General features: G+C 42.7%; 9 protein-coding genes and 2 long non-coding RNA genes across 21 annotated transcripts in view; 7 read left to right on the forward strand and 4 right to left on the reverse strand.

Annotated features, from left to right (window-relative positions):
• Positions 1–25,025: 25,025 nt before the first annotated feature.
• LOC139536974 (NAD(P) transhydrogenase, mitochondrial-like) lies at positions 25,026–95,200 on the reverse strand. 2 transcript variants are annotated; one of them, XM_071337756.1, is made up of 22 exons: positions 95,085–95,138; positions 92,659–92,702; positions 91,964–92,168; positions 83,963–84,192; positions 83,599–83,816; positions 82,917–83,093; positions 81,782–81,969; positions 74,957–75,090; positions 74,503–74,694; positions 74,070–74,223; positions 71,170–71,331; positions 61,168–61,278; positions 58,388–58,533; positions 57,836–58,031; positions 52,617–52,850; positions 51,347–51,507; positions 50,033–50,212; positions 49,510–49,669; positions 33,212–33,293; positions 28,634–28,752; positions 28,407–28,522; positions 25,026–26,515 (listed from the first exon to the last, which is right to left on the reverse strand). In XM_071337756.1, the coding sequence occupies exons 3-22, from the start codon at positions 92,121–92,123 to the stop codon at positions 26,369–26,371; spliced, it is 3,267 nt and encodes a 1,088-aa protein (XP_071193857.1). In that variant the 5' UTR covers positions 92,124–92,168; positions 92,659–92,702; positions 95,085–95,138; the 3' UTR covers positions 25,026–26,368. The 2 variants fall into 2 exon arrangements, with proteins under 2 accessions (XP_071193857.1, XP_071193849.1); XM_071337748.1 differs by lacking the exon at positions 92,659–92,702 and having other exon boundaries at positions 95,085–95,200.
• A 1,374-nt stretch (positions 95,201–96,574) lies between these two features.
• Positions 96,575–116,064, reverse strand: LOC139536997 (uncharacterized). The gene is made up of 3 exons (XR_011667445.1): positions 115,967–116,064; positions 97,286–97,360; positions 96,575–96,742 (listed from the first exon to the last, which is right to left on the reverse strand). It is a non-coding gene; the product is annotated as an uncharacterized lncRNA (long non-coding RNA).
• Positions 110,462–118,061, forward strand: LOC139536990 (coiled-coil domain-containing protein 80-like). The gene is made up of 8 exons (XM_071337767.1): positions 110,462–110,549; positions 110,776–112,227; positions 112,315–112,471; positions 113,086–113,219; positions 113,367–113,509; positions 115,725–115,828; positions 115,992–116,072; positions 116,817–118,061. The coding sequence occupies exons 2-8, from the start codon at positions 111,049–111,051 to the stop codon at positions 117,128–117,130; spliced, it is 2,112 nt and encodes a 703-aa protein (XP_071193868.1). The 5' UTR covers positions 110,462–110,549; positions 110,776–111,048; the 3' UTR covers positions 117,131–118,061.
• A 1,860-nt stretch (positions 118,062–119,921) lies between these two features.
• LOC139537001 (FYN-binding protein 1-like) lies at positions 119,922–130,490 on the forward strand. 3 transcript variants are annotated; one of them, XM_071337793.1, is made up of 18 exons: positions 119,922–120,071; positions 121,290–122,518; positions 123,059–124,049; positions 125,886–126,012; positions 126,610–126,706; positions 126,806–126,849; positions 127,048–127,171; positions 127,312–127,471; positions 127,594–127,726; positions 127,891–127,910; positions 128,025–128,097; positions 128,916–128,956; positions 129,127–129,193; positions 129,312–129,411; positions 129,502–129,664; positions 129,770–129,803; positions 129,962–129,993; positions 130,182–130,490. In XM_071337793.1, the coding sequence occupies exons 3-18, from the start codon at positions 123,086–123,088 to the stop codon at positions 130,202–130,204; spliced, it is 2,202 nt and encodes a 733-aa protein (XP_071193894.1). In that variant the 5' UTR covers positions 119,922–120,071; positions 121,290–122,518; positions 123,059–123,085; the 3' UTR covers positions 130,205–130,490. The 3 variants fall into 3 exon arrangements, 2 of the variants coding, with proteins under 2 accessions (XP_071193894.1, XP_071193886.1); XM_071337785.1 differs by lacking the exon at positions 121,290–122,518 and having other exon boundaries at positions 119,969–120,071; XR_011667448.1 differs by lacking the exons at positions 121,290–122,518; positions 129,770–129,803; positions 129,962–129,993; positions 130,182–130,490 and having other exon boundaries at positions 119,969–120,071; positions 129,131–129,193; positions 129,502–129,550.
• Positions 130,491–136,960: 6,470 nt separating this feature from the next.
• On the forward strand, positions 136,961–140,620 carry LOC139553219 (uncharacterized). 2 transcript variants are annotated; one of them, XR_011670618.1, is made up of 3 exons: positions 136,961–137,159; positions 139,423–139,521; positions 140,246–140,620. It is a non-coding gene; the product is annotated as an uncharacterized lncRNA (long non-coding RNA). The 2 variants fall into 2 exon arrangements; XR_011670623.1 differs by lacking the exon at positions 136,961–137,159 and adding an exon at positions 138,367–139,145.
• Positions 140,621–141,698: 1,078 nt separating this feature from the next.
• Positions 141,699–160,436, reverse strand: LOC139553163 (rod cGMP-specific 3',5'-cyclic phosphodiesterase subunit beta-like). Its single transcript, XM_071365212.1, has 22 exons — positions 159,966–160,436; positions 158,882–159,034; positions 157,664–157,753; positions 157,357–157,497; positions 156,810–156,884; positions 156,634–156,698; positions 156,450–156,516; positions 156,261–156,308; positions 155,998–156,147; positions 149,998–150,141; positions 149,827–149,892; positions 149,524–149,670; positions 149,197–149,304; positions 148,696–148,805; positions 148,422–148,509; positions 148,214–148,314; positions 144,287–144,394; positions 144,105–144,168; positions 143,900–143,974; positions 143,736–143,819; positions 143,399–143,522; positions 141,699–143,279 (listed from the first exon to the last, which is right to left on the reverse strand). Exons 1-22 carry the CDS (start codon positions 160,434–160,436, stop codon positions 143,254–143,256), a joined length of 2,505 nt encoding a protein of 834 aa, XP_071221313.1. The 3' UTR covers positions 141,699–143,253.
• Positions 160,437–169,430: 8,994 nt separating this feature from the next.
• rbp4l (retinol binding protein 4, like) lies at positions 169,431–171,777 on the forward strand. The gene is made up of 5 exons (XM_071390191.1): positions 169,431–169,490; positions 169,928–170,045; positions 170,323–170,459; positions 170,755–171,080; positions 171,284–171,777. The coding sequence occupies exons 2-5, from the start codon at positions 169,929–169,931 to the stop codon at positions 171,292–171,294; spliced, it is 591 nt and encodes a 196-aa protein (XP_071246292.1). The 5' UTR covers positions 169,431–169,490; position 169,928; the 3' UTR covers positions 171,295–171,777.
• Positions 171,778–195,567: 23,790 nt separating this feature from the next.
• LOC139537015 (sulfate anion transporter 1-like) lies at positions 195,568–212,372 on the forward strand. 2 transcript variants are annotated; one of them, XM_071337809.1, is made up of 3 exons: positions 195,568–195,674; positions 208,555–209,196; positions 209,687–212,372. In XM_071337809.1, exons 2-3 carry the CDS (start codon positions 208,612–208,614, stop codon positions 211,247–211,249), a joined length of 2,148 nt encoding a protein of 715 aa, XP_071193910.1. In that variant the 5' UTR covers positions 195,568–195,674; positions 208,555–208,611; the 3' UTR covers positions 211,250–212,372. The 2 variants fall into 2 exon arrangements, with proteins under 2 accessions (XP_071193910.1, XP_071193916.1); XM_071337815.1 differs by lacking the exon at positions 195,568–195,674 and adding an exon at positions 206,857–207,071.
• A 640-nt stretch (positions 212,373–213,012) lies between these two features.
• On the forward strand, positions 213,013–226,188 carry LOC139537022 (protein regulator of cytokinesis 1-like). 6 transcript variants are annotated; one of them, XM_071337828.1, is made up of 14 exons: positions 213,013–213,171; positions 218,428–218,560; positions 218,677–218,799; positions 218,949–219,182; positions 219,366–219,536; positions 219,641–219,790; positions 220,293–220,443; positions 220,531–220,667; positions 220,883–220,978; positions 222,027–222,179; positions 222,510–222,605; positions 222,809–222,916; positions 223,297–223,407; positions 225,461–226,188. In XM_071337828.1, the coding sequence occupies exons 1-14, from the start codon at positions 213,155–213,157 to the stop codon at positions 225,521–225,523; spliced, it is 1,743 nt and encodes a 580-aa protein (XP_071193929.1). In that variant the 5' UTR covers positions 213,013–213,154; the 3' UTR covers positions 225,524–226,188. The 6 variants fall into 6 exon arrangements, with proteins under 6 accessions (XP_071193929.1, XP_071193944.1, XP_071193936.1 ...); XM_071337843.1 differs by having other exon boundaries at positions 223,300–223,407; XM_071337835.1 differs by having other exon boundaries at positions 222,812–222,916.
• LOC139537046 (5-hydroxytryptamine receptor 4-like) lies at positions 226,185–267,907 on the reverse strand. The gene is made up of 8 exons (XM_071337883.1): positions 267,735–267,907; positions 259,766–259,853; positions 259,412–259,558; positions 257,167–257,367; positions 255,692–255,845; positions 254,360–254,937; positions 229,274–229,364; positions 226,185–227,960 (listed from the first exon to the last, which is right to left on the reverse strand). Exons 2-7 carry the CDS (start codon positions 259,792–259,794, stop codon positions 229,274–229,276), a joined length of 1,200 nt encoding a protein of 399 aa, XP_071193984.1. The 5' UTR covers positions 259,795–259,853; positions 267,735–267,907; the 3' UTR covers positions 226,185–227,960.
• A 2,167-nt stretch (positions 267,908–270,074) lies between these two features.
• The window catches only part of LOC139553275 (putative cytochrome P450 120), a 46,404-nt gene continuing 28,120 nt past the window's right edge, over positions 270,075–288,358 (forward strand). Inside the window, exons 1-9 of the mRNA XM_071365473.1 lie at positions 270,075–270,644; positions 271,206–271,283; positions 271,597–271,681; positions 271,792–271,827; positions 273,159–273,298; positions 274,151–274,274; positions 274,409–274,553; positions 274,725–274,835; positions 287,352–287,479. Of these exons, the coding sequence (XP_071221574.1) occupies positions 270,455–270,644; positions 271,206–271,283; positions 271,597–271,681; positions 271,792–271,827; positions 273,159–273,298; positions 274,151–274,274; positions 274,409–274,553; positions 274,725–274,835; positions 287,352–287,479 (1,037 nt within the window). The 5' untranslated portion in view covers positions 270,075–270,454. The remainder of the gene's footprint in view (positions 270,645–271,205; positions 271,284–271,596; positions 271,682–271,791; positions 271,828–273,158; positions 273,299–274,150; positions 274,275–274,408; positions 274,554–274,724; positions 274,836–287,351; positions 287,480–288,358) is intronic.

Below are 288,358 nucleotides of genomic sequence, written 5' to 3' on the forward strand. Positions count from 1 at the left end.
GTGGCCCACTTTGGCTAAGGACGTGAGGGTTTATGTTTCCTCCTGCTCGGTGTGCGCCCAGTGTAAGGCTCCTAGACACCTGCCCAGAGGTAAGCTACACACCTTACCCGTTCCACAACGGCCTTGGTCGCACCTGTCGGTTGATTTCCTTACCGATCTTCCTCCCTCACAGGGTAACACCACGATCCTGGTCGTTGTGGACCGTTTTTCCAAGTCCTGTCGTCGCCCGGTCTCCCTACGGCCCTACAGACTGTGGAGGACTTGTTTACACACGTCTTCCGGCACTACGGGGTGCCTGAGGATATAGTGTCTGATCGGGGTCCCCAGTTCACTTCGAGGGACTGGAGGGCATTCATGGTACGTCTGGGGGTCTCGATCAGCCTTACCTCGGGTTTTCACCCCGAGAGTAACGGGCAGGTGGAGAGAGTTAACCAGGATGTGGGTAGATTTCTGAGGTCTTATTGCCAGGACCGGCCGGGGGGAGTGGGCGGCGTTCGTGCCCTGGGCAGAGATGGCCCAGAACTCGCTCCGCCACTCCTCCACTAACCTCTCCCCCTTCCAGTGCGTACTGGGGTACCAGCCGTTTCTGGCGCCTTGGCATCAGAGTCAGATCGAGGCTCCTGCGGTGGACAACTGGTTCAGGCGCGCGGAGGAGACATGGGACGCCGCTCATGTTCACCTTCAGCGGGCCGTGCTGCGCCAGAAAGCCGCAGTGAGGCCCCGGTGTTCGCACCGGGGGACCGGGTCTGGCTCTCGACCCAAAACCTGCCCCTCTGCCTGCCCTGCCGGAAGCTGGGGCCGCGGTTTGTGGGGCCATTTAAAGTCCTGAGGAGACTGAACGAGGTTAGTTACAGGTTACAGCTTCCCCCCGATTACCGTATTAACCCCTCGTTCCATGTGTCTCTCCTCAGGCCGGTGGTGGCTGGCCCGCTCCAAGGGTCTGAGGTGTGGGAGGTTCCTCCGCCCCCTCTGGACATCGAGGGGGCTCCGGCGTATTCCGTTCGCTCCATACTGGATTCAAGGCGTCGGGCGAGGAGCCTTCAGTACCTCGTGGAGTGGGAGGGGTACGGTCCGGAGGAGAGATGCTGGGTTCCGGTGGAGGACGTGTTGGACCCTTCAATGCTGCGGGAGTTCCACCGTCTCCGTCCGGATCGCCCTGCACCTCGCCCTCCGGGTCGTCTCCGAGGCCTAGTCGGCGCGCTGCTGGAGCCTCGCCTCAAGGGGGGGTACTGTCACGACTTCCGCCGAAGTCGGTCCCTCTCCTTGTTCGGGCGGCGTTCGACGACTCCGGTCTTCTAGCCATCGCCGATCCACCTTTCATTTTCCATTTGTTTTGTCTTGTTTTCCCACACACCTGGTTTACATTCCCTCATTACTTGTCGTGTATTTAACCCTCTGTTCCCCCCATGTCTGTGTGTGAAATTGTTTGTTGTAAAGTGTTTGTGCACTCTGACTGGTTCGCGACGGGGTATTTTGTACCCATATTTTGTTGTTCTGGGTGCCGTTGGTTTTGCTTATTAAACTGCTCCGGTTATTACCCAGTTCTGCTCTCCTGCACCTGACTTCCCTGCAGCCAGTCACGCACCTCTTACATTACTAGGATTAAATGTCAGGAATTGTGAAAAACTGAGTTTAAATGTATTTGGCTAAGGTGTATGTAAACTTCCGACTTCAACTGTATATATTATTGAAACAATGTTGCTATTGTTTTTCAGAATGCCAACAGGTGTGGTTCTCGTGGGGGAAAGATTCTATTGGGGAAAGTTTGCCATAGAAGCCAAGAAGGGGAGTGAGGTGTGTGCGTGTGTGTGCTCAAACACACATGCATGTGGGGGCCTGGGAGAGGAAGTGTGTCCATCTGATGAATGAGCATGTGCCTGAACTCAATTTTATACACTAATTGTAGTCTCACCCTTTAATTTCTAATGACCGGTCATTTTTCACCCGGAACACCACAGGTGTTCACCCAAAATGTAATGTAATGAAAATCATCAAAATGTATTTTGTGTGTTCAGATGCCCTGTGTGGACAAAGTCCTGGAACCTTATGACAATCAGATTAAATTAACTACATTTTTAAGAGAGAAAACTTGTAAATCGGTCCAATTTGACTGGAACAGGAGGGTTAAGCAGAAGGGTTAAGAAAAATACCTAAAAAGATAAATAAATAAAAGTAACAAATAATTTGAGAGCAGTAGTAAAATAACAATAGCGAGGCTATATACAGGGGGTACCGGTACAGAGTCAATATGTGGGGGCACCGGTTAGTCAAGGTAACTGAGGTACTATGTACATGTAGGTAGAGTTATTAAAATGACCATACATATATAATAACAGAGAGTAGCAGCGTAAAGGAGGGGGGGCAGTGGAAATAGTCTGGGTAGCCCTTTGAGGGGTAGAAGCTGTTTAGAAGCCTCTTGGACCTAGACTTGGCGCTCCGGTACCGCATGCCGTGCGGTAGCAGAGAGGACAGTCTATGACTAGGATGGCTGGAGTCTTGCCAATTTTTAGGGCCTTCCTCTGACACCACCTGGTATAGATGTCTTGGATGGCAGGAAGCTTGGCCCCAGTGATGTACTGGGCCGTACACGCTACCCTCTGTAATGCCTTGCGGTCAGAGGCCGAGCAGTGGCCATACCAGGTAGTGATGCAACGCGTCAGGATGCTTTCAATGGTGCAGCTGTAGAACCTTTTGAAGATCTGAGGATCCATGCCAAATCTTTTCAGTCTGCTGAGGGGGAGTAGGTTTTGTCGTGCCCTCTTCACAACTGTCTTGGTGTGCTTTGACCATGTTAGTTTGTTGGTGATGTGGACGCCAAGGAACTTGAAGCTCTCAACCTGCTCCACTACAGCCCTGTCGATGAGAATGGGGGCGTGCTCGGTCCTCCTTTTCCTGTAGTCCACAATAATTTCCTTTGTCTTGATCACATTGAGGGAGAGGTTGTTGTCCTTGCACCACACGGTCAGGTCTCTGACCTCCTCCCTATAGGCTGTCTCATCGTTGTCGGTGATCAGGCCTACCACTGTTGTGTCATCGGAGAGCTCACAGAACGCTGTAATCTTGCATCTTTGGCTTTCCCCAATTGATCTTCATTCTCTGCCTAGACTGATGGACATGTGACTGATGATAGTACAAACAAAGACTCACCCACTCAGAGAATAAAAGAATGCAGCCTGTTTGGATTCCTGATATCAAATCAAACAATGGTTACTGTATGAAATAAAAAGAAACACAGCTGCATAATTATTCAAATATTATTGCATTGAAATAGGATTCTGTTCATGGCGTATGCCTGGAACCCAGTTTCCACTATTTATTGAATGAATAGAGCTTTATATTGGGACTCAAAACCACAACTAATGACACTCCAACCGGACAATGACGACCATTGTAATTATCGAAATACTTGCTGAAATGTGATGTCAGTGGGTGGTAGAAATACTTTAAAGAAATTGTACAAATATTGCAAAATAGCTCAAATATTACATCAATCACATTTATAATTAACACGATTCAAATTATCTGTTAAAGTTGGGACTAGAGGGAGATTTGATATCACCCCATACCAAGTACCTCAGGATGGACAAGACTGGGACAAGACTGAACATGTTCCTGCTGCTGAGACCTGTGGTGCGGTTCAGGCCCTCACGCCCCCGCACATAAGCACTAATCTATGACCAAAATGTTAACTCAATTTGTCAGTGTTATCTTCATGTCAACAGTTCCCCTCAAATATTTATAATAGGCTCTGCGCTCAGACGACCAGTGAGAGCAGGATGAATCTGAGAATGTTAACATGTAGGGCCCAGTCTTTCCACAGGCTGCTAGACTGTTACTGGGAAATGGTACTCACGCCCAAACAACATGTTTTGTAAGACACATGTCTTCAGGAGAGAATGAGTCATGAGTCATTTTCTAAAGTACCATATCATAAATCTATTACTACAACCCTATGTAGTTATAATAATTAATAAAAATCAGAATCATGCACAGCTGCACTGAATTTGGGAGATAAGACAAATGCATGAATGAGATGAGCAGTGAGTTGGAGCTAGCTCTCACACAGAATGTCCCACTCGCCCACTGACGTACAGTCTCCATAGGGTTGGTGACCCTGTAATCTATGGAGCACAGCAGCTATGGTCCTAATGCAGTCCTAATGCATCACAAATGTATCCTTAATCATCCGGAGACCTGCAGCAGTAGCAAACCCAGGGAAACCACAAATCCAAACAGAGCAGCACTTCCTGCTTTACACAGACCAATGCGCACGCACAAGCACACACATACAAACACACACAGCACAAAGAAAGTACAGGTGCATCAAAGCTCGGACCAAGAGACTGAAAAACAACTTCTATCTCCAGACCATTAGACTGTTAAATAGTCACCACTAACCTGCCTCCGCCTAGTACCCTGCCCTGAACTTAGTTACTGTTTCTAGCTGTCTACCACCCAGTTATCTAGCCTGGACTTCAGAGGCTGCTGCCCTACTGTATATACAGTTAAAGTCGTAAATTTACATACACCTTAGCCAAATACATTTAAACTCAGTTTTTCACAATTCCTGACGTTTAATCCTAGTAAACGTTAACTGTCTTAGGTCCGTTAAGATCACCACTTTATTTTAAGAATGTGAAATGTCAGAATAATAGTATAGCGAATGATTTATTTCAGCGAATGATTTACATTCCCAGTGGGTCAGAAGTTTACATACACTCAATTCGTAATTGGTAGCATTGATTTGAAATTGTTTAACTTGGGTCAAACATTTCGGGTAGCCTTCCACAAGCTTCCCACTCTGTTGTAACGGAGTCAGGTTTGTAGGCCTCCTTGCTCGCACACACTTTTTCAGTTCTGCCGACAAATTTTCTATAGGATCGAAGTAAGGGCTTTGTGATGGCCACTCCAATACCTTGACTTTGTTGTCCTTAAGCCATTTTGCCACAACTTTGGAAGTATGCTTGGGGTCATTGTCCCGTTGGAAGACCCATTTGCGACCAAGCTTTAACTTCCTGACTGATGTCTTGAGATGTTGCTTCAATATATCCTCATAATTTTCCTCCTCATGATGTCATCTATTTTGTGAAGTGCACCAGTCCCTCCTGCAGCAAAGCACACCCACAACATGACGCTGCCATCTCCGTGCTTCACGGTTGGAATGGTGTTCTTCGGCTTGCAAGCATCCCCCTTTTTCCTCCAAACATAACAATGGTCATTATGGCCATAAAGTTATATTTTTGTCAGACCAGAGAGACCAGAGGACATTTCTCCAAAAAGTACGATCTTTGTCCCCATGTGCAGTTGCAAACCGTGGTCTGGCTTTTTTATGGCGGTTTTGGAGCAATGGCTTCTTCCTTGCTGAGTGGCCTTTCAGGTTATGTCAATATAGGACTCGCTTTGCTGTGGATATAGATACTTTTGTACCTGTTTCCTCCAGCACCTTCACAAGGTCCTTTGCTGTTGTTCTGAGATTTATTTGCACTTTTCGCACCGTCATACGTTCATCTCTAGGAGAGAGAACGTGTCTCCTTCCTGAGCGGTATGACGGCTGTGTGGTCTCATGGTGTTTATACTTGCGTACTATTGTTTGTAATTGCTCCCAAGGATGAAAAAGACTTGTGGAGGTCAACAATTATTAATTTTTTACATCTTGGCTGAATTCTTTTGATTTTCCATGATGTCACGCAAAGAGGCACTGAGTTTGAAGGTAGCCCTTGAAATACATATACAGGTACACGTCCAATTGACTCAAATGATGTCAATTAGCCTTTCAGAAGCATCTAAAGTCATGACATAATTTTCTGGAATTTTCCAAGCTGTTTAAAGGCACAGTCAACTTAGTGTATGTGAACTTCTGACCCACTGGAATTGTGATACCAAAACACTCAAACATCTTGGTTTTGCCACGTATTCCAAACTGTATCAGACATGCGTGTGCCCTGTTCTAGACTATTCAGCAGGAGTGTGGGGTGCTTAGAGGTATTTTTAAAATGAACACGTTCATAACAGAGCAGTACGTTACCTTTTAGGTGTCCACAAGTTTGCACCTATACTTGCAATAACAGGGGACATAGGCTGGGAACCCTGTGATGTGAGCGTGAATGGTGAGACTTTGGAATAGACTGTTGTATATGCCAACTGCCAGAATAGCAAGTAAAGTTTTTCAATAGGATCTATCCATAGGGGGAGCCTGGGCACCTGAAATGTCTGACATTTTTCAACAGTCTGACTGTGAACATCTGTATGAACCAGTATGAACCAAATGAAGGGAAACATAGATATGATTAAAAAACAACTGTTGATGCAATATGAAAAAAAATGGGTGGAGGAGATTAATCATAAACCCAAATTGAGAACCTTTTGTTTGATTAAGGGTGCATTCGTGTGTGTGAGATACAGTTGAAGTCGAAAGTTAACATACACTTAGGTTGGAGTCATTAAAACTTGTGTTTCAACCACTATTTTGTAAATGACATTGCTGAAGTCAAGGATCGGTAGGATAGTCAGTTTTACGAGGGTATGTCTGGCAGCATGAGTGAAGGAGTCTTTGTTGCGAAATAGGAAGCCGATTCTATAATTCATTTTGGATTGGAGAGGCTAAATGTGAGTCTGGAAGGAGAGTTTACAGTCTAACCAGACACCTAGGTATTTGTAGTTGTCCACATATTCTAAGTCAGAACTGTCCAGAGTATTGATGCTAGACGGGCGGGCGGGTGCGGGCAGCAATCGGTTGAAGAGCATGCATTTAGTTTTACTTGCATTTAAGAGGAGTTGGAGGCCACGGAAGGAGTGTTGCATGGCATTGAAGCTCGTCTGGAGGTTTGTTAATAACACAGTGTCCAAAGAAGGGCCAGAAATATACATGAATGGTGTCGTCTGCATAGAGGTGGATCAGAGAATCACCAGCAGCAAGAACAACATCATTTATGTATACAGAGAAAAGAGTCGGCCCGAGAATTGAACCGTGTGGCACCCCCATAGAGACGCCAGAGGTCCGGACAACAGGCCCTCCGATTTGACACACTGAACTCTGTCTGAGAAGTAGTTGGTGAACCAGGCGAGGCAGTCATTTGAGAAACCAAGGATGTTAAGTGTGCCGATAAGAATGCAGTGATTGACAGAGTCGAAAGCCTTGGCCAGGTCGATGAATACGGCTGCACAGTATTGTCTTTCATCGATGGTGGTTATGATATCGTTTCAGACCTTGAGCGTGGCTGAGGTGCACCCATGACCAGCTCGGAAACCAGATTGCATAGTGGAGAAGGTATGGTGGGATTCGAAATGGTCGGTGATCTGTTTGTTAACTTGGCTTTCGAAGACTTTAGAAGGGCAGGATAGATATAGGTCTGTAACAGTTTGGGTCTAGAGTGTCTTCCCCTTTGAAGAAGGGGATGACCGTGGCAGGTTTCCAATCTTTAGGGATCTCAGATGATACGAAAGAGAGGTTGAACAGGCTAGTAATAGGGGTTGCAACAATTGCGGTGGATAATTTTAGAAAGAGAGGGTCCAGATTGTCTAGCCCAGCCAATTTGTAGGGTCCAGATTTTGCAGCTCTTTCAGAACATCTGCTATCTGGATTTGGGTGAAGGAGAAATGGGGGAGGCTTGGGCAAGTTGCTGTGGGGGGTGCAGAGCTGTTGACCGGGGTTGGGGTAGCCAGGTGGAAAGCATGGCCAGCCGTAGAAAAATGCTTATTGAAATTCTCGATTATCGTAGATTTATTGGTGGTGACAGTGTTTCCTAGCCTCAGTGCAGTGGGCAGCTGGGAGGAGGTGCTCTTATTCTCCATGGACTTTACAGTGTCTCAGAACTTTTTGGAGTTTGTGCTACAGGATGCAAATTACTGTTTGAAAAAGCTAGCCTTTGCTTTCCTAACTGCCTGTGTATATTGGTTCCTAACTTCCCTGAAAAGTTGCATATCGCGAGGGCTATTCGATGCTAATGCAATACGCCACAGGATGTTTTTGTGCTGGTCAAGGGCAGTCAAGTCTGGAGTGAACCAAGGGTTATATTTGTTCTTAGTTCTACATTTTTTGAATGGAGCATGCTTATTTAAGATGGTGAGGAAAGCACTTTTAAAGAATAACCAGGCATCCTCTACTGACGGAATGAGGTCAAAATCCTTCCAGGATACACGGGCCATGTCGATTAGAAAGGCCTGCTTGCTTAAGTGTTTTAGGGAGCGTTTGACAGTGATGAGGGGTGGTCGTTTGACCGCGGACCCATTATGGACGCAGGCAATGAGGCAGTGATTGCTGAGATGTGTATTTAGAGGGCAGGTTGGGCAGGTTGGTCAGGATGATATCTATCTATGCCCGTGTTTATGGATTTAGGGTTGTACCTGGTAGGTTCCTTGATAATTTGGGTGAGACTGAGGGCATCTAGCTTAGATTGTAGGACGGCCGGGGTGTTAAGCTTATCCCAATTTAGGTCACCTAACAGTACAAACTCTGAAGATAAATGGGGGGCAATTAATTCACATATGGTGTCCAGTGCACAGCTGGGGGCTGAGAGGGATCTACAACAAGCAGCAACAGTGAGAGACTTATTTCTGAAAAGGTGGATTTTTAAAAGTAGAAGCTCGAACTGTGTGGGCACAGACCTGGATAGCATGACAGAACTCTGCAGGCAATCTCTGCAGTAGATTGCAACTCCACCCCCTTTGGCAGTTCTATCTTGGTGGAAAATGTTGTAGTTGGGGATGGAAATTTCTGAATTTTTGGTGGCCTTCCTAAGCCAGGATTCAGACACGGCTAGGACATCAGGGTTGGTGGAGTGTGCTAAAGCAGTGAATAAAAAAAACTTAGGGAGGAGGCTTCTGATGTTAACATGCATGAAACCAAGGCTTTTACGGTTACAGAAGTCAACAAATGATAGCGCCTGGGGAATAGGAGTGGGGCTACAGGGCCTGGGTTAACCTCTACATCACCAGAGGAACAGAGGAGGAGTAGGATAAGGCTACAGCTAAAGGCTATAAGAACTGGTCGTCTAGTGCGTTGGGGACAGAGAATAAAAGGAGCAGATTTCTGGGCGTGGTAGAATAGATTCAGGGCATAATGTACAGACAATGGTATGGTAGGATGTGAGTACAGTGGAGGTAAACCTAGGCATTGAGTGACGATGAGAGAGGTTTCGTCTCTGGATGCACCAGTTAAGCCAGGTGAGGTCTCTGCATGTGTGTGGGGTGGAACAAAAGAGCTATCTAAGGCACTTTGAGTGGGACTGAGGGCTCTACAGTAAAATAAAACAATAAGAACCAGCCAAGACAGCAGTAGACAAGGCATATTGACATTAGATAGGCATAAAGCAATCACAGGTGATGATCAGGAGAGCTAAGACAACAACGGGTAAATGGCGATGAATGGGCAGAGCGGGTCAGTTAGGTACATACAGGACCTGAGTTCGAGGCTGGGGCCGACAGGTAAACAAAATGAGGTACCGTGTTATTGAAACAGTTCAGGGGGCATCAGCTGTGTAGCCGAGTGATCATAAAAGAGCAGCAATAGGTGAGTCAGGGTGCCGTTCGGTAGTCACTACTACGCTAGGCGAGCAGGGGACACAGCATTCAGAAAAGCTAGCGGGCCGGGGCTAGTAGATGGTTTTTCGGCGACATCGTAACAGAATAGCCTGTTGAGACCACATCGGGAGATCATGTCGGCAGTCCAGTCGTGATGGATCGGCGGGGCACCATGTCGACAATAAAGGGTCCAGGCCAATTGGCAAAGGAGGTATTGTAGCCCTAGAATTAGCTGGTATATGGGCCTAGCTCGAGGCTATCTCAAGGATAGCTGGTGCTTGCTTCGGGACAGAGACTTTAGCTAACAGTAGCCACTCGTTTGCAGCTAGCTAGCTGCGATGATCCAGTGTAATGATCCAGAGCGGCAGGAATCCGGTGATGTGGTAGAGAGAAGCAGTCCGATATGCTCTGGGTTCATATCGCGCTGTGCAGACTGGCAGGTGTTGTCCGAGCTAAGGCTGGTTGGTGACCGAGAAAAAGGTGAAGACCGCTAGCCATGGCTAACAAAGACTAGTAGCTAGTTAGCTGGCTAACTCCTGATGGAAGTTTCCGTTATAAGGAATAAAAATAGCAGATCCGTACCACATTGGGTGAGGCGGGTTGGAGGAAAGTATATTTAGTTCGTAGATAGAAAGTGAGATTAAGATATATACGAAAAAGACTGGCTATTTACACGGGATAAGACAAAGACAAACACACACGTCCTACTGCTATGCCATATTGGAGCTATAAGCCTAAAGGAGACACACAAGGCTAAGTGAGTGTGTGTGTCCACAGGCGTGGAAGGAAGCTAAAGTAATTCCACTGCTTAAAAATAGTAAAGCAAGCTCTAACAGCCACCCAATCAGTTTGCTGCCTGTTCTTAGTAAACTGATGGAGAGAATTGTGCTTGACCAAATACAATGCTATTTTTCAGAGAACATTATATCTTGTTTCAGCATGCATATGGAGAAGGTCACTCAACTTATACTGCACTAACTCAGATGACTAATGATTGTTTAAGGTTGGAGCTGTATTGTTAGATATCAGTGCAGCATTTGATGTTGTTGATCATAAATTGTTATTGAAGAAACTCATTGGTATGACTTTACATACTTAACTTCCCACCTGCCATCACATGGTTGGAGAGTTATTTATCCAATAGAACCCAGAGAGTGTTTTCTTCAATGAAAGCTTCTCTATGTACAGTGCAGTGTCCCTCAGGGCAGTTACTTTGGGCCCTTACTCTTCTCTATTTTTACAAATAATTTTCCATGGCCTTGGACGAAGCTAGAATGACTATGTATGCGGATGATTCCACACTCTCCATGTCAGCACCCAAAGTCAGTGATCTGACTGAAATTAAAAATAAGGAGTTACAGTCAGTATCAGAATGGGTGATTAATAATAAACTGGGGTTGAATACATCTAACTCGAAAAGCATTGTATTTGTTTCAAAACATTCTCTAAGACCTAAACCTTATGTAATGGCTTTCGTCGGTGGAAGGAGAGGACCAAAGCGCAGCGTGGTTAGTGTTCATCTTATTTAATAAATCCAAAACAGAACACTTCAAATTACAAAACAACAAAGTGAAAACCGAAACAGTTCTATCTGGTGCAGACACACAAAGACTGAAAACAACCACCCACAAAACCCAACAGAAAAGAGGCTACCTAAATATGGTTCCCAATCAGGGACAACGATTGACAGCTGCCTCTGATTGAGAACCATATCAGGCCAAACACAGAAAACCAACACAGAAATAGAAAACATAGATTACCCACCCAACTCACGCCCTGACCAACTAAAACAAAAGACAAAACAAAGGAACTAAGGTCAGAACGTGACACCTTAACTGGAGTTGTGTATAAAGGGTGTGACCACTCAGCAAATTGAGGAAGCTAATCTCGTAGGTATAACATTGAATAGTCAATTAACATGGTCAAGTCACATTGACAAAGTTGCTGTGAAGATGGGGAGGGGTATACTTGTTATAAAAATATCTTCTGCATATTTTACACAAAAATGAACTGTACTAATTGTTTAGAGTATGGTCTTGTCCCATCTTGATTATTGTCCGGTAATATGGTCAAGTGCAGCAAAGAAAGACCTAGCAAAGCTGCAGATGGCTCAAAACAGAGCAGCACACCTTGCTCTTAAATGCACATACAGAACTAACATCAACTACATGCATGCCAGTCTTTCCTGGTTGAGGGTTGACAAGAGACTTACTGCTTCTCTTCTAGTTTTTATGAGAAATATTACTGTGATGAAAATTGCAGATTGTCTGCCTAATCAAATAACATTCAGCTCAGACACCCATACATACCCCACAATACATGCCACCAGGGGTCTCTTCACAGTATTATTTCATGCCTATTTTTGAGTATTTGCATGAAAATCTGTTGCAAAATGGATGCAAACCTATCTACTGTATCAGTATTTTGTTACTTGTCATGTTTTGTGTTTTTTGTGGACCCCAGAAAGAGTAACCACTGCTTCTGCAAAAGCTAATGGGGATCCAAATAAACAAACAGACACTGGTGGGAGATGTCTTATACAGTTATAGAGAATACCTAACATAGAGAAAAACATAAAAAGCAAGAACCTAGATATGTTTCAAGTCCAACCGCATGGTTTAATCCGTCTTTGCCCCCTGAGAGAGATCTTTACCAATAAAATTGTATTGTATTTTAAACTTTGGATGAACAAACATGAACTTTACTTACTGCTATATTAGAGAGCAGTTTGAATCACAGCCAGCGAGGCCTGGAGAGAGATAGCAACATTGGTTACTTAATACCCTGCAGCATAATTACAACAACCTGGAACTAGAGTTACTCTTAGGTTAATTTACCTTTCCTTGACTGCCCATGATCTGGTCACAGAGCTCTAGGAGGGGTGCAAAGGGATTACATTTCAAAACAGACAGAGCTGAGGTCAGAGCCAGGGGATAAGGTAGCCTTATATGGGCCACACGCTACAGGCTAGACAGGAGGGGAAAACACACATCTTTAGTCACCTGACAAAGGATAGAATCAACATGAGAGGAAAATGGTAATTTGGCATTAGACTGTAATGAGTCTTGTCCATAAAGGGGAGGAATCCCATTCTGCTACGATTGAGATGAATGCATGTATGATTGCCAATGTATGACTTAGATATCCACTTACATTACTATTTTTGTTTGCTAAAATAAGAATTTAATAATGAGGTTCACACAGTATATAGCCCCGCTATTGTTATTTACTGCTGCTCCTGAATTATTTGTTTCTCTTATCTCTTACTTTTTTGTGGGGGGGGGGGGGGGGGGGGGGTATTTTCTTAAAACTGCATTGTTGGTTAAGGGCTTGTAGTAAGTAAGCATTTCACTGTAACATGCTGACCAGACCGGACACGTCGCGTGCGTGAGCGTCGCAAAATACATTTAGAAATACATATTATTCAAATATTGCACCCACACTGAGCCACACTGAGCCAACGAGCGTCTGCGTTGCCAAGAGCTAAAATAGAAGTCATTCCTATTTCTGACGCAGATCGCGCTGAAAGTCCTGCCTCTCCCATCTCTTCATTGGTTTATAGTAGCAGGTACCCACGTGCCATCTCCTCATTGGTTATACCCACGTGGGTGATTGAAAGACGAAATGTTTTGCCGGTTGTTGTGGTAAAAGTGTAGATGCCGATCACCATATAATTTCAAAGATGAAAAGGCCTGGAAGGAGGAGAGATAACTAGAAATGATTCGGTTGGCCGTTTTATGTGTGGATTAATTGTCGGAGTAGAAGACCTTGTGCATTTCAGGTAAAATAACAACTTAATGTTTATATCCCAGGACAAATTAGCTAGCAACAGCAAGCTAGCTAAATAGGACAAATTAGCTAGCAAGTGCAAACTAACTAGCTAAATTGCCATACATGTTTAATGCTTTTTGACCTGTCCCCAAATTAATGTCATTGGTTCAGAGTTTGTTTTGATATTTTAACCTGCGTGTGGTGATCGCTTTTGGTGTAGGGGGACAAAATAAATGTATGCACGATAGCGCACAATGGCGCATGAGCGCAGCCGGTTTGGGTTCCGTGTCAGGTAACCTGTTGTATTCAGTGCATTTGACAAATACAATTTGGTTTGATATGATTTTGACTTCATGGGGTACATTCTGGCTCAATGGCCCATCCAATAACTCTAGATTAGACCTATCATAGACTCCAGCTCTCATCAGGAAGTATGTCAAAGTAATTTAATAATTTTACATCCATATTACATAAATAGTCAGTGCAATACTTTATATCAAGGTAAGTCTATGAAGCATTTATAAAGGGTTTAAAACTGTTATTTGGTTCATAAATACCTCAAAATGGCTACTAGGGCCTACAAATGCTTTGTAATGCCACAATTCTCACAAGCAAAAAAATTAGATATAACAAAGAATTGTACAGAAAACAGATTGTTCTACACTTACATTTCTATGTCAGGACAGTTTTCATTCATAAAATATCCAGATATAATAAATATTGTGGTAATGAAGGATATGGTCATTGTGGTATATCTTGTGAGTGCATACTGTGCTTGTAACTTCTCTAGAGGGGTAATATACCACACTCAAACTATTGCTATGTAATATATTCCAAATCTTTACGCATTATATTGGCATCAGAAAGGCCCCAGAGTTGGTTGGTTTTGGAGATTGCTGTGTTGATCCAATTTTATGTGACTGTTCCATCTTGGCTAGTTTCTGAGCAAACTGTTGCTTTTTTGCTCTTGTTTCTTGTTGCTGTTATGGCTACCTTTGTGAGGTTGTGTGCCATTTTTATAATTGAACATACTAGAATATGCATACTTTGATTAAATATATCTACCAATTAGTCTTTGACATAAAAATCCTAATACATCATGACACATTTTCTTCCCGACAGTGAACTATGTATTGAATGATTGACAGTGCGATTTAAGGCTGATTGGTGTTCTCTCTGCAAGTTTCTATTTCTCTGCAAGTTTCCATCCTTCTACTCAACTATATTTTGGAAATTGTGACCTCTACAACAACAACCAAGACAAAATGCTGCTCTGGCTGTAATCCCTTGTAAAGTTCTCCATTGCAAATAAACACAGTTCCCATACTTCAGTAACTCCACCAAACAGCTGAGTTGCATCTAGGCCTAGCTGGGAATGACAGGAACGAATCAGGTTATGACCTGTAATTAATTAGATTTTCAATCTGGATTGGGCTCTTGGCATTGCCTTCTCTAGTGTATGAGCTGGACATATGCTCTAGTGTATGAGCTGGACATATGCTCTAGTGTATGAGCTGGACATATGCTCTAGTGTATGAGCTGGACATATGCTCTAGTGTATGAGCTGGACATATGCTCTAGTGTATGAGCTGGACATATGCTCTAGTGTATGAGCTGGACATATGCTCTAGTGTATGAGCTGGACATATGCTCTAGTGTATGAGCTGGACATATGCTCTAGTGTATGAGCTGGACATATGCTCTAGTGTATGAGCTGGACATATGCTATAGTGTATGAGCTGGACATATGCTCTAGTGTATGAGCTGGACATATGCTCTAGTGTATGAGCTGGACATATGCTCTAGTGTATGAGCTGGACATATGCTCTAGTGTATGAGCTGGACATATGCTATAGTGTATGAGCTGGACATATGCTCTAGTGTATGAGCTGGACATATGCTCTAGTGTATGAGCTGGACATATGCTCTAGTGTATGAGCTGGACATATGCTCTAGTGTATGAGCTGGACATATGCTCTAGTGTATGAGCTGGACATATGCTCTAGTGTATGAGCTGGACATATGCTCTAGTGTATGAGCTGGACATATGCTCTAGTGTATGAGCTGGACATATGCTGTTTTTCTCAAACCACTAAATTGGGTTTACACTGCAGTTGCAGCAGGGGTAAGCCATTAGTTCATTAAACTAATGAGGATGTTGCTGTCTTTTCCTGTAGATAAACAGGGGATTGTGTTCTTAGGGCTGGTCTGTTATACTAAGATGGCGAAGGATCTTTCTCTCTCTCTCTCTCTCGCATTTGTCCAGTATGATGTCAGGTTTTTATAATACTTTGGCGGTTTTGGGTATGCAGTCAATAAAAATTGTATCATGCAACTCAATGTTTACAGTTGAAATGTACAGTATTTTTGTTGGAGTGCTAAACCTATCCTAAGGTCCCGGAAATGGAAATGCCTTTTGAATCCAGTGCAAGACAGAGACAGATGGACAGAATTTATTTCATTAACACTATGGTCACTAGGCCTACAGAAAAGAACATCCATTCTTAGAGATTCATCTTTAAGAAAATCCAGAGATAAACCCAATATCCAAATCACACCAAATGTATTTCTAAAGCCTTTGTTATACCAGCAGATGTCACGAAGTGCTATACAGAATCCCAGCCTAAAACCCCAAATAGCAAGCAATACATATTTAGAAGAACAGTGGCTAGGAAAAACTCCCATGAAAGGCAGGAACCTAGGAAGAAACCTAGAGAAGAACCAGGCTCTGAGGGGTGGCCAGTCCTCTTCTGGCTGGCTCTGAGGGGTGGCCAGTCCTCTTCTGGCTGGCTCAGAGGGGTGGCCAGTCCTCTTCTGGCTGTCTTCTCTTTAACCGTAAAGTGGGAAGATAAGTCATCAAGTGGGGAATGAGATTAGACTGGGCTGTATTTGTATCATAGGCCTTCATCACCTTGGTTGCATCAGACCATCGTCCCTTTCCCTGATACCTCAGTAGTTAGATGCTATATTCAACAAAACCATGTTAAGATGCTCAGATAAAGGTAAAACATTTAAACTTTTTTTTACGAGAGATAACTGATAAAGCAGCTACAGAAATCAAACAACAGAGTGTGCCTCTTCTGCAGTGTAAAAAGCTGATTGGCATTTGTGTTTTGGTTGTGGTTTGGGTCCAGGGACGGCGGAGGGTATTTTCTTCCCCTGGTAACATGGGAAAACACATAATAAACAAACACAGTCTGTATGTGTCTCTGTCTGACTGGGAGTGTTAATCCTGTTTGCAGGAGTTGGAGAATCTGTCTCTTTGTCCAGTGTTCCTGACCCCATCGTCGCACGCTCAGGGAGTACTGTAGAACCCTACACCCTCTCCCCATGGCACCAAAAGGTATTGTCTGTCCCCCACCTTTGAAACGCCCCGACAGATAACCTCATTGCGCACAAAGACGATGAGGGCAACACAAGACCGGCATGATTTCAAGCAGGCCTTGAGGATTCCTCCGCTGCCCACGAATCACAAAGGGAATGCCACCACGATAAGAGCAGGACAGGTGTTTTTATTTGAATTTTTACTAATCTCTCTTCATTTACTCAGCTTTGACCCCCGTGCTTCATCGAAAGCCCACTTCTATGATCAAAAGCTGCTTCGCAAGAGCATCTAATCACTGAGTGAGCCATTCTAGGAGGAGAAAAGTGTTCAAAGAAAGGTACAGGAAAGGTATGCTGCTCCTGTGAATCTTCAGAAGTTAAAATTCCTTCAGCGGTGACACATTGTTGCCCACATGAGCGGCTGAGTTGTTTTTGTAACTTTCAAACACAAAGGAGAAAGAAAGTGAGTGAAATAATATGTTTTCCTTTTTATGCTCAGGCTCTGAAACCGCATCCCTCTTTCATGGTGTCAGTCGTTCTTTTGTGTATGGCAGTGGCGGGACCCTTTGACACTGTGGTGGTTATCCTCTTGATACCCGACTCCCATTGAAGCTGTGCTCTCTCACTCCTTTGTTCGCTCGTCACCAGTGTGCTACCTACCCAGACGGAGACAGAGAGAGGAGAGAGCAAACTGGTAACACCATGCAAAGTCCCAGGCCCCCACCACAGCAAAACAAGCTCTCAGGTAGAATTTTCTTAAAGGCCACACGGCATTTTGGACAGGTACAACTGTGGATAGTCTGATCATAGTGTGTGTTCTTAACTCTTACTCTCAGAATTTTTTATGAATAGTCTCTCTCTCTCTGTGTGTCTCTGTCTCTCTCAAACACAGACACACACGCACATACCCACACTAGACAGACAGACACACACACATACCTGAGTGGCCAACACAAAGACCTCTCCAGGGCCTCCCCAGATACAGGATACCACTGTCAAATCATTCCTGTGGGATTTCAACTCCATTCCAAAGCTTCCTTTGAGAAAGTTCTTAGCGGATTATCACAAAAATCTTCAGAACTCCCAGATAAGAGGCACCTCTTCTGAAAACCCAAAGTGGCTGCAATGTCATGGGGGAGATAACGGCCGGGGGGGGGGCGAGTTAAGCAACATTATGGTAATACCTAAACAAATCACAGATGTTTTACACCACCACAACTTCACTTTTTTAATGGAGTCTAATAAATGTCACTAAAATAGAATTTGCAGTGTTATGTATTGACCTGGAGTAACATTCTCTCCCTTATTCAAAAGGTCAAAGATTCAAAGTAGTGTATTATTTCATGTTTTACAGTAATGGTTGCAGGTATTTTCCATCATTATTTTATGAGTCTCACAAGAGATTAGACTATTAAATATAACTGCGAGCAGCAATGAACGGGGTTCACAGGATGACAGAAAGGACCCAAGATCGGTTGGACAACAAAACAAGCACTATCATGTAGGAACTATCTTCCTGTGTATAATCAGTGAAAGAATTACCATGTTTAACTTTTTAGGGATAGGGGGCAGCATTTTCACTTTGGATGAATAGCGTGCCCAAATTGAACTGCCTCCTACTCTTTTCCAGATGCTAATATATGAATAGTATTATTACTATTGGATAGAAAACACTCTGAAGTTTCTAAAACGGTTTTAATTATGTCTGAAGTTTCTAAAACTGTTTGAATTATGATAAAAAATAATGGCCCGGGTTGGCCTATAGGGGGATAGGCCAAGTTACTCATGGCCTCTAGTTTCTGTGTGCCAAATTAGAAAAAAAGTTGACAATCTATGCTTGAGTTATTTGACCATGTCAGGGGGGGAAAATGTATACAAGTTCAGAGAATGAAAATAGGTGGTGTTCAAATAATGTATTATCTTAATCTAAATATTCATGTTTGAAGAATATGCAGCAAAAGCTGTCATCCCCATCACAAACCATCCCAGCATTAATTGATAAAAGTTTGCACTGTCAGTAAATTCTGTCATCTGCAATGTAAATATAGTTGCGCAGACACAGAGCAAGTGTACAAATAATTGTCATACAGTAGTTTCAATATTTCTCACAGGAGATCAACCACAAAAATATATATGGATTTTCTCTTAATGAAGTCAACAATCCTGACATATGTAAATGTCTCAACTGTGACTAGCTGTGTCGGCAATTAATCTGATTATACTTTAGTCTTACCTACTGAATAGATAACTAAGGATGACCTCAATATGGACAATAGGCCTAGAGCATGTAAAAAAATCTGCAAACGATCCACATTCAGAACAACCAGGCTTCTTGCCATGGTCCAGCAATGCAATAATACCACAGGCAGCTAAGAATGTTATCGTTCCCACTATGGAGGAACAGAGCGACGTCAGACCATTCAGCATCATTAATTCTCTAAACATGTTTTGAGATTAGGCATTTTACTTCTCCTGGAGCTCGCTCAGACTGCTGGGGGCTTGGTTCTGAGATCGATGCTAAACCCTTGACCTCCGTGGCCGTGCAATGCTAGTCAACAGTCAGGCATGAACTCTGCCTCAGTACTGTCCAGTACAGGTCTAAAATCCCACTGATGTCTGAGGAGAACCTCATGTCATCAGTTCCATCCACACCCAGCAGAGACACACACAGGCAGCCCAAGGGAGGGGAGAGATCTGGACATGAGCCTAGCTATCCTATAGTTAAAGACTCATCATAACTACCACCTCACAGAGAGCTGAGCACTGTTGAGCACTTCTTACAAGTCATCAAGCCTGAGGTTTCATCAAGCCTGAGGTTTCATCAAGCCTGAGGTTTCTCCACCATTGAGTCACGTGTTAGTTTGCAGGGAGCAAGTAAATTGTGTCGAAAAATGCCCACTCTGGCCATTCCCACTGAGTTGTGGAATTTAATTTGTGATTTTTATTAAGATAAAAACGCAGTAACGCTAGCTAATCTTCCTGGGGTCAAACACCAATTAACAACATACTACAAACACCCACAATCAAGACTTCACAAACATTCAACAATTAGACAAGGAAAATACCTGACAGGAAGCACATTTAACATTCAGTTGATGCTTTCTATTTGCTGTCCAGTCACATGGTCTTATATTTGAAGGGCTTATCATATTTGACGTTGGTCAAATATGAGGGGTTGATGGGAAAGCTCTGAGGCCTTAATGTAGGGTCCGGGTTAACACTGGGTTGAGGACACCAGTCTTTAGTTGACGACAGCAGCCTTTAGTTGAGTACACCAGCCTTCTCACTTCCTAGAAAGCAAGTCCTCCTCCATGTTCAGACTATGAATCAGACTCAATGTACTGAGTCATTCATTTGGTTGCTGCAGGGGTCCACATCTTCAGCTGGATATCTGATGCATGACCCATAAACTGTGGCTTAGGGTTATGCACCTGTGTTTCTGCCTGGGTCTACCTCAAGGAATGCAACAGCTAAGAGAGGTTGGGAATGCTTAACATGAAAAGCCAGGCCACCACTCATGGTATTACCCCCTTAACCCTAAATTATAAATGCCAATAAATGATCCAGATGTTTATTTTGTTGTCTTTATTAGTTTAAATATACCCGTAAAGCACTGCCATTTCGTCTTTGGTATTAAAGAAACCATTAAAGCTATACCACCTACAGATAATGAAAATACCTGACAGGAAGCACATTTAATATTCAGTTGATGCTTTCTATTCGCTGTCCAGTCACATGGTCTTATATTTGAAGGGCTTATCTTCGGAAAGGATTCAGAGCCCTTCCCTTTTTCCACATTTTGTTACGTTACAGCCTTATTCTAGAATGGATGAAATAAAATAAAAATCCTCATGAATCTACAAAAATACCCATAATGACAAAATAAAAACAGGTTCACATTTTTTTAGCAAAATGTATTAAAAAAAAATATATATATTTACAGTATTCAGACCCTTTCCTACGAGATCCGAAATTGAGTTTAGGCGCATCCTGTTTCCATTGATCATCCTTGAAATGTTTTTACAACTTCATTGGAGTCCACCTGTAGTAAATTCAATTGATTGGACATGATTTGGAAAGGCACACACCTGTCTATATAAAGGTCCCACAGCAAAAACCAAGCCACGAGGTCGAATGACTTGTCCATAGAGCCCCCGAGACAGGATTGTGTCGAGGCACAGACCTGGGGAAGGGTGCCAAAAAAATGTCTGCAGCATTGAAGGTCCCCAAGAACACAGTGGCCTCCATTATTCTTAAATGGAAGAAGTTTGGAACCACCAAGAGTCCTAGAGCCGGTCGCCTCACCAAACTGAGCAATCGGGGGAGAAAGGCTATGGGAGGTGACCAAGAACCCGAATGTCAGTCTGACAGAAGTCCGGAATTCCTCTGTGGAGATGAGAGAACCTTCCAGAAGGACAACCATCTCTGCAGCACTCCACTAATCAGGCCTTTATGGTAAAGTGGCCAGACGGAAGCCACTCCTCAGTAAAAAGCACATGACAGCCTGCTTGGAGTTTGTCAAAAGGCACCTAAAGGTCTCTCAGACCATGAGAAACAAGGTTCTCTGATCTGATGAAACTAAGATTGGACTATTTGGCCTGAATCCCAAGCGTCACGTCTGGAGGAGGCACCGCTCATCATCTGGCCAATACCATCCCTACGGTGAAGCATGGTAGTGGCAGCATCATGCTGTGGGGATGTTTTTCAGCAGCAGGGACTGGGAGACTTGTCAGGATTGAGAGAAAGATGAACGGAGCAAAGTACAGACAGATCCTTGATGAAAACCTGCTCCAGAGCACTCAGGTTGTCCGACTGAGGCAAAGGTTCAACTTCCAACAGGACAATGACCAAGACAACGCAGGAGTGGCTTCGGGACAAGTCTCAATGTCCTTGAGTGGCCCATCCAGAGCCCGGACTTGAACCCGGTCAAACATCTCTGGAAATACATGAAATAGCTGTGCAGCAACACTCCCCAACACAACCTGACAGCGCTTGAAAGGATCTGAAGAGAGAAATGGGAGAAACTGCCAAAATACAGGTGTGGAAAGTTTGTAGCATCATACCTTATGAAGACTTGAGACTGCTGCCAAAGGTGCTTCAACAAAGTTCTGAGCAAAGGGTCTGAATACTTACTTGAATGTGATAGTTTTACTTTTAATAAATGTGCAAACATTTCTAAAAACCAGTTTTTGCTTTGTCAGATGGGGTATTGTGTGTAGATTGATGAGGAAAAAAATGATTTAATAAATTTTAGAATAAGGCTGTAACATAACAAAATGTGGAAAAAGTCAAGTGGTCTGAATATTTTCCGAATGCACTGTATACTGAGCCCTACGGGCATGGTAAGGATTGTGTTTGTCACACCGCCTTTATGTCCTGGAGGTTTTATTGAGACTTCCTCCAGACCTTAGCCACATCACCGTTCACCCGTCTCTCTTAGCTGGAGACATTCCGCCACAAGCCAACGTTCTGCCAGTCTTGAAGCTCATAAAAGGTGGTATTTGTTATCTCACAGGGGAAGGAGACAGATCAATTATGGTGTGGTCTATGTTTCTCATTCACTCAGCTCTGTGATCCCACTGCCTTGATTCTAACATGACTAAAGTCAGCCTCTTTCCTGAGGCATCTATGCAGCAACTACAGCCAGTAAGACTCAAGAGATGTAGGATCTTCATTTGAGCCAGTTCTCTACAGCAGGAAAATAATCCAGCAGCAACATGAAATGTGAATTATTGGATTATAATTAAATGGACAGTTTTGTTGGGCTTAATACATTTTTCATGAGGAAAAATCAAGTGGAAATTAAAACTTCAGAAGCACACTAAAATACACTTCAAGTTTTGAATTTCCTGCAACAGCGTGATCAAATTAAGATCCTACATCTGTATGCAGCCACTACATCCTGCAATACTTCAGAGAGAACCCCCTCTTATCTCATACATTAACCACCCTTAATTCCCCCAGCACAACATTTACATTCAGAGCAGCTGGTCAATAAAAGTATCTTAAAAAGGACACTCAAACATGTTTGTTACTAAACTTCAAGCTTAAGGAATTTGAACAGTAAAAGCAGGGGTCTACAGATGTAGAATCTTAATGTGAGCACTTTTGTTGCTCAGAATTTGAAATGGAAACTTGTAGTGTTCAAGATTAGAAAGGTTTCTAAAGTTTGTAATTTCCACTTTAAAATGTCAGACTTGGTTTGCCCTAACGAAAAATATATAAACCCCTACAAAAAATCTCAATTGATTATAATCCACATAATTCACATTTCCCGTTGCTGCAGCATTATTTTCCTGCTAGTAAACTGGCTCAAATTAAAATCCTACATCTGTAGCGTGCCTTCATTTATCTTTATCTTCACAGTGAAACCGCTTTGGCTGGGGCTTTTAAGAGAGTCCTGAATACACAGATTCTTTAAACAAGCTGTTTTCAGATCAGATACTGTCCAATGTCATTATAGCTGGGCATCAAGGGGAGGAGGAAAATAAGAACAATTATGAAAGGAATTTCTCCAGCGTTAGAGCTTTACATGCTTACGTTGGCTCAATAATATCACTTTAAAAGTACGTCCAGGAGAGAAGGTATAGTGTGACCAATACACAGATTAAATACTTTAGTACAACTTGCCTTGGTAGAAGTAGCATTTGAGGCCAAATGTATACAAGTAGGCCAACTTATTTAAATTCATCCTTTGGCCTGAAGGGATGATTTTATGATAAGCAATACTGAAGTAAAAATTGCTTTGAAGCAGTACCATTTAAGGCCAATTTAATACAAATACCTATTCCATGTATCCTTTGGACTAATGGCAGATTGTATGATCATTGTATGATATGAAAAGAGCTGTTCTAAGGATGATGATGCACCCACAGTTTGATGGTTGGTTGCAAGGGCATTTCAGGCAAATGCCAGATGGGCTGTTCCATTTTTTTGCCAATTGGGCCTAACTAGTATTGTTTTAGCAAAATTATATTTTCTGGCAAAAAAATGGGGGCTTCAAGGAATAAAATGGGCCTGTGTGGGGGCCACAATGAAAAACATGGTCCAGTATGTTAGAAATGCCAGAGACAATTTCTGGTCCCAGTCCGCCCCTGGTTGGTCGAGGAACATGGTCCAACAGAGAGAAGCCACATCCTTTGTGTCCACGGAGACAAACCACAGCGCAATCTAGTCACATTTGTGGTGAGGGAACCATGTACACTACACTCCAATCACACATAGTTTCATCTGGTGTCTCATTCTTTTACAAGGAACTATACAAGGCTGGTGGCTGTTACAGGCTAGTGATGCAGGATCTTAATTTGAGCCAATTTATTACAGCAGCAACAGGAAATTTGAATTATGTGGATTATAATGAAAATTTTGTAGGGGCTGATACATTTTGTTGTAAGGGAAAATCAAATCTGAAATGTCAAAGTGGAAATAACTAACTTCAGAAACCTTTTTAACCCTCAAATACATTGCAGGACAGTTCTTCGGCAACAGGCTGATCAAATTAAGATCCTACATCTGTAGCTTTCAGTGGAATCAAATGCACATGAGATAAGTAATTTAGGTAGACTGCTGGCAAGAGTCATTGCAGAATGAACCAGAGAGCTACTTTGTGCTGATGAAGGAATCCTTGGCTTTGGGGAGAAGGAGAGAAATCATGCCATAACTGGGGGTGACTTATAGTGTAGTGTGTGTGCATGTTGGGGAGAAATGGGTATCATTGAAATGGACTTGAAATTGAAGGTCCCAAATAGCAATGCACATATCCAGATTAAAAATATATATATACATTATATAAATACACATTTGCTTATCATACAGTGAAAACATACTAACGCAGCAATACCCTCTGGAGAAATCGCATGCAAAGCCAAGGAAAACAAATCAATTGGCTTTCAATGAAACAGAAATGAAAGGCAATCCCAAGTGGATTTTGAGGATAAGGGTTGATTGTCACTACAGAAAATGTTCATGTTGGCTATCCTCCTATCCTTAGGCCCTGGAAAAATACTGCTGGCCGAACAAAAGACTACATTAAGTAGAAGGTACGCCCGCCACCTAACCCTTATTTCAGTAACGTCACCTCTCCCCAAACAAGAGGCGGTTTCCCCGAACGCCCTCACATGTCTGTCAAGAGGACCAGCAGAGATAGCAGGGTGTCTGAGTGCTACTTGTTACATGATGAAGTGACCCTCATGGCAAACGCATGCAATCCTAGTCATGTGAAATCTTCACTTACATACCAGAAACTCCACCCCATGTATTGCTCACAAACTCTCAGCCACACACACACCACTGCCACCATCCATTTCTCTAAGTGTCTATTACAGCTTTAAGAACTCGTAACTCCATACATTAGAAACTAGCTATAAAATGGGTAAAAAATCTATAAAAATGTGGAGACTTGACTTTCCAAGTGCCATTAAATCAAGGTTTATTTAGGGATGATGTTCCATGATAAACCAGAGAGAAAAACATTCACAGTATTTCATTCATCTCCCACCATTAGAAAATTAGAACATTAGAAAGTTTTTGTGCAGCAAAGCCTGCGTAAGCCTTAACAATTATACAAATAGGTTCTTCTCTATACAAAAATACTTGTGGGATTTTTTTTTGCAATTTCTTCACAACTATTATTTTCAAAAATAATTGTTTCCCTCAAATTGTTCTTTACTTTACCTCATGACTGAAAACTGGACAGAAATAGGGCAAATGACAATTTAACACCAACTAGGTCTGCTATGGCATCATGTGTAAGTGAATAACAACCCTTCATATGTTAACCTTTCTATGCAAAGCAAAATATAGCAAGACAGATACAAGTCTGGAAAGACAGTATTAGTGGAAGAAGAGAATGGTTTACGAAGAAGAGAATGGAAGGCGAATTTGGTCGCGTTAGGAAGCTATGCAGAGGTAGGGATGTTGTCATGGTCAGTTTCTCTATAGAGATGCATTGTATAAGGTCCCAGTAAGGAAACATCAGAGAGCTTGGCACAGACATGGCAGGACTCTAAATAACCATTTGACAAATCAGCAATTCATAAATGTATCCATGCTAAATTAAGCCATAATCTCACAATTGATGATAAATTCTAACAGTCATATTATGATACCCATCTTTTATTAAACTTAAATCTACAAGGTTCCTTCAACATCTCTGTAGTGCTAAAAGGGGAAACTTAGCTGTGTGGCGGAGGGCCAACTGAAGCCACATTCACTAAATCCTTCTTCTGGAAGCTTCTAATCCCATGTAACACATTACCACTACATCACAAAGCTGGTCATTACACTAAGCACAGTCCACAAAACGCATTCAAGAAAAAACAACAATATACAGTTAGTGATTAGAGTAACTTAACTATTACTGACAATGGCTTTACATTGAAGTTAACAGTTGCTGCTCGGCTAAGGAGCTAAATGCAAATCAAATTGACACTTGTGGTACGATTTGGTCAGGTCAAATACAAAAAATCTAACTACAGTATAAAACTGGAAAATGAACAAATTTCCTTGCTTTGAAAAAGAGGGTGAGAAGAAAATGCTCCTGGTGAGAAAGAAGAGAACACCTACTCATCATCATAGCAAACAACTGTTCAGGAAAAAAAAGGGAGGAGGAAAACTTGTTGTCAGGAGAGGAAACGACAACATTAATGCTATGTCTAACTATTAGCTTGTTTGTGCCCATTCCTCTCCCCCTCTGGACGTGTGATGCCCTAGACCTCGGTCTGACGGGCCCAGGTCCTACTGGACCGGCCACGTCTCACTGGTTGGCCTCGCGGACTTTAGCCTGTAGCGCTTCGCAGGTCTTTTTGGCATCTCCAAGCAACATGGCTGTGTTGGGCTTGTAGAAGATGGGGTTGTCCACGGCAGCATAGCCCACTCCCAGAGAACGCTTCATTACAACCACCTAAGAGACAGGCACACACCACACACACGGCATCAGCTAAGACATTTATACAACTGAGAATAAAAACACCTGATACGTTGTTCTATCCTACGTTTACAAATAATCAAAAGCAATGCAATCACCCAGTTGTTTTCTCTCTTCAAACTCAAAATCATGATGTGGCAAATTAGCTAGAGCTCCAAATGTCATTGCTGCTATACCACCTCTTGTCTAGTTTGGTAAAGACTTCAGATGTTAAACAAGAACAAACCCTTAACAGGGGTTGAAATGTTGCACCTGCATGTCCTGTAAGTTGGAGATGGATGTGGAAGCGTTCCATTTGGAGGAGAATGGGGAGAAGAGTGTTTGTCTCACAACTAATGGGTACTTAAGTTGAGGCCCTTTACAAAATGAAGCATCATTAGTGTCTAAAGTTGCAGTCTAGGCAGAGAGAGAGCAGGTCCTGGGAAATGGATTGGAGCATCCCGTGATTGTGAGCATGTGTTTTGGTGCCTGGAGGCACATAACGCAGCATTATAATTGAATAAGTAAAACCAGAGCAACGCTCTCAGCCACTAGCCTTTGACTCCCTGCTATCTGACACGCTGAATGATACTTGGAACAGAAGCGCCACATATCAAGACACAAAAATCAACAGGAGGAACGTCGGAAACCCCTCAGAGGCAGGGGAAGATCAGTAGTGGCCAGGTGACTCAAGACACAGTGAAGTGTTCCCATGCCACAGTCCCACCCACAAAACCTACTCTAAAACAAACACTTACACATTTTAATTTACACACAAACATTCTTACAAAAACACAAGTAAGCATGTACTGAATCACAAACACCCACTCCCACTCTAACACCCTCCTGTGAGAAAGGACTGTAAAAATGGATCCCACTATGGTAGTGGTTCAGGCCAGGATTACAGTAAGGATCTGGGACACCCAGGCAGGCCTACTCTAGCCGGCCTCTAGGCAGGGCCTCCCAGTCCTGACTCCCAGGCCAGCAAGGGTACAGTACCAAAGGAATGCCCTCTGCCTGCTCTGCCAAGCTTGGCTATGGTGGCATAGAGGAGCACCGCCCAGTTTGTTTATATCTACAGCCAGACTGCACATAGAGCCCAGACCAGCACACCCACCCACTCTACAGTCTGACCGACCCCACACAGTATCACATAAACATGAGCTACAAGTGTAAGGTTATTAATTCAAGTGTCTGAGTCACTGAAGAACAACGAAAAAAAAAAATTCAACAGTAGTGCAGTGAGTCCAGGGGATGTAAACACACAGGTCACTCCAGCTCAGAGTAGAGGAGTGGGATGCTGGTAGTCTTAAAGCTCTATGATTTCCTAAGGGAACCTTTGGAAATGAGGGGTTTTAAAGTAGAGTGGTGAGGCATATGAATCCCACATTTAGGGAACGTTTCACTCGGACGCTCCAAAAATGTCATAATTCCAGAGGGAGCGAGTCACCACTAATGGAAGCCGTGTGAGATCTGCGCCTGCTTGAGCTACACCTAGGTAGGGGCCTATTGCCTCTGTAACAAAGAGTACGAGATGCATGTGTGTGTGTGCACACGCAAGTGTTTGCATGTGAAAAGAGGCCTGTCTTTCTCTCTAAGGGTGCATCCAAGTCTGGAACAGAAAATAAGAACAGCCTCTTTCTGAACCAATGTTAGTTGCTCCAGGAAGAAGTTAGCGAACCTCCAAAACTAACTTTCACCATGGAGAGAGCCAGATTAAATCCACTCAAGCCATTCTGTAACAGTCAGCATATGACGGGGCTGCAGTACCATTCTCTACCCCTTTTTCCACTTTGAAGCATGTACACTTTGAAGTGTGAAACCAATGGACTAGTGTAGGAAATATGGTAGATCTTCTTTCTAGACCATGCAGGCCCCTCCCTCTCACCTGTTTGGACTTCCACACTTCCAGGACAGGCATGCCAGCGATGATGGAGTTGGGATCCTCCAGGGCTGCAGAGTTCACTGTGTCGTTGGCGCCGATCACCAGAACCAGGTCCGTTTCTGAGACACAGGGAAAGAGAATCACATTAGTTCACAGCAAACCACAGAGACAATGGGGTAATTTGAAACATGAACACGTGAAGGGATAGATGAGGGTGAAAGCAAACATACCAGCAAAGTCCTCGTTGATCTCCTCCATCTCCAGCACGATGTCATAGGGTACGCCTGCCTCAGCCAATAGCACGTTGAGCTGCCCAGGCATACGACCAGCCACGGGGTGGATACCAAACCTGCAAGAGAGAAGGATCACCATCTCACAATCTTATTCACCTCCACGGCTTGTGGCAATGCAAGGACAAGAAGGGTTAGGAAACCCTTGTAGCTGAAAGTAGTATAATAGTTTGGCTATTGACCAAAGTTCGAGATACTTTAGGATTTTGGCAATGAAGCACATTATCAAAGTCAGATGAATTTTTATGTCTCTGCATCCAGTATGAAGGAAGTTAGAGGTAGTTTCGCGAGCCATTGCTACCTAGCGTTAGCACACTGGCTGGAAGTCTATGGTAACAGCTAGCATGCTTCCAGTCACTGTGCTAACACTAGTTAGCAATTGTGCTAACACTTGTTAGCAACTTCCTTCAAACTGCACACAGACACATAAAAATGGTATCCACGATGTCATCTGACTTTGGGGAAGTAGATAAAAGGGCTTCAGTGCCAAAATCCCGAAGTACAGGATGGAGGGGCCATGATGTTAGTGGAGGGGCGGTTTGGGTTTGAGGGCCTGGTTTAATGTCAGAGGTCATTAAGGGCCTGAGAAGCAGGGGAAATGGGTTGAGGATGGAGGATAAGAGGGCCCTACGGATAGACACTGGAGCAGCAGGTTTATGACCAGAGATTAAAAGCAGAGATCAGAGCAGCTGCACTCCACTCACTCAAATCAAATCAAATGTTAGTAGTCACATGCGCCAAATACAACAGACCTTACAGTGAAACACTTACTTACGAGCCCCTAACCAACAATGCAGTTTTTTAAAATTAATACGAATAAGAACTAAAAAGTAACAAGTAATTAAAGAGCAGCAGTAAAATAACAATAGTGAGACTATATACGGGGGTAACGGTACAGAGTCAATGTGCGGGGGTACCGGTTAGTCGAGGTAATATGTACATGTAGGTAGAGTTATTCAAGAGACTATGCATAGAAGATGACAACAGAGTAGCAGCGGTGTAAAAGAGGGGGGAGAGATGGTCTGGGTAGCCATTTGATTAGATGTTCAGGAGTCTTATGGCTTGGAGGTAGAAGCTGTTTAGAAGCCTCTTGAACCTAGACTTGGCGCTCCGGTACCGCTTGCCGTGCAGTAGCAAAGAACAGTCTACGACTAGGGTGGCTGGAGTCTGACAATTTTAGGGCCTATTGCCTGAGTCGTCTCGTTCCCCCTCTCCTGCTCTACCCAGACACTCTGATCTCCAGCCATTATCAATCAGTCCCCGAGTTACACACACACACACACACACACACACACACACACACACACACACACACACACACACACACACACACACACACACACACACACACACACACACACACACACACACACACACACACACACACACACACACACAGGCTGTAGGAACTTTCCTACACACAAGGGTATTCAGTGTGCGGAGTTAAGTAACCGGTTAGCTACATCATGTAATACAATGCACATGTTACAGTGTTGAAATGGGAGGGGGAAAGGCTAATCAGAGCAACATCAGACTGTGTGAATTACATTATATTACTGATACATTAGGAACAATATCCATCTCTAGAGCTCCAAACAGTGGCAGCCCTATGTCCCGCCCTCATAGCAGCCCAACACCCCCACCCAATTATCCAGCCGAGAGGGAAGGGGAGGAGGAACGGGACTACAAAATCTGGCCACTCTGGCCACCCACTTCCTCCTCTAATCAACTGCAAATGCTCTAAGTAGCAGCAGCTGCTGGAACCTCAGATCAAACGAATGAAAGAAAATTACAAAAGCTTCCGGTGAGCCTTTCCCCTTCCCTCCTCTCCTCTCTCCGGTGTACACATTCCTCCTTTTGCGCTGCTCTCCTTCTCTCCTCCCTTTCACCTTCCTCTCTACAGTAAGCCTCAACCTTGTCCTTTCCTCTCCTGGGGAATTGTTTTTATTTAATCAATTTTAGAATAAGTCTGTAACGTAACAAAATGTGGAAAAAGTCAAGGGGTCTGAATACTTTCTGAAGGCACTGTACACACAAAATATCTAATGAAGGGGTTAAGGCGATAGCTTTGGTTACAATGCATTCTGAAATTATTCAGACACCTTCCATTTTTCCACATTTTGTTACTTTCCAGCATTTTCTAAAATGAATAATATACTTTGTTTTCCTCATCAATCTACACACAATTCCCCATAATGCCAAAGTGAACAGGTTTTGACATTTTTGCAGTTGTATTAAAAATAAACAAAAATCCCTTATTTACATAAGTATTCAGACCCTTTGCTATGAGACTCAATATAAAGCTCAGGAGAATCCTGTTTCCATTGATCATCCTTGAGATGTTTCTACAACTTGATTGGAGTCCACCTGTGGTAAATCCAATTGATTGGACATGATTTGGAAATGCACACACCTGTCTATATAAAAGGTCCCACAGTTGACAGTGCATGTCAGAGCAAAAACCAAGCCAGTAGGTCGAATGAATTGTCTGTAGAGCTACGAGACAGGATTGTGTCGAGGAAGAGGTCTGGGGTGGGGTACCAAAACATTTCTGAAGCAATGAAGGTTCACAAGAACACAGTGGCCTGCATCATTATTAAATGGAAGAAGTTTGGAACCACCAAGACTCTTCCTAGAGCTTGCCCCTGGCCAGAATGAGCAAACAGGGAGAAGAGCCTAGGTCAGGGAGGTGACCAAGAACCAGATGGTCACTCTGACAGAGCTCCAGAATTCTTCTGTGGGGATGGGAGAACCTTCCAGAAGGACAACCATCTCTGCAGCACTCCACCAATCAGGCCTTTATAGTAGAGTGGCCAGACGGAAGCCACTCCTCAGTAAAAGGCACATGAACTCCTGCTTGGAGTTTGCCAAAATGCACCTACAAGAAACAAGATTCTCTGGTCTAATGAACCCAAGATTGAACTCTTTGGCCTGAATGCCAAGAGTCACGTCTGGAGGAAACCTGGCACCATCCCTACGGTGAACCACGGTGGTGGCAGCATCAAGCTGTGGGAATGTTTTTCAGCAGCAGGGACTGTGAGACTAGTCAGGATCGAGGAAAGATGAATGGAGAAAAGTAGAGAGATCCTTGATGAAAACCTGTTCCTGAGCACTCAGGACCTCAGACTGGGGTGAAGGTTCACCTTCCAACAGGACAACGACCCTAAGCACACAGCCAAGAGAACGCAGAAGTGGCTCTGAGGCAAATCAAATCAAGTTTATTTTATATAGCCCTTCGTACATCAGCTAATATCTCGAAGTGCTGTACAGAAACCCAGCCTAAAACCCCAAACAGCAAGCAATGCAGGTGTAGAAGCACGGTCTCAGAACGTCCATGAGTGGCCCAGCCAGAGCCCGGACTTGAACACGATCGAAGAGACCTAAAAATAGCTGTGCAGCGACACTCCCCATCCAACCTGACAGAGCTAGAGAGGATCTGCAGAGAATAGGAGAAACTCCCCAAATACAGGTGTGCCAAGCTTGTAGCGTCATACGAAAGACTCGAGGCTGTAATCTCTGCCAAAGGTGCTCCAACAAAGTACTGAGTAAAGGGTCTGAATACTTATGTATAAATGTGATATTTCAAAAACTGTTTTTGCTTTGTCATCATGGGGTATTGTGTGTAGATTGATGAGGAAAAAAAACGAATACATTTTAGAATAAGGTTGTAACATAAAATGTGGAAAAAGTCAAAGAGTCTGAATACTTTCACCAGGGTAATGAAGGTGTTAGGGCCAATTTCCCTCCATTTTTTTCCGGCACTGAGTAAATTTCAGGTCTGCTGAGCGTAAACTTGAACGTTGTGAAAATTCTTTGCATCTTCCGGCGCGTTTACTGTGAACACTGAGGCTGTACCCGCTTTAAGTTTACAGTTTTAACAGTGGCTCATACTGTACGTCTACCAGAGTGGCCTATCATCCAAAACAATGGAGAAAAACGCATCATTACATTTTAACATGGAAATAGTTGTTCCATCATTCAGCCTAAGTAGCAGCCAATGTGTGGTGTTCAAGGCCTACATTCCATGAGACTTAAAAAAATTATATATACATGCAGGGCTTAACATTAACCTTCTAATCTACTTGTCTTTCAGACAAGGTGACTGAAAATGTTTGATGCAAGAAGCCACTTTACAAAATAAAATTAGTTATTATTCCCATACCATTATTACAGAGAATCAGACAAATTATGCTATGCTCTGCCTATTGGCTACTTAGCTTATTCAAGACCGTCTAAAAATACAACACTTCCCCTTTAAGACAAAAAGCTCTTTACCTGACTCGCTTTTCAAATATGCACACATTTTGTGCTCTTGTTGGAAGCAGCCACTGTTGACTAGAAATGAGTTATAACTCACTAACTAGCAAAGAATATGAACAAATGTGCACAGGTGGCACTTAGATCTCAAAACAGCTCTCACTTAGATCTCAAAACAAGCGTAAGGTTGGTTATCTGTTTTCCAGGGTAATGAAGGGGTTAGGGCCATAGCTTTGATTATCCTTTTACCTGGACCCTCACCTGACTTTCTTGCCCTGCTCCTGCAGAATCTTGACCAGTTCAGCGATGGGGTACTGGGCCTTGGCAGCACACAGACCATAACCTGAAGGACAGGAACACAGACAGTGAGGGAACCCAGTCTTCCGTAAAAACTAGCAGCTTTCAAAATAACATTTTCACATTTGCTTTGAAAACCTGTGAACTGCTGTTAGAAAAACAGAAGGAACACAATAAACTTTGGGAAACACTGTCTACATTGACTTTGACTGGCACGTCTTAATCCAAATCAAAAACTGACTTCCACATCTGAATTGTGATTAAAAAAAATGCTTGTAGAAATATCAAACATACTCAGGCAATCCCAGAGATTCTGACCCGGACATTGATATCTTGATGCTTAAAATACACGAGCATAAATCCCTATCGAACTTGCTTCAAAAGAATCAAAGAATCCTAATATAAACAGTTTGAACATTTCGGGAATAAATGTTATTTCTCCGTTTTTGGTTTTGACAACATGTATTTGGGCACTGTGAAACTGATCAAACCTGAACAGTGATAACAAGAAAGTTATTCAAACCAACATATCCCAGCAATAGGGAATTAGGAAGTTTTTCGTTTGAGTATAATTTTAGAGGACCAGCGGATACCCAGAGGAACAGAGGATGTCTGAGGGCTCAGGCATAAACAAGTCTACTAACCTACTTTATCTGCATGGTTGGGTTTAAATTGCAGAATATGGTTTTGATAATAATCCTGCATACAAGGGGAGCTCTTTCTTCTCATTTCAACAAGACCGGAGGTAAAATAACAGAGCCTTTTATTTTATAAAACAATAAACAAACGCTGTAAAATAAACAGAAAGGACATCAAGGCTGAAAATAAAAATCAGTTGTGAAATGATTTCAAATCCCTTTATCTGAAGAAGTTCAGTGGGAGCATGTGCAGGATTCTGGAGGAGTGCAAACAGCAATCAATTATGTTACTGTTAAAGGAGCAATCTGTGATTGCTATGTCCATTTTGGACTTTAAAATTGATGATACATGGCCATTGATTCTTCAAGAATATAATTTATAAAATGCCACATGAGTTTCCAACTGCAGATTGCCCATGTAAGGATGATGGTATCAAAGTACTGATGGAAAATGACTTATTTTGCAAAACAAAGATAGTGGGATTGTCATACAGGTACAGTGCATTCAGAAAGTATTAACACCCCTCGACTTATTCCACATTTTGTTGTGCTACAGCCTGCAGTCAAAATAGATTTAATAAAAACAAATGATCACCTATCTACACACAATACCCCATAATGAAAAAGTGAAAACGATTTATTTTCTAGGCAAATTTATAGAAAAGTAAATACAGAAATCTTTCATTTACATACAGAGTTCACCCCCCTTGGCATTTTTCCTATTTTGTTGCCTTACAACCTGGAATTAAAATGGATAATTTGGGGGTTTGTATCATTTGATTTACACAACATGCCTACCACTTTGAAGATGCAAAATATTTTTTAAATTGTGAAACAAACAAGAAATAAGACAAAAAAACTGAAAACTTGAGAGTGCATAACTATTCACCCCCCCAGGTCACATCTAGCTACTGGGATTTTTGCCGATTCTTCAAGGCAAAACTGCTCCAGCTCTTTCAAGTTGGATGGCTTCTGCTGGGGTACAGCAATCTTTAAGTCATACCACAGATTCTCAATTGGATTGAGGTCTGGGCTTTGACTAGGCCATTCCCAGACATTTAAATGTTTACCCTTAAACCACTCGAGTGTTGCTTTAGCAGTATGCTTAGGGTCATTGTCCTGCTGGAAGGTGAACCTCCGTCCCAGTCTCAAATCTCTGGAAGACAAACAGGTTTCCCTCAAGAATTTCCCTGTATTTAGCGACTTCCTTCAATTCTGACAATTTCCCCAGTCCCTGCCAATGAAAAACATCCCCACAGCATGATGCTGCCACCACCATGCTTCCCTGTGGGGATGTTGTTCTCGGGGTAATGAGAGGTGTAGGATTTGGGCCAGACATAGCGTTTTCCTTGATGGCCAAAAAGCTACATTTTTGTCTCATCTGACCAGAGTACCTTCTTCAATATGTTTGGGGAGTCTCCCACATGCCTTTTGGCGAACAACAAATGTGTTTGCTTATTATTTTCTTTAAGCAATGCTTTTTTCTGGCCACTCTTCCGTAAAGCCCAGCTCTGTGGAGTGTACGGCTTAAAGTGGTCCTATGGACAGATACTCCAATCTCCGCTATGGAGCTTCGCAGCTCCTTCAGGGTTATCTTTGGTCTCTTTGTTGCATCTCTGATTAATTCCCTCCTTGCCTGGTCCATGAGTTTTGGTGGATGGCCCTCTCGTGGCAGGTTTGTTGTGGTGCCATATTCTTTCCATTTTTTAATAATGGATTTAAGTGGTGCTCAGTGGGATGTTCAAAGTTTCGGATATTTTTTATAACCCAACCCTGATCTGTACATCTCCACAACTTTGTCCCTGACCTGTTTGGAGAGCTCCTTGGTCTTCATTGTACCGCTTGCTTGGTGGTGCCCCTTGCTTAGTGGTGTTGCAGACTCTGGGGCCTTTCGGAACAGGTGTATATATACTGAGATCATGTGACACTTAAATCAAGTCCACCTTTGTGCAATCTAAATAATTATGTGACTTCTGACGGTAATTGGTTGCACCAGATCTTATTTATGGGCATTAGAGTAAAGGGAGTGAATACACATGCACGCATCACTTTCCTGTTTTGTTTTTTTTAAGTAATTTTTTTCATTTCCCTTCACCAATTTGGACTATTTTGTGTATGTCCATTACATGAAATCCAAATAAAAATCTATTTAAAGTACAGGTTGTAATGCAACAAAATAGGAAAAACGCCAAGGGGAATGAATACTTTTGCAAGGCACTGTAAGTATTCACACACCTGAGTCAATACATGTTAGAATCACCTTTGGCAGCGATTACAGCTGTGAGTCTTTCCCTTAAGTCTAGAAGACCTGGATTGTCAAGTTGGTTGCTGATCATTGCTTGACAGCCATTTTCAAGTCTTGCGATATATTTTCTAGACGATTTAAGTTAAAACTAACTAGGTCACTCAGGAACATTCAATGTCGTCTTGGTAACCAACTCCTAGTGTTTTAGGGTATTGTTCTGCTGAAAGGTGTATTTGCTTCCAGTGTCTGGTGGAAAGCAGACTGAACCAGGTTTTCCTCTAGGATTTTGCCTGTACTTACTTTATCCTAAAAAACTTCTTTGCGTACATGCAGCCACCACCATGCTTGAAAATATGAAAACTAAATATGAAAACTCAGTACTCAGTGATGTGTTGTGTTCTTCCCAAACACTGTATTCTGGACATAAAGTTAATTTCTTTGCCACATTTTTTGTAGTTTTACTTTAGTGCCTTATTGCAAACAGGATGCATGTTTTTTCATATTTGTCTTCTGTACAGGCTTCCTTCTCTTCACGCTGTCATTTAGGTTAGTATTGTGGAGTAACTAAAATGCTGATGATCCATCCTCAGTTTTCTATCACAGCAATTAAACTCTGATTTGAAGACACCATTGGCCTTATGGTGAAACCCCTGAGCGGTTTCCTTCATCTCCGGCAACTGAGTTAAAAAGGACACCTGTATCTTTGTAGTGACTGGGTGTATCGATACACCATCCAAAGAGTAATTAATACACCATATTATTTCATTCACCATGCTCAAATGGATATTTAATGTTTGCATTTTTTTTTTTTACACATCTACCAATAGGTGGCGGTCTTTGCAAGGCATTGGGAAACCTCCCTGGTCTTGATGGTTGAATCAGTGTTTGAGATGAGGTAGTGAAGCCATATTAGCTTTTAATTTTTAATGAATTTGTAAAAATGTCAATACAAATTATTCCACTTTGACATTGCGGTGTGTGTAGGCCAGTGACACAAAATCTAAATTTAATCCATTTTAAATTCAGGCTGTAACACAACAAAATTTGGAAAAAGTCAAGGTGTGTGAATACTTTCGGAAGGCACTGTATATTGTCAAAATGTGTACATTATAAGCTGTAAGAGCACATGAATTGCTCCAGTATGTGTGGTTGGCTGAACATTTCTAACTTACCAAGTAAGTCTTTACTCACTGTTCTTCACCATTCCAAAGCCAACCTAGGCCTGTCAAACACGATACGGACCATCAACACTCATCTGTCATATGGCCCGTGCAGAGTTCAGAAACCTCTCACTGAAATTAGCACCATCCAAGAGAGAAACAATAATTCAAAGCAAATGGACAATTTAAAGCCTCAATTGCTGTTAACAATGTTTGATGGGCCTGTCACAACAGCCGTCAAATACTCGGCTTTAAACACAGCATGTTGCACTGAACATGTCTGTCTACGGTCCATTCTTGCTTCTTAATGATTTTTTACATTTTTTTTGTAATACAGACTCAAACACAAGGCTTTCTCCTAACGAAAACAAGCCCGTCCAGACAAGACCCATGTTAAAAAAAAAAAAAAAAGTCTTAAACGTTTCCACAGATGTCAATCAAGAAAAGTGACTGCGACTGGTCCAATTATAGGAAATGTGAACAGGAAAACAAGACTGCCCCGGTTCCAGCTCGGGCCTGGTGTAGTGTTGTCCACTGGAGTCAGATGGAGAACCTGGGACGCACTGACAGACCACAACACAGCGAGCAACAGTGCACCATAACACGAGGCCTCAGAAGCTGCGGATCACCTTTCAGTCTGGCAGGACTAGCTGGCACATAAACACCAGATAAATTGGAGAAATTAGGAGAAGATGCTTGAAAATATTGTTCGGATACAAGAAAGTCTGGGTTTGTAGTAGTCAGTTAGACCACTGTGTACTTTGAGGGTTCAGAACATCCTCCATAATAGATACATAGATCCTAACTCTCCCCCACTGTATACAGAGGCACGTGGTTTAGATCAATGTTAGATAGACAGGGTCTAACCGTCTAATGTCTGGGTCAGGACACCCTAGGGTTGAGCCTTGCTGGACGGTTGGAAGGCCAGGGGTATTGTGTTGTGCTTGGCCCCACATGCTTGTTTACTCTGGGGTGGCCACATTTTTATATTTACTTTCTTTTCATTTATCCTCCCACATCTCATCGCCACTCCATCTGTCCGTCATGTCATCTGTCCTGGGGTGATGAATAAAACGAATTATAAATCTGTCACTCATTGAAAGTAAGTCTGGTAGATCTGTTCTTTGTGCACTAGTTCTATGCTTCCCATTCTTAAGTTTAGTTTTTGCGTCTTTAAATTTCAGTTTTGAACACCAGCTTCAAACAGCTGAAAATACAATATTCTTGGATATTGAAAATATATTTCACAGTGGTTTAGGTGGTACAATGACTCTCTACACTATACATTGTTTTGTTACACACTGATTCTCTACACTACACAACTTTGTTACATATACTGACATGTTTTTTATTTTTATTTTTTAAATGTATTTCAACTTTATTTAACCAGGTAGGCAAGTTGAGAACAAGTTCTCATTTACAATTGCGACCTGGCCAAGATAAAGCAAAGCAGTTCGACACATACAACACAGAGTTACACATGGAGTAAAACAAACATACAGTCAATAATACAGTAGAAAAATAACTCTATATACAATGTGAGCAAATGAGGTGAGATAAGGGAGGTAAAGGCAAAAAAAGGCCATGGTGGCGAGGTAAATACAATATAGCAAGTAAAACACTGGAATGGTAGATTTGCAGTGGAAGAATGTGCAAAGTAGAAATAGAAATAATGGTGTGCAAAGGAGCAAAATAATTAAATAAATACAGTAGGGGAAGAGGTCGTTGTTTGGGCTAGATTATAGATGGGCTATGTACAGGTGCAGTAATCTGAGCTGCTCTGACAGCTGGTGTTTAAAGCAAGTGAGGGAGATAAGTGTTTCCAGTTTCAGAGATTTTTGTAGTTCGTTCCAGTCATTGGCAGCAGAAAACTGGAAGGAGAGACAGCCAAAGGAGGAATTGGCTTTGGGGGTGACCAGAGATATATACCTGCTGGAGCGTGTGCTACAGGTGGGTGCTGCTATGGTGACCAGCGAGCTGAGATAAGGGGGGACTTTACCTAGCAGGGTCTTGTAGATGACCTGGAGCCAGTGGGTTTGGCGACGAGTATGAAGCGAGGGCCAGCCAACGAGAGCGTACAGGTCGCAGTGGTGGGTAGTATATGGGGCTTTGGTAACAAAACGGATGGCACTGTGATAGACTGCATCCAATTTATTGAGTAGGGTATTGGAGGCTATTTTGTAAATGACATCGCCGAAGTCGAGGATCGGTAGGATGGTCAGTTTTACGAGGGTATGTCTGGCAGCATGAGTGAAGGATGCTTTGTTACGAAATAGGAAGCCAATTCTAGATTTAACTTTGGATTGGAGATGTTTGATACGAGTCTGGAAGGTGAGTTTACAGTCTAACCAGACACCTAGTTATTTGTAGTTGTCCACATATTCTAAGTCAGAACTGTCCTGAGTGGTGATGCTGGACGGGCGGGCAGGTGCAGGCAGCGATCGGTTGAAGAGGATGCATTTAGTTTTTACTTGTATTTAAGAGCAGTTGGAGGCCACGGAAGGAGAGTTGTATGGCATTCAAGCTCGTCTGGAGGGTTGTTAACACAGTGTCCAAAGAAGGGCCAGAAGTATACAGAATGGTGTCGTCTGCGTAGAAGTGGATCAGAGACTCACCAGCAGCAAGAGCGACATCATTGATGTAAACAGAGAAGAGAGTAGGCCCAAGAATTGAACCCTGTGGCACCCCCATAGAGACTGCCAGAGGCCCGGACAACAGGCCCTCCGATTTGACACACTGAACTCTATCAGAGAAGTAGTTGGTGAACCAGGCGAGGCAATCATTTGAGAAACAAAGGCTATTGAGTCTGCCGATGAGGATGTGGTGATTGACAGAGTCGAAAGCCTTGGCCAGGTCGATGAATACGGCTGCACAGTATTGTTTCTTATCGATGGCGATTAAGATATCGTTTAGGACCTTGAGCGTGGCTGAGGTGCACCCATGACCAGCTCTGAAACCAGATTGCATAGCGAAGAAGGTGCGGTGGGATTCGAAATGGTCGGTAATCTGTTTGTTGACTTGGCTTTCGAAGACTTTAGAAAGGCAGGGTAGGATAGATATAGGTCTGTAGCAGTTTGGGTCAAGAGTGTCCCCCCCATTGAAGAGGGGGATGACCGCAGCTGCTTTCCAATCTTTGGGAATCTCAGATGACACGAAAGAAAGGTTGAACAGGCTAGTAATAGGGGTTGTAACAATTTCGGCAGATAATTTTAGAAAGAAAGGGTCCAGATTGTCTAGCCCGGATGATTTGTAGGGGTCCAGATTTTGCAGCCCTTTCAGAACATCAGCTGACTGGATTTGGGAGAAGGAGAAATGGGGAAGGCTTGGGCGAGTTGCTGTGGGGGGTGCAGTGCTGTTGACCGGGGTAGGGGTAGCCAGGTGGAAAGCATGGCCAGCCGTAGAAAAATGCTTATTGAAATTCTCAATTATAGTGGATTTATCGGTGGTGACAGAGTTTCCTATTCTGAGTGCAGTGGGCAGCTGGGAGGAGGTGTTCTTATTCACCATGGACTTTACAGTGTCCCAGAACTTTTTTGAGTTAGTGTTGCAGGAAGCAAATTTCTGCTTGAAAAAGCTAGCCTTGGCTTTTCTAACTGCCTGTGTATATTGGTTTCTAACTTCCCTGAAAAGTTGCATATATCACAGGGGCTGTTCGATGCTAATGCAGAACGCCACAGGATGTTTTTGTGTTGGTTAAGGGCAGTCAGGTCTGGAGAGAACCAAGGGCTATATCTGTTCCTGGTTCTAAAGTTCTTGAATGGGGCATGCTTATTTAAGATGGTGAGGAAGGCATTAAAAAAAATAACCAGGCATCCTCTACTGATGGGATGAGGTCAATATCCTTCCAGGATACCCGGGCCAGGTTGGTTAGAAAGGCCTGCTCGCTGAATTGTTTCAGGGAGCGTTTGACAGTGATGAGTGGAGGTCGTTTGACCGCTGACCCATTACGGATGCAGGCAATGATCGCTGAGATCTTGGTTGAAAACAGCAGAGGTGTATTTAGAGGGCAAGTTGGTTAGGATGATACCGTGTTTACGGCTTTGGGGTGGTACCTGGTAGGTTCATTGATAATTTGTGAGATTGAGGGCATCAAGCTTAGATTGTACGATGGCTGGGGTGTTAAGCATGTCCCAGTTTAGGTCACCTTGCAGCACGAGCACTCAAGATAGATGGGGGGCAATCAGTTCACATATGGTGTCCAGAGCACAGCTTGGGGCAGAGGGTGGTCTATAGCAGGCGGCAACAGTGAGAGACTTGTTTTTAGAGAGGTGGATTTTTAAAAGTAGAAGTTCAAATTGTTTGGGTACAGACCTGGATAGGAGGACAGAACTCTGCAGGCTAACACCGCCTCCTTTGGCTGTTCTATCTTGTCTGAAAATGTTGTAGTTAGGGATGGAGATTTCAGAGTTTTTGGTGGTCTTCCTAAGCCATGATTCAGACACGGCTAGGACATCCGGGTTGGCAGAGTGTGCTAAAGCAGTGAATAAAACAAACTTCGGGAGGAGGCATCTAATGTTAACACGCATGAAACCAAGGCTATTACGGTTACAGAAGTCATCAAAAGAGAGCGCCTGGGGAATAGGAGTGGAGCTAGGCACTGCAGGGCCTGGATTCACCTCTACATCACCAGAGGAACAGAGGAGGAGTAGGATAAGGGTACGGCTAAAAGCGATGAGAATTGGTCGTCTAGGACGTCCGGAACAGAGAGTAAGGTTTCTGGGGGCGATAAAATAGCTTCATGTTATAATGTACAGACAAAGGGTATGGTATGATGAGAATACAGTAGAGGTAAACCTAGGCATTGAGTGATGAGAGATATTGTCTCTAGAAACATCATTGAAACCAGGTGATGTCATCGCATGTGTGGGTGGTGGAACTGAAAGGTTGGATAAGGTATAATGAGCAGGGCTAGAGGCTCTACAGTGAAATAAGCCAATACACACTAACCAGAACAGCAATGGACAAGGCATATTGACATTAAGGAGAGGCATGCTTAGCCGAGTGATCATAAGGGTCCAGTGAGTAGTGAGGTTGGTTGGGGTCACAGGGATTCAGACAGCTAGCCGGGCCATGGGTAGCAAGCTGGCAGAGGATGGAGGTTTGTTTTTAGCCACCTCGTGCGTTTCCGTCGGTAGATTAGTGGGGTTCCGTGTGGTAGAGGGGACCAGTCCAATTGGCAAAATAGTTATAGTGGCCCAAGAAAATTGTCCGATAGACCTATTCAGATAGCAGCCGATAAGACAGCTAACGATTAGCGGGCCGCAGATGGGCTTTCAAGTTACGTCGCGACGGAGGGGCCAGTTGGATAACTCCCTTGGGCAGATAACGTCGGTTGTCCAGTCGTGAAGGCCCGGTGGGGGCTCCGCATCGGCAGTAAAATGGGTCCGGATAGGTGATTGTAGCCCAGGAGTGGCTGATGGAACTCTTCAGCTGGCTAGCTCCGGAATAATTGATGTTTGCTCCGGGACCGACGTTAGCCAATAGTCACTCGGATAGCAGCTAGCTAGCTGCAAGATCCAGGTGTAAATGTCCAGAGCTTGCGGTAGAAATCCGGGGATATGGAGAGAAAATAGGTCCGGTATGCTCTGGTCTGAGTCGCGTTGTACAAAACTGGCGATAGCTTTTCGAGCTAAAGGATAGCTGATGACCGCCAACCGTGGTTAGCTGAATACAGTGAACTGGCTAACTTCTTCTATATATATATATATATATATATATATATATTTATTTTTTTAATTGGTGTTTTGAAGTTGAGTTTTTAGAAGAAGAAAAAAAGAAAAAATATATGCGAAGAAAATATGTAAATATATATATATACACGGTACACAACAAGACGAGGACAAAGGACATCTGACTGCTACATTGAGCAACCAGGAAATGGCAAGGCGATTTCTGCATATTAATTGAGAAGTAGGCATTGGTCTGAAGCTTAAAAATAAAGGAAATTCACAAGTACCACAATGCCTACTTTACCAGCAAATAGCTTTGACCTACTACAGTAGCTATGTTAATCTATTGTACTTCAAACAATGTGTAGACAGGTTGTTTAGGATTCAAACCTTCTCAAACAGCCCGATTCATTCTCTTAGAGGTGCTCCCGCAATAAATGTAATTTGTATTGCATACACTCAAAAATATTGGATTCTTCACACCAACACCAATCTCATTCCACTACCTTTTCAATATTTTAGATACGAAAGCAAGCTTTGCTTATATACTTACAAGACCATCAGGCTTGATTGAGTGGGCTGTTTTGTCTTGTAGTAATGTTGTGACTTAAAACTTTCTTTTAGCAATGCATGTCATTGAGAAATAATATATTTCAAAACATCTTTATTTTGGTCAGAAGGTGCACAACATAACAGGTACAACATAACAGGACACATACAGAGGTCTGTAGAGCTTGTCTGCACTCCTGATTTCCGTAATCGTTAGCTTACCTGTGTAATATTGACATAATTTTCTCATAAGCTCAGAACCACATGTTTTGCAAACATGGTCCTATTTTTTTATTACTTTGCTGATCAATGGACAGTTCATTACCTCTGTCAAATGAAGATGTAGTCTAAAGTTGTTAGTATTTGCATAAAAGATGGTGACGCTACAATATACATTTACAATAGGACTATATCTAAAATACGTACAGCTTAATGAGAATACACACACATTACCGTTCAAAAGTTTGGGGTCACTTAGAAATTTCCCTGTTTTTGAGAGAAAAGCTAATTTTTTGGTCCATTAAAATAACATCAAATTGATCAGAAATACGGTGTAGACATTGTTAATGTTGTAAATGACTATTAGCTGGAAACGGGATGGTGGCCTTCTAGGCAGAGTTACATAGAAAAAGCCATATCTCAGACTGGCCAATAAAAAGAAAAGATTAAGATGGGCAAAAGAACAGACACTGGACAGAGGAACTCTGCCTAGAAGGGAAGCATCGCATAGTCGCCTCTTCACTGTTGACGTTGAGACTGGTGTTTTGAAGGTTACTATTTAATGAAGCTGCCAGTTGAGAACTTGTGAGGAGTCTGTTTCTCAAACTAGACACTCTAATGTACCTGTCCTCTTGCTCAGTTGTGCACCGGGGCCTCCCACTCTTTCTATTCTGCTTAGAGCTTGTTTGCGCTGTTCTGTGACAGAGTAGTACACATCGTTGTACCAGATCTTCAGATTCCTGGCAATTTCTCACATGGAATAGCCTTAATTTCTCAGAACAAGAAGAGACTGACGAGTTTCAGAAGAAAGGTATTTGTTTCTGGCCATTTTGAGCCTGTAATCGAACCAGCAAATGCCGATGCTCTAGATATTCAACTAGTTTAAAGAAGGCCGTTTATTGCTTCTTTAAATCAGTTCTGATGTGTTCACTATCATTCTACAATGTAGAAAACAGTGAAAATAAAGAAAAACCCTTGAATGCATAGATCTGTCAACTTTTGACTGGAACTGTGTGTGTGTGGAAGTAGGAAGTTAACAAACACTTAGGTTGGAGTCATTAAAACTCGTTTTTCAACCACTCCACACATTTGTTAATGTGTGTTAACAAACTATAGTTTTGGCAAGTCGGTTAGGACATCTACTGTGTGCATGACACAAGTAATTTTTCCAACAATTGTTTACAGACAGATTATTTTACTTATAATTCACTGTATCACAATTCCAGTTGGTCAGAAGTTTACATACAATAAGTTGACTGTGCCTTTAAACAGCTTGGAAAATTCCAGAAAATGATGTCATGGCTTTAGAAGCTTCTGATAGGCTAATTGACATCATTTGAGTCAATTGGAGGTGTACCTGTGGATGTATTTTAAGGCCTATATGCTTGACATGGGAAAATCAAAAGAAATCAGCCAAGACCTCAGAATTTTGGGGGGGGCCTCCACAAGTCTGGTTCATCCTTGGGAGCAATTTCCAAACGCCTGAATGTACCACGTTCATCTGTACAAACAATAGTACGCAAGTATAAAAACCATGGGACCACGCAGCCGTCATACCGCTCAGGAAGGAGACGCGTTCTGTCTCCTAGAGATGAGCGTACTTTGGTACGAAAAGTGCAAATCAATCCCAGAACAACAGCAAAGGAACTTGTGAAGATGATAGAGGAAACGGGTACAAAAGTATCTATATCCACAGTAAAACGAGTCCTATATCGACATAACCTGAAAGGCCGCTCAGCAAGGAAGAAGCCACTGCTCCAAAACCGCCATAAAAAGCCAGACTACGGTTTGCAACTGCACATGGGGACAAAGATCGTACTTTTTTTTGGGGAGAAATGTCCTTCCAGTCGGATGAAACAAAAATATAACTGTTTGGCCATAATGACCATCGTTATGTTTGGAGGAAAAAGGGGGAGGCATTCTTTGACTAACTAAATGACTGTCATTTGCAGTGCTATTGTAAACTACAATCTGGCCTCTGAGAAAAGGTCAGGACCTTAATGGCACAGGTGGTGTGCTTGCATAACTACAAGGGTTGCTGGTTTAAACCCTGGTCTGCTGCCTCTAAAATCAGTTTGAATAAACTAGATTGCAACAGAGTCTTACATTGTAAAGTATGACTTCCATTCAAATTAAAGTTTTAAATCAAAGCAAAACTGTTTTTAAACTGATTGACTTTTGAAAGTCTTAGCTCAGACTCTGATTGTCAGACTTTTACGGTTTGTTTCTAGCCTAAAGCATTGCAGAGTTATGCATCCTTAAACACTGGTTATCAGGTTATCATTTTCCCAAAGTTTCGTGTTGGCATTGAACTAATTTTTTTGTTGAAGAATGTGGGATATATTCAACATTGAGTTGTGGTGCGCGAATGCCTACACCACTGCTTGGGTATCCTTGGCTAACGTTAGCTAGTTAGCTAACTGGCATTAGGACATGAGCTATCTAAAGTTAGCTGTGTGAAGTAGCTAGCAAGCTAGGTCAGCTGTTGTCTGGCTCTTGTCGCTAGCTAACTAGCTAATGACCGAAGTAATCTGCGTAAAAACCTTCCATAACCAAATGTACCTAGCTAGCCAACGTTAGCCCTCATCTGACTGGCCAGACTGGAGTGTAATCAATAGTCCAAACAGTTGCAACTAAAACAAGGGTTTCTATTGGACAAATTCAGATAGGTTTTGCAACAGAATTGGCGAAATGAATACACCCCTGGTATAACGTTTTGATGCTTCGCTAGTTAGCTACAACTGCTGGCAAGCTACCTAGATAATCAAAACAAAAACCACATTCATTGGCTTATCAAATCTGAAAACAGCCCACTAATAACAACCAAACCATTGTTTCATGACGGACAATTATCTGTATGCTACCGGCATGAATGTAATAAAAGGAATATAGGGTGCCATCGGGACAATGGTTGCAAAGCTACTATAGATTGCCATAGATTTTTTTTTTTACTGAGTGGTAATTTTGGTATATTACCAGTAGCTTTGCAACCATTGTCCCATACCTATTCTTCAAATCAAATCAAATTTGATTTGATTTGATTTGAAAAGGAATATAGGGTGCCATCGGGACAATGGTTGCAAAGCTACTGGTAATATACCAAAATTACCACTCTTCAGTAAAAAAAAAAATCTATGGCAATCTATCATAACTTTGGTAATTTATACTTGAATAACTTAAATGTATTCACATTTAGTATTCATGTTTTATATCTGTGTCCATATAGTCCATGAGTTTCTAGTAGATACACCATAGTTCAAGAGAATAGCCTAATTAATGAAAAAAGCATCTAAATCAACAATTAACTCTGCAACTCTTCCAACTATTGACTTTTCTTCATATTTGCCACCAGTTTGACGGCAAAACATTAACAAATACATAGACATAGTAAAATAAATAAGTGTCTTAAAAAGGATAATTCATGCTGAAACCCTCATATTGAACAGTATATATTAAGGATAATGTTTTACAGCTTTGTCATCCTATTATAATAATAAGTTCATTACCTGAATGCATCTCTATAGCCTAGGCGTTAACAAAATATTCATACAAATATGATTTGGCCTCTCAGACTACGCCTTGTAGAAAGAGAGTTAATCATGTTAGGTCTGCCAAATTTACATTTACATTTAAGTCATTTAGCAGACGCTCTTATCCAGAGCGACTTACAAAATGAATGTATCATTGGGAAAAAAATACATCAATCCAGCCAAAGTATAACCTTTCATCATAAAAAAATGCTGTTTATAACATGCACAATTAGAAGCATCAATATATATAGAGCAAGCGTGACTAAATTCGAGCCCAGTAACTTTGCTCGCAGCATCCTCCTTTGATTGTCTCGTCTGGCTGCCACAAAAAGCCCCCACCTGCCGATCTGCACGAAGTGTGTGCGTGCCACTGGCGATGTACTTCGCTGGACATGCTAGCTGTTCTCGGTGGCGCATCATCACTTCATACGCATTCCGTCGTGGTGTTACCGGTTGGCCTACTACTACCTGGTAGTACTGGTAAAATGTAAGTTATGAATCGCAAATCAACATACAGCTGACACACTTCGATTTCATCAATCATTTTGACTTCAATTTGGTTGTCCAAAATACTATCAGCTTGCACTGCGTCTTTGCTGATGAATGCCCTGATCTCTGGCCAGTCAATTGTTTAAATTACATTGTTTTCCCATCTATTAATCGCTTCTAATACATCAGAAAATGATGCAATAACCATGGATTTAATTTAACTGACTTTGTTTAAAATGAGGGACCTCCCACGTTTAACATGGACACATAAATAGTAAGAATTTACGGTGGTTTCAGCCATGACCATATGAGAGAAATTAATTATCTGCAGGTGCGAGCGTGTGTTTCACTGTCCAATCCGAGGCTCGAAAATGATCTGAGCGCGTGACCTGAGGCTGTTTGGTCTCTTGGGGATCAACTTGGGAAAGCCTCAAGGGAGAGCGGACAGCGCTTTATAAACAAAGAGCTGCACATATTTGCTAAAAAATATCAGATTTAAAAAATATTTGTAGGATGTCTGGAGAAAAGTGAGTCGGGGCATCAGTTAAACAGTAATTCAACTTTGTCCGGCCTCATCTTTAATTATTTAATATATTTTACATGTGATAAGGCCAGAGATAATTAAAGACACCAACATTCTGGTAGTTTACTGGTAAACTTTGAAAGTTTCCAGTAATATACCCTCCATTTGCAACCCTAATTGGGACCAGGGTTGGTTAGGTTCATTTATTAATGTAATCCATTAGTTACCTGTCCAAAATGTAATCAGTAACTTAACCTGATTATCTCCTTAAGAGGTGCAGGTTAGTAGTTGGCACTGCCACAAAGTCATGAAATTAGATTTTTAACCTAACGATCACCTTAACCACACTGCTAACCCTAAGGCCTAACCTTAATTTAAGAACAAAAAGCTCATTTTTACAACAGACTTAAGCCAATTTTGACCCTGTAGCTAGCCCATCTAGCAGAAATCGCTAATTGGGATGAACATTGAGAGTGAGTCACCCGTACATTCAGGCTGATCCACACTATCAGTCCCTGCTTCCTGCCAGGCAGGAGAGATACAGCTGACTTCTTCTCACCAAAGAGTTCACTTTACATCACCACCATGATGGAGAAGCAATGTGTAGAGCGCTGTCATCAGGGGACAAGTGTTTTCAGAGGGGTTGGGAGAGTGAAAGACAGACTACAGAGTTCTGTCAAAGCTTCAATAAGTCCAATAAGTTCCAAAACATGACCCAGGCTCTTGGACCACCTTGGGATGGAGTGGGCCTGCATGGATGACGGGCCCTACATGAGGTGCCCCAGTGAAGGTTAGCAAATTATCTGGTGATGTAACAAGGTCAACAGAGGTTAGCTAAATAAAGAAAACATTTCTGTAATATTTGAAAAATGTGGATGGCAAAGGACATGTTTTATACTTTCTGCACAAGACCTTTGGCCACAATCCACTTACTCTCTAGGTCTTAAAAATGTTTGCAAGTTGAACCCTGTGTACACAAGTGGTTTAGAAATTTGACAAATTGACTTGTTGTAAAGGTGGTATCCTATAACGGTGCCACGTTGAAAGTCACGGAGCTCTTCAGTACGTGCCATTCTACTGCCAATGTTCGTCTATGGCTGTGTGCTCAATTGTGTACACCTGTCAGCAACGGGTGTGGCTGAAATAGCCGAATCCACTCATTAGTCCACATATTTTTGTGTATCACCGTGTTCATGCTGTGTGTGCGTGTACATGTGTGTGGTGCTTGGGTTTTGACTACCTGGAGTGATGATGATGTTTTGTGCGTCTTTGATCATTTCAACAGTTTGGTCCACGTTGACCTCTGTGTGTGTTCCTACGATCTCCATGGGCTTTCCTGACCCAGTGGATGACGTACCGTACCCACCCAGGATCACATTGGCCAGGGAACGGTTCATGGCCTAGCCAGTGGGAGAGAGGAGAAGAAGGGGTGGAAAGAATAAAAAGCTGCTCATTTCTTTTGAGTCAACTGCAGTTTCAATGAACCCAGTTTCCTTCAGGCAGTCAATTATAGCCAGGAAGGCATTTAAGTACAGTTAGAGTTCCTCCTAGTGGAAAATGGTGGAAGCACAGAAAATGCCACTTGCATATTTCAGCATCTTCAAGGTTTACCTGTATAGTCATGGCCTGATGCTCCCTATTTACCTCATACTATCTTATGAGTGACACATCCTACATACAGACAGAAGGAAGGATGATATCCTATAGAATGATGAAAGTATAGAGTGTGTGATACTTCTAAAATACAGAGGATGCTTACTTACCACACACATTATGTACGAGAGAATGGCCCCTGAGGAGCCGATGAGGGCGCCTACGATGGTGAGCAGGTTGTTGTTGAGCAGGAAGCCCTCGGCACATAGAGCCCAGCCGGAGTAGCTGTTAAGCACCGTGATGACCACCGGCATGTCTGCACCACCGATGGCTGCTGTCAGAGTCAGGCCCTATGAGAACAAGACCACCGTTAGACTAAAGGTTCATATGGCATTGGGGTTAATAAAGCAAGACATCAATTCGTCATTTCCTTCATATGTTGCTAAATTTAATATATTGCCCATTCAAAAGAAGGTATACAAAGATCATGTTCCACATGAGAGTAGTAGGCCTGGCCATATATAAACACACATGTAAGCATTTTCCTGAATAATTTTGGCATAAACAGTATTATTGAACAGAAAATAGCAAAATCTGATCAGGTAGTAGAAATGTTGCGTATTTAACCCCTATCAGATTGCAGTGGGCCTCAGTCCACTCATAAGGCATTTGTCAAAACAAGGAGTTTTCATTTCAAGGGCTCTCTATGACATCATCCTAGTGTTACTCTCCAAGATACCGAACTCAGGGAACAGTTATAACCAGAGCCAGCTACCTAACATTATGTAATGATCCACTCCATAAAAAACCCCAGACTTGAACAGTATCAGATTTCCTTTTAAAGACATTCACGCTCAGGCACAGGTGATTGTTTAGCTACACCTTAATATCAGTCAGAATGATGCGATATTGTATACGTAAAAATGAATATCCACTGATTTATCCAACATCAAAATGCCCTTGTTACTGACAAACCACATGGAGGACTGAGCAGCCAACATTCACAACAGTTTTAACCAGAACCACCTTCTCGCAGCGCTGCTTCAAAACCTAATCATCTTAGTTAACCTTCCATCTATCATCATATTATGGATTGATCCTATGTGTAATGCTTCCAATGAACTCTCCTTCAGGGCCAACAGTTGAGCAGGATCAAGAGGAGAGCACATTTTATGGAAGGATAGCTGAATGAACCTAAGCCTACCTTAAAATGGGCTAAAGCACAGGATCCCAATGGCACAAATAGGTAAGGCTTCCATCCTATTTCTAAAGGTTCAGTTCAAAGGCCTTTGTTTAGCACTGGTCAATCCAGGTTGGTGGATATTAGCCGGGCCATAGATATAGAATTAGTAGAACAGGAAATGCCCTCACACCACAACAATTTCACTGCACCATCATGACTTCAAACATTGATTTGAATGGGGGATGTCCATTCCAGTCGTTCTCTTTCTATGTTTAGGGCAGAGACGGCGTGTAGGTCATACCATGACGGCAGAGAGTGCAGACACAGAGCCCAGGCAGGTGATGCCTGTGGTGTAGCTGGGGTCCAGCATGTAGGGGATCATCAGGCCCACACTGGAGGCCATTAGCCCAGCATTCATAGCATGGCGCCCGGGAAGATGGAGAGGGGCGGAGCTCAGCACACCTGGAGAGAGGAACACAGTAGGCATGGAGATATTGAGCTAAATGCATGTCAGGATTTCACTATGTGCTGTCCATCTAATTTATTATGTACTTCGTTTACGAGTATTCAGCCCCCAACCACAAGACACATACTGTATGGGCTAAAAAGGGAGTGGCTTTTTTTAATCCCTGATCTGATTCAGCCCTGGGCAGGCAGGTACAAATATAGCATAGAAATATAGCATAGAAATAAAGTTACCGTTTTGAAATAGATTTTGATTACATTTGAAATGTGTGCCACTGAGGCTGTTTCACGCTAATTTGAAACTGAATGCATGTTGACAATCAAATTAACAAAGCTTGCACCTAGATTCCACCATCTGTGATACAGGCCACATTTTAATGTTTAATTTACTTATTTTGTTTTGAATGCCTTTCAAAAGTCCCCCCCCAGAAAAAAAAAGAAAAAAAGTATAGCATGAAATGGCCACTCTTAATCTTTAATCAGAGCAGGTTTTCCAGGTTCCTGTGAGACTGTGGAGTGGGAACGCTCCCTGGGATAATGCGTTCCAGCTTTCGGGAACAAGTGGAAAATGACTGGGGGTGGAGGGGCTAATTAGTGCCAAACAGAGAGGTTCCGCCTGGCCTAGCTTTGAGCAAGAGGGCCTGGGTGGCACAACTGGGCCAGGGGACTGAGGGGGTGATGCAGAGTGAGTTACAGGCCCTCAGGTATCAACCAGACCACTATTGGTCTACTACTAGTAGTACTGGATCAAACCCCAGCTGCCTGGGATAAGATGTGGTGCCCAAGAGCAGCAAATTCCTAAAACTTCAGTAAAATGTCTGTGTGTAATATATATGAATAATAACATTATGGACAAATTAATCAAACCAATGAACCATGATGTTGAATATGTATGAGAAATATAAGTATGATTTTAACTGCCTCATTTGCTGACAGGAAACTTAGGTAAAATTGGAACCTTAACTCATGGTGTGCTTGGTCTAGGACTGCATAAATTCCTACCCTTTTTCACTAGCAGCTCCCAACAAAAACACCATCCCGCTTCCACCACCCCAATAGCATAGAATTTAAAATGTAATGCATCTTCCCAAATCGCCCTTACTCACCTTGCAGTTTCCCATAAGCTACCAGGGATCCACTAAATGTGACCCCTCCGATGAAGGTGCCCAGGTAGGCGATGATCTTGGTGAGGTTGGCAGACGGGTCGGTAGCAAAGTGAGGGTACTCGATCATGTACTCTGCCACGCAGGTGAGCACTGCAGCCAGACCCACCAGGCTGTGGAAGGCAGCTACCAGCTGGGGGAGGTCGGTGATTTGGATCTTCCTAGCAATACCCAACCCTGGGGGGCAGAGAGGATGACAACCAGTCAACACACACGCAGGGTTTCCACTAAGAAAATTTGGCAGTGGACAATGTGACCGGCAATAATTTGAATTTACCGGACATTCATAATCATTGGGTGCGTAATAATGTTTTTACTTTTGACATTAATTTGACAAAAGCTGGATCCCTTCTAGTCATGACTGGGCCGGCTTGCTCCACTCCCCATTCCTGCTGCGATCAAAATCACAGCAGTGGAAGGGGACACTTGGCGACCACAAAATTAAGAAATTATAAAACTAATGTTGGACAATCAAATTCGATATGTAAATAAACAAAATTAGTTAAGGCTGGTTCATTGAGCGAAAGCTTATTTTACAATGCTCCTGTGAAACGAGGCCCGCACCATGCATTTATGAAAGCACGTTTCCAAAGCTCAAATTATATCTCATTATTTTTACAGTTCTACTGGATGATATTAATAAATGTAATGTTTATTTTTATAGCAATTTGAACTATCGTGGTGTCGTGGCTTATTGATAACTGTTTCCTACTAATAGGCAGTTGGCTGCCTAGTGATTACAACATTGTAACTTTCCGATTTAAATAGTTGACAACAATGTTTCATTTCCAAGAACAACTGAATAAGCTCAACTGACATGAACCAATTGCGCATGATACCAGTGGCGACCCGTCATTCAGGGCTGGTGGGTCAGAGCCCCATCTGTTTTGAGCCCCACCTGTTTAGCTAAAATAAATAAATAAAAATAGCTTTTTTGCCTGTTATTTTGGCATGAATACCTGTCACATATCAGTTTGCAAACAATGTAAAATAATAATAATAATACAATTGAGTTAATAAAGCCGCACACAAACATGGTCTCTGTTGCTTTCTAAGGCAGGTCCATGCAGATTTTTCAGCCTAGCTCAGTGCTTTCTGTGGTGGTGGGGCAAGCCAGCAGAAAATACAGAGTGTAGGGGTTGGTAATGTTCTCTAGTTGCGCCGTGATTGGCTCAGTGTTGTCACTCATGGGAACACTACATCACTGTAAAATCTACAGGGAGACCTTGAAATTCAGGTTGGTTTTTTTTACATTAGAAGTGCCCATCCAAGGCGGCTCAAGGTCATTGGCCACAGATAAAACGACGCCAAATCACATTATATATACACCATAGCTTTGATTGGACTGATCATGCCAACATCATACTTTCAAAATCTTAGCTAGAAATCATGAATCAAGTCGACAATCTACTGGGAAATCCTTCTCAAGCCTTGTCATATATAGACAAATTATAGATAAAACGTATTGGTGTTCATTGGCCATAAACATTACACAACAAGTTGGAAATCACAAATTCAACAATGAGTGGTTTGGAAGGAATAAGTGGCTAACTGCAAGCGTCGCAAAGCAATCACTAGCCTACTATACAGTTGAGAGGGTGTGTGGTCCTTTACAAGCTTAAAAGGATAAACATTCACATGCAACACCATGGGACAGAAAAGGTTGAATACATTGCCCATACTGTTAATCCAGCATGACTTCATTGAGTTCAAGACACCTGGGAACTCGGGGAAAAAAACTAGCCGACTGGGAAAATATGTTTTGAACGGTCATCCAACTCGGAATCTCTGGCCTCTGTCTAGAGCTCCGACCTTAAGATCACTGACGTTATGATTCGACCTTGACATTGACATTTTGTTGCATTACAACCTGTAATTTAAATATATTTTTATTTGGATTTCTGTAATGGACATACACAAAATAGTCCAAATTGGTGAAGTGAAAAAAATAACTTGTTTCAAAAAATTATAAATAAATGTTAAAAAAGTGGTGCATGCATATGTATTCACCCCCTTTGCTATGAAGCCCCTAAATAAGATCTGGTGCAACCAATTACCTTCAGAAGTCGCATAATTAGTTAAATAAAGTCCACCTGTGTGCAATCTAAGTGTCACATGATCTGTCTGTGTGTATATTTATACACACACACACACACACACACACACACACACACACACACACACACACACACACACACCTGTTCTGAAAGGCCCCAGAGTCTGTAACACCACCAAGCAAGCGGCATCATGAAGACGAAGGAGCTCTCCAAACAGGTCAGGGAGAAAGTTGCAGAGCAGTACAGATCAGGGTTGGATTATAAAAAAATATCCGAAACATTGAACATCCATTAAATCCATTATTTAAAAAATTGAAAGAATATGGCACCACAACAAACTTGCCAAGAGAGGGCCGCCCACAAAACTCACAGGCCAGGCAAGGAGGGCATTAATCAAAGAGGCAACAAAGAGACCAAAGATAACCCTAAAAGGAGCTGCAAAGCTCCACCGTGGAGATGGGAGTATCTGTTGCTGGGCTTTACGGAAGAGTGGCAAGAAAAAAAACATTGCTTAAAGAAAAAAATAAGCAAACATGTGGGAGACTCCCCAAACATATGGAAGGTGGTACTCTGGTCAGATGAAACAAAAATGTTGCTTTTGGCCATCAAGGAAAACGCTATGTCTGGTGCAAACACAACACCTCATCACCCTGAGAACACCATCCCCACAGTGAAGCATGGTGGTGGCAGCATCATGCTGTGGGGATGTTTTTCATTGGCAGGGACTGGGAAACTGGTCAGAATTGAAGGAATGCTTGATGGAGCTAAATACAGGGAAATTCTTGAGGGAAACCCGTTTCAGTCTTCCAGAGATTTGAGACTGGGACGGAGGTTCACCTTCCAGCAGGACAATGACCCTAAGCATACTGCTAAAGCAACACTCGAGTGGTTTAAGGGGAAACATTTAAATGTCTTGGAATGGCCTAGTCAAAGCCCAGACCTCAATCCAATTGAGAATCTGTGGTATGACTTAAAGATTGCTGTACCCCAGCGGAAGCCATCCAACTTGAAGGAGCAGTTTTGTCAAACATCCCAGTAGCTAGATGTGCCAAGCTTATAGAGACATACCCCAAGAGACTTGCAGCTGTAATTGCTGCAACAGATGGCTCTACAAAGTATTAATTTGGGGGGGTGAATAGTTATTTACATTTTACATTTACATTTACGTCATTTAGCAGACGCTCTTATCCAGAGCGACTTACAAATTGGAAAGTTCATACATATTCATCCTGGTCCCCCCGTGGGGAATGAACCCACAACCCTGGCGTTGCAAGCGCCATGCTCTACCAACTGAGCCACACGGGACCATGGTTATGTATGCTCAAGTAGTTTTTTTGTCTTATTTGTTGTTTGCTTCACAATAAAAAATATTTTGCATCTTCAAAAGTGGTAGGCATGTTGTGTAAATCAAATGATACAAACCCCCCCCCCAAAAAAAATCTATTTTAATTCCAGGTTGTAAGGCAACAAAATAGGAAAAATGCCGAAGGGGGTGAATACTTTCGCGGCTACTGTATATGCCTCCTTTATTTATCCTACGGTTCTGACTTGGTGTGCAGGGAGAATACTGTAAGAACGGCACATGTTCTGAATTCTGGCGTAGTTCATTTCAAAAGTGCTGACTAAATAGTTATATTGACTACGTCCGTCTTAACTCACTCATTGTCTTCATCGAAAGTACGACAAGCCTCTTATCCGCTCATTGTTCCCTTATGCCAAAAAGTTTGTACAGGTACATCTCAATTGTCAGTAGAAACCACATTTGTTTAAGCAAGACAGCCATATCAGCTATGTTTTTAAAAAAAGGCAGTAAATGAGGCTGAATGAAGTGTTTCGCTGCCAGTCAAGGCTCTGCTGATAGCCGGGTGTAACAGTGGTAAGGATTCACTCCTAGGTGCTGAAAAAAAAGCTCTGCTGTTGGGACAGCTTTATGTAGGCCTTAACAGTTTGTGGGCACAATTTGTCACAGTTATAGTGCAATTAATGTATTGTTTAGTGTTAAAAAAAAAAAAATGAGTTTGCACAACCAAGATTTACATGCTAAAATCACCACTGCAAGATACACATCATTACTCTACTCTAGTCTAGTCTATCAATCCATTAAAAATATTTATAGTATATTTGATTTAGGGGCAGCTTATGTTGATCTTGCCTCAGGCAGCAGCAAATTGCTAGGACCGGGCCTGATGAACACAATAATTTGCCTCTAATTTACTTGCATTTGCAGCAGACCTTGGCCTGCTCAAATTTAAGTCAAAACTGTCCAACTCCCTGGATCAACTTGCGACAGCCTCATTACGTTGTTCTTAATAAAACGCGATCTGAAGGTCATCTTTACTCTGTTTAAGAGAAAGAATCCCCTCTCAGCGGGCACATTAGAAACGTGGATAATCAACTCAATCTTTGCCCAGTTGGGGTACACTTAGCTGTCCTTTATGAGGAGTAAAAATAGAAACACCCGACACTAAGCATTTTGAGGATTTATCCTATGAAGCATATTTGCCTTTGAAGTTGGAGAAAATTGACTGGTATTTCCATCAATGAATAAAAAGTATTATTTTGCAATGCATTTTCCTTCTCCCGGACAATTTGGCCGGCAACAATTTTATTTATCGGCTAAAGGAAACCCTGAACACATGCAGACACACGAGCCAACACACACTAAAGGATTGCTGGGAAATGGGTCGTCCTGAGGCACAGGTGTTGCTGATGAGGGTTGTTTGGGGGAAATTCCTTGTTTGTGAGTGCACCTCCGTGTGTGTGTGTGTGTGTGTGTTCTTCTTGAAGCCCTGCAGACATGGGCGGGGTTAACAGGAGCATCTGGAACAGGGCTAGGGTCTGAATCGATGGTTTAGTCTAGGTTCCAGCTTGATTCCAGGAAAAATGTACCATGAAGATGGACGCAGAGCTCCAGAGGTCTGCTGGGTAATACTGGTGATTCAGACATAATGGTGACCATTACCTTGGCACCACTGTAGTACAGCAGTTTGAAGCAGACCACCACATGAGGACTACAGACCGCCACCTGCTGTTAGACAAGATGTTCAGACAGAACACTCAAACATACAAATGGCAGACACATTTAATTTACTGCCACACACTTACCAGCGGTGCCACCCACAGCCATGGCGGCACTCATCTGTGCCAGGAGTTCCGGGGTGGGCTTCAGGAAGCCCAGGGTGGCAGCGATGCCCCCCGCCACCCCCATCATACCCAGGGCATTACCCAGACGGGCAGTGGACTGGTTAGACAGACCAGCCAGGGCTCCCACACAGCACATACCAGAGCCCAGGTACATCATCTACAGAGAAAGGGATAAACACACAGCTGCATGTTCAGGAGGGCACACTATACTATAGCAACAAGTATTTTGCAATTCTAAAATTGGACAAGTCTAGGTAATGCATGCCTGTTTCACTCAAGTTTTCGGCCTACTTAAAGGTGTACTATGCAGAAATGTAAGAACTGGAAGCTTAGAAATAGCACACAAAGAACAGATATACTGCTTCTTAGACTTGCTTTCAATGAAAAATCTATAACACACATTTCTATGTTTATTTGGTCAGGTCGCCCAGAAAGTTACATATTGCAGCTTTAACAACCTACTGAACACAACTACTAACCCCGCCACTGGTTTGAGGGTTAGGTGATGCTCACCTGTTCAATGTTGTAGCCAGCCTGCATGGCAACTCCATAACCCCCAACGAACACCCCAGTGGGCAGTAAGTAGAGGTAGTTGTATTCTGGAGGGTCAGTGGGACGCTTGAACATGTCCAACATCTTCTTGGTGACCAGGAAACCACCTGAGAGTAAGAGAACAAACCCCGTCAAACTCAACCTGGTAGACAACGGTCTGCACATGCGCTCTTTGCAACCGCTTGGCATCTGACCACAAGGCATTACAGAGGGTAGTGGGTACGAACTCCCTGCCATCCAGGACCTCTATACCACGCAGTGTCAGAGGAAGGCACTAAAAATGGTCAAGGACTCCAGCCACACAAGTCAAAGACTGTAATCTCTGCTACCGCACGGCACCAAGTCTAGAACAAGCAGGACCCTTAACAGCTCTACCCCAAGCCATAAGACTTCTAAATGGTTAGTTAACCAAATAGCTACCCGGACTATCTGCATTGAACCTTTTTTATTGACTCATCACATTCGCTGCTGCTCCAGTTTATTATCGGTTATTATATTCCTAACTATAAAGAGTGTACAAAATATTAAGAACACCTTCCTAATATTAAGTTGCGCACCCCCCTTTTGCCCTCAGAACAGCCTCAATTCATCAGGGCATGGACTCTACAAGGTGTCGAAAGTGTTCCACAGGGATGCTGGCCCATGTTGACTCCCAATGCTTCCCACAGTCGTGTCAAGTTAGCTGGATGTCGATTGGATGGTGGACCTTTCTTGATTCACACAGAAAACGCTTGTGTGAAAAGAACTGCAATGCTGCTGGGTTTGACAAATTCAAACAGGTGCACCTGGAACCCACTACCATACCCCATTCAAAAGGTAGTTAAATATTTTGTCTTGCCCATTCACCCTCTGGCACACACACAATCCATGTGTCAATTGTCTCAAGGCTTGAAAATACTTATTTAACTTGTCTCCTCCCCTTCATCTACATTGATTGAAGTGGATTTAACAAGAGACATCAATAAGGGATCATAGCTTTCAACCTGGTCAGTCTCATGGAAAGAGCAGGTGGTCATGTTTTGTCCACTCTGAACGTACATATCTACCTCAAATACCTTGTACCCCTGCACAATAACCTTTGTATATAACCAAGTTATCGGTACTCATTGTGTATTTACTACTACGTGTTCTACTTTTCTATATTTTCTATCTCTGTATTTTTGGGAAAGGCTTGTTAGTAAGCATTTCACTGTTAGTCGACACCTGTTGTTTACGAAGCACGTGACAAATAAAATTTGACTTGAATGCTTCAGGCATAACAGGGTGAAGACTGCAATAAATAATATTTGAAATATTACGCTCTTATTTGAGTAAGTCATTAAAACTACACACAAAAGGTTAATGTAGTAGTCAGGGGTTTTCTTGGTGGAATCTCTCCCGATATAAACGACCAGACGGAACACTTCATTCTGTTGGGGCGGATCACGTTACGTTCCTTTGAGTTCTCTTCAACCCCACTACACCCAGACAGGTTATCCACTGGCTAACATCTGTCCACTTCAGTTGTATGGGCTAATTTTAGCCCAGCCCAGACCTCAATCACTTAAACACACGAATAATAAAAAAATGCAGACTGAGGCTTAGAGTCAATACATTCAGATTCAAGAATGAAACGGGCAGGTATTTAAGAAAAGCATGCGCAGGATTTTTCCATGCTCCCGCTATAAAAACACATGGAAATACAAAAGACTCTGGCTAGAGCCAGAGGAAGAAAAAACTATTCCTCGACCCCTGTCGTATAAGGAGCAGGTAGTCTATACATTTCAGAGCTAGTTTATGGAAACTAATATTGGAGGGTCATTTTTTGTGTATTCACTTGACAATATAAAACTTGTAGAAGAAGGGGTAGGAAAACAGACGGTGGAATGTCAGTTTTGATGTTAGTTAGGGTTTATGGGTGGCGCGGTAGACCACTAAGAAATGTTGCGTGTGGAATGGAAACCAACTGGACCTTTAAACTGAAATTAAACATCTGCTCTTTAAATAAAACAAATATAAATACATACATACATACATACATACATACATACATACATACATACATATATATATAAAAAGAGGTGGACTTCAAGCACGCTGGAGCACAAAAGAGATCTGAGAGTCATAACTGGTTATTACAGCAAATGGCAAAAATCTCCCATAATGCCCCAGTAACAGGGCTTTAAATCCCTGCCATGACCTTTGACCCTGCTAAGTAATCTGACCTATCAGAGGGCCCTCGCACACACTGAGACCTATGGACCTCTGCAGCTTTTGCCTTCGTGGCTGTCTAGAATCACGCACCAAAGACTTTTCTGAAACTACCGTTAAGTGACATTCCCTCATTTCTTCTCAGCAGAGCCAGACTAAGCCTGGTTTATAGCATGGCCGGTGCTCTTTTGAACATAACTCCGTAAGTTCCAGTTCAGGTATGGAATTCCTTATTTTCCACCTGAAGTGAGTCAGGGAACGTCTGCTCTCACCTGAACCATGACCAATTAAAGGTCACAGGTTAGAAAGAGGGCACAGTGGAGCAATAGCCTTACTTCACCTGCCACGATGCTCTACCAGTTTTATTAATAGATTGTCAAGTGAAATAAAATGGCCCTAAAGGGTCTGATATCCTTGTCTCTATCGTATTCAAAGATCTTATATGGGGACGAAGGGGGTACAATGTTGAGGTAATTGAAGCTCAGTTTGTCTGCTCCATTCACTGTCTGTTTTCACAGTTACTGTCTGGTTTAGTCCAAAGAGTCACTCACCAGCGATGTTGACTGAGGAGATGAAGGCAGCCGCGACAGCCAGGGTCTCGGCAGAGGAGGAGGGGGCGTAGCCACCCCCCATGAGAGACAGACCGCCCACAGCTGTCAAGCCTGTTAAAAAAAACACAGCTTAGATCACATGACAACCCATTCTATTCTGATCTTTTGCACAATTATTGGCAAAAAAAAGGATGTTATTGTTCAAAACACCAATTTTGTGGGAAAAGATCAGAATTGGGCTATCTGTGTAAACAGCCTTACACCCACGTGTTGAACTGATGACAAAATGACAGTACAAAACAAACATAATTATTGCTTACAGTTTACATACACCTTAGACAAATACATTTAAACTCAGTTTTTCACAATTACTGCCATTTTATTCTAGTAAAAATTCCCTGTCTTAGGTCAGTTAGGATCACCACTTTATTTTAAGAATGTGAAAATGTCAGAATAATAGTAGAATGATTTATTTCTTTCATCACATTCCCAGTGTGTCAGAAGTTTACATACACTCAATTAGTATTCGGTAGCATTGCCTTTAAATTGTTTAACTTGGGTTAAACGTTTCGGGTAGCCTCCCACAAGCTTCCCACAATAATTTGGGTGAATTTTGGCCCATTCCTCCTGACAGAGCTGGTGTAACTGAGTCAAGTTTGTAGGCCTCCTTGCTCGCACATGCTTTTTCAGTTCTGCCGACAAATTTTCTATAGGATTGAGGTCAGGGCTTTGTGATGGCCACTTCAATACCTTGACTTTGTTGTCCTTAAGCCCTTTTGCCACAACTTTGGAAGTATGCTTGGGGTCATTGTCCATTTGGAAGACCCATTTGCGACCAAGCTTTAACTTCCTGACTGATGTCTTGAGATGTTGCTGCAATATATCCACAATTTTCCTTTCTCATGATGCCATTTATTTTGTGAAGTGCACCAGTCCCTCCTACAGCAAAGCACCCCCACAACATGATGCTGCCACCCCCGTGCTTCACGGTTGGGATGGTGGTCTTCGGCTTGCAAGCCTCCCCCTTTTTCCTCCAAACATAACGATGGTTATTATGGCCAAACAGTTCTATTTTTGTTTCATCAGACCAGAGGACATTTCTCCAAAAAGTATGATCTTTGTCCCCATGTGCAGTTGCAAATTGTAGTCTGGCTTTTTTATGGCAGTTTTGGAGCAGTGACTTCATCCTTGCTGAGTGGCCTTTCAGGTTATGTCGATATAGGACTTGTTTTACTGTGGATATAGATACTTTTGTACCCGTTTCCTCTAGCATCTTCACAAGGTCCTTTGCTGTTGTTCTGAGATTGATTTGCACTTTTCGTACCAAAGTATGCTCATCTCTAGGAGACAGAACGCGTCTCCTTCCTGAGCGGTATGACGGCTGCGTGGTCCCATGGTGTTTATACTTGCGTACTATTGTTTGTACAGATGAACGTGGTACCTTCAATCGTTTGGAAATTGCTCCCAAGGTTTAACCAGACTTGGAGGTCTACACATTTTTTCCTGAGGTCTTGGCTGAAATGTTTTATTTTCCCATGATGTCAAGCAAAGAGGCACTGAGTTTGAAGGCAGGCCTTGAAATACATCCACACCTCCAATTGACTCAAATTATGTCAATTAGCCTATCAGAAGCTTCTAAATGCATGACAATTTGCTGGAATTTTCCTAGCTGTTTAATGGCACAGTCAACTTAGTGTATGTAAACTTCTGACCCACTGGAATTGTGATACAGTGAATTATAAGTAAAATAATCTGTCTGTAAAGAATTGTTGGGAAAATTACTTGTGTCATGCACAAAGTAGATGTCCTAACCGACTTGAAAAACTATAGTTTGTTTAACAAGAAATTGGTGGCGTGGTTGAAAAACGAGTTTTAATGACTCCAACCTAAGTGTATGTAAACTTCCGACTTCAACTGTATGTACCCAATTGCCTTGTCAGACAAAAACAGCTTAATTACATTTGAAGTGCTGTGAAGACAGGTATGTTTTACACATTAGAGCACAGCTGTACAGCTTAATGTGGAAATTGTCAGAGCACAGAGGGAATCCTGATAACTATCAGCCCTATATTGACTTACAAATGCTGCCTGCTGTACTGTAGTGAACACCACAACAACAGGCTCGTCAGACCGAGCCAACAGGCTCACAGTCATGCATTTGTGTTTCTGAATGACTGGTTGAGATTTTCCTGACTGTCCCTTTCTGGAACTCCACAGTAACAATTAGTCACAGACAGACAGACCAGGGGTTGAATTAAAAGGTGCACTGCACACTACCTCAGTGACACAGGAAATACATACAACAGGCAATTAGGTTAGAAAATTCTATTCACACACTCAAAAAGCGAGACATGCTGTTCACTCACACTATCCTAGACACGTTGCCCACAAGGTGAACTTTGAAACCTTTATGCCATCAGATACCCACCTGAAGTTTTCCTCCCTTGAAAAAGAGGGTGATTTACTCCACCATCAATATGAGGTTACATTTGGAAGGGGCGTCATAATCAGGCCATTGAGATCAGACATAGGCTACCTGACCAAATAGACACCAATACCACCTACCTCCTGCTGACTTATCAAGACAGCTCTTAGATAGTCAGCCAGTGATATCTATATTGATCACATAAACCCACACACAATAGAGATGAGGTCCCATGGGAGTTGCATCACATCTCACCTAGAGCAAGACTTCAGAAAGGACAGACTTTGTGAGTCAATAGTTTCAGGTAGATTAAAGAGACTGTCAAGAGACTGGAGGATGGCGCCATAACTGCCATTGGGCAAAACCAAAGGTTCCCTATCAAAAGTAACCCAACGCTCTAGACGGAGTGACACCCACTTCTCTCTCCCTCATGAAATTCCAAATTCCTTTATGCTTCACTAACGTCTCGGGCTCTTAAAACTTTTTTACATTTGGCACAACAATAAGAATTCCAATGGCTTCAAAGTTTCCACTTCTTTGCATGACCAAAATAAAAGGCATTGTTTAGGTAATGCCAAATATGCGGGGAACACACCCAAGAGAGAATGTGTGAGGATAAAGACTGACTAGGGTGGGGGGGTGTGTGTAGTAGTGATGGGAGGAAAAAAAAAAAAAAAATCATAGCTACATATTGCAATATTCTTTTTCGACAATATAGCGTATTTGACTCCTTTTTTCCCATCCCTAATGTAGGTAGCTTACCTAGCGGTAGTCGGCTGTGCCAAAACTCTGGTATTTTTCATCGTATAGCTTGTTCTCCTTTTTAAAATAGTTATCCAACATGTTCAGTACTTTTATTTCCCTGACTTATCAAAACTATTTCTCATGCTCTCTCGTCTCTCTGCAGCAGACATCAGTGTTGTGTTCGAGACCACCTGAAGCAGAACTGATTTAAGACCAAGACCGGAGCGAATCGAGTCAGAGTCAAGACCGAGGGGGACGAGGAGTCCGAGACAGAGTCAAGACCAGAAAATTGCAAGTCCAATTCAAGATCATGATTGTAATTTTGTCAAGTCACCACCATAATAAGAGTTCAAAATGTCCAGTATTTCTGTGTTCATATTTCAGGAGAACATATGGATTCTTTAGACATTCAGAATGGTGAAACAAATGCATGCTGAGGGCAAATAGAGCCACTTTACAAGTTGTTACTAACCCAAACACAGTGGGGAACAACGAGGGCCTTCTAGCCCTTCAGAGAAGAGCTAAGGATTTAGAAAATAATACAATTATAATATTTTCAACGGTGTTCTGCTTTAATCCCTTCGGTTTTTGTTGGAAAGGGTTAACTAACACTGGAGAAAAAAGATCCAAATCAGGATTTGTTTTGGTGGCCTCTGGGGAGATAAATCTAGCTAGCTATATCAGCCATTGGCTAGGCCATCTGCCATTGAACTGTATTTGGGCAAAATTTTGGAGTGACAGCAGAATCAACCAATCCCATTTTGACTTGTAATGGGTAGGACCGTTTTTACAAAAACCTTCTGCCTTCTCCAAGGCCAACAGGTCACTGCACAATAGTGAGCAGTAGTTTTCTCACGGTCTAGCTAGCTTTTGTTTTAGGCTAGTTTGCAGTTTCAAATGATCATCATCTCATGATGAAAACTATGTTTATTGCAGCTTGGTTGCTGTTGTTAGCCATCTCTTTGAAAATAACTTGTGTGTGAAACATTGTTGCATTTAAACTTTAGATCACCGGTTACATTGTGTGCTGAACATTAATATGTTTTTTGCAAGGGGAAGTAATAGTTGTACATTTTGATTGGGAAATGCTTAGCCTAATGGTTGTGTTTTTGTATTCTTAGGATTGGGACTTACTGGCCTTTTATGTGAGTGAATGACTGCTTATCCTTTAACCTCATGCTGTGTGTGACTGATGTCTTTCTAGCAGCCCTATGTGTCTCACTAAAAGTGCACTCTCCTACATTGAGAGCGCTGGTATTAAGGTCACTGTCCTTTCAGCATCCTTTCACGTGTCACTGTTGGTGATAGTGAGGGCGTTAGGCTACCATAAGTTGCGTAAGCAGTACGATTGTGGTTGTTGGCAGCATTATCTGTGTTCTCTCTGTGTGAGTGGCAGCCTGAAGCTCAAATCAGCCTCAGGGCTGTTTGATTCAGTTGGGGACATTAAGTGATGCTATGTTTCTGTTTGCTACAAGGTGTTGGACAAATTGTTTTCCCCACTGAAGGCCTAGGTCCAATAGCCACAGTTCGCCACTGCACAAAACATGTCTATAATAAATATAAAGACTGTTACAATTCCTCCCAGTCTCCCCTTACTAATAGTGAGCATGCAACTTTTAAACAATTCCCCCCACTCTTCCCTACCAGGGAATCAAGGAAATAATATAGTAATGTTACGAGTAAAGTAGGAGGCCCAAGTTTCAATAGGCGATAAGATGTTTCATGAAGGAGTGTATATATTTGGCCTTGCGCAGCAGTTTTATGCACTGACTGAATGGAAGCTGATAATTACTGTATGATTTTTTTACTGTGCTGGTATCGGGAAGAAATTACGAGTTCTCACTGACCGGTTTAGAGCAATACAACACTGGCAGACATTGTGAGCAATATCTTTGGAACATCAAATCGCAATAGAATTGCAGTAATACATATAGTATTGTGAGAATCACAATACATACCATACCAGCATCTAATTATCATGAACACCTCTACGACACCATTCTGTATACATCTGGCCCTTCTTTGGACACTGTGCTAACAAACCTCCAAACGAGCTTCAATGCCATACAACACTCCTTCCGTGGCCTCCAACTGCTTTTAAATGCTAGTAAAACTAAGTGCATGCTCTTCAACCGATTGCTGCCCGCACCGTCCCGCCCGACCAGCATCACTACTCTGGATGGTTCTGACTTAGAATATGTGGACAACTACAAATATCTAGGTGTCTGGTTAGACTGTAATCTCTCCTTCCAGGCTCACATTAAGCATCTCCAATCCAAAATTAAATCTAGAATCGGCTTCCTATTTCGCAACAAAGCCTCCTTCACTCATGCTGCCAAACAAACCCTCGTAAAACTGACTATCCTACCGATCCTTGACGATGTCATTTAAAAAATAGCCTCCAACACTCTACTCGGCAAACTGGATGTAGTCTATCACAGTGCCATCAGTTTTGTCACCAAAGCCCCATATACTACCCACCACTGCGACCTGTATGCTCTCGTTGGCTGGCCCTCGCTTCATATTTGTCACCAAGCCCACTGGCTCCAGGTCATCTATAAGTCTTTGCTAGGTAAAGCCCCGCCTTATCTCAGCTCACTGGTGACCATAGCAACACCCACCCGTAGCACACGCTCCAGCAGGTATATTTCACTGGTCATCCCCAAAGCCAACACTTCCTTTGGCTGCCTTTCCTTCCAGTTCTCTGCTGCCAATGACTGGAACGAATTGCAAAAATCACTGAAGCTGGAGTCTTATATCTCCCTCTAACTTTAAGCATCAGCTGTCAGAGCAGCTTACCGATCACTGTACCTGTACACAGCCAATCTGTAAATAGTACACCCAACTACCTCACCCCCATATTGTTACTTATCCTCTTGCTCTTTTGCACCCCAGTATCTCTACTTGCACATCATCATCTCCACATCACTCGTGTTAATGCTAAATTTTAATTATTTTGCCTCTATGGCCTATTTATTGCCTACCTCCCTACATCTGCACACACTGTACATAGATTTTTCTATTGTGTTATTGACTGCACGTTTGTTTATGTGTACCTCTGTGTTGTTGTTTTTGGTCGCACTGCTTTGCTTTATCTTGGCCAGGTCGCAGTTGTAAATGAGAACTTGTTCTCAACTGGACTACCTGGTTAAATAAAGGTGAAATAAAATAAAAAATACTATATTATCGTGAGATCCCTGGTAATTCCCAGCAATAACATGTAGAGTGTGGCCTAATAAAGCAGTCGACAGGAACTGTGCAGTAGGTCCAGGGAGATAATTGCTACATTGGATGCCGCCATCACGCCTTCTCTGAAGTTGGCATCTGTGGCGACATGAAGGGGGCTTTAATGTTGGGCCACCATGGTCTCATTAACAACCAAGTCTTTCCTGGTTCCTGGACCCAGACCCCGGTCGTGACCGACTGTCCTACCGCCGAAGGGAAGAACAAGGAAATGCTTAACGAAGTACCAGATACCACAGCCAGCTTGTCACTTCCGCCCGTGTCAAGAATAATCAACATGCTGCAAGCGGACACACACCCTCTCATGTTAATGAAGTAGTTGGAGGGTGAGAAAGAGGGTAAGGGGCAACAAATAACCAGGGATGCAAACTGGGGAAGGCCCAAAAAGGTGACTTTTTGGGGGTTTGCACTGAAATCCCAGCTAGGGGGGAATGCAGGTTAACTAATTAAACAAAGAATAGGATCTACATGATCAGTGTCTGTGTGTAAAATAAGTGCTTCATGTGAACCTAACTCACAGCTAAAAAATGTAAAGAAAGCAATCCAATGTTATTTGTTGCCTAGACCTTACTGCAAAATGACACTCAAGTCTTGAGAAAAAAGCAATACACTAATATTGCAGTTAGCCATGATAGCCTTTATAATAGAAAGCTTGTGACCACACACATAAATATTGCACTTGGGGGGAAAAACATCTTAAAGTCGAAATAGAATGAAACAAACAGGCATTCTATTTTTGCACTATTATATAGTGGCCACTAAAGACATCGATCAAGTGCACAAAAATAACTTTCACTGAGTAAAACAACGTGTGTTACTGTCAAGTTCAACACAACAAAAACATTATCTTTGGGCTACACTGCACATTATTACATTGTACACTTTCTGCCTGTGAACATCGGGTCTACAATGTGCCAGCAAAAGTGAGAAAGAGGGAAAGTGGTGTGGTGTTCCTTTCACCTCTACAGTGGCATCCAGTTCAGCCAGGCCCAGCTCCAGCTACACTTGATCCCTGAATCCACTTTGTTAACAAGCAACACCTCATTTTCACCTAATTCTCTCATTCTGAAAATGAACCACATACTGTAGAGGAAAAACATTAGTTCGTCAGCTAGTTAACATTTCACACAGATTGCCAGGGTCCAGTAAGAAACTAACACGTTATAACTTGAGGAACGGTAAGGAGTCGTATACCAGTTAATACTATAGCAAATTGGTTAGGTTACTAATGTTAGCTCATCTGATGTTGTAAAGTTAGCTGTCTGACTTTATTAGCAAGCAAATTTTCACATCATTAACTTAATTATTTGATCAGATTTGGCTAATGTTGCTCAACATTTCTCTGGCTAGCTACGGAGAATTCGATCAAGCTAGCAAGATAACGTTACTTCTTAAGGATTGGCGTTCTGTCAACGGGACAGTTGTAAATCATGCACCACGTTATCAAGATCGCACATTTTAGAGAAACAACAAATGTCGGTAGATATAAGTGTCTTATATCAGCTGAAAGCTTAAATTCTTGTTAATATAACTGCACTGTCCAATTTACAGTAGTTATTACTGCAAAAAAATGCCATGCTATTGTTTGAGAGCTCCTAACAACAAAACACTTTTTTCTTCGTGATAGGTTTGACAAATCCACCTCTGAAGGTCAAATGTGTACTTACATTCTGAAATCTTGCTCTGATTTATCATCCAAAGGGTTCCAGAGATAAGTGTTGTTTTGTTAGATAAAATCCTTTTTTCATATACTAAAAAGATCCATATAGCACGCACGACCGATTTTGTACTCGTTCAATTTGCAAAGAAAGGAATCTGAAAATCTCAACCTAAACGTTGTTTCAACGAGTCAAATCACGTTCATATCTATTCCTCAGAGAACCTAGAAGGTAACAAGACTTATTTTGTCAGAGAGCGACGCCTTCATGGCACGCCGATGACGCGGGCGGCCATCACTTGAACGACTGTATCTTTGTCAAATAAGCACCAAATCGGGGTCAAACAAAGCTAGCTAGATAGCCAATGAGCTGGCCTTTACGGGAGTATCCATGTATATGTAGTCAAATGTACCTACTACTCTTGTACAACAGCATGCCTTTTCATTTTGGAAAAAATAAGGATATTCAGAGTTATGAAGTTATGAAAACTGGTTGTTTTCTTCTACCAAATCTATTGTGTTATATTCTCCTACATTCAATTCACATTTCCACAAACTTCAAAGTGTTTCCTTTCAAATGGTACCAAGAATATGCATATCCTTGCTTCAGGGCCTGAGCTACAGGCAGTTAGATCTGGGAATGTCATTTAGGCGAAAATTTGAAAAAACGGGACTATCCCTAAGAAGTTTAACAATGCTAATACTTGTTCCACCACACTTTCTCTCTCACCTCAAACTTTCCAAATGCCAGTAGTTTTTCGGTTACAGCTCATGAAGTATGCTTCATCACCTTCTCACCCCCGTCTCCTTGGTCAGGCTTCTCACCTAACGCTATCTCTTCGTTAACTGGCAAGCTGCCTTTCCAGAGTGTGCGCTGATGCTGTAACTAGTAAGTTGGTTGTCTCTTCTTCAATCGCGTGCTGCGCTGCATTCTGTTATGTAAATGATTGGCTGAGCCTTGGATACAGCAGCTAGTATTGCTCCAAATGCACATCACTTGTTTGCTCACAGCCCCCCCCCCAAAAAAAAATTCTCATCCGATCTACACAAATCACATAGGTCACCCATTTTGGATTCAAAACGGCGAATTTCGCTGAAAGGTGACTAGTTTGCGTCCCTGAATAACGCCACAGACATCAGTACGCAAATTAATGTCTTCTTCATCTAGGACAGAGTAATGATCAAATGTCTTGTCGGCATTATCAAAGCATTGAGTTACCATTTTATCAGCCTAATAATCAGTTTCTATTTTATTTACAGACAAAGAAATATTCAATTACAGATTCATCTACTATAATCTATTAGCCTATATTCAGAGTGGAACCTGAGACCTATATTTTTAGTTGCTTGAAGCGGATCTCAACTCTGGAGTAGAAGCGTTTTAAATCATCCAGACTACAAGGATCATGAATAATTTCCTGTTCCCTCCAGGTCTTACTCATCACTGAGAAGAGAGGACCTGCAGGTGTAGAGGTAGAGGTAGATTTAACCTCCACGTCTGTAAAGGAATCTCCTCTGGACAGCATGCTTTTTATGGACTAGTAAATCAAATTAATAACATCTGAGTTTAAAAACTGGATTTATTCTCATTTGAAGCCAAATGAGAATAAAAGTGATGTAATAGGCATATATGCATTTTCATCAGTTGGTTACTAAAATACAAAATAATGACTTGCCTATGTTTAGTCTTGCCTTTCGTGAACTAACACCCAACTTTCATATTTATTTACACTTTTTTTCTAATAGCACTGACTTTGCTGATAGAACACATTTTTCCTCCAAGTAGCTATGACAGATGTGTTGTTGTCCCACCTAGCCATCTTAAGATTAATGCCCTAAGTCGCTCTGGCTAAAGGACTAAAATCTAAATGTAAAATGTAGTCTTCTTTGCACTGTGTCCATTTCATTAATAGGAGTCTTCATAAACACTCACCAGAGATGGCGTTGGTGACGGACATGAGTGGGGAGTGAAGGGCTGGGCTCACCCCCCACACCGTGTGGTAGCCCACAATGGTAGCCAGGCCGAAGATGGTCACCATCTGAGTGAATGCTGCATTGGGCGCAGCTAGGCCCAGGCCTAACATGGTGCCAAGACCTGAGAGGGGGAAAGGGTTAATAAATAACTTAACACTAGCCCATGCTACATATCTAAAGTCCATATGTAATATAGCTAAAGGCTTTTTAACAATTCAAATGCAAGCAATTTTTTTTTAATGATAATCATTGATCGTCATAAGGTGTTGAATTGAATTAGGCCATGTCATAGGAGGCACACTAGACATTATAGAGTAGAAATGCTGACTCTCTAATGTCTACTAATTTTCTTAAGTGAGGACAAGAGACAGACACGTTGCCGTTAGCAATTTATCTAGGCGCAATTACAGACAGCAACCCAAGTATGGTGGTGGTACACGACGCGCCGACCACAGCCAACCTAGAACGAGCTGCTTGGGGGTACGTGTGAACGGGGTTTACAGGCCTGCTGTCTCCAGTCGCCACTACCAGAGCAAGTGTCTGTGGGAAACAGCTACAGCACTACTTCAGACAGACACAGCAGGCGGAGGGAGGGCTCGACATCCCACATTTTATTAGTCCCAGTTTCCTGGCACTAAGGGGCTGCTGGTGGTGGTTTGGGCTGGTTAGGGTTGAGAGGGAGGGAGGGAGGGGGCATGTTTGGTTAGATTGAGCTCTAATTAGGTGACCAATCCTAATTTCAAAGGGAATCTCCTCCTCTCTGGCTTCTCGCATGGTTGATCCGGTGGTCGGGACATCACGATGGTCCAGCAGCACCTTCCTTGGCTTCAGCAGGGAGATATGGAGCAAACTCACTCAAGAAAGAACAGGAAGATGAATGTGCCGTTTGTTAATTTCAGGGTGTTTATTTACGTGTAAACTCAGTTGTGGCTCATTTATCTGACTGTTGGGGAAGGAGGACATGTTCTCTGGATCTCTTTGATGTGATTCCAGAACAGAACAGAGACGACAGTTACTGCCTGCCTCGTCTGTAACCAATAGAAATAATCTGCAGGGATTTCTGTTCAGAGTAGCTTTTATGTCTGATCACGACTGTTGCTGCTCTCAGAATGGGGTCACAGCTCACCTTTCCCACATAAGTCAGATATGCAGAAGACTTGTGTGTGTGTTAGTAGAGAACGTAACTATGTAATGAATGTGGTAATAAAACATTAACAGGCTGCTTTTAACCCCCCCGCCATAGTCCTGTTAACCCAGGTCGGGGTGAGGAGAGCGAGACCACCATAGGAGCTCAGAGAGACTCATGACATGGCTCAGTTTAGGGGCCATTATCCTGACAGCCAGGGTTGTTCTGCATCCTCTGCTTTCTGCGATGTCAGCCATTTTAATCCCCTTACATTATAATTAAGTAAACGACTGACTTAATTTACATAAGTTTTCACATCCCTGAGTCAACACATCGTTGGCAGTGATTACAGCTGTGAGTCTTTCTGGGTAAGTCTCTAAGAGCTTTGCACCCTTGGATTGTACAATATTTTCCCAAAATTTTTCAAGCTTCAAGCTTCAAGCAAAATTCTTCAAGCTCTGTCAAATTGGTTGTTGATCATTGCTAGACAACCATTTTCAAATTTTGCCATAGATGTTCTAGCAGATTTAAGTAAAATCTGTAACTCGGCCACTAAGGAACATTCACTGTCATCTTGGTAAGCAATTCCAGTGTAGAATTGGCCTTGTGTTTTAAGGTTATTGTCCTGCTTTAAAGGTGAATAAATCTCCCGGTGTCTGGTGGAAAGCAGACAACCAGGTTTTCCTCTAGCATTTTGCCTGTGCTTTGCTCCATTACGTTTCTTTTTTATCCTGAAAAACTCCCCAGTCCTTAATGATTACAAGCAGTTCTTATCCATAACATGATGCAGCCACCACTATGCTTAAATATGGAGAGTAGAACTCAGTAATGTGTTGTATTGGATTTGCCCCAAACATAACACTTTGTATTCAGGACAAAAAGTTAAATTGCTTTGCCACATTTTTTGCAGTATTACTTTAGTGCCAAACAGGATGCATGTTTTGGAATATATTTTTATTCTGTACAGGCTTCCTTCTTTTCACTCTGTCAGTTAGCTTAGTATTGTGGAGTAACTACAGTTTACTATCACAGCCATTAAACTCTAACGGCTTTAAAGTCACCATTGCATTGGCCTAATGGTTAAATCCCTGAGCGGTTTCCTTCCTCTCCGGCAACTGAGTTAGTAAGGATGCATGCATCTTTGTAGTAACTGAGTGTATTGATACACCATCCAAAGTTTAATTAATAACTTCAACATGCTCAAACAGATATTCAATGTCTGCTTTTTATTTTTACCCATCTACCAATAGGTGCCCTTTGCGAGGCATTAGAAAACCTCCCTGATGTTCGTGGTTGAATCTGTGTTTGAAACTCACTGCACGACAGAGACCTTACAGATAATGTGTGGGGGATAGGTAGTCAGACAATAGGTAGTCATTCTAAAATATATGTTCAACACTATTATTGAGTCCATGTAACTTATTGTGTGACTTGTTAAGCAAATGTTAACTCATGAAATAATTTAGGATTGTCCTAACAAAGGTATTGAATACTTACTGACTCATGACATTTCAGCCTTTCATTTGTAAACATTTTGAAAAACATAATCCTACTTTGACATTATTGAGTATTGTGTGTAGGCCAGTGACCAAAAAATCTAAATGTAATCCATTTTAAATGCAGGCTGTAACGCAACAAAATGTGGAACAATTCAAGGGGTGTGAATACTTTCTAAAGGCACTGTAAGTATAAATGAATGAAGTGTCTAGGCAGTCAGTAATGGTGTGTCTCACCTCCAGTGTACATGCCAGCGGTGGTCAGGGTAGCCTTGAAGGGGGACACGGCAGCAGCCTTCTCCTTAGCCAGCTCCTGCTTGCTCTTGGGTTTGGGAGGGGCTGCCACTGGGATGTTATCGGGCAGAGGAGCTGGGAAGAGGTTGGTTCCATTCTGCACCAGATAGAAAGGTGGAAATCATAGAGAACGCCAAACAAACAAAAGTCAACCATGCATGGATGTACATTTCAGATCGAAGTTTCATTTTCACCAAACACTATCAAGACACTTCATTATCATTATTACCAAACAAACCAATCAACAAAGACTATTTTAATTTGTCAACTGTAGAACTAGAGAGTATAGCGTAACCATTATCTAATTAACCAGTCTTCCCTTGTGCTAAAAACAGATAACCAAGGAAACCAAACACATTTAACCCAGATGATTCACCTGCATGACAACAGATCCTCTGATGACATGGTCCATGGTGCCGTAGTTAAACTTCTCCTTGACCTCATAGTTGAAGTTCTCAGTAGAAGGGCTGATGGCACGGATGAGTTTGGTCAGGTTGTTTGAGTACAGGGTGCTGGACTGGGTGGGCAGGCGGCTGGGAAGGTCGGTGAAGCCAATGTGGGTCACACCCTAAGAACAAATCACATAACCAATTATTTTATTGAAAACCAAAATTGTGCATTCTCACTTTGAACGGTTAAAATGGGACTGAATTACAATACTGCAACAAGGTGACCTGGTGGTATGATTTAAGTGCTAGGAAAACCAAACACAGAAGCTAACAAAATGGCTGACAATAAGGAGCCGGGTTCACCACAACTTCACAAGGGAAAACAGTGATAATGAAATTGAAGGTAATAATAATAAGCAACTGTGGACAGGCCCATCTGACCTTGTGTACAGACAGTTCTCCAGGCACCGTGGTCTCGATGTTTCCTCCAGCCTCAGCAGCCAGGTCCACCACCACAGAGCCATCCTTCATGCTCTCCACCATATCCTTGGTGATCAGGATGGGAGCCTTGCGACCTGGCGACAGGACACATCACCCTGGTGACAAAGGGGTCTTGTCTGCTGTACCAGCAGGGTGCTCTATCAGCAGCTGACCTCTATTCAGCCTTCTGTACAACAAAGTCTTCAAATATGGATTTAAACGACAATAAATCGAACCCTGGAAAATAAACAAATTGCAGTTTGTTGTTCTCGGTTTACGCTAGGCAATGTTTTCAGGTCTCTTCTGATGTTTACACTAGCTTTCAAGTAAACAGATCTCATGAGAACACAGAGAAACTCTTTCAAAATCATGTTGAACTGGTCAGAACAGAAGACATAAGTACTGATCAGGTTAGGGTAGGCTGGTGTCAACCAGACAAAAGGAGTCGGTCTCTCCAACCAACAGAACAGTAGCATTAGTATAGGGGACAGGACAACATGCCCTAGGGCTGGAACCATTACACAACATCAATGACTTTGGTACCAGTTCAACCACATGAAGTCAGTGGAGAGGAGAATGTCATTCATAACTACAGTGGCTTGCGAAAGTATTCACCCCCCTCTGCATTTTTCCTATTTTGTTGCCTTACAACCTGGAATTAAAATGGATTTTTTGGGGGAGGGTTGTATCATTTGATTTACACAATATGCCGACCACTTTGAAGATGCAAAAATATTTTTTCTTGTGAAACAAAGAAAAAAAAAACTGAACTTGAGCATGCATAACTATTCACCCCCACCAAAGTCAATACTTTGTAGAGCCACCTTTTGCAATTGCAGCTGCAAGTCTTTTGGGGTATGTCTCTATAAGCTTGGCACATCTAGCTACTGGGATTTTTGCCCATTCTTCAAGACAAAACTGCTCCTTCAAGTTGGATGGCTTCCGCTGATGTACAGCAATCTTTAAGTCATACCACAGATTCTCAATTGGATTGAGGTCTGGGCTCTGACTAGGTCATTCCAAGCAATTTAAATGTTTCCCCTTAAACCACTCGAGTGTTGATTTAGCAGTATGCTTAGGGTCATTGTCCTGCTGGAAGGTGAACCTCCGTCCCAGTCTCAAATCTCTGGAAGACTGAAACGGGTTTCCCTCAAGAATTTCCCTGTATTTAGCACCATCCATCATTTCTTCAATTCTGACCAGTTTCCCAGTCCCTGCCGATGGAAAAACATCCCCACGGCATGATGCTGCCACCACCATGCTTCACTGTGGGTATGGTGTTCTCTGGGTGGTGAGAGGTGTTGGGATTGTGCCAGACACAGCATTTTCCTTGATGGCACAAAAGCTCGTCTGACCAGAGTACCTTCTTCCATATGTTTGGGGAGTCTCCCACATGTCTTTTGGCAAACACCAAACATGTTTGCTTATTTTTTTCTTTAAGCAATGGCTTTTTTTCTGGCCACTCTTCCGTAAAGCCCAGCTCTGTGGAGTGTACAGCTTAAAGTGGTCCTATGGACAGATACGCCAATCTCCGCTGTGGAGCTTTGCAGCTCCTTCAGGGTTATCGTTGGTCTCTTTGTTGCCTCTGATTAATGCCCTCCTTGCCTGGTCTGTGAGTTTTAGTGGGCGGCCATCTTTTGGCAGGTTTGTTGTGATGCCATATTCTTTCTATTTTTTAGTAATGGATTTAAGTGGTGCTCAGTGGGATGTTCAAAGTTTCGGATATGTTTTTATAACCCAACCCTGATCTGTACTTCACAACTTTGTCTATGACCTGTTTGGAGAGCTCCTTGGTCTTCATGGTGCCACTTGCTAGGTGGTGCCCCTTGCTTAGTGGTGTTGCAGACTCTGGGGCCTTTTGGAACAGGTGTATATATACTGAGATCATGTGACAAATAGTCCACCTGTGAGCAATCTAACTAATTATGTGACTTCTTAAGGTAATTGGTTGCACCAGATCTTATTTAGGAGCTTCATAGCAAAGGGGGTGAATACATATGCACACACCAATTTTCAACAAAAAAATGTAAGTATTTTTTTTTGTTTCACTTCAACAATTAGGACTATTTTGTGTATGTCCATCACATGAAATCCAAATAATAATCCATTTAAATTACAGGTTGTAATGCAACAAAAAAAGGAAAAAACACCAAGGGGGATGAATACTTTTGCAATGCACTGTAAGGCTGCATATCTTATCACAGCCGTCAACCAATGTAAACAAGGGATGAGAATGTAGAGTTTTGCTTTTCCTTGTGTGCTTTTTAGTCGTTGAGTTTTTACTGCTATTCTTTTGTTTTTATATCATGTTTTTTTAAAGCACATTGAGATGCATTCCATGTCTGAAATGTGCTGTATACAAAGCTTGATTTGAGCATAGCAATATCTCTATGGTGTCTCTGTGGTCTGTTATAGGCTGCTACAGGAACGGAATAATATCAACTCAGCCTTGAGGGGCAGAGTTAACCAGATGGATAGGACCTAAACACTACCTTAACTACACTAGGTAACTGAGCTGATGGAGCCTTAAAGCAGCTTAGTGCCTGAGAGGATTGGACAGATGAGAGCTGACCATAGCAATACATGCATTTCATACATGATTGAGGTAGAACAAAACAAATGGGTGAAATCAGGGGTGACAATAGCCTGGTTGCCAGATCTCCTGCTCTGAAGCCAAACTGTTTGATGACAATGGTGTGAGTAGGCCAGAACACAAACAGATCAGACTAGGAGGACTGCAATGCAGCTTAAAATGTAAAGGGAAAGTAAAGCCAGTAGATTAAGAGGACAAAGAGATAGGGGTAGTGAGGGGCATCTCCCTGAGGGAGGGGATAGATAGGGGTAGTGAGGGACGTCACCCTGAGGGAGAGGATAGATCGGGGTAGTGAGGGACGTCACCCTGAGGGAGAGGATAGATCGGGGTAGTGAGGGACGTCACCCTGAGGGAGGGGATAGATAGGGGTAGTGAGGGACGTCACCCTGAGGGAGGGGATAGATAGGGGTAGTGAGGGACGTCACCCTGAGGGAGGGGATAGATAGGGGAGTGAGGGACGTCACCCTGAGGGAGGGGATAGATAGGGGTAGTGAGGGACGTCACCCTGAGGGAGGGGGTAGATAGGGGTAGTGAGGGACGTCACCCTGAGGGAGGGGATAGATAGGGGTAGTGAGGGACGTCACCCTGCGGGGGGGGATAGATAGGGGTAGTGAGGGACGTCACCTGAGGGAGGGGATAGATAGGGGTAGTGAGGGACGTCTCCCTGAGGGAGGGGATAGATAGGGGTAGTGAGGGACGTCACCCTGAGGGAGGGGATAGATAGGGGTAGTGAGGGACGTCACCCTGAGGGAGGGGATAGATAGGGGTAGTGAGGGACGTCACCCTGAGGGAGGGGATAGATAGGGGTAGTGAGGGACGTCACCCTGAGGGAGGGGATAGATAGGGGTAGTGAGGGACGTCACCCTGAGGGAGGGGATAGATAGGGGTAGTGAGGGACGTCACCCTGAGGGAGGGGATAGATAGGGGTAGTGAGGGACGTCTCCCTGAGGGAGGGGATAGATAGGGGTAGTGAGGGACGTCACCCTGAGGGAGGGGATAGATAGGGGTAGTGAGGGACGTTTCCCTGAGGGAGGGGATAGATAGGGGTAGTGAGGGACGTTTCCCTGAGGGAGGGGATAGATAGGGGTAGTGAGGGACGTTTCCCTGAGGGAGGGGATAGATAGGGAAACGTCCCTCACTACCCCTATCTATCCCCTCCCTCAGGGAAACGTCGCCTCACTACCCCTGAGGGAGGGGATAGATAGGGGTAGTGAGGGACGTCACCCTGAGGGAGGGGATAGATAGGGGTAGTGAGGGACGTCACCCTGAGGGAGGGGATAGATAGGGGTAGTGAGGGACGTCTCCCTGAGGGAGGGGATAGATAGGGGTAGTGAGGGACGTTTCCCTGAGGGAGAGGATAGATAGGGGTAGTGAGGGGCGTCACCCTGCGGGAGGGGATAGATAGGGGTAGTGAGGGACGTCAGCCTGAGGGAGGGGATAGATCGGCGTAGTGAGGGACGTTTCCCTGAGGGAGGGGATAGATAGGGGTAGTGAGGGACGTCACCCTGAGGGAGGGGATAGATAGGGGTAGTGAGGGACGTCACCCTGAGGGAGGGGATAGATCGGCGTAGTGAGGGACATTTCCCTGAGGGAGGGGATAGATAAGGGTAGTGAGGGACGTCACCCTGAGGGAGGGGATAGATAGGGGTAGTGAGGGGCGTCTCCCTGCGGGAGAACAGATGTAGCCCTTGGTTCACTCCAGACCTGACTGCCCTCGACCAGCACAAAAACATCCTGTGGCGGACTGCAATAGCATCGAATAGTCCCCGCGATATGCAACTGTTCAGGGAAGTCAGGAACCAATACACGCAGTCAGTTTGAAAAAGCTAGCTTTTGCTTTCCTAACAGAAATTTGCATCCTGTAGCTCAAACTCCAGAGTTTTGGGACACTGTAAAGTCCATGGAGAACAAGAGCACCTCCTAACAGCTTCTCACTGCACTGAGGCTAGGTAACACTGTCACCACCGATAAATCCACAATAAGCATTTCTCTATGGCTGGCCATGCTTTCCTCCTGGCTACCCCAACAGCACCGCACCCCCCACAGCTACTTGCCCAAGCCTCCCCAGCTTCTCCTTCACCCAAATCCAGATAGCAGATGTTCTGAAAGAGCTGCAAAATCTGGACCCGTAAAAATCAGCTGCGCTAGACAACCTGTACCCTTGCTTTCTAAAATGATCCGCCACTATTGTTGCAGCCCCTATTACCAGTCTGTTCAACCTCTCTTTCGTATCGTCCGAGATCCCTAAAGATTGGAAAGCTGCCGCGGTCATCCCCCTCTTCAAAGGGGGAGACACTCTAGACCCAAACTGTTATAGACCTATATCTATCCTGCCCTGCCTTTCTAAAGTCTTCGAAAGCCAAGTTAATAAACAGATCACCGACCATTTCGAATCCCACCGTACCTTCTCCGCTGTGCAATCTGGTTTCCGATCTGGTCATGGGTGCACCTCAGCCACGCTCAAGGTACTAAACGATATCATAACCGCCATCGATAAAAGATTGTACTGTGCAGCCGTCTCCATCGACCTGGCCAAGGCTTTCGACTCTGTCAATCACTGCATTCTTATCGGCAGACTCAACAGCCTTGGTTTCTCAAATGACTGCCTCGCCTGGTTCACCAACTACTTCTCAGACAGAGTTGGTCCCGTGTGGCTCAGTTGGTAGAGCATGGCGCTTGCAACGCCAGGGTTGTGGGTTCATTCCCCACGGGGGGACCAGGATGAATATGTATGAACTTTCCAATTTGTAAGTCGCTCTGGATAAGAGCGTCTGCTAAATGACTTAAATGTAAAATGTAATGTAAATGAGTTCAGTGTGTCAAATCGGAGGGCCTGTTGTCCGGACCTCTGGCAGTCTCTATGGGGGTATCACAGGGTTCAATTCTCGGGCCGACTCTTTTCTCTGTATATACCAACGATGTCGCTCTTGCTGCTTGTGATTCCCTGATCCACCTCTACACAGATGACACCATTCTGTATACATCTGGCCCTTCTTTGGACACTGTGTTAACAAACCTCCAGACGAGCTTCAATGCCATACAACACTCCTTCCATGGCCTTCAACTGCTCTTAAACGCTAGTAAAACTAAATGCATGCTTTTCAACCGTTCGCTGCCCGCACCCTCCCGCATCACTACTCTGGACGGTTCTGACTTAGAATGTGGACAACTACAAACACCTAGGTGTCTGGCTAGACTGTAAACTCTCCTTCCAGGCTCACATTAAGCATCTCCAATCCAAAATTAAATCTAGAGTTGGCTTCCTATTTCGCAACAAAGCCTCCTTCACTCAGGCCGCCAAACATACCCTCGTAAAACTGACTATCCTACAGATCCTCGACTTCGGCGATATCATTTACAAAATAGCCTCCAACACAATACTCAGCAAATTGAATGCAGTCTATCACAGTGCCATCCGTTTTGTCACCAAAGCCCCATATACCACCCACCACTGCGACCTGTATGCTCTAGTCGGCTGGCCCTCGCTACATATTCGTCGCCAGACCCACTGGCTCCAGGTCATCTATAAGTCTTTGCTAGGTAAAGCTCACTATCTCAGCTCACTGGTCACGATAACAACACCCACCCGTAGCACGCGTTCCAGCAGGTATATCTCACTGGTCATCCCCAAAGCCAACACTTCCTTTGGCCGCCTTTCCTTCCAGATCTCTGCTCCCAGTGACTGGAACAAATTGCAAAAATCGCTGAAGCTGGAGACTTATATTTCCCTCACTAACTTTAAACATCAGCTATCTGAGCAGCTAACAGATCGCTGCAGCTGTACATAGCCAATCTGTAAATAGCCCATCCAATCTACCTACCTCATCCCCATATTGTTTTTATTTACTTTTCTGCTCTTTTGCACACCAGTATTTCTACTTGCACATCATCTGCACATCTATCACTCCAGTGTTAATTTGCTAAATTGTAATTACTTGCTACTATGGCCTATTTATTGCCTTACCTCCTCACACCATTTGCACACACTGTATATATACTTTCCTTTTTCTATTGTGTTATTGACTGTAAGCTTGTTTATTCCATGTGTAACTCTGTGTTTGTGTCGCACTGCTTTGCTTTATCTTGGCCAGGTCGCAGTTGTAAATGAGAACTTGTTCTCAACTAGCCTACCTCCCTGCGGGAGGGGATAGATAGGGGTAGTGAGGTGTGGTTGCTTAGATCACTGTACAAACCGGGGATGAGTGCCGTGCTGATGAGGATGTCTACTTCCAGACACTGCTTAGCAAACAGCTTCATCTCAGCCTCGATGAACTCCTTGGACATCTCCTTGGCGTAGCCGCCCTGGCCGTCGCCGGCCTCCTTAATGTCCACCTCCAGAGTCTCAGCTCCCAGAGACTTGAACTGCTCTAAGGCTGCCGCTCTGGGGAGGGAACACAGGGAATGTCATGGAAGGCACTGGCAAGAGGGACGGGGCGCTTAATGAAAGCCCCTGATACATTCAACAGCATCACTGCAAGAGCTTAGGCTATGTCTATGATTGTTGTAAAATCTCCAAGTAGTAAACAATGTTACACAATGGTCGGGGTGGTGAGATTCAAATCTTTTAATCTGGAGAGTAAAAACAGTAAAGAAACAGCATTTTATCCCATTATTCCACCCTTTAAAGTAAGTGGAAGCAATCTGCAGTTTTCTAAAGACAATGAGCTGCAAATTGTCATATGTAATGCAGCTACTACCACCAACTGGAGAATTAGCAACATCACACTTTCAAATCCACTAAAGAGACTTAGACAGCAGCCAATCTGGGGTGAGTTAGTTGAAAAAAAAAGCAAAGGTGAAGGCATCTGTGGTCAGAAATCATTTGTAACATTTTATCAGGGTTTTAAAAAAACAGCTTGTACCCACAAGCCATAAATAGTTAACCAAATAGCTACCCGGACTATCTGCACTTACCCTTCAAATACCAACTCTTTTGACTCTGCTGTTACTGTTTATCATCTATCCTGTTGCCTAGTCACTTTATCCCTACATGTACCCCTGCACTCGGTCCTGGTACCACGTGTATATAACCAAGTTATCGTTACTCATTGTGTATTTATTCTTCGTGTTATTATTTTCCTATTATTTCTTTATTTTTATCTCTGCTTTGTTGGGATGGACCCATAAGTAAGCATTTCACTGTTAGTCCACACCTGTTGTTTACGAAGCATGTAATAACAAATCAAATTTGATTAGATTTTTTTTTTATTTATCTCAAAACAAATATGGGGGCAGCTCTATAATGTGATAATGAACCAACCAATGAGTCCCAGTGATTTCATTGGTAAAGTAATAACTGAATATCCAGGGTTGGGTGGTCCCACTCACCGAGTGTCAAAGCCCCTGACGATAGCACCCATGGCTCTGGCAGTACCAGCAGCAGCCAGACCTGCTACTCCTCCTCCAATGATCAGCACCTTAGCAGGTGGGACCTTCCCAGCAGCAGTGATCTGTCCAGTGAAGAAGCGCCCGAAGCTGTTGGCTGCCAGCACCACAGCTTTGTATCTGGAAACACAGGAACAGAAAAATGGCCAATTACAAATACTGTCAGAGCACGTCTACCCAGCCTCAAAATACATCACAAGCAATTTACTCTGCCAAGTGGACCACACACCGAGAGACACACACACACACACGCACACACACACACACACACAGCAGAGCCAAGATGATGCAGCTGGACACACAGTAGTGAGCTGACCAAGAGAAGTGCATTCAACAAGCAAATGTTTTCCATTTACTGACACGACAACCTCCCTCATTAAAACAAACTGCCTCAGACACAGGCTCGTTCATTCTAGTTGCATTTCAAAATACTTGTCTTGGACATAAACTTGTACCTTTGAAGATTCAGCTTTTACTTGTCTCTCTAGTCTTCCAGCATTGTCTCACCATTTAGCCATTTGTAATTGTAAGCTACACAAATAAAGCACATTAGCAAGAAAAAGGCCAGTGACACAGCTCTGGGAGTGCACCCTCCCCTCCCTCACATCACTCGTCCCGTCCTCACCCTGCAATGTTAGCCATGGAGCTGAGAGCGTCGTAGCCCTGTGCGATGGTGACGCGGGGCACCTGGTCCATGGCCAGCACAGTGGCCTTCCTCTGGGACAGCATGTCCATCAGCTCAGGGTTCTGGGCCGGGTAGATGAAGCTGAACAGAGTGGCTGCCTCCTTCATCAGCTCCACCTCATGGGCTCCTAGCTCAGGGTTGAAGACGGGAGCACGCACCTGAGAGAGACAGACAAACACAGAGACAAGCAATAGAGACGTTTGATGTAAAATCCCTTGCGCGATACAATAGTTACCATGGCAGCAAATGAGGGTTGAATGACTATCCACCCTATTTTCATCACTTCCACAGCCTCTTCCCTTACCTTGACCAGCACATCAGAGGCCAGGACATCTTTGACGTCTTTGATGGTGGCTCCAGCCTGGATGTAGTGTTGATCGGGGAACTTGGAGGGCTCTCCTGCCCCAGACTCCACCACCACGTTGAAGCCCTGTTTGATAAGGGCCTGCACTCCGGCCGGGGACAGAGCCACACGACGCTCATTCTGGAAGATCTCCTTCGGTACACCCACCGTCAGCTGCTTATAGGGAATACCTGGAAGAACAGTAACACAATTCTAAGGTAAGTTTTATTCATTCAGCAAAGAGTAATCTGCAAAGATATGTTGAAGAAAACTAGGTAAATCTTTAACACATCCGCATTCGGAAAACTAGAAGTACCATATTAAGAAGCTGTGTTGCCATTTTGATATGTTGACATGTATTGTAATAAATGTACCGATTTGCTGAAGATGATATCAAGTTGGATCATTGCGTTTCAAAACGTATTATGTACAGCATTCAACATTCATAAAACAGTTGACCCATTTAAAACTAAATATCTACTACTAGTGATGGGGGGGGAATACATAGTTACATATTGGGATATTATTTGATGATATATCGTATCGTATAGTTTACACAACGTCGCACCAAAACTCAGCTTGTTGTCCATTTTTAATTAGGGAGCCAATTTGTTTTGAGCACTTTTATTTCCACGATTGATCAAAAACTCGTTCTCATGGCTCCATCTTGTCCCTTTGCAGCAGACATATGGTGAGAAATGTTTGGTATATCGAATTGCAATACATATAGAATCGTGAGAATCGTAATACATATCGTATCGGCACCTAAGTATTGCGATAATATTGTATAGTGAGGTCCCTGGCAATTCCCAGCCCTATCAGTTACTCTGCACTCATGAATGAGGTGGAATTGGGAGGGTAGGATATATGATAAACAGTAGTTAACAACAATCACTGCGAATCAGAGGGACATTTTACACTACTTTGGAGACCTTTGAGACTTGTGTACAATAAACCACTCAACTGTCTGTGATAAATCCTCCTTATAAGACATAAGCTTCCTCCTCTACCATCTGAACTGTGTGGCCATGTTTGGATACTGGTAAATGCATTCTGCTATCAGTGCAAAACATAAAAGGATGACTCAAGGAGAAAGACCCATTGCTTACGGAAAAAAAATGTATATAATACATAATAGGGCACTAGTCAAAAACACTTTCACCTTTTTATAGGCTACAATTTGTCAATTCTACCAAGAGTGAGTTTACTGTGACGGTGTCTACTGCCTTCATTGTAAGAAAGATCACATGCCCCCTTCGGAAATTTCCACTCTTGGTCTATAGATAAACAGCATTGGAATGTCTGGCTGTCACCACCCTATACTGACTCAGAGCAGAGTGAACCACAAGACTGACCCCAAGAACAGCAGTTTTAGCTGTAATTGTTCTTCTGAAAGCATATGACGATTTGCTGGCAGTAATGTGCATTCCAGTATAGATAATGTATACATATTCATACCTTGACTTGGAGCTCAATCAGGCATTGAAGTATCAAATATAAGCAGTGCTGCTACTGGTTAATGAGGCAGAGATATAAGGCTGATGTGGTTCACCAATAGGTGAAAGCGACAGTTATGGAGACAACGATGTAAAGATGTGTTTAGCAGACGTGTCTTCTCAGATAGCTGCTACAGCCTGGCCCCTTCAGTTGATACTCTGCCAGGAAAAGCATCTGCCAGCTGTCAAAGTGCCAAGAACGTCAACCATGACAGGCCTGTCTCAAAAAGACGTGCAGAGTCCAGCTACAACCACACCACCAAACGAACACATCAGCGCATAATTACACATACAGGATCACTAAGGCATGCAAAGGAGGCTCCTCCAAAGAGGAAGGGGAGGACCATCCTAGGTGAATTTGATAAAAATTGAAACATTTTAGTTCTCATTTTTAGATAAAACTATACTAAATACATTCACGTCACCAAATAATTGATTAAAACACACCGTTTTGCAATAAAGGTCTACAGTAGCCTCAACGGCACTCTGTAGGGTATCTGAATGCAACTAGCTAGTTTAGCCTACTCAAACAAAGAGGGATGCTATGTTAGCTAGGTGGCTATGGCTGTCCAACACTGGAACTATTTCAAGGCAAGGTAAGCTTTTGGTTTTATTAATTTATTGCCACCGGGGCCTGCCGGTATAACTGCTAAACTGCTTTCTGACTACACTGTACCATGTGGTTGTAGCAATTTACTAACACGTTAGTTCTAGTAGCTACAGTGCTTTCGGAAAGTATTCAGACCCCTTTACTTTTTCCACATTTTGTTACAACCTTATTCTAAAAATGTATTAAATCGTTTCCCCCCCCCTCATCAATACCCCATAATGACAAAGCAAAAACAGGATTTTAGAAATGTTAGCAAATTTATTAAAAAATCCAAACTGAAATTTCACATTTACATAAGTATTCAGGCCCTTTACTTAGTACTTTGTTGAAGCACCTTTGGCAGTGATTACAGCCTCAAGTCTTCTTGGGTATGATGCTACAAGCTTGGCACACCTGTATTTGTGGAGTTTCTCCCATTCTTCTCTGCAGATCCTCTCAAGCTCTGTCAGGTTGTATGGGGAGCGTCGCTGCGCAGCTATTTTCAGGTCTCTCCAGAGATGTTCGATTGGGTTCAAGTCCGGGCTCTGGCTGGGCCACTCAAGAACATTGAGACTTTTCCCGAAGCCACTCCTACATTGTCTTGGCTGTGTGCTTAGGGTCGTTGTACTGTTGGGAGGTGAACCTTTGCCCCAGTCTGACGTCCTGAGTGCTCCGAAGCAGGTTTTCTTCAAGGACCTCTCCACACATCTATCCAGACTAGCCTCCCAGTCCCTGCCGCTGAAAAACATCCCCACAGCATGATGCTGCCACCACGCTTCACCGTAGGGATGGTGCCAGGTTTCCTCCAGACATGACGCTTGGCATTCAGGCCAAAGAGTTGAATTTTGATATCATCAGACCAGAGAATCTTGTTTCTCATGGTCTGAGTCCTTTGGGTGCCTTTATGCAAACTCCAAGTGGGCTGTCATGTGCCTTTTACTGAGGAGTGGCTTCCATCTGGCCACTCTACCATAAAGGCCTGATTGGTGGGGTGCTGCAGAGATGGTTGTCCTTCTGGAAGGTTCACCCATTTCAACAAAGTAACTATGGAGCTCTGTCAGAGTGAGGCCCGTCTCCCCCGATTGCTCAGTTTGGCAGAGCAGCCCGCTCTAGGAAGAGTATTGGTGGTTCTTCCGTTTAAGAATGGAGGCCACTGTGTTCTTTGGGACCGTCAATGCTGCAGACATTTGTTGGTACCCTTCCCCAGATCTGTGCCTCGACACAATCCTGTCTCATAGCTCTACGGACGATTCCTTCAACCTCATGGCTTGTTTATTGCTCTGACATGCACCGTCAACTGTGGGACCTTATATCGACAGGTGTTTGCCCTTCCAAATAATTTCAATGTTAACAGGATGCACCTTAACTCAATTTCAAATATCATAGCGAAGGGTCTGAATACTTAAGTAAATAAGGTAGATTAGCTAAGGCGAATTGCTAGTTAGCTAGCGAGCTAATAAATGAGTCAGGCCAAATGTAGCTAGCTAATACCAGTGTTGGTGTAGGCCTAAATCAGCATGTTTGTGCAACAGTATCTTCTAAATCAAAGAGGAATAGGCTAAGCATTAATATATGTTGGCTACTTGAAGAAACATTTAAATGTAGCCAAAGATTATATGGTCCTCTAGGAAACACTGACCATCACTTTGGTTCCTACCCTGTCACAATAACCCCACCCTAGCATTTTCACTAGTTGTCATGTCAAATAACACTGTATTCAAAGTGCCCACTATTATTTATAGTCTAACAATATAATTAAAATAAACATATTTCCATGATTCAGACAGTTCACCCAAGTATTTTGATCTAAATAGCAAGTCAAATCGCAATTGCAATATTTGGTTAAAAATAAGGACTAGAGTTTTTGCCCATATAGCGCAGCCCTACATGACAGTTTCGGAATTATCTCAAATGAGTGCAGGAAATGCAGAAATTTATGAAATGCAGGAAATTATTTTAGGCTGAAGTTGAATTGAACAGTATAAAACAATCAGAATGGAGAAAGACCCTTTGAACAGTTGAAGTCGGAAGTTTACATACACCTTAGACAAATAGATTTAAACTCTGTTTCACAATTCCTGACATTTAATCCTAGTAAAAATCCCCCATCTTAGGTCAGTTAAGATCACCACTTTATTTTAAGAATGTGAAATGTCAGAATAATAGTAGAGAGAATGATTTATTTCAGCTTTTATTTCTTTCATCACATTCCCAGTTGGTCAGAAGTTTACATACGCTCAATTAGTATTTGGTAGCATTGCCTTTAAATTGTTTAACTTGGGTCAAACGTTTTGGGTAGCCTTCCACAAGCTTCCAACAATAAGTTGGGTGAATTTTGGCCCATTCCTCCTGACAGAGCAGGTGTAACTGAGTCAGGTTAGTAAGGCCTCCTTGCTCGCACTCGCTTTTTCAGTTCTGCCCACAAATTTTCTATAGGATTGACGTCACGGCTTTGTGATGGCCCTCCAATACCTTGACTTTGTTTTCCTTAAGCCATTTTCCCACAACTTTGGAAGTATGCTTGGGGTCATTGTCCATTTGGAAGCCCATTTGCGACCAAGCTTTAATTTCCTGACTGATGTCTTGAGATGTTGCTTCAATATATCCACATAATTTTTCTCATGATGCCATCTATTTTGTGAAGTGCACCAGTCCCTCCTGCAGCAAAGCACCCCCACAACATGATGCTGCCACCCCCATGCTTCATGGTTGGGATGGTGTTCTTCAGCTTGCAAGCCTCCCCCTTTTTCCTCCAAACATAACAATGGTCATTATGGCCAAACTGTTTTATTTTTGTTTCATCAGACCAGAGGACATTTCTCCAAAAAGTATGATCTTTGTCTCCATGTGCAGTCTGGCTTTTTTATGGCAGTTTTGGAGCAGTGGCTTCTTCCTTGCTGAGCGGCCTTTCAGGTTATATCAATATAGGACTCGTTTTACTGTGGATATAGATACTTTTGTACCCGTTTCCACCAGCATCTTCACAAGGTCCTTTGCTGTTGTTCTGGGATTGATTTGCACTTTTCGCACCAATGTACGTTCATCTCTAGGAGACAGACCGCGTCTCCTTCCTGAGAGGTATGACGGCTGCATGGTCCCATGGTGTATATACTTGCGTACTATTGTTTGTACAGATGAACGTGGTACCTTCAGGCGTTTGGAAATTGCTCCCAAGGATGAACCAGACTTGTGGAGGTCTACAATTGTTTTTCTGAGGTCTGGCTGATTTCTTTTGATTTTCACATGATGTCAAGCAAAGAGGCACTGAGTTTGAAGGTAGGCCTTGCAATACATCCACAGGTACACCTCCAATTGACTCAAATTATGTCAATTAGCCTATCAGAAGCTTCTAAAGCCATGACATCATTTTCTGGAATTTTCCTAGCTGTTTAAAGGCACAGTCAACTTAGTGTATGGAAACTTCTGACCCACTGGAATTGTGATACAGTGAATTATAAGTGAAATAATATGTCTGCAAACAATTGTTGGAAAAGTTACTTGTGTCATGCACGAAATAGATGTCCTAACCAACTTGCCAAAATATAGTTTGTTAACAAGAAATGTGTGGAGTGGTTGAAAAACAAGTTTTAATGACTCCAACCTAAGTGTATGTAAACTTCCGACATCAACTGTATGTTTTGCCACTGTAGGGTCACGCATTACTTTTATTATTCAAAAACATAAAACACAGCCAAATAGCATATATACAGTATATCACAAAAGTGAGTACACCCCTCACATTTAAAAAAAAATATTTGAGTATATCTTTTCATGTGACAACACTGAAGAAATGACACTTTACTACAATGTAAAGTAGTGAGTGTACAGCTTGTATAACAGTGTACATTTGCTGTCCCCTCAAAATAACTCAACACAGAGCCATTAATGTCTAAACCGCTGGCAACAAAAGTGAGTACACCCCTAAGTGAAAATGTCCAAATTGGGCCCAAAGTGTCAATATTTTGTGTGGCCACCATCATTTTCCAGCACTGGCTTAACCCTCTTGGGCATGGAGTTCACCAGAGCTTCACAGGTTGCCACTGGAGTCCTCTTCCACTCCTCCATGACGACATCACGGAGCTGGTGGATGTTAGAGACCTTGCACTTCACCTTCCGTTTGAGGATGCCCCACGGATGCTCAATAGGGTTTAGGTCTGGAGGCATGCTTGGCCAGTCCATCACCTTTACCCTCAGCTTCTTTAGCAAGGCAGTGGTCGTCTTGGAGGTGTGTTTGGGGTCTTTATCATGTTGGAATACTGCCCTGCGGCCCAGTCCCTGAAGGGAGGGGATCATGCTCTGCTTCAGTATGTCACAGTACATGTTGGCATTCATGGTTCCCTCAATGAACTGTAGCTCCCCAGTGCCGGCAGCACTCATGCAGCCCCAGACCATGACACTCCCACCACCATGCTTGACTGTAGACAAGACACACTTGTCTTTGTACTCCTCACCTGGTTGCCGCCACACACGCTTGACACCATCTGAACCAAATAAGTTTATCTTGGTCTCATCAGACCACAGGACATGGTTCCAGTAATCCATGTCCTTAGTCTGCTTGTCTTCAGCAAACTGTTTGCGGGCTTTCTTGAGCATCATCTTTAGAAGAGGCTTCCTTCTGGGACGACAGCCATGCAGACCAATTTGATGCAGTGTACGGCGTATGTCTGAGCACTGACAGGCTGACCCCCCACCCCTTCAACCTCTGCAGCAATGCTGGCAGCACTCATACGTCTATTTCCCAAAGACAACCTCTGGATATGATGCTGAGCACGTGCACTCAACTTCTTTGGTCGACCATGGCGAGGCCTGTTCTGAGTGGAACCTGTCCAGTTAAACAGCTGTATGGTCTTGGCCACCGTGCTGCAGCTCAGTTTCAGGGTCTTGGCAATCTTCTTATAGCCCAGGCCATCTTTATGTAGAGCAACAATTCTTTTTTTCAGATCCTCAGAGAGTTCTTTGCCATGAGGTGCCATGTTGAACTTCCAGTGACCAGTCAGTATGAGGGAGTGTGAGAGCAATGACACCAAATTTAACACACCTGCTCCCCATTCACACCTGAGACCTTGTAACACTAACGAGTCACATGACACCGAGGAGGGAAAATGACTAATTGGGCCCAATTTGGACATTTTCACTTAGGGGTGTACTCACTTTTGTTGCCAGCGGTTTAGACATTAATGGCTCTGTGTTGAGTTATTTTGAGGGGACAGCAAATGTACACTGTTATACAAGCTGTACACTCACTACTTTACATTGTAGCAAAGTGTCATTTCTTCAGTGTTGTCACATGAAAAGATATACTCAAATATTTAGAAAAATGTGAGGGGTGTACTCACTTTTGTGATATACTGTATATATATATATATATATATATGATATTTTGGCCATATCGCCGAGCCCTAGCTGGAACATGCAAACAGCCAGCAGATTCTGGCTATACAGACACACACCTCATTACATTTCTAACTCTAGTTGCAGGTTTTGCTGGTCGCACACATCCAAGAGAGAAGGGGGTGGGAAGGGGAAGACCTGTGAGTGTACGCTGTAGTATCTATAATATGACCTTGGTTGGTTGCAACAAAGGCAAAAAAAGAGGTGGCGGCAAAAGAAATGGCCCCTGCCATGCTTCCTCTTCGGACAACTACCAAGACATGCATTGTCTGAGTAAACAGGTGACTGTGGATGATAGGCTACATGTTTGTCCAAAATCTATGGATAACATTTTGATCAATGATCAACTAAGCATAAGAGAAGGCAATCCTATGTTTTACATTGGTGTGTATGTGTATTGTAATTATTATTGTGCTCAAGCTGTTACCTGGGTTACTGTAGCATAGTGCTGGGTGCTGTCGGAGGGAGAGTAGTTATGCTAGTTACCTGGACTGGCGCAGCGGTTGAGAGCTTGCTGAGTCCTGAAGAAGCGCAGGCATGGCGTCTTCACTGACCGGGCACTAGCCTGCAGCCGAACACAGGCCACCACACTGAACAGTGGAGCAGAGCAGCTGGTAGCCACCACACGCAGAAGGCTCGACGCCATCGCAGACACACAAGGAGGAGCTGTGCAGCAGGATCGACCCTCCTCCTATAAACACCCACACACCACAACATGGGAAAGAGAAGAGGGGGGCAAGACGGTGAGAGAGTGAACTGTGAACAGTAGAGAAACCGACTGACCTATCGTGGCATGCCCAACTCCGTTCCTAAACACAAGCCCCTATACCACTGCCTCAGCTGGTCTATCTTTACACACGACTCTGTAGTTAATACAATAAGAATGTACCCCAGTATGCTATACACAGACATGCCCATTTAACCTAAAAGCATGCAGCAACAGGAAAATATTTCTCCTTATACTGCAAGTAAATCATTGCTAGCGTCACTAATATACCCGTTTAACTGTTTTCAGCATGTGTCAGTTCAATTAGTAAATCAAATAGGCTTTCATATTGAAAGGCAGTCAAGGACACTCCAAATATAATGTCCACAAACGTCCGGTGACCCTGTGTAGCTGTGTGTAATATGTTTAGCTTAGTCACTTCAGAGGCCTGATGTGTCGAGATAAGAGCTGTTACCAGAGTGAACCTCTTGACTGGAAGACTCTGGTGTGGTTCAGGTCCTAGGGGGTTCCAGGCAGTATCGATTAGATAGTACACCATTACAGAAAACAGAGTCAGCTCAGCAGAGTTGTATGGGCATTCATAATAATGATACCAGATATTTAGTGCCTTTCTATCCAATATAATATTCAGTGCTTTCAGAAAGAATTCAGACCCCTTGACTTTTTCCACATTGTTACCTTACAGCCTTATTCTAAAATTTATAAAATTTTTATTTTTTCCTCAATCTATACACAATGCCCCATAATGACAAAGCAAAAACAGGTTAAGAATTTGTTATATTTATTTATTTAAAAATATGGAGTAATCAGACCCTTTACTCAGTAATTTGTTGAAGCACCTTTGGCAGCATTGAGTCTTCTTGGGTATGACGCTACAAGCTTGGCACACCTGTATTTGGAGAGTTTCTCTTTCTCTGTGCTCTGTTCATCTTTGCCTCGATCCTGACTAGTCTCCCAGTCCCTGCCGCTGAAAAACATCCCCACAGCAGGATGCTGCCACCACCATGCTTCACCGTAGGGATGGCGCCAGGTTTCCTCCAGACGTGACACTTGGCATTCAGGCCAGAGTTTTCAATCTTGGTTACATCAGAGAATTTTGTTTCTCATGGTCTTAGAGTCTTTAGGTGCATTTTGGCAAACTGCAAGCGGACGGTCATGTGCCTTTTACTGAGGAGTGACTTCCATCAGGCCACGACCATAAAGGCCTGATAGGTCAAGTGCCGCACAGACGGTTGTCCTTCTGGAAGGTTCTCCCATCTCCACAAAGGAACTCTAGAGCTCTGTCAGAGTGACCATCGAGTTCTTGGTCACCTTATTGACCAAGGCCCTTCTCCCCCGATTGCTCAGTTTGGCCATGCGGCCAGCTCTAGGAAGTCTTGGTGGTTCAAAACTTCTTCCATTTAAGAATGTTTGAGGCCACCGTGTTCTTGGAGACCTTCAATGCTGCAGAACTGTTTGGGTACCCTTCCCCAGATCTGTGCCTCGACACAACCCTGTCTTGGGTTGTGGCTTGGTTTCTGCTCTGACATGCACTGTCAACTGTGGGACCTTATATAGACAGGTGTGTGCCTTTCCAAATTATGTCCAATCAATTTAATTTACCACAGGTGGACTCTAATCAAATTGTACAAACATCTCAAGGATGATCAATGGAAACAGGATGCAGTTGAGCTCAATTTCGAGTCTCATAGCAAAGGGTCTGAATACTTAGATAAGGTATCTGATAGATATACACACACTTTTTTAAATTTGAAAAACACTTTTTTCGAATTGGGTATTGTGTGCAGATTGAGTCAAATGTTTTATTTAATCCATGTTAGAATAAGGCTGTAACAATGTTACAAAATGTGGAAAAATGGAAGGGGTCTGAATACTTCCCGAATGCACTGTAAATGTCAGATATTGTGAAACCATGAACTTGAGAGAGTGCGTTTACTATATAGGCTTCAATTCATTGGGCCTCGCTTACCAACCAGTTTCAGTGCTAGGAGGAACGCATTTGCTAATGCTACAAATTCTGTCCTGACATAGCTAGTTAGCTACTGAATAAAGGCAGACATGTTTCCTGCAGATTCAACTATAATTTAATTCTCTATATGCTGATCAAGCAGATTTCATAGAAACAGTGGGTTTCCTTTCCACACTGTAAGCTTCAACTTGTGTGTGACCTCATTTCTTCAGAATACCTCAATTAACGTGCTAAAAAAATTTTTTAACTCTAGCTAGCTACCGAAATACATACCACGTCAGCAATATGATTCGCCTGGCAGGCTTAATTAACCAAAACCGTCTACTGACCATTGTTGTTCAGCTATCTAGCTAGCTAGTCCAGCCAGTTATCTTTGGTCTAACGTTAACTACCTATGTCTCTTTTGGTGTGATTAAGTGTTATGACATGTACGTTAAATCGGCATTTATTTGTTTATATTGCCAATATAATTATGCAAACATACGTGCATAGCCATCAAAAGCGAATGACGAACCGAATCAAATTCATTCATTCATTGCAACAGCACCAATTTGCCATCTGGGTTATGATAGTTAGCATATACTGATTATTTGCTGTGTAAAAATGCATGACATTATTTGTAGTTTTCGCCTCAAAATACTGTGCATTAGCTGGACAGATAGCGAGCCATCTGTTCAGAACGGATTTAGAGCAGTTGCCGACCATCACTTCCCTTTTTTTATTGAATGAAAGGTCTCGGCAGCAAAACTAGCAGAGCTAACGCGAATGCTAACAAACAAAAACTAAGCTTTTTTGCATCAAACTGGAGGCCATCAAGGCTTTCACTTTCCCCAACACAGCTGTTTGTGTGTAAAAATAAACCAACAGGTCAACAACTAAAAAAGAAGCTTTCTTTAAATAACACAACTGACCTTTGCAGACTGTCTTGATTTTGTGAACCACAGCACAGTCGAAAATTCATTCCAACCGGAAGAAATTACATGAATTGGACAGAACCGCCCACTTCATACAGTCAACAACAGTACAGCATATACCTACCAGGGTATTGAAATAGATCATTTTGAACAGACATTTAAGCGTTTTTGAGGTAGTCACCCTAATGATCAATAGAAGGATGTACTCCATACTTATTTGTCAAAGTGATGCTCAAGAATAAAACGTTGAATTGTGGGTTTATCTTTTTTGATCATATTGGGAACATAATGTAAATCATATTAATTGTTCCCCATATTGGGAACAATTAAATCATGGTTGCATGAACATATAACATGAAATAAATGTGGCTTATCTTGAGAGTGAGTAATTAAAAAAGAATACAAAAATATAGACGTTTGTATTTCTGACGTCTGTGGATGTTTGGCGTAAGATGTTGATGTCTACAGCAGATGGTACTGTTGGACACTTTTAAGTAGGCCAAGCCCTCCAAACTGGGCCAGTCATTTGCCCATGTGGAGGCTGCAACAGTGGATATTTACGATTTGAATGGGAGACATGAAATACAAATGAATTTAATATGCCAAAAATGTAGAATCCTGCAGTTTCTCTCCATATACTTTGTTTTATTGCATTGGAAATATATAAACTGAGCATACAAAACATTAAGGACACCTGCTCTTTCCATGACATAGACTGACCAGGTGAATTCAGGTGAAACCTATGATCCCTTATTGATGTCACTTGTTAAATCTCTTACATGTCACGCCCTGACCTTAGAGATCCTTTTTATGTCTCTATTTTGGTTTGGTCAGGGCGTGAGTTGGGGTGGGCATTCTATGTTTTGTGTTCTATGTTTTTTATTTCTGTGTGTTTGGCCGGGTGTGGTTCTCAATCAGAGGCAGCTGTCTATCGTTGTCTCTGATTGAGAACCATACTTAGGTAGCCTTTTCCCACCTGTGTTTTGTGGGTAGTTGTTTTCTGTCTTTGTGTCAGTACCAGACAGAACTGTTTCGTGTTGTTCTATCTTTGTTTATCTCTTTGTTATTTTTGTCATAGTGTTCACTTTTCTAATAAAGGCATGAACACTTACCACGCTGCGTTTTGGTCTCCTCCCTTAGACGATTGTTACATTACAACAAAAGTAATATAGGAATCCTGCAGGAAAACGAATATCCCAAAGGATTTTCCCACTTCCTTGTGGGACAATTTCTGCAGGAATCCTGCAGAGTCCAGCAGGAATCCTAAAGGTAGTCCTTCAGGAGAAAAATCATGCATGAATCTTGCAGATAGTCCTAAAATAAATCCTGCTGGATTTTTTCCTGAATGACTACGATAAGGAAGGGTCTTATCTACAGGATATCCCACAGGATTTTGGGCCCATTTTGCTGTAGGAGTCCTGTAGGTTCATAGAGAAGTTACTGTAGGACAATACACATTTTCAAAAGAATGGACAAAGCACAATATATCAGATTCCATTGCAATTGTATTATTCAATGGAGCAACAAAGGATGATTTTGATTGTCCATTTCAGCTCCAGCGCTGTATAAAAGATGATTCCTAGAAAAATCACCTGCATGGCTGTCCAGTGCTGCATCCTGTGTTAGTCAGTCTCACTGTTGTTCATAGGCTCGGTCTTAAGTGGAGAGGAGAGAGATAAGAGGGGCAGAGTTCATAGGATTTAACGGCAGAATCTGTGTGTGTGTGAATGTTTGGCTCCATTTTAACAGTTGTTATAGAAATTCACCACTAATGACTCAAACTCAATGTAAATGAATCAATCTTTATTATCACGGTCAGAGAGGTTCACAAACTCAATCCAAGCTTGATGAAAACTCTTATAAGGGTGTTCCCTTTCAGTCCTTATATACTGCTACACAAACAAGTCATATAAACATGATTTACATTATTCATTATTGTTGGTTTCTGCACGTGACTGACATGGCTTCTTTCTCTCAAAGCTGGGACCTTGAAACTGACATACTCCTTTTGGATCCCAGAGTAATGTTCTGGATTCCTCCCATGTACAATCAATCAGATTGTACAGTCAATCAGTCACTCGCATAAACTCAACAGAGTTGGTTATTAAAAAAGAAGCATTGATCTGATACACACGAACAGAAAATGTCAGTATAACAGCTGAAACAAGTATAACAGCTGAAACAGTGTGTTGTGTTACCTTCGCCTGCATGTGTGTCCAGGGCTGCGAACCTGTGTTAGTCAGTTTCACTGTTGTTCATAGGCTCGGTCATAACTGGGGAGGAGAGGAGAGAGATGAGGGCCAGAGTTCATAGGATATAACAGAAGAAACTCTGTGTGTGTGTGTGTGTGTGTGTGTGTGTGTGTGTGTGTGTGTGTGTGTGTGTGTGTGTGTGTGTGTGTGTGTGTGTGTGTGTGTGTGTGTGTGTGTGTGCGTGCGTGCGTGCGTGCGTGCGTGCGTGCGTGCGTGCGTGCGTGCGTGCGTGCGTGCGTGCGTGCGTGCGTGCGTGCGTGCGTGCGTGCGTGCGTGCGTGCGTGTGTCATGAGGGATAGTGACAAAGGAAATAACAAGTAACAATTAGGTCATACTTACCAGAAAAGTACTTACTGTAATAAATCTAAATCAATGAATGGTGTCATCTTAGAACAGCAACAAACTTGATTGTTGTTAAACATCGTTATCAATCAATCAATCAATCAAATGTATTTATAAAGGCCTTCTTACATCACCTGATGTCACTAAGTGCTGTACAGAAACCCAGCCTAAAACCCCAAACAGCCAGCAATGCAGGTGTAGAAGCACAGTGGCTAGGAATTAAGGCCATTAAGTTGTATTACCAATAGGCTGTCAACTCAGTCACATGGGTAATGATTAGCCTATGTAATTATATACAATTAAACATGTTACAAAAGAACACCGAAGACAACTTCGTTTTTACTTGTATTAAATATTGATATTATCTTTCTATGTTGAAAAAAAAAAAGAAGCACAACACAATGGTCCAAACCATGCAAATAGCCTCATTGTGACAACAATACAAAGCTCAGGTGTTGTGGTGTGCCCGATCACTGCACATAATGTGGTTGCCTCCCTGGGGATATGCCATCTCTTGTGAAGAGGGGATCAGTTTTCATGAACTTGTCAGTCAAAAATCAACTAGAGGAAAAGTTATCAGAGCCCAAATTCTGGAAAGCATTAGAATATAAGTATTCTAGGTCCAGCCCAGATACACAGTGTAGATGACATTTATGATGGTGCACTATACAAGTCAATAGAGGCCCTTTACGACACTGATTTGTTCATTAATTAACCTTTCACTCTCATGGAATGTGAATGGCGATCCAATATTCAAGTCCTCTCCCTTTCACATCTGGCCCCTACAAGTTACAGTTAGTGAACTTCGCCCAAACCGAATAGAGAACCACATCATTCTCCTTTAGTGTTCTCCTTTAGTGTTCCTTTAGTGTTCCTTACCATTTTCAACATGATTGCAGTGTTTGCTTTTGATTACAGGCACAGCATCTTACATGGTATATATCGGCAAATGACTACATTGTGGTTTGAGTCCAAATATCACCCTGAGTCCTGGTACACTGGAATAGAAATAGAACGCACTAACAAAAGACTACTTGCCATAAAACCATCTGTAAATGTAACCAGAATGCAGAATTGATTTACTCAAATATTAGAAAGCCACAGAGTTCTGACACATCCTACTTTTTTATAGCTTCCCCTGTTTAAATGGGATTTTACCCAGGCTGTCACGCCCTGACCTTAGAGAGCCGTTTTATTTATCTATTTGGTTAGGTCAGGGTGTGATTTGGGGTGGGCATTCTATGTTTTCTATTTCTTTGTTTTTGGCCGAGTGTGGTTCCCAATCAGAGGCAGCTGTCTATCGTTGTCTCTGATTGGGAATCATACTTAGGCAGCCTTTTTCCCACCTGTGTTTTGTGGGTAGTTTTTTCTGTTTAGTATCTGTTTACCTGACAGAACTGTTCGCTTTCGTTTTGTTACTTTGTTCGAGTGTTTCTTTGATCAATAAAATCATGAACACTTTCCACGCTGCGCTTTGGTCCACTCTTCCTTACGACGACGAGCGTTACAGAACTACCCACCACCAAAGGACCAAGCAGCGTGGTCAGGAGGACTGGACCTGGGAGGAAATCCTAGATGGGAAAGGACCCTGGAGGCAGGCCGGGGAGTATCGCCGTCCGAAGGAGGAGATAGAAGCAGCGAGAGCAGAATGGCGACGTTACGAGGCGTTAAACCATCGAGGCAAGCACGAGAGGCAGCCCCCCAATTTTTTTTGGGGGGGGGTACACGGGGTGATTGGCAGTGTCAGGGTTTAGACCTGAGCCAACTCCCCGTGCTTACCGTGAGGAGCGTGTGACTGGTCAGGTACCGTGTTATGCGGTGATGCGCATGGTGTTTCCAGTGAGCATTCACAGGCCGGTGCGCTCTGTGCCAGCGCCCCGCATTTGCCGGGCAGAAGTGGGCATCCAGCCAGGAAGGGTTGTGCCAGCTCTACGCTCGAGACCTCCAGTGCTCCACCACGACCCAGTGTATCCGGTGCCTGTTCCACGCACCAGGTTTCCAGTGCATCTCCCCAGTCCGGTGAGACCTGTTCCGGTTCCACGTACCAGGCCTCCAGTATGTCTCCCCAGCCTGGTAAGCCCTGTGGCAGCTCCACGCACCAGGCCTCCAGTACGTCTCCTCAGTCCTGTGAGACCTGTTCCGGCTCCACGTACGAAGCCTCTAGTGATGATCCATGGCACGAAGCCTCTAGTGATGATCCATGGCACAAAGCCTCCAGTGATGATCCATGGCCCAGAGCCTGTAGTGATGATCCATGGCACGAAGCCTGTAGTGATGATCCATGGCCTGGAGCCTGTAGTGATGATCCATGGCCCGAAGCCTCCAATGATAATCCATGGCACGAAGCCTCCAGTGATGATCCATGGCCCGGAGCCTGTAGTGATGATCCATGGCACGAAGCCTCCAGTGATGATCCATGGCCCGGAGCCTGTAGTGATGATCCATGGCACGAAGCTTCCAGTGATGATCCATGGCCCGGAGCCTGCAGTGATAATCCAGGGCAAGGAGCCTCCAGCGACGGTCCCCGGTACGGAGCCTCCAGCGACGGTCCGGAGCCTCCAGCGACGATCCGCAGTCCGGAGCCTCCAGCGACGATCCGCAGTCCGGAGCCTCCAGCAGGGGTTCCCAGTCCGGAGCCTCCAGCGGTGGTTCCCAGTTCGGAGCCTCCGGCGACGATCCGCGGTCCGGTTCCACAGAAGCGGAGGGATCAGCGTAGGGAGCGGGGGCTACGTACCAAACCGGAGCCGCCACCGAGGGTAGATGCCCACCCGGACCCTCCCCTATAGGTTCAGGTTTGCGGCCAGGAGTCCGCACCTTTGGGGGGGGGGGGGGGGGGTACTGTCACGCCCTGACCTTAGAGAGCCGTTTTATTTCTCTATTTGGTTAGGTCAGGGTGTGATTTGGGGTGGGCACTTATTATTGATGCACGTATTGATGAAGCCAATGACTGATGTGATGTGCTCCAAAATGCAATCGAAGGAATCACGGAGCATATTCCAGTCTGCGATAGCAAAACAGTCCTGTAGCTTATCATTGTAATATTTGTGTTGTGGAGAAATGACCAGGCAGGGGACGGGAGTACAGTTAGTTTCGTTTAGTCAAAACCTCTTGTGCTCTACAGCCCCTGGGCCCAATAGTGAGCATGTACATTTCCTATTAGGTGTAGTAACGTAACACTGCCGTAATACATTACTGCTTAGTAACAGCATAGTAACTAATATCAACAGATGTCAACATATAGATCACAGATACTACACTCCTCCCCCATAGTGTTTAACTCCCAGAGAACAAGGTACATACATTTGGGAACTATTAATGCAATATCTGAACAATGTATTCTTAAACATTTTTCAACTACTGGGATGAAGCAGACTTTTCAGAGCCCAGCACAAATCCAGGGGATTATTCTGCCCCGAAGGTGGAATTTGTGTCCTAATAACTAACCTAGGTAATGTCCTTTTTCTTTCCTTTTATCTAGGACATATTAAAGTGTTTGTTTGTTTTACTGTCTGTTACCTCCTGAAACAGCTCAACTCACAGGTCAAGCTTTTTAGGTGCCCTTCGCTGTCGAATAGGATATCTCCGGTCCTCCTGAGCTTCCGGTGGTGGGCCAGGTTCGGGTGGAAGGTCAGGCTCTGTCTCTCCCGTACGTCCACAGTCAGGAGAATAGTCCTGGGGGTCATTATTGTTCTTGTTCTCTCGGCATGTCTCTGCTGGGTCTTTGGACCGTAGCAGATGATCCACATGAACGCTGACATGGCGATGACCAATTTGGACTTGGTAAGTAAAAGGTACTCTGCATTGCAAGATCACACCTGAGTTCCATAGGCGCTTGGGGTGTCTGAAATCACGCACCATCACCCTCTCTCCCTCTTTGAATTCTCTGACAGTCTTTGAGTGTTTGTCAGGAGCTTTCTTCTGCTGTAGCTGGTGCTTTGCCACAGTGCTTGATAAGTCTGTGCCAAAGATAAGTTTCAACAATGTCAGGCGGGTACGTGGTTGGTGTTTCAGAAACAGTTCAGCTGGTGTACGTTCCGTTACTGTGTGTGGTGTGTTACTGTAAGTAAACGGGGAAGCCTTTGGTGGATTGGCACAGACTGAACCTTAAGTCTAATCCAGGCCTTCTTAAAGGTTTGCACAGCTCTTTCCGCTGCTCCATTTGATGCCGGATGGTAAGGTGGTGACAGGATGTGCCTTACTCTGTTGTTCTTGAGAAACATTTCAAAGTTGTTTGAGGTGAAAGGAGAGCCATTGTCCGATACGAACTCCTTGACTAGTCCAAAGGACCAATTGATGGTCTTCTCAGCTGTGGTCAGTTGAGTAGGGAACACTTCCATCTGCTTGGAATGGACATCGCGGACAACAAGGGAATGTTGCTTGTCAATCTCGGCGCATTCCCATGGTGTGGCAGCCCAGGACAGTGGATGAAGAGGTGCAGCAGCAGGCTTGTGATGAACAGCTTCACAAGGTGAGCAGTGGTCTACATGCTGTTGAATGTCCAGATCCAGTCCATGCCACCACAGATAACTGCGGGCAAGTGCTTTCATTCGAGTGATCCCTGGATGTCCCTCATGCAGGTCAGATAGCAGTCTCCCCTGAAATGTTTGAGTTACCACCACCCTTGATCCCCACAGAACACATCCTTGATCAGTAGACAATTGGTCTATCTTGTCAATGAATGGACGAAGGTTATCGTCATTTACGAAGGTTGGCCAACCGCCTAATGTTAAGTCCAAGACTTTGGAAAGCACTGGGTCTTTCCTCGTTTCCTCTGCTATGTCTGAAGCAGATATGGGTAGTTTTTTGATGAGAGAGATCTGGAAGACTGCTCTATCATCTTCACTGTCGGAGTCACTATTGCATGGTAGTCTTGATAGTGCATCTGCATTTGCGTGATCACTGGATCGTCTGTACTCAATCTCGCAGTCATAGGCTAGCAATATCAGAGCCCAACGTTGCATTCTAAGTGCAGCAAGGGTTGGTATGGCTGATTTTGGTCCAAGGATGGCCAACAGAGGCTTGTGATCTGTCAGCAGTTGAAACCTCCTTCAGTATAGGTATTTGTGAAACTTCTTCACTCCGAATATTATGCTCAGGGCTTCCTTCTCAATTTGAGCATAACTTTTCTCACTTGGTGACAGAGTCCGTGATGCAAATGCAATAGAGTGTTCTTCACCTGACGGTAGAACATGTGAAATGAGGGTTCCTACTCCGTATGGAGATGCATCACACGCGAGTCTCAGCTTCATCTCTGTGTCGTAGTGGGCAAGCCACTTGCTCTTTAGCAGATGCTGTTTACAAGTCTTGAATGCTTCTTCGCATTGTGGGGACCAATTCCATCTTGCATCGGCCTTCAGCAGTTGGTGAAGCGAATGCAACAATGTGGACAAGTTTGCCACAAACTTTCCGTAATAGTTCAGGAGCCCCAAAAATGATCTCAGATTTGAGATATTTGTGGGTGCTGGTGCGTTTATGATTGCTTCCACCTTGCTGTTGGTTCGGTGCAGGCCTCGTGCATCAATCTTGTATCCGAATACTCCACTGAGTCCTAGAGGTACTCACACTTGCTGCGTTTCATTCTCACTCCATATTTCTCAAGTCTTGACATCACTTTGTCCAGCACTACAAGTTGCTCTCCAATGGAGGGTGCTGACACAAGGATGTCGTCCATGAAGCACACAACATTGTCTATACAGTCCAAGATCTGATCCATTGTGTGTTGGAATATCGCTGGAGCTGTCGAGATTCCATTGGCCAAGTGATTGAATCTGAATAGCCCCTTGTGTGTATTGATGGTCAGATACTGTTCTGACTCCGGATCTAGCTTCAGTTGCTGATAAGCGAATGGCAGGTCCAGCTTACTGAAACCTTCCCACCAGCTAGAGTGGCAAACAGATCTTCAGCATTTGGTAGTGGATATTCCTCTGGTAGTATGCAGCGATTTACTGTGACCTTGTAGTCTCCGCACATTCTGACGGTCTTGTCTTTCTTTGGGACTACAAAGATTGGAGCGGCCCAGTCGCTCCTCTCTACTTTCGTAATGATGTTATTCTTCTGTAGGCGGTCCAGTTCCTTCTCTACTGCTTCCTTAAGAGCATAGGGAAATGGATGTGATTTGTGAAAGATAGGCTTGGTTCCTTCTTGCACTCTGACTTTGCTGTGAAGTCTTATATTTCGCCGTAGCCATATTTGAAAAGTTATTTGTGCTTCTCCAGCATGTTAGTGAGTGTAGCCTGACTCACTGGTTTGTCATTTCTCAGACTGAAGATTTCTCCCCAGTTCAACTTGAACTTTTGTAGCCAGTTTCTGCCTAGCAAGGCTGATTTTTCTCCTTTAACAATGACAAGCGGTAGAGTCCACTCCTTCCCCTCATACCGGACTGGTACCTGGATCTGCCCTAAAACAGGAATAGTGTCACCAGTGTAAGAAGAAAGGCGGATGAACGCTGGCTGAAGAGGACACTCTTTCAGTTTTTCTTTGTAGAGTCTCTCTGGATCCAGAGATACAGATGCTCCCTTGTCCAGCTGCATTTCTACTGGTTTTCCCGCTAACTCCATGCTGAGATAGATTCCATCTTTTTGTTGTTGAGCTGTGTACACTGTGAACAGTTCCAATACTGTTTCACCTTGTGTGCTCTTGCTGTGCGTTTTGGAGCTTTACACACTCTCTGTAAATGTCCAACCTTTCCACAATTGTGGAACTTTTCATTTTGGAATCGACATTCACTGTGTTGATGATTATCTCCCCCACATCTGTTGCAACTTGGCTTAGACTGTCACGAATTCCACACTAGTCATTTCCTCTCCTTGTTCGGGTGGTGTTCACCGGCCTTCTAGCCATTATCGATCCACTTTTTATTTTCCATTTTTTTTGTCTTGTTTTCCTACACACCTGGTTTCCATTTCCCTCATTAAGTGTTGTGTATTTAACCCTCTGTTCCCCCCATGTCCTTGTGTGGAATTGTTGGTTTGTACGTGCTTGTGCACTATGTTACTGGTGCGTGTCGGGTTTTTTACCCATGTAGGTTAATTTTTTTATTGCCGTTGGTTTTGAAATTAAACTGCTCCGGCTATTACCTATTTCTACTCTCCTGCGTTTGACTTCACTGCCACCAGTTCCGCAACCCTTACATAGACCTTTGTGATTTGAGCTGCTTTGTTCTTGTGTAACCTTGAGGACGGGACTGAGAAAAGTGTGTCTTTTGTGAGCCTTTTCCACCACGTGCATCACTGACCTTGTGAACACCTTTCTGACACTCCACTGCTTTTAGTTGGTTCAATGAGACCTTTCAGCAATCCATACTCAGTTGGACTCAAAACACTGAGAAATACGTCTGCTTTCTTTTCATCTTTGATTTAATTTGCAGCCAGCCAACACTCAAAACGCTCTAAAAAGGAATCAAAATCCTCTTTTGTAGCCTCAAACTCTGGTACTCGGCCAATGGTTGCCATTTTCACAGTTAATTGTTCAGTTTCCTCATTCCTTGTATTCCTTAATTTTCTGAATTTTCATGTAATTCTTCACTTTCTTCATTTCAGAAGTTTCTGCAATTACTTAATTCACTGTACTCATTTGTAATAATGTACACACTGTTTCTTCCTTCTTTTTTTTACAATATTTCTCCACTGAGATTGCCTAATTTCAATGGGTTCAATGACAGTTTTTAATTTAACCACCAGAGGGCAGTGTCACTATTCTGGACTCCAATAGGCTTGCTACTTGGCAGCTCCTGAACACTGTACCTACTAGCAGTGCTTAGCCTTTTCTACTGGCAAAAAAAATGCATAAATAACTGACGATTTACATAATCATTTTGAGTTTCATTACTCACGCAACATTCTTCCCTTCAAGCAATGTCGCCACTGTAATATTTGTGTTGTGGAGAAATGACCAGGCAGGAGACAGGAGTACAGTTAGTTTCGTTTAGTCAAAACCTCTCGTGCTCTACAGCCCCTGGGCCCAATAGTGCGCATGTGCATTTCCTATTAGGTGTAGTAACGTAACACTGCCGTAATACAACACTGTATGTTGATAATGTCGTTGTTCAGCCACGACTCTGTGAAGCATAACATGTTACAGTTTTTAATGTCCCGTTGGTAGTTTAATCTTCCGCGTAGCTCGTCGATTTTATTCTCCAAAGATTGCATATTTGCTAGCAAAATGGAAGGCAGAGGGGGTTTATTCGATCGCCTACAAATTCTCAGAAGGCAGCCCGCCCTCCGGTATTTTTCTACCACCATCTTTGCAAGAGAAATGCAAGAGAAAGGTCCCAGTTCTAGCCATCACTCTGGTTGTAATTCCGATGGTGACCACAAGATGGCAGCAGTGTATGTGCATGATATCTTGAAGCATGAGCGAACTACATGACATTTAGTGTGAAGTCATCAAGGTATATTTGGGCAAATCGTGAAGGAGACAATTGCATTCATATTAGAATATGGTGAAATCTGTATACTTGGACTTTGATTTAGCTTTTCCAGTATTAGTAGCCATATTATAAGTTCAACATTTGCAAAACAACCAGTTTTCAGAACTTCATAACTCTGAATATTCTTATAATTTTTGTCCAAAAGGAAAAGGCGTGCTGCCGCAAAATGTTAGTAGCTGCATTTTACAACATATACAGGGTTTGTTTGACCCCGATTGGTGCTTATTTGACAAAGTTAGAGTTGTTGAAGTGAAGACCGCCCGCGTCATTGGTGTGCCATGAAGGCATCGCTCTCTGACCAAATATGGGGCCCTATAGGATATATTACACGCCTAATGATATAGTGAAGTCTGGTTACGTTCTAGGATCTCTGAGGAATACATACGAACGTGATTTGGCCGATTGAAACAACGTTTAGGGTTAGATTTTCACAGATTCCTTTCTTTGCAAATTGAACAGGTGGAAATTCAAAATCGATCGTGCATGCTATATGGACCTTTTTAGGATATGAAAAAGGATTTTATCTAACAAAACGACACTTCATGTTATCTCTGGGACCCTTTGGATGATAAAACAGAGCAAGGTTTCAGAATGTAAGTACACATTTCACCTTCAGAGAAGAATTTATCAAACCTATCGCGGTGAAAAAAAGTGTTTTGTTGTTAGGAGCTCTCCTCAAACAATAGCATGGCATTTTATTCAAGGTAATAGCTACTGTAAATTGTACAGTGCAGTTATATTAACAAGAATTTAAACTTTCGGCCGATATAAGACACTTATATGTACCGACATTTGTTGTTTCTCTAAAATCTGCGATCGTGACACAAGGTGCTGCATGATTTACAACTGTCCAGTTGACGGGACGCCGATCCCTAAGAAAATGCATATTATTATTTTTTTTTATCCCATTTTCTCCCCAATTTTCGTGGTATCCAATCGCTAGTAATTACTATCTTGTCTCATCGCTAAAACTCCCGTACGGGCTCGGGAGAGACGAAGGTCGAAAGCCATGCGTCCTCCGACGCACAACCCAACCAAGCCGCACTGCTTCTTAACACAGCGCGCCTCCAACCCGGAAGCCAGCCGCACCAATGTGTCGGAGGAAACACCGTGTACCTGGCCCCCTTGGTTAGCGCGCACTGCGCCCGGCCCGCCACAGGAGTCGCTGGAGCGCGATGAGACAAGGATATCCCTACCGGCCAAACCCTCCCTAACCCGGACGACGCTATGCCAATTGTGCGTCGCACCACGGACCTCTCGGTCGCGGCCGGCTGCGACAGAGCCTGGGCGCGAACCCAGAGACTCTGGTGGCGCAGCTAGCACTGCGATGCAGTGCCCTAGACCACTGCGCCACCCGGGAGGCCCAGAAAATGCATTTTAAGGGGCAGACGAGCTGCCCTGTTCTGAACCAATCGTAATTTTCTGAGGTCCCTCTTTTTGGCACCTGACCACACGACTGAACAGTAGTCCAGATGTGACAAAACTAGGTAGGACCTGCCTTGTTGATAGTGCTGTTAGAAGGTGGAGCAGCACTTTAAAATACTTTTTTTCACATTTCTTAGGGATCGGCGTCCCGTCAACGCCATCATCACTACTTGTTTAGGTAAGAAGTGTTGACAAGCTGAATGCACCGAGCTGTCTGTTTAAACTACTAACACACAGCTCGGACACCCATGCATACCCCACAAGTCCAGAACAGACTATGGGAGGTGCACAGTACTACATAGAGCCATGATTACATGGAACTCTATTCTGCATCAGGTAATGGATGCAAGTAGTAGAATCTTAAAAAAACAGATAAAAATACACCTTATGGAACAGCGGGGACTGTGAATGGACACACACAGAGGTACAAACACAGGCATACACACATAAACACTAGCACACTCACTCTACACACGCATACATTGTAATATTGTTGTATGGTGGTATTATACATTTTGTATTGTAGATATGTAGTGATGTAATAATGTAATTTGTTTTTATGTGCAATGTAAGTGCCTTAATGTGTTTGGACCCCAGGAAGAATAACTGCTGCCTTGGAAGCAGCTAAGGGGGATCCCTAATAAATTCAAATAAGTACATTGACTGAACTGTGGGCCTACTGAACTGTGGGCCTACTATCAATTGTTTTGGTATCTATCAAATAAAAGTAGCATACACTATATTTATTGCATGTAGACATTATCCAGTATCAATGCTGCAATTTTCTATGTGCCCTACAGATCTTCTCCAGATCCTTCAGGTTTCGGGGCTGTCGCTGGGCAATACGGACTTTCAGCTCCCTCCAAAGATTTTCTATTGGGTTCAGGTCTGGAGACTGGCTAGGCCACTCCAGGACCTTGAGATGCTTCTTACGGAGCCACTCCTTAGTTGCCATGGCTGTGTGCTTCGTGTCGTTGTCATGCTGGAAGACCCAGCCACGACCCATCTTCAATGCTCTTACTGAGGGAAGGAGGTTGTTGGCCAAGATCTCGCGATACATGGCCCCATCCATCCTCCCCTCAATACGGTGCAGTCGTCCTGTCCCCTTTGCAGAAAAGCATCCCCAAAGAATGATGTTTCCACCTCCATGCTTCACGGTTGGGATGGTGTTCTTGGGGTTGTACTCATACTTCTTCTTCCTCCAAACACGGCGAGTGGAGTTAGACCAAAAAGCTCTATTTTTGTCTCATCAGACCACATGACCTTCTCCCATTCCTCCTCTGGATCATCCAGATGGTCATTGGCAAACTTCAGACGGGCCTGGACATGCACTGGCTTAAGCAGGGGGACCTTGCGTGCGCTGCAGGATTTTAATCCATGACGGCGTAGTGTGTTACTAATGGTTTTCTTTGAGACTGTGGTCCCAGCTCTCTTCAGGTCATTGACCAGGTCCTGCCGTGTAGTTCTGGGCTGATCCCTCACCTTCCTCATGATCATTGATGCCCCACGAGGTGAAATCTTGCATGGAGCCCCAGACCGAGGGTGATTGACCGTCATCTTGAACTTCTTCCATTTTCTAATAATTGCGCCAACAGTTGTTTCCTTCTCACCAAGCTGCTTGCCTATTGTCCTGTAGCCCATCCCAGCCTTGTGCAGGTCTACAATTTTATCCCTGATGTCCTTACACAGCTCTCTGGTCTTGGCCATTGTGGAGAGGTTGGAATCTGTTTGATTGTGTGTGGACAGGTGTCTTTTATACAGGTAACGAGTTCAAACAGGTGCAGTTAATACAGGTAATGAGTGGAGAACAGGAGGGCTTCTTAAAGAAAAACTAACAGGTCTGTGAGAGCCGGAATTCTTACTGGTTGGTAGGTGATCAAATACTTATGTCATGCAATAAAATGCAAATTAATTATTTAAAAATCATACAATGTGATTTTCTGGATTTTTGTTTTAGATTCCGTCTCTCACAGTTGAAGTGTACCTATGATAAAAATTACAGACCTCTACATGCTTTGTAAGTAGGAAAACCTGCAAAATCGGCAGTGTATCAAATACTTGTTCTCCCCACTGTATATGTACCGACATTTGTTGTTTCTCTAAAATCTGCGATCGTGACACAAGGTGCTGCATGATTTACAACTGTCCAGTTGACGGGACGCCGATCCCTAAGAAAATGTTTTTTTTTATTTTTTTTATCCCATTTTCTCCCCAATTTTCGTGGTATCCAATCGCTAGTAATTACTATCTTGTCTCATCGCTACAACTCCCGTACGGGCTCGGGAGAGACGAAGGTCGAAAGCCATGCGTCCTCCGACGCACAACCCAACCAAGCCGCACTGCTTCTTAACACAGCGCGCCTCCAACCCGGAAGCCAGCCGCACCAATGTGTCGGAGGAAACACCGTGTACCTGGCCCCCTTGGTTAGCGCGCACTGCGCCCGGCCCGCCACAGGAGTCGCTGGAGCGCGATGAGACAAGGATATCCCTAACCCTTCAACATCAGTGAAGTAGAAGGGATAGCACCCCTGTAAAGATTGAGCATGGAAAGGATTTTGCCAGCTATAATCTGGACAACAACTGCTTTAGTGTGTGGTGTGAGTGTCAAACCTCAAACCTCATGAGTGGGATGGTGAATTAGTAAAAACAATACTTTAAAGAGCAAGTTTACCTTTAAAAACATAGATCAAGACGAAAACATGGGATTAAGCTACCTGTTGCTATTTATCACCTATAAAATCAGCACTTGAATATCTGACAGATGCTGGGATCAAAACTGTCAAATAAAGCCATTCTCTAAATCTCAGCAATAATGTGAATCATATTCTATTCATAGCGTTCTCTCTCCCTCAGCTTGGGTCTGCTGTGCTGGGATCTTGTCCACTCATGGAGTCCAGGCACTGTGGGGTGTATTGTGTAATAATGGGCCCCAGATGTGGCAGCCTTTAAGGCATGAAGCACCAAACAAGCCTCGTGTCTGTCTCTCAAACGTCTCTGGATCGCAATACGATCCCAAGTAAGTTTGTTCACGACAATGGAAGAAAATATGTTTTACTGTGCACTGCATGATGTTTACGTTTAATGTTCTAATTTCAATAAATATATCCTATGTTTAATTTAGATGTACAATACAGATGAATGCTTGTTTATGTTCCTGTTTTTATGTTGGAATCTGTAAAAGCTCAGGTTTCAGTACCCCCTCCGCTCTCACCCTTTCTTTCCTCCACTCTGTTATTCTATAGCTCAGCATCGAACACATTGAAGGCAGTCTCAGTCTGAAGAGGAGCTCCCACCAAGCATGCTGCTTAAGAGAGTATGCTTTGAAGTTGAAAAAATTCCAGGAGTTTCCTGTAACAACGTTGGACTATAATGTGAACCAGGAGCCGTGGAGTATTCCTCCTTATCCCCAGTCAAGCCAATCTGCTTGGGAGAGACATCATCACTTCAGCTGTGTGCTGTGTCTGCTTCAAGGCAGTTTCCCTGTGGATTATAAAGTGACCACCACCCCACTGAGGATGTCTAGGTTGCTCTGTGCTCTGCTTGTCCTTATGTCTCTGTGGAGTCACAGCCTAGGGGTTTCTGCCTCACAGCCAGGGAAGGGAAGACATAAGACCAGACCTCAGTATAAAGAACCTGCTGGTCTCCTGGCTCCGGAGGATGATCATGGAGGAGAGGGAGACCACGAGACCAGGAAAGTCCTTGACCCAGAACAGGAATTCCTGGATGATTTTGCAGGTAAGAAGCGTTTGTGGGTAATCACGGCCCCGTCGCACAGCGACAACTACCTCCGCATGATGGAGAAACAGATTCAGGACATGGAGCAGGAGGGGCTGAACTGCCGCCTGGCCGAGAGGGACACCTTCATCGTCACCATCATCCAGAACGCCATGATGGAAGGCAGGATCCAGAAGACCACCTTCCAAGGAGAGGCCACCATGGAGAGCATTGACTCAGACATGGTCACCAAGCTGCTGCATTACCTTGAGCTGGGGGATCAAGGCTTCTCCATGCTAGTCATGAAGAAGAACCTTAGGGTGAGTGAGCGGTTCCCCTACCCTGTCCGTGTGGAGGCCATCCTAGAGGTCATTGATCAGTTCCCCTTGCGCAAGTTGGAAAAACTCACCAGGAAGGGCTCCCCTCTGAAATGTAAAATCACCAAGAAGAAGCTGTTGAAGAAAAAGATTCCTGTGAAAAAGAAGGTGTTCAGTCCCTATATGCAGGGAAACGTTACCTCTGTCACCCAGAGGAATACCGTGGCCAAGAAGGCTGCACTGAAGAGCAAAATTCAGGACATTCTCAGCGGTCGCTCCAGGTTCATCATTCGAAAGACGACCACTGATTCAAAACGAACACAAGTATTCATCGCAGGGAAGGCAAACTCCAAAGATGTGGGAAAGGACAACCAAAAGAAGAATGGAAATGTTTTTACAGAAATAAACACATATCCTTCGACTGTAGAGAAAAGAGAAAAAAAGACTGTAGCCAACTCTAGAGATAATAAACCAGAGAACGTTGGTGGGGGAGAAGAAACCTTGGAGAAAAATAAATCCCCCAAAAAAGGCAAGGGAAAGAAAGATGGGAAGAAAGGGAAAGGGAGAGGGAGACGAAGGAAAAATCACAGAGAAGTGAATGAGAACAATAAGAAAGCACTGATGGACTTTGTAGAGCATTTGAAGGGGAAGAAAAGACTTATGGTATGTGATTTTATAAGTTACGTTTAAGTGTATCAATTAATCTGTTTGTGTGTTTGTGATAGATGTGTTCGTCCATTTGTGATACAGGTGATAGCCACGCCCAGTGCCAGCACACCTCAGTATGTCCAGCAGAGGGAGGAGAACGAGCTTCATTTCTGTGACCTTGCCCTGAGAAAAGTTACAATGGCAACCATCCTGAGCTCAGGGCCTGACACTACCCTCACCCTACACCACTACCAACTTGGTACTACTATGTGTGTGTCTGTGTCTACTGACTCCATCTCCTTTAGATAGATCCTACATTGATCCTATATCTTATTCTCTTCAGGATTATAGTGTTATTATAGTATTATAGAGATTATCCGGTACTTTTTTATACTTTTTAGCCAGTAGTTCTGAAAGTAGCCCTCACGAGCCAAAAGTGGAACCCGAAATTGCATAATACATCACATATGTGCAGATATCTATATGTGCACCATTTCATTACTCTCTCTTTCTCGCTCTGCTGTGTGAGCATATTTCTAGCTGTCACTCAAATGGCGAGAGGCTGAAGCTCATTGGCTAGAACTTGAATTTCTAGGGGGTTGGCCCATGTGGGAAAATGTAGGGGAAAGGGCGTAGCACAGCTTCCAGAAAAACAGTCGCTTTCAAACTAGGGATTTTGTAGATAGTTGAGGTAAGACAGTAATAGTGCTCATAGATTATGCATGTATGAACTACACATTGACACATTCAGCCCAAAGTGGGAGGTTTAAAAAATACTTGGCAGCCGCCAAAGTTGCGGATCATGTCTTTAACAAATAATCGGGTTCCTCTTTGGGCTTTAATACAGTAAAACTCTGCATTTCTATATTCCAGATTCTGAGGCGCCATTCACCTCACTACCAGAGAAGTTCACTGACCCAGATCTCATCTCTCAACTGATGAAGCAGTATGGGATGTCCTCTAAGGTTTTCTCTATGACTATGACTGACTATGACCTGAAACCCAATGTAAGCATAATCTCTATCTTGCCAGTGATCATTTGATAACACAGATCACTTTCCTCAGAAAAGTGTATACATTTTTCTTGTACTTAACGGGCCAATTATAAATGCAGTATGTGGTATTTGTATCCTAATGATTTATATCCCTTTTAGAAAGTATTTGATGTACCTTCACCCTCATCTGCGTTGATGGAATATGTTGACACCTTTCCATCGCGACGATCTGAAATGGAGAGAGAGAGAAAAACTCCACTGGCCTGCTCCAAATCCCAAGACCAGGGCGGGGCATTGTTGAGGTATGTGATTAAGACTACACAGTATCTGTAATGACACCATAGTACTTAAATACTTTAAAGCTGCAAAAAATTATTATAATACTTGACAGCATGTAGCCTAGTGTTTAAGAGCGTTGGGCCAATAACCCGAAAGGTCGTTGGTTTGAATCCCCGAGCCGACTAGGTAAAGAATCTGCCGATGTGCCCTTGAGCAAGGCACTTAACTCCAATTGTTCTGGATTAAATTGTCAACTAAAATGTAAATGAAGGGGTTATAGTGCTTTATAATGCAGTGCACAGATAATAATGTTTAAAGTGTAGGGCACAGATAATAATGTTAAAAGTGTAGGGCACAGATAATAATGTTTAAAGTGTAGGGCACAGATAATAATGTTTAAAGTGTAGGGCACAGATAATAATGTTTAAAGTGTAGGGCACAGATAATAATGTTTAAAACCTCTTGTTAATAGGGGGCGCTGTTTTCACTTTGGGAAAAAATCGTGCCCAAATTAAACGGCCTCGTACTCTGTTCTAGATTATACAATATGCATATTATTATTACTATTGGATAGAAAACACTCTGAAGTTTCTAAAACTGTTTGAATTATATCTGTGAATAAAACAGAACTCATTTGGCAGCAAACTTCCAAACAGGAAGTGAAAATTCTGAAAATGGGGCTCTGTGTCAGGGCTTGCCTATTCAATTGCCTTATATTTATGGATCTGTATGCACTTCATACGCCTTCCACTAGATGTCAATAGGCAGAAGAATGTTGAATGGGGTGTCTAGCTTGATGTGAGACCGAATGAGAGCTTTTGGAGTGACAGGTCCGCCCTATTGGCAGTATTCAACTGCGCACCAGGGAACCCCACATTGTCTTCTGAAATGCGTTAGGTATACACGACGAAATGCTCCGTCTCGGACTTTATTGGATACATATGAGAAAAACATCATAAAGATGGATTTTCAACCGAGTTTGACCAGTTTATTCGACGTTTATTGTGACTTTTGGAATTTTTCGTTCCATGTGCCAAGAGATGATGGACACGTGTGCGCCACAATGCTAGCCAAAGTTGCTAATTCGACAGAAGAAATGGACATTCTAAAACAAAACAACGATTTATTGTGGAAATAGGACTCCTTGCACTACATTCTGATGGAAGATCATCAAAGGTAAGAGAATATTTATGATGTTATTTCGTATTTTTGTGGTATATGTTGGCTCCAACAAGGCGGAGAATTGCTGGGCGCTGTCTCACAATATTGCATGCTGTACTTTGTACTAAAGTTATTTTTTTAAATCTAACACAGCGGTTGCATTAAGAACCAGTGTATCTTTCATTTGCTGTACAACATGTATTTTTTAGTAAAGTTTATGATGAGTTTTTTGGTTAGATTACGTGACTGTCCAAAATTTCTCCGGACAATTTAGTGCATTATGGCGACGTATTCACAATGTAAAACCACGATTTGTAGCTATAAATATGCACATTTTCGAACAAAACATAAATGTATTGTATACCATGATGTTATAAGACTGTCATCTGATGAAGTTGTTCAAAGGTTAGTGATCCATTTTATCTCTATTTGTGGGTTTTGTGAAAGCTACCTTTGCGGTGGAAAAATGGCATTGTGTTTTTGGATATTGTGGTGAGCTAACATAAATATATGTTGTGTTTTCGCTGTAAAACACTTAAAAATTTTGAAATATTGGCTGGATTCACAAGATGTTTATCTTTCATTTGCTGTACAACATGTATTTTTCACAAATGTTTTATGATGAGTATTTATGTATTTCACGTTGCTCTCTGTAATTATTCTGGCTGTTTTGGTGCTATTTGTGACGGTGGCTGCAATGTAAAACTACGATTTATACCTATAAATATGCACATTTTCGAACAAAACATAAATGTATTGTATAATATGATATTATAAGACTGTCATCTGATGAAGTTGTTCAAAGGTTAGTGATTAATTTTATCTGTATTTGTGAGTTTTGTGAAAGCTACCTTTGCGGTGGAAACATGGCGTTGTGTGTTTGGCTATTGTGGTGAGCTAACATAAATATATATTGTGTTTTCGCAGTAAAACATTAAAAAAATCGGAAATGTTGGCTGGATTCACAAGATGTTTATCTTTCATTTGCTGTATTGGACTTGTGATTTCATGAAATTATATTATATGAATATTAAAGTGTAGGGCACAGATAATAATAGAGCCATTTATCCCCACCAGGTTCATGTCTAAAAGGAGACTGCTGATCATCTCTACTCCATCTGAGGACGACTACTCCTTCCAACAGCAGCTCCAGGGGCTGAGAGGACAGGCCTGTCCCATGGGTCAGTATTAGGCTCCCTGTTAAACATCTCCAACCAGACTAGTCTAAAAGTTATTGTGGGTTAACCTCAGCAACGTTATGCTATTATCACAATAGTTCTCACTCACAAGTAATGGAAGAATAATGACTAAATACTTACATTTCATTGTTGGTCTTTCCAACAGGCGTCCGTCATTTTGCCTTGTTGAAGTTGATCGGAACAGGACCAACAGCCTCAGGCTCTGTGGAACTGTTTCCACTCAATGGTGAGTTTGTTTGTTTTCTCTAAAGATAATACTGTGTACTGACACAATGTCAACAGTTAATGTCAACATGTCGTGCATTCTGTGTTGTTGGGCATGAAATGGAATCCAACTCCCTTGAATGATCTAACCATTCCTATACACAGACCTTTTCCAAGAGATATGCTACAGAAAAACAAGCTGTCTATGCTGCCCTACCAAGCAAAAAGGCAGTAACTGCTCATTTTGTCAAAAATTAGTTAATGTCATTTTTGATACATGAAATACATGCTTAATCATGTGGACAAGTATCATGCCTCTATTGTATTCTGTTCTGGAGAAAATGTGGGTTATGCTAGCAGTAGTTGCATAAAGTTACTGTGAAACAAAGGTAAATAAAAGCCTTTTTTTCCCCAGTTCCACGCTGTGAGCAGTTTCTGCCTTTTTGCTTGGTAGGGCAGTATGTTCTTCTGTCATGTCCCACACTGATTCATACTCACTCTAATATATCTACTCTGGATTGTTAATTTGACCAGTTCTGTCATTTCTTGATTTCTTGTTTAGATTGATTTATTATTTGTATTGTATTTGATAGACATTCTCCTTCACTGTTGGAGCTAGTAGCATAAGCATTTAGCTGCACCTGCTATAACACCTGCAAATCTTTGTACGTGACCAATCAACTATGATTTGATTTATTAACAGTCAAATGGTGATGGCAATAATGGGGAAATAGCATGACAAACACCTTTCCTTTATCCTTGACAGGAAAGAGCCAAACGGAGAACGAGCCTTTGTCACGGGACGTGGTCACTGGTCTCCAGGACCAGCTGAAGATCAACCGGGAGTACTTCAGTATGCTGGTGGTGGGGAAGGACGGGGATGTGAAAGCCTGGTTCCCCTCCCCCATGTGGTCTCTGGCCAACATCTATGACCTGGTGGACTCCATGGAGCTACGGCAGCAAGAAGAGAAGCTGCAGAGGACTTTAGGTATTCACTGCCCTGAGGACACTGGCGGTAGTTACCAAGGTTATGATGAGGAAGCAGATGAGAGCTACCTTTACCACAGGTCAGAGGAGTAAAGGAGAGTAAACAGCCCAAAGGCCTCAAAAACCCCATGGCAGCCAGCTCAAATGAATGGTTGTGGGTAAAAGTTTGACATAATAACAGATTGAACCATGAAAGGCTTTTTATTTTAAATGTTTTTGCAAACATTTATTAGAGGCGTGGCATTTGTAGTTAGAAATGGCCGACATTACAAAAAATGATCTACAATTGAAGAGTTTCATTCCAAAACACTGTATATCCATTAAATGAGCTTTTATTGTTTAAAGAACTTATGAAAGAGATTGATGTGTGTTTTCAATATCAAATCATGACATGGAGTTGTTCAAAAACAGATTTGTTTAAAATCTATCACTTGATGGATTCCTTTCAGAGAGACAAGTAAATCATGTTTTTTCACAAAACGCTACATACCGGCCTCACTCTCAGAGAAATAAGTAGTACTGCTAGGTTTTACACAGTGAAATGTTACAAATAACTACATATGTAATAAAGAACAGTACACATTATACATTTATTTGAAAAAAAAAATTAAAAATAATTCACTACGGTAATATGAGATCTGTATGTAAAACATTTACATTTGACATTTTAGTCATTTAGCAGATGCTCTTATCCAGAGTGACTTAGAGTTAGTGCATTAAGATTAAAATATCTAGGTGAGACATCCACATACCACAGTCAGTTAGTTATACAGGATACAAACATTCCATTCCAGCTAAATAATGGATATATACTGTTTTGTCCCCCCAATTTTTTTATTCACATCAAAAATCTATAAATCAAAATCAGAGAACAGTAATATTTTACACACAACATGAAGGTATCCATAAGCAATCATTGCTGATGAAAAAACACAAATGTAAAAATATTATGAATTTAACGTTTTGGAAATAAACTCTTCAAATAACTAACATGTTTCTTGAAATTAAAGGTTTGTTTTTATAATTGTGATGTTGACATCTGGTTTCTTTCAAAATTACAGATGTGGACAGCTGTAAAAAAGAAAGTCATGAAAAACTATGCCTGAAGGTGTGCTTCAAAAACTCCCCTATTTGGCCACATCAATCACATGTCTACATTGTCATGGAAAATAACTCCAACTCTTACAGTTTGTTATAGACTAACGTTAACATCCAGGTAGTAGGATAGGAATTGGTTTGACAACAGAAGGTCAGGTCATTAGCTGTAAACTAATAGGAATATGTGTTTCATGCTAACCTACAGATGTAGGATCTTAATTTAATCACCCTGTTGCATGTGAACTTTCCTGCAATGCAGGAAATGGAAAGGAAATAGAAATGGGGAGAAACTTATAAATGTATTCAAGGTTTAAAAAGGCTTCTGAAATGTGTAATTTCCAATGATTTTCCCTTGTGAAAAATGTATCCACCTCTACAAAAATGTCTAAGACATTTCATAATTTCTTTAATCCGGAAAATTTCTCGAACTTTGAAAGTTTCTTCAAGTGCAGTCGCAAAAACCATCAAGCGCTATGATGAAACTGGCTCTCATGAGGACCACCACAGGAATGGAAGACCCAGAGTTCATTAGAGTTACTAACCTCAGAAATGGCAACTCAAATAAATGCTTCACAGAGTTCAAGTAACAGACACCTCAACATCAACTGTTCAGAGGAGACTGTGTGAATCAGGCCTTCATGGTCAAATTGCTGCAAAGAAACCACTTTCTCAAGGACACCAATAAGAAGAAGAGACTTGCTTGGGCCAAGAAACATGAGCAATGGACATTAGACAGGTGGAAATTTGGCCTTTGGTCTGGAGTCCAAATTGGAGATTTTTGGTTCCAACCACCGTGTCTTTGTGAGACGCGTTGTGGGTAAACGGATTATCTCTGCATGTGTTTTTCCCATTGTAAAGCATAGAGGAGGTATTATGATGTGGGGAAACTTTGTTGGTGACACTGTTTGTGATTTATTTAGAATTCAAGGCAAGCTTAACCAGCATGGCTACCACAGCATTCTGCAGCGATACTCCATCCCATCTGGTTTTGGCTTAGTGGGACAATCATTTGTTTTTCAACAGGACAATGACCCAACACACCTCTAGGCTGTGTAAGGGCTATTTTACCAAGAAAGAGAGTGATGGAGTGATGTATCAGATGACCAGGCTGCCACAATCCCCCGACCTCAATCAAATTGAGATGGTTTGGGATGAGTGAAGGAGAAGCACTCCACAGAGTGAAGGAAAAGCAGCCACCAAGTGCTCAGCACATGTGGGAACTCCTTCAAGACTGTTGGAAAAGCATTCCAGGTGAAGCTGGTTGAGATAATGCCAAGAGTGTGAAAAGCTGTCATCAAAGAAAAGGGTGGCTACTTTGAAGAATCTCAAATATAAAATATATTTTGATTTGTTTAACACTTTTGGTTACTACATGATTCCATATGTGTTATTTCATAGTTTTGATGTCTTCACTACTTTTCTACAATGTAGAAAATAGTAAAAATAAAGAAAAACCCTTGAATTAGTAGGTGTTCTAAAACCTTTGACCGGTAGTCCAGAGGAGGAGAGAGGCCGTATTTCACATGACAAACATTACAGTAGACGTGTGACACTGGTGGTTCAGTGGAGATGGAAACAGCAGTGGGGCTGCTTGGAATAGGCAAATACAGGAGATGGATAGAATGTAGTAAGGCGTACTTATGACTCAACAGGAGTCCCTCTGCAGAGAGGGGAAGTTGTTAAAAGCACACAGACACTGAGATCACAAATGCTTACACACACACACACACACACACACACACACACACACACACACACAAACACAAACACAAACACACGATCACTCTCTCTCTCGCACGCACGCACGCACGCACACGCACACACACACACAGAGGAACTCATTCACATGCACAAACAAAGACTCTCCCATACCCAAGGACCACCAGCCCACGTACAGACTGGATAGATTCCCTGGGCGCTGACGGTTCCCACTATGGTGAGTACCAGCCTTACAATCATATCATCGTGAGTTGAGACCCTGAGAAGTAAATGGTACTGTATCTTTATTAGCTACTGTATAACTAGCTTCATGTTTCAAGTTTCAAAGTTGATTTGCCACGTGCACAGGATACAACAGGTGTAAAACAGTACAGTGAACATGAGGCTGCTGAGGGGAGAACGGCTCATAATATTGGCCGGAACGGAGCAAATGGAATGGCATCAAACACCTGGAAACCATGTGTTTAATGTATTTGACACCATGCCACTCATTCCACTCTAGTCATTACCATGAGCCCATTCTCCACAATTAAGGTGCCAACATCCTCCTGTGGTACAGTAAAATTCTAACCTTGAGAGATCTTTCCAACAGCGCAATGATAATCATAACTTAGATAACATAGATAAAAATAATTAAAAGTCTGATTAAAAACCACACAAGAACTGCAATGAGAGTTAAAGAAACATGAGAATGCAAGTATATGCAGGTCAGTGCCAGGTGGGTTTATACATAAAAAGTGAATGGTAGTAGGATATACATGTAACAGGGCAGAACATTTCACTTGGGAAAGCTTTACTGTTTGTTTACAGTCCTTGTTGTACAACGTAGTGTAGTGGCAGGTAGGAGCAGGTGGTAGCCTGTTGATTTATTACTATAGTTTTGTAAATATATACTATTCTATTTTCATTTTCTTTGTTATACGGTGCCCTTTTTTCTTTGCACATTTTTCTTTGAGGTTTTATGAAAGCGCTATGAGACGGAGATTAGAAGAGTTTGTAGGTGTCTTTTTGTTTTTTCTTATTAGAGTAGCTCTTAAGCTCTGCATTAGAGAAGTACTTGTACCAAGCAGTTTTGCTCAACAGGGTTGTTGCAGTCTGGATTGTGTAATACAGCCTTTTCAACTTGAAACCTTTGCTTCCTCTTTGCTTTTACTCAAGACATGTTATCTTTTATTGAGCTGTAAGAACAACATCTAAGACACTGACCTCTTCTTAGCGTGTCAGGAGGTTAGTTATTTCGTTGGAAAAATCATTAATACTAAGTCATCTTAATTACAACAGCCTACTTTTTTTTCACCCATGGATTTTATGTAACTGCTCCAGGCCATGTCATACCATAATCATCCCCAGCTCACAGACAACTAATCTCATGTATCAAAAAAGTAAATGTGTTGCTGTAGAACCTCTGTTATTGGCTGTAATTTACTCCTGCTAGACATGCAGCACATCTCTGGTGAGGTGACTATAGACAGGAGGATCCTTCAGTCCAGAGGCGTCCTTCAGTCCAGAGGCGTCCTTCAGTCCAGAGGCGTCCCTCAGTCCTGTGGGCTCGGTTATTAGGGTTCCCAGGCCAGTGTCGGCGGCGAGGGTCGCCGTTCCTAGGAGGCCACAGAAGCGGACTAAGACCACAGAAGCGGACTAAGACACGTCCAAATGCCCGCCCAGACCCTCCCCTATAGGTTCAGGTTTTGCGGCCGGAATCCGCACCTTGGGGGGGGGGGGTACTGTCACGTTCTGACCATAGTTCTTTTTTATTTTCTTTGTTTTAGTGTGGTTAGGGCGTGAGTTGGGTGGGTAATCTATGTTTTGTGTTTCTGTGTTGTATTTCTGTGTTTGGCCTGATATGGTTCTCAATCAGAGGCAGCTGTCAATCGTTGTCCCTGATTGGGAACCATATTTAGGTAGCCTGTTTTCTGTTGGGTTTTGTGGGTGGTTGTCTTCAGTCTTTGTGTGTCTGCACCAGATAGAACTGTTTCGGTTTTCACATTTGTTGTTTTTGTATTTGAAGTGTTTAGTTTTTGGTTTATTATTAAATTAAGATGAACACTAACCACGCTGCGCTTTGGTCCTCTCCTTCCACCGACGAAAGCCGTTACACAAGAGGAAAGCCATCCATCACTTATCCCTTATTGTCAACAACATGGAGCATACAGTAGTCTTTTACTGCAGCTATCACTAGTGCAGATTATAACAGATGCATGTTCAAAACCTCACACCAGAGTAGAGTTCCCAGAACCTATGGTACCTGTTCACACAGACAGAACACAAATAAATGCTCATCTTGAGCATAGAAATACAGGATTAACAAGAGACTACAGCTACAACAACAATGTAGGCGGAGATAGAAGTTAAAGAACTCTTTCACCATAGAGTGGTAATCTGATTATTTGGGCCATCTTAAGTCATCGTAATTATATTTTTAACAACCAGCCATTCAATATATTGTTTTTGTCAAATAGTAAGTAGCAGAACCATTATCGTTAAACCAACTATATTGACTATGAAAAACAAAGCAGAGCATGGGTTAATCAAGTAATGTGAGCACAAAACACCTATGTGTCCACTTCCTGTTTAGCACCATGACTTTGTTGCATTTCCTGTGTGATCTGTCACACACTGGGTCCTGAGGGTCTAAGTGCTCTTAGTACCTCAAGACACGAAGAGGTAAGTGAATCATTGTTGGCTTACTTCAGTGAGATTGAAGTGGCTAAAAATACCAACATGGTGCAAACGCAGTATAGTTTACTCAGGGTTCGGTCGTAAGGCTTAGGATCCTTTTTAGAGTCCGTCCTTTGATGAAACTCAATCTGAGCTGTAAAATCACAGAGCAACCTTTCTCTTAGATGTTGTGATTGGTTTGGTATGAGCAACTGTACGTGTGGAAGTTGGAGTAATTTCTAAATGTCAGTTATTGAACAATTGTTACAACCTCCAGCTTTCTCCCTCCTGTCTCTCTCCGTCTCTCTCCCTCTCTCTCCCTTTCTCTCCCTCTCTTCTTTCTCTAGCTCCCTCGTTAAATGTGCCTGTGTTTGTATAGTATAGATATTTTCAATGGTGGTTAATGAATCGATAATGCAATATTGATGTGAATGACATTAAATGTTTCCGTCTTCCTCAAATTCATATTTATTAGGGGAAACTCCTGAGAGTGTATACATAAAGCACACTTCCTCCTCAGTAGTCTTCTCTGTTTCCTGCCAGCAGGACAACAAGTCTGATGTGAAGGCCATCATGGCTCGCTTCAACACGGGGGGAAATGCCACAGAGAGTATCTCCTCAGAATGTCCAAAAGCTGCAGTGCATCCCACCCTGTCCTCAGGACCCCCCATCCAGCCTAAGAAACCTGCCCTGGAGACTAGCACCTCAGGCAGCGCAGCCTCCACCGCGCCCAAACCCAACTTCCTCAAGGGCACCATGTCCACCAAGAGCGCTCCAGAAGTCAGGGACTTGCCCAAAATCAAAGTGATCCCTAGTAAGTTTGGAAACGCCCAAGAGGACAGCAAACCCTCCTTTGTCAAACAGTACCCCTTTAAACTCAAACCACCTGGCCCAGAGATATGCCAGGATGCTGAGGTTAAAAGCCCTTTGCCCAAACTCCCTCTCCAGAAGCCCTCTCTGAGCTTGACCTCGTCTGACACCAAGTCTGCCTTTCCCAAACCACCCCTGGGTGTGGCCAAACCCTCCTGGGCCAAAGACAGCAGCTCCAAACCTGACGATAGTGGGGGTACCTCTAACTCCATCCCACCCAAAATACCCCCTTCCAAAAAAAACATAATCTCCATTGCAAAGATGAGTCTACAGACAGAGGATAGTGTGGATGCAGCAGTGGATTCTACAACCAAACCGCTGGGAGCAGCTTCTATCCTCAAACCCTCCAACTTTAGGACTGCACAGAACGTGTTCAATAGAGGAGACACCCTATCTGAGAATGGGGTAAAGGAAATAGCCAAACTTCCCCTCACTTCCAGCGACTCTTGTCTTCCTAAACCTACAGCCAGTAAGAAACCCAGCTTCATTAAGAAGCCCCTGGATCCCACCTCCCCGGTCGTGGGGGTGAGCAACAGTAGCCCGCCCCCCCCCAAAATGAACCCCATGCCCAATTTCCTGGCATTAGGGACTGCGCCAGCCAAACCCAACCGGCCTCCTAGGGTCACCTTGGAAAAGTTCAAGAAGGGCACAGAGGCTAGTCCCGGTGGTAAGTGTTCTGTCTCAAACGTAACTAATAAGTCACGTAAGGCCAAATCCATCAATAGCGAAGATGCTTCTGCTGTGGTTTTCTAAACATGCTGCAGTTGTTCAGACTTTCCGTCTTGCACCCAGACCAGAGGGGTTTATGTGGTTGTATGCTCCACTGATCAGAACCCCCAGAGACGGGTAGTAGAGCACACACACACACACACGCGCGCGCGCACATGCATGCACACGTACAGTACACACTCACTCACACACTCGGCTGCATCATAGGTCTTCATCACAAGACAGAATCTGACAACTGAGAGACAGATTAAAGCTGTTGAATTTGCTTTACAGTACAGTGTGTTGCTTTATATAAGCTTTGTTACATAAAGAATAAGTGAAGTTAAACACGCAGCTGCGCTGTAATTTAATGTCAAAATGTAAAACCAAAGATGCAGAAATGAATGCTTCTCCTAAATAAGTTCCCTCTCTAGTTTCTCTTTTTTCTTCCTCCTTTCTACAGTGGATGTTTGCACCCTAACTGGGAAGTTCTTCTTTAAACAGGCACATATTCAAGTGAAAGGATTCAGGTTCGGATCCACATGGGGATATGGTTTTGACTAAAGACAGATTTCAGCATGGTTTGCATACATTACTGTTAGTCAGCAGAGAAAACAATCCAATGTGAATTCCACACTCCCCCTGGTGAGAATGTAGGCCAAAGCTCTTACAGACACTATTTATTGATTTGAGTAATGATTGTTGTCTACATGCAGGATGAAATTCACCATATTCAGTAACCAGGTATCCAAGAGTACAAGGGTCATCTCAAACTCTGCTATTCTCCCTTTCAACTACAGAATAACATCCACAGAAAAAGCAGGACTGATGCTTTATTCAAATTAAATTATATTTTATTTGTCACATACAGACAGTGGCGTTTCTAGCTTGTATGGATCCCTGGGCAACCCCCCCCCCCCCCCCCCCAAGAACCAAATTCTGACATTTGGAACAACCCAAATAAATAATGAGAACATTTAAAACTATATACATATAAAAACATATACAAAAATAAGACTCATAAATATAAAAAAATAAGTAACAAAGACAAATAGAAACTAATTTGTGTTGATTTGGCACTCGAGCATCAATACATTACCCATTCCCCAACACTGTCAACCAAGAGTCATGACTAAACTAATTCACCTTGGTGGTGTTCAGACTGGTTTTATATTATTCTTAACGATTTCGCACAAACCAGAAAAAAATGCAACAATATGTCTGTGAAACTATATATACTATATATTCACAGTATTATGAATGAATTGTGGTTTATTTGGTAGCATTTTGTAGTGTGACTGATTTTACTAATTGCATTAGTACTGTACAAAGTTAGAGGTGCGCAATTTGATAGATTCCCCCGCTTCCCCTAGCTCAGGCTTCCAGTGGGGAGACCTGAGGTCAACCTACCCCCGCCCCCCTCCCCATCTTGTACCTGTGAGTGGGAGACCTTCCCAGGCAGTAGCCTGCCTAGCTCACAAACTAGAATCAGTGCGCCCACTCCGACAAGGTTAATTGACCAAAAAGTCCCACACGGTGACATGATATCATTGATGTGACGTGCAAATTATCGATAGAAAACCGATCGCGCAAATGTCACCATTCCGCCCATGTCACTTATACCTAAATCAGCCACTGCATACACATGTTTATCAGATGTTATTGCGGGTGTAGCAAAATGCTTGTATTCAATCACTATATGCAGCTGATTTGAAAATGAACATGTTCATGCAATTTCCTTCTACACTGTATGCGTGAGGAGGTCATCTAAAGGCCTGTATTGTCTCCCCTGAAGGTCCTGCTGGGTTAAAAAAGGGATCTGTTCCCCCAACCCCTTTCTCTCACCCCAGTAACCATATGGCCCCACCCTTGCCCTCTCACCCCATGGCCCCTAGCCTGCCCCTGCGACCACCAGAAGCCATGTGAGTACCGGACTCTGATAATCAGAGGAGAGTCGTGTGAAATCCGGACGATATTAGAAAATACCACTACTGGCATTGAAGTACATCACAGGAGGCTGCTGAGGGGAGGACGGCTCATAGTAATGGCCAGAACAGAGCTAATGGAATGGAATCAAACCCATGGAAACCATGTTTGATGTATTTGATACTATTCCACTCCAGCCATTACCACGAGCCCGTCCTCCCCAATTAAGTTGTCACCAACCTCCTGTGAAGTACATACATAATTAAAATGCACATAAGCCTGTAGACACACACTGTACTTGCTTCAGAGCATAGAAACAGCACACCTTCCCTTTCACAAAACCCTGTTTTTTTGTTTATATCCTACTATTCATTATTTCCTTCAGTAACTTTCACAGTAGAATCCCACTTGGCACACGCTGGTTGAATCAACGTTGTTTCCACATAATTTCAATGAAATTACAATGAACCAACATGGAATCGACGTTGAACTGACGTCTATGCCCAGTGGCATACTTGTCCACTGACTTTATTTCCATTGTGATGTGGTGGGTCATTTTGGCCAGTTGACTGACTTTGTGTCTCTGCTTCCAGAATCCAACCTGACTCAGATGAGAACTATGATGATGTGGGGTTAATGAACAATCCTCCACCCCCTCCCTCTGGAGGACATCCTAGTCAAAAGACTAAGGTGAATTTTTTCCCTAATTCCTAATTTGTCCAATTTAGGCCTATTAAATACCACCATACAGGCTTACACTATTCTGACTGCATCTTTTTCATCCAAAAGGACAGTGAAAGTGATGAAATGTATGAAGATCTTGATGAAAGATGGTGAGAAAGATTCCCTCCAAGTTCTATTCAACTTTTTGTACTGTACCAATCTGTGAAATTGGAAACAGGTTTAAGACATAGAGACAGAGGACTCTATAGTGCCCAAAAGCTGATGAGATGTCTGAGACAAGTCTATAGTTTTATATGAACACTGTACTTTAATGAGCATTAACACCACTGACACTTATTTATAATCAGGGGGGCAGTGGAATCAAAGGAGCAAGAGAAGAAGAAAGAGAGGGAGGAGAAAAAACGACAGGTGGAAAAGAAAGAACAGAAAGAACGTGAGAGGAAAGAACAAGAGGCCAAAAAGAAATTCAAAGTAAGTGTACCCAAAAGCTTGTTGTTCGGTAGTTCCCCTAGATCTTGCTGTATTGTAGAGTCCATCCGGTATACTATTTATGAAGTGAATGTGTTTAAGCTGCATCTTCTATCATGTATTTATGTTTCCTTTTGTGTCAGCTGACTGGTCCACTGAAGGTCATCCACAGGGTCCAGGCCAGAGTGGACAGTAAAGGGAGTAAGACGGACCTGGGGCTAAAGCAGGGAGAGTCTATTGACATCATGCGTGTTTTGGACAACCCAGAGGGACGCTGGCTAGGGAGGTCACAGGACGGCTCCTGTAAGTGACAGCTGTCTCCCCCTCCCCCTCCTCCTCACTCCTATTCCAGATTACTTTTCTCCCTCACATCCTTTTGACTGTTCTTCATGTGCAAGACTAACATGTGCTCTGTATATTTGCAGATGGCTATGTGAAGACTGAGTCTGTTGAGATTGACTTTGACACCCTGAAGCGTCAGGGTGTGTCTATATCCAGTCATATGGAACATGAACCGGAGGTATACGATGATGTGGCCTTTCAGAATGACCTCAGCAGGTAAAATGGCTCTCGATCCTGCTGACACTGTAAAAAACATTTGAGACAAATAACCATTGGAAAGACATGAATACCTTATTATAGTAATGTAAAGCATGAATTTATTTCTGTCTTTTGATTGTGTAATTATGTGATCCAATGAAATTATGTCCTCCTCATTCCAGTGGGATCAAGAGTGGAGGAGGTAAGTTTCAAATGACCAAAACGTAATATTGAAACTGAACAACACAATATGGCACTGTGGTCACAAATGACTTTAGTTAAATCTAGATTACATTTTTATCTTGGTCATTCCTAGTGGTTCTTCCTCCACCTCCTGATGAGGATAGTGACATATATGATGATCTTGACGATTCAAGCTTCGACGTCAGGTGAGAAAATCATGTTGCACTATGATGGTGTAGATTCATTGGTGTGCATTCATCTGTGAGTGTATACTTTCTATGCATGTGTGTGTAAGTATGTGAATAAGTCTGTATGTGCAGCCCTAGCCCCTCGGACTCCAGATCCCCTCCTAAACCTCGCTCTTGGATGTTTATTAAGGTCTTCGACCAGTGGAGGAAAAGCCCAGGCAGCAAAATTGAGTAATACCATAAGATGGATCAGGAAATACACTGTAATTACCTCCTAACCCGATAACCCCAAATATCAAAGCACTAATCAGGAGGGACTGAAGGGATTCATTACTTCACTACTGAATAATTTAATGAAATCATACTTAAATAATCCGTGCTTGACTTGGACTGAAATAGGTGCTAGTACTCATGTTGGGTCCCGGTACCGTTAATATTTAGGTGCAGAAGTTCCACAATACCAGGAGCTCAAGCAGTAGAAAGTTTGGGGTAACGGTACTTAGCTCTGGTGAGCTCCTGCCCAAGTCAAGCACTGTAAATCATTAAATAAAATACTTATTTTACATCCTTTAATGAATGAACAACCTTCCCCATTTCTGTCTATACATCTACTGCAGATGCACTCACTTACAATGTTCTATGTACAGGTGTGAAAAAATTATTCTAATCATAGTTCAATTAGTTGTGATTTGTTGACCTGTTTTTTGTTTTATTATTGCTAGATTCTCTGTATTGATTTGTGTCCTTTTGATTACAATGAACCCACAATCAATAAAATCAACTTGCACCAGCCATAACATGGACTAATATTTTTATTCTGTTTTTGTCATTTTCAGAGTATCCCCACCTTCCCAGTTTGACCAGACAGGAAATACTGGTAACTTAATATGATTAATATGCAGAGTGACTATGTGTGTTCTGTGTCGGTGGCATTACAACAACTGAAGAATAGAAGTTTGAGAACTATTGTTAACTTCCCTTCCGTTTCAATGTGTTATTGATGTTATTTCTCTGCATCTTTTGTTGTTCTAAAAAAATCTTCTGAAGTCAGTGATTCAGATATTTATGATGATGTTGACACCACTAACCTCCATCTGCCTCCACCTATCAGCAGGTAATGACAGAGAGAATATTTTTTACCCGTGTTTAAACAAAGTCGCTGTAATTACATAAGAATGTCCTTATCATCCACTGGGAAGCATTTTGATAATGTCCCGTTTTTCTCTCTTCAGTCTCCCACTAAATAAAACCAAGGGTAAGGCTGAGGACAAAGATCCTAAAAAGCTAAAGAAATTTGAAAAGGAAGAGAAGGAATTCAGAAAGAAGTTCAAGGTAATTTGGCTATTATCACAATTTACGTTTATAATTTTAAAAATTTTGTACATTCGTTCGACCCTCAAACCTGACCTCTCATACCTATAGTATGATGGGGAGATCCAGGTACTCTATCAGGTGACCATCATTTCCACCTTGGCCAATAAGAAGTGGAGCAGTAAAGATCTGCTTTTGAGACCTGGGGAAACTCTGGATGTTATCGTTAACCCTGTAGACAACAAAGTCATCTGCAGAAATGAGGAGGGCAAGTGTGAGTAACAATGAATCCTCAGTATGATACATAGGCGTTCTGCAATAAAACAAACCTGCAAGGGGACTAACTTCAATGATCTCTTCCCATCTCTCTCTCCTTCAGTTGGCTACGTCTTGACCAGCCATATTGTAGTAGAGTAAGTACAACACAAAAACAGATAATACAAAATCACATCCATAAATACAAGTAATATACTGTATAGCATGTAATTAACAGTTTACTAAACTGCAGAGAAAAATGCTTGGATATGAAATACCCAGAATTTGATACCAATCATCTGTTTTGCTTTTACAGAGATGCGGATATCTATGATGACATTGGTGATGGTATGTTTCAGACCTGACATGCAATGGCATTTAATAATGAATATCATAATATATGCTAAATCAGAAGATCAAGCGATCAATGCTATCAATTTTATTCTTACAATATGGTGCTGATATGTTTTTCTTGTCTGAGAATTTTTTTTCACAAATGTCAGTCATCTCTAGTAATAGCTGTCATTTCTTTGCAGATTGCATCTATGACAACAACTGAACACTGTCTACAAAGTGATGCGATATTTGTATTTTGGGGGTTTCTTGTTTATATCAACAACCTTTATCTAATTTACTGTGATTATTTTGAGGTGAAGTGGTTTTCATTCAAGAACACAGTCCACAGACACTTCCTCCCTTTATGAATAACTGTGACTTTGCATTGAATAGGCCGAAATGACATACAATTTTACGTTTTTATATTGAAAGTGTATTTCAATGCTTATATTCTATATTCAACAAGAGATATTAAAATTCTGATTGAAAATAAAGGTGCAATGATGATACATTTTCATCAAAAGAATTATTTACCATTTGCTGCCAAATATAGCATGTCAGATCAGTTGTCATATGGTTGGCTGGTTCTCACCTGACAGGTGAGTTATGTCATATTGTAGGCCTACTGAAAGTAAGAGTCCATTAGTGATGTGGAGTTCGCAAACGATTTGTTCTTTTTTAACTACTATTTTTACTGACTCGAGAATCATAATTAGTTTGACTGAGTGACTTGTTCATTTTAGTTCTTTGCTTGACCTGCTAGTGCTGGCAGCAATGTATCCTACCACTGAGATATAATAGAGGCCCACAGTGGAGGCGTCATGATACCCAGCTGTCAAACAGAGAAATGGTTCCAATCGCTTCTCCACCAGTATTTTTTCCCATAGGGAATTTTAGAAACACTTAAAATAAGGGCGTGACATTTTGATAACCATGTAAATCTCTAACAAGGTGACTTTCATCAATATATTTGGCTCTATTTACTCAGATTCAAAAATGATCATTAGCATCTGTCACGATCGTGTGGAGGAGAGACGGACCAAAACGCAGCATGTGAAAAATAAGACATCTTCTTTTTATTTTAAGAAGGAAAAACGAAACAAAACACTTTACAAACTAACAAAACAACAAACGACCGTGAAGCTACAAAACGAAAGTGCACACACAAGCTACTAACGTTTAGACATAGACAATTACCCACAAACACCTAAAGCCTATGGCTACCTTAAATATGGCTCCCAATCAGAGACAACAATAACCAGCTGTCTCTGATTGAGAACCAAATCAGGCAACCATAGACTTTCCTAAACACCTACACTCAACCATAGACATACCTAGACACATACACTCAACACAAACCCATACACTGCAACCAACACCCCCTATACCATATAATCACCCAAAACACACATACCCCATGTCACACCCTGACCTAACTAAAATAATAAAGAAAACAAATAATACTAAGGCCAGGGCGTGACAGTACCCCCCCCTAAAAGGTGCGGACTCCGGCCGCAAAACCTGACATATAAAGGGAGGGTCCGGGGTGGGCCCTAATATGGCGGCGGCTCGGGTGCGGGACGTGGCCCCCACTCCAGCATTGTCAATATCCGCTTCGGTGTCTCTGGTAGATCCTGGCTGACTGGCGGATTCAGCCGATCCCGGCTGACTGGCGACTCTGGCCGCCCATGGCTGGCGGGCGACTCTGGCCGCCCATGGCAGGCTGACGGCTCTGGACGCTCATGGCAGGCTGACGGCTCTGGACGCTCATGGCAGGCTGACGGCTCTGGACGCTCATGGCAGGCTGACGGCTCTGGACGCTCATGGCAGGCTGACGGCTCTGGACGCTCATGGCAGGCTGGCGGCTCTGGACGCTCATGGCAGGCTGGCGGCTCTGGACGCTCATGGCTGGTTGGCGGTTCTGGCAGATCCTGTCTGGTTGGCGGTTCTGGCAGATCCTGTCTGGTTGGCGGCTCTGGCAGATCCTGTCTGGTTGGCGGCTCTGGCAGATCCTGTCTGGTTGGCGGCTCTGGCAGATCCTGTCTGGTTGGCGGCTCTGGCAGATCCTGTCTGGTTGGCGGCTCTGGCAGATCCTGTCTGGTTTGCGGCTCTGGCAGATCCTGTCTGACGAATGGCTCTAGCAGCTCCTGACTGACGAACGGCTCTGACGGCTCGGGACAGACGGGCGGCTCTAATGGCTCGGGACAGACGGATGGCTCAGACGGCACTGGGCAGACGGATGGCTCAGACGGCGCTGGGCAGACGGATGGCTCAGACGGCGCTGGGCAGACGGATGGCTCAGACGGCGCTGGGGAGACGGATGGCTCAGACGGCGCTGGGGAGACGGATGGCTCAGACGGCGCTGGGGAGACGGATGGCTCAGACGGCGCTGGGGAGACAGATGGCTCAGATGGCGCTGGGGAGACGGATGGCTCAGATGGCGCTGGGGAGACGGATGGCTCAGATGGCGCTGGGGAGACGGATGGCTCAGATGGCGCTGGGGAGACGGATGGCTCTGGCCGGATGAGGCGCACTGTAGGCCTGGTGCATGGTGCCGGAACTGGTGGTACCGGGCTGGAGACACGCATCTCAAGGCTAGTGCGGGGAGAAGGAACAGGGCATACTGGACCCTGGATACGCACATTAGGCCTAGTGCGTGGTGTAGGCACTGGTGGAACTGGACTGGGGCGGGGAGGTGGCGCCGGAAATACCGGACCGTGCAGGCTTACTGACTCCCTTGAGCACCGAGCCTGCCCAACCTTACCTGGTTGAATGGTCCCCGTCGCCCGCCCAGTGCGGGGAGGTGGAATAACCCGCACCGGGCTATGTAGGCGAACCGGGGACACCATGCGTAAGGCTGGTGCCATGTAAGCCGGCCCGAGGAGACGCACTGGAGACCAGAGGCGTTGAGCCGGCTTCATGGCACCTGGCTCAATGCCCAATCTAGCCCTACCAGTGCGGGGAGGTGGAATAACCCGCACCGGGCTATGAACACGTACAGGAGACACCGTGCGCTCTACTGCGTAACACGGTGTCCGCCCGTACTCCCGCTATCTACGGTTAGCCTGGGAAGTGGGCGCAGGTCTCCTACCTGCCCTCGGCCCACTACCTCTAAGCCCCCCCCCAATAAATTTTGGGGTTGTACTTGCGGGCTTCCAGCCTTGCCTCCGTGCTGCCTCCTCATATCGCCTCCTCTCGGCTTTCGCTGCCTCCAGCTCTTCACGAGGGAGGCAATATTCTCCCGGTTGTGCCCAAGGTCCCTTACCATCCAATATCTCCTCCCATGTCCATGAATCCTTTGTTCCTTGCTCCTGTTGCCACTGATCACGCTGCTTGATCCTTGTTTGGTGGGTAATTCTGTCACGATCGTGTGGACGGACCAAAACGCAGCATGTGAAAAATAAGACATCTTCTTTTTATTTTAAGAAGGAAAAACGAAACCAAACACTTTACAAACTAACAAAACAACAAACGACCGTGAAGCTACAAAACGAAAGTGCACACACAAGCTACTAACGTTTAGACATAGACAATTACCCACAAACACCTAAAGCCTATGGCTACCTTAAATATGGCTCCCAATCAGAGACAACAATAACCAGCTGTCTCTGATTGAGAACCAAATCAGGCAACCATAGACTTTCCTAAACACCTACACTCAACCATAGACATACCTAGACACATACACTCAACACAAACCCATACACTGCAACCAACACCCCCTATACCATATAATCACCCAAAACACACATACCCCATGTCACACCCTGACCTAACTAAAATAATAAAGAAAACAAATAATACTAAGGCCAGGGCGTGACAGCATCAAACTATGCATCACGCAAGACTACAAAACCCTCTTGCACGTCATCTTTAACTGATACCTTTGCTAACAGGTATTGATTCAATTTAAAACCTGCACAAGACAGTTCACAGAATTGTCAATTCAAAGAAATGTAGCCAATTTATTTATTTATTACTACATTTAGCTAACATTAGATAGTTAATCCAGAGATTCTTACCTATGTCTCGAGTCGGCAGTCTCGTCCAGATCATAATGGCATTTGTAGTTCTTTATGATAGCTACATTAACATCTAATTAGCATTTCATTTTGGGGGGGAAATACAGGTGAAAGTAATGAGAGAGAGATTTACATGGTTATCAAAACATCACGCCACGGTAAGCCTACACGAAACACAGTCCTTATTTGAAGTGTTTATAAAATCCCATATGGGAAAAACGAATGGTGGAAAAAAGATTGGAACCATTTCCTCCTTCTTCTTCATCTTCTTCTTCTTCTTCTTCTATGATATCATGGCAGTCCGGAAACAATCGTTTAAGTGCATTCCGCCCCCCGACTGTGCTGGAATGTACAATCAATCATGATCTGCACAAATCTGTACTACCATTAAAATACAATTCAAAACCAAATTAAATCCATTTACATTACATTTTAGTCATTTAGCAGACGCTCTTATCCAGAGCGACTTACAGTAGAGTGCATACATTTTATGACATTATTTTTATTTATTTTTTTACATACTGAGACAAGGATATCCCTACCGGCCAAACCCTCCCTAACCCGGACGACGCTATGCCAATTGTGCGTCGCCCCACGGACCTCCCGGTTGCGGCCGGCTGCGACAGAGCCTGGGCGCGAACCCAGCCCAGCCTGGGCGCGAACCCAGAGACTCTGGTGGCGCAGCTAGCACTGCGATGCAGTGCCCTAGACCACTGCGCCACCCGGGAGGTCGCTACTAACTTCTAGCACCCCCCCCCCCCCCTCAATCCCATTAATCTTGATCTATATCATGCTGAAACACTCCACCCTTAGGATTGTTCAGTATGTCAACAACCATTTGTAACATATGCCGTCTCCACAACAACATTCAACCTGCTTTCCACAACCTGAGTCATATTGATAACCTTATCAATAACAGCTATGAAGTCAACTTCATTCATTATCAAAGTGTCCTTTGACACCGCACATTCATGAGCACAAGATTTCTGAACAGGCCTCCAAACCATGCCAGGACCAGCAGAAGCACCAGACCCGACAGTAGGTCCACTTACTACAGGTACATCCATGTAAGCTCCATCAGTCCACACTGTAGTTCCACCAGCCTGTTTTACGGACTCTGCATATGATACATCATGACTGATCTTATATCTCTGAGCCTCTCTAGCCTCTCTCTGTAGCTGACATCCACCAAATGCTGCACTGTGTTCTCCCCCACAATTACAGCACTTAACCATCACATTGCTTCCACATTCACCATAATCATGTGCCCCTCCACACTTGGCACATCTTTTCTTTCCTTTACACTGAGCAGCTACATGTCCCATTCTTTGGCATTTAAAACACTGCAGTGCATACGGGACAAATTCTCTAACATTGACACTAAGGAATCCTATCTGTACTTTTCCCGGCAAGACTTTCTCAAACCTCAGCATCACTGATAAGCTTTCACTTCTTTGGCCCTCTTTCCTACTGATCAACCTTTTGGCCCCAATAAGTCTGTCTCCATTCACATTTTAATATCATCTGTGGACATAGATATTGGGACCCCAGGGACATGGCTTTTAATCTTCTTCCCATTAGGCTTTTCCATTTTCTAAATCTTCTCTTGGTGAGCCTGGCTACCACACAATATTAACAATCTGCCATTTCCAATGAACCAAGCTAATTTCATTTCACCTACCTCTTTCTCTAAAGCATTAGTTAGTCGGATAGGGTGTAAGTGAGGCCCTGTGGTCTCATCAAACACTATCACCACTTTCCACTCCAACACATCACTACTCTTGATTCAAACCTTGGCCCTCTTTATGCTTTCTTTACTAGACGCTCCACTGCTTTCTGTATCATGATCTCTCTTCTTCCTGTCTTTCCACTACTGACCATTCTGGTCCTTGACCCTCATCATCCCATTCCATACAATCAGAACTGATACCCATATTGTTCGTATTCCAGCACAGCTGTTGATTCACCAACTTTTTCTCCATTTAGCCCGCACTACTCGATGCCATTTCCCATTCCCCGAACTATGGATCAACTCTACATGCTTCACCAATCAAGGAACCTCATGCGGACAACCTGCAGGCAGCAACCTGGTCAGAGCAATTTCCTTGTTTGAATGCTAGGTTTTATGGGTATTATGACTCATACTGTGGTACTCTATAAGAATGAGGCCTACAGCAGGATAAATACATGTTCCTCCAGCTCAGTGCCTCCAGAGATGTACCCCAACCACCAACTAAAATAACTGTCTGGCATATGTGCAATCATGAGTATAGAGAAGAAAAATACAAGTTTAGAACTTTGTTGTTGTTGTTTGCATGGTGCAAGAATGAACGCAATTAATTGATTATTTAATGTTATGATGGTCACAGCTTTGTAGAAACAAAACATACACAGCCTCTGCTCAACAAACTAGAACATGAATAATTCGGGGGTCTGCAGTTCGCGAACGACACAGTGCTTATAGTTTGGTTTACACCAGCTCTCGAAGTTCTAGTAGTCCCATGGGTCGCATCAGTAACAATGCATTCCGCCAAGTCATTCACAATCTAGTCCGTTTGAGGTCACAACTAGACCTCGTTTCAAATATAGGTCTATCAAGAAATAATCTTATTTGTATGCCTAACAATTAACCAATGTACATTATTTAGAGCACATGTTTATAAGTCACAGTCAAAAATGACAGCTCCAATAAGCCCCTTATGGTGAACGAGAGGCTTGTAGAATCATGAGTCTTTCGAGTTCTGTTCGCCAGTAGAGGGTCCAGTGTGCTCTGTATGTTACGTACCTCTGGGCATTACTGACTCAAATGAACGAAATGAGTCGAAATATTAGTTTCTTTGACTGAATGAATCGTAAAGATACGAGTCAGTAAAATGAGCCGAACTTCCCATCACTAGTCCATGACCACTTTACATTGTATGACATAGCCCTAACCTTTTTGGTTGAAAGCGCGAGGGAACAAATGTCTTGATTTTATAAAAAGCCCATGCCATAGAAATAACGTTGAATCACATAATAACAAATAAATAATAGTAAGAATTACTGTTCCGAATAATCGACTTGATCTGCTATCAACACTCCTCCCTGGCATGCGCACTTCCTCAATTTTACAACAGCAATATGGTACCTCCAGTTGTAGTGTCGCCTGTGATCAAGGTAAATCTATATTTATTAAATTGAGTTGTATAACTAACTCCATTGAAATCATATGATGAATACAAAATTGTTATGTCATGTTAAAATCAGACGTCTGGCCCGTTAGAAGGCTTACTTACGAACGTGAAATTTCATATGACATTGACTGGTTAAATCCAATGAAGGTTAGCCAGCTAGCTAGCTAACGTTGACTAACGATATGCCTGCCATAAAACTAGACAAACGTAACTAAATAATCCGGCCAAACCAAAATCAATGTCTATAGTAGTTTAGTTCATTGACCTGTAATAATTATTGATGACAACGGGCTAATTTATAGACTTGCATGGCTAACTGGGGGCGTTCCAATTAATCTAAGAGGTAGTCTTGTTAGCGTGTCAGACTTTAACTTTGGGTGTGTTCGTAAATGTAGAGCATTGGTCGTTTGTAAATTCAGAGAGTTTCGCTCTCGGAGCGTTCAGAGCGCACACTGGACGCTTTGCCAGTCAAGCACCCAAGCTAACTGGCTAACGCTGGCTAGCTTGCTGACGAGCTACCTCCAGACACATGAGAGAACACCTCACTCTGACTATTTTACTCGCCCTAGCAGAGCTGGTTAGGCTGTTTTCATGTTATCCAGAGCGTTGGTGACTGTAACATGCTGACCACACCGCGTGCACGAGCATTGCAAAATACATTTACATGTAACGGATGTGAAATGGCTAGCTAGTTAGCGGGTACGCGCTAATAGCATTTCAATCGGTTACGTCACTTGCTCTGAGACCTGAAGTAGGGTTTCCCCTTGCTCTGCAAGGGCTGCGGCTTTTGTGGAGCGATGGGTAACGATGCTTCGTGGGTGACCGTTGTCGATGTGTGCAGAAGGTCCCTGGTTCGCGCCCGTGTCGGGGCGAGGGGACGGTTTAAAGTTATACTGTTACATTGGTGCCGTGACCCGGATCACTGGTTGCTGTGGAAAAGGAGGAGGTTGAAAGGGGGGTGAGTGTAACGGATGTGAAATGGCTAGCTAGTTAGCGGGTACGCGCTAGTAGCGTTTCAATCAGTTACGTCACTTGCTCTGAAACCTATTAGTAGTGTTGCCCCTTGCTCTGCAAGGGCCGCGGCTTTTGTGGAGCGATGGGTAACGACGCTTCGTGGGTGTCAGTTGTTGATGTGTGCAGAGGGTCCCTGGTTCGCGCCCGTGTCGGGGCGAGGGGACGGTCTAAAGTTATACTGTTACATACACATACATGTTATTCAATCATTGCACCCACACTGCTCGCGCATAATGGAGTTTCTGCGTGGCCAGCCGCTAAAATAGAACTTGGTTCTTTTTGTGATGCTCAAGCGCTCCCATCTCCTCATTGGCTTTTAGGCGAATATATCCACGTGAGTGATAGAAAGCTGAACTGAGGTCCACACTCAGTTCATCTTTGTGGTAATGCACCGTAAAGGTGGTTGCCAACCGCCATTTAAAGTCCAAAGAAGCCTGAAGGAATTTACCGTTTTATCTGTGGATTAATTGTCGGAGTAGAGGACCTTGTACATTTCAGGTAAAATAACAACCCAACGTTTATATTCCAGGACAAATTAGCTAGCAACAGCAAGCTATCTAGCTAAATTGCCATAAATGTTTAATGCATTTTGACCTGTCCCCAAATTAATATAATTGGTTCAGAGGTTGTTTTGACATTTCAACCTGTGTGTCCTGATCGAGTCTGGTGTGGGTGACAAAGGGTGTTGAGCATTCGCAAATTCATATTATTTTGTGCTCGGTCACGCTCAGACGAAAGTGCTCTGAAATCGGAGTAGATAACCAGAGCACATTTACGAATTGGCGCCCTTTAATTTAATATTCTGCCAAAAGACGATTGAAAGTCAACCAGTTTAGATAGAGGTCAATACTTTTAAGCTGGTTAACGTTAAATCAACTAATCAATTTTCCTTTATTTCAAACGGCAAGGTGGTCATTCTTGCTCATTGGCATGTTCTATGGCAAACAGAGATATGGTCAGTAAAATTACGTTTTTAATTTATTTGGCATGCGCTTTTATCCAGAGCGACTTACAAAAGCAATTAGGGTTAAGTGCCTTGCTCAAGGGCACATCAACAGATTTTTCACCTAGTCGGCTTGGGGATTCAATCCAGTGATCCTTTGGCCTACTGGCCCAACGCTCTTAACCGCTAGGCTACCTGCCTCCCTACAAGATTGTGTTAATGTCACCCGAGGGTATTTTGAATGATCATAATTGTAATGTTACTGAATGTCATCTCTGCATTTCCGTAGACTATCTGAAGCCAAGAGCTGAGGAAGAGAGGCGTGTTGAGGAAGCAGAGAAGAAGATACGAGAGGAACAGGAAAAAATAGCCAAAGCACTTGCGGAAGGTAAATAGTAAACCCATCAGAATTTTAGGGGAGATGAATAGCTGATGGTATCATACAGGTCTTATCATGCTTGGATAACTGTTGATCTCAGGCAGCTGTATAGGCATAGCAGCAGATATTTCGACCAACCTTTTCTTTGCGATACTTTCTTTGTCCTCGATTAGGCGAGTTATAAACTTGTGTGTCTAGTTACAGGTGGTACTCCAAAAAACAGAATATTCAGAACAATAAAATCTTACTTGATTAATTTTATTCATTGGACCTTTATTTTAAGTGTGTAAGTCTTTGTTTTGGTCACACTGTGACACACTGTCATCTACCTCTACACTTGGCCACGTCGCATAGAAATGACTTGTTCCTGCAAAGATGTTGGAAAATGCGAGATGTGCGGTAGCTTCGATGATGAGGAACCTCTTCACGCGGTGCAAAAAGTAGATTTTGTGTTTTTCTAAATATTCTCTGGTTTTTGGAGTACCACCTGCAACTGGACACAGAAGTTTATAAGGCAACGTTGCCTCTCCTAATCGAGAACGAAGAAAGGGTCACCAAGAAAAAGTTATTTGAAAAATCTCCTGCTATGCCTATACAGCTGCTGAGATCAACGGTTATCTCAGCATAAGAACTCTATGATACCATCAGCTCGAGGATGCCGTGAAGATGTAACTGAAGAAATGTTTGATTTGAGCATGGAGTATGAAGCATGTTTTTTCTTTTCTCCCCACAGCCTCTGAAGACACTATCCTGAAATGAACTTATGGATCTACTCTGTCATGTTAGAAGAAGAATAAATGAATGATAAACATAATTATTTGAATGTATTACAGAATTCTTCTCTGGTATATCTGTTTAGATGGTAATGTGCTTACAATTATTAGTATAATACTAACAACTTCCAGTACTCTCCAAACCCATCCAAAATGTGTTTTGACATCCAAATTCAACCAGATGTCGAATTTCTTTTACCCAGATGTTTCACAAATTTACTCTGTGAAACATTTTTGTATCATTTTAATCTCAAATCGGAAAACATTTGTCTATACCCTTGTGTATTCTACTGTCTAAATGGAGAGGAATAAATAGTAAAGCTAACTGTCTCGTTCCCAGGTGTATACTGTATGTCTGGGACTGTCGCCCTGCCCTTCAATGATAGGAGGTAGGACTAGGTTGTAATCCAGGCCTAGTTTAGCATAAATCCCAGGATTCAGGTCATAGGCAATCTAAGAAAGTGCTGAGTCAACACTACTGCCACACACTCTTCTGCCTAGCTTCATCCATGGAGATAGATTGAGGACTCTAGTGCCGAAATGCAGACGCCATTTTGGGACAGATAAATGATGCGATGTCTAAGTGTATGGGTTTAACACAGAATAGTCATCTACCTGGCCAATTTGTGATTTACATTCATGAATATTTGACATGCACATACTTTTTCTATAATTGAAAGCATTTTGTTGTAACTTGTTCTTGCATTTCTATCTGTATGCTGCTGGGCCAGGGGTAACTTAGATACTTTGACCCAACCTCTGGCCATATGCATACAAACAATAGGATATTTTACAAATTAGGTTTCCTGTTATATGAAACTAACAAGATACCATTAGACAAAATGTATCCTTTAAAAATTAATTTGCTTTATATTGGTAATTGTAGATAGCACATACAGAGCTTCAGAATTCTGGTCATATTTACATGCAAATATTTGTAACAGCAAATTGGGGAATAAAATGTTAGTTGCAATTTTTAATGGTATGATATTGGAAAGATTAAGCAAAAATAATTCTAATAAATGGGTACTTGATATTTAGTTTAATGTCGGCACAGAGCATAACAGTAATGTTGCACTGTCGTTCATAGAGAATCTATGTATTAACTATTAATCATCTGAAAAAATAAACTATAATTTAAATATATTTACAGCAGGAGACTATTTACAAATGATTACATCTATCAAAGCATAGATACCCCATAGAGAGTGGGGCTGCTATAAGAACATGATTATTCTTTGTTCATAACGAGTACTAGGAGATTCTATGGATCCACTGAGTCGGCTCGTATCAGAATCAAGGCCACTGGCTTCAATAACTCTACTGAGGGATGGGACTTGGACCATTATCCTCAGTGGACCATTTGGAAGTCCATCCATATTGTTATAAATCATACACACACGTCATTTGAGACATATTGTATCTTGTTTTTACCTTAAAAGTATGTCTTATTCAAATATTCTAAAATAAACAGTGAACAGTTACATATTGAGAATTATTGTTTTTTCAAAATGAAGCATTACTAGTTCAGTGTTGGTAGCCAGGGACTGGAACAGACCTTCCTGAAAATGTCAACTCTCCTATTTCAGTACAATACATTTTAAATGTACACACACAGAGAATCTCGACTGTCTTGACTTCAGTCTTTCTATAATATTTACCTTGCTGTACTTAAACAGCACGGGACAATACAGTAACAATTAGTTGACAGCAAAACTATCACATAGCAACCCGCAACAAGGGGTAACATTACCCTGTAATGGAGTGAAATCATAAAACATACATAAATACTGTGGGTGCTTTTTTTGTCCTATTTCACACATGTACAAGTGTGTATTAATACTCATGTGAATTGGAAATGTGTTTTTTGCATATCCCAACCCCCTCAGAGAATGGGGTCATGGCCAGAGTTTGCCATTATCAATGGTGAACCTGGAGCAATTAGGGTTAAGTGCCTTGCTCAAGGGCACAGACAGATGTTTCACCTTGTCTGCTCAGGAGTTCGAACTAGCGACCTTTCGGTTACTGGCCCAACGATCTAACCGCTCGTGTAGCTACCGCCATGGCGTATGTGGACGCTAACCTTACTACTGCATAATCTACCTTTGATTACCATTAGGGTAAACACATTCTCTCATGTAATTGATGACTGACTGGAAGGTATGAAGAACAACGTATGTCACGGTAATTACACTGTTGATGTAATATTGGATTCTTGATGAATCCACCAACATTTTGTATAATAACTGCCCCTGAATAAGGCAGTTAACCCACTGTTCCTCGGCCGTCATTGAAAATAAGAATTTGTTCTTAACTGACTTGCTTAGTTAAATAAAGGTAAAATACATTTTCTTTTAAATACAGAATACTGTTAGAAAGTATTTATTATTTAACAGTATTCTGTATAAAAATGATTGAATGAGAAGCAATGCATATTAATGTTATATTCATAGGACATTCCACATATGTTTAGAAACAAATATTTCAGAATTTAGTGATTTCCTGTTCCTTAAATTGGTTGATAAAGACCTTCAGGAACTTAGTGTACATACGTTTAAAAAGTTCAAAGTGGTACAAAAAAACAAAAACAATAAGACGCATACTCTCCACACGTCTACTTGCTATCAGAACGTGCAGGATTCCTCCGAAGGTCGTGAAACATATTGACAGGGGTAACATCTAAAATGTGCATTTGCCAATGCAACTAATGACAACTACCCTTCAACTGAAGGAGGAAACTTGACTGTTGTGTCCATAATGTGCCAACATGGGTCTGTAACCAGCAGGTCCAACGGCTTTTCTGCGTGACTGCTAAAAAGTCCCTCTGGCTCTTCTCCAAGGCTCTGATGCTGTGAGTGCAGGCTGTCTTTCCACAGCTGCTCTGAGGTGAGGCTGGCACTGCCCCGGGCCGGCAGCAAGACTGTGTGGCTGTGATGTATCCTGGAGTGATCTACCTCCAAAACGGGCTCTAGCACACTGAGCACGTCTTGGACCCTGTACATTACAAGAATAGAAAATAAAGTACGTGTTAAGGATCATCTGTGTTACTTTTACTGCAGACAAAATGCTCTCTAAACTACAGAGCAATAATGCAATATATCCTCCACTCTGACCTGACTGTGCTTCCAGGATGGCCTGCTTGGCCTCGTACTCTTCCTGCTTGGCCTTCCACTCCTTCCTGTTGTTCAGGAGGCCATCATACATCGGCTGGATGGCCGGATGGAAGCGGGACAATTCCTGATGGAAAAATAAACGAAACATAAACTAGCGAGCTCTATTTCTGACAGTCAAGCCAGCTAATGAAATAATGCTTGTTTGAATGACAGTTGTGCATTTGGTTATTCTATACATCCAATAGAAAGGTATGATTCATGGTTTACTTTGTGCTTAGCAATAGATGTGAAGCTGAGAGATGTAGCTAGTCTGAAAAAGTGGTAGTACATACTGTACCTTGTAGATGAATGTGCAGACAAAGTCAATGAAACCACATTGCAGTTTGGGCAGTTGGCCAGCGCAGTTTCTGTCCATCATGGTCTGGAGGAAAGGAGGGAGAAAAACATGATTAAACGCACAACACACACACACACACACACACACACAACGGATATACTCACAATGGGTTGTTTTTCAAGAACTTCCCTTTCCAAGTCACCCTGCTCCCAGAACTCAGCTGCTTCAAACAGCGCCACCTGGATGAAGCCAGACAGTCCCAAGTATTTCACTATGTTGGACATCTTTATTGATTTACAGAAGCACAAAAGCTTCTGCTAAAATGTCTTCAAGGTATATAATTAGGCTATAATCTGAGGATCTCCTCACCTTGCTTTGCACCTCCCATGGTTTAGTGATGGCTGACAGGTCACATGCTGTCATCATCATGGCCCTTTGAGGGGAATTATTGAAGGTTCAGAACAAAGTAGAAGTGCTAAGATAAGATCCAATGTGCATGTTACATATTCCACTATCACTACAATCCTCCCCCTACCATGAACTGCACTCACAAAACAATCTCTTTCCTGGTCGTCTCCAGTGACATCCAGTCCACCCACTTCTTCTCATCTTCGTAGGTCTTTGATAGGTCAACAATCTTCTGGAACATTGTTCGCTTCCTGGTGACATTGGAAAATATCCAAACAAAGATTTATACATTCTGTTAAAGTTATAAGCTGTGCATTGTGAAATCTTGTTTCTGCAACTTTACAGGGCTAAGTAGGCATGAACGTTGCAGCTAAATCTGTGAAAAACAAATATTTGGATTAACAGTGCTTCAATATGCAGAGAAAGAGTCCACATTGACAACAATACATTCTTCCTAAGATTTCTATAGTGCATAGAAAACGTATTGCAGTTAATTACATACACTTTTTTTGCATTAACACTCCTGTACTCTCAAGCAAACACACTGGACACTACCCACACACTCACACATACTTATACTGACACCCCAACACACACACACATACAGTACACACAATTACATGTACAGTTGAAGTCAGAAGTTTATACACCTTAGCCAAATATATTTAAACTCAGTTTAGACAATTCCTGACATTTAATCAGAGTAAAAATTCATTGTCTTAGGTCAGTTAGGATCACCACTTTATTTTCAGAATATGAAATGTCAGAATAGAGAGATTAGAGAGAATTAGTAGAGATAATTATTTATTTCATCTTTTATTTATTTAATCACATTCCCAGTGGATCAGAAGTGGCCACTCAATTAATATTTGGTAGCATTGCCTTTAAATTGTTTAACTTGTGTCAAATGTTTTGGGTAGCCTTTCACAAGCTTCCCACAATAAGTTCGGTGAATTTTGGCCCATTCCTCCTGACAGAGCTGGTGTAACTGAGTCAGGTTTGTAGGCCTCCTTGCTTGCACACGCTTTTTCAGTTCTGCCCACACATTTTCTATAAGATTTGGGTCAGGGGTTTGTGATGGCCACTCCAATACCTTCACTTTGTTGTCCTTAAGCCATTTTACAACAGCTTTGGAAGTATGCTTGGGGTCATTGTCCATTTGAAAGACCCATTTTTCAACAAGCTTTAACTTCCTGACTGATGTCTTGAGATGTTTCTTCAATATCGTGCAGCAAAGCACCCCCACAACATGATGCTACCACCCCTGTGCTTCACGGTTTGGATGGTGTTCTTCGGCTTGCAAGCCTCCCTCTTTTTCCTCCAAACATAACGATGGTCATTATGGCCAAACAGTTCTATTTTTGTTTCATCAGACCGGAGGACATTTCTCCAAAAAGTACAATCTTTGTCCCCATGTGCAGTTGCAAAACGTAGTCTGGCTTTTTTATGGCGGTTTTAGAGCATTGGCTTCTTCCTTGCCTAGCGGCCTTTCAGGTTATGTCGATATAGGACTTGTTTTACTGTGGATATAGATACTTTTGTACCGGTTTCCTCCAGCATCTTCACAAGGTCCTTTGCTGCTGTTCTGGGATTGATTTGCACTTTTCGCACCAAAGTACGTTCATCTCTAGGAGACAGAACGCGTCTCCTTCCTGAGCGGTATGACGTCTATGACGGCTGCTCCCAAGGATGACCCAGACTTGTGGAGGTCTACAATTGTTTTTCTGAGGTCTTGGCTGATTTATTTTTATTTTCCCATGATGTCAAGCAAAGAGGCACTGAGTTTGAAGGTAGGCCTTGAAATACATTCACAGGTACACCTTCAATTGACTCAAATTATGTCAATTAGCCTATCAGAAGCTTCTAAAGCCATGACATTATTTTCTGGAATTTTCCAAGCTGTTTAAAGGCTCAGTCAACTTAGTGTATGTAATCTTCTGACCCACTGGAATTGTGATACAGTGAATTATAAGTGAAATAATCTGTCTGTAAACAATTGTTGTAAAAATTACTTGTGTCATGCACAAAGTAGATGTCCTAACCGACTTGCCAAAACTATAGTTTGTTTAAAAATAAATTTGTGGAGTGGTTGAATAACGAGTTTTAATGACTCCAACCTAAGTGTATGTAAACTTCCGACTTCAAATGTACGTCCACATAACACATGCACACATGCATACTGACTACACACACACACACACTTTCACACTCATCACATGCGCTGCTGCTACTGTCTATGATCTATTCTGTTGCCTCGGCACTTTACCCCTTTTTTAAATTGTTTTTATTTAACGTTTATTTAACCCCTACGTGTGTGTACCTCAATTACCTTGAACCCTGCACACTGTCTCGGTACTACTTGTATACTGTATAGCCACGCTATTTTTACTCGTTATTGTTATTCACTGTGTATCTATTCCTCATGTCACTGTTTCTATTATTACACTGAACAGCTGAAGGAAGAATGTGTTGGTCCCATGTTTCATATTCAACCTAATATAAGGTAGGTGTACCACTGTTGGGTGTACTCAGTGTATTATTCATGTCCAGATAGATTTGGGTGAATTTGCTGGACTAAAAATATATACTGAACCAAAATATAAACGAAACATGTAAAGTGTTGGTCCCATGTTTCATAAATTGAAATAAAAGATCACAGACATTTACCATAAGCACAAAAAGCTTATTTCTCTAAAAATGCTTTAACAAATTTGTTTACATCCCTGTTAGTGAGCATTTCTCCTTTGCCTAGATAATCCATCCACCTGACAGGTGTGGCATATCAAGAAGCTGATTAAAGAATATGTGTGCACCTTGTGCTGGGGACAGTAAAAGGCCACTCTAAAATGTGCAGTTTTGTCACACAACACAATGCCAAATATGTCTCAAGTTTTGAAGGAGCGTGCAGTTGGCATGCCTACTACAGGAATGTCCACCCAAGCTGTTGCCAGAAAATTGACTGTTCATTTCTCTACCATAAGTCGCCTCCAATGTCATTTTAGAGAATTTGGCAGTATGTCTAGCTGGCCTCACAACCGCAGACCATGTGTAACCACGCCAACCCAGGACCTCCACATCCGGCTTCTTCACCTGCGGGATTGTCTGAGACCAGCCACCTGGACAGCTGATGAAACTGTAGATTTGCACAACCAAAGAATTTCTGCACAAACTGTCAGAAACCATCTCAGGGAAGCTCATCTGTATGCTCATTGTCCTCACCAGGGTCTTGACCTGACTGCAGTTAGGCGTCGGAAAATGCTCACCTTCGATGGCCACTGGCACGCTGGAGAAATGTGCTCTTACTAGATGAATCCCGGGTTTCAACTACCGGGCCGATGGCAGCGTGTATGGTGTCGTGTGGATGAGCGGTTTGCTGATGTCAAGGTTGTGAACAGAGTGCCCCATGGTGGTGGTGGTGTTATGGTATGGGCAGGCATAAGCTATGGCCCACTAACACAATTGCATTTTATCGTGTCATTCATCCACCGCCATCACCTCATGTTTCAGCATGATAATGCACAGCCCCATGTCGCAAGGATCTGTACACAATTCCTGGAAGCTGAAAATGTCACAGTTCTTCCATGGCCTGCATACTCACCAGACATATTACCCATTGAGCATGTTTGGGATGCTCTTTAATGACGTGTACTACAGTGTGTTCGAGTTCCCGTCAACATCCAGCAACTTCGCACAGCCATTGAAGAGGATTGGGACAACATTCCACAAGCCACAATCAGCAGCCTGATAATTTATATGCGAAGGACATGTGTTACGCTGCATGAGGAAAATGGTGGTCTGATCCACGCCCCTACCTTTTTTAAGGTATCTGTGACCAACACTGTATTCCCAGTCATGTGAAATCCTTAGATTAGTGCTGATTTCCTTATAGGAATTGTAGGAATTGTAACTCAGTAAAATATTTGAAATTGTTTAATGTTTAGTTTATATTTTTGTTCAGTGTGTTTTTATCTTTACCTCTGCATTGTTGGAAAAAGAGCCGTAAGTAAGCATTTCACTAGTCTACACCTGTTGTTTACGAAGCATGTGACAAATAAAAGGCTATTACTCACTTGAAATAGAGTTGCAAGTCTGTTGCAATGATGGCAATGTCCAGGAGGTGGATTGCATGCTCGTTCTGTCTTCTGTTGAGGTTCTGGTAGATATTCAAGGACTGACGAAAGCATCATGTGATCAACATGGAAGCAAAGAGTACCAATAAATAAATAATTGACATCAAAGGTGCTACTGCAGTAGTTGAGAAATAAAAGCCTAACGTACCTCGTCTGCCAGAAGGAACTTGCTAAATTCTAGATGATGCCTCTCCAGGACAGACGAGCCATGAAGCTTGGCTAGCGGGTTACCAGATCTGTCGATGAGGAGGAACCAGACTACTCACTGTACAGGGAGCTCGTCATAAGCCATTCATCACACAAAGCTAATCCAAGTGCTTCTCTACATTTATAGTTGCGATGAGAGAGATAGTAAAAGAAGAGATATATGAAGGGCTGGTTGTACCAACTCTCAGAGAGCAGAGATTCCCAGGAGTACTCACTTCACCTGGAAGAGGTTGTTTGTCCCCCTGTGGTCGATATCATGGAGAAAAGCAGATGTGATCATGGCCATCACCTCCAGATCTGTGTAGTATCTTTTCAGGTTCCCTGTCTGACACAAAAAAACACAGCAGTTTGACATTCAGAATTAGAGATGTCTTTTAAATATGTCTTTCAGTTAAGTTTTTGGGCAAATACAGATGGTTGTCGCAGAGAATATTCCTGTGCAGCAGAAAATGCCAATTGTAGTATATTTGATGTTTAAAAAGGCTTCTAAAGTTCGTAATACCCATTTTAAAATGTCAGACTTGATTTATTCTAACAAAAAGCATATCAACCCCAACATAAAATTCCATTAATTATAATTCACATTTCATGTTGCTGCAGGATTATGTTCCTGCTGTGAGAAACTGGTCAAATTAGGATATCTGTAAGAAAATATGCCTTTTATTTTCTGTGAGACAAAATAAAGTACATTACTACTGAGGCTTAAGCACCCCTACCGTCAACAGTGTGAACATAGTCTGCCCAACATTGAAACCGTGGCGCCAGTTGTGATAGGTGATTTTCCTGTAGCCTTTGCTGATAGAGAACAGGAAGCGCACCAGAACCTGTTGAAATAAATAAAGATGCCTGATGGTTTTCATGGCATTTGGAAGTAGAGCATTAGAACATAAACAGATATTATGGGAGACCAATAAATTAACTAATGGCAAACAGCATACCTACATGTTCATATATACAGTATATTCAGAGTATTTGCTCAAATTGACACTTCCCCAGCATTGAAAGATGTTGCAGTACAGATCATGATTGTACAGTAACGTCACCTCCTGTGGAACCTGGAACTTCTTGACCACTCCGACCTCATAGTACATCTGAATCCCACACATCACCAGCTCCAGCTCTGTGCAGTCAAAGTCAGAGAACCCAAACTCGTAGATCTCAAACTTCTTGGGGCCGGGTAGTTCTTTTTTCTATGTTATAATGCATGATTATTATGGCATTATTAACAGCAAACTAAACATACGGCCATATGAATGTAGAGGTTTCAAATACAGGCCTACTGTTCCAGTTAATCTGGAACCAGATGATGACCAAACTGTTATTCTACAAATATAACGTGGTAATACCAGAATCTGCAGAAACTCATCCTCTTCACAGTCACAGGGCTCTCTGTCGAAATACTGCCTGGTTTTCTAACATACATGAAACAACAATGAGTGTCAAACATTAAAACAATACTTCTCATATAAAGGGGGTTAGATCTTTGGTGTGTACAATATCTTTGAGCAAGTCTTCACCAGGATTTTCTGTATTTCGTCATCACGGCACTTGACGTGGTAGAGAACCATGTCCTGGGCTATGTCTTTCCGGTTCTCCATCATTTTCATCCTGTCATTAGTGTCTGTGTTGAGGTGGGACCAGCCCAGGAAGTTAGTCATAGCCTGGGGAGACAGACAGAAACAATGTCATTCAGAGTAGGTTTATTCAGTAGCCAACATGGTGAAACTTGGTGAAGACTTGAAAGTCCTGAAGAAGACAAGTGGGGAAGGTGGGCAACAACACCTCCACCACACTGGTCCTCAATACGTGGGCCCCACAGGGGAGCGTTCTCAGCACTCTCCTGTACTCCATGTTCACCAATGACTCCCTCTAAATCAACAAAATGAAGGAGATGATCGTGGACTACAGGAGACAGCAGAGAGAGCACACCCCCATTCCACATTGACGGGGCCGTAGTGCAGAGGGTCAAAAGCTTCAAGTTCCTCAGCATGCACAATACTGAAAGGGTCCCTTCACACAGACAACAAGATGAAGATGGTGCAACAGCGCCTTTTTAACCTCAGGAGGCTGACGAAATTCGGCTTGGCCCCTAAGACCCTTACAAACTTCTACAGATGCACCACTGAGAGCATTGTAGGCCTGTACCACCCGCCTGGTATGGCAATTGCACTTCTCACAACCGCAGGGCTCTCCAGAGGGTGCTGCAATCTGCCCATCACATCACTGCCTACCCTGCAGGATATCTACAGCACCCGGTGTCACAGGAACACTAAGAATATCATCAAGGACCTCAGCCACCCGAGCCACGGCTTGTTCACCGCGCTACCATCTAGAAGGCGGAGACAGTACAGGTGCAACAAAGCTGAGACTGAGAAACAGCTTCTATCTCCAGACCATGCTAATAATACAAATAAAATATACATTATTGGAATTCACTCTGCCCTGAACTTCAGTCACTGTTCTAGCCGGCTACCACCCAGTACTCTACCTTTAACCTTTGAGACTGCTGTCCAATTTACATTGATAACTGGTCACTTTATTGATGTTTACATACTGTTTTACCCATTTTACCCATATATATATACACGCTACCGTTCAAAAGTTTGGGGTCACTGAGAAATGTCCTTGTTTTTGAAAGAAAAGCACATTTTTTGTCCTTTAAAATAACATCAAATTGATCAGAAATACAGTGTAGACATTGTTAATGTTGTAAATGTCTATTCTAGCTGGAAACAGCTGATTTTTAATGGAATATCTACATAGGCATGCAGAGGCCCATTATCAGCAACCATCACTCCTGTGTTCCAATGGCACGTTATGTTAGCTAATCCAACTTTATAATTTTAAAAGGCTAATTGATCATTAGAAAACCCTTTTGCAATTATGTTAGCACAGCTGAAAACTGTTGTTCTGATTAAAGAAGCAATAAAACGGTCCTTCTTTAGACTGGTTGAGTATCTGGAGCAGCAGCATTTGTGGGTTCAATTACAGGCTCAAAATGGCCAGAAACAAAGGCTTTTCTTCAGTAACTCGTCAGTCTATTCTTGTTCTGAGAAATGAAGGCTATTCCATGCGAGAAATTGCCAAGAAACTGAAGATCTCGTACAACGCTGTGTACTACTCCCTTCACAGAACAGCGCAAACTGTTTCTAACCAGAATAGAAAGAGGAGTGGGAGGCCCTGTGCACAACTGAGCAAGAGGACAAGTACATTAGTGTCTAGTTTGAGAAACAGATGCCTCACAAGTCCTCAACTGGTAGCTTCATTAAATAGTACCCGCAAAACACCAGTCTCAACGTCAACAGTGAAGAGGCGACTCCGGGATTCTGGCCATCCAGGCAGAGTTCCTCTGTCCAGTGTCTGTGTTCTTTTGCCCATCTTAATTTTTTCTTTTTATTGGCCAGTCTGAGATATGGGTTTTTCTTTGGAACTCTGCCTAGAAGGCCAGCATCCCGGAGTCGCCTCTTCACTGTTGACGTTGAGGCCGGTGTTTCATCAAGGATCTCTCTGTACTTGCGCCGTTCATCTTTGCCTCGATCCTGACTAGTCTCCCTTTCCCTGCTGCTGAAAAAATCCCCACAGCATGATGCTGCCACCACCATCATGCTTCACTGTAGGGATGGTGCCAGGTTTCCTCCAGACGTGGCGCTTGGCATTCAGGCCAAAGAGTTCAATATTGGTTTCATCAGACCGGAGAATCTTGTTTCTCATGGTCTGAGAGTCTTTAGGTGCCTTTTGGCAAACTCCAAGCAGGCTGTCATGTGCCTTTTACTGAAGAGTGGCTTCTGTCTGGCCACTCTACCATAAAGGCCTGATTGGTGTAGTGCTGCAGAGATGGTTGTCCTTCTGGAAGGTACTCCCATCTCCACAAAGTAATTCTAGAGCTCTGTCAGAGTGACCATCGGGTTCTTGGTCACCTCCCTGACCAAGGCCATTCTCCCCCGATTGCTCAGTTGGGCGGCCAGCTCTAGGAAGAGTCTTGGTGGTTCCAAAGTTCTTCCATTTAAGAATGATGGAGCCCTGGTCCAAGGCACTGCATCGCAATGCTAGCTGTGCCACTACAGATTCTTGGTTCAATTCCAGGCTCTGTCGCACCCGGCCGCGCCCGGGAGTCCCATGAGGTGGCGCACAATTGGCCCAGCGTTGTGCGGGTTACGGGAGGGTTTGGCCGGCAGGGATGTCCTTGTCCCATCGCTCCCTAGTGACTCCTGTGGCAGGCTGGGCGCAGTGCATGCTGACATTTTAGGAAAAGCTGTTGCGCAAAAGCTGTTGCGCCTTCCTGAAGACAAAAAATGTATACGAAACGCTTCAGTCTGGTTTTAGACCCCATCATAGCACTGAGACTGCACTTGTGAAGGTGGTAAATTACCTTTTAATGGCGTCAGACCGAGGATCTGCATCTGTCCTCGTGCTCCTAGACCTTAGTTCTGCTTTAGATACATCGATCACCACAATCTTTTGGAGAGATTGGAAACCTACATTGGTCTACATGGACAAGTTCTGACCTGGTTTAGATTTTATCTGTCGGAAAGATAATTTTTTTTCTCTGTGGATGGTTTGTCCTCTGACAAATCAACTGTAAATTTCGGTGTTCCTCAAGGCTTCGTTTTAGGACCATTATTGTTTTCACTATATATTTTACCTCTTGGTGATGTCATTCGGAAACATAATGTTAACTTTCACTGCTATGCGGATGACACACAGCTGTACATTTCGATGAAACATGGTGAAGCCCCAAAATTGCCCTCCCTGGAAGCCTGTGTTTCAGTCTCGGACAAAACTCGGACAAAACAGAGATGCTTGTTCTAGGTCCCAAGAAACAAAGAGATGTTCTGTTGAATCTGACAATTAATCTTGATGGTTGTACAGTCGTCTCAAATAAAACTGTGAAGGACCTTGGCGTTACTCTGGACCCTGATCTCTCTTTTGACGAACATATCAAGACTGTTTCAAGGACAGCTTTTTTCCATCTACGTAACATTACAAAAATCAGAAACGTTCTGTCCAAAAATGATGCAGAAAAATTTATCCATGCTTTTGTCACTTCTAGGTTAGACTACTGCAATGCTCTACTTTCCGGCTACCCGGATAAATCACTAAATAAACTTCAGTTAGTGCTAAACACGGCTGATAGAATCTTGACTAGAACCAAAAAATGTGATCATATTACTCCAGTGCTAGCCTCTCTACACTGGCTTCCTGTTAAGGCAAGGGCTGATTTCAAGGTTTTACTGCTAACCAACAAAGCATTACATGGGCTTGCTCCTACCTATCTTTCCGATTTGGTCGGAAAGGCACTGGAGCAACGAACGGCCCTTGCTGTCTCTGCCTGGCTGGTTCCCCTCTCTCCACTAGGATTCTCTGCCTCTAACCCTATTACAGAGGCTGAGTCATTGGCTTACTGATGCTCTTCCGTACCGTCCCTAGGAGGGGTGCGTCACTTGAGTGGGTTGAGTCACTGACGTGATCTTCCTGTCCAGGTTGGCGCACCCTGTGGCGGAGATCTTCGTGGGTTATACTCGGCCTTGTCTGAGGATGTTAAGTTGGTGGTTGAAGATATCTTTCTAGTGGTGTGGGGGCTGTGCTTTGGCAAAGTGGGTGGGGTTATATCCTGCCTGTTTGGCCCTGTCCGGGGATATTGTCAGACGGGGCCACAGTGTCTCCCGACCCCTCCTTTCTCAGCCTCCAGTATTTATTCTGCAGTAGTTTATGTGTCGGGGGGCTAGGGTCAGTCTGTTATATCTGGAGTATTTCTCCTGTCTAATGTCCTGTGTGAATTTAAGTATGCTCTCTCCAATTCTCTCTCTTTTTCTCTCTTTCTTTCTCTCTTTCTCTCTTTCTTTCTATCGGAGGACCTGAGCCCTAGGACCATGCCTCGGGACTACCTGGCCTGATGACTCCTTGCTGTCCCCAGTCCACCTGGCCGTGCTGCTGCTCCAGTTTCAACCTGTTCTGCCTGCGGCTATGGAACCCTGACCTGTTCACCGGACGTGCTACCTGTTCCAGACCTGCTGTTTTCAACTCTCTAGAGACAGCAGGAGTGGTAGAGATACTCTGAATGATCGGCTATGAAATGCCAACTGACATTTACTCCTGAGGTGCTGACCTGTTGCACCCTCGACAACTACTGTGATTATTATTATTTGACCCTGCTGGTCATCTATGAACATTTGAACATCTTGGCCATGTTCTGTTATACTCTCAATCCGGCACAGCCAGAAGAGGACTGGCCACCCGTCATAGCCTGGTTCCTCTCTAGGTTTCTTCCTAGGTTCTTGCCTTTCTAGGGAGTTTTTCCTAGCCACCTTGCTTCTACACCTGCATTGCTTGCTGTTTGGGGTTTTAGGCTGGGTTTCTGTACAGCACTTTGTGACATCAGCTGATGTAAGAAGGGCTTTATAAATACATTTGATAGATTGATTGACACGGTTGCCATGTGTACGGTGTTTCCTCTGACACATTGGTGCGGCTGGCTTCCGGGTTAAGCGGGCATTGTGTCAAGAAGCAGTGCAGCTTGGTTGGGTTGTGTTTCGGTGGACACACGGCTCTCAACCTTTACCTCTCCTGAGTCCGTACGGGAGTTGCAGCGATGAGACAAGACTGTAACTACCAATTGGATTCTACGAAATTGGCGAGAGAAAGGTGTAAAATATAAAAGAATGATGGAGTCCACTGTGTTCTCGGGGACCTTCAATGCTGCAGAAATGTTTTGGTACCCTTCCCCAGATTTGTGCCTTGATACAATCCTGTCTCTGAGCTCTACGGACAATTCCTTTCTACCTGGCTTGGTTTTTGCTCTGACATGCACAGTCAACTGTGGGACCTTTATATAGACAGGTGCGTGCCTTTCCAATCCTGTCCAATCAATTGAATATACCACAGGTGTACTCCAATCAAATTGTAGAAACTTCTCAAGGATGATCAATGGATACAGGTTGCATCTGAGTATCAAAGCAAAGGGTCTGAATACCTATTTAAATAAGGTATTTCTGTTTTTAATACATTTGCAAACATTTGTGAAAACCTGTTTTCACTTTGTCTTTGTATTGTGTGTAGATTTCTGAGGATGTTTTTTATTTCATCCATTTTTGAATAACAAAATATTGAAAAAGTTTAGGGGTCTGAATACTTTCTGAAGTCACTGTATATATATATTCCGGTCTCTGACATTGCTCGTTCTAATATCTCTTCATTAAAATATATTTCTGGATTATATGTGTATTGTTATTTTTTTTATTGCTAGGTATTACTGAACTGTTGGAGCTAGAAACACAAGCATTTTGCTGCACCTGCGATAACATCTTTGTACGCGACCAATAAACTTTGATTAAATTTTATTTGAAACATTGGGAGACAGACAGTCACAATATCATTTAGAGTAAGTTCACTCAAGTCAATGTGGTCTACACAAAGCAGGAGCAGAAGAAGGCTTTCTCGAGTCGAGTTTACTTGACCACTTCTCTGTGAAGAGAGAAGGAGTTGAGAAAACAGCTGAGTGCTGTAGTATAGTAAAGTACCTCCATTAGCTCCTCATCCTGCTGGTCGAACGGCTTCCCATCTTTCCTGTTGTAGAATGTAGCCACGCCCACAATCTCTTCCATCATGTTGACAATTGGCATGGACAGCACATTCTTTATGGTCCAACCACTGTCATCCAAGGGCTCTGACTGCATCATGGGAAGACACAAAGTAAATGCTCAACAGGAATTATGCAAGTTGCTTAACTTTTTGTCAAAACTACATATAAGAATACCTGATTTTATAATGAAGCAAAATGTACCTGAAACTTGAACATCTCCTCTGTTGTGGGATTCATGATGTTACATATCTAAATATTCATAATAAACAGTACAGCATCAACAACACATGCAAATCGTGGCAATTTGAATGTTCTCGCATTTTAAGTCAATTCCAAATTCTGAAAGCATTTCAAACGCTACTGGAATGCTAGTTAAAAGGGGGAACTTACAAGACCAGTTTCGGCCACATATGTGGGCAATCCAGTACACAACACCCAGTGTTCTAGAGTGGGAGTCCTGTTGACAGGAGACAGTCAGACAATACACATGGATTATTCCTCTATACAGTATCATACAGGGTTGTAACTACTTCAACTATACAGAAATGTTCAGAGAAAGGTGAGAGAAACATACGCGATAACTTTGATATCCTCTTTTCCATGCAAAATATAATCAATGACTTTGTAGAATATGACTTCCTAGAATCACAGATAATCCCCAAAAAAATCACAAATGAGAATTTGCAGAACAAATGCAAAACGGTAAAGAGCTGTTCATGTGGTAATAAGTAGATAGATATGAACACTTACTCTGCCATCAGGAGTAAGAGGTCCAGCGTAGGGGGGCTGATCTCCCATCAACACTGGCCAGATGTCAAAGAACTCCTATAGCAACAAAGCAATGACACAGATGGATTGTCACACACAGCATATTAATAATATACTGTATAGTGCCATATGAGATATGTCATGTAGGCTACAGTATTACCAGAGGACCCATAATAACTTATGGGTCCTTTATGATTAATTATATCACTTGAATAAATTATTTTTAATGGGTTATTGACCTTCGATTTGAGCATCTGTGACCATTTAAGTAAATCTTAAATTATTTAAAGTGTGTCATTGCAATGGTGTTGCTACTCCTACTGGTGGCAGAATGTTATCATAATGATACAAATTATACAAATTAAAGTCATTAAACTGCCATATTAGTTGATTTAGAATAGGAAGATGTGCCCAAATACATTTAAACAAAACACATTTTAGACAAATTAAGTCATTTTTTTCCAAAATGCCATGCTGAAATGTCACCGCAATTGAAGAATGACCCAGATACATGCTGACAGAGCATCACCTTCTCCTTTGTCATATCCAGTAGGCCCACAGAGTACCTGTCACAGTTCAGGTATGCCCGCACTGTATACAGGGCTTTATGGAACTGTCTCTCAATGTCTGTCAGCTCCTCAAACACCTTGTTGGCGGACCACAACAGGACCTATACCCGACAGAAATGAACAACCACAAAGGATTAGTTAAAAACCAGTTGGTTGCTATATCCATAAATGTGTGAAAGCTAATTAAGAGCCTTTTTTTGTGTGTGCACCATATTGTCATTGACAACTATTCCTTCCTCTGAATATCAGCGCAGACAGCAGACTCACCTGTCCTTTTCGAGTCTCACAGTTGTACAGGTAGTTCAGCTGATAAATCTTCAGGTTCAAAGAGGCTATTCTGAGATACTTCAGAAAAAGCTGGGGGACAGAAATTCTGAATTATTCTTAGAGTGAATTACATACATTGATGTGTAATTAAGGTGGTAGAGGGAAGGCAAGAAGGATGAACGCATGTACTGTATGTGGAAACAGGTGTAAATGTGACCATCCTCTTCATAAAGGCAATACAGTTTGTATGCGTTCCTTGTTGGATATGTTTGTGTTCTACAACAGCATCCAGTGTTTGTATGCTGCATATGCTTTCAGTGAACAAACTTTGGGATTGGGGAAGGCCTCTTGATTACCATTTTGTTTTTAGTCATTTAGCAGATGCTCTTATCCAGAGCAATTTACAGGAGCAATTAGGGTTCAGTGCCTTGCCTTTCGGTTACTGGCCCAACACTCTTAACCGCTAGGCTACCTGCCTCCCATCCCCAACTAATTCAGGCTCTAACGTCATGTCATTTTTTATTTATTTAATTTATTTCACCTTTATTTAACCAGGTAGGCCAGTTGAGAACAAGTTCTCATTTACAACTGCGACCTGGCCAAGATAAAGCATAGCAGCGCGACACAAACAACAGCACAGAGTTACACATGGAATAAACAAACGTACAGTCAGTGACACAATAGAAAAAATCTATATACAGTGTGTGCAAATGAGGTAAGATTAGGGAGGTAAGACAATAAATAGGCCGTAGTGGCAAAGTAATTACAATTTAGCAATTTAACACTGGAGTGTGCAGATACTGGGGTGCAAAGGAGCAAAAAAAAATTATTAAATAAATAACAATATGGGGATGAGGTAGTTGGATGGGCTATTTACAGATGGGCTATGTACAGGTGTAGTGATCTGTGAGCTGCTCCGACAGCTAATGCTTAAAGTTAGTGAGGGAGATATGAGTCTCCAGCTTCAGTGATTTTTGCAATTTGTTCCAGTCATTGGCAGCAGAGAACTGGAAGGAAAGGCTGCCAAAGGAGGATTAGGCTTTGGGGGTGACCAGTGAAATATACCTGCTGGAGCGCGTGCTACGGGTGGGTGATGCTATGGTGACCAGTAATGACCTCATCATAGTATTTCCATTGTGACTGTGTGGGATTTCCGTGCTGACACATGGAGATGTGTGGATCATATTCTCAGAGACTCACTTAATCCTCAGTACTCACATCCTCATCCTCAGTGGTGAAGTGGGGTCCAGTGGTCTTGTTCAGGGCCATGATCACAGCCACCACATCCTCTCCGTTCATGATAGGCGAGGCTAATATGTTCCTGGTTTTGTACTCTGTCAGGTCATCAACAAACAAGCTGAAGTGACTGCTCTGTATGGCAGAAAACCAAACAAATCACTGACATTAGAGATCACACATGGATGTGTTAAGATGGGTCTATAAGTCAATACATGGGCTTGGTATTGAGCCTTTTTCAGTTTACATATCATTATAGACCACAGATTAATACATGTTAACCTCTGGCAAATTCAAGATAAAAGACAATGTATAAAAGGGATATATGTAGCTATTCTGTTAAGAAATACACTTCAATATCAAGAGTGAATGTAAATCTGGGCAATGTGAAATATACATTTATCAATTTATAAATAGCTTCATGCTGACCCCAGTGTAAACGCCCCAAGACAGGTGCCATAATCCCAGATACAGCAGGGGGTAACGGGATATATAATAACTGGATTATGTCTGTCGAGAGGATTTATATTGTTTCCAGATATACATTTAGAAGCTCCCCACAGAACAGTATAGTTGCCATACTACTTTATGTGGCACTATGTTTTAACAAGAATAACATGTGAAAACTATGTGTATGTTAAAATAGTCACGGAATAAATAACTTTTTCACTTGTTTGTCTGGCTGAACATGAACTTGATGCATCTATCTATTTTGTATTTGTTTGTTATTTGTGGCAGTAGGTACAGCTAAAATATATTATAATGTGGGAGTGTGTGACAAGGCCCCTGAAAAGGTTATTGACACAATCACACTGAAGCCACTGGCTCCTAGACTCTGGGACACTGTCTGTCTGTTCCAATCACTACCACAATGTTTATGTCCTAACCTCTGGGACACTGTCTGTCTGTCCCCATCACTACCACTGGCTCCTATTCTCTAGGACACTGTCTGTCTGTTCCAATCATTACCGCAATGTTTATGTCCTAACCTCTGGGACACTGTCTGTCTGTCCCAATCACTACCACAGCGTACGTTTATGTTTCATTTCCACAATCTGACTCTTACCTCATTGGCATCTTTCAAATTGATGTGTTTCTTGGTCTGGGCCACATTTCCCACCACCCCAAGGTCCAGGGGGAAGACTATCTCGTGGTCAGGGTGCACCACACAGTCGTCCAGCTCAGACTCTGTGGTGATGTTGAAAAGACGCGTGGCTAGCTCCGCGATGCCGTTCCTCTCCCGGTACATGAACAGGCTGCAGCGGTCAGCTTGGATCAGGGCGACGATCCTCTTCAGGATCTTGAACACCACTTTCTCCATGTTCACATTCTCCTGCATTTCTTTGATCAGGTCGAAAAGGATCTGGCCTTCCTCTATCTGGCTCAGCTCCTGTAACATCCCAAAATCCACCTTGGACTCCGAGATCCCCGCCATCACAGAGAGGGCCCCTGGTGTGAGCTTCTTGTTGAAGTAGCCCTGGGCGAAAGCCGGGTTTCCATCCAGGAACTTTTCAACATCTTCCTTTGTCGCACTCATCTTGGGTTAGGGATGTACTGGTTCTACCCCAGTCCCAGTATTCAAACCAATGGTCTCCAAAAATACGACAAAACCAATTATCTATTGATTACTGGCAAATAAAAAAGTGGACACATTCACACCATGTTATCCCAAAACACCCTGAATAAAGAGGGCACATTTGTTAGGTCCTGCTGTGAACAGAGGATACACCTGCAATAACAGGGGAGGGAGGGCTGAGTTCAATCCCACTGTCATCAGCAAGCTTTTCTCTTAATAGTGTTGAAGGTGAACCAGGATCTGCTCATGCAAAACTGATCAGGTGATCACTATGAAGGAGGCCATCCCAGTCCAGTCCTATCATTGAGATGTATGGGGGTCTATGAGATAATAAGACAAGCCTGATGATAAAATGGCAATAATCTTTCCACCCCGGCTATATTAAGGTTCCTTAACCATCTTATACAAAAGGTCAGCTGGATAATCTCCACATGAATAGATTCATACTATCAAATCTGCTACCTGTGAGTGAGACGAGGCTGGCGAGGGAGGTGTGTCATAGTCATATGTTTCGTTCATATGAACCTGCGCGTGTCTGTCCTCGTTTATGAGGGTATATGCTTACGGGCATTTGCTTATGAGTGTGTATAAAATAATTCAGTCTGTAATCTTTGTTATTCAGTATTATGTTGGATATAACTACTATTATTTTATAATAAATATAAAATTGATTCAACACTTCTTTAATCACAATTACAGTATAAAGCTCTGAAACTAATGGGGCCTGTCAGTACATATGCATGCAGCAAGGGGAACTGACAGATCTGACAGCAGAGGAACTGTTGATCCCAAGGCATTATATTCATCTAAGATACTCTCTACACATGGAGATGAGGGATTTAACAAATGTACACATCCAATGATACTAGCTGTAATATTAATCCAACCATTTCATGCCTCTACATTAGCTGTTCGTCACCAATGAACTGTTGCCCCTTTGTGGTGCGTTACGTCCATGGTGCATGGGCCACATTTTAACCTAAAAATACAGTGTTACAACACAAGATGGCAGCCGGCTCATACTAAGGACCAAGCTAATTGTGCTTGTACTGTTAATCATTGCTACTGAGGCTGACCATGCCATTGAGATTCAAGCCATCAGTATTCAAGAGATTTTGTTTAACCAGTACATATTAGAACCATTGCTTGTTTGTCATACTCCTGTTATTTTCTATTGGCACTAGAATTCTTCAATGTCAGTTCAATTAATTTGATATGCCAGATATTGTCAGCAAATGTATACTCCCTCTCAGCCTCTTTCCCAAAGGTTGAATGAATAAAAAGCAACAACACACCTAGACTTACTTTCCACTGGTCTAAATGATTACAGTAACCTGGTAACCAAAATACCAACATTGAACGCCTGTACAGAAAAAGCTGTGCGTTGTCTAACGCAGTACAATATCGTATGCTATTGTCAATAGACATCCATGTGCCAGCAATCTTCCCTGAGGTCTAAGATCAAGTGTGTGGTTACAAGCATAAATATAGTACAGGCATCAGCTTGGAGTTTGCAAGCACAGTACGTGGCTTTTCAAAGAACTACAAAACAGCTAAAGAACTACAGACTACAGAACAACTAAACAACTACATAACATCTAAAGAACTACAGAACTACAGACCAACTAAAGAACTACAGAACAACTAAATAACTACAGAACAACTAAAGAACTACAGAACAACTAAAGAACTACATAACAACTAAAGAATTACAGAACAACTAAACAACTACATAACAACTAAAGAACTACTAATGCCCAAAGAGCTATCCCAGAAATAGACAATAACACTGGGTGTAATGCCTCAAAGTAGTGTTGAGAAAGATTACAGTACACAATGCTCTAACTACTGGAAGTGCCTTTAGTTAAATTAATGAAGATTGAATGAAGAGGGGTGGTGCCACTCCTCTGCTGAGCCCGTTAGCCAATCATTCATGCCCTTTGCCATCATCCTCTGTGTCCACTCCTCAGAGCCAAATGTCCCCAGAGAACTCCAGACAGCTCCAGACAGCTCCTGGCAGGAGGCTCCAGGTACTGGGATTACACTCTTATACTGGTAACAGGTGGACAGTGGTGGAAAAAGTACCTAATTGTAATACTTGAGTAAAAGTAAAGATACCTTCATAGAAAATGACTAAAGTAAAATTTAAATTCACCCAGTAAAATACTACATGAGTAAAAGTCTAAAAGTATTTGGTTTTAAATGTATTTATGTATCAAAAGTAAAAGTATGAATAATTTCACATTCCTTATATTACAGTTTTTTTTGATTGCTTAAGCACGATTTTCAAAACAGGGCCCGTGTTTTCAAAACACTACACACAATTACCACAACCACACACCCAATTAGCAAAACACTACAGATCCTTTGCAAAATTAAACACTCTTGTAAAAACTATACACTTCTTTTTAAAAACCACACTTTATTACCATATGAAACACACACGTTTCACATTACTATACTCTGTTTGCACGAGTTACACTCTGCTGTAATAAACCTAAAACACTTTTAGCACTTCTACTTCCCTATGATTAGAGTAGGCTACTATCAACAAAGTACAAATATAATGTACATTCACCAAACACTACACAAGACCAATGTTGCAGACTGAAGAAACTCATTTATTTCTCAACACGCCCAAAATGTTGACATGGAGATTCATAATACTGTAACCAAACGTCACTTTACGTTTGTAAGTTCAAAAAAAATATATAATAACTAGACATTGTCTCTTCGCCTAGCTGGATCTGGCCAGAGAATTTCATCAACATCGCAGGCAATGTTGTCATTAGCAAGACACCTTGGAAAGAAACGTCTTGAATGACGAATCCATCCTTGCATTGCTGCTACCTCCATCTGGTCACAGGCCTCCTCCATGGCTTGGATGAGGGGTACCTCAGCCTGGAGACGGAGATCATATACCTTCCACCGCCATGCCGAGAAAAACTCTTCTATAGGGTTGAGGAATGGAGAGTATGGTGGAAGATATAGGACGGTGAAATGTGGATGTTGCTGAAACCAGTTCTGAACCAGAGCAGAGCGGTGGAAAGACACATTGTCCCAGACAACAATGTATTGCATATGATCGATTTGATTTGCTGCTGTTATGTTGTGCAATTGGTCCAAGAATGTAAGTATGAGTGCTGTGTTGTAAGGGCCCATATGGGCATGGCGGTGGAGGACCCCATTCTGTGTAATGGCTGCACAGAGTGTTATATTACCCCCACGTTGCCTTGGGACATTGACTATAGCCCTGTGGCCAATGATGTTTCTTCCCCTCCTTCGTGTTCTCGTCAGGTTGAACCCAGCCTCATCTACGTAAATGAACTCATGCTGGATCTCCTCTCCATCCATTCGTAAAACTCTCTGAAAAACAGTGTCAGGCAAAATTGTGTAGTTCAGTGTAGATCTAGTATACATATTACAGTACAGTAAAAGATTATGAGACAGTATGCAAGATCACACTGCTAAATTGAATACATACCTCTGCATAATCATGCCGCAGTCGTTTCACCCTTTCGGAATTGCGCTCGAAAGGCACTCGATAAATTTGCTTCATTTGAATATGCTTTTTTTTTTTTTGAATGCGTGCCAGTGTTGATGTTGAGACCTGATGGATATCGTTGAAAATGGCGTGGTTATTGACAATGTTAGCTTGGAGCTGCTTGAGTGTTATAGCATTGTTGGCCAAAACCATGTTTACTATCTCCCTCTCTTGCTGTTCTGTGAACATAGGAGGCCTTCCCCATTGTCGTCCCTGACCCTCAATCCTATGTAGAAAAAAAAAACAGTATACAATAGTACAGTAATTTCACAGGAAAAGGTAACAGAAGTGCTGATAGTGCATAGAATACAGTACTGTAAGCAGTTACTGAAACCGTGCAGATGTTTTTGATATGATGATATTTTTACAATACCTATTTTCTAGTCGAAATGTTCTCATCACACTTGCCACTGTATATCGGCTTAGATTTGTCTGTACTCGCAGTCCAGCCTCCCTCAGCGTCAGGCCGTGGTTGACAACGTGGTCAACCAGTGTTGCGCGGATCTCATTTGTCAGATTCGGTCCTCTTTGAGCAACTTCTTGTCTTCCTCCTCCTCGTCTTACTCTTTCTCTGACTCTTTGCATTGTGCTTGAAGACCGATGAACTCACCTGCTGCTTTTTATAGTGCTTATACACCTGATTGGTGTGTCTACAATTAAGCAAACGAGTGTTTGCACACTTGATGACTGTGTTGAACCAATTGGTTGGACGGTGTGGTAATTTGACAGTCAGTGCTTTGGTATTGCAAGGACGTGACTTCATGATAGATTTTTGTGTGTAATGTATGTTAAGTGTGTTTAGTGTTTTGCAAATCACTGTGTGTAGAGTTTTGCAACAAGTGTGAGGTTGACAATGTGCTTATAGTTGTGCAAATATGGGCTGATGTTTTGCTTCTTGAGTGTAAGGTTTTGCTAATAGTGTACTACTTTTAATTTTAGTGTGTAAGCAATTCAAAAAAACTGTAAGAAGACTGCACTATTTTCATATTTTCTACAGATAGCTAGGGGCACACTCCAACACTCAGACATAATTTACAAACAAAGTGTTTGTGTTTAGTGAGTCCGCCAGATCAGTCAGTAGGGATGACCAGGGTTGTTCTCCGGGAAAATATATGGAGTGAAAAGTACATTATTTTCTATAGGAATGTAGTGAAGTAAAAGGAAAGTTGTCATAGTAAAGTACAGCTACTCCAAAAAACGACTTAAGTAGTACTTTAAAGTATTTTTACTGAAGTACTTTACACCAGTGCAGGTGGATGAGAAAAGCCTCAGCAGAAAATAGACTCCATTGAGACAGTACATGCTTGTGGTAAAAATAGGCATGTCATGTAAAAAGAAAATGGTCTTCTTAAATAACTACGATCATGCAACTATACTAAGATCCTGGTGAGGTCATCTCACATGGCACTTGTTACACAATATTATTAAAGTCACCTGATCAGGGTGAATCTCCCCAGACGAAGAGAGCAATCTAGGACATTTCAGCCTCACACTGCAGGCTCAAAATGGAAATAGTGTGTGTGTGTGTGTGTGTGTGTGTGTGTGTGTGTGTGTGTGTGTGTGTGTGTGTGTGTGTGTGTGTGTGTGTGTGTGTGTGTGTGTGTGTGTGTGTGTGTGTGTGTGTGTGTGTGTGTGTGTGTGTGTGTGTGTGTGTGTGTGTGTGTGTGTGTGTGTGTGTGTGTGTGTGTGTGTGTGTGTGTGTGTGTGTGATAGTTTTTGTGTGCGTGCGTGTGTGAGTGCGTTCATGTGTATGTGACACAACAGAAGCGTTAGTGTTTATTGTATCATGTTGTTTCCAGCTGAGTTCATACACTGAGACTCCATAGAACACAAGTGTTACGTAACAAACATAACCTTAAAGCCATGCCAGTTATGTACATCACATATACATGGATCAGAACCAAACAAAGCCTATCTAAAACACTAGCTCACAAAGCACACCTTGTCCCCAGGCTAATTTCTACCGGATAGTAATAGCTTGACAGAGAGCTGATGGATGAGACTACAATATTGAGACTACAAGATCCTCTTTTAGCCAGCTGGCTGTTTTATCATACTTCAGGATCTCCAAACTAGTGTCAAGGTCTACAACTGAGCAGTGCTGCTGGCAGTGGGTGATTTTTATTTATTTTTATATATACATTCTGTCACGTAAAGAGCACATCTCAAGAAGTTAAATAAAATACATGTAAGTGCCTGTTAAGTGCCAAATAAAGTTACAGGGTTGACCGTAACGGGGTTGACAATTTCATTTTCAATTAGCCATAAATCCCCTTGTGACAGCAGGAATGGAAGCTTGTATGCAACAGGCAAACTTCACAAAATAAAAATAATCTTTTTTTTTTGCCTGTTTATTTATGGGTAACAGGCTTGACGTGTTATGCTCGACCCGGTCAGTTTTTCACCACAAAACACCAGAAAATTGCCAAAAAGCACAGAACCAGCTCTTCTGCTTTAAACTATGATTTGACTATTAGATGTTCAATGTTTCTTTTGAATAATAATTAAAGAAGGAATATGGTTTTAAGATTTTAAAATGAGAGTAATCCCGCGTGGCTCAGTTGGTAGAGCATGGCACTTGCAATGCCAGGGTTCTGGGTTTGATTTCCACTGGGGACCAGAACAAAAATGTATGCGCTCATTACTGTAAGAGCGTCTGCTAAATGACTAAAATGTAAAAATGAGATTTAAGTTCACGTATTACACTCTTTGGCGTTCCCCATAGGGGAACCCTTTTCGGTTCCAGATAAAACCATTTTGGTTCCATGTAGAACCATGTTGGGTTCTGTGTAGAACCCTCTGTGGATAGGATTCTACATGGAACCCAAAACAGTTCTACTTGGAACCAAAAGTGTTCTACCTTGAACCAACAAGGGTTCTTCAAATTGTTCTCCTATGGGGACAGCCGATAGCACCTTTTTTACTAAGAGTGCGGGGTTGACTTTAAAATGAAGGACATGTTTTTTACTTTAAAATGAATCACTAATCACATGAAATTGTCACGATCTTGGAAATGAGCGGACCAAGGCGCAGCATGAGTATAGTTCCACACATTTATTTAAGTGAAACTAACTAAACTAAATAACGAAACTTACAAAGACCGTGAGGATGTAGTGCCCAAACACACTAACACAAACAATATCCCACAAATGCAGGTGGGGAAAAAGCCTACCTAAATATGATCCCCAGTTAGAGGCAACGATTACCAGCTGCCTCTAATTGGGAACCACACAAACCACCAACCTAGAAATCTATAAACTAGATAACCCCCCCAGTCACGGTCTGACCTAAACACCATAGAGAACCGAGGGCTCACTATGGTCAGGGCGTGACAGTACCCCCCCCCCCCCCCCCCCCAAAGGTGCGGACTCCAGCCGCAAAACCTGAAACCAAATGGGGAGGGTAGGGGGGATGACTAGTGTCGGTGGCCGCTCTGGTGCGGGTCTTTGCCCCCGCCCAGACCACGGGTCTGGCCATGGAGCCGGGTAGAACGCCGTTCCCGGACTGGGCATCGGCGCAGAGGAGGACCCCGGCCATGGAGCTGAGTTGGATGCCATGCCCGGACTGGGCCCCGACACAGAAAAAGGCTCCGGCCTTGGAGCGGGACTGGACGCCATGCCTGGACTGGGCACCAGCGCAGAGAAAGGCTCCGGCCTTGGAGCGGGACTGGACGCCGTGCCTGGACTGGACATCGGCGCAGAGGAAGGCTCCTGCCATGGACCAGGACTGGACACCGTGCCTGGACTGGACATCGGCGCAGAGGAAGACTCCCGCACTGGAACAGGACTGGACGCCTTGCCTGGAAGCTCCGGACCGTTGACCGTCGCTGTAGGTTCCGGACCGTTGACCGTCGCTGGAGGTTCCGGACCGTTGACAGTCGCGGGAGGTTCTGAACTGTGGACCGTCGCGGAGGTTCCGGACTGTGAACCGTCGCCGGAAGCTCCGGACTGTGAACCGTCGCCGGAAGCTCTGGACTGTGAACCGTCGCCGGAAGCCCTGGGCTGTGAACCGTCGCCGGAAGCTCTGGACTGTGAACCGTCGCCGGAACCTCCAGCGAGGGTCAACGGTCCTGAGCTTCCAGGCAAGGCGTCCAGTCCTGTTCCAGTGCGGGAGTCTTCCTCTGCGCCGATGTCCAGTCCAGGCACGGTGTCCAGTCCTGGTCCATGGCAGGAGCCTTCCTCTGCGCCGATGTCCAGTCCAGGCACGGCGTTCAGCCCGGCACCATGGTCGGATCCGGGGTCTGGGGGGGCTACGACCCGCACCGGAGCCGCCACCGACACTAGTCACCCCCCCCTAACCCCCCCATTTGGTTTCAGGTTTTGCGGCCGGAGTCCGCACCTTTGGGGGGGGGGGGGGGTACTGTCACGCCCTGACCATAGAGAGCCCTTGTTTCTCTATGGTGTAGTAGGTCAGGGCGTGACTAGGGGGCATTCTAGCTTATAATTTCTATGTTGTGTTCTAGTTTATATTTTCTATGTTAGTGTTTTGTATGATTCCCAATTAGAGGCAGCTGGTAATCGTTGTCTCTAATTGGGGATCATATTTAAGTAGCTATTTTTCCCACCTGTGTTTGTGGGATATTATTTTGTGTTTGTGCATGTGTACCACGTAGTCACGTTTCATTGGTTGATATATTTTGTTTTGCTTAAGTTTCACTTTGGAATAGAGATGTGGAACTCCAATCACGCTGGGCCTTGGTCCGTCTCTCCACACGAACGTGACAGAAATAAATAATAATAATCTTCAGAAATAACTTTGTCAAAGCAACAAAACAACTAGAGCTTACAATCATAGTGAAATCTTAAACCTGGGTTAGGTAGGTTAAAATCTTTCTGTAAGTCTCAGAAATGAACATGTCAATAGGCTGAATTTTGGCACTTACAAGTCTTTATTTTGGCATAAAAGATCTGATTTATTGTATTCTCTGTTTGGTCTATATTAAAGAGAACTTAAATGAATATAACAGCTTTTAAAATTCTATTTGGTGCAAAATGTCTACTTCAAATATCAAGGATGACGCAAAATACACTTATTTTGTGGAACGACACTAGTATTCCATCATCAGCATAGTAATGATTTATGTGCTGGAACACGACAACTAATGCTCATTACTGCTGGGTATGTTTTCTCTAATCTTGCTGGTCCTCTGTGTTTGTAGAATACATTTTCCCATTGTAAGTGTGTGTGTGTTTGTGTGTGTGTTTCTTCACAGTTACATAAAGCCCTAATTGTTTTTACGGGAGACATGGGCGGGTTCAGAGGTGAAGGCAGATTACAGTCGGAATTTCACCAACCGGATTAACCCCGCGATTTAATCATCTTATTTACTTACAAGAAGTGAAAATAATCAGTAAGCTTGTCTGTGTTCGTGTATATAAAGGACCCCAAACACAAGAGACTCCACAACCTAACGGACAACCACAAAACAGAGATCACTGAATTTTACTCGCTGCTCATCTTTACAAAGAAAGGTAAGGTCCAGCCACTTGGTAAAGAGGATCCGTGGATATAATATAACTTGATTATCTTACTGAAAACGTAAATATTGTTCTTGAATACAGTATGAATTTTGGGGTGAAGATACTAGTTAGCTAAGAATGAGTTTTGTATATATGTGCATGCGAAATATGGGATTGGACAGCTCATTTCTACCTCAGGACCCTATGAACATGTAACAGAATGACCATCGTACCAAAAAATAAAAATGTTTTATGTAATTTTACTACAACTACTACAGTGTGTTTACTAACTTAATTTGAGGTTCTCTCTCCTGATCTGGTGTCTATCTTGTCTAGTGTGGTCAGTTCATCCATCCCATTGTCTCTCTCTCTCTCTCTCTCTCTCTCTCTCTCTCTCTCTCTCTCTCTCTCTCTCTCTCTCTCTCTCTCTCTCTCTCTCTGCTGTGCAGCATGGGATCCTCAAAGCTGGCTCTCCTCATGGTCCTGATGGCCTGCGTGGAACACACCTGGTCTGCCTCCTGCGTGGTCGACAGCTTCACAGTCAAGGAGGACTTTGAACCGAAGAGGGTGAGCTTTGCTACAGTACATACATTATGGGTCACATCCCTAGACAGACAAAAACAAGCAAATGATGTCAGTTCTCAACATGATTGGATAGAAATGGCTATACGAGAATGTGTAACGTAAATGCATATGAGATTATTACAATGATCTACTGATTAAGTCTTAAATCTCCATATATACATTTAGTGCTCTGGATTTCCACCCTCATCTCCATCACTGTCTACGGTATGTGTGAGCATTTCTCACCTTTCTGGTTTTGTTCTGTTTTTCTCTTTGGCAGTATGCAGGGAAGTGGTATGCCCTTCAGAAGAAGGACCCCGAGGGACTATTCCTCCAGGACAACATCTCCGCTGAGTACACCATCGATGATGACGGCACTATGACCGCCTCCTCCAAGGGACGTGTCACTCTCTTTGGGTGAGTAGATCTACATCAACTTGGAAAAACTAGCATATAAAGCATAGAGGCTAAACTAATTGTCTAATTGTACAGAAGAATGTGGTTTGATACCCGAACATTAATCTAAACAATTTGTCTGTTAGACCACAAGATTTTGTGGACAGGAAATATAGACAACAGTTTACAGTGTATGTTATGGATCGCAATAATGTTGCGTTTGTATTTGACCTCCGGTTCTGTTTTGCGAGAGCTAATATGAGCTTGAGTTTGTTCTGGATTGTGTGCTGATGAGTGTGTGTTGTTGTGATGACAGGTTCTGGGTTGTGTGTGCTGACATGGCTGCCCAGTACAGTGTTCCTAACCCCACCACCCCCGGCAAGATGTTTATGAACTACCAGGGGCTGGCCAGCTACCTGTCCAGTGGAGGTGACAACTACTGGGTGATTGACACCGACTATGACAACTATGCCATCACCTACGCCTGCCGTACCCTGAAGGAGGATGGAAGCTGCGAGGATGGTTACTCCCTGATCTTCTCCCGTAACCCACGTGGCCTACCCCCAGCCATCCAGCGCATCGTCCGTGGGAAACAGGAGGAGATCTGCATGGCTGGCCAGTTCGAGCCTGTCCTGCAGTCCGGTGAGTTGGATACAGCATGGGAAAAAATGAGATCCCATCTGGATAATTGCAATGAACATGAAGCAGAGCATCCTGATTAATGAATGAAAGATAAGAGGGAGCTTAGAGTTGTTGTTAAAATACAATAAAAAACTATTCACAATCTTAGGAAGATAACTTATTCATGCTCCCTAACCTAACTTATTTTTCTCTTTCATCTACAGGAGCTTGCTAAGTTGGCAGCACACCCTGTGCTCAATTCCTTAAACATGCTGGCATGAGAAGAGGCGTCCATGGCCGATGGATGCATCCATAGCAGTGCTGTAGAAATGAATAGACCGTGTTGCGAGGCGGGAGGGAAGAAGTCCACCTCTGCCACCCATTGTCTCAAGGGAAGGGTTGATCAATTAGGTTGGTGTCTTCTGTCAAGTCAAGTGCGTGTGTTAAAATGTATCTTCTTTTTTTTCAACAAATCTCTGAGTTGCATCCATGTTTGATCAAGACTGCATTTAAGCAAAAAGACCTGAGTGGGTGTGGTATATGGCCAATATACCTTGGCTAAGGGCTGTTCTTAGACAAGACGCGATGCGGAGTGCCTTGATACAGACCTTAGCCATGATAAATGGCCATATATCACAAACTCCCGAGAAGCCTTATTGCTATTATGAACTGGTTACCAATGTAATTAGAGCAGTAAAAAATAAATGCTTTGTCATACCCTTGGTATCTGGTCTGATATGCTATGGCTTTCAGCCAATCAGCATTAAAGGCTCAAACCACCCAGTTTATAAAGAGCGATACCTGAGGTACATTTGAGACCAACACTGAGACAGAGTACCACAACAAACCTCAAAGTTACCCTGAACAAAAATATAAACGCAACACTCAACAATTTCAAAGATTTTACTGAGTTACAGTTCATATTAGGAAATCCGTCAATTAAAATAAATTCATTAGGCCCTAATCTATGGATTTCACTATGACTGGGAATACAGATATGCATCTTTTGGTCACAGATACTTTAAAACAAAGATCAGACATTTTCAGCTTCCAGGAATTGTGTCCAAATCCTTGCGACATGGAGCCGCGCATTATCATGCTGAAATGTGAGGTGATGGCATTGAAAGAATGGCACAACAATGGGCCTCAGGATCTCGTCACGGTATCTCTGTGCATTCAAATTTCCATCAATAAAATGCATTCAAATAGCTCATGCCTGCCCATACCATAACCCCATAACCACGTATTTAAAATTGCTGGGATGTTTTATTTCAGACCAACACTTTACATGTTGTGTTTATATTTTTGTTCAGTATATATTTTTAGTCCAGCAAATTCACCCAAATCTATCTGGATATGAATACTACACTGAGTATACCAAACAGGGGTACACCTACCTAACATTGGGTTGAATACCCCGCCCATTTGACAGCGTAAAACCTAGCAGTACTATTTATTTCTCTGAGAGTAAGGTGGATACAGTTGAAGTCGGAAGTTTACATACACCTTAGCTAAATACATTTAAACTCAGTTTTTCACAATTCCTGACATTTAATCAGAGTAAAAATTCCCTGTCTTAGGTCAGTTAGGATCACCACTTTATTTGAAGAATGTGAAACGTCAGAATCATAGTAGAGAGAATGATTTATTTCAGATTTTATTTCTGTCATCACATTCCCAGTGGTTCAGAAGTTTACATACACTCAATTAGTATTTGGTAGCATTGCCTTTAAATTGTTTAACTTGGGTCAAACGTTTTGGGTAGCCTTCCACAAGCTTCCCACAATAAGTTTGGTTAATATTGGCCCATTCCTCCTGACAGAGCTGGTGTAACTGAGTCAGGTTTTGTAGGCCTCCTTGCTCGCACACACTTTTTCAGTTCTGCCCACAAATTTGCTATAGGATTGAGGTCAAGGCTTTGTGATGGCCACTCCAATACCTTTACTTTGTTGTCCTTTAGCCATTTTGCCACAACTTTGGAAGTATGCTTGGGGTTATTGTCCATTTGGAGGACCCATTTGCGACCAAGCTTTAACTTCCTGACTGATGTCTTGAGATGTTGCTTCAATATATCCACATCATTTTCCTACCTCAACAAACATTTGGCAAAACACAACACACAATTCTCTACCTTTGGCACAACCTTCACAACTAAAATATATTGTGTGCAAATGAAAAGCAACACTGTTCAACAAGCTAAGCTCAATTACCAATTGATCACTTTCTCTCTTCACATGTGCAAACACTAACTGCGTAAATGTTCACTTTGCAATCAGACCTTTGGTATGGATAAAAAGCCCACAGGTGAGTACTCCTGTGTTTGGAGAGCAACGGAAGCAAACTTGACAGAGAGAGGTAGAGTAGAGGTATTTTTTGTTCAACTAGTCAAGTCAGTTAAGAACAAATTCTTATTTACAATGACGGCCTACCCCGGCCTAACCTGGACGACGCTGGGCAAATTTTGCACCTCCCTATCGGATGTGATGCAGCCTGGATTCAAACCAGGTACTGCAGTGACACCTCTTGCACTGAGATGCAGTGTCTTAGACCACTGCACCACTCGGGAGCCCAAGGCAGAGGTAGAGATAGAGGTGGAGGTGGAGGTGGAGGTGGGGGGTGGGGGTAGAGATAGAAGTGGAGGTGGGGGTAGAGATAGAGGTGGAGGAAGACAGAGATGGACATAGAGGTGGAGGTAGAGGTAGAGGTGGAGATAGAGATGGAGGTGGTGGTAGAGATAGAAGTGGAGATAGAGATAGCGATAGAGATCGAGGTGGTGGTAGAGGTAGAGAGAGGTGGAGATAGAGATAGAGGTAGAGATAGAGATGGAGGTGGAGATAGAGATGGAGGTGAAGGTAGAGATAGAGGTGGAGGTGGGGGTGGAGGTGGAGGTAGAGATGGAGGAGGAGGTAGAGATGGAGGTATTTGTATTTGTATTTATTATGGATCAAATCAAATCAAATGTATTTATAAAGCCCTTCTTACATCAGCTGATATTTCAAAGTGCTGTACAGAAACCCAGCCTAAAACCCCAAACAGCAAGCAATGCAGGTGTAGAAGCACGGTGGCTAGGAAAAACTCCCTAGAAAGGCCAGAACCTAGGAAGAAACCTAGAGAGGAACCAGGCTATGACGGGTAGCCAGTCCTCTTCTGGCTGTGCCGGGTGGCCAAGATGTTTAAATGTTCATAGATGACCAGCAGGGTCAAATAATAATAATCACAGTGGTTGTCGAGGGTGCAACAGGTCAACACCTCAGGAGTAAATGTCAGTTGGCATTTCATAGCCGATCATTCAGAGTATCTCTACCACGCCTGCTGTCTCTAGAGAGTTGAAAACAGCAGGTCTGGAACAGGTAGCACATCCGGTGAAAAGGTCAGGGTTCCATAGCCGCAGGCAGAACAGTTGAAACTGGAGCAGCAGCATAGCCAGGTGGACTGGGGTCAGCAAGGATTCATCAGGCCAGGTAGTCCTGAGGCATGGTCCTAGGGCTCAGGTCTTCCGAGAGAGAGAAAGAAAGAGAAAATTAGAGAGAGCATACTTAAATTCACACAGGACACCGAATTAGACAGGAGAAATACTCCAGATATAACAGACTGACCCTAGCCCCCAGACACATAAACTACTGCAGCATAAATACTGGAGGCTGAGAAAGGAGGGGTCGGGAGTCACTGTGGCCCCATCCGACGATACCCCCGGACAGGGCCAAACAGGCAGGATATAACCCCACCCACTTTGCCAAAGCATTAGCCCCCACACCACTAGAGGGATATCTTCAACCACAACTTACCATCCTCAGACAAGGCCGAGTATAGCCCACAAACATCTCCGCCACGGCACAACCCAAGGGGGTGTGCCAACCCAGACAGGAAGATCACATCAGTGACTCAACCCACTCAAGTGACGCACCCCTCCTAGGGACGGCATGGAAGAGCATCAGTAAGCCAGTGACTCAACCCCTGTAATAGGGTTAGAGACAGAGAATCCCAGTGGAGAGAGGGGAACCGGCCAGGCAGAGACAGCAAGCGCCGTTCGTTGCTCCAGTGCCTTTCCGTTCACCTTCACACTCCTGGGCCAGACTACACTTAATCATAGGACCTACTGAAGAGATGAGTCTTCAATGAAGGCTTTAAGGTTGAGACCAAGTCTGCGTCTCTCACATGGGTAGGCAGACCATTCCATAAAAATGGAGCTCTATAGGAGAAAGCCCTGCCTCCAGCTGTTTGCTTAGAAATTCTAGGAATAGTTAGGAGGCCTGCGTCTTGTGACCGTAGCGTACATGTAGATATGTACGGCAGGACCAAATCGGAAAGATAGGTAGGAGCAAGCCCATGTAATGCTTTGTAGGTTAGCAGTAAAACCTTGAAATCAGCCCCTGACTTAACAGGAAGCCAGTGTAGAGAGACTAACACTGGAGTAATATGATCACATTTTTTGGTTCGAGTCAAGATTCTATCAGTCGTGTTTAGCACTAACTGAAGTTTATTTAGTGCTTTATCCGGGTAGCCGAAAAGTAGAGCATTGCAGTAGTCTAACCTAGAAGTGAGAAAAGCAGGGATACATTTTTCTGCATCATTTTTGGACAGAAAGTTTCTGATTTTTGCAATGTTTACGTAGATGGAAAAAAACAGTCTTGATATGTTCGTCAAAAGAGAGATCAGGATCCAGAGTAATGCCGAGGTCCTTCGCAGTTTTATTTGAGACGACTGTACAACTATCAAGATCAGTTGTCAGATTCAACAGAATATCTCTTTGTTTCGTGGGACCTAGAACAATCATCTCTGTTTTGTCCGAGTTTAAAAGTAGAACATTTGCAGCCATCCACTTCCTTATGTCTGAAACAAAGGCTTCCAGGGAGGGCAATTTTGGGGCTTCACCATGTTTCATCGAAATGTACAGCTGTGTGTCATCCGCATAGCAGTGAAAGTTAACATTATGTTTCCGAATGACATCACCAAGAGGTAAAATATATAGTGAAAACAATAGTGGTCCTAAAAGGGAACCTTGAGGAACACCGAAATTTACAGTTGATTTGTCAAACCATCTACAGAGACAAACTGATATCTTTCCGACAGAAAAGATCTCAACCAGGCCAGAACTTGTCCGTGTAGACTAATTTGGGTTTCCAGTCTCTCCAAAAGAATCTGGTGATCAATGGTATCAAAAGCAGCACTAAGGTCTAGAAGCACGAAGACAGATGCAGAGCCTCGGTCTGACGCCATTAAAAGGTAATTTACCACCTTCACAAGTGCAGTCTCAGTGCTATGATCGGGTCTAAAACTGGACTGAAGCATTTCGTATACATTGTTTGTCTTCAGTAAGGCAGTGAGATACTGCGCAACAGCTTTTTCAAAAATGTTTGAGAGGAATGGGAGATTCGATATAGGCCGATAGTTTTTTATACTTTCTGGGCCATGGTTTGGCTTTTTCAAGAGAGGCTTTATTACTGCCACTTTTAGTGAGTTTGGTACACATCCGGTGGATAGAGAGCCGTTTATTATGTTCAACATAGGATGGCCAAGCACAGGAAGCATCTCTTCCAGTAGTTTAGTTGGAATAGGGTCCAGTATGCAGCTTGAAGGTTTAGAGGCCATGATTATTTTCATCATTGTGTCAGGAGATATAGTACTAAAACACTTGAGTGTCTCCCTTGATCCTAGGTCCTGGCAGAGTTGTGCAGACTCAGGACTGAGCTTTGGAGGAGATTTAAAGAGGAGTCCGTAATTTGCTTTCTAATGATCATGATCTTTCCTTCAAAGAAGTTCATGAATTTATCACTGCTGAAGTGAAAGCCATCTTCTCTTGGGGAATGCTGCTTTTTAGTTAGCTTTGCAACAGTATCAAATTTTTTGGGGGGATTGTTCTTATTTTCCTCAATTAAGTTGGAAAAATAGGAGGATCGAGCAGCAGTGAGGGCTCTTCGATACTGCACGGTACTGTCTTTCCAAGCTAGTCGGAAGACTTCCAGTTTGGTATGGCGCCATTTCCGTTCCAATTTTCTGGAAGCTTGCTTCAGAGCTCGGGTATTTTCTGTATACCAGGGAGCTAGTTTCTTATGACAAATGTTTTTTGTTGTTAGGGGTGCGACTGCATCTAGGGTATTGCGCAAGTTTAAATTGAGTTCCTCAGTTAGGTGGTTAACTGATTTTTGTACTCTGATGTCCTTGGGTAGGCAGAGGTAGTCTGGAAGGGCATCTAGGAATCTTTGGGTTGTCCGAGAATTTATAGCACGACTTTTGATGATCCTTGGTTGGATCCAAAGTCTCAGAGTACAAAAATCAGTTAACCACCTGTTTGGCCATAATGTTTGGCCATAATGACCATCGTTATGTTTGGAGGAGAAAGGGGGAGGCTTGCCAGCCGATGAACACCATCCCAACCATGAAGCACGGGGGTGGCATCATCATGTTGTGGAGGTGCTTTGCTGCAGGAGGGACTGGTGCACTTCACAAAATTGATGGCGTCATGAGGATGGAAAATTATATGGATATATTGAAGCAACATCTCAAGACACCAGTCAGGAAGTTAAAGCTTGGTCGCAAATGGGTCTTCCAACGGGACAATGACCCCAAGCATACTTCCAAAGTTGTGGCAAAATGGCTTAAGGACAACAAAGTCAAGGTATTGGAGTGGCCGTCACAAAGCCTTGACCTCAAACCTATAGAAAATGTGTGAGCAGAACTGAAAAAGTGTGTGCGCTCAAGGAGGCCTACAAACCTGACTCAGTTACACCAGCTCTGTCAGGAGGAATGGGCCAAAATTCAACCAACTTATTGTGGGAAGCTTGTGGAAGGCTACCCGAAATGTTTGCCCCAAGGTAAACAATTTAAAGGCAATGCTACCAAATACTAATTGCGTGTATATAAACTTCTGACCCACTGGGAATGTGATGAAAGAAATAAATCATTCTCTCTACTATGATTCTGACGTTTCACATTCTTCAAATAAAGTGGTGATCCTATCTGACCTAAGACAGGGACTTTTTACTCTGATTAAATGTCAGGAATTGTGAAAAACTGAGTTCAAATGTATTTGGCTAAGGTGCATGTAAACTTCCGAGATCAACTGTATGTAAACATTATTAAAGTGGCATTTTTTTAAAGTGACTTGTGATCCATTTATTAAAGTGGCTAATGATTTTAGTCTGTATGTTGGCATTAAAATTAATTAAGCATAGGCCCCTTTTTAAAACATTTCGTCTAAAAGGACATAACCAAATCTACCTGCCTATAGCTCAGGCCCTGAAGCAAGGATATGTATTTTCTTGGTACCATTTGAAAATAAACACTTTGAAGTTTGTGGAAATGGGAAAGGAGTGTAGGAGAATATAACACATTAGATCTGGTAAAATAATGTTTAAAAACATTGTACCATCATCTTTGAAATGCAAGAGAAAGGCTATACTGTACTATTCCAGCCCAGGTGCAATTTGGATTTTGGCCACTAGATGGCAGCTGTGTATGTGCAAAGTTTTAGACTTTTTTATTTATTTATTTATTTAACCTTTATTTAACCAGGTAGGCAAATTGAGAACACGTTCTCATTTACAATTGCGACCTGGCCAAGATAAAGCAAAGCAGTTCGACACATACAACAACACATAGTTACACATGGAGTAAAACAAACATATAGTCAATGATACAGTAAAAAAAATAAAAATAAAAAATAAATAAAAATAAGTCTATATACAATGTGAGCAAGTGAGGTGAGATAAGGGAGGTGAAGGCAAACAAATATATGTATAAATAAATAAAAATATAAAAAGGCCATGGTGGCGAAGTAAATACAACACAGCAAGTAAAATAAAAACTAAAAACACTGGAATGGTTGGTTTGCAGTGGAAGAAAGCGCAAAGTAGAGACAGAAATAATGGGGTGCAAAGGAGCAAAATAAATAAATAAATACAGTAGGTAAAGAGGTAGTTGTTTGGGCTAAATTATAGATGGGCTATGTACAGGTGCAGTAATCTATGAGCTGCTCTGACAGCTGGTGCTTAAAGCTAGTGAGGGAGATAAGTGTTTCCAGTTTCAGAGATTTTTGTAGTTCGTTCCAGTCATTGGCAGCAGAGAACTGGAAGGAGAGGCGGCCAAAGGAAGAATTGGTTTTGGGGGTGACCAGAGAGATAAACCTGCTGGAGCGCGTGCTACAGGTAGGTGTTGCTATGGTGACCAGCGAGCTGAGATAAGGGGGGACTTTACCTAGCAGGGTCTTGTAGATGACCTGGAACCAGTGGGTTTGGCGACGAGTATGAAGCGAGGGCCAGCCAACGAGAGTGTACAGGTCGCAGTGGTGGGTAGTATATGGGGCTTTGGTGACAAAACGGATGGCACTGTGATAGACTGCATCCAATTTATTGAGTAGGGTTTTGGAGGCTATTTTGTAAATGACATCACCGAAGTCGAGGATTGGTAGGATGGTCAGTTTTACAAGGGTATGTTTGGCAGCATGAGTGAAGGATGCTTTGTTGCGGAATAGGAAGCCAATTCTAGATTTAACTTTGGATTGGAGATGTTTGATGTGAGTCTGGAAGGAGAGTTTACAGTCTAACCAGACACCTAGGTATTTGTAGTTGTCCACATATTCTAAGTCAGAGCCGTCCAGAGTAGTGATGTTGGACAGGCGGGCAGGTGCAGGCAGCGATCGGTTGAAGAGCATGCATTTAGTTTTACTTGTATTTAAGAGCAATTGGAGGCCACGGAAGGAGAGTTGTATGGCATTGAAGCTCGCCTGGAGGGTTGTTAACACAGTGTCAAAAGAAGGGCCAGAAGTATACAGAATAGTGTCGTCTGCGTAGAGGTGGATCAGAGAATCACCAGCAGCAAGAGCGACATCATTGATGTATACAGAGAAGAGAGTCGGTCCAAGAATTGAACCCTGTGGCACCCCCATGGAGACTGCCAGAGGCCCGGACAACAGACCCTCCGATTTGACACACTGAACTCGATCAGAGAAGTAGTTGGTGAACCAGGCGAGGCAATCATTAGAGAAACCAAGGCTGTCGAGTCTGCCGATGAGGATGTGGTGATTGACAGAGTCAAAAGCCTTGGCCAGGTCAATGAATACGGCTGCACAGTATTGTTTCCTATCGATGGCGGTTAAGATATCGTTTATGACCTTGAGCGTGGCTGAGGTGCACCCATGACCAGCTCTGAAACCAGATTGCATAGCGGAGAAGGTATGGTGGGATTCGAAATGGTCGGTAATCTGTTTGTTGACTTGGCTTTCGAAGACCTTAGAAAGGCAGGGTAGGATAGATATACAGTGGGGAGAACAAGTATTTGATACACTGCCGATTTTGCAGGTTTTCCTACTTACAAAGCATGTAGAGGTCTGTAATTTTTATCATAGGTACACTTCAACTGTGAGAGACGGAATCTAAAACAAAAATCCAGAAAATCACATTGTATGATTTTTAAATAATTAATTTGCATTTTATTGCATGACATAAGTATTTGATCACCTACCAACCAGTAAGAATTCCGGCTCTCACAGACCTGTTAGTTTTTCTTTAAGAAGCTCTCCTGTTCTCCACTCATTACCTGTATTAACTGCACCTGTTTGAACTCGTTACCTGTATAAAAGACACCTGTCCACACACTCAATCAAACAGATTCCAACCTCTCCACAATGGCCAAGACCAGAGAGCTGTGTAAGGACATCAGGGATACAATTGTAGACCTGCACAAGACTGGGATGGGCTACAGGACAATAGGCAAGCAGCTTGGTGAGAAGGAAACAACTGTTGGCGCAATTATTAGAAAATGGAAGAAGTTCAAGATGACGGTCAATCACCCTCGGTCTGGGGCTCCATGCAAGATTTCACCTCGTGGGGCATCAATGATCACGAGGAAGGTGAGGGATCAGCCCAGAACTACACGGCAGGACCTGGTCAATGACCTGAAGAGAGCTGGGACCACAGTCTCAAAGAAAACCATTAGTAACACACTACGCCGTCATGGATTAAAATCCTGCAGCGCACGCAAGGTCCCCCTGCTTAAGCCAGTGCATGTCCAGGCCTGTCTGAAGTTTGCCAATGACCATCTGGATGATCCAGAGGAGGAATGGGAGAAGGTCATGTGGTCTGATGAGACAAAAATAGAGCTTTTTGGTCTAACTCCACTCGCCGTGTTTGGAGGAAGAAGAAGTATGAGTACAACCCCAAGAACACCATCCCAACCGTGAAGCATGGAGGTGGAAACATCATTCTTTGGGGATGCTTTTCTGCAAAGGGGACAGGACGACTGCACCGTATTGAGGGGAGGATGGATGGGGCCATGTATCGCGAGATCTTGGCCAACAACCTCCTTCCCTCAGTAAGAGCATTGAAGATGGGTCGTGGCTGGGTCTTCCAGCATGACAACGACACGAAACACACAGCCATGGCAACTAAGGAGTGGCTCCGTAAGAAGCATCTCAAGGTGCTTAGCCAGTCTCCAGACCTGAACCCAATAGAAAATCTTTGGAGGGAGCTGAAAGTCCGTATTGCCCAGCGACAGCCCCGAAACCTGAAGGATCTGGAGAAGATCTGTAGGGAGGAGTGGGCCAAAATCCCTGCTGCTGTGTGCAAACCTAGTCAAGAACTACAGGAAACGTATGATCTCTGTAATTGCAAACAAAGGTTTCTCTACCAAATATTAAGTTCTGCTTTTCTGATGTATCAAATACTTATGTCATGCAATAAAATGCAAATTAATTACTTAAAAATCATACAATGTGATTTTCTGGATTTTTGTTTTAGATTCCGTCTCTCATAGTTGAAGTGTACCTATGATAAAAATTACAGACCTCTACATGCTTTGTAAGTAGGAAAACCTGCAAAATCGGCAGTGTATCAAATACTTGTTCTCCCCACTGTAGGTCTGTAGCTGTTAGGGTCAAGGGTGTCCCCCCCTTTGAAGAGGGGGATAACCGCAGCTGCTTTCCAATCTTTGGGAATCTCAGACGACACGAAAGAGAGGTTGAAAAGGCTAGTAATAGGGGTGGCAACAATTTCAGCAGATAGTTTTAGAAAGAAAGGGTCCAGATTATCTAGCCCGGCTGATTTGTAAGGGTCCAGATTTTGCAGCTCTTTTAGGACATCAGCTGACTGTATTTGGGAGAAAGAGAAATGGGGAAGGCTTGGGCGAGTAGCAGAGGGGAGGGCAGTGCTGTTGTCCGGGGTAGGGGTAGCCAGGTGGAAAGCATGGCCAGCCGTAGAAAAATGCTTATTGAAATTCTCAATTATAGTGGATTTGTCGGTGGTGACAGTGTTTCCTATCTTCAGAGCAGTTGGAAGCTGGGAGGAGGTGTTCTTATTCTCCATGGACTTTACAGTGTCCCAGAACTTTTTTGAATTTGTGTTGCAGGAAGCAAATTTCTGCTTGAAAAAGCTAGCCTTGGCTTTTCTAACTGCCTGTGTATACTGGTTTCTAGCTTCCCTGAAAAGTTGCATATCACGGGGGCTGTTCGATGCTAATGCAGAACGCCATAGGATGTTTTTCTGTTGGTTAAGGGCAGTCAGGTCAGGAGAGAACCAAGGGCTATATCTGTTCCTGGTTCTAAATTTCTTGAATGGGGCATGCTTATTCAAGATGGTGAGGAAGGCATTTTAAAAAAATGTCCAGGCATCCTCTACTGACGGGATGAGATCAATATCCTTCCAGGATACCTCGGCCAGGTCGATTAGAAAGGCCTGCTCGCTGAAGTGTTTCAGGGAGCGTTTGACAGTGATGAGTGGAGGTCGTTTGACCGCTGACCCATTACGGATGCAGGCAATGAGGCAGTGATCGCTGAGATCTTGGTTGAAAACAGCAGAGGTGTATTTGGAGGGCAAGTTTGTTAGGATGATATCTATGAGGGTACCCGTGTTTACGGAATTGGGGTGGTACCTGGTAGGTTCATTGATAATTTGTGTGAGATTGAGGGCATCAAGCTTAGATTGTAGGGTGGCTGGGGTGTTAAGCATGTTAAAATTTAGGTCGCCTAGCAGCACGAGCTCTGAAGATAGATGGGGGGCAATCAGTTCACATATAGTGTCCAGAGCACAGCTGGGGGCAGAGGGTGGTCTATAGCAGGCGGCAACGGTGAGAGACTTGTTTTTAGAGAGGTGGATTTTTAAAAGTAGAAGTTCAAATTGTTTGGGAACAGACCTGGATAGTACAACAGAACTCTGCAGGCAATCTTTGCAATAGATTGCAACACCGCCCCCTTTGGCCGTTCTATCTTGTCTGAAAATCTTGTAGTTGGGGATGAAAATGTCAGAATTTTTGGTGGTCTTTCTAAGCCAGGATTCAGACACGGCTAAAACATCCGGGTTGGCAGAGTGTGCTAAAGCAGTGAACAAAACAAACTTAGGGAGGAGGCTTCTAATGTTAACATGCATGAAGCCAAGGCTATTACGGTTACAGAAGTCATCAAAAGAGAGCGCCTGGGGAATAGGAGTGGAGCTAGGTACTGCAGGGCCTGGATTCACCTCTACATCACCAGAGGAACAGAGGAGGAGTAGGATAAGGGTACGGCTAAAAGCTATGAGAATTGGTCGTCTAGAACTTCTAGAGCAGAGAGTAAAAGGAAGTTTCTGGGGGCGATAAAATAGCTTAAAGGAATAATGTACAGACAAAGGTATGGTAGGATGTGAATACAGTGGAGGTAAACCTAGGTATTGAGTGATGATGAGAGAGATATTGTCTCTAGAAACATCATTGAAACCAGGTGATGTCATCGCATATGTGGGTGGTGGAACTGTGAGGTTGGATATGGTATAGTGAGCAGGGCTAGAGGCTCTACAGTGAAATAAGCCAATAAACACTAACCAGAACAGCAATGGACAAGGCATATTTACATTAAGGAGAGGCATGCTTAATCGAGTGATCAATAAGGGTCCAGTGAGTAGAGGTTGGTTGGGGTCACGGCGATCCAGACAGCTGGCCGGGTAGATGGCTATCGGTAGCAAAATAGCATAGTATGGAAGTCTATTTGTAGATACCTCGTGCGTTTCCGTCGGTAGGTTAGTGGGGTTCCGTGTGGTAGAGGGGATCAATCCAAATTGGCAAAATAGATATAGTGACCCAAGAAAAAAAAAAATAATAATAATAATAATAATAATTGTCCGATATACTTATTCAGATAGCAGCCGATAAGACAGCTAACGGTTAGCGGGCCCCAGATGAGCGTTCAGGTAACGTCGGGACGGAGGTGCCAGTTGGATAACTCCCTCGGGCAGATGACGTCGGCAGTCAGTCGTGAAGGCCCGGTGGTGCTCCGTATCTGCAGCAACAACAAAACAAAAAAATAAATAATAATAATAATAATAAAAAAATAAAAAACGGGTCCGGATAGGTGACTGTAGCCCAGGAATGGCTGATGGAACTCCTCAGCTGGCTAGCTCCGGAATGATTTGAGTTTGCTCCGGGATCGACGTAAGCCAATAGTCACACGGTTTGCAGCTAGCTAGCCTCGGACGATTATGTCGGCAGACCAGTTGTGATGGATTGGCAGGGCTCTGTGTCGGCAAAAAAAGGTCCAGGCCAATTGGCAAAATATGTATTGTAGCACAAGAATTAGCCGGAGGACCTCTTCGGCTAGCCGGGAGATTGGCCTAGCTCGAGGCTAGCTCAAGGCTAACTGTTGCTTGCTTCGGGACAGAGACGTTAGCCAGGAGTAGCCACTCAGATTGCAGCTAGCTATCTGATCCGGTGTAAAGGTCCAGAGCTTGCGGTAGTAATCTGGAGATTTGGTAGAGAAAAAGCAGTCCGATATTCTCTGGGTTGATATCGCGCTGTGCAGACTGGCATGTATTGACCAAGCTGAGGCTGGCTGGTGTCCGAGTTAACGGTAAAGACCACTAGCAGTGACTAACTGATAACTAGCTAGTAGTTAGTTAGCTGGCTAGCTTCTGATGGGGGTTCCGGTTCTAAAGTATAAAAATAGCAGATCCGTACCACATTGGGTGTTGGGGGTTGCAGGAGAGTATATTCAGTCCGTAGATGGAAAGTGAGATTAAAATATAAACGGAAAAAACGAGGAAAACGATTATTTACACGGGACAAGACAAAACACACGTCTGACTGCTACGCCATCTTGGAACGAATGATCTAAATAACTATTGCATTTCTATTCAACATTTTGTATCGAGACTGCCCAAATGTGCCTAATTTGTTCATTTACATTTTAGTCATTTAGCAGACGCTCTTATCCAGAGCGATTTACAGTAGAGTGCATACATTTTTACATACTGAGACAAGGATATCCCTACCGGCCAAACCCTCCCTACCGGCCAAACCCTCCCTAACCCGGACGACGCTATGCCAATTGTGCGTCGCCCCACGGATCTCCCGGTTGCGGCCGGCTGCGACAGAGCCTGGGCGCGAACCCAGCCCAGCCTGGGCGCGAACCCAGAGACTCTGGTGGCGCAGCTAGCACTGCGATGCAGTGCCCTAGACCACTGCGCCACCCGGGAGTTCATTAATAACTTTTCATGTTCAAAACTGTGCACTCTCCTCAAACAACAGCATGGTATTCAGTTCCGGCGCCGAAAAGAGATGGCTGCCTCGCTTCGTGTTCCTTGGAAAATATGCAGTATTTTGTTTTTTTACGTGTTATTTCTTACATCGGTACCCCGGGTAATCTTAGGTTTCATTACATACAGTCGGGAGGAACTACTGAATATACGATTAACGTCAACTCATCATCGTTCCTACCAGGAATATGACTTTCCCGAAACGGATCCAGTGTTTTGCCTTCCACACAATACAATGGATCTGATCCCAGCCGGCGACCCTGTGCGACGCCGAAAAAGGGGAAAACGTGGCGGTCTCGTGGTCAGGCTTCGGAGACGGGCACATCGCGCTCCACTCCCTAGCATACTACTCGCCAATGTCCAGTCTCTTGACAATAAGGTTGATGAAATCCGAGCACGGGTAGCATTCCAGAGAGACATCAGGGATTGCAACGTGCTCTGCTTCACGGAAACATGGCTAACTCAAGGGACGCTAACGGAGTCGGTGCAGCCAGCTGGTTTCTTCATGCATCGCGCCGACAGAAACAAACATCTTTCCGGTAAGAAGAGGGGCGGGGGGGTATGCCTTATGATTAACGAGAAGTGGTGTGATCATCATAACAACACACAAGAACTCAAGTCGTTCTGTTCACCTGATCTAGAACTCCTCACAATCAAATGTCGACCGCATTATCTACCAAGGGAATTCTCGTCAATCATAATCACAGCCGTATACATTCCCCCCCAAGCAGACACATCGATGGCCCTGAACGAACTTTATCTGACTCTTTGTAAACTGGAAACCACACACCCTGAGGCTGCATTCATCGTAGCTGGGGATTTTAACAAGGCTAATCTAAAAACAAAACTCCCTAAATTCTATCAGCATATCGATTGTGCTACCAGGGCTGGAAAAACACTAGACCATTGTTATACTAATTTCCGCGACGCTTATAAGGCCCTCCCCCGCCCCCCTTTCGGAAAAGCTGACCACGACTCCATTTTGTTGATTCCAGCCTACAAACAAAAACTCAAACAACAAGCTCCCGCGCTCAGGTCTGTTCAACGCTGGTCCGACCAATCTGAATCCACGCTTCAAGACTGCTTCGATCACGCGGATTGGAATATGTTCCGCATCGCGTCCAACAACAATATTGACGAATATGCTGATTCGGTGAGCGAGTTCATTAGGAAGTGCATTGACGATGTCGTACCCACAGCAACGATAAAAACATTCCCAAACCAGAAACCGTGGATTGACGGCAGCATTCGCGTGAAACTGAAAGCGCGAACCACTGCTTTTAACCAGGGCAAGGTGACCGGAAGCATGACCGAATACAAACAGTGTAGCTATTCTCTCCGCAAGGCAATCAAACAGGCTAAGTCTCAGTACAGAGACAAAATCGAGTCGAAATTCAACAGCTCAGACACAAGAGGTATGTGGCAGGGTCTACAGTCAATCACGGACTACAAAAAGAAAACCAGCCCCGTCGAGGACCAGGATGTCTTGCTCCCAGACAGGCTAAACAACTTTTTTGCCCGCTTTGAGGACAATACAGTGCCACTGACACGGCCCCCTACCAAAACCTGCGGGCTCTCCTTCACTGCAGCCGAGGTGAGTAAAACATTTAAACGTGTTAACCCTCGCAAGGCTGCAGGCCCAGACGGCATTCCCAGCCGCGTCCTCAGAGCATGCGCAGACCAGCTGGCTGGTGTGTTTACGGACATATTCAATCAATCCTTATCCCAGTCTGCTGTTCCCACATGCTTCAAGAGGGCCACCATTGTTCCTGTTCCCAAGAAAGCTAAGGTAACTGAGCTAAACGACTACCGCCCCGTAGCACTCACTTCCGTCATCATGAAGTGCTTTGAGAGACTAGTCAAGGACCATATCACCTCCACCCTACCGGACACCCTAGACCCACTCCAATTTGCTTACCGACCCAATAGGTCCACAGACGACGCAATCGCAACCACACTGCACACTGCCCTAACCCATCTGGACAAGAGGAATACCCATGTGAGAATGCTGTTCATCGATTACAGCTCAGCATTTAACACCATAGTACCCTCCAAACTCGTCATCAAGCTCGAGACCCTGGGTCTCGACCCCGCCCTGTGCAACTGGGTCCTGGACTTCCTGACGGGCCGCCCCCAGGTGGTGAGGGTAGGTAACAACATCTCCACCCCGCTGATCCTCAACACTGGGGCCCCACAAGGGTGCGTTCTGAGCCCTCTCCTGTACTCCCTGTTCACCCACGACTGCGTGGCCATGCACGCCTCCAACTCAATCATCAAGTTTGCGGATGACACTACAGTGGTAGGCTTGATCACCAACAACGACGAGACGGCCTACAGGGAGGAGGTGAGGGCCCTCGGAGTGTGGTGTCAGGAAAATAACCTCATACTCAACGTCAACAAAACAAAGGAGATGATTGTGGACTTCAGGAAACAGCAGAGGGAGCACCCCCCTATCCACATCGACGGGTCAGTAGTGGAGAAGGTGGAAAGTTTTAAGTTCCTCGGTGTACACATCACGGACAAACTGAACTGGTCCACCCACACAGACAGCGTTGTGAAGAAGGCGCAGCAGCGCCTCTTCAACCTCAGGAGGCTGAAGAAATTCGGCTTGTCACCAAAAGCACTCACAAACTTCTACAGATGCACAATCGAGAGCATCCTGTCGGGCTGTATCACCGCCTGGTACGGCAACTGCTCCGCCCACAACCGTAAGGCTCTCCAGAGGGTAGTGAGGTCTGCAGAACGCATCACCAGGGGCAAACTACCTGCCCTCCAGGACACCTACACCACCCGATGTCACAGGAAGGCCATAAAGATCATCAAGGACAACAACCACCCAAGCCACTGCCTGTTCACCCCGCTATCTTCCAGAAGGCGAGGTCAGTACAGGTGCATCAAAGCAGGGACCGAGAGACTGAAAAACAGCTTCTATCTCAAGGCCATCAGACTGTTAAACAGCCACCACTAACATTTAGCGGCCGCTGCCAACATACTGACCCAACTCCAGCCACTTTAAAAATGGGAATTGATGGAAATTATGTAAAAATGTACCACTAGCCACTTTAAGCAATGCCACTTAATACAATGTTTACATACCCTACATTACCCATCTCATATGTATATATACTGTACTCTATATCATCTACTGCATCTTGCCATCTTTATGCAATACATGTACCACTAGCCACTTTAAACTATGCCACTTTATGTTTACATACCCTACAGTACTCATCTCATATGTATATACCGTACTCTATACCATCTACTGCATCTGCCATGCCGTTCTGTACCACCACTCATTCATATATCTTTATGTACATATTCTTTATCCCTTTACACTTGTGTGTGTGTGTAAGGTAGTAGTGTGGAATTGTTAGGTTAGATTACTGTTGGTTATTACTGCATTGTCGGAACTAGAAGCACAAGCATTTCGCTACACTCGCATTAACATCTGCTAACCATGTGTATGTGACTAATAAAATTTGATTTGATTTGATTTGATTTATTCTTTCACTAAAATAGCTACTGTAAACTGGACAGTGCAGTTAGATTAACAAGAACTTAAGCTTTCTGCCAATATCAGATATGTCTATGTCCTGGGAAATTTTCTTGTTACTTACAACCTCATGCTAATCTCATTAACCTATATTAGCTCAACCGTCCCGCAGGGGACCCACCGATCCTGAAGAAGATTTATACATTTATTTAACAGTCTGATGGCCTTGAGATAGAAGCAGTTGTTCAGTCTCTCGGTCCCAGCTTTGATGCCTCTGTACTGACCTCGTCTTCTGGATGGTAGCGGGGTGAACAGGCAGTGGCTCAGGTGGTTGTTGTCCTTGATGATCTTTTTGGCCTTCCTGTGACATCGGGTGCTGTAGGTGTGTCCTGGAGGGCAGGTAGTTTGCCCCCCGGTGATGCATTGTGCAGACCGCACCACCCTCTGGAGAGCCTTGCGGTTGAGGGCGGTGCAATTGCCGTACCAGGCGGTGACACAGCTCGACAGGATGCTCTCAATTGTGCATCTGTTGTGAGGGTTTTAGGTGACAAGCAACATTTCTTCAGCCTCCTGAGGTTGAAGAGGCGCTATTGCACCTTCTTGACCACACTGTCTGCGTGGGTGGACCATTTCCGTTTGTCCGTGATGTGTACGCCGAAGGAACTTAAGTTGTAGAAACATTTCAAGGATGATCAATGGAAACAGGATGCACCTGAACTCAATTTTGAGTCTCATAGCAAAGGGTCAGAATACTTACGTAAATAAGGTATTTCAAAAAAAAAAAAATATTTAATACATTTGCAAAAATTTCTAATAACCTGTTTTTGCTTTGTCATTATGGGGTATTCTGTGTTGCTGATTTTTTTATTTATTTAATAAATTTTTGAATAAGGCTGTAGCTTAACAAAATGTGGAAAAAGTCAAGGGGTCTGAATACTTTCTGAAGGCACTTTATGTCCTAAATACAAAGTGTTATGTTTGGGACAAATCCAACGCAACACGTCACTGAGTACCACTCTTCATATTTCCAAGCATGGTGGTGGCTGCGTCATGTTATGGGTATGCTTGTCATCGGCAAGGACTACGTTTTTTATGATCAAAAGAAACAGAATAGCGTCAAGCACTGGCAAACTCCTAGAGGAAATCCTGGTTCAGTCTGCTTTCCAACTGACACTAGGAGACAAATTAACCTTTCAGCAGGATAATAACCTAAAACACAATGCCAAATATACACTGGAGTTGCTTACCAAGATGACATTGAATGTTCCTGAGGGGCCAAGTTACAGTTTTGACTTAATCGGCTTTAAAATCTACCGCATGGCTTGAAAATGGCTGTCTAGCAATGATCAGCAACCAACTTGACAGTGCTGGAAGAATTTTAAAAAGAATAATATGTGAATATTGTACAATCCAGGACAAGTGTGCAAAGCTATTAGAGACATACCCAGAAAGACTTACAGCTGTAATTGCTGCCAAATGTGATTTTAAAATGTATTGACTCATCGGTAACTACTTATGTAGATGATACATTTCTGTATTTAATTTTCAGTAAATTTGCTAACTTTTCAATAAATATATTTTCACTGTCATTATGGGGTATTGTGTGTAGATGGGTGGGAAAAAATATTTAATCAATTTTGAATTCAGACTGTAACACAACAAAATGTGGAATAAGTCAAGGGATATGAATACTTTCTGAAGACACTGTATATAGATCAAGTAAACATTCACAAACACCTGTTGCATAAAACTGGACTCAGGGGTAGACGTAACATAATAAATGTAAATCCGAGACACTCACGTTAGTATGATATGTAACATTTCATATGGTATGTATTCATTTGTGAATGTCCATCATACATCTTGTATGATATGTTACGAATTACAATTCATATGATGTTATGAATTTCAGTTAGCGCAATATGTCACTAACTGCAATTTCGTACATGTTATGAATTTGAAAAATGTATGATATGTAACAAACTACAATTTGTAGCTCGGTGGCTAGGTGGTTAAACTTAACGTTAGTTAGGTGGCTAACGTTAGCACAGCTAGGGTTTAGGGTTAGAGGTTAAGGTTATGGTTATGGTTAAGTTTAGGAATTATGTTAAATTGTTAGCTTTAGGGTTAAGTGTTAGGTTAAAGATTTAAGTTTAGGGTTATTGTTAGGATTAGGAGTTAGGTTAAAGGGTTATTAAGGTAATGATTAGCTAACATGTTAAGTAGTTTCAAAGAGCTGGCCTTTTTAACAGTGTAGCTAGTTTGTTTTGAGTCTATTGTGTTGTTGTTTTGTATTCCACTGGTCCAGATGGTCCCACTCACCAGTCCCTCAGATGCCAGATTGTTAATTAAAGCTTCTCCTCACAGAACCTCTTTGTAAGAGCCATAGTTAATAATATAAGTGGATTTACCTGCTCAGTTGTTCTCCCGTAGTCTGTGAACTGTGAATACTGGCAGACAGAAACCTCACTGGTCCAGGTCCAGCTAGGTCCACACTAGGTACTGCTAGGTCCACACTAAGTCCAGCTAGGTCCACACTAAGTCCAGCTAGGTCCACACTAGGTCCAGACTAGGTCCAGACTATGTCTACACTAGGTACAGCTAGGTCCAGACTAGGTCCACACTAGGTCCAGCAAGGTCCAGACTAGGTCCAGTCTAGGACAGTTCTGTAAGTCAGTTCTCTCTCACACCAGCTCAACGGCCCTTAACTCCTGAATCATGAGACCACAGATATCCTATTAAATTATCAAGTTAGTTCTAATATGTAGTTCTTTGTGTGAGCCTTCAAAGCCTTTACCCTGAAAGTCCCCATGTGAATATGGCCCACACAAAATGTGACTTTGTGTATTAACAGAATAGCTGAGTTGTAGTTTTGCAATAGGCTTATCAAGCTAGTTATTCAGGAACTGTTTTCTCCTGTTGGGTGGTCCTTTACATGGGGTGATGTAAGTTTCCTTTAACGATCAGTCTTCCAGATAGATGTCACAGACACAGAACCTTGGTATAAAACTCTTTAGTAATAAAATATATACCTCAGTAGTCTATAGTAAAGATCTGTGTGGCGAAACAGGAGACAAAGCTCCTTATACTAGTGGTGTGGACAACCTACCGTCAATCACATTGGATACAAAGTATCTAAGATGAGAAAAACATGTCAAGACTGTGGTTTCTCACTCTACTATCTCGGCCTTGAGCCTGCGTGACTATCAGCAGGTTCAGACCATTCTCAGCCTGAGAACTAAAGCAGTACATCTCCACTTACCCAGTACTTTTCCATCATTGCAAGCATACAAAGGTTATCACATATATACAGTAATCATGGCATTGGCAAGTTTTTAACTTCCCTGCCTGGGCTGATTTTTTTATTTAACTAGGCAAGTCAGTTAAGAACAAATTCTTATTTACAATGACGGTCTACACCGGCCAAACCTGGACGACGCTGGGCCAATTGTGCACCGCCCTATGGGACTCCCAAACACAGCCAGTTCTGATACAGCCTGGATTCAAACCAGGGTGTCTGTAGTGACACCTCAAGCACTGAGATGCAGTGCCTTAGACCGCTGTACCACTGATGAGACAGTGGATAACACAGTCAGATGGAACAGAGTAAATATACATTTTAACATCATAGCCGGATGTAACTTGTGGAATAGACACAAGCTGGAATGTGCTTTTAACCTATCAGCATTCAGGATTAGACCCACCTGTTGTATAAAAAGCTATATTTAAACCATGATCACCATCACCCACTGAGAAACACTGTAGTTATATCATAAGAATCAATAGATAAAGTAAACATTCACAAACACCTGTTGCCTCAACCTTGACTCAGGGGTAGACGTAACACAGTAAATGTATCTGGCACACTCAAATTATTATGATATGTTACATTTCGTATGGTATGTATTTATTTGTGAATGTCCATCATCCATTTCGTATTAAATGTTACGAATTACAATTTGTATGATGTGTTACGAATTTGCAAAACGTATGATATGCAGCAAATTTGTAGCTATGTGGCTAATGTTAGCTAGGCTAGGGGTTAGGGTTAAGCATTAAGGTTAGGGTTAAGGTCAGGGTTAAGGTTACGGTTAGGGTTAGGAGTTAGGTTAAAGGGTTAAGGTTAGGGTTAGAGGGTTAGCTATCATGCTAAGTAGTTGCAAAATTGCTAATTATCTAAAATTGTAATGTTGTCTGTGATGACATTTTATCACGCAAACTTTGGGTTGATTAGACATTCACGTTAACACGCTACCATCCACCCCGACCAACTGCCTATTAACCTGAAATTCATAACATATCATTTGAATTGTAATTCGTAACATATCATACAAGATGTATGATGAACATTCACAAATGAATACATACCATATGAAATGTAACAGTCTATGAGAACAGTCTATGAGAACAGGCTGGTTTCATTGCCATGCAGTTTCCATTGCCTTTTCTAACTTCCTTTCTGTACTATTCAACAGTGGTGATTGTGGCATGGTGAGAACTCAAGATAGGAGACTGTGCCCTCTAGTGGCACATGGTATTTTAATTTGGCCTAACAGAGACAGAAGAAAAAGCAAGACACTCAACCCTAACCCACATTTTTTCTGATCACTTATTTGATTGATTATACGTTTCTTAATGCTTAGGTTGTTACGAGTGTACTGATATAAGTCCCGGAAACTTTAAGAAAAAACACTTCATACAGGAGTAGTGCCTGTTGTTCACACACGCTAGAATGGCCCACCTGATCTTGCCTCCTCCCACCGCCTTTCATTTTTGAGTAATTGTTCAAGCGGCCAGTATCTGGTCAATATAATGGATAATCTGTGGGGACACAGTTGACCAGAGCAAGCTGTTCCCTTCCTCGCTTGAGCATGCCAGATATTCTGGAGGAACCGTGAGCTGATGAGGAGAGCATGCTCACACGTTAGAGGGAACGCCCACTTACACAGACCTTTTTTTTCTATGGTAAACTATCTGAGTAAACTATCTTATTTATCCACCATCATTAGTCCTACCACACTCATGGGGAAGAATGAGTGACGTGCAATGATTATGGATTTTTTTTTTTTTATGGTACCTCAAATCTATATGGTATGCATTCTTTTTCCCTCAACAACTGTTCCACCACAGTCCTAAAAAGACAAAACCAGAAAGTAATTGGTGACCGATTAAGAAACAAAAAACGTATGGACTTTATAGTGAACTTAGTGTGACTCAGCATTATAGCCAGACCCAAGGTTTTAGATGTAAAAACAAATTATTCTATGGTTACAATATAACCCAAAGGACTTTACAACAACAATAACTAGACAACAATGACTGGGGAACTTTGAGCTGGAAACAAAGCTTACTTTTTCATGACACAAATTGCCTTTTAGAAAATGTAATTTTAAGCAAGCCAAAGTTTGTTTTGCAACTACATTTCGCTCTTATTATTTTGAAACCATCCGTCTTGTCAGGATCAAAGGGGGAATGTTCAACATTGCTGCTCAAGCTAAGCTCTGATTCTACTCATTCTAAGCCATAGGCAGAATTCTATCGCATTCATGACTACCTTCGTTGCTGGAAATAAAAGTAGACTACAGGCTTTGTTACCGGCAATATCTTTCAGATATATAGAAATGGCAGCGAAAGTTGGCGGCATGGTAAAGTTTGTGGCTAAACGTCTTGGTATGTAAGGGGTATTAGTTAGAGTGGATTTCAAGGTCAAGAGTTTATCTGCTGTAAACCTGGATGTTCAGATGGATGAGATGGTTACCAATAGGTCACTTTTCCAAGCTCGCTGACTAATCCTATTCAAACATTTACATGTTGATACAAAAAACAGTTTACTCTCTTCAAAGGAAGTTAATGTGTAAAGGACTTTTAATTACTCTCACACCTAGGGTTGCAAAAATTCTGGGTACGTTCAAAAACTTTTGCCAAAATACCGTCTGGAGGATTGCCGGAATCAGGAGGGAATAAGCAGGAAATCTGTTAACCTCCAACCAGGATTTCTGGAAAACCAGGGAATTTATTAATAGCCCAGAATTTTGCAACCTTACTTACACAAGATGTTCCATGTATGTAAGACTGAACTGGCATAAAAAAAAGTCCTCTCTGTTCAGGCAGTACTGCAAAAAGGACACAACAATAGAATAGAATAGAACACCTACATATTGTTGCTGAGGTAGGCTACACGGGGAGATAATAGAGCACTTGGCAGTGACACATTTTATAAAGTAACAGTGCTAGTGATGTGACAATGTCCTAGAGAAAGCATTATATATTTGGCAACCTATATAACACCTACAACACAGTTCATGAGCATTCTGTGTCTTCGAGAGAGACTGTTCATTCCTTCCACCTCCTCACACAGACTCTCAGTCCCATCAGTGAATGGATGCCTCAGTCTCCATGGTAACAACCCAGCCCACACACCCCATCCCCTGTCCCCTCCTCTCTTGCTCTGTGATTGGAGGATTAGATGAGTGGTGCCTGGATGAGAATGAGGCTGCTATTCCCATCATGCTTTGCTCCATCCGGTTGTACGGAATCAGGCCTGTGTGTGTGCGCACAGTGAAGATCTCAGAAGAGGAGGCATGGCTACTGTGTCCTCTCACAAGCCTCCACGTTCCTTATGTCAGGGTGAGTCTCCTCTCCTTGTTCACAATGTTGGCTCTGTCTCTGTGCAGCCACAGATGGACCCCTGCAGAGGGGTTTTGTAGCTAAAACAGATACATGTCTAGACTGAGAATGAATAGTACATCAGAGAACACCCCGACTCTGGTGTATTTACAGAGACAGAGCTTTAATCCTCTCAGATCTGTTACGTATAGTGCGCCTTCTACAGTATATACTTACACATTTACAAAACAAGGTATTGCCTTATTTATTTATGTGTTTTATAATAACGTCCTCATTTCAATATTAACATGTGACTTAATTAATCTGGATATAATGTTAAGGGTCATTGTACAACTTGTCTCTCGGCACAATAGTGCAAAGACCATGCGGCACATAAACAGTCTGTCTTGTGATGGAGTCATGCCATATCATAATGGAATTTCACATGCGATTTCAAGCTAGTTTATTAATTAATATTCGGTCCACATATAACATCACTGTCACGGCCTGACCATAGAGAGCCTTTTTATTCTCTATTTTGGTTAGGTCGGGGTGTGACTAGGGTGGGTAATCTAGGTTGTTTTATTTCTATGTTGGCCTGGTATGGTTCCCAATCAGAGGCAGCTGTTTAGCGTTGGGGATCATATTTAGGCAGCCATTTCCCCACAGTTTTTTTTGTGGGATCTTGTTTATGGGTAGTTGCCTGTGAGCACTCCATAGCTTCACGTGTCGTTTGCTCTTTATTGTTTTTGTGCGTTTCACGAATAAAAAGATGTGGAACCCATATCACGCTGCGCCTTGGTCCGAATGTTATTAAGACGATCGTGACAGTCACTGCAGGTCACAGATCGATTTCTGTGCCATAACATTGAGGACACTGGGATTTCACATGCGATCAATGGCTTGTCTCTAGTCTAAACAGACGGGTTGCCTCCCCCAATGTACCAATGTTCCTGCATGTTGCCTAGGTCTGGGATTCCGAGACTAATCAATGGCTTCATTTGCTAAATCTTAAAGGCCAAATGCAGCCCTTTTTATATCAATATCAAATAATGTCTTGGTAACAATTAATAACCTTATTGTAATAGTTTTCCATAACAATTGACAAAATATCTTGTGCCAATAGCAAAAACATGGCAATTTAACACTGTTACTTGGAGATAAGGAGTTTACCTCATATCTCAACACACACAGACATGTTTTTGGAAATAAATGTACTGTAGATAATGAAATATCCCCAGCTATTGTCTGGGAAACTCTTAAAGCATATATGAGAGTTCGTATCATGTCTTACTCTTCACATAAGAAAAAGAAGACCAATAAAGATTTAGAAATACTAGAACAGAAAATCCACAACCTAGAAGAAAGCACAGTTTAGATAGAAATGTTGACACCCTTCAACAGTTGAATACTTTGAAGCTTGAATATAACACAATAAACACCCGATCTGCAGAGATTGCTGCCATGGAATCCAAGCAACAATATGTTGAGCAAGGTGTAAATTGTCCTGGTGACCATTTGATTAATTGTTCAGCAGTCTTATGGCTTGGGGGTAGAAGCTGTTAAGGAGCCTTTTGGACCTAGACTTGGCGCTCCGGTACCGCTTGCTGTGCCATAGCTTAGAGAACAGTCTATGACTTGGGTGATTGGAGTCTTTGACAATTTTTTGGGCCTTCCTCTGACACTGCCTAGTATATAGGTCCTGGATGGCAGGAAGTTTGGCCCCAGTGATGTACTGGACCGTACGCACTACCCTCTGTAGCGCCTTGCGGTCAGATGTTGAGCAGTTGCCATACCAGGCGGTGATGCAACCGGTCAGGATGCTCTCGATGGTGCAGATGTAGAACTTTTTGAGGATCTGGGGACCCATGTCAAATCTTTTCAGTCTCCTGAGTGGGAAAAGGTGTTGTCGTGCCCTCTTCACGACTGTCTTGGTGTTTGGACCATGATAGTTTGTTGGTGATGTGGACACCAAGGAACTTGAAACTCTCAACCCGCTCCACTACAGCCCTGTCAATGTGAATGGGGGCGTGTTCGGCCATCCTTTTCCTATAGTCCACAATCAGCTCCTTTGTCTTGCTCACGTTGAGGGAGAGGTTGCTATCCTGGCACCACACTGCCAGGTCTCTGACCTACTCCCTATAGACCGTCTCATTGTTGTCGGTGATCAGGCTTACCACTGTTGTGTCGTCAGCAAACATAATGAGGGTGTTAGGGTCGTGCTTGGCCACGCAGTCATGGGTAAAAAGGGAGTACAGGAGGGCACTAAGCACGCACCCCTGAGGGGCCCCCATGTTGAGGATCATCGTGGCAGATGTGTTGTTGCCTGCCCTTACCACCTGGGGGTGACCCGTCAAGAAGTCCAAGATCCAGTTGCAGAGGGAGGTGTTTAGTCCCAGGGTCCTTAGCTTAGTGATGAGCTTTGTGTGCACTATGGTGTTGAAAGCTGAGCTGTAGTCAATGAACAGCATTCTCACATAGATGTTCCATTTGTCCAGGAGGGAAAGGGCAGTGTGGAGTGCGATTGAGATTGTGTCATCTGTGGATCTGTTGGGGCGGTATGCGAATTGGAGTGGGTCTAGGGTTTCCGGGAAGATGGTGTTGATGTGAGCCATGACTAGCCTTTCAAAGCAGTGCTACGGGGCGGTAGTCAATTAGGCAGATTACCTTCGCTTTCTTGGGCACAGGGACTATGGTGGTCTGCTTGAAACATGTAGGTATTTCAGACTCAGTCTGGGAGAGGTTGTCAATGAAGACACTTGCCAGTTGGTCCGCGCATGCTCTGAGTACACGTCCTGGTAATCCGTCTGGCCCCGCGGCCTTGTGAATGTTGACCTGTTTAAAGGTCTTGCTCACATCGGCTATGGAGAGCGTGATCCCACAGTCGTCCGGAACAGCTGGTGCTCTCATGCATGCTTCAGTATTGCTTGCCTCGAAGCGAGCATAAAAGCCATTTAGCTCGTTTGGTAGGCTTGTGTCACTAAGCAGCTCGCGGCTGGGTTTCCCTTGGTAGTCCGTAATAGTTTGCAAGCCCAGACCACATTCGACGAGCATCAGAGACGGTGTAGTAGGATTCAATCTTAGTCCTGTATTGACGCTTTGCTTGTTTGATGGTTCATCTGCGGGATTTCTTATAAGCATCCGGATTAGTGTCCTGCTCCTTGAAAGCGGCAGCTCTAGCCTTCAGTTCAGTGCGGATGTTGCCTGTGATCCATGGCTTCTGGTTGGGATATGTACGTACGGTCACCGTGGGGACAACGTCGTCGATGCACTTATTCCAGTCTGTGCTAGCAAAACAGTACTGTAGCGTAGCATCCGAGTCATCTAACCACTTCCGTATTGAGTGAGTCACTGGTACTTCCTGCTTTAGTTTTTGCTTGTAAGCAGGAATCAGGAGGATAGAATTATGGTTAGATTTGCCAAATGGAGGGCGAGAGAAAGCTTTGTATGCGACTCTGTGTGTGGAGTAAAGATGGTAAAGAGTTTTTTTTCCTCTGGTTGCTGGTAGAAATGAGATAAAACTGATTTTAGTTTGCCTGTTTTAAAGTCCCCAGCCACTAGGAGCACCGCTTCTGGATGAGCATTTTCTTGTTTGCTTATGACTTTATGCCGCTCGTTGAGTGCGGTCTTAGTGCCAGCATCAGTTTGTGGTGGGAAATAGACGGCTATGAAAATTATGAATGAAAACTCTCTTGGTAGATAGTGTGGTCTACAGCTTATCATGAGGTACTCTACCTCAGGCAAACAATTCCTGGTATTGATGGATTTCAAGTGGAATTTTTAAACACATTTTCATCCGATATTACTAAAGCCTATGTTACTGTACTTATGCTCACTGCAGCCCCCAGTCACTATGTTTGGAGGATCAAGGGTCCATTGTTATGCAGATGCTTCTGCAGAGTATTACTTTTGAATCTGGGTTACAAAATCATTGCTAAGGTATTGGCTTTTCGCATAGAAACAGTAATACAAAAGTGAATTCACTCAGATCAAACAGGGTTTATTCGGAACAGGATGTCTTCAGACAATCTCTGCCGATCTCTCCCTATTTCTATGTTAGGTAGGGTCAACATAATCAAAATTAATATATTACCAAGGTTTTATTTATTTTTTCCAGGCCTTGCCAGTTTCAATTCCATCCAAATTTTAAATTAAATAAATGGACTGCTCTCCAAAGACCTCTAGAGTCAAATTGACGGTTTTACCTTATAAAGATGGAGGTCTTGGACTACCTCATATGAAGATGTATTACTGGGCTGCACAACTGCGTTCACTTAATCAATGGACAGCAGACTATCCTTGTACATGGAGAAGTACCGAAGCCACAAATGTAATACTGTATGATCTAAAGCATATTTACTATTATGGGTCCAAGGCACTGAAGGAAAAAACAGACAATCCAATGACACTCAATTCCATTTATATTTGGGAAAATGTATATAAATTCATGAGGTGGAAAGAACCAATATCACCAAGCACCCCTATTTGGAATAACCCCACCTTCCCTCCAGCATTTAATGATAACACCCTTCAGTCCTGGTTCCAAAGTGGCATCATTAATTTTGAACATGTGTACTATGATGGATCTCTATTGTCATTCATTCAATTACAAGAAAGATTTGGATTGTCCAAGGCCGATTTCTTTAAGTTCTTACAACTCAGAAATCTTATTTGTATTTATATTTGTACTTATTAGGTATTCCCATTCTTCCTGGGGTCCAAACATATTAAAACACTTACATTACATATAAAACAAACAGTACATCATATAAACATCATTACACTACTACATACACTACCGGTCAAAAGTTTGGACACACCTACTCATTCAAAGGTTTTTCTTTATTTTTACTATTTTATATCTTGTAGAATAATAGTGAAGACATCAAAACTATGAAATAAAACATATGGAAACATGTAGTAACCAAAAAAGTGTTAAACAAATCAAAAAAGATTTTATATTTGAGATTCTTCAAATAGCCACACTTTGCCTTGATGACACAATCTTGGCATTCTCTCAAACATCTTCATGAGGTAGTCACCTGGAATGCATTTCAATTAACAGGTGTGCCTTGTTAAAAGTTCATTTGTGGAATTTCTTTCCTTCTTAATGCGTTTGAGCCAATCAGTTGTGTTGTGACAAGGTAGGATGGTATAAAGAAGACAGCCTTATTAAGTAAAAGACCAAGTACACATTATGGCAAGAACAGCTCAAATAAGCAAAGAGAAACAACAGTCCATCATTACTTTAAGACATAAAGGTCAGTCAATACGGAACATTTCAAGAACTTTGGAAAGTTTCTTCAAGTGCAGTCGCAAAAACCATCAGGCGCTATGATGAAACTGGCTCTCATGAGGACCGCCACAGGAATGGAAGACCCAGAGTTACCTCTGCTGCAGAGGATAAGTTCATTAGAGTTACCAGCCTCAGAATTCGCAGCCCAAATAAATGCTTCACAGAGTTCAAGTAACAGACACATCTCAACATCAACTGTTCAGAGGAGACCATGTGAGTCAGGCCTTCATGGTCGAATTGCTTTAAAGAAGCCACAACTAAAAGACACCAATAAGAAGAAGAGACTTGCTTTGGCCAAGAAACACAAGCAATGGACATTAGACCGGTGGAAATGTGTCCTTTAGTCTGGAGTCTAAATTGGAGATTTTTGGTTCCAACCGCCGTGTTTTTGTGAGACGCGGTGTGGGTGAACGGATGATCTCCGCATGTGTATTTCCCACCGTAAAGCATGGAGGAGGAGGTGTTATGGTGTGGGGGTGCTTTTCTGGTGACACTGTCTGTGATTTATTTAGAATTCAAGGCACACTTAACCAGCATGGCTACCACAGCATTCTGCAGCGATACGCCATCCCATCTGGTTTGGGCTTAGAGGGACTATCATTTGTTTCTCAACAGGACAATGACCCAACACACCTCCAGGCTGTGTAAGGGCTATTTTACCAAGAAGGAGAGTGTTGGAGTGCTGCATCAGATGACCTGGCCTCCACAATCCCCCGACCTCAACCAAACTGAGATGGTTTGGGATGAGGCTTAGGAAGGCCACCAAAAAGTCTGAAATTTCCATCCCAAATTACAACATTTTCCGTCAAGACAGAACTGCTAAAGGGGGCGGAATTACAATCTACTGTAGAGATAGCCTACAGAGTTCTGTCATACTATCCAGGTCTATGCCCACACAGTTCGAGCTTCTACTTTTAAAGATCCATCTCTCTAGAAATAAGTCCCTTACTGTTGTCGCTTGTTATAGACCCCCCTCAGCTCCCAGCTGTACCCTAGACACCATATGTGAATTGATTGCCCCACATCTATCGTCAGAGTTCGCACTGCTAGGTGACCTAAATTGGGATATGCTTAACACCCCGGCCGTCCTACTATCTAAGCTAGATGCCCTCAATCTCACAAAAATTATCAAGGAACCTACCAGGTACAACCCCAAATCCGTAAACATGGGCACCCTCATAGATATCATCCTGACTAACTTGCCCTCTAAATACACCTCTGCTGTTTTCAACCAGGATCTCAGCGATCACTGCTTCATTGCCTGCGTTCGATATGGGTTCGCGGTCAAACGACCACCCCTCATCACTGTCAAACGCTCCCTAAAACACTTCTGCGAGCAGGCCCTTCTAATCGACCTGGCCCGGGTATTGTGGAAGGATATTGACCTCATCCCGTCAGTAGAGGATGCCTGGTTGTTCTTTAAAAGTGCTTTCCTCACCATCTTAAATAAACATGCCCCTTTAAAAAAAATTGAACTAAGAACAGATATAGCCCTTGGTTCACTCCAGACTTGACTGCCCTTGACCAGCACAAAAACACCCTGACGCCGTAAAGTCCATGGAGAATAAGAGTACCTCCTCCCAGCTGCCCACTGCACTGAGACTAGGAAACACTGTCACCACTGATAAATCCACGATAATCGAGAATTTCAATAAGCATTCCTCTACGGCTGGCCATGCTTTCCACCTGGCTACCCCAACCCCGACCAACAGCTCTGCACCCCCCGCAACAACTATCCCCCCCCCCCCCCCCACACTTCTTCTTCACCCAAATCCAGACAGCTGATGTCCTGAAAGAGCTGAAAAATCTGGATCCCTACAAATCAGCTGGGTTAGACAATCTGGACCCTCTCTTCCTAAAATTATCCGCCGCCATTGTTGCAGCCCCTATTACTAGTCTGTTCAACCTCTCTTTCGTATCATCTGAGATTCCTAAAGATTGGAAAGCGGCCACGGTCATCCCCCTCTTCAAAGGGGGAGACACTCTAGACCCAAACTGTTACAGACCTATATCCATCCTGCCCTGCCTTTCTAAAGTCTTTGAAAGCCAAGTTAACAAAGATGACCGACCATTTCGAATCCCACCATACCTTCTCCGCTATGCAATCTGGTTTCCGAGCTGGTCACAGGTGCACCTCAGCCACGCTCAGGGTCCGAAACGATATCATATCCGCCATCAATAAAAGACAGTACTGTGCAGCCGCCTTCTTCGACCTAGCCCAGGCTTTCGACTCTGTCAATCACGGTATTCTAATCGGCAGACTCAACAGCCTTGGTTTCTCTAATGACTGCCTTGCCTGGTTAACTAACTACTTCCCAGATAGAGTTCAGAGTGTCAAATCGGAGGGCCTGTTGTCCGGACCCCTGGCAGTCTCTATGGGGGTGCCAAAGGGTTCAATTCTCGGGCTGACTCTTTTCTCTGTATATATCAATGATCTCGCTCTTGCTGCCGGGTGATTGTTTTATCCACCTCTATACAGATGACACCATTCTGTATACATCTGGCCCTTCTTTGGAAACTGTGTTAACAAACTTCCAAACGAGCTTCAACGCCATACAACACTCCTTCCGTGGCCTCCAACTGCTCTTAAATGCTAGTAAAACTAAATGCATGCTCTTCAACCGATCGCTGCCCGCACCCGCCCGCCCGACTAGCATCACTACTCTGGACGGTTCTGACTTAGAATATGTGGACAACTATAAATACCTAGGTGTCTGGCTAGATTGTAAACTCTCCTTCCAGGTTCACATTAAGCATCTCCAATCCAAAGTTAAATCTAGAATTTGCTTCCTTTTTCGCAACAAAGCCTCCTTCACTCATGCTGCCAAACATACCCTCGTAAAAACTGACCATCCTACCGATCCTTGACTTCGGCGATGTCATTTACAAAATAGCCTCCAACACTCTACTCAGCAAATTGGATGCAGTCTATCACAGTGCCATCCGTTTTGTTACCAAAGCCCCATATTCTACCCACCACTGCAACCTGTATGCTCTCGTTGGCTGGTCCTCGCTACATATTCGTCGCCAAACCCACTGGCTCCAGGTCATCTACAAGTCTTTGCTAGATAAAGCTCCACCTTATCTCAGCTCACTGGTCACAATAGCATCACCCACCCGTAGCACGCGCTCCAGTAGGTATATTTCACTTGTCATCCCCAAAGCCAACACCTCCTTTGGCCGCCTTTCCTTCCAGTTCTCTGTTGCCAATGACTGGAACGAATTGAAAAAATCACTGAAGTTGGAGACTTATATCTCCCTCACTAACTTTAAATGTCAGCTGTCAGAGCAGCTTACCGATCGCTGCAGCTGTACACAGCCCATATGTAAATAGCCCATTCAACCAACTACCTACCTCATCCCCATATTTGTTTTTGTTTTTCTGCTCTTTTGCACACCAGTATTTCTACTTGCACATCCTCATCTGCACATATATCACTCCAGTGTAGATTGCTAAATTGTAATTACTTTGCCACTATTGGCCTATTTATTGCCTTACCTCCTTACTTCATTTGCACACACAGTATACAATATACAATTTTTCTATTGTGTTATTGACTGTACGCTTGTTTATCCCATATATAACTCGGTGTTGTTTTTGTCGCACTGCTTTGCTTTATCTTGGCCAGGTCGCAGTTGTAAATGAGAACTTGTTCTCAACTGGCCTACCTGGTTAAATAAAGGGGAAATACATTTTTTTTAAGTCGGACCGCAGAGTGAAGGAAAAGCAGCCAACAAGTGCTCAGCATGTCTGGGAACTCCTTCAAGACTGTTGGAAAAGCATTCCAGGTGAAACTGGTTGAGAGAATGTCAAGAGTGTGCAAAGCTGTCATCAAGGCAAAGGGTGGCTATTTGAAGAATCTCAAATCTCAAATATATTTTGATTTGTTTAACACTTTTTTGGTTACTATATGATTCCATATGTGTTATTTCATAGTTTTGATGTCTTCACTATTATTCTACAATGTAGAAAATAGTACAAATAAAGAAAAACCCTTGAATGAGTAGGTGTTCTAAAATGTTTGACCGGTAGTGTATCTACAATACAAAATGTTTGATACCACCATACAACAATATCACAATGTGTGCATATGCATGTGTCTGTACCTTTGTGTGTGTTACTTCATTGTTCCATAAGGTGTATTTTTACCAGTTTTTTAAATCTGATTCTACTGCTTGGATCAGTTACCTTATGTGGAATAGAGTTCCATGTAGTCATGGCTCTATGTAGTACTGTGCGCCTCCCATAGTCCGTTCTGGATTTGGGTGCTGTGAAGAGACCTCTCGTGGCATGTCTTGAGGGGTATGCATGGGTGTCCGAGCTGTGTGCAAGTATTTTATACAGACAGCTCGGTACATTCAGCTTGTCAACACCTCTTAAAAAAACAAGTATTCAATTGCTTCAACGGAATCTGGATGAACCTAAGGCATCTTACATAGAAAAAATACTGAAAGAAGTTGATTGCCAAGTTATATCAAGGGTTGTTTGAAACTCTACCTGGTGGTTCAGAACCTAAAAGGAAAAAATGGGAAACAGATCTAAAGGAAGAAATTGGGGGGAACCATTGGTCACAGATATGGAATTGCTGGAGAGAAAAAAATTGAGCCATCAATTGGAAAGCCTCATATCCACCCTCAATAACAAACTAGAGGACTGAACTATCTAGCTACATCCCATTAGACATTACAAAATCAAACATAAACCAGACACATTTGAGTGTTTTCTATAGTGGCCGTTCCGTTGAGGTTTTTTGTGTTGTGTTATACAAGATGTGTTGTATGTAATAATAAAACATTTAAATAAAAACAACATCGACAAAAATAGCTTTTTGCTAAAAAAATATTCCGCAATAAAGGATTTTGCTAGGACTGTCTGGGAGTAGTCTGAGTTGGAAGGGGAAAACTGAAAACTAGCTGTTATTGGCAAAGAGGTTAGGAACTCTCTTTGTTTTTGGTCTATTAACTAATTTACCTCCTGGTGATGTCACCAGGCAAGCCGAAACTCCCACCCATGCAAACCTGCTGATTAGAAGGTCCTGTGTAGATTTTATTTTCAACCAGCAACTATCAGGAAATAACACTGATCAAATTTGTTCACACTTTTACAGCATTAGTTTCCTCAGCTGTTGTACAATATGATACAAAACAAAGGAACAACTGAATTTTGACTGCACTGGGCCTTTAAGTCTTTGACATAGCTAGAAACCAGAAACACAACACATATTTTAGTAGTCCATCAATGATGACTAATATGCAAAGCAGAAGTAAAAAATAATGTATGTGAACACAAACCTTACTAAGCGCACCTTTCTGATTCAGTGGGGTTGGGTTAAATGCGGAAGACACATTTCAGTTGAAGGCATTCAGTTGTGCAACTGACTAGGTATCCCCCTTTCCCTTTCCCTAGGCTTCTGGAAACAGGACATTCTGTCTAATTAAAAAAAGTCTGGTTCTGAAAAGCATGTGCATTTGTTTTTTCATTTCCATATTTGTCACATATATTATGTAAATGAAAGCAATACATTGATAAACTGAGAGGGGATCAGTAATCTGGTGTCCAGTCAATAGTGAATGAAGCCCCTATCTGTTGTAAGGCAACCATACCAGGCGACGTTATCAACTGGAACTATGTGAACAGTTTGGCTTTTGCAATTTGTGACTCTTCTTCAACTTCAGTTGTACAACCAGATCCCAGGTTAGGTCTGAATAGTAACACTGTGGAAGATAAGCCACTCCAGCCAGTAAACAATTGACTGATGTTACCCTATTGCCCAGATCTTGACTCGATGAGACAGTGCCCCCCCCCCCCCCATGATAATGATCAGTGTCAGGCCAAGGGTTGCCCTTATCTTTATTCTCATCCAACATACATTTGCCACAGAAACCGGTTTGTCAGTCTCCTCGGGGGAAGCTAGCGAGGTGCATGTATGACACTGCCAGAGAGACAGGGGACACAAAAGTAGAGAGAGAAAGAGCGAGCGTGTGACACGTTGGTTGTAAGTGTGAGGGACAGTACAGATAGCGGTGATTATTTTCAGGTATACCTGAAGATACATGTACCTGACTATAAAACTAAGACACCCAGTTTGCATTCCTCTTTGGGTTGGCAGAACACAGTGTGGGTGAGTTATTGTTTTACCTCAGCCTGAACGGTTCTAGAATAACAAGTAGCCTAACTTTGTAACCTTTGTAACCTGCCATATCATGCATTTAGATGTTTTAATACAGGTATAGAATATCATTTAGAGAGAGTGTTAAAAATAGTGTTCAAATAGTGTTCAAATCTGGAGTGTCTACCAATTAGATTTTTTACCTAAAATGTCTCTTACTATTTGAGTCCCCTTGGTGCAGTTATTGCTGTACATGGGGGGTGGGTGTTGACTTCGGCACACAAAGTAAAAGCAGGAATCAAAACCCATTAGACAGTTGTAATGAGGTTAGGATGAGACACAATGATGACTTGATCTTCTGTGTACTGCTACTGTAAGGGATTATCATCCTAGTTATCATATACTGCATCGTTTAGTGCTTCTGAAGACATGATGAGACATGATCGGCTCTATGGTGAATGTCTGTATTACCCATTCATCTCAATCTAGGGATGTTCAGACTGTCCACAGATGGAAATGGAGTCGTTTTTTGTTTTTTTCACTGATATCATTAGAGGCATGCTTTGATACTTTCTGGTTAGGTCCCATTTAAGATATATTGGAGTTTAATATGATAATAATAATTATTGTAATTGTAACATATTTGTAACATATTTTATTTTGAACCCTTTTCAAGACACCCAGTCACTTTACATACACAAGCTAATCAGCAGGATAAAAAGTAATACAATCACACATTAAAATAAGCAAATACAAAAGTACATACAGTGCCGTGAAAAGGTATTTGTCCCCTTTCAGATTTTCTATATTTTTGCATATTTTTTACACTGAACGTTATCACACATAAAGGACAATGTCAGGCCATCCGTCAGTGAGCTGAAACTAAAGCGCAGCTGGGTCATGCTGCAAGACAATGATCCAAAACACACAAGCTAGACTACATCAGAATGGCTGAAAAGCAACACATTTAAAGTTTTGGAATGGCCTAGTCAAAGTCCAGAAAATCAGAAAGGGGAAAAATACTTATTCATGGCACTGTATATGGACTGTCAATACATTGTCTGTGTTTGTCTTTGGATTGAGGGGCAATCTGAGATGGGTTGACAGATATGGTCCTTGAGTAAGTTTTTCCATTGTCACTGTGCTGAACATCGCTGTGCAATATTGAACTGGATGTGGGAGCACATCAACACCAGGCTCTATGAGGATAGTCTAACTTATCTCTCATATATTATGACACGTTTATTGCTTTTCAATGTATTCATGTTATCCATACAGTAAAGCTATTTTCACTAAATCACTTACAATCTCATCGGTCTACACTACCCATCAAAGTTTAACTAGCAGACTATGTGAGTGATGTAACACCCCTTGAATTCAAATGCTAGCTTGGAAGTTGCTGTGTTTAATCATTGTTTCCTTTCAAGGAGGAAACACTATCTAATGATCAAATAGTGTCATGATGAGTGAAGGTTCTCTGTCTGATTCATTCCAGGAGCACGGCTAAGCACCACACCAAGACCACCACCACAGCCTACCACTTCCAGAGGCCATGGAGGAAGCCAAGGTCACAGAAGTTCCCCACCTGGAGCGGAGGGTCAGGAAGCGGAAAGAGCCCATGGCCATCCTGAAGACCAAGCTGAGCCGTAGCCTGTCCTGCTCCATGCCCAGGGTCAAGACTACCCTGACTGGGTTATTCCCTGTGGTGCTCTGGCTGCCCAAGTACAAGCTGAAAGAGTATATCTGGGGTGATCTAATGTCGGGCCTCGTCATAGGCATCATCCTGGTCCCTCAGGCCATCGCCTACTGTCTGCTGGCCGGAGTAGACCCCATCTATGGCCTCTACACTTCCTTCTTCGCCAACATCATCTACTTCTTCATGGGGACCTCCAGGCACGTGTCTGTGGGCATATTCAGTCTGATGAGCCTTATGGTGGGCCAAGTGGTGGACAGAGAGGTGTATATGGCAGGGTTCGATTTGGATGACACCAAAGCAGATGGAATCTTGAATGTGACAGTTGACTCAGACAGCTCAGCAGTCAACCTGACCATGGGGGCCTTCGGCATGGAATGTGGGAAAGAATGTTATGCCATCAGTATCGCAGCAGCCATGACGTTTTTGGTTGGGATTTACCAGGTACATTTTCAATTAAAACACTCTGATTCATCACTCTCAAAACTGCTTTGAAGATTTTGTGAAACAGATGTAACAATTACTCCTGAAAGTATTTTACTTGATTAAACACTGATGTCATAAACATCGTAGATCACCTACAGATGTAGGATCTTAATATGAACCATAATTCTACAGCAGAAAATAAATCCTGCAGCAACAGGAAATTATATAGATTATAATTAATGGGAATGTATTGTAGGGGTTGATACATTTTTCATTAGGGCAAATCAAGTCTGACATTTTTAAGTGGAAATTACGAACTTTAGAAGCCTTTTTAAGCCTTGAATACGCTACAAGTTTGCATTTCCTGCTGTACAGGAAAGTTCTCACCAATAAAAGAGTGATCAAATGAAGATCCTACATCTGTACATCAAAGATGACTGTGCTGAATATATTGACCTTCAGAATAGATTAAATGAACTATCTGATAAAAATGGTTGTCTCCTTCCAGGTATTGATGGCTGTGTTCAGACTGGGCTTTGTCTCCGTTTATCTCTCTGCTCCCATGCTGGACGGCTTCGCCACTGGCGCCTCGTTCACCATCCTCACCGTCCAAGCCAAGTACCTCCTGGGGCTCAAGATCCCTCGCCACCAGGGCTACGGAACAGTGGTGGTCACCTGGATCAACATCTTAAGCAACATCCAGAATACCAACTACTGTGACCTGATCACCAGTGCCATCTGCATCTCCGTCCTGGTGGCGGGGAAGGAGCTCCAAGAGCGTTACAAGGACCGTCTTAAGATCCCCCTGCCCACAGAGCTGGTGGTGGTGGCGATCGCTACACTGGCGTCCCACTTTGGAGACTTTCATAGACGGTACGACTCCAATGTCTCTGGGGCTATCCCCACAGGCTTCATCCCCCCTAAGGTGCCCAGTTTTGGGTTGATGCCCCGGGTGGCCTTCGACGCCATGCCACTGGCTGTGATCAGCTTTGCCTTCACGGTTTCCCTCTCTGAGATGTTTGCCAAGAAGAACGGCTACACCGTTCGCCCCAACCAGGAGATGATGGCCATTGCTTTCTGTAACATCATCCCTTCTTTCTTCCACTGTTTTACCACCAGCGCTGCCCTGGCTAAGACTATGGTGAAAGACTCCACGGGCTGCCAGACTCAGGTCTCCAGCATTGTGAGTGCCTTCGTCGTTCTCCTGGTCCTACTCTTCTTTGCCCCCCTCTTTTACTCCCTCCAGAAGTGCGTCCTGGCCTGTATCATCATCGTCAGCCTGAGGGGCGCTCTCCGTAAGTTCAGAGACGTGCCCAGTAAGTGGCGCGTCAGTAAGATGGACGCTATTGTCTGGATGGTGACGATGAGTGCCTCAGCTCTGATCAGTGTGGAGATGGGGCTGGTGGTTGGGGTCGTTTTCTCTATGCTCTGTATCATCGTCCAGACCCAGAAGCCCAAGGTTTCTCTGCTGGGACAGATCCATGACACTGCCCACTACGAGGACATGGAGGAGTATGAAAACCTCATGTCTCTCCCTAAAGTAAAGATCTTCCGCTTCCAGGCCCCGCTGTACTATGCAAACAAGGACTTCTTCCTGAAGTCTCTGTACAAAGCCGTGGGCTTGGCACCCTTCCTGGAGATGACCAGGAGGAGGAAAGCAGAGAAAAAAGCGGGAACACTGGCAGAGAAGGAGGCTGTGAGAGCCGACAAGACTAATGGAGAGGTAAAGGTAGGGCTGGGGTCCAGAGAACTTGACTTACATACGATCATCCTAGACTGCTCTGCCATGCCCTTCATAGACTCAACAGGGATGCAAACCTTCAAAGGGATCCTTAAAGACTATAAGGAGGTGTGTGTCACGGTGCTGCTAGCGAGCTGTAACACCACGGTCATAGATTCTCTCAGACAAGGCTCTTTCTTTGGGAAGGCTGACAAAGACATGGAAAACTTGTCATTTTATACTGTACATGCTGCAGTTCGATTTGCCAATGACAGGGCAGCTTCTACATCAGAGCTCTCCAACCCTGTTCCTCGAGAGCTACCGTCCTGTAGGTTCTCGATCCAACCCTAATCTAGCACAGTTTTTAGTTGATAAACTGAGTCAAGTTAGTTAAAACTGGGGTTGGAGTAAAAACCTACAGGAGGCTAGCTCTCCAGGAACAGAGTTGTTGAACCCCGATCTACATCCATTGGTGACGCACAGAAGGTTGGTGGCACCTTCATTGGGGAGGACAGGCTCGTGGTAATGGCTGGAGCGGAATCAGTGAAATGCTACCAAATACATCAAACACATGGTTTCCATGTATTTGATGCCATTCCATTGGTTGCGTTCCGGGCATTATTATGAGCCGTCCTTCCCTCCGCAGCCTCCACTGGACCAGAGCCATATATATCCAAATAAATGGAAATGGAAATAAATGGCTCTGGTGTAGACTGAGACAGAAGAACAAGGGTTTTTTATATGAGGGAGAATGAGTAGTTGAAGAGTTAAATAATGTATGTATGCAAGATTATGAAAGATAAAGTGAGCAAACAGCATCACTGGTAATTTTGCTCCTCACTTAGAGGCATCAATACATAATTTTTTACATTTTAATAGATGAATATGCTGATTAAGAATCCTCAAATGGAATAATGCCAAAAGGGAAGTGTTTGGAGGGAGATTTTACTTGACTCCTCAATCAATACATAACCTACAGCTACAGTTAACATTATAGGAACCTATTGAACTTTTCAACAACAAAATATTCCCTTAATGTTATACTTGAATTATAAGACAAGCAAGCTTTTGTACAGTGATGACCATGTGTTAGTGATACTGTTAATGCGCTGGATGTTTTAGAGGGGATTTATGATTGACCATCCAATTAATAATCAAGGGAGTATCAATCTATTTTATGTTACATTTTGAGTTTGACCAGGACAGATTCACCGTAACATAGTACATTTCGACTTCACAATTTATTTTCTAAAACACAACCTATGGTTACTAATCCAATATGTTACCTCAAGATTTAGAATATTAGTTGACTTTTCAGATAAATTTTGGAAGTTTGGAATTTCATCAAATAATTAAATTCCCATTTAATATTTCTTAAAATCTGTACATTTGAGTTAACAAAAGAAACACTAATTTTGTATATTTATACAGTATCTGGAAATCCATGGTTTAATAAACTATTAATTTAAATGACTAATGATTTTGAAACTGTGAAGTTATAATGAATGCCATTTTCAGCACGCAGTGTGTCAATTATTAACTGCCAAAATAACATGGAGCATTGGGCAACACTTTGTCTGTGCTCAGCCATATACAGCCTAGGCCCACTACTTTGTTTGATCAATTCATAATTTGTTCCATCGGTATGACATAGATAATTGTACATTTTTTCAATTTTTATTTAGCATAGTCAAGTCAGTTAAGAACAAATTGTTATTTACAATGACGGCCTACCCCGGCCAAACCCTAACCCGGACGACGCTGAGCAAATTGTGCCGCGCCCCATGGGACTCCCAATCACCGCCGGTGTGATGTGATGCCTCTAGCACTGAGATGCAGTACCTTAGACCGATGCGCCACTTGGAGGCCCCCAAGTGGCATGTATTATGGTGACTTTTCCTATTGCAGGTTCAAACATATGTCCAGAATATTACAGACATTGATTACAATTTGATCTAACTGTTTATTGAAAATGTATTGAATGCACTGTCTAACGTGTCCATCTAAATAGCTGGCTACAGTATTTTGACTGACAACGTTCAGTACTGAAGTGAAAATGTAATGTAGCTTACTATCCACTTGACGGAGGCAGAGAGCCTCTCTGACCAAAAAGAGAAAAGGGGAGTGTCATTAGTGAATAGCACCATTGCTTCGTCGCGGCTATAATGACAATTCAAACCAGCCAGCCACACGTCTTTTTAATTTAATGTAAAACATTTATATTCGTCAATAGCTACCTAGTTTTCAGGGGCAGCAATGTCAAGCCGGAGGAGGTAAGTTGACTTTGTTTGCTAGCTAAAGTGGCTATCATTAACCAGACTAGAAAGGAGTTAACGTTAGCTATACTTATCTCTAGTTAAGTTTTCTGTAGCAATGTGTGAATTAAATTAGAAGTAGCTACCACAATGCAAAAAAACAATGGCATTGCTGGGATAGGGGAACGTTTCATTCTAGACTACTCTTATTCTGACAATGACTATAGTAGGTTAGCTACATTAGGTAATTCCGCGTTCAAAACAACTGGTAACTTGTAAATATCGGACTTGTGTGTTCAGGACAATTGGGAACCCGAGAAAAAAAAAGAGGTCCGACTGGCGAAAAAAATCTTTAATGGTCATCTAACTCGGAATTCCAACTCCAGAACTCGGGCCTATTTCTAGAACTCTAACTTTCCGACCTGAAGATCAGCCGTCATGATTTGACAACGTCATTTTTAGGGTTCCCAGGTGTCTTGAACGTACCAATAGTTAAACACACTTTGTTTTCTAGATCGGGTGTATTCATTACAGAACACGTTCAGTTTAGTAACCAAACAGAACTAAACTCGTTTTTGTACAAATGCAGGTCTCATAGTTTTAGGAAACGTTTTAAGAAACGTTTTGCAACAGAATCGGCGCAATGAATAGACCCGTGGGGCAAGAGGAGTCTTCAACGCGCTTTATCGTTACATTCATCCCCACATCACATACTTTTATTAGTGACTGGCTTTAACACACTTTTGTTATTAAAGTAAAAATGTTGCTAGAGTAGTGACAAACTTTCCTCTGCTAGAACCACCAGACTAACGTTAGCTCCCGAGTCATAGTACAGATCCAACCGAGGCGAGGCGGGTCATGACTAATTACCACAGCCCGTAGAGAATGATAGAGGTCTCTAGTGGCCAAAAGGCCTCATTTGCATGGGTTGCCCCATGGAGGACTTCCACAATTGTAATGTAGTCAACTGGGTGGGACTTCCCTGTTCAAGTCATGACATTAATTTGGGGACCAATGACATTAATTTGGGGACAGGTCGAAAAGCATTAAACATGTATGGCAATTTAGCTAGTTAGCTTGCACTTGCTAGCTAATGTTAATTTGTCCTATTTAGCTAGCTTGCTGTTGCTAGCTAATTTGTCCTGGGATATAAACATTGAGTTGTTATTTTATCTGAAATGCAGAAGGACCTCTACTCCGACAATTAATCCACACATATAACGGCCAACCAAATCGTTTCTAGTCATCTCTCCTCCTTCCAGGGTTTTTCATCTTTGAACTTATATGGTGATCTCATCTAAACTTTCGTAGTATTGTAATGAAACAGCAGGGAGTAGGTCTCGAACCCTCGACCTAGCCCGAGGTCCGGCGCGCTATCGACTGTGCCGCAAAAGCATGCTCAAGCAGCAGAGTCGATTTCCGCGCTTATAAACCCAGGGTCGTTACACTACTCCCTCCTTTCAGAGAGCGCGTCCTCGCGCTACCATGTGACTCTAAGTCTTACAGGAACGCGCTCACCGGCCAAGCACACGCACTGTCGGGGATGCAAGGTCCGATCACTTCTGACACCAATGTAATGAAACAGGCAGGGAGCAGGTCTCGAACCCTTGACCTTCTAGCCCGAGGTCCGGCGCGCTATCGACTGTGCCGCAAAAGCATGCTCCAGCGGCAGAGTCGATTTCTGCGCTTATAAACCCAGGGTTGTTACAGTATTACCACGACAACCGGCAACAAAGTTCGTCTTTCAATCACCCACGTGGGTATAACCAATGAGGAGATGGCACGTGGGTACCTGCTTCTATAAACCAATGAGGAGATGGGAGAGGCAGGACTTTCAGCGTGATCTGCGTCAGAAATAGGAATGACTTCTATTTTAGCCCTTGGCATCGCAGACGCTCGCGAGCAGTGTGGGTGCAATAATTGAATAACGTGGATTTCTAAATGTATTTTGCAACGCACGCGACGTGTCCGGTCTGGTCAGCATGTAAGGGAATGCCTACCCCGTGAAAGGAAAACACCAACGAGATGCTTCACATGTATACTTCCGGTGAAATATCTGGCTCATTTTACTATCTGTGATAGCCCTGCCCATGCTCTCACAGACACTAAATAAAATGGCACCGATACAATCACGAGTCCTCTATCTCAATGCCACATCCACAAAGTCATAATTATGGCTAAACCCTGCCTATTTCTAAAACGTATCTGCTTTTAACCACACTGCTAACCTTATGCCTAACCTTAAATTAAGACCAGAAAGTATGTTTTTGTTCATGTATTTTTACGATTTAGCCAATTTTGGCTGTGGTAACTAGTAGCAACCCGGTGAAAACCCAATCTGCGCCGTTCGGCAACATGATCTATTGTTAAGAAACATACAACATCTCCTTTCCATAAAGTATATATTCAAATTTTCATACTAGATTTCATTGGAAAGGCAGAGCGTTTATCAAAAGCAATCACTTTTGCATGTGAACACACAGAATAGTACTCATTACTCCACATCCTTAATCTACCTCACTTTCGTTTTGAGTGAACTTTGCCAACGAATGCAATCACTCTTCACCCGGTGCAAACTACTTTTGCCCGGACCAGGGGTGTATTCATTAAGCCAATTTTGTTGCAAAATGTTTTGTCTGTTCAACGTGACGTAAAAGCGGTCAGGTTCTTAAACGGAAGTTGTAGTTGATTTTAATTGTATGATTTCCACGCATTGCCATTTCAATCTGAATAGTCTGCGATGTGTTTTAGACAAAATATCCACAGGAAAATAGTATTAAACAGACTTCAAAATGCGGGTCTCTGTGTGTGGCAGTCAATACTTGTTTTCTCATCGGCTAAGACACGTACACAAGACAGAAGTGTACATGGACAGGATACAACAAAAGTCTTGCAGGTGTTTGCATGGTGTAAGCATGTGCCAGGTGACAGATATCACAACGCCAGTCCCGGCGCTCTAATAATTCAGGTAAACAACACTTTCCTGTGGATATTTTGTCTCACATTTTGACCAGCTGAAGGACCAACTGCACAGACAACCAGTAGAGTAAGTGCAAATGTAATTTTATACAAGATTCTGGCTTGTAAGGAAACTTTCCAAGTTTTTGCAGTGCTTGGTTTGACTATACCAATAATTGGTATCATTGCCAATTTATTAAGTAATGTGTTTGTGAATGGAGCTGAAGTATGGGACTAAAAACAAACAAAAGATAACTATTGTAAATTATAAACTGGGTAGTTTGAGCCCTGAATGCTGATTGGCTGACAGCTCTGGTATATCAGCCCGTATACCACGGTCTTGACATGTATTTTTACTGCTCTAATTAAGTTGGTAACCAGTTGCGTCGTGCCTAAGAACAGCCCTTGGCCATGGTATATTGGCCATATACCACACCCTCTCATGCCTTATTGCTTAAATATACTGTCAGTAAAATGTATGTATACGCTGGATGTAGAAGCCTGAAAAATATTAAAGAAAATAATATAGATATTTTTTATACAGTACCAGTCAAAAGTTTGGACACCTACTCATTCAATGGTTTTTCTTTATTTTACTATTTTCTACATTGTAGAATAATAGTGAAGACATCAAAACTATGAAATAACACATATGGAATCATGGAGTAAACAAAACAAGGGTAAAAAATTAAAAGAATTCATCTAAATATATTTGATTCTTCAAAATAGCCACCCTTTGCCTTGATGACAGCATTGCACACACTTCGCATTCTCTCAACCAGCTGGTTGAGGTAGTCACCTAGAATGCATTTCAATTAACAGTTGTGCCTTAAGTTAATTTGTGGAATTTCTTTCCTTAATGCGTTTGAGCCAATCAGTTGTGTTGTGACAAGGTAGGGTTGGTATACAGAAGATAGCCCTATTTAGTAAAAGCAAAGAGAAACGACAGTACATCATTACTTTAAGACATGAAGGTCAGTCAATCCGGAACATTTCAAGAACTTTGAACGTTTCTTCAAGTGCAGTCACAAAAGCCATCAAGCGCTATGATGAAACTGGCTCTCATGAGGACCGCCACTGGAAAGGAAGACACAGAGTTACCTCTGCTGCAAATAAGTTCATTAGAGTTAAGAGCCTCAGAAATTGGCAATTAACTGCACCTCAGATTGCAGCCCAAATAAATGCTTCAGAGTTCAACTAACAGACACATCTCAACATCAACTGTTCAGAGGAGACTGCATGGTTGAATTGCTGCAAAAAAAACACTACTAAAGGACACCAAGAAGATACTTGCTTGGGCCAAGAAACACTAGCGATGGACATTAGACCGGTGGAAATCTGCCCTTTTGTTCTGATGAGTCCAAATTTGGGATTTTTGGTTCCAACTGCCGTATCTTTGTGAGATGCAGAGTAAGCGAACAGATGATCTCTGCATGTGTGGTTCCCACCCTTTGCTGGTGACACTGTCTGGGATTTATTTAGAATTCAAGGCAAACTTAACCAGCATGCCTACCACAGCATTCTGCAGCGATACGTCATCCCATCTGGTTTGGGCTTAGTAGGACTATAATTTGTTTTTTCAACAGGAAATTACCCAAAACACACCTCCCAGGCTGTGTAAGGCCTATTTGACCAAGAAGGAGAGTGATGGAGTTCTGCATCAGATGACCTGGCCTCCACAATCACCCAACCTCAACCCAATTGCGATGGTTTGGGATGAGTTGGACCGCAGAGTGAAGGAAAAGCAGCCAACAAGTGCTCAGCATATGTGGGAACACCTTCAAGACTGTTGGAAAAGCATTCCAGTTGAAGCTGGTTGAGAAAATGCCCAGATTATGCAAAGCTGTCATCAAGGCAAAGGGTGGCTACTTTGAAGAATAAAATATATATTTATTTGTTTGACACTTTTTTGGGGGGGGGTTACTACATGATTTTATAGTTTTGATGTCTTCTATTATTGTACTATATAGAAAATATCCATACAAATAAAGAAAAACCCTTGAATGAGTAGGTGTGTCAACTTTTGACTGGTACTATGTATAAAATATATATATATATATATATATATATATATATATATATATATATATATATATATATATATGGGGATTGGAAATGATGCAGACAATTACATTGACAGAATCTATCTGCAATATTAAAGCTGATCTACCCCCTAAAAAAATATTGTTTTTGCAGTGCTTGGTTTCAAACTGTATACCAATAATTGGTATCATATTCAGATTTGTTAGGCAATGTGTTTGCTACTTAGCCAGCTGAAGTTACCAAATGTGATGGTCATGTCACTCATCTCTGCAGTGAAGCCCTGGCTTTCTCGCTAGTGACTGGTATAAACCATGCCATGGCCAGGCTGGTGGACATCTGGGATAGCATGGGCATTATGGAGGAGCAGAGGGTAGAGCGGATGGAGACGGTGAAGAAACACATTGAGGTGAGGCTTCAGGAAACAGGAAATGTAGATGAACTGAAAATGAAACGGAAGCCTTGTCAAGTCTTGTCAAGTAACTAATTAACAGACTGATATGACATTCCTTTCCTAATCTAAAGGGCCTTTTGAATGACATGATCACTGAGGAGGAAGCTTTGAAGCACCGCATCCGAACCAATATCATCACTTTTGAAAAACAGTTGGATACCTTGTGTCTGGAAATGTCAATGGATCCATACAAAGTAAGTGGTTATTTCTTCAGGCTTAACAACAACAACAGTAAAGGTTGGTCTTTAAAGGGGCTGTGTCTCAATAGTTTAGCTGGTTCCACCCCTTGACTCTTTTCCTTCCATTGTGCTAACCTCCTGTCTCCATCTTGTCCACCTGTCAGTTGGAGGAGGGTCTGACAGTCCTCCAGATCGAGAAGAACCTGCGTCTGCGTATGGAGGTTCTGACCAAGGAGAAGGGGGACCGTTTGAAGGAGCTACACGGACTGCAGCAGCAGGATAAGGAACTGTGCTTGGAGCTGTGCGTCACTCCCTATTATGTTCCCACAGGCAGCATGCCCTCACGCACTCAGCTGCAGGAGCTCCGGGAGCACCTCAAGACCCTCAGTGAAGAAAAGGTATTGCAACAGCTGCCAGGATGGCAAGACTGTTTAGTGTGAATGTCATGAATACCTGACTCAAGTATTACTAAGCACACTATTATTAATTTGTTCTTTTTTAAGTCTCTTTTGTGGTCTTGTGATGTTTGTCTTTTGTTGCAAGCATCTCGTCTCTTGTCCCTCCCTTCCCCCGTTCTGTAGAAGAGTCGTGCAAAGGTGTTCTCGGGGCTGCGTGAGGACATCAGGAAGCTCATGGAGGACATGGGTCATAAACCAGAAACCAGTCTGGAGAAGGAGTCGGTGTGTCACGGCGAGGAGATATTCCTGCTCACGCATGAAAACATCAAAGCCCTCCAACTGCTGTTGTCCCAGGTACTGAAAATAATTTTATAAAACTTACTAATGATTACTCAAAGATTTGTTGTTTTGGTTCTAGGACTTTTGACCAATTATTATATTAGTATATTTTTGTTTAGATGAAGGTCAAGAAGGAATCCCTGATGAATACTCTGGCTGAGCTGAAAGAACGAGCTATGTGCCTGTGGAATCATCTGGAAGCGCTGGAGCAAGATCGCACTGCGTTCCAGGAGAGTGTGCAGGGTACCCTTTCTGACCAAATCACACAGGTTGGAACTCCCTTTTCCTTCATACCTCTCCTTCACCACTGTGTTGGACAAAGCTTCACTGGCATACCACTGCAAAACAGTAAACATGGCACCATAACTATTAAGTTTCCCCAGAATTGGCTAACAAGGGAACAGAGAATACCTCTACAATGGTGCTAGACACCACGGTGTTTGACAGTCCTGTATCATTAGGGCAGTGTTTCCCAACTCCAGTACCTTCAACAGTACACATTTTTGTTGTAGTCCCAGACAAGCACACCTGATTCAACTTGTCAACTAATGATCAAGCCCTCAATGAGTTGAATCAGGTGAGTTTCTGGGGCAACAACAAAAATGTGCTGTTGGAGGTACTTGAGGACTGGAGTTGAGAAACACTGCATTAGGGCATACGGAAAATTAAATTAGTATTTCATAAGGAACAAGTTCAGCTGGTACCTCCTCATGTCACTGTTTCAGAGATGTATTTTTACTCCTACTGAAACTGACCCTGTTGCCCTTCCAGTGGCAGGGGGAGGTGGACTGTCTGACAGTCCTGCAGAAAGCCATGTTGGAGGATGTGATTGACAAGGTCCGACAGGAACTAGTGGCTCTCTGGGACAAGTGCAACCAGGGCCCTGAGCAGCGTGAACCCTTCAACGCCCACATCTGTGACGGTAGGTAGAACAATAATGGAAATACTTCCTCTCTCACTCATACGCAAAACGCATACATACTGATCGAACCGATCCGTCTTTCCCTAGATGACTTCACAGAGGAATTGTTGGCACTACATGACGCTGAGCTATTGAAGGTGAAGAATTACTATGACCAGGCTAAACCCTTACTGGAGGTTCTGCAGAAATGGGAGAAGTACTGGGCCCTCTTCCAGGACTTTGAGGTAATGCTGGAATTTGCGGTCAAGCTATGTTTGTAATAAATTGCAAATATATATTTTTAATTGTGTACCACTTGATGCATGTAATGGTTTTCAATCAAAAATATCCACAGTAGATACCAGCTGCTCTTGTTTCTTATACATGTTCAGTGTGGTGCAGAATTGTTTTTGTTCCACTTGACATAGAAAACGTATCTAATTTTCAAACCTCTTTGCAGAAAAAGGCCAATGATCCAAACCGCTTCTCCAACAGAGGAGGAGCCCTTCTCAAAGAGGCCAAAGAGAAGGTCAAAGTTCAGAAGATGTTGCCAAAGGTAAGGCTGGATTTGATTCATCAACATGTCCCTCTAATAACTTTATTTGGCAGAGGGAGGGAGGGAGAGAAAAAAAATATCTATATATATATTTTTTTAAAGTAAGGCTGTTGTGCATGTTGGTCTAGAGCATCCCAAACATGCTCAATGGGTGACATGTCTGAGAATGCAGGCCATGGAAGCACTGGGACATTTTCAGCTTCCAGGAATTGTGTACAGATCCTTGCGATATTGAGCCGTGCATTATCATGCTGGACATGAAGTGATGGTGGTGGATGAATGGCACCACAACGGGCCTCAGATCTCATCACGGTATCACTGCATTCAAATTGCCATCAATAAAATGCAATTGTGTTCATTCTCTGTAGCTTATGCCTGCCCATACCATAGCTCCACTGCCACCATGGGGCACTCTGTTCACAACATTGACATCAGAAAACCGCTCGCCCACACGTCTGCGGTTGAGGCTGGTTGGACGTACTGCCAAATTCGCTAAAAGATTCTTGCAGTCAGCAAACTTTTATTGTCCCCAGCACAATGTGCACCTGTGCTAATGGAACAGCTTGGCAAAGGAGAAATGCTCCCTAACAGGGATGTTAACAAATTTGTTCACAATTTGAGAGAAATAAGCTTTTTGTGTGTGGAAAATGTCTGGGATCTTTTATTTTAGCTCATTAAACATGGGACCAACACTTTACATGTTGCGTTAATATTTTTGTTCAGTGTATATATATTTTTTAAATATAATGTACATTTAAAATGTAATGTCTGAAAAGTGGCAGCAATGGTTGATGGTAATCAAAAGATCACCGCCTCCTTTATTCAATGTCAAATCTCGCCCCACTGTATGATGCTGCCCCACTGTATGATGCTGCCCCACTGTATGCTGCTCCCCCACTGTATGCTGTGTATATGATGGTGTCAGTGAGGTTGTGACCTTATGTAAAATGCCAATGATGTATACAGTTTAAATGCCAGTGAAGTGTATATAAAGGATTTTGACAAAGGAAAAGTGATGTTGATCCTCCCTGTTATGTGATGTGACTAGTTGGAGGAAGAGCTGAGGACTGGTGTTGAGAGCTGGGAGAAGGACCAGGGTTCTGCCTTCCTGGTCCAGGGCCAGAGAGTCATGACCTACATCTCCAGCCAATGGGAGGAGCACAAACAGCAGAGGGGCAAGGAGAAGAGTGAACGTGCCATTGTAAGTCCAGCCCCTCATAATGCTCTCACATTGACCCAGCAGTGTTCCCCAGTCAGTCCAGTACTGGTCCATAGAGGCTTCAGGGGGTTTGCTATTTTTCTTTAAAAACTATCATCAAACCTGATCTCCCTGTTCCCATGTCCAAAAGGCCAATTCTAAAATGTACTGTGCTGAACTTGGATTGAAATAGACTTGTACACCATATGGTGGTCAGCATGTGTAACTGTTGAATGGTGGGAAACAGGGATTTGACCTTTCTGTCCCCAGCAGAATGGTCTGTTTGTTAATGACTGGTCTGTGACTGAGGCTTTGTATGTCTCTGTGTTGCAGACATCAAAGAAGGGGGAAATGACAACTCTCTTCAAAACTCCCACGAAGAGGGCCCATGGCGGGATGAACACCCTCACCCCCAACAAGATCAGGAAGGTACAGTAACTAGCAGTGGTCCACATAGGGCTAGTTCACTCCCCTCCAAAACCAACTGTCCACTTTACTATTGTGGTAACTTTTTTTTGTATTTAACTAGGAAAGTCAGTTAAGAACATTCTTATTAACAATGACTGCCTACATCGGCCAAACCCGGATGACACTGGGCCAATTGACCTTGACCACCATGACTGTCCTTTCAGCAGACTCCTGCCCAGCCTATCATGGTGCGCTCCGTCAGCTGCAGCTCATCCAGCACCTTCATCAGTGTGCCTAGCAGCAAGCCTCCTCTCTCCCAGGTTCAGATGCAGGTACACACACACAGCACTCACTCCAAACTTTGGCCAATCATTGGTTCTTGTGCTTGCACACATATATCCAAATTGAATGTTCAACATCTTCCTTTTATATTGCTGGACAACTATTAAAACAACCACTAGGTGATGCTGTTATAGAATTTTGCGGTAAGCTATTTGGCCACAGTCAATTTAGCTTGTGATAGAAAGAATATTGACAGCGAAATAAAAACTTGTCTTTAGAATCTAACCTCTTTCCAAGGTCAATCATTCTGGTAAAGAGATGCAGAAATGGAATACTTCAAATGGATTAGCAGAGGCTGCTGGGAAGGAAGTGTGTTGCATGCTCAGTTTGTTGACTGATGTGCTGTTTGTTTGTCCATTCATTGGTTAAGCAGAAAACCAAGTCCCTTGAGAGAAGCAGCAGTAGACAGAGAACACCCCTGCAGGAGTACAACGGTACAGAGGGGAAAAAACCTGTTGACATCAGCTACTCTGACTTCACTGTAAGACCAGCCTTTTAAACTATACTCTAACTCAGCGGTCACCAACCTTTTCTGAGTCAAGATCACTTTCGGAGTCAAAAAGCAAGCCGAGGGCCTCCCGGGTTCGAGCCCAGGCTCTGTCGCAGCCGGCCGCGACCGGGAGGTCCATGGGGCGACGCACATTTGGCCTAGCGGCGTCCGGGTTAGGGAGAGTTTGGCCGGTAGGGATACCCTTGTCTCATCGCGCTCTAGCAACTCCTGTGGCGGGCCGGGCGCAGTGCGCGCTGACCAGGTCGCTAGGTGTACGGTGTTTCCTCCGACACATTGGTGTGGCTGGCTTCCGGGTTGGATGCGCGCTGTGTTAAGAAGCAGTGCGGCTTGGTTGGGTTGTGTTTCGGAGGACGCATGGCTCTCGACCTTCGTCTCTCCCGAGCCCGTACGGGAGTTGTAGCGATGAGACAAGACAGTAACTACTAACAATTGGATACCACGAAATTGGGGGAAAAAAGGGGGAATAATACAAATAAAAGCAAGCCGAGATCTACTTCACAGAATTGATTAAAAGCATGACATGAATCGAGGCCTATGCAACATTAATCTAATACAACCAGTTCTGTAGGAATGAGGTTTGTGCTGTATGCCTAATATGTTACCACAGCATACTGCCAATTTTGTCCTCGTCGGACCATACACTGCCGTTCAAAAGTTTGGGGTCACTTAGAAATGTCCTGGTTTTTGAAAGAAAAGCACTTTATTTATTTTTTTTGTCCATTAAAATAACATCAAATTGATCAGAAATACAGTGTAGACATTGTTAATGTTGTAAATGACTATTGTAGCTGGAAACGGCTGATTTTTAATGGAATATCTACATAGGCGTACAGAGGCCCATGAACAGCAACCATCACTCCTGTGTTCTAATGGTACATTGTGTTAACTAATCCAAGTGTATCATTTTAAAAGACTAATTGATCATTAGAAAACCCTTTTGCAATTGTTAGCACAGCTGAAAACTGTTCTGATTTAAAGAAGCAATGAAACTGTCCTTCTTTAGACTGGTTGAGTATCTGGAGCATCAGCATTGGTGGGTTCGATTACAGGCTCAAAATGGCCAGAAACCAAGCACTTTCTTCTGAAACTCAGTCTATTCTTGTTCTGAGAAATGAAGGCTATTCCATGTGAGAAATTGCCAAGAAACTGAAGATCTGGTACAATGATGTGTCCTACTCTCTTCACAGAACAGCACAAACTGGCTCTAACCAGAATAGAAAGAGGAGTGGGAGGCCCTGGTGCACAACTGAGCAAGAGGACAAGTACATTAGAGTACTCCTGCACAAATTCATGTTCTCATGACCTCCATATTAAAATAGACACGACGAGCTGCTTATAATAATAACGCAGCTGTCGATACTTTTGGCTACTCATTCATTGCAGCTACAGTTCTGGTTGTAGTGGGAGTATAAGTAGGGTGAAGCGCATTTTATGTTTTGTAAAAGTGTTGAATAAAAACGGTGACAGTGCCGAATTAAAAACTTGAAGTATGAACTCACTCATGAAAGAAGCAGCTCTTTGCTGTGTTCTTTAAGTCTCTCTGGTCATGGTTTTAAAATTGATTAAATCTCATGTAGTTTGGGGGTTGTGGAAGCTATAGGCATGGTGATTTGAGCTATTCAATAGGCCAGCGCACTTGATTTAGCTCTCTCAGGTCAGAGTTTGTTCCTTCAGACAAATGAAATGGTTCAAAATGGGAGTACTTTGATTATCTGGTGCGCAGGGCTTCTGAATCAAGTGCACCTACCGCCAGCAGCGAAAGATGAATAAAATAATAATAATAATAGGCGCACAAGGCTTTATCGATCGCGATCGACCAGTTTACTTCACTGTAAGACCAGCCTTATATGCTGTCACCTCAACTTTCAATGTGTACTTCAATAATCCATTCCAGACACATGAACTTATAGCAAAGATTGACAGATTTTTTTTCTGCGCATTCTGCTTACTCCTCTAGATTGCTTTTTTTTTATTGGGGTGGGGTATATCAGTTACTAAAATATGTGTCTTTCATTCCCCCCAGGGTGACCTGTTCAAAAAGCCAAATGATGCAGTTTTCAATTCGACAGCAAAGGACCTTTTCTGATTTTTCATGGTCCCCACGTTTTAAGATGTGCGTGTGTGGACAATTCACCCCGCACAGGTTGTGGTGTGTCCACTTGGCACTCCTCTCATGTATATATGGCCGGTGTTTGTAATGGTCAGTGAGCATTTCAGGTAATGCAAGTCTTTGTTATCTTGATGTAAATCATTTTTTGTAGTTGGTGTTGCTCTTACTTTGAAATGTGACCAATTTTGCCTTTTTGTATAGTAATGCTTATTTTAGACACCCTGTATGGAAGTGAATAGGTCTAAAGGGACTGTATGTGTCAGGTGTGGATGAAACATCATAAAGCCATGTTTTCCAGTTATTAATACTGTGCAGTCCAGGGAAGTGAATCACAAGTTTAATACGGTAGAGCCCCTTAGATGTTACATGCAGTACTTTTGAGATTCCTTTTGATATTTGACTTGTTTATAAATGGCCAGGCTCCACCAGAGGAAGCATCCTGTTTTGATACAGACCTTCCAGCAGAACTACATGCAGCTCTTTCTGTATGTAAATATTGCTCTCTTGAAAATATACTTTTCTTATTGCACATGCGGTCTTGACAATGTGTTTTGTCTTGACGTGTGCCTTGTCTTGTCAACATGTGCCTGTTTATTTTATATTTTTTGACTTAATTAATAAATATATATATTTCAATATGACATCTTTTGAGTTTATTTTTTAATCTACGGTAAATCATAATACACATGAAACAAGAGTTTGGCTTTAATCATATGGGGGAGTGTTCGATTTAGAGCCAAAGTCATTAAATTGAACTAGGCCCTGTAAACTTGAATGGTTATAGAGAATATGAATTCTACTTCTGCGCCATCAAACCTGGATTGTATCGTTGACCTTGAGGTAAAACACTCCTCTACCCTTGACCGATGGGTGGGATTGTAGAAACCATGTAATTATCATGGATAATCAAGTTAGTCATTTATGAAAAGGGAGAAGAGGATTTTTGCTGTGTAATTGCCTCACTGAAATAACAGCATAATGGTCAAACATGTTTTAAATGCTTTCAAGGCAACACAGTATTACACAATTAAAGCTGTTTGCTATTCAGCTGTCTCTATTGAAGCCCATCATTTTTTCTGGGCTGCATGATCAGAAGTACAAGGCTAGATTAGACAGCAATTGAAAAGCAATTTTGTTAGTTGCTGAGTTCTTGGCACATAAAATTGTGAAGTTACACATTTATTTATCACAAATAATATCCAACAATGCAAAATAAATCTGACTAAAAAGTTGTCACATAGTAACAAGACATTGCTCCTTATTTTCTGAAGCTGAAATAAATACAATTTAGTAATGTCTATTTTATACCATCAGTTCTCTTCCGATTTAAAATGTACATGAAATAGTTGTTGTCAGAGTCAAAACTGAATATAAATAGTAAATGCTAAGTTGATTGACATAATTAAATACAGTTGTCCTTAACATACACAGGTCACTACCAGGAATGAGACCCTTTCATCCACAGTGTTTCCCCCAGGATTTTTTTCAGCAGCGGGGGGTGGTAGGTGTGGCCAATGGAGCGGTTTTAGAGGCCCTCCTCTTGACAATTCTACACGTTTTGCCATAGGGCAGAGAACATTTTACAGTTTTAAAGCTAGTTTCCTACAATTGTTCTTATGCTGAGTAACTCAAACATAACAAAATCAATGGGGGTCCCATGCCATGACATTTTTGGAATTTCAGATTCTCCCTGACTAGTTTTTATTTTGGTGATTGTTAGTTCTCAAATATAATAAATAAATAAATAAAAATGTATATATATATTGCTCCATTATCTTTTCTACATTCCTTATATCTGGTTTTAGTTGTTGAAGTTTACATTTAAAATGTTTTACCATCCTGAAAATATATATTTATTTATTTATTGCAGTGGCGGCCATGATTTAGCAGCGGCGGTGCGAGGCTTGTAAAATGCATTTAGGGGAAACACTGACAAAACTGGTGAGCCAACTGGTTACAATAGCTTTTAACTTCATAGGGACCCGTAGAATATTTATCACCAATAATCATCTTGGCGTAATGCTCAAGTCATTCCACAGACACTCTAACTGGCTTTTGATCTGTTCATGCATCTTCATTGTCTGATTGTCTTCACCTGGGGAAAAAAACTCTGACTGGACAGTGCTTTTACGCAGTAAATTCCTAAACCATGATCTGGTAATTCAATAATCAAATGATTGACTTCTTCACTATCAGACTGTAGTCCTTCAGACCAGAATCTCATTGTGGTGACTATACGTCCCCATTAATACATACTGTATTTCACTTGTTGAACTTGTGTGAGACATAAGCAGGTTTAGGTCATTATCACTGGGCTATAGACAGTCCACCCATGGAGTCCTGAGATTCCAGCTCATTGGATAAAATCCTCCTGCTGTTGTCACTGTAGCTTCCGTTGGGAAGGAAGGATAGTCTAGAAGGGGGAAATGAAAAGAATGTTGTTAGTTAGTTATGAGCTCAGCCAGCCGCGACCGGGAGACCCATGGGGCGGCTCACAATTGGCCCAGCGTCGTCCGGGTTAGGGGAGGGTTTGGCCGGCATGGATGTCCTTGTCTCATCGCGCTCTAACGACTTCTGTGGCGGGCCGGGCGCATGCATGCTGACACGGTCGCTAGGTGTACGGGGTTTCCTCCAACACATCGGTGTGGCTGGCTTCCGGGTTAAGTGGGCATTGTGTCAAGAAGCAGTGCGGCTTGGTTGGGTTGTGTTTTGGAGGACGCACGGCTCTCGACCTTCGCCTCTCCCGAGTCTCTGTACGGGAGTTGCAGCGATGAGACAAGACTGTAACTACCAATTGGATACCAAGAAATTGGGGGGTAAAAAGGGGTAAAATAATAAAAACATTTTAAAAAAGAGTTATGAGCTAATGAGGGTCCAAGTAAAAGACCGATGATATCCACTGGAAAGTGAATCTGAAAAAAGACAGTTCTTGACAAATGAAGGCTTCTAGCAGACAGGGCAGATACCAGACAGTGTTACACAACCAGCTACGCTAACTGTAGAATAGACGCATCTCTCACGCCTCAAGACATGAATTCTTAATTACAATGTTCCTCCATGTGAGACAAGGGAGATGTACCTGTCCATAGTTTTGTCTGTCTTTGTCTTGTCACTACTATTGCTGTCAAACCTTGCTGCATCCCCCTTCCCCTCCAAAAGGACCACAATGAAAATAAGCTTTTAAGCTTTGTGTTATCGTTAATGGTTTTCTTAAATTGCTTGTGGAGGTGTCACTGGCTGGAGCGCCTTTATCAACCTCCAAATGCACTCTGTTCTCGCAGAAGACTGTTTACTGTCAAAATAGAGCTCTCAATCTCTATTTATCAAACAAGTACTTATCATACCCAGATGAACAATGTCAGATGCTATTTGTCTAAGCCTGTACAGAATGTCATATCAGGCATTGTCATGATCAACTTGACAACATGAAAATGTCACCAGGACATCCATCAAACTTGGACATATTATCACTCCTACACTGATGTTTCAAACATACATTTTCTGTCAGGAATGACAAATGGTTTATAAATAGTCTGCAATTTCCTTAGTTCATATTTACACTGCTAAACAGCCATTAAAGCTGCCATAATGCACAGCTATATATAATGCTACAGTGCCTATTCTATGCTGGATATTTTGTCAGTGTAATGATGCCACTTAAATGGAATGAATCACGACGACACAATGTGGCATCACACCACACACAGTAACAGAATCACTCTGTACCTATGGGATCCTGTGGCACTGGACTTGTCCACTGCAGTTATGTTTCAGCACTTCCTGCAGGGTCGACAAAGGTACCTCATAACATGCGTTCCTGATTGACAAAATACACAAGACATGTTCAATGTTATTTCTAGATGATTAATTTGAGCCAGCTCAAACCTGAGGGCTGCATCCATGGAATCAGACAGTTGTGCTATCCACTGAGAACCGAAGGCATTCTGCGGGAACTAGACATTTTGAATGCTGATGATACATTTCTAGAGCAGCACCCTTATATGGTTCATTTCACCTACATGCCATGTGATTTAGCTTAAGATGTTTATTTTTAAAGAACTAAAATAGATCTCCATAATGGACGTTCCCACGTTTGACCACAATGGGATCTATAAAAACTGGGCTCCACATTGTGAACCCTGAACCTTGAACTGTATTTAGCATCATGCAAATGCTTTGGCAGAGATGTCACCCTATCTCTTACACTAAGCAGTAGATCCAACTGATATCTTTGGCTGTAGTGCAAACTTCATTACAAGAACAAAATGTGTTGTCCACATTTTTGAAAACAGGGTGACCTCCAGCCAGGATGTACTGTTTTGAAAGAACAAGTGCCAAAATAAATCCACATGGGGTCAAGCACTCAACATAAACATACTTTATCAAAATAAGCACTATAACTATATAGATACCATTCAATGCATGTCCAATTTGGCCTAAACTTTCCAACAGCTCTCCAACTCTAAACAACTCCTTGAAAGAGAATGTGTAGTGAGCATGAGAAAGCTGATTCAGTTTATTAGCTTAGATCGTTGTCACTTAATACAATATTTAGGCAAGTGAAGAGGGAACATGACCTCTTCTGCCGTTGTCTATGCCTCATTTCATGGCAATATTTTTCTTTGTATATCAAATAATCAAACCCTCATCAAATAAAAATTAAATCAAATTTTACTTGTCACATACACATGCAGTAATATCTAACAATTCACAACAATACACACAACCTAAAAGTAAAAGAATGGAATTAAGGAACATATAAATATTAGGATGAGCAATGTCGGAGTGGATAAACTAAATACAGTAGAATAGAATACAGTATATACGTATGAGATGAGTAAAGCAAAAATATGGAACATTATTAAAGTGACTAGTGTTCCATCATTAAAGTGGCCAGTGATTTCAAGTCTACGTACACTACTGTTCAAAATCTTGGGGTCACTTAGAAATATCCTTGTTTTTGAAAGAAAAGCTATTTTTTTGTCCATTAAAATAACAAATTGATCAGAAATACAGTGTAAACATTTTTAATGTTGTAAATGACTATTTTAGCTGGAAACGGTTGATTTTTTAATGGAGTATCTACTGTACATGGGTGTACAGAGGTCCATTATCAGCAACCATCACTCCTGTGTTCCAATGGCACGTTGTGTTAGCTAATCCAAGTGTATCATTTTAAAAGGCTAATTGATCATTAGAAAACCCTTTTGCAATTATGTCGGCACAGATGAAAACGGTTGTGCTGATTAAAGAAGCAATAAAACTGGCCTTCTTTAGATTAGTTGAGTATCTGGAGAATCAGCATTTGTGGGTTCGATTACAGGCTCAAAATGGCCAGAAACAAAGACCTTTCTTCTGAAACTCGTCAGTCTATTCTTGTTCTGAGAAATGAAGGCTATTCCATGCGAGAAATTGCCAAGAAACTGAAGATCACACAACGCTGTGTACTACTCCCTTCACAGAACAGCACAAACTGGCCCTAACCAGAATAGAAAGAGGAATGGGAGTCCCCGGTGCACAACTGAACAAGAGGACAAGCACATTAGAGTGCCTTTTAAAATGATAAACTTGGATTAGCTAACAACGTGCCATTGGAACACAGGAGTGATGGTTGCTGATAATGGGCCTCTAATGGGCCTCTGGTCTATGTAGATATTCCATAAAAAAATTGCCGCACAACTGATCAAGAGGACAAGTACATTAAAGTGTCTAGTTTGAGAAACAGACGTCTCCCAAGTCCTCAACTGGCAGCTTCATTAAATAGTACCCGCAAAACACCAGTCTCAACGTCAACAGTGAAAAGGCGACTAAAGTAATTTCCTCTGGTCTGATGAAACAAAAATAGAACTGTTTGGCCTTAATGACAATCGTTATGTTTGGAGGAAAAACAGGGAGGCTTGCAAGCCGAAGAACACCATCCCAACCGTGAAGCACGGGGATGGCAGCATCATGTTGTGGGAGTGCTTTGCTGCAGGAGGGACTGGTGCACTTCACAAAATCAATGGCATCATGAAGAGGAAAATTATGTGGATATATTGAAGCAACATCTCAAGACATCAGTCAGGAAGTTAAAGCTTGGTCGCAAATGGGTCTTCCAAATGGACAATGACCCCAAGCATACTTGCAAAATGGCTTAAGGACAACAAAGTCAAGGTATTGGGGTGGCCATCACAAAGCCCTGACCTCAATCCTATAGAAAATTTGTGGGCAGAACTGAAAAAGCGTGTGCGCTCAAGGAGGCCTACAAACCTGACTCAGTTACACCAGCTCTGTCAGGAGGAATGGGCCAAAATTCACCCAACTTATTGTGGGAAGCTTGTGGAAGGCTACCCGAAACGTTTGACCCAAGTTAAACAATTTAAAGGCAATGCTACCAAATACATGTAAACTTCTGACCCACTGGGAATCTGATGAAACAAATAAAAGCTGAAATAAATAAATCATTCTCTCTACTATTATTCTGACATTTCACATTCTTAAAATAAAGTGGTGATCCTAACTGACCTAAAACAGGGAATTTTTACTAAGATTAAATGTCAGGAATTGTGAAAAACTGAGTTTAAATGTATTTGGCTAAGGTGTATGTAAACTTCCGACTCCAACTGTATACAGTGCATTCGGAAAGCATTTAGACCCCTTGACTTTTTTCACATTTTGTTACGTTACAGCCTTATTCTAAAATGAATGACACAGTTTTTTTCTCTCATCAATCTACACACAATACCCCATAATGACAAAGCAAAAAAAAAACTGAAATATCAAATTTACACACGTTTTCAGACCCTTTGCTCAGTACTTTGTTGAAGCACTTTTGGCAGCATATACAGCTTTGAGTCTTCTTGGGTATGACACTACAAGCTTGGCACACCTGTATTTGGGGAGTAAACAACATTATTTCCTGCAGATCCTCTCAAGCTCTGTCAGTTTGGATGGGAAGCGTCGCTGCACAGTAATTTCTAGGTCTCTCCAGAGATGTTCGATCGGGTTCAAGTCCGTGCTCTGGCTGGGCCGCTCAAGAACATTCAGAGACTTGTCCGGAAGCTACTCCTATGTTGTCTTGGCTGTGTGCTTTGGGTTGTTGTCCTGTTGGAAGGTGAACCTTCGCCCCAGTCTGAGGTCCTGAACGATCTGGAGCAGGTTTTCTTCAAGGATCTCTCTCTACATTGATCCGTTCATCTTTCCCTCGATCCTGACTAGTCTCCCAGTCCCTGCCGCGGAATAACATCCCCACAGCATGGTGCTGCCACCACCATGCTTCACTGTAGGTATGGTGCCAGGTTTCCTCCAGACTTGACGCTTGGCATTCAGGCCAAAGAGTTCAATCTTGGTTTCATCAAACCAGAGAATCTTGTTTCTCATGGTCTGAGAGTCTTTAGGTGCCTTTTGGCAAACTCCGAGCAGGCTGTCATGTGCCTTTTACTGAGGAGTGGCTTCCATCAGGCCACGACCATAAAGGCCTGATTGGTGTAGTGCTGCAGAGATGGTTGTCCTTCTGGAAGGTTGTCCTCCCATCTCCACAGAGGTACTCTGGAGCTCTGTCAGAGTGACCATCAGGTTCTTGGTCACCTCCCTGAACAAGGCCCTTCTTCCCCGATTGCTCAGTTTGTCTGAGCAGCCAGCTCTAGGAAGAGTCTTGGTGGTTCAAAACTTCCATTTAAGAATGAGGATGGCCACTGTGTTCCTGGGGACCTCAGTGCTGATGACATTATTTTGTACCCTTCTACAGATCTGAGCCTCGACACAATCCTGTCTTGGAGCTCGACGGACAATTCCTTCGATCTCATGATTTGGTTTTTGCTCTGACAAAAGGTAATTTAATACATTTTAGAATAAGGCTTTAACATAACAAAATGTGGAAAAGGGAAGGGGTCTGAATACTTTCCAAATGCACTGTCATCAACAGAGACTAAGGGAGACCAGTTGAACGTCTCCAGGGAAAGGTTTTATTGACTTATTTCTGTTTAATTTAGTCTTAATTCCTCGGGCGCTGGTCCACATGGTTCTTTTTATCAACATATGTGATCAGTCTTAAACTATAAACTCTGAATCCTGGAGGACTCTGGATAGAAATTAAACCAAAATACAGGACCTCAGACCTTGCCCTGGCAGACACCATGGTGTCTGGAGCCATGGTGATTGCATGTTGATTAGCTTAATAATGATGTGATTTTCTTCTGACATGACATCAAGGAATGTAGAAATAGAGCTACAACAGGGGTGGGCCAGTTCCGTCCTGTGAGCCCATTCAATCTGGCCCGCGGGAGGTTTGAGTAAAAAAATTATAATAATCACTCCAGGCCACTCTTGAACGTCTACAACTAGATAGAAAGTATGTAAAAATTATAATGGACCTATATATTTTCAAATACCTGCCCTTTTTCTGAAATTTCTTTTGACAAATTATTGCCGACCTCTTGATCTACAGTATATCTCTCAGACACTTCGACCTTATTTCACAGGGTTCAGAAAACAGAAAATGGCTTGAGTCCCTCGGGTACCTGACTACCCTGAATTTCTTACTGCCAAAACATGCTACGAAGAATTTGTTCTGCCCCTGAAAACAAATAAATTGCATTTTTGCAGCTCTATCAAATCCCTAAGTCCCAGTCAGTCTCAAATGAATTACAACCAAATCCCATCTATGGTGAAGTGTTTGTTCAAATGTAGTCATGGTACATTTTACAACTGTTTATTCCCAGACTAAAAAGAACATGTCTTTCTATTGAAGAGGGCAGAACAGCAGTACATTCCCCAAAGGAAATTAAAACACTGACTTTCAGATCACTTGACCATTATCCAAGGCATTATGCCACCGGTATAGTAGGTCTATAATATACTATTCTGATATATGAAAACATCTATATAATAGATGAAAACATCTTATATTTTTTATACCAATCCATCCATTCATCTTGCACTGCATAACTCCATTTGCAGTCCCTGACGACAACTGAAATTGCCATCCGGATCAGCTCCTCTGATCCCTGGTATGTGGACGTTACTAGTTTCAGTTTGTATGGGGTTTATTGGATTGAGGCTGAGACACACTGTTAAATTATCCAATCCTGTGGTCCTAAACTCAAACCTTTGATCATAACCAGATGACCAACAGTATGGTCAGGGCAGGACAGGAGTGAAAGGGGCTGTGTGTGAGAGACCCTGCTATCTGAGCCTTGCTATCTGAGCCTTGCTATCTGAGCCCTGCCATCTGAGCCCTGCCATCTGAGCCCTGCTATCTGAGCCCTGCTATCTGAGCCCTGCTATCTGAGCCCTGCCATCTGAGCCCTGCCATCTGAGCCCTGCCATCTGAGCCCTGCCATCTGAGCCCTGCCATCTGAGCCCTGCCATCTGAGCCCTGCTATCTGAGCCCTGCTATCTGAGCCCTGCCATCTGAGCCCTGCCATCTGAGCCCTGCTATCTGAGCCCTGCTATCTGAGCCCTGCTATCTGAGCCCCGCTATCTGAGCCCCGCTATCTGAGCCCCGCCATCTGAGCCCTGCCATCTGAGCCCTGCCATCTGAGCCCTGCCATCTGAGCCCTGCCATCTGAGCCCTGCCATCTGAGCCCTGCCATCTGAGCCCTGCCATCTGAGCACTGCTATCTGAGCCCTGCTATCTGAGCCCTGCTATCTGAGCCCTGCTATCTCAGCCCTGCTATCTCAGCCCTGCTATCTGAGCCCTGTTATCTGAGCCCTGCCATCTGAGCCCTGCCATCTGAGCCCTGCCATCTGAGCCCTGCCATCTGAGCCCTGCCATCTGAGCCCTGCCATCTGAGCCCTGCTATCTGAGCCCTGCCATCTGAGCCCTGCCATCTGAGCCCTGCCATCTGAGCCCTGCCACCTGAGCCCTGCCATCTGAGCCCTGCTATCTCAGCAGGTAGCCAAATCTCCACAGGTTAGATCACTGAAGGTCTCTGTCAAGCATCAACCAGCTCTGGTAAAATAAACAACACAAACCTTGTATCTGTTTTAACTGTTTTATCTGAAAAAGTAAAATGAACATTACTGTTCAAGTTTCAAAACATGCATATTAATTACACATGAACACCACACTTTGATGTAGTGCACATAATAGCTTCCGTTGAGTCCATCATAAATCTATTCTGTGCAGTAAACAAACACCTGGTTTGACTAAAGTCTGCAGAACCTAGAGGGGCTGAGTTGTGAGGTTAGTACAGTTAAAATTATATATTAAATTATATGGTTTGAATCAACCATGTGTATTTGGTTTGAATCAACCATATTTGCATGATATTGTGAGAAGTAGTAAACAATTTATATAACATAATATAATATAATCGTGAAATTCACAGTACATTTGTAATACAATATAACATGGTGAACTATGTGTATTACAACTTGTTGACGTCAAAGAAAGTACTGGAAGCTTTGTTATTAAACTGGAACAGATCAGTTGCCCCCAGGTCATGAAGTCATTTCCCCCCCATTTTTCCACGGTCTTTCACTATTACATCAAGACATAATAATAATAATAATATGTGCCATTTAGCAGACACGACTTAGTCATGCGTGCATGCATTTTACATATGGATGGTCCCGGGAATCGAACCCACAACCCTGGCAGTGCAAGGACCACAAGACAAGGCAGGAAGAGATAGAATCAGACATCCACATCAGTTGAGGTCCTGCTGTATTTATGAGCTATATTAAAATCCAGTCTCCAATAATACACCCCACAATAATACACGCTGTACCAAAATACACTCAGTTTATTAGGTACACAACCCTGTTCACGAAAATGGTTCTTTTCACGCATGACAGTGTCTAGAGTTTACCAAGAGTGGTGTGACAAAACAAAAACCATCTTGTCAGCGGCAGTCCTGTGGGTGAAAACAGCTAGTTGATGAGAGGTCAAAGGAGAATGGCAAGAATCGTATAGGCTAACAGGCAGGCCACAAACAGGCAAATATTGGCATAGTACAACAGTGGTGTGCAGAACGGCACCTCAGAACACACATCTCGTCGGTCCCTTTCACGAATAGGCTATTGCAGCAGATGACCGCACTGGGTTCCATCAGCTAAAAACAAGAAGAAGCGGCTCCAATGGGCACGAGATAACCAACACTGGACATATGAGGAATGGAAATACATTGCCTGCTCCGACGAATCCCGGTTCCTGTTGCGTCATGCTGATGGCAGAATCAGGATTTGCCTGGTGTCAACGGTACAGGCTGGTGGCGGTGGTGTAATGATGTGTAGAATGTTTTCCTGGCACATGTTAGGTCCCTTGATACCAATTGAGCAATGCTCCCATTACCCAAAGAATTCAGTCTGTTCTGGAGGCAAAAGGGGGTCCGACCCTGAACCAGATGGGTGTGCCTAATAAACTGTCAACTGAGTGTAGATTCGCACAATAGAAACAGCCTGGACCTGGCTTGTTTATCCAAGTTTTAAAAACGGTCTTGCTCGGTAAGTTTGTTTTCTTTGAAGAAAATGAAAACGATTTCATAAAAACTTGCCTTCTTTTGATCATACAGTGCCTTCGGAAAGTATTCAGACCCCTTCACTTTTTCCACATTTTGATACGTTACAGCCTTATTCTAAAATGGATGCAATAAAAAAAATCCTCAGCAAACTACACAGAATACCCCATGAGGGCAAAGCGAAAACAGGTTTTTAGACATTTTTGCAAATACCTTATTTACATAAGTATTCAGACCCTTTGCTATGAGACTCAAAATTGAGCACAGGTGCATCCTGTTTCCATTGATCATCCTTGAGATGTTTCTACAACTTGATTGGAGTCCACCTGTGGTAAATTAAATTGATTGGACATGATTTGGAAAGGCACACCCCTGTCTATATAAGATCTCGTAGTTGACAGTGCATGTCAGAACAAAAACCAAACCATGAGGACGAAGGAACTGTCTGTAGTGCTCCGAGACAGGACTGTGTCGAGGCACAGATCTGGGGAAGGGTACCAAAACATTTCTGCAGCATTGAAGGTCCCCAAGAACATCATCATTCTTAAATGGAAGAAGTTTGGAACTACCAAGACTCTTCCTAAAGCTGACTTTAGCATCATGCTGTGGGGATGTTTTTCAGCGGCAGGGACTGGGAGACTAGTCAGAATCGAGGGAAAGATGAACGGAGCAAAGTACAGTGAGATCCTTGATGAACACCTGCTCCAGAGTGCTCAGGACCTCAGACTGGGGCGAAGGTTCCTCTTCCGTCAGGACAACGACCCTAAGCACACAGCCAAGATGACGTAGGAGTGGCTTCGAGACAAGTCTCTGAATTCCCTTAAGTGGCCGAGCCAGAGTCCGGACTTAAAATCAAATCAAAGTTTATTTGTCATGTGCGCCGAGTACAACAGGTGTAGACCTTACAGTGAAATGCTTACTTACAGGCTCTAACCAATAGTGCAAAAAAGGTGTTAGGTGAACAATAGGTAAGTAAAGAAATAAAACAACAGTAAAAGACAGGCTATATACAGTAGCGAGGCTATAAAAGTACCGAGGCTACATACAGACACCGGTTAGTCAGACTGATTGAGGTAGTATGTACATGTAGATATGGTTAAAGTGACTATGCATATATGATGAACAGAGAGTAGCAGTAGTGTAAAAGAGGGGTTGGCGGGTGGTTGGTGGTTGTAGGCGGGACACAATGCAGATAGCCCGGGTTAGCCAATGTGCGGGAACACTGGTTGGTCGGCCCAATTGAGGTAGTATGTACATTAATGTATAGTTAAAGTGACTATGCATATATGATAAACAGAGAGTAGCAGCAGTGTAAAAAGGGGGGTTGGGGAGGGTGGGGGACACACACAATGCAAATAGTCCGAGTATCCATTTGATTATGGCTTGGGGGTAAAAACTGTTGAGAAGCCTTTTTGTCCTTGACTTGGCTTGTTGGAACATCATCTGTGGATCTGTTTGGGCGGTATGAAAATTTGAGTGGGTCGAGGGTTTCTGGGATAATGGTGTTGATGTGAGCCATTACCAACCTTTCAAAGCACTTCATGGCTACGGACGTGAGTACTATGGGTCTGTAGTCATTTAGGCAGGTTGCCTTTGTGTTCTTGGGCACAGGGACTATGGTGGTCTGATTGAAACATGTTGATATTACTGACTCAATCAGGGACATGTTGAAAATGTCAATGAAGACACCTGCCAGTTGGTCAGCACATGCCCGGAGCACACGTCCTGGTAATCCGTCTGGCCCCGCAGCCTTGTGTATGTTGACCTGTTTAAAGGTCTTACTCACGTCCGCTACGGAAAGCGTGCTCAATCAGTCGTCCGGAACAGCTGATGCTCTCATGCATGCCTCAGTGTTGCTTGCCTCGAAGCGAGCATAGAAGTGATTTAGCTCGTCTGGTAGGCTTGTGTCACTGGGCAGCTCGCGGCTGTGCTTCCCTTTGTAGTCTGTAATAGTTTGCAAGCCCTGCCACATAAGACGAGCGTCGGAGCCGGTGTAGTATGATTCAATCTTAACCCTGTATTGACCCTTTGCCTGTTTGATGTTTCGTCGTAGGGCATAGCAGGATTTCTTGTAAGCTTCCGGGTTAGAGTCCCGCACCTTGAAAGCGGCAGCTCTACCCTTTAGCTCAGTGCGAATGTTGCCTGTAATCCATGGCTTCTGGTTGGGGTATGTACGTACAGTCACTGCGGGGATGACGTACTCGATGCACTTATTGATAAAGCCAGTGACTGATGTGGTGTACTCCTCAATGCCATCGGAAGTATCCCGGAACATGTTCCAGTCTGTGATAGCAAAACAGTCCTGTAGTTTAGCATCTGCTTCATCTGACCACTTTTTTATAGACCGAGTCACTGGTGCTTCCTGCTTTAATTTTTGCTTGTAAGCAGGAATCAGGAGGATAGAGTTGTGGTCGGATTTACCAAATGGAGGGCGAGGGAGAGCTTTGTACGCGTCTCTGTGTGTGGAGTACAGGTGATCTAGAATTTTTTCCCCTCTGGTTGCACATTTAACATGTTGATAGAAATTTGGTAGAACTGATTTAAGTTTCCCTGCATTAAAGTCTCCGGCCACTAGGAGCGCCGCCTCTGGGTGAGTGGTTTCCTGTTTGCTTATTTCCTTATACAGCTGAATGAGTGCGGTCTTAGTGTCAGCATCTGTCTGTGGTGGTAAATAAACAGCCACGAAAAGTATAGCTGAAAACTCTTGAACCCGATCGAACATCTCTGGAGAGGCCTGAAAATAGCTGCACAGCGACGCTCCCCATCCAACCTGACAGAGCTTGAGAGGATCTGCAGAGAAAAATGGGAGACTCCCCAAATACAGGTGTGCCAAGCTTGTAGCGTCATACCCAAGAAGACTCAAGTCTGTAATCGCTGGCAAAGGGTCTTTAACAAAGTACTGAGTAAAGGGTCTAAATACTTATGTAAATGTCATATTTCAGTTTAAAAAATGTCTAAAAACCTATTTTTGCTTTGTCATTTTGGGGTATTGTGTGTATATTGATGAGGGGATTTTTTTTTTTTAATCAATTTTAGAATGAGGCTGTAACGTAACAAAATGTGGAAAAAGTGAAGGGGTCTGAATACTTTCTGAATGCACTTTATCTTTGATCTCTCATTTCATCAAAGTTAAAAACAATCATTCCTGAAATTCTACTTTTTCTTAAATGTATTTGCTGATATCAGAATCCGTGGCTTTTTATCATCAGTTTCAGAGACATAAAGATTTGTCTAGGCTGATTTATTGTGGTTCCCTTTATGAAGAACTGTCCCCTGACTACATATCTAGCTGCAAGCATCATAGTAAAACATGATTTACCACCAGTGTCATTGGGCCATCTCAGCCCATGTATTAATAAGCACCTTACTGCTAGCCTATAGAGTGAGGCAATGTTTCGTGTAAGACACAGTGAATGACTAGTGACCTCTCTCTGTCTTTCTTATTCATTACTGTCTTCTACAGGTGATCACTCAGGCCTGTCATGTAACATCATGAATTTGCTTGCTTATACAACCAGTGCTTAGGGTGGTTGTTATTAAACTAACACAAAATGGCACTCTTTGCATATACATTTTATTGTTTGCATGTTCATTGAAATTCTTTAGGCATATGAGTGTGGAGGTGTATAATTTATAGAATGCATTTCATCGTTGTTATATGGAATGTTTGTCCAAAGTTAATTTAATTGTTTTGCTGCATAATGTGGAGGAGAGCTTGCCTTAAAGAAATCACAAAACCAATTAGCAATGCTGTATCAACAACTGTCAAAGCCAACACGTTGATTTGGAATGGTCATATCAAGGCTAACAAATGTAAATAAACCTTTAATAATCTCTTAATCCAATTTAATCAAAGCCAAGAGGTGATACAGTATGTAACCAATCCCAGCATTTGTACTGAACACCGCTGAATCTCCAGAGGTTACTGCGGACTGATCAAATCCAGGCTTCATCTACGCCACTAATCCAGGCACACTGCTAACAGAAACGACTGAAAAACCCATGTACTCTGTACTGTCAGTCACTATTACTCAGTGTGAATAGAACAGTGCATATTTATACTGGCAATTGCTTAAAAGCAAAATCCTCCAAACGCAGATCCTGCCAAATGCCTGTCTTGAATTGGGTCAGGAAAGACTCATCAAAATGATCGTTTTGGACAGATCTGGCAGAATCAACACCTCGGCTGGATTTGTACACGGACATCAGACGATACACATGAGATGATGTGCCAGTTGTTTTGCTGTTACTATACAAACAATCAGGACGGAAAACAACCTCTTTGGTTGTTAGTATCATTCTGAAAATATCTGATGTAATTTAGGGATCATCATTACTTGTCAGACATTTATTGTAAAATTGTCATTTATTGTCAAATTAGTCGTGCAAGCTGAAGAAGAGACTCCCTGAAATCTACACTGGAACCAGTATAACAGTTTACGCCAGAAATCATTCCGCAACCGTTTCCAGGTTACGATGATGATTACTGAGATCATGAAATACAAATCTACCACAATTAGGAAAGCTGCTCTTCTGGCTGTTAAAACAACTACATTAGCAAGATATTTCAGGATGCTGTATTTGACAGACATAAGAGGCGAACCTGATAAAGAAAGCATTGTTTTCAAGGGCTAATCAATGTGATTGACTGACAGCTGTAGCCCACAGACTGACAGGGCTGGCCATTTTCCTTGGTTTGACCAAATATGGAGATATACTTCTAGGTAATTGCTTAGAAATTAGGTTTTTCTAAATGCTTACTGCAGCAGGAGATATTGGCACACAAGGGTTATTCTCAGTCACCATGGTGATAAACACTTATAGAAAGCCTGATAATTGTGAGACAAATCTACAGGACAGCCTCACTCAATCCACTATTATTATCAGCATCAATTATTTTCTGTGATTTCAGTAAAAAGAGGATTTGCTTCATTCTAGCGGTAAATCAAAAACATTGATCTCACTACCAACAGTGCAGTTGACTGTAAGGGGGGATTGTATATTTACCTAGATATCTCAGTAGATACCTACTGCAGCCCTCATCCTCCACATACAACACCTGTTCTGCCACTCACATTCTGTTAAAGATCCCCAAATCACACACATCCCTGGGTCGCGCCTCTTTTCAGTTCGCTGCAGCTAGCGACTGGAACAAGCTGCAAAAAACACTGAAACTGGACCGTTTTATCTCTTCATTCAAAGACTACATCATGGACACTCTTACTGACAGTTGTGGCTGCTTCACTTAATGTATTGTTGTCTCTACCTTCTTGCCCTTTGTGCTGTTGTCTGTGCCCAACAATGTTTGTACCATGTTTTGTGCTGCTACCATGTTGTGTTGCTACCATGTTGTTGTGATGTTTTGTTGTTACCATGCTGTGTTGATGTGTTGCTGCCATGCTATGTTGTTGTCTTAGGTCTATCTTTATGTAGTGTTGTGGTGTCTCATCGTGATGTGTGTTTTGTCCTATATTTTTATTTCATTTAATTTTTTATTTTCACTTAGTCATTGTGGGGTTATTGTGTATAGATGGATGAGAAAAATATATATTGAATCAATTTTGAATTCAGGCTGTAACACAAAATGTTGAATAAGTCAAGGGGTATGAATACTTTCTGAAGACACTGTATGTCAAGTCACTGTAGGAATAAAACAGGACAATGTGATTCAAGGAGGCAACCTACCCTCTTCATGCAACTTAATTCCACTTCCATACAAAGAAAATGTATTTAGCTGTTCAGGTCTGCAAAGTGCAGCTGTTGGTGATTCACATCGGCAGAATGAATAGAGACTACAACACATCAGTTTCTACAGAGCACAGACTTTCTACACAGTAAATAGAAAACCAAAGGGTGACCACTAGGGCTGTTACGGTGACTGTATTACTGCCTCACCGGAGGTCAGGAGTCATGACGGCAGTCAAATTCCATGTGACCATTTAGTCAAAAAAAGTATCCTGCTTAGTGGGACTATCATTTGTTTTTCAACCGGACAATGACCCAACACACCTCCAGGTTGTGTAAGGGCTATTTGACCAAGAAGGGGAGTGATGGAGTGCTGCATCAGATGACCTGGCCTCCTAGTGGTTAGAGCATTGGGCCAGTAACCGAAAGGTTGCTGGATCAAATAGCTCAGCTAACAAGGTAAAAATCTGTCGTTCTGCCCCTGAACAAGGCAGTTAACCCACTGTTCCCCGGTAGGCCGTCATCGTAAATAAGAATTTGTTTTTAACTGACTTGCCTAGTTAAATAAAGGTTAAATTTAGCCGATGTTATTGCGGGTGTAGCGAAATGCAGTTTCATAAAATAGTATCCGCAAAACACCAGTCTCAACGTCAACAGTGAAGAGGCGACTCCGGGATGCTGGCCTTCTAGGCAGAGTTGCAAAGAAAAAGCAATTTCTCAGACTGGCCAATAAAAATAAAAGATTAAGATGGGCTAAAGAACAAAGACACTGGACAGAGGAACTCTGCCTAGAAGGCCAGTATCCCGGAGTCGCCTCTTCACTGTTGACGTTGAGACTGGTGTTTTGCGGGTACTTTTTAATGAAGCTGCCAGTTGAGGACTTGTGAGGGGTCTGTTTCTCAAACTAGACACTAATGTACTTGTCCTCTTGCTCAGTTGTGCACCAGGAACTCCCACTCCTCTTTCTATTCGGGTTAGAGCCAGTTTGTGCTGTTCTGTGAAGGGTGTAGCACACAGCGTTGTACCAGAGCTTCAGTTTCTTGACAATTTCTCGCATGGAATAGCCTTTGTGGCCTGCTGGAGGTCATTTTGCAGGGCTCTGGCAGTGCACCTCCTTGCACAAAGGCGGAGGTAGCGGTCCTGCTGCTGGGTTGTTGCCCTCCTACGGCCTCCTCCACGTCTCCTGATGTACTGGCCTGTCTCCTGGTAGCGCCTCCATGCTCTGGACACTACGCTGACAGACACAGCAAACCTTTTTGCCACAGCTCGCATTGATGTGCCATCCTGGATGAACTGCACTACCTGAGCCACTTGTGTGGGTTGTAGACTCCGTATCATGCTACCACTAGAGTGAAAGCACCGCCAGCATTCAAAAGTGACCAAAACATCAGCCAGGAAGCATAGGAACTGAGAAGTGGTCTGTGGTCACCACCTGCAGAACCATTCCTTTATTGGGGGTGTCTTGCTAATTGCCTATAATTTCCACTTTTTGTCTATTCCATTTGCACAACAGCATGTGAAATTTATTGTCAATCAGTGTTGCTTCCTAAGTGGACAGTTTGATTTCACAGAAGTGTGATTGACTTGGAGTTACATTGTGTTGTTTAAGTGTTCCCTTTATTTTTTTGAGCAGTGTATAAAAAATCTAAACATATAGCTCAACATTTGTATCACAACTAAAGTTACATAAATAACTCTAAATTAAGCATATAGGAGTACCTATGCCTTTGTTAACCGCTCAACACAGAATAGACGCATGTGTGCACTCCCTCAAATCGTTTGGAGAAAATACCCTTTCTATTTTATTCAGTTATGTTCAATTGTATTATTCATACTGTCAAAGATACATACTGCCAAACATAAGGACAACTCAGAGTATGCAATTCTGTTCTGCTGAAATAGACAACGTTTTCTTCATATCATGTTTCTTTAGACCTGTCTAAAATAAAGAATGGATTTATTGTGATGGTGTAGGCTATATTACATGGATTTATTAGACTTAGACTCCTAGATCAGCACTCCTACTCTGAGAAGCTTTTTGGATACGGGCCCAGGGCTGTTTGAGCTGAAGGTCATTAAACTCTCACTATGTAGTTGAACAATTTACCAGAACTATACTGTAGCTACCTGGGCTTTTACAACCTGCAATAACCACACTTCCCCATCATTGCATACAGACCAATAAAGCAATATCACCGCCTTTATAAAGGGAAAACCAGCTGTGTGGCAAACACAGATGCCTCTCTCCCAGACGAGCTAAACGCCTTTTACGCTTTCTTCGAGGTAAACAACAGCGATCCTCCTACGAGGGCCCCCGGTGCTCAACGGGATGTGTGCTCAGCCCCCTCCTGTACTCCATGTACACTCACGACTGTGTGGCCATGCACGACTCTAACACCATCATTAAGTTTGCCAGCGACAAGACAGGGGTGGGCCTTATTGCTGATGGTGACAAGACAGCCTACAGGAAGGAGGTTAGAGCCTTGGCAGAGGCGTGCCTGGGGAACAGCACCTCCCTCAACGTCAACAAAACCAAGGAGCTGATCATGAAATCCAGGAAATGGGGGAGGAGCACACCCCCATCTGCATCGACGGGGCTGCAGTGGACATCACAGAGGAACTGACATGGACCAATTACACCGACATAGTGGTGAAGAAGGCACCACAGCGCCTCTTCAACCTCAGCAGACTGAAGAAATTTGGCATGTGCCCTCAGATCCTCAAGAAGTTATACAGGTGCACCATCGAGAGGATCTTGACCGGCTGCATCACCGCCTGGTATGGCAACTGCACTGGCCTCGACCGTAAAGCTCTACAGATGGTGGTGCGGACAGCCCAATACATTACTGGGGGCGAGCTCGCTTCCCTCCAGGACATTTACACTAGGCGGTGTCTGAGGAAGTCCAAGGAGATCGTCAAGGACTCCAGTCACCCGAGCCATGGAATGTTCAATCTGTTACCATCTGGCAAACGGTATCAGAGGATCGTGTCTCAGACCAACAGGCACTGAGATAGTTTCTACCATCAGGCTATCAGACTGTTGAACAGCTAGACCCTAGCTGTATAACTGCTCAGACCTGCACCACCAAGACTTTCTGCACCACCGAGACTATCTGCACCACCGAGACTATCTGCACCACCAAGACTATCTGCACCACCGAGACTATCTGCACCAGACTGTTTACACTGACTCTCCACACATCCAACCCTTACACACAAGCACAGACACATACAACCACAAACAGCATTGTTTTGGTGAAATTTCAGGACTTTTTGGAATGTAAATATGTTTGACCATTAAAAATCAAATTTTCCCTAAGCCCTAACCTTACCCCCAAATCCCTAAACCTAACCTTTACCGTAACCCCAAAACCCTAAACCTAACCCTTAAGCTTAAAATAGCATTTGAACAAATTCAGGACCTGAAAAAAGTCCTGACTTTTCAAACAGTTCTTGTTTTCCTACCTTTTCAGAACATTTGGGTGAAATGTCAGGACATTGGGTTCCTGATAATGTAGGAAAACACACACACACCCACACAGTCTACGCTACTATTCTATTATATACTTTTATTAAACTGTGTGACCAAGACACAATCCACTTTACATTTGTAACAGAGTTATACTTGATCATAGCACATTCATGATTTATATTGTATATCCTATTTAGTACATACTGTATCAGTTTTATTACTATGCATACTACCTTCCTCTATTACTTGTTATTTTCCATTTTCCATTTGGATTATCATTGATATCGATATTGTATCGCAATGTTCAGGGAACTAGCATGCAAGCATTTCACTGCACCTTGGACCTGCTGTAAACTATGTACGTGATTAATAAAATTGGATTTGATTTAATTTCATTCAAGTCTGCCTTGAGATAACAGCAAACACAATGCTCTACTACCGTAAAAGGATTCCATCTTCTTGCCAGAAGTAGCGTACTAGAGCCATCAATGCTGCATCCAAGAGAAATGCATGGATGCAATACAGTTGAAGTCGGAAGTTTACATACACTTAGGATGGAGTCAATAAAACTAGTTTTTCAACCACTCCACAAATTTCTTGTTAACAAACTTTAGTTTAAGCAAGTCGGTTAGGACATCTACTTTGTGCATGACACAAGTCATTTTTCCTACAATTGTTTACAGACAGATTATTTCACTGTATCACAATTCCAGTGGGTCAGAAGATTACATACACTACGTTGACTGTGCCTTTAAACAGCTTGGAAAATTCCAGAAAATGATGTCATGGCTTTAGAAGCTTCCGATGGGCTAATTGACATCATTTGAGTCAATTGGAGGTGTACCTGTGGATGTATTTCAAGGTCTACCTTCAAACTCAGTGCCTCTTTGCTTGACATCATGGGAAAATCCAAAGAAATCAGCCAAGACCTCAGAAAAAAGATTGTAGACCTCCACAAGTCTGGTTCATCCTTGGGAGCAATTTCCAAACGCCTAAAGGTACCCCGTTCATCTGTACAAACAATAGTACGCAAGTATAAACACCATGGGACCACACAGCCGTCATACCGCTCTGGAAGGAGATGCATTCTGTCTCCTAGAGATGAACATACTTTGGTGCGAAAAGTGCAAATCAATCCCAGAACAACAGCAAAGGACCTTGTGAAGATGCTGGAGGAAACAGGTGAAATAGTATCTACATCCTCAGTAAAACGAGTCCTATATCGACATAACCTGAAAGGCCGCTCAGCAAGGAAGAAGCCACTGCTCCGAAACCACCATAAAAAAGCCAGACTACGGTTTGCAACTGCACATGCGGACAAAGATCGTACTTTTTGGAGAAATTACCTATGGTCTGATGAAACAAAAATAGAACTGTTTAGCCATAATGGCCATCGTTATGTTTGGAGGAAAAGGGGGAGGCTTGCAAGTCAAAGAACACCATCCCAACCGTGAAGCACGGGTGTGGCAGCATTATGTTGTGGGGGTGCTTCGCTGCAGGAGGGACTGGTGCACTTCACAAAATAGATGGTATCATGAGGTAGGAAAATTATGTGGATATATTGAAGGAATCTCAAGACATCAGTCAGGAAGTTAAAGTTTGTTTGCAAATGGGTCCAAGTGGACAATGACCCCAAGCATACTTGCAAGCAAAGTTGTGGCAAAATTGCTTAAGGACAACAAAGTTAAGGTATTGGAGTGGCCATCACAAAGCCCTGACCTCAATACTATAGAAAATGTGTGGGCAGAACTGAAAAAGCATGTGTGCTCAAGCAGGCCTACAAACCTGACTCAGTTACACCAGCTCTGTCAGGAGAAATGGGACAAAATTCAACCAACTTATTGTGGGAAGCTTGTGGAAGGCTACCCGAAATGTTTGACCCAAGTTAAACAATTTAAAGGCAATGCTAGCAAATACTAATTGAGTGTATGTAAACTTCTGACCCACTGGGAATGTGATGGAAGAAATAAAAGCTGAAATAAATAAATCATTCTCTCTACTATTATTCTGACATTTCACATTCTTAAAATAATGTGGTGATCCTAACTGACCTAAGACAGTGAATAATTTTTACTCTGATTAAATGTCAGGAATTGTTAAAAACTGAGTTTAAATGTATTAGGCTAAGGTGTATGTAAACTTCCAACTTCAACTGTATGTTTGATCTGAAATGTCTATATCTAAGTGATGTACAGTGGCCATTTTGCACCAGGACACCCATCATCCTATGTATGAACTATTTTGGTGGCAAGGTGACGAGTCACTACAACCGATGAAACATGGCCAGAGTGGGAATTCTACAAGGAAATCAGTGTCAGTATACAAATGTGTACTCTCTGAATCTTCAAATCAAATTTTATTGGTCACATACACCTGTTTAGCAGGTGTTATTGCGGGTGTAGCGAAATGCTTGTGCTTCTAGCTCCGACAGTGCTGTAATATCTAACAATTACACAACATATACCCAATACACATAAATCTAGTAAAGGAATGGAATTAAGAATATGAAAATGTATGGACGAGCAAAGTCTGAGGAGGCAGAGAATAAGATACAGTAGAATAGTATAGGATACAGTATATACATATTGACCATAAAGGTTGAGAGCAAAATATTTGAAAATTAATGAAAGGGGTGTAACAAGAAAAACTTCCCAAAAGGATTAATTCGAGGCAGAAAAGAGTTGGAGCACTAAACAAAAAAGGCAAACAATTACTTTCTCAATTTAATCCATTGGTCAGGTTGAGTAAATCACCTGTAGTCATCCTGAACAAAGGATTAAATGGAGCAAATGAGTGCTCCAATTTAACACAACTTTCTGCCTCAAATTAGTCCTTTTGGAAGTTTTTCTTGGTAAGCCCCTTAGATGGATTTTGGTCATTGTTGTCGAGCACCCCTCCCACTTTTCTTTGTTTGCTGTAGTGCTGAGGCCTACCTGAACTCTCATTTGGAAAGTAAATGCAGACATTTTTTTCACTAATTGGTCTTTTGACCAATTAGGTCAGCTCTGAAAAAGATCTGATGTGAGAAGATCTAATGTGATTGGTCAAAATGACAATTAGTGGGACAAAGTTTAGCATTGGTCTGCCTGTGCAAACACAGCAAGAGAGGCTGAAGGGGTGTGTGGCTGCTAGAGCCTGACACAATCCTCTAAAATATCCCTGAAAAAAAACAACTCAGTACATCCCTGCCAACAGATCAGCACCATTGGGACATGTTTCTGCATTTGGCATTCCAGGATTACAATCTTAGGGTTTATGTGAAAGTTAAGAACATTCACAACATCGCAAAAAAAGAAGTCCAAAGTACTTGGGAAGTGAAGATATTCCAGCTCTTTCCAGGCACATGCAATATCTGTTAATATAATTAACATTCTTACCAATTTTACCTCACAGCTTGAACAAGACTGACGACACACTTCACCTGAATAGAACACTAGAGACATGTTTAGAAGGAAAACATTTTTTTTATCTCCAGCATTCGCGTCTGCTTTTGAATCCTTCACTACTTGCTACGTGAATAAAACCATTGAATGAACCAAGGATTATTCATGTGTGAAGCAAGGTGAGAGCTGAGTGCAGCAGAGGGCATGGTCTGTGTGAAACAAGGCTAAACCTGCTTTTCAGCCACAGGAACTCCATTCTCTCTCTGCATTATGACTACACTTGTTACACAAGGCTTGGTTTTTGACGTGTAATGTGCTTATGCCTTTTTCCTTCAGATTACTAAACACACACTATGAATCCACACTTTGTTCTGATGCTGAAAGCAGCTTTAGAATGAAAACACAGACTAAAGCTGCTAAAGCCGCTGAAAAAAGGAAATGTTTGTCTATAATGATATCCATAAAAAACACTGAAAACAATGGATTTGACCATCCTATGTAAGCATTATAACTATCAAAGTGTTATTCAACATCCTACAACCTCATGGAAGGACGACCAGGACCCTGTATGGGGCGTTGAGTTCAACCCCCGACCCCCAGTCAAGCCAGGTGCTCATTTGATCTGCCACAGTATAATACAGATAGGCTAGATAAAGACACAGAGCTGACAGTGAATCTTTCTGTACTGTATCTCTGAAATAATTTACTATAGTCAGTCACATGGTGGAGTGAACATTTGAACCTATAACCTAATAGCATGGCTATAGTACTCTCTCTAACCCACTGCCCTGAATAATCATGGGATTAGCAGCCAATGTAAGGGCTATAGTCAGCATTGATGCGTTGTATGACTGCTAGGGAGCAAAACAGTTGCAAGCAGAAATAGCTCTTGTGATTAAAAACATCACATCTCATTTGACTAATAAATGTATATTATTGATGTGTAATGAATATAGAAACGTCACAAAAATCACATGGCTGCACTAGTGCGCGTGGAACTGTATCCAAATGAACAGTGCTGACCACTTTAATGCTGGAAGAAAAAGTATCTTACTCAAAATCCGGAATTACTTTCCAACAGCTTCTATTCTAGTTGCAGTAATTTGATTCTGAGCGGAAAAAAGAGACATCTGCTTTGTGTCTCAGACACTTTTTAATAGACAGACATTAATACTGTTTGTTTTTCTGCCTACTAAATGAATCTGAGGAGTAACCTCTACATCTGTGAATACAGCCGCAGAGTTACCAGCTAAACATGAAATGTTCTTTTCCACAACTGAATAAAATAGAAACACATGGATGGTAGACTTGTAACACTTTGCATGGAAACAAAGTCATAATCATTATATGCGAAAAACCCACAAAATTTTTTTTAACAATAACAAGAGGCTAAGTCACACCCTGTAGAGGAGCATGTAAAACCAGCAACTGCTCTCTGTCTCTCTCTCTCTCTGTCTCTGTCTCTGTCTCTGTCTCTCTCTCTGTCTCTGTCTCTCTGTCTCTGTCTCTCTCTCTCTCTCTGTCTCTCTCTCTCTCTCTGTCTCTGTCTCTCTCTCTGTCTCTTTCTCTCTCCCTCTCTCTCTCTGTTTCTGTCTGTCTCTGTCTCTCTGTTTCTCTCTCTCTCTCTCTCTCTCTCTCTCTCTCTCTCTCTCTCTCTCTCTCTCTCTCTCTCTCTCTCTCTCTCTCTCTCTCTCTCTCTCTCTCTCTCTCTCTCTCTCTCTCTCTCTCTCTCTCTCTCTCTCTCTCTCTCTCTCTCTCTCTCTCTCTCTCTCTCTCTCTCTCTCTCTCTCTCTCTCTCTCTCTCTCTCTCTCTCTCTCTCTCTCTCACTCTCTCTCTCTCTCTCTGTTTCTGCCTATGTCTCTGACTCTGTCTCTCTCTCTGTCTCTCTATCTCTGACATTCCAGAATAGAGTCACGTCCATTTTCTTTTCCCCCCTCTGTGTAACTAGTACTGTTGAAGTCATGTAGATGCGTGCTGCTGGTGGTGCGGGGCTGAGTGGCGTAAGTGCCTTCCTCACACATGAGCCTCTGTGACTGTCAGAAGAGTACAGCACTGTTCAATGAGCCCAACCAAATTGAGTATGGAAAAATCAGGGTATAGGAGCAAATTTAAATCTCCCTAATGATGCCCCATCCTTCACTTATCTTCACTTGAAGATAAAGTCCTCTGCTTTTCCATATGAACATGTGTATTCTTTACCATATTGTATACAGTACCAGTCAAAAGTTTGGACATACCTACTAATTAAAGGGTTTGTCTTCATTTTTACTATTTTCTACATTGTACAATAATAGTGAAGACATCAAAACTATGAAATAACACATATGGAATCATGTAGTAACAAGAAAAAGCATTAAACAAATCAAAATATATTTTATATTTTACATTCTTCAAAGTACCCACCCTTTGCCTTGATGACAGCTTTGCACACTCTTGTCATTCTCTCAACCAGATTCATGAGGTAGTCACCTGGAATGCATTTCAATTAACAGGTGTACCTTGTTAAAAGTTCATTTGTGGAATTTCTTTCCTTCTTAATGTGTTTAAGCCAGTTGTGTTGTGACATGGTAGGGGTGGTATACAGAAGATAGCCCTATTTGGAAAAATACCAAGTCCACATTACGTCAAGAACAACTCAAATAAGCAAAAAGAAACGACAGTCCATCATTACTTTAAGACATGAAGGTCAATCAATCCGGGAAATGTCAAGAACATTGGACGTTTCTTCAAGTGCAGTCGCAAAAACCATCAAGCACTATGATGAAACTGGCTCTCATGAGGACCGCCACAGGAAAGGAAGACCCAGAGTTACCTCTGCTGCAGAGGATAAGTTAATTAGAGTTACCAGCCTCAGACATTGCAGCCCAAATAAATGCTTCACAGAGTTCAAGTAACAGACACATCTCAACATCAACTGTTCAGAGGAGACTGAGTGAATCAGGCCTTCATGGTTGAATTGCTGCAAAGAAACCACTACTAAAGGACACCAATAAGAAGAAGAGACTTTCTTTGGCCAAGAAACATGAGCAATGAACATTAGACTTGTGGAAATCTGTCCTTTGGTTTGATGAGTCCAAATTTGAAATGTTTGGTTCTAACTGACGAGTCTTTGTGAGACGCAGAGTAGGTAAACGGATGATCTCCACATGTGTGGTTCCCACCGTTAAGCATGGAGGAGGAGGTGTGATGGTATGGGGGTGCTTTGCTGGTGACACTGTCAGTGATTTATTTAGAACTCAAGGCACACCTAACCAGCATGGCTACCACTGCATTCTGCAGCAATACACCATCCCATCTGGTTTACGTATAGTGGGACTATCATTTGTTTTTCAACCGGACAATGACCCAACACACCTCCAGGCTGCGTAAGTGCTCTTTGACCAAGAAGGGGAGTGATGGAGTGCTGCATCAGATGACCTGGCCTCCTAGTGGTTAGAGCATTGGGCCAGTAACCGAAAGGTTGCTGGATCGAATCCCTGAGCTGACAAGGTAAAATAAATCTGTCGTTCTACCCCTGAACAAGGCAGTTAACCCACTGTTCCCTGGTAGGCCGTCACTGTAAATAAGAATTTGTTCTTAACTGACTTGCCTAGTTTAAATACAGGTTAAATTCAATAAAAAAATCAACCTCTAACCAATTGAGATGGTTTGGGATGAGTTGGACTGCAGAGTGAAGGAAAAGCAGCCAACAAGTGCTCAGCATATGTGGAAACTCCTGTTGGAAAAGCATTCCAGGTGAAGCTGGTTGAGAGAATGCCAAGAGTATGCAAAGCTGTCATCACGGCAAAGGGTAGCTACTAAAATATATTTATATTTGTTTAACACTTTTTTGGTTGCTACATGATTTCATATGTGTTATTTCATAGTTGTGATGTCTTCACTATTATTCTACAATGTAGGAATAGTAAAAATAAAGAAAAACCCTTGAATGAGTAGGTGTGTCCAAACTTTTGACTGGTACTGTATGTACTGCTTCAAGGCTTTCCTAATGTTTTCTTCCTTCCCTCATTCAGAGCAGAGCTAAATGTGTTATGTGTAATGAAATATGAGGGGAAAAGTTGAGGCTGTTTGTCTATAAATGTCACGACTTCCGCCGAGGTCGGTCCCTCTCCTTGTACGGGCGGCGTTCGGCGGTCGACGTCACCGGTCTTCTAGCCATCGCTGATCCATCTTTCATTTTCCATTGGTTTTGTCTTTATTTTCTACACACCTGGTTTTCATTATCCAATTACATGTTCTTGTATTTAACCCTCTGTTTCCCCCATGTTTGTTGTGCGTGATTATTTCTATGTTCAGTTCGGTTCATGATGGCTGGTTTTTCGACGGGTGCTGTGTTCACCCGTGCGTAATTATTACCGTTGGTTTTTGGTCAAGTGTATTTGTTTACCTTGTGCCTTTATTGTTTGAGTAAAGTACGTTGCTCACTCATTTTTCTCTCCTGCGCCTGACTTCATGCACCAGCTACACTGAGCTTCTGACAATAAAAACACCTCATAACAGCGCTGAACCACGGATAACTAAGAAAAATGTTAAAATAACACACAGACATTCAACACATTTAATATCCAACATCTCGAAATCTGATCTAAATATTAATTATTTGATTACCCTGATGGGAGTTGGAGAATAACCAGATTTTCCCTCCAAACCGCAAACGTTTTTGTCAATGTCTTAAAAATGTATTTTAAGTATGATTAGACAAAGATATTCCACATAACCCACCTACCTGAGAGAAGATGATGCACCTGTACCTGAGAGAGAATGATCTTAATTCAGGGCTAGTTGATAAAAGGGAGGACATGGGTGGGGGGTCCAGTATCAGTTCCTTACCTGAGCGCGATGGAGGTCCCGTTGACAGATCCAGAGTAGTGTCTGGTGGGGCCATAGCTCCCCTGGCGTACGTATCTCTCATCACCACAACACAGTATCATGAGGAAGGCCCGTCTGAAGGCCCGGTTCAGGAAGGCGTAGAGAAAGGGGTTAAGGCCAGAGTTAATATAGCCAAGCCACAGCCAGGCGGTCCACATCTGCCAGGGCACACTGTAGTGGATGAAGGGGTCCACCACGTTGGTGATGAAGAAGGGGGCCCAGCAGAGACAGAAGCAGCCCATGATGACAGCCAGGGTCTTGGCAGCCTTGGTCTCTATGCGCATGCGACTGGAGCCCTGCTGCTCGGAGCTGAGGTAGTGCTGGGGGGGCGCCGAGTAGGGGGCGGAGCCTGCCCGCTGCAGCGTGCCAATCTGCCGCACGTGGCCCATGGCGGTGACGTAGATGCGCTGGTAGGCCAGGACCATGAGGCTCAGAGGAACGTAGAAGGCCACGGTGGAGCAGATGAGAGCATACGGACGGTTCACCACGAATACACAGTTGGTCTCGTTGCTGTTGCCGCTAAACTTCCTCTGCTCTATCTGAAGGCAGCGTGCAGAGAGAGAACAATCCGTTAACAAGCCGATCCACATACAGGAAGAGGCATGCACGTTCTGTAGTATCCACATCCACATATGCAATAGTTACACACATGTTTCTCATTCAACCAACAGTATATAAATAGAGAGAGTGCAATGACTGACTGCCTAATGTCCATTTCCTGACTCTCTTACAACAAACTTCGAACAGGTAGACGTATTATTTGTGTTCATAAACTGGTAGCTGTGGATTGTGCTCAGCACTGACTCCGGTGTTTAGGTCTCAGAGCAAGAGGCTGTATGCCTGGTGTTTATGTCTGTCTATGTAAATGGTATTAGTGGCTTTAGTCTTACGATTATTGAGTGCACTAAGAAGGCACTTATATGGGTAATTTGACATTTGTAAACAAATATCAGTTTGACAGAGGGAAGTTTTTTCAGGTGTCAAAGATGAAACAATGAGTCATAGTGCTGTTTTTAGAACTAGAAAATGGCTTGTGTAAGTTTGCTCTCCCCAAAGAGCATGATGCTTGAACTGACTACTACATCGCCATCCAATGAATTTGAAATATGTTATGCTTGTTGGTTTAACCATGTGTCCTTCACTTAACATGTGTCCTGTTCACATTTTCAAGGATCAACAAAATGATTTAGTATAAAAAGGATTTAGATGTAATGAATAAGACTAAAGAGCAAGCCACTGTCTGTAGTAGAACCATCAGACAGACAGGAAGAACACAGCTGCTTATAGACTTACAATGTCCTCTATGCCGATGGCGTGCCAACTTTGCATGATGGGAAGGAAGGAGATGAAGGAGGGGATGACCCAGCATCCTCCCAGCATCAGGGCCACTCTCAAGGGCGTCATTTTATTCCTGTACACCAGCGGTTGGCAGCAGATTGCGTAGTACCTATCAATAGAATATAACAACATTATAACAACATTCTAACAACATCCACAACATCATAGATTCAACTGAGATAAAAAAAACAATCTATTGATGGTGTTTTTCTGAATTCTATCTACAGGCCACAAATATCTACCTAATATGTACATACCAAAATATTACCAATGGTGACTCATTCCTAATTCCGTATTCTTTAAAATAATCTCATGACTTGCATAACCAAATAATAAACAAAGTTGACATCCTCTATTGACTTCACCATGTATGGTGGCTTTAGCCCTTTGTATAGTGTCCAAAATATTAGGAACACCTTCCAAATATTGAGTTGCACCCACTTTTGTCCTCAGAACAGTCTCAATTCGTCAGGGCATGGACTCTACAAGGTGTCGAAAGTGTTCCACAGGGATGCTGGCCCATGTTGACTCCAACGCTTCCACAGTTGTGTCAAGTTTGCTGGATGTCCTTTGGGTGGTGGATAATTTTTGATACACACGAGAAACTGCTGAGCGTGAAAAGCGTTGCGGTTCTTGACACACTCAATGCGGCTTGCACCTACTACCATATCCTGTTCAAAGGTACTTAAATCTTTTGTCTTGCCCATTCACCCTCTGAATGGCACACATACACAATCCATGTCTCAATTGTCTCAAGGCTTATAAATTTAAAAGAATTACCTGTCTCCTCCCCTTCATCTACGCTGATTGAAGTGGATTTAATAAGTGACATCAATAAGGGATCATAGCTTTCACCTGGATTCACCTGGTCAGTTTATGTCATGGAAAGAGCAGGTGTTCCTAATGTTTTGTACAGTCAGTGTAGGTGGATAAGAAAGACAAGCAGTGACTCATCACTTCATACGCTACATTAAAAAAGATAACTATAATTCTAACGACCAATCAGGCCTCTTGTCATGACTCATGTCTCATATTTCCACCCAGGGAAGCTAAAAGAATGATTGGTCCTGTGGAGAAGCAGAAATCATTTTTGTGTTTGGAGCGAGGGGCTGAGCTAGCAGGTGACTCACTACAGTGGCTTTTCACTGTATGGTGCAGGACAAGACAACATAGCTGCTCTTCTGACAGCCATGACAGGCTGCCATATGCTATGGACAAAGAACAACAACAAAGAGGTGCTAGAGGGCCATCCAAGACACATGCTAATTCTAATACAGCTGGGTGCTAACAGAGGCGTAGGGCTATTAGGCTGAACGGATGCATCAAGGTGAATTGGATAGGTGCGTGGAAAAAGTTTGCAATAGCTGGCTGACATATTTACAAATGTTTACATGAGTAAAGGGATGTTTTTCACTATGTTCATTGCTCACCTGTCCAGTGCTATGCAGCACAGGTGTAGGATAGATGCAGTGGTCAGCAGCACGTCCAGTGAGGTCCGAACCAGACAGAATATCTCCCCGTACCGCCACTGACTTGTGGTCAACTCAATGGCTGCAAACGGCATGACAACCACAGCAACCAGGAGGTCTGCAAACGCCAAAGACACTATGAAGTAATTGGTCTTCTTTTTCCTAGAGTGAGACGAGGGACAAAAACATTTAGATTTATTTCCAGAAAGGCACATGAGTTGAATGCAAAGATAATTATATTTTTGTTATCTGTTAGAATTGTCAACTGATCTGCACAAGACAGAACAAACCTTTTTTCTCTCTAATTACCCTTTAATACTATATCGCTAAACATAAAACATGACAGAAAGGATGCCAGTGCCGGATGTAAAAACAGCTACTTAGTTTGTCGCCAAATAGCTAGGAAGTGGCCTGTTCATCAGTCTGTCCATCACACGTCCTATTTCAATTGAATTCTGATCAATAATTTTTTGGTACATCATTTCATATACAGTACCAGTCAAAAGTTTGGGCACACCTAATCATTCAAGGGTTTATTTTTACTATTTTCTATATTGTAGAATAATAGTGAAGACATCAAAACTATGAAATAACACATATGGAATCATGTAGTAACCAAAGAGTGTTAAACAAATCAAAACATATTTTTTATTTTAGATTCTTCAAAGTATCCCCCCTTTGACAGCTTTGCACACGCTTGGCATTCTCTCAACCAGCTTCATGAGTTAGTCACCTAGAATGCTTTTCCAACAGTCTTGAAGAAGTTCCCACATATGCTGAGCACTTGTTGGCTGCTTTTCCTTCACTCTGCTGTCCAACTCATCCCAAACCATCTCAATTGGGTTGAGGTCGGGTGTTTGTGGAGGCCAGGTTATCTGATGCAGCACTCCATCACTCTCCTTCTTGGTCAAATAGCCCTTACACAGCCTGTATGTGTGTTTTTGGGTCATTGCTCGTATTTCTTGGCCCAAGCAAGTCTCTTCTTCTTATTAGTGTCCTTTAGTAGTGGTTTATTTGCAGCAATTCAACCATGACGGCCTGATTCACGCAGTCTCCTCTGAACAGTTGATGTTAAGATGTGTTTCTTACTTGAACTCTGTGAAGCATTTATTTGGGCTGCAATCTGAGGTGCAGTTAATTGACGATATCTGGGGCTGGTAACTCTAATGAACTTATCCCCTGCAGCAAAAGTAACTCTGGGTCTTCCGTTCCTGTGGCAGTCTTCATGAGAGACAGTTTCATCATAACACTTGATGGTTTTTGCGACTGCACTTGAAGAAAGGTCTTGAAATTTTCCGTATTGACTGACTTTCATGTCCTCTAAAGTAATGATGGACTGTCGTTTCCCTTTGCTTATTTGAGTTGTTCTTGCCATAATATGGACTTGGTCTTTTACCAAATAGGGATATCTTCTGTATACCACCCCTACCCTGTCACAACACAATTGGCTCGACACGATTGGCTCAAACGCATTAAGATTAAATAAATGATGATGAACTTCACAGGGTGGTGAAAGTGCACGTGATGAGCTTGATAATAATCTCAGCATGTAAACTATACGTGTGCTCTAGCCAACAGCATTCAATCTGTACCCTGTGCGCTGTTGGCTAGAGCACACGTGCCAAACCCAGAGTGGGCACACTCACTATATAAAGCAACATTTTTCATGAGAAAACCATCAGTAAAGTTGAAAATGCCATTTAACTTGTAGTTTTTATCCGGTACATGGGAATTTAACAGTATTTTTATGTGCACTACATCATCACGCACAGCCTTTTTGGGCTCCCGAGTGGCGCAGCGGTCTAAGGCACTGCATCTCAGTGCTAGAAGCATCACTAGAGACCCTGGTTCAATCCTGGGCTATATCACAACCGGCCATGATTGGGAATGGCGCACAATTGGCACAGCGTCGTCCGGGCTAAGGTTCGACCGGGGTAGGCCGTCATTGTAAATAAGAATTTGTTCTTAACTGACTTGCCTAGTTAAATAAAGGTTAAATAAAATAAATCTGCAATAAGATACAAATGGAAACACATCTCTGGTGGGAAAATGCGCATATGTTTTTATCCTGATTTTAGAATATTTGCATGAAAATCTATTGTCAATTGGATGGAAACCTAGCTTCTGTGGTAAAAACCACATGTTTTCCTCTGACCACTTTTATTTGAAAGAATGGGACTTACATGTAAACAGGAAGTGTGCTTACCGTAGCTGTCTGTCCTTGCAGAGCGCCACCATCACCAGCAGGTTCCCCAGAACAGTCATGATGATGAGGATGGTGAGGAAGATGGTGAGAATGATCCTCTCCAGCGAGTTCAGCACTTGCTCCGTGTTTGCCACTTCCTCGACTGAACTACACAATCAAACAATGATGGTTATTGAGTTCATCATCATCACATCATTTCAAATGTGACTAATGAATACAGTAATGCATTAGATACAAGCACAACTCAATCATAACATGTATAAATGAAGACCTTTCATAAAAAAATATATAATTTTCTGAGTGGCCTTTAGATGTTTAATGTTGATCATCACATGTTCCACTGCGTGTTCTTACTGTTCAGGTGGGTGTGATTCTGTGGCCATCACTGTTCATCTGCATGGAGTTCGCTAGAGGAGAGTCCTCCACACAAAATGCTGTGGCCCTGAGGACAAACACAACCAGGCCCATTCATCACAGCTCCAATACTAACACTGTGAATTATTAAAGTCTACAGCTCTAATCCTGTATGATGGTAATGTTACCCACTCTAAACCTGTCTCGTACGCATGTAACAATGGCTGTTTAGAGGACTTCTTTATCAGTCGTGAATATTATTAACTCAGAAGTCCAGGAAAGTGGTGTTGTCTTATAGCAAACAGTTATAAAGTTCCTGTCATAACCCACCATATCTAAAGTGTGTGAGGTTTACCTCATGTTACAGTATCATGGTCCCTATGTCAACATAGTTGATAATCCCTGTCTATGGTCAACGTTTGGCCAACGGTTTTCTTACCACAAGTAAACTTCCTTGAAGCAGACTTGAGATAGGACAGCTACAATAGATAACCAGTACAGTCTGAGAAGGGCTTGAATCCAGGGTCTGGATCCCTCAGACTTTAACAAAACAATAGTGACAGAGCAAATAGAGGGCAGTGGTTGCATGTATCTGCACAGCGTGCTTATGACCCACAAATCTCCCCTCCACACAAAGCTTAGGGGCATGACAGCACACACAGACACACAAGCACACGTGCGTACTGTGCACCCACACACACACACCTTACAGAACAAACACAACCCACACAGCCAGTGGAATGAGACAATATTTGCCATATCTGTATGACATTGGCGTAAAAGAGAGCAGAGAAAGTTCAGACAATGGCACTATTTTCTTTGACCCAGTATTTCCCTAGATTTTCCGATCATAAATGTGTCATGTGTTAGACAGGGAGTTGAGTTGAACAGGAAGATTTCCTTACACAACATGAGGAAGGGAGAAGAGTTTTGGCACATTATTATTAACATGGAGTCCTCTGTGGCCAAATCACACCTCAGCCTCCGGAGAGGGAGCAGTGGGTCCAAATCACACAGGAGTGCTCTGCCTGGAGCCCCTGCTGGATAAATACATGCGGAGAGTGAGAGTGAGGTGGGAGTATGCTGAGATCCAAGTGGGTAAATACATGAGAGAACTGAGGTGTATACCATTCTAGAAGACTCCTCATTCCAATGGAGATCACACTCTTAAGCACAGCTCTTCAAAACAAAGGCATGCCTCCCATATTGGATCTCTCCATAATCTGCCAGGCTTCAGTTCTCCATGAATTTTGCAGCCTCAGAGTGGGATGACAGTCTGACAGCTTCTGATGGAATGATGGACCATTCCAGAGCAATTATATCCTCACAAGTTACATTTATAAACATGTAATCACATTGGAATGACTGTCATTCTATAGCATTCCAAGAGTTGTATAAAAAAAATGTAGGTAAATAAATATACAATAATTTGACACTGTCTTCACAAATCACAGTTTGAGATCTAGTTATCCTTAATCCTAAACTGGAACATGAAGTACACATCTTACAAAGAGAAGACGCATTCCAGGAACATAAACACTTGACTTGGCGATGGCATCACAGTCTATTTCACAATGCTCACATTGAGTCCTCTAAACACTCTCTCTGGGAATTTTATTCATGTAAGGCTTTTCTTTTGTGATCAAATACTTCAGAGAAGTATATTAACTTCTCATTCCAAGGCTTTGAGGCAAAGAAACAGTCATGTTCGAGCATAAAAACAATCTGAAGCCATTGAAATGAATAGCTTGTCGGAGTCAGGTCCTCAGCAATGCACTACAATAGTTTAGAACAGGAATGTCAAGCAGAATGTATCCAAAGCACTGCAATCCTGTGAAATAACTGCCATCCTTGCAATTACAAGAACCAAGATATTTGCAGATGATCATGCCATGAATACAAATAAAACTTACTGTAAAAGCCTTGAATGAATCCCAATTCATTTACCAGTGCCACCATATAAATAATTTGCAAGTAGATACTCCAAAACAACTTCACACATAATTGCACAAATCTTGCTTTAAGAGGTCTGGCATGCGGTGGATTTACATGCGAGGAGAAGGAGGGTCAAATCTGGCCACTGGTGGCTTGGACTCCTCCATGACACCACTGTAGTGCTCTCGTTGCTCAATGGGTGAGGTTCCTCCTATCATATCCACAACCAATACATTCCAGAAAACACTAACAGACATTTTATTGAAAAGCACGTTGCTAGTCTTTGAAAAGTGTAATATACACTGAGTATACCAAACATTAGGAACACCTTCCGAATAATGAGTTCAATAAGGGATCATAGCTTTCACCTGGATTCACCTGGTCAGTCTATGTCATGGAAAGAGCAGGTGTTCTTAATGTTTAGTACACTCAGTGTAGTTCAACTGGTAATGGATAAATAAAATAAAATAGTTTACTGCTAAAATACATGAAAATAACACTTGTTGCCTTTTGTTCATTTTCATCCGTGGTCCCAGAAAAAAAATTAAGGATTCCAAATCTGGGCATTTCACTTTCCAGTGTGTTCAGGGCATACTTTTGTCCCAACAAATTCAGCCAAGGAGCCGAGTTTAACTCAGACAGACAAGCCTGAAGAGAAATTGAAGGGAATTTTAGAAAAAGCATACTTACAAAGTTTGTTCAAGAACTGATATATATGAGCTCCTAGAGAATCAAAATAACTAAATCAGAGATCCCTGATATGTTAAACACCTGCCACCATCACAATTCAGAGTTATTGAGAAGGACTAAAACAGATTAATTGAATAACAGTACAGTACATTACATAACATTAGTGGAGGAATAACAAACAGTTCTGACAAATTCTGCTCGCATAATCAGATCTGACACCTTCCCACACTAGCTGTCTTTACCGTGTGGCTCTTCAACAGGCAAACTGATTCATTTTTGATGCACCTCCACTGACCACATGCCACAATTTGTTTCATTTATTTTATTTTAAATTATAGAATATATAATGTAGCTATGCTATAATCTCAGCCACAGTAGTTTATTACAATAAGAGTAAGTAACTGTAACAATAGATTGATAGTAACTGTAACAGTGGGTTGATAGTAACTGTAACAGTAGGTTGATAGTAACTGTAACAGTAGACTGATAGTAACTGTAACAGTAGGGTGATAGTAACTGTAACAGTGGGTTGATAGTAACTGTAACAGTAGGTTGATAGTAACTGTAACAGTGGGTTGATAGTAACTGTAACAGTAGGTTGATAGTAACTGTAACAGTAGACTGATAGTAACTGTAACAGTAGATTGATAGTAACTGTAACAGTAGGTAGATAGTAACTGTAACAGTAGACTGATAGTAACTGTAACAGTGGATTGATAGTAACTGCAACAGTAGGTTGATAGTAACTGTAACAGTAGACTGATAGTAACTGTAACAGTGGGTTGATAGTAACTGTAACAGTGGACTGATAGTAACTGTAACAGTGGGTTGATAGTAACTGTAACAGTAGACTGATAGTAACTGCAACAGTAAGTGGATAGTAACTGTAACAGTGGGTTGATAGTAACTGTAACAGTAGGTTGATAATAACTGTAACAGTAGGTTGATAGTAACTGTAACAGTAGATTGATAGTAACTGTAACAGTGGGTTGATAGTAACTGTAACAGTAGGTTGATAGTAACTGTAACAGTAGATTGATAGTAACTGTAACAGTAGGTTGATAGTAACTGTAACAGTGGGTTGATAGTAACTGTAACAGTAGGTTGATAGTAACTGTAACAGTGGGTTGATAGTAACTGTAACAGTGGGTTGATAGTAACTGTAACAGTAGGTTGATAGTAACTGTAACAGTGGGTTGATAGTAACTGTAACAGTGGGTTGATAGTAACTGTAACAGTAGGTTGATAGTAACTGTAACAGTAGATTGATAGTTACTGTAACAGTAGGTAGATAGTAACTGTAACAGTAGGTTGATAGTAACTGTAACAGTAGGTTGATAGTAACTCTAACAGTAGATTGATAGTAACTGTAACAGTGGATTGATAGTAACTGTAACAGTAGGTTGATAGTAACTGTAACAGTAGGTTGATAGTAACTGTAACAGTAGGTTGATAGTAACTGTAACAGTATATTGATAGTAACTGTAACAGTGGGTTGATAGTAACTGTAACAGTAGGTTGATAGTAACTGTAACAGTAGATTGATAGTAACTGTAACAGTAGGTTGATGGTAACTGTAACAGTAGGTTGATGGTAACTGTAACAGTAGGTTGATAGTAACTGTAACAGTGGGTTGGTAGTAACTGTAACAGTGGGTTGATAGTAACTGTAACAGTAGGTTGATAGTAACTGTAACAGTGGGTTGATAGTAACTGTAACAGTAGGTTGATAGTAACTGTAACAGTAGGTTGATAGTAACTGTAACAGTGGGTTGGTAGTAACTGTAACAGTAGGTTGATAGTAACTGTAACAGTGGGTTGGTAGTAACTGTAACAGTGGGTTGATAGTAACTGTAACAGTAGGTTGATAGTAACTGTAACAGTAGGTTGATAGTAACTGTAACAGTGGGTTGGTAGTAACTGTAACAGTGGGTTGGTAGTAACTGTAACAGTGGGTTGGTAGTAACTGTAACAGTGGGTTGGTAGTAACTGTAACAGTGGGTTGATAGTAACTGTAACAGTAGGTTGATAGTAACTGTAACAGTAGGTTGATAGTAACTGTAACAGTGGGTTGATAGTAACTGTAACAGTAGGTTGGACAGTGTGTTCTATGTACCATACGTTCTATGTATGTTTTGGGACTGTTCCTCTAATGGCTGACTAATTGTACTTCTCTACAGTAACACTATGGTGTCATCTTTTCAAATAATGGCGAGCATTTCAAAGGCTCTCAATTTCTCTATAAACAACATTATAAAGATGACTTTAACTTTTCCATGTGCTCAGGGAGACAATTTCACACGCGAAGCACACCAACAACAGGGACAAGAAGCAAACCCGGACATTCGTTCCGTGCAAAGAAATATATTTCATGAATTGAGCTACTTAGATGACTGTAATGATCTCTGAAGGAGTAATTGACCATGCAGGGACACTCAGAGGAGTTGTGACAGCCTGTGATGGGGGTAAACAGAGAATGAACACAGACACACCAGGCACCATGGAATAAAACAGCTATTTGCTACCATCAGGTTGCTGTGGATGTGGTTTTCCCTTTATTTGGTGGGAACTGACTGAATCTCCATTCTCTCAATGCACCATATGGCAGTACTGTCAATATCAATGATTTCTAGATGCTTGGGCTATTGACTGTGACTAAAGCTATGTCAAGTGTTCCAAAAACAAGTTTTCACGTGATTTCACATGTGAAATTTCACATGAAATCATGTGATTTTCCACTTGTTAGATCATGTGGTTTTTCCTGTAAGGGAGATAGGAGAATTTCACTTTCTCAAAAGTGGAGCTTGGAAGTCAAAGCAACCTGAAACAGAAGGAAACAAAAAGAAAGTCGTAGCAGAATCCTATGGGTGTGGTATGCTACACTGGAGCACCAGCAGAGACAGAGACTCATAACACTATGTGCAGCCACCTGGAAGGCACAGCGCTATATCTATAGCCTAGTTACTATCGTCCTGATTATGTCTGCTGGTGCCTTAATTAAGAGAAAGAGCAAAGTTCCTAATCAGAAAACTGTTCCTACACAGGCAAACATCCTCTTGAAGGTATTTCAGCAAGGCTATACATGATGCCTTGGAAATGAATGAAATTAAATGAAACAGGATTGGCTACAGGATAAGCATTCCTCCTGGAGGGTAACGTTACATAATCACTGGAGCTCTCCTAAACAAACTGTGGACCTGGTAGCAGCTGACCTCTGTTTTGGTAATATATTTCAAAGAGGCAGGAGATGATAATCTGACCCCAGAGAGAGCAGTGAAAGGGGTGTGTGTGCACGTGCACGTGCATGCGTGTGTAGGGGTGGCAGGTAGCCTAGCGCTTAGAGTGTTGGGCCAGGGCAAAGTAACCGAAAGGTCGATGGTTTGAATCCTTGAGCTTACAAGGTGAAAATTTGGTCGATCTGCCCTTGAGCAAGGCACTTAAGCCTAATTGTTTCTGTAAGTCACTCTGGATAAGAGTGTCTGCTAAATGACTAAAATGTTTTTAAAAATGTGTGTGTGATAGAGAGAGCGTGTGTACTCTGTGCTGTTAAATGGATGTTCTGTACTTTCTCCTCTCTTTTTACCTCCATTTAGAACAGGGGTGTTAGTTGAACTGTGGACAGCCAACCTGATCTCTGCTCTAATGAAATCCACAAGGTGTTACACTATAAAACCCAACAAGGTGTTAGACTATAAACCAACCCAGTGTGTGATAGGCTACTGTTTCTAAAGGGTGATGAAGTAACAAGGAAGGAAGAATTCATATCTGATGTTAATGGAATATTAATTTCAAAAAACATTATTTAGATTCAAAAGTGCTCTTTGGTTCTGAAAGACTTCTATTAATATCATTACAATTTATAAGCCTACTATTATTTTGATATAGCCTACAAGCACTTAGATTTGCCAATGTCATATCACCATCAAGCAATCAACTGTAATTTTAAACTATGGACAATAAACTGTTCTTTGCCAGTTAAGTATGAAAACTGGGTTAAAATAGTGCACTAGAATGGACAAAAATATGCACAAAAATAGCAAATTTTATATGATACAGCTCTGTTCCAGTTTTGGGGACGTTACTCTGAAAATATAGTTTACCAAGCTACCAATTACTTTAGACTGGAAGAAGTTAATCTACACTAAAGCTACCCTTAAGAAAAATATACGTTTACTAAAGATACTTTAAAAACCAAAACCAGGTACTTTTAGACTTTTACTCAAGTAGTATTTTACTGGGAGACGTTCACTTTTACTTGAGTCATGTTCTATTAAGGTATCTTTACTTGTACTCAAGTATGAAAATTGGGTACCTTTTCCACCACTGATTTCACTACTCCCCAACACTACTCTGTTCACAATCAAATTAGCTACCCTATCATAACCATGAACACATAATAATAATTGCTAGATAATTGCTATCTCGATTATAACATGCATTAATTAGTAATAAAAAATAAATCATTAGCATATACAATTACAGTGGTGGTAAAAGTACTCGATTTTCATACTTGTGTAAAAGTAAAGATACCTTAATAGAAAATGACTCAACTGAAATTGAAAGTCACCCATTAAAATACTACTTGAGTAAAAGTCTAAAAGTATTTGGTTTAAAATATACTTAAGTATCAAAAGTAAATGTAATTGCAAAAATATATTCAAGTATCAAAAGTAAAAGTACTAATAATTTAAAATTCTTTATATTAAGCAAACCAGATTGCACAATGTTCTAGTTGTTTTTAAATTTACGGATAGCCATGGTCACACTCCAACACTCAGACATAATTTAAAAACAAAGCATTTGTGTTAAGTGAGTCCGCCAGATCAGAGGCAGTAAGGACCAGTCATGTTCTATTGAGAACTGTGCGAACTGGACAATTTTCTGTCCTGCTAAGCATTCAACATGTAACGAATACTTCTGGGTGTCAGGGAAAATGTATGGAGTAAAAAGTACATTATTTTCTATAGGAATGTAGTGAAGTAAAAGTAAAAGTTGTCAAAAATATAAATAGTAAAGTACAGATAACCCCAAAAAACTACCTAAGTAGTACTTTATAGTATTTTTACTTAAGCACTTTACACCACTGCACAATTCAGGGTTTGTATGGGGGCTGTGTATGTCTATAAAATAATTCGGGTTAATGCGTCCGTTAATCATAGTCGGGTATACCAGTCAATTTGCTAAATTCTCGTACGTAATTGTGTTACACACAACTCTATCGCCCATGCAGAATATCCCCAGACTATTATTCGACGTAACCCATTTATTTTCAATGCCTGAATAACTTAAAAACAAACCACAACGCTGCTGAGAGGTTCCGAACTTGATCTTAAAGTTTTCCTCACCTGTGGGCTCGACGCCTCGCTTTACGGGTTCGAACAGCCCTGTGTTGCTATGGACTCTCATATTCCATTGGTATTTTGTCACAGAATAAACACATCAAGCAATGACCATTGACTGCCATAGGTGCGGGTAAATGAGATACCATGGTGCGCAAGGCGATGTGCAGGAGAACAGATGATTGAGCAGCGATCACAGTTTGCAAACGAACTAAATTGGCGAGTTGGGCTGTAGATGGGAAATCCTCTTTCAAAGCCCGCTTCTCCCAGATGAAAGAAGGGGTTGACTATGACGCCCCCGTGGGGTTCAAATAGAGAGACACCAGACCACATATCTCCATATCAATGGCTCTATCTGTACCACCTTTTATTGTGTCAAATGCTAGATAAACACTTTGTTTAATTTTTTGTTTGGCAGGACAACTGGTACTTTGATGGTCAACACTGACATTCTACTTGCCTCAGAATCTGCATTGGTCTGCAGCTTCAAATAAAATGTCAGATGAAAACAAAGTAGATGTTCAAACAGTATTAATCCAAGATATAGCGAAAGAGGATTATTTTGGAACAATACACAATGAATCTTGCTTACAACAAACGTGTGCCTTTATTTAGATTGTTTTTGTGCTGATTGTACAGATATTGTGACAGCTGATTAAATGGCATCACTTGAGAAGGCAAGAACAATAATCATGTCAGGAGAAGTGCAGTATTATCATAAGGAGACGTATACTTGTAATACGGAGGAGGAATGGAGGGTAAAAGAGAGGCAGAGGAGGTCTAAGAGAGAGAGGGAGGAAGAGGGTGAGCTTGAGTCGGTTAAAAAGGGTAGGGAAAAGGGAGATGGTTTGTTTAAACAAGAATGGTAGAAACTGTAAGCAGAGTGAGCTGAAGACAGGAGGAGAAATGGAAGTGAATGAGGGCGAAGTATCGGAGGTGGCAGATGTGGTGAAGTTCTCGGAGCCCGAGGCTTGCACCAAGGGTCAGGATGAAGATGATTCTGTGACAGTAGGAGTGACGTTTTTGGAAAAGGTGGACCCTTGCCTTTTGGCTGATCCATTCATCAACCAATTCCACAGTACCCAACTCTGTTTTGATCCACCCTGAAACCACAATTCACATCTCTTACCCCCATTCATTTAACGCGGAACGCCTGCTCCCTCTGACCAGTAGAAACACAAACAATTATCACAAGACCACTTCTGGTTACCCTCACCAATTCCACAGCACCCAACTCTGTTTATCCTGACACTTGGTGCAAGTTGGGTGCTGTGGAATCGGTGAGGGTAGCCAGAAGTGGTCTTGTGATAATTGTTTGTGTTTCTGCTGGTCAGAGGGAGCAGGTGCTCCATGTTAAATGAATGGGGGGAAGAGATGTGAATTGTTTTGCTCTCAAGAAAAGGACACCATTGAAAGGAATGATTACTGGAGTAGCTGTAAATGGGAACGTTGACCAACTGAAGGGGAAGATTCCAGGTATTTGTGATGCTCGTCGTTTGGTGCGACGCAGATAGGGTGGCATGAGTGGTGAAACAGAAGAGTCTGTTCCTTTGAGTTTTGATGTTGAGTCTTTGCCCGACAAAGTGATGTTAGGATATATAAGTTATCCTGTACAAGCTTTTGTGCCGAATACATTACGTTGTTACAGGTGTCAAGCTTATGGGCATGTGGCAGCAGTGTGTAGGAGGGAGGTTCCTAGTTGTGAGAAGTGCAGAAAGGCATGAGACAAAGGAATGTGTAGCACTGGGGAAAGTAGTGGTATGTGTTAATTGTAGGTTTAGAGTTTAGAGTCCAGGTTTAGAGTAGTGCAGAAGTTGTCATATGCTGAGGCAGTGAAGAAAGTAGAGGAAAATGGATCATGGGGGAGGGATCCAGAGAGGAGTGGTGTGAGAATAAACCAACAAGTGATATATGTTTCAGTACGATTGGATTTTTAGCATTTAGTTCAGGGAGGGAACGTAAGTCGCAGAAAATTGAGGTTGTGGTGGCAACTGCAGAGAGGTATTTGGGTGTGCGAGACTTGACGTCAAAAGAGTTACAGGGTGTGTTAAGTGGTGGTGTCCCATCCTTTTAGACTGTTGGCCTGAGGTAGGATTAAATATATTTCAATAATGGAATAGGGTGTTATTTTCTTTTCTTGTTTCTTTTTTGTGAGTGTAGTGTTAGATGGTAGTGTATTTGTTTATTTAAATAAATAAATACATCTATCAAAGGATGAGGGATTTATAATCCAGTCTAGTAGGTGGCGGTATTGCAACATTCATTGGATGCCAACCGCCGTTAAACCTCATCGAAGAAGAAGACAAATGTGTGCCAATCTGCTACAGGAGGCTCGAACTGCAGGCACTCCTGATGAAGTGGTGGGGGTGGGACTAACTGAAGTCCATCCAGGAAGCTTTTTGCTGAATACTTTCAGTTGCCATCGAGATATCACGATGGGATAGCAGTAATGTGATAGTTCTGTGTAATACAATATGCCAGTTTTTAGAAAAAACTAAACACATTTCGTAACGTTAATCCTGTGGGGGTTTTTCGGAGTTTGTTTTCATGGCATAGTTAGTTAAACATTAGCCATGTTTATCGTCAACCTTGTTGCAGAATGGATCAATAGTATATGCAGAATAGATGCAGAATAAGCGTTTTTTTGGACCATCTGCTGTCTAATCCAACAACTGTGTGGTTAATTTACCACTGAGCTAACCCCAGCAGTAAACTCCTTTTAAATCATGTCGAAACTAGTGGGCACTGCGGGGGTCTCTGTGTTGGGCGACAAATCTTTGGAGTTTTACCGAGATCCAGTGGCTTTTTGTGAACAGCGTATTGAAAAGCATGGGATACGGATATTTCAATCAAGACTTCTGAACAAACCAACTTCCTTCGTCTGTTCGGTGGAAGGGATGAAGGAATTACTTTGCGGTATAGCCACTTATTCGTGTGTGTGTGTGCGTGTGTGTCACAATAACCTAATCAGTTCAACGGTAACAAGTTTTGACTAATAGGCCAACATTCTTATACATTCATAGTTTTTGCTTTTCAGTCTACATATCAGTTTAGGGTCAATTTCAATTTTTAACGCATTAGTAGGAAGTGATATGATTATATCAATAATGGGCTCCCGAGTGGCGCAGCGGTCTAAGGCACTGCAACTCAGTGCGAGAGGCGTCACCCTGGTTCGAATCCAGGCTGTATCACAACCGACCGTGATTGGGAGTCCCATAGGGCAGTGCACAATCGTCGTCAGGGTTTGGCCGGTGTCAGCCGTCATTTTAAATAATAATTTGTTCTTAACTGATTTGCCTGGTTAAATTAAAAATACATTTTAAAAAATATAATATTTGTCCATTGATTAGACAGGGCTTGGTAACTGACCATTCATGAGATGGACCTGTGACTTTCCCTAGGGTGTATTGGTGAGAATTGTGTGTTTCCCAATTGAAAGAGGACATTGCAACTTATGTGATCATGACTGTATTTCAGAGAAGTCATCTGTGTTCCTGAAAGACCCCACTGATGTAATGCACAACATGTATGGAGACAACATAGTGACTGCTAATGGTGAGTTCATGTCCCAAAGGTCCATAGGGTGCAACTTGCATGCAATTTGCTTATAAGGATATAGGGGCTGTATTAGAGAGCCTACACCTCCTCTGGCCTTTACAAAAACATATTTGATTGTACATGTTCACAGGGTAAAGCTGCTTTAGGCCTTCACACTATTTGCTTGTTTTATTAATTTATCAGAAGTTGAAAAACAGAATATTCATTATTTAGACCAATAGATGGAGTCATTGCACATTTTTTCTTTATTTCTGCTTTATTATGAGCAACTCCATAATGTTATCTTTTGTATTCTGTATGGTTCATCCAGGCGAGGAAGCCTGCTTGCTGCGTCTGTCTCTCACCAACCTTTTCACAGGAAAGTGTCTGGCCTCAGGCTCTGACCTCATTAACAGGTAAAGACTAGTTTCATTTATTGAGTATGACAGGGTGACCAAATGTCATTATAAATATACCTTCATTAAGGATAACAATGCTTGTTTCTCTGTTTTTCTTTCCTGCACAGTGTTTCTGAACGGTGCTTGAAGGACCTTTCTGCAACGTAAGAACCCTTGAAACCTCGACTCACATTCCTTCATGCACTTCTGTCTTACTCAACATACACTAGCAGGACCATACCAGAAATGTATGACCTACACTGCTTTCAGAAAGTATTCATAACCCTTGACTTATTACACATTTTGTTGTGTTACAGCCTGATTTCAAAAAGAAAAAAGAAAAAAAAGAATTCTCTCCTACAGTATTTACACACAATACCCCATAATGACAAAGTGAAAACATGTTTTTAGAATTTTTTGCACATTTATTTAAAATGAATACAGACATTTCTCATTCACACCCTTGAGTCAAGACATGTTAGAATCACCTTTGGCAGCTATTACAGCTGTGATTCTTTCTGGGTGAGTCTCTAAGAACTTTTCACACATGGATTGTGCAATATTTGCACAAAATTCTTCAAGTTCTGTCAAATTGGTTGTTGATCATTGCTAGACCTCCATTTTCAAGTGTTGCCATAGATTTTCAAGCCGATTTAAGTCAAAACTGTAACTAAGCCACTCAGGAACATTTCATGTCATCTTGGTAAACAATTCCAGTGTATATTTGGCCTTGTGTTTTATGTTATTGTCATGCTGAAAGGTGAATTTGTCTCCCAGTGTCTGCTGGAAAGCAGACTGAACTAGGTTATCCTGTAGGATTTTGCCTATTCCGTTTCTTTTTATCCAGTCCAAAAAATCCATAGTCCTTGCCGATGACAAGCATACCCATAACATGATGCAGCCACCACCATGATTGAAAACAGTGGGGGCTGGTGTGAGGAGCTATAGGAAGACGGGGTCATTGTAATGGCTGGAATGAAATTAATGGGACGGAGTCAAACGTGGTTTCCATATGTTTGATGTGTTTGATACCTTTCAATTTATTCCATTCCAGCCATTACAATTACCTCGTCATCCTATAACTCTTCCCACCAGCCTCCACTCATTGAAAATATGATGCATGGTACTCAGTGATGTGTTGTGTTGAAATGTTTCCTTATTTGCAAGCATTGGAAAACCTCCCTGACCTTAGTCATTGAATCTCTGTTTGAAATGCACTGCTGGACTGAGGGACCTTTTATAGATAATTGTGTGTGTGTGTGGGTTACAGAGATGAGGTAGTCATTCAAAAATCATGTTAAACACTATTATTACACACAGAGTCCATGGGGTATTGTGTGGAGGCCAGTGTCACAAAATCTCAATTAAATCTATTTTAAATTCAGGCTGTAACACAACAAAATGTGGAAAAAGTCAAGGGGTGTGAATACTTTCTGAAGGCACTGTATTTCCATGTATGTTCTGTTCACTTCTCTGATTACCACTTCTTGTGTAGTGGGGAGCCCGTGTCGGTGTACCCTCTGTTTAAACGACTGGGAACAGAACTGGTGTTGGGGCTGTTCCTGAATGTGAACCCAGATGAGACACCAAAGCTTTTCCAGGACATTACAGCACTCTGTACCCTACACTGGCATGGTGAGATTACATGCTCTGTACCCCACACTGGCACGGTGAGATTACAGGCTCGGTACCCTACACTGGCACGGTGAGATTACAGGCTCGGTACCCTACACTGGCACGGTGAGATTACAGGCTCGGTACCCTACACTGGCACGGTGAGATTACAGGCTCGGTACCCTACACTGGCACGGTGAGATTACAGGCTCGGTACCCTACACTGGCACGGTGAGATTACAGGCTCGGTACCCTACACTGGCACGGTGAGATTACAGGCTCGGTACCCTACACTGGCACGGTGAGATTACAGGCTCGGTACCCTACACTGGCACGGTGAGATCAGTCTCTGCCACCTGTAGGTTTTCCCCTCTTACAATGGGAGGCATGCCGCCCACACTGGGCCTCAATGAACAATCACAACTACAATTTCAGCATACCAGTAATTGAAGAAACACTTTAGTCTCACTTTCTTTCAAAGAACTTCCTGCCCCCTGAGGGTGGTGAATATATGCATAGCCAGATAGATGTCTGACAAAACAAACTGCTCTGCATTCAAGGAGCCCTGTTTTCAAAGGGAGTGGAATAGACACACAGATCTGTGCATTAGCTGAGCTACAGTGGTAATTAGATCTCAACACCTCCATTGACAACACTGCCTCAGGCATCTCGGTGAAACCCAGTAGGTGTCAATGACTATTACATTAACACAGCATGTTAATGTGGTAATTGTGAGCCAATATACTTTTCAAAAGGGGATATTAGGCTAATCAAACTGTTGCAACCATGCTTTTCTATAGGTAGACATAGGCCCCTTTTCAGGTTGATGTAAACATAGAGATAGAGAAATATTGACCTGTCCTTCCCCTACAGGGATCATCTCAACTCCAGTCCGTGTGAAGGTTCCTCTGTGGTCCTCTGGCTTTTGCACAGCGCTGGAGGCTAAAGACAAGCTCATGGACATCATTAAAGACAAGCTGGAGTGTCAGAGACAGGGGTGAGTCCATAAATATGTTGTCATAGACACACGTTGTGGTCACATGTAAGTGATTCTTCTCTCCTCACTTTCATTGTCACTTTCTCTTAATGCTTTCTCATTTACTATCTCTTTCTCTCTCTATCACTCTGTAGGTTTGTAGGTTATCTCCGTGATCTACCTCTCCCTGATGCCAGTTGTGCCTCCCAGCATCTGCTGTTGTTCATCTCTGCTCTGATCCCCAAAGCCCTGGCATCCTTACTCACCTCCTTCACCCTGGTTCTGAGTGGAGCAGGCAAGGTGAGACGGCCCGGTTCTCTTACTAAACCTTCAGAGCACGGGAACGCACTTTAAATCATGTTGACCTTACATTGTAGTAACAACTACACAGCTTTTGGAAATGCCTTGCTTTGGATCAGTGTAGTACTGCGGGAATCCTGTATGAACACTAACGCTTCATTCTTTTGTCAGAAGGAAATTAGGAATCGTGCGAGGGCAGACCCTGATTACCTTTACTACGTCCTCCTGGAAGTACAGAGACTTTGGCCTCCGTTCATTGGTGGAAGACGAATAGCCAATCATGTGAGTCCACTACATTGCTTGTTATCAATAACATTTGATCTGATATCTTAGCTCTCTCTGTCCATTCATGATCTGAGCTCAAGGGGTAGTAGCATGCCCACAAATAGATCTCTAAAGAAGTCTGCTTGTAAAGGGAACATCATGTATTTTCCTAGACTTATGATAGCCAACTGTGATCTATCTGCCTGCGGCACGCAGTGACAATGAACTTCTTTCTAAGTTGTTTAAAATGATGAATGACAAGTATGTTCACATGTTCCCCAGTTGATATCCTCTATGAATGATTATCTTTCTGAAATACCCAAGCATGAGTATACAGCTATCGACTCTGTTTTTTATGCCCATCTCATTGTATTCTATGTCTGATAACAGGAAGGCTATTAATCAAAACAGGCCTCCTACATCCAAGTCAATGTTTATGATGCAGAAATGAATGCATTGTGTGACAAAAAATAAGCTGTTGAATATTGTATTATGGTTGTTTTTAGTAATAGAGCTGTCAGCCAGTATATTATTGGCTTACTGTGATTGTCATCTCTTCATTGTTCACTGGCTGGCTTTATAATGAAAATGGTCCAGTTAATGACGTCCATCTTGGAATAGTGTGACCTCATGCCTCTTCACGCAACAACAACAGCCCATGAGGGGAATTGATTGGGCTCAAATTGATTGACCCTCTTACCCAGGGGCTGTGTTTGCTTTATGAGTGGAAAAAGTAATAGCATGCATTTGCAATAGCTTAAATTGTTTACTAGCTAGTATGTTGTGTAATTTATTTTTCACCTTTTTTAACGCTGAGTGAGTATAGTTAGCATAATCTTTGTACGTTGAACTTTTATTTTTTATTAGGAAAATTCTTCAATTGGTCTGATGTAGAGATATCTCCCTGTGTGAGTCCTGGCCTGGAGAGGTTGTTAATAATAAGTGACTTTGGATTTCAACCAGCCGGTGAGGCGTCGACACAACTAGGAGCAGAAAAAACAAGTATTGAGATTAATCAGGCCCAAACAGGTGGCCATAGATGCATATTTAATCAAAATAGTTCATGAATATGAATCTGTTGTGCAGAGTGAACTGTCAGGGTGACAGAGTGTTGGGGAGGGGGAGGATGGAGAGAGGGAGGATGGAGAGGGAGAGGATGATAGTGAGATGGGAGAAAGGATGTAGAGAAGGATAGGGGAGGAGGGAGGGATGGAGAAGAAGGACGGGAGAGGTGGGGAGGAGAGCAGCCCTGAGTTTCTGGTCGTCTTGCCTCAGAGCCCTGCTCCTAGTAGACCTAGCAGCCACAGGGAAGTACAGCTGGGCCTCTTCTGCCTTTGGGCCATAGCAACACACACAGAAAGTCACTAACACAAATTTTCATATCAGAATATTTTTTGTCGTGAATTTATTAACATTGCACTACACTCTGTACTGTACATTTAATTTTCTCCGGGGTTGTCGGAAAGGAACATTTTGTGACTCACCCTCCTCCCACTCCATCGATGGTAGTCAGTGAACTGTGGTTATGCCCACAGTCTCACATGTAGATTGGGATGTTTCAGGCTCCTGTTTGCCTGTGAGTGTTAACGTCACTGTGGTAACAAAAAGGTGTGTGAATGGGTGTTACATATTCATGATGGAGGTGGAAGGAGCGGGGGCCATGGGTGCATCCCAAATGGAACCCTATTTTTACCAGAGCCCTAGTAGTGACAAAATAGGGTGCCATTTGGGACGCTTTCCTTGTCATGTGCTCTCACGGCTCCCCCTCCTTCCCTCCCTGCCTTTCTCCCTCCCTCTATCCCGGCCGGTTGGATGAATAATGCATACCCACACGCCCAGGTTATGATGGGTAATTGATTGAGGCAGTAAACACTGATGTTACAGTGTTGGAGGAGCGTAGGGGAGTGAGGGAGGGAGGGAGGGTGATCGTCATGGGTGGAGGGGGGTTTGTCACGACCTCCACTCACCTGGGGTAAAGCAGCTCCTCCACAACGAGAGAGAGAGAGGGAGAGAGGGGAAGGGGGCTGGACCATTTTTTTGTTCGTGGGCTGGTCGAAATTGACATACACAAAAATATATATTTTTAGAAATAAAACAATTTAAAAAACAGGGCATGGGCCCATGGGCCTGTTAAGATGTTTTTTATATATATATTTGTGCAATTTCACAGTTATAATAATCTATAATGAGCCTTTGGCTGATCAGTGGGTAATGGTCGGCCCCCCTACCAAGATGTGCCGGCCTGGTTTTCTGATAGGCTGAGCTGAGGTTATGCAAACTCATGTTCAAAGTCAAACACGGCATCAGCAAAGAGACCTGCTCCGACTCTGTCATCAGTTAGACAGCCAAGATCATGGATCGTAAAAAACGGAAAAGGTGCCAATAAATGTAGAAAGAGCACATTCTACATTGTCAGCTCACTTAAAACTTCAAATTTTTTGGGTGTCTTAAACCATGAATTGGTCAAATAGTAAAGTGCATTATCCTCATGACTCCTGTAATGAAAGTGTCTGCCCTGTGCCTTTTCCCTCGCTGGGGCTTGCTGCTGAGACCAGCAAGCCACTCTCCTCTCCCCCCCATGTGCCCGAGAGAAAGTGCGCCCAGTGATGCAGGCTGGTGTGGGTAAAATGCCAAAGCCGAATTATTGTCCCAGTCCACCCCTGGGAGAGAGAGAGAGAGAACACCAAGCAAGAGAGGCAGACCAGCAGAAGTGGGTAAGAGAGAGAGCGTTAGAGAAAGAGGGAGTACTTTAACCCATACCTATATGAAGCCAGCCAGGCAAATCAAATTGTATTTTTCACATGCGTGGAAATCCACAGGTGTAGTGAAATGCTTACATACATGCTCTTTCCCAATGATGCAGAGATAAATTTAAAAAACACATGAGAAATAAAACACACAGGAATGAAGCTATATACAAGGAGTACCATAACCATACTGTATCTATGTGCAAGGATACGTGGTCATTGAGGTAGATATGTACATATCACAGGAGGCTGCTGAGGCAAGAACAGCTAGTAACAGTGACTAAGGTTCAGGGCAGGGTACTGGGTGGAGGCCGGCTAGTGATGACTGTCTATTGACACACCCGTGTGTCAATCAAATTTACATCATAATATTTTTTTGCACGGACTGTGTCTCAACCCCACCGCATCCGACTGTGTCTACATTCAGCATCTGCGGTGGAAAGTGGCAGAGCTAGAGCGCTGTTTGTCAGACCAGGAGACATCCCGAAAATCGGTCTTCTCACAAAAACCCCTGTGGTGTCCGAAAGTTTTGGCTTACTAACTAATATGACCACTCTATGGAAAGATGAGACTCTCACAAACATAACAGGGATATGGACTTGAATATGTCCATAAACACTCCAGCTAACTGGTCTGCACATGCTCTGAGGACGCGGCTTGGGATGCTGTCTGGCCCGACAGCTTTTCGAGAGTTAACACGCTTAAATGACTTACGTCGGCAACAGAGGCGTCGGTGGCTGGCTGGCTTTCCCTTTTTAATCCTTAATTATCTGGTGTCCTTGACATCGAATTGCAACTCCACTTTGTCCCTGTACTGTCTATTTTGCCTCTTTGATTGCCTTACGGAGGTCAAAGCTGGTCTGTTTGTACACGTCCATGTTCCCAGTCACCTTGTCATGGTTAAATGCGGTGGGTTGCGCTTTCAGTTTTGCACAAATGCTGCCATCTATCCACAATTTTTGGTTCTAATCATCACAGTGCATTTCCTGATGAACCCAGTCACCGAGTCAGTGTATTCGTCAATAATATAGGTAAGGGGGCGGACCTTGTAGCCGTCCCGGAAGGGAGAGTAGCAAAGATCAAGAGTTTGTGATGCACGTGTAGCACCGGAGATGTGTTGATAGAATTTAGTTTTCCTCAGATTTCCTTTATTAAAGTCCCCCAGCTACAAAACAATGTGGCCTCAAGATATGCGGTTTCCAGTTTGCACATAGTCCAGTGTAGTTCCTTGAGAGCCGTCGTGGTGTCTGCTTGGGGAGAATGTACACGGCAGTGATGATGAGCGAAGAAAATTATCTCGGGAGGTAATGCGGTTGGCATTTGGTGGTGAGGTATTCCAGATTGGGAGAACAAAAGGACTTGAGTTCCCGTACGTTACCACAATCATACCATGATATTCTAATCATATACATCATATACAGAGTGGGTAACCCGCCTCTACCATCCGCTCTACTGGCCAATGTGCAATCACTGGAGAATATACTGGATGATCTTCGTTCGAGACTCTCCTACCAATGGGACATTAAAAACTGTAATATCTTATGTTTCACCAAGTCGTGGCTGAACGACGACACAGATAATATACAGTTGGCTGGGTTTTCCGTGCATCGTCAGGACAGAACAGCTATGTCTGGTAAGACGAGGGGTGGGAGTGTGTGTCTAATTGTCAATAACAGCTGGTTCGTGATGTCTAATATTGAGGAAGTCTTGAGGTATTGCTCGCCTGTGGTAGAGTACCTCATGATAAGCTGTAGACCACACTATCTACCAAGTGATTCTATATTTTTCGTAGCCGTCTATTTACCACCACAAACCGATGCTGGCACTAAGACCACCTTCAACGAGCTGTATAAGGCCATTAGCAAACAAGAAAATGCTCATTCAGAAACGGCGCTCCTAGTGGCCGGTGACTTTAATGCAGCCAAACTGTTTTACCTAATTTCTACCAGCATGTCACATATGCAACTAGAGGAGAAAAAAACTCTAGACCAGCTTTACTCCACACACAGAGACACATACAAATCTCTCCCTCGCCCTCCATTTGGCAAATCTGACCATAATTCTCTCCTCCTGAGGAAGTACCAGTGACTTACTCAATACGGAAGTGGTCAGATGGAGCGGACTGTTTTGCTAGCACAGACTGGGATATGTTCCGGGATTCATCCAGTGGCATTGAGGAGTATACCACCTCAGTCACCGGCTTCATCAATAAGTGCAGCAACAACGTCGTCCCCACAGTGACTTTATCCCAACCAGAAGCCATGGATTACAGGCAACATCCGCACCGAGCTTAAGGCTAGAGCTGCCGCTTTCAAGGAGCAGGACACAAATCCAGAAGCTTATAAGAAATCACACTGTGCACTCAGATGGACCGTCAAACAGGCATAGCGTCAATACAGGACTAAAATGTAACCCTACTACACCGGCTCTGATGCTCTCCGGATGTGGCAGGGCTTGCAAACTATTACGGACTACAAAGTGAAACCCAGCCGCAAGCTGCCCAGTGACGCAAGCCTACCAGACGAGCTAAATGCCTTATATGCTCACTTCGAGGCAAGCAACACTGAAGCATGTATGAGAGCACCAGCTGTTCCAGACGACTGTGTGAAAACGCTCTCCGTAGCCGATGTGAGCAAGATCTTTAAAACAGATCAACATTCACAAGGCCGCGGGGCCAGACGGATTACCTGGACCTGTACTCAGAGCGTGCACGCACCAACTGCCAAGTGTCTTCACTGACATTTTAAACCTCTCCCTGACCGAGTCTGTAATATCTACATGTTTCAAGCAGACCACCATAGTCCCTGTGCCCAAGAAAGCGAAGGTAATCTGCCTAAATGACTACCGCCCCGTAGCACTCACGTCGGTTGCCATGAAGTGCTTTGAAAGGCTAGTCATTGCTCACATCAACACCATCATCCCGGAAACCCAAGAACCATTCCAATTTACATACTGCCCCAACAGATCCACAGATGACGCAATCTCAATTGCACTCCACACAGCCCTTTCCCACCTGGACAAAAGGAACACCTATGTGAGAATGCTGTTCATTGACTACAGCTCAGCATTCAACACCATAGTGCCCACAAAGCTCATCACTAAGCTAAGGACCCTGGGACTAAACACCTCCCTCTGCAACTGGATCCTGGACTTCCTGACGGGCCATCCCCAGGTGGTAAGGGTAGGCAACAACACATCTGCCACGCTGATCCTCAACACGGGGGCACCTCAGGGGTGCAAGCTTAGTCCTCTCCTGTACTCCCTGTTCACCCAAGACTGCATGGCCAAGCATGACTCTAACACCATCATTAAGTTTCCTGACGACCGGCAACAATGAGACAGTCTATAGGGAGTAGGTCAGAGACCTGGCAGGGTGGTGCCAGGACAACAACCTCTCCCTCAATGTGAGCAAGACAAAGGAGCTGATTGTGGACTACAAACAATCTCACCAAGACAGTTGTGAAGAGGGCACGACAACACCTTTTCCCCCTCAGGAGACTGAAAAGATTTGGCATGGGTCCCCAGATTCTCAAAAGGTTCTACAGCTGCACCATCGAGAGCATCCTGACCAGTTGCATCACTGCCTGGTATGGAAACTGCTCGGCATCCGACCGTAAGGCGCTACAGAGGGTAGTGCGTATGGCCCAGTACATCACTGGGGCCAAGCTTCCTGCCATCCAGGACCTATGTACTAGGCGGTGTCAGAGGAATCCCAAAAAATGGTCAAAGACTCCAGTCACCCAAGTCATAGGTACCGGAGTGCCAAATCTAGGTCCAAAAGGATCCTTAACAGCTTCACCCCCAAGCCATAAGACTGCTGAACAATTAATCAAATGGCCACCCAGACTATATACATTGACACCCCCCTTCCTCGCCCTTTGTTTTTGCACTGCTGCTACTTGCTGTTTTTTATCTATGCATGGTCACTTTACCCCAACCTACATGTACAAATTACCTCGACTAACCTGTACCACCGCACATTGACTCAGTACCGGTACCCCCTGTATATAGCCTCGTTATTGTTTTTTTATTGTGTAACTTTTATTACATTTTTTACTTTAGTTTATTTAGTAAATATTTTCTTAACTCTATTTCTTGAACTGCATTGTTGGATAAGGGATTGTAAGTATGCATTTCACGGTAAGGTCAACACCTGTTGTATTCGGTGCATGTGACAAATACAATTTGATTTGATTATAGTTACTCCACAATACTAACCTAATTGACAGAGTGAAAAGAAGGAAGCCTGTACAGAGTACAAATAATCTAAAACATGCATCCTGTTGGCGTCAATGCACTAAAGTAATACTGAAAAAAAATGTTGTCCTGAAATCAAAGTGTTATGTTTGGGGCATCATGTTATGGGTATGCTTGTAATTGTTAAGGACTGGGGATTGTAAATGTCACTGTAGGCACTGTATGTGTTTGCGCATGTGTGTGTGTGGATAGAGACCTGTGAGTGTGCATATCGCCAGTGCAGGTAGAGTCACTGCAGATAGTCCATACAGATAATCCGGGTAGCCATTGATTAGCTATTCAACAGTCATCATAGGCGCCAGGCCTTACATGGCATCATTAAGGTGGCGGATTAAGATTCCTGAGCTTTCGGAAAGACGTGAGTAATCCTCTCAAGTGGAACGGGGGTGTGTGCAGCGGCATTTTGAGCATGTCCTGTTGTTGCTTGCTGGTGGAATATTAACTCTGAGGTCAGTGAGTCTCACTGTTCTCTACAATGGACTGACTGGAGATGATGTTGCTGAGCTAGTTTCCACTCTGGACAGTCAGAAATAATGAGGAAACACTGACAGACCATCGCCTCTTCTAGACTCTTTCTTTCCTGCTCTAGCTAAGCCACTGCGTTCATTGACTTAGCCCTGGACTCTTAGACATCATCACACTTTGCCTGTAAAGTCCTCTGCAACAATCCCTCTTGGACTCACGCACTTTATTCTGGAGCTCATGAAAGGCTTTATGTTTCACGTCAGCCGCTGCATCCCCTTTGTGCCAGCCTATGATCAGAGATGATCCAGACAGCAACTCTTGAAATCCAGACCCATCTCTGCCCATGTTGTGGTTATTTATTTCCCTCAGAACCCAGAGCCCCAGCCAGCCCCAGCCCAGCCCAGGTGGGCCCATATGCTGCCTGCTAATGGGGTTATACATAAAACATCCTCATCTGGCCAACTGCCTGCCTGGCTCCCTGATAGCAGGATGTGCATGTCACTGGGAATAAGGACCAGGCCTGATGAGGGGCTGTAGTCTACTGGGGACCTGTGATACATTACTGTAGCTCCTCAGCTTCAATCAGCCCTCTTTAAAAGCCAGGGATCATGAATACAGACATCCTAAATATGTGATATCTCTTTTCCCAGTTTTTAAATCGTTTTCATAGAATCTTATTTCCCCAGAATCTCTGCTACTGTACAATGATCAGTGTTCCTTTAAAAAAAACAATGATCAGTATTCCGAGAAGTGTTTTGTCTAGCACTCTGCAGTGTGGAGACTCATTAAGCAGTGTTTTTCAGAGCCTGTGTGCGTGTGTTTGTGTGTGTGCTCGTGCCTGCGTGAGTGTGAACCGTGTGTGTGAGAGAATGATCTCTGCTCTGCTCTGAGAGGAGGCTCTCTGTCTCTCCCCCTTGATAAACAGGAAGCATCTTTTCAATAATGACACCTCAGTGCTTCTCTGTGATGGACTTAATGCCTTAACAAACACCCCACTGCCTCTAATTGAGTTAATGCCTTAACAAACACCCCACTGCTTCTAATTTAGTTAATATTTTAACAAACACCCCAGTTCCTCTAATTGAGATAATGTTTTAACGTCTTATGGCTGGGGGGCAGTATTGAGTAGCTTGGATGAATAAGGTGCCCAGTGTAAACTGCCTGCTACTCAGGCCCAGAAGCTAAGATATGCATATTATTAGTAGATTTGGATAGAAAACACTCTGAAGTTTCTAAAACTGTTTGAATGATGTCTGTGAGTATAACAGAACTCATATGGCACGCAAAAACCTGAGGAAAAAATCCAACCAGGAAGTGGGAAATCTGAGGTATGTAGTTTTTCAACTCTTTGCCTATCCAAGATACAGTGGAAATTTGGTCCGATTGCACTTCCTAAGGCTTCCATTCCATGTCAACAGTCTTTAGAACCTTGTTTCAGGCTTCTACTGTAAAGGAGGAGAGAATAAGAGCTGATTGAGTAAGGGGTCTGCCAGAAGGCCATGAGCTCATTCAGGCGCGCTCACGTGAGAGGTAGCTGCGTTCCATTGCATTTCTAAAGACAAAGGAATTGTACGGTTGAAACATTATTGAAGATTTATGTTAAAAACATCCTAAAGATTGATTCTATACATCGTTTGACATGTTTTTACGAACTGTAATGGAATTTTTTGACTTTTCGTCTGGCCTGCGCGTCATGAATTTGGATTTGTGAACTGAAGGCGCGAACAAAAAGGAGGTATTTGGACATAAATTATGGACTTTATCGAACAAAACAAACATTTATTGTGGAACTGGGATTCCTGGGAGTGCATTCTGATGGTGATCATCAAAGGTAAGTGAATATTTATAATGCTATTTCTGACTTCTGTTGACTCCACAACATGGCGGGTACCTGTATGGCTTGTTTTTGTGTCTGAGCGCCGTACTCAGATTATTGCATGGTGTTCTTTTTCCGTAAAGTTTTTTTTTAATCTGACATTGCTGTTGCATTAAGGAGAAGTTTATCTAAAGTTCCATGTATAACACTTGTATCTTTTATCAATGTTTATTATGAGTATTTCTGTAAATTGATGTGGCTCTCTGCAAAATCACCGGATGTTTTGGAGGCAAAACATGACTGAAAATAACACGCCAATGTAAACTAAGATTTTTGGATATAAATATGAACTTTATCGAACAAAACATACATGTATTGTGTAACATGAAGTCCTATGAGTGTCATCTGATGAAGATCATCAAAGGTTAGTGATTTAGTTTTATCTCTATTTCTGCTTCTTGTGACTAGGTACTCTCTTTGGCTGGAAAAATGGCTGTGTTTTTCTGTGACTAGGTACTGACCTAACATAATCAGATGGTGTGCTTTCGTCGTAAAGCCTTTTTGAAATCGGACACTGTGGTGGGATTAACGACAAGTTTATCTTTAAAATGGTGTAAAATACTTGTATGTTTGAGGAATTTAAATTATGAGATTTCTGTTGTTTGAATTTGGCGCCCTGCACTTTCACTGGCTGTTGTCATATCGATCCCGTTAACGGGATCTCAGCCGTAAGAAAACACCCCAGTTCCTCTAATTGAGTTAATGCCTTAAAAAACACGACACTGCCTCTAATTGAGTTAATGCCTTAACAAACACCCCACTGCCTCTAATTGAGTTAATGCCTTAACAAACAGAGCGAGAGGGGGAGAGAACAGATGAAGAATGAATTATTCCTCTGGATTCTCTCTCTACGTTTTTTGCCAGTCTAAAAATATTCAGTAAGTAAATAGTGATTACTAATTATATACAAAATGTATGTTTCTATAATTACAAACCTCAGGTTGTTTCTACCATGATCATAGCAGCACTGTATGTGACTCTAGGATTTCTAGGAAAATCAACCATTCCCACATGAAAAAATACTTCAGTATTCTGTAGTAAACTGCAGTATACTTAAGCAATACGCCATGAGGGGGTGTGGTATATGGCCAATATACCATGGCTAAGGGCTGTTCTTAGGCACGACGCATCGCACCCCCGAGGTGCCTTATTGCTATAATAAACTGGTTATCAACATAATTAGAGCAGTAAAAATAAATGTTTTGTCATACCCGTGGTATACGGCTGTCAGACAATCAGCATTCAGGGCTCTAACTACCCAGTTTATAATGTAGAATACTATACTACAGACTGTAGTATCCCTTGATCATGTGTAGTACTTATTATAGACTGTTGTAGTATACTGTAAAATGCTATGGTAAATACTACAGTATTAACCGCAAAAATAACACTGTGTAATGTTCGCAAAAACACTACAATCAGCAGAAACACTACACTTTTTGTACTATAGTTAACACTACAGTATTTCATTTGCATATATAGTTGAAGTCGGAAGTTTACATACACTTAGGTTGGAGTCAATAAAACTTTTCCAACAACTCCACAAATGTCTTGTTAACAAACTATAGTTTTGGCAAGTCGGTTAGGACATTTACTTTGTGCTTGACACAAGTCATTTTTCCTACAATTGTTTACAGACAGATGATTTCACTTATATTTCACTGTATCACAATTCCAGTGGGTCAGAAGTTTAAATACACTAAGTTGACTGAGCATTTAAACAGCTTGGAAAATTACAGAAAATTATGTCATGGCTTTAGAAGCTTCTGATAGGCTAATTGACATCATTTGAGTCAATTGGAGGTGTACCTGTGGATATATTTCAAGGCCTACCTTCAAACTCAGTGCCTCTTTGCTTGACATCATGGGAAAATCAAAAAAAATCTGCCAAGAACTCAGAAAAGAAATTGTAGACCTCCACAAGACCACGCAGCCGTCATACTGCTCAGGAAGGAGACGCGTTCTGTCTCCTAGAGATGAACGTACTTTGGTGCGAAAAGTGCAAATCAATCCCAGAACAACAGCAAAGGACCTTGTGAAGATGCTGGAGGAAACAGGTACAAAAGTATCTATATCCACAGTAAAACGAGTCCTACAGTATAGCAAGGAAGAAGCCACTGCTCCAAAACCGCCATAAAAAGCCAGACTACGGTTTGCAACTGCACATGGGGACAAAGATCGTACTTTTTGGAGAAATGTCCTCTGGTCTGATGAAACAAAAATAGGACTGTTTGGCCATAATGACCATCATTATGTTTGGAGGAAAAAGGGGGAGGCTTGCAAGCTGAAGAACACCATCCCAACCGTGAAGCACAGGGGTGGCAGCATCATGTTGTGGGGGTGCTTTGCTGCAGGAGGGACTGGTGCACTTCACAAAATAGATGGCATCATGAGGATGGAAAATTATGTGGATATATTGAAGCAACATCTCAAGACATCAGTCAGGAAATTAAAGCTTGGTCGCAAATGGGTCTTCCAAATGGACAATGACCTCAAGCATACTTCCAAAGTTGTGGCAAAATGGCTTAAGGACAACAAAGTCAAGGTATTGGAGTGGCCATCACAAAGCCCTGACCTAAATCCTATAGAAAATGTGTGGGCAGAACTGAAAAAGCGTGTGCAAGCAAGGAGGCCCACAAACCTGACTCAGTTACACCAGCTCTGTCAGGAGGAATGGGCCAATGTTAACCCAACTTATTGTGGGAAGCTTGTGGAAGGCAACCAGAAATGTTTAACCCAAGTTAAACAATTTAAAGGTAATGCTACCAAATACTAATTGAGTGTATGTAAACTTCTGACCCACTGGGAATGTGATGAAATAAATCAAATCTGAAATAAATCATTCTCTCTACTATTATTCTGACATTTCACATTCTTAAAATAAAGTGGTGATCCTAACTGACCTAAAACAAGGAATATTTACTCAGATTAAATGTCAGGAATTGTTAAAAACTGAGTTTAAATGTATTTGGCTAAGGTGTATGTAAACTTCCGACTTCAACTGTACCCTGACCATTCCCCTCCCCCATATCTCAATTTGCAGAAGTCTGCAAAAACCCTACAGTGAAAACTACAGTCAAGTCTGCAAAAACACTAAAGTACTATAGTATTTATACCACGTTGAGTTATTGTCAAATGACTGCCCTCACAACTCAATACCAGTCTCCTACTGTTTTATTCACTCCAAAGGACACTACTCTGGGAGGCTTCCACATTCCCAAGGGTTACGCTGCCATGTACATCAGCCACGCCATCCACCGCGACCCGGAAGTGTTCCACCAGCCAGAGGACTTCCTGCCAGAGAGGTGGAGTGGAAGGTGAGGACTTTACACAGAAACCCTTCTCTTTTTGCTTTTACAGTAGCATTGTTCACTTCTCTGCTCAAACAGGCCAACCTCCACCTATACTAAGATCTTCTGTCTGAGCACACAACTGTGCCTCAGGGTTAAACAGTTTACCAAAACAAAAGGAGTGTTTTGTTCGGACCTTGTCCTGTCTCTGTGTGTGTGCCTCTGTCCATGCCGGTAGCCAGGCTGCAGCTGGAGTTAAGCAGTTTTCTCAGTATTGTCTCTTTTTCTCTCTCTCTCTTTCCTTCTCTCTCTTTTTCTCTCTCAGCTTTTTTTTTGTCTACCAGCTTTCTCTCTCTCTGTGCAGGGTTTTATTCTAGTATTATTCTCCCTCTTTCCTTTACCGTGACCTGGGTGACCCCTTGCATTCTCCAGCTCACTTCACAGACACCTGGGCTCCGGTTTAAAAATAACACCCTCTGTGCTGAGAACATGTTATGTATTCTCCCGTCCTCCCTCTCTTTCTTACTTACTTGCTTTCTTTTGCTTTGAAACTTTCTGTGTGTGTTTGTGTGTGTATACATTAGGTTGAACTCTTTACTCCAGTGTTCATGAGTTCTCTTGAATCATTAGAGAGTGTGTCCTCTGAGTGCATCATGGAGTCCAGGCTGGAAAAACAGCCAATTATAAAGGTCTCAGGACAACTCTCACATACTCTCAAATTTCCAATAACATATCCACATATGTACTCTATTTTGTCTAATACCTTTAGAATATAGCCCATGTAATGTAAGGATTTTATATTTTTGCCATTATTGGATGATGAGCTCGAGATTAACATTTTAATTATGCTGATGATTAATCTATTCAATGGAGTTATCATCTGGTGTTGCCTGTGGTTCTAAAGGA

The sequence above is a fragment of the Salvelinus alpinus genome, chromosome 1, assembly GCF_045679555.1.
Source record: "Salvelinus alpinus chromosome 1, SLU_Salpinus.1, whole genome shotgun sequence".
NCBI lineage: Eukaryota > Metazoa > Chordata > Actinopteri > Salmoniformes > Salmonidae > Salvelinus > Salvelinus alpinus.

Excerpts from the sequence above, each read along its gene's own strand:
- LOC139536974 (XM_071337748.1), bottom strand. The coding sequence starts at position 92,123 with ATGGCGTCGAGCCTTCTGCGTGTGGTGGCTACCAGCTGCTCTGCTCCA. Across the intron at positions 58,032-58,387 it reads CTGGCTACAACATTGAACAG|ATGATGTACCTGGGCTCTGG; the intron begins GTGAGCATCACC and ends CTTTCTCTGTAG. Across the intron at positions 28,753-33,211 it reads GAGCAGGGCAAGAAAGTCAG|GTTTGGTATCCACCCCGTGG; the intron begins GTGAGGGTCCAG and ends TCTCTCTTGCAG.
- LOC139536990 (XM_071337767.1), top strand. The coding sequence starts at position 111,049 with ATGTCTAGGTTGCTCTGTGCTCTGCTTGTCCTTATGTCTCTGTGGAGT. Across the intron at positions 112,228-112,314 it reads AGGGGAAGAAAAGACTTATG|GTGATAGCCACGCCCAGTGC; the intron begins GTATGTGATTTT and ends TTTGTGATACAG. Across the intron at positions 113,220-113,366 it reads ACTATGACCTGAAACCCAAT|AAAGTATTTGATGTACCTTC; the intron begins GTAAGCATAATC and ends TATCCCTTTTAG.
- LOC139537001 (XM_071337785.1), top strand. Across the intron at positions 127,727-127,890 it reads TTTCAGAATGACCTCAGCAG|TGGGATCAAGAGTGGAGGAG; the intron begins GTAAAATGGCTC and ends TCCTCATTCCAG. Across the intron at positions 127,911-128,024 it reads TGGGATCAAGAGTGGAGGAG|TGGTTCTTCCTCCACCTCCT; the intron begins GTAAGTTTCAAA and ends GGTCATTCCTAG.
- LOC139553163 (XM_071365212.1), bottom strand. The coding sequence starts at position 160,436 with ATGAGTGCGACAAAGGAAGATGTTGAAAAGTTCCTGGATGGAAACCCG. Across the intron at positions 150,142-155,997 it reads AGGATGAGGAGCTAATGGAG|GCTATGACTAACTTCCTGGG; the intron begins GTACTTTACTAT and ends CTGTCTCCCCAG. Across the intron at positions 143,523-143,735 it reads TCTGCACATTCATCTACAAG|GAATTGTCCCGCTTCCATCC; the intron begins GTACAGTATGTA and ends TTTTTCCATCAG.
- rbp4l (XM_071390191.1), top strand. The coding sequence starts at position 169,929 with ATGGGATCCTCAAAGCTGGCTCTCCTCATGGTCCTGATGGCCTGCGTG. Across the intron at positions 170,046-170,322 it reads AGGACTTTGAACCGAAGAGG|TATGCAGGGAAGTGGTATGC; the intron begins GTGAGCTTTGCT and ends TCTCTTTGGCAG. Across the intron at positions 170,460-170,754 it reads GGACGTGTCACTCTCTTTGG|GTTCTGGGTTGTGTGTGCTG; the intron begins GTGAGTAGATCT and ends TTGTGATGACAG.
- LOC139537015 (XM_071337809.1), top strand. The coding sequence starts at position 208,612 with ATGGAGGAAGCCAAGGTCACAGAAGTTCCCCACCTGGAGCGGAGGGTC. Across the intron at positions 209,197-209,686 it reads TTTTGGTTGGGATTTACCAG|GTATTGATGGCTGTGTTCAG; the intron begins GTACATTTTCAA and ends GTCTCCTTCCAG.
- LOC139537022 (XM_071337828.1), top strand. Across the intron at positions 222,180-222,509 it reads AGAAGAGTGAACGTGCCATT|ACATCAAAGAAGGGGGAAAT; the intron begins GTAAGTCCAGCC and ends TCTGTGTTGCAG. Across the intron at positions 222,917-223,296 it reads TCTCCCAGGTTCAGATGCAG|CAGAAAACCAAGTCCCTTGA; the intron begins GTACACACACAC and ends TCATTGGTTAAG.
- LOC139537046 (XM_071337883.1), bottom strand. The coding sequence starts at position 259,794 with ATGGCCACAGAATCACACCCACCTGAACA. Across the intron at positions 259,559-259,765 it reads GAATCACACCCACCTGAACA|TTCAGTCGAGGAAGTGGCAA; the intron begins GTAAGAACACGC and ends TTGATTGTGTAG. Across the intron at positions 229,365-254,359 it reads GGGACCTCCATCGCGCTCAG|GAACGCATGTTATGAGGTAC; the intron begins GTAAGGAACTGA and ends TTTGTCAATCAG.